Source organism: Vulpes vulpes, chromosome 12, assembly GCF_048418805.1.
Source record: "Vulpes vulpes isolate BD-2025 chromosome 12, VulVul3, whole genome shotgun sequence".
NCBI lineage: Eukaryota > Metazoa > Chordata > Mammalia > Carnivora > Canidae > Vulpes > Vulpes vulpes.
In genome coordinates, this window is record NC_132791.1 from 20,096,872 (window position 1) to 20,318,223 (window position 221,352).

Genomic DNA, 221,352 nt, shown 5'->3' on the forward strand with positions numbered 1-221,352 from the left:
CTGGATATCTTTTCTCCCCATCTGAGCAATGGGGAACTTGGGAAAACTGTGTCTGGTGTCCCTCCAGTTCTGATGGTCTATGATTAAACATTTCTACCAAGATTTCTTTGCTGGAAAAATCCATAGGTGGAATTATTCTCCTTGATGGAAAAATCCCTTTCTGCTCACATACTTGACAGCAGACATGATCTCAAAGTAACAACTGGGAGTAAACACTCAAGAAGAAGGGATGGAGCCCTTTATCTTTAGGTCTAATTGCTCCATCAGTCATGAAGTTCAAAACTAGAAGGGACTCAGGAATCATATAATCCAAATCATGACGTGAAAACCTTAAGACCCCCAGCCAGGCAATGCCAGACCTAATACCCCAAACCAGGCCCAAAGTTCCTGATGCCCCTGACCTCCTGAGCTCATTCTACAGCCCCTGAAAACCCAGACGAACTATCAGATCAACCTCAACACTTCTCTCAAAATCCCTCCTCATATACACATAGCTGCTAGCCCAAGCTATAGCAACTGAAAAGCTGAAGTGCCAGCTCTCAGAAAGAAGTCTTAGGATAAAGGCCTCTGGGGCCAAGTCATCCTATAGGCCTCAAAGAACCCAAAGAGAGCAATAGCTGTCTTTACCTTTGAAACATTTCCCAGGCTGGGGTTGAGGAAGGAGATGGGTAGTATATAGAGAGGGCTCTGTTACTGTAGTCTTCTTTACCTCTGGTTCCTGCATCTCTCACACAGTTTATCTCTTTCTGTTTCTTGGTTTCTTTGTCTATTGGACTTGGATCATTTTAATTTTTTTTAAGATTTTATTTATTTATTCATGAGAGACACAGAGAGAGAGATAGAGGCAGAGACACAGGCAGAGAGAGAAGCAGGCTCCACGCAGGGAACCTGACGTGGGACTCCATCCCAAGTCTCCAGGATCACACCCTGAGCTGAAGGCGGCGCTAAACCACTGAGCCACCAGGGCTGCCCAGACTTGAATCATTTTACACTCTTTCTGTCCCTCTATCACCTTTGTCCCTATCTCATTCTCTTTTTCTCTATCTTCTCTCACCTCTCTCTCTCTCTTTTTTTCTCTCTCTCTCTCCATCAGTGAATTTTCCTTGGAATTTAAAAGGTAGATGCCAATTTTAAGGTCTTATTAATCCAGCACTGGGGGGCACAGGGGGGACACCTGGGTGGCTAAATCGGTTAAGCATCTGCCTTTGGCTCAGGGTGTGATTGTGGGGTACTGGAATTGAGTTCTGGGATCGAGCCCCATGCCCAGCTCCCTGTTCAGTAAGAAGTCTGCTTCTTCCTCTGCCCCTCCCCACAACTTGTGTTCTCTCTCTCTCTCTCAAATGAATAAATAAAATCTTTTTTAAGAAGGCTTTTTTAAAGATTTTATTTATTCATGAGAGACACACAGAGAGAGGTAGAGACATAGGCAGAGGGAGAAGCAGGCTCCATTCAAGGAGCCCGATGTGGGACTCGATCCCAGGACTGTGGGATCATGCCCTGAGCTCAATCACTGAGCCACCCAGGCATCCTGAATAAATAAAATCTTCTTTAAAAAATGTTAAATCCAGCTCCAGGAAATTCCCTGTTTATGAGCTAAGACATCCAAGAATTATAAACATTCTTACAAAACTCCACAGCCTAGTAGAGGGGGAAGAGCTTCAAGCCTTCTTAGGGCTTAAGCTTCTGTATCTATAAAATGAAGGGTTTGGGAGACACTGATCTTGAGCACCAGCTCCAGCTCCGACAACCCAGGATCTGGAAGGATCTAGATGCTCAGATTCCCCAATTCAGGCAGTGAATCTTAGCTGTGGGTATCATTGATCACTTTTGCTTTTGTGGACATTGGCTAGGAATTCTCTTAAATTCTTCATTTCCATTGCATGGTTGGGGAAACCAAGGACCAAAAAACACAAAGGGCTTGCCTGGGTTCTCTGGCAAGCCATGACAGAGTCTAGTTCTAGAGTCAAGAACTTCTGTCTCCAAATTAGTGTTTACCCCTCCCCGACATTTGCTTGACTCGTGTGTGGCTCCACTTTGCTAAAAGAAAGAACAAGAGACACAGACACCACAGAAAGGTGTCTGGAACCCTAGCTCCTGTGAAGTAGGCAGGCAGTTGTGGTATCAGGAGCTGCCACTGCACTCAGAGATTATTGAGGGCAAAGCTAGGACAGAGTCAGTGAGGGTCGAAAAAAAGATGGGGAAAGGGATACGGTGAAAAAGTTACTAGGATCAAGCGAAGGATGCCCCACGATGCAGGAAAATAGGAACCTGGGCATGAAAAAGCTCTGGTGAGCTTTTTTTTTTTCTCCCTGTGTATGATACATACTTTCCTTTTTCTCCCTGTGTATGATACATACTTTCCTTTTTCTTTGCATGTCTTCTATTTTGTTGTTGTTTTTGAAAACTGGACATATTTAGTAGTATAATATGCAACTTGGAAATCAGATTTTTCTCTCCATCCTCAGAGTTTGTTGTTGTGTCCTGGAGTGTCAGTGTGTGTTTCCTGAAACACCATTCCAGGTTTGGCCATTCTGGCCCTTTCCCAACCTAGAGCTCTCATCTGCATTCTCACTCAGCCTGGGCACTGCAAACACTGGGGTTACTGTTACCCAAGTTTTTTCCTATGTTTACTGAGATCAGCACATCTTCACCACACAACAAACTGGATTGACTTCAAGGCTCATCTTGTCGTTTGGTTTGAAACTTTCTCCAACTTTGACTTCTGTGACAAAGACTCTATTCTCACTCTGCCTCCATCTGCTCCTTTCTAACTCCCTACTGAACTTATACTGCTCAGAGTTTGCCACACTCTCACTTTTCTCTTCCTCTACATTCAGGTGTGTTTATCTACTCTTACTCCTTCAACTTTCTCTTCTCTGTAGCTCCTTGGCGATGGATCTGGAGCACAGTAACAATAGGAGTGGACTTCAGAGTTCAGTGGACCTTAGTTTGATATCTGGCTTGTTCATTACAAGTTGGGGAGCCTTGAACAAATTTATGTACAGCTCCATTCTTCAGTTTCTCATCTATCCAAGATAGTAGTGCTGTTTCAAAGAGTTCTTATGAGGCTTAAAGGAGATCACATCAATACCCTGTGCCTGTGGTAGGGGAAATACTAAAAAATATTAGCTATTGGGATTCTAACATCATTTCTTTTTTTTTTTTTGTATATTTTTTTATTGGCATTCGATTCGCCAACATATAGTAAAACACCCAGTGCTCATCCCGTCAAGTGCCCCCCTCAGTGCCCATCACCCAGTCATCTCGTTCCCCCTCCCACCTCCCCTTCCACTACCCCTTGTTTGTTTCCCAGAGTTAGGAGTCTCTCATGTTCTGTCACCTTCTCTGATATTTCCCACTCATTTTCTCTCCTTTCCCCTATAATCCCTTTCACTATTTTTTTTAATTTTTATTTATTTATGATAGTCACACAGAGAGAGAGAGAGAGAGAGAGGCAGAGACACAGGCAGAGGGAGAAGCAGGCTCCATGCACCGGAAGCCCGACGTGGGACTCGATCCCGGGTCTCCAGAATCGCGCCCTGGGCCAAAGGCAGGCGCCAAACCACTGCGCAACCCAGGGATCCCCTTTTCACTATTTTTTATAATCCCTATATGAATGAGAACCATATAATGTTTGTCCTTCTCTGATTGACTTACTTCACTCAGCATAATACCCTCCAGTTCCATCCACATCGAAGCAAATGGTGGGTAATCATTGTTTCTAATGGCTAATATTTGATTGTATATATAGACCATATCTTCTTTATCCATTCATCTTTCGATGGGCACTGAGGCTCCTTCCACAGTTTGGCTATTGTGAATGTTGCTGCTATAAACATTGGGGTGCAGCTGTCTTGGTCTTTCACTGCATCTGTATCTTTGGGATAAATCCCCAGCAGTGCAATTGCTGGGTTGTAGGGTAGTTCTATTTTTAATTCTTTGAGGAACCTCCCCACAGTTTTCCAGAGTGGCTGCACCGGTTCACATTCCCACCAATAGTGCAAGAGGGTTCCCCTTTCTCCACATCCCTTTCCAACATTTCTCACTTACTGCCTTGTTAATTTTCACCATTCTCACTGGTGTGAGGTGGTATCTCATTGTGGTTTTGATCTGTATTTCCCTGATGGCAAGTGATGTGGAGCATTTTCTCATCTGCTTGTTGGCCATGTGTACGTCTTCTTTAGTGAAATTTCTGTTCATGTCTTTTGCCCATTTCATGATTGGACTGTTTGTTTCTTTGCTGTTGAGTTTAAGAAGTTCTTTATAGATCTTGGATACTAGCCCTTTATCTGATATGCCATTTGTAAATATCTTCTCTGTTGAGTTTAAGAAGTTCTTTATAGATCTTGGATACTAGCCCTTTATCTGATATGCCATTTGCAAATATCTTCTCCCATTCTGTAGGTTGTCTTTTAGTTTTGTTGACTGTTTCTTTTGCTGTGCAGAAGCTTTTTATCTTGATTAAGTCCCAATAGTTCATTTTTGCTTCTGTTTCCCTTGCCTTCATGGATGTATCTTGCAAGAAGTTGCTGTGGCCAAGTTCTAAAAGGGGGTTGCCTGTGTTTTCCTCTAGGATTTTGATGGAATCTTGTCTCACATTTAAGTCTTTCATCCATCTTGAGTTTATCTTTGTGTATGGTGTAAGAGAATGGTCTAGTTTTATTCTTCTGCATGTGGATGTCCAATTTTCCCAGCACCATTTATTGAAGAGACTGCCTTTTTTCCAGTGGATAGTCTTTCCTGCTTTGTCAAATATTAGCTGACCATAAAGTTGAGGGTCCACTTTTGGATTCTCTATTCTGTTCCATTGATCTATCTGTCTGTTTTGGGGCCAGTACCACACTGTCTTGATGACCAAAGCTTTGTAGTACAACCTGAAATCTGGCATTGTGATGTCCCCAGCTATGGTTTTCTTTTTTATTATTCCCCTGGCTATTCAGGGTCTTTTCTGATTCCACACAAATCTTAAGATGATTTGTTCCAACTCGCTGAAGAAAGTCCATGGTATTTTGATAGGGATTGCATTAAATGTGTAAATTGCCCTGGGTAACATTGACATTTTCACAATATTAATTCTTCCAATCCATCAGTGAGGGTGACAAAACATGAGAGACACCGAACTCTGGGAAAGGAACAAGGGGTAGTGGAAAGGGAGGTGGGTGGGGGTTGGGGTAACTGGGTGATGGGCACTGAGGGGGGCATTTGATGGGATGAGCACTGGGTGTTATGCTAAATGTTGGCAAATTGAACTCCAATTAAAAAAAAAATTTTTTAGGGCAGCCCAGGTGGCTCAGCGGTTTAGCACCACCTTCAGTCCAGGGCATGATCCTGGAGACCCGGAATGGAGTCCCACATCAGGCTCCCTGCATGGAGGCTGCTTCTCCCTCTGCCTGGTTCTCTCTCTCTCTCTCTCTCTGTCTCTATGAATAAATAAAAAATCTTTTAAAAAATGTTAATAAAATAAAATCTTTAAAAAAATTTTTATAAAAATTTAAAAAAGGGGGGGATCCCTGGGTGGCGCAGCGGTTTGGCGCCTGCCTTTGGCCCAGGGCGCGATCCTGGAGACCTGGGATCGAGTCCCACGTCGGGCTCCCAGTGCATGGAGCCTGCTTCTCCCTCTGCCTGTGTCTCTGCCTCTCTCTCTCTCTCTCTGTGACTATCATAAATAAATAAATAAATAAAAATTAAAAAAAAATTTTAATGGATAAACAAAATGTGGTATATCCATGCAGTAGAATATTATTCAGCAATAAAAGGGAAAGAAGTGCTGCTGCATACAACATGTTGAACCTTGAAAATATTATGCTAAGCAAAAGAAGACGAACACAAAAGTCACGTTAAATGATTCCATTTATATGAAATGTCCAACAAGGCAACTCCATAGAGACAGATAATAGATTAGTGGTTATCAGAGGCTAAGGAGAGAGAATGGAGACTGACTGTCTGCCTAATAGCTATGGAATTTGTTTGGGGTGATAAAAATGTTCTGGAATTAAATACCGGTGATAGTTGCACAACCTGTGAGTATTCTAAAAACTACTGAGTTGTACACTTTACAAGGGTAAATTTTATGGTGCATAGAATATATCTCAATAAGGGAAAGAGCAGATAGAACTTTTAAAAGTAAATATTGAGGAGTTGTTTAATCCCTCAGAGAACATCAAGAACTCATTTAGATTATCTAGAAAAAAGCAGATTTTACCCAGCTGTTAAATTCTTTTGCACTTGTTATTCTGAAGCTAGCTTATGATGCATTTAGTACTACTTTCTTATAAAGTTATATATTAATTATAGCTGGTTTTATAAGAGAAATGTCTGGAAGGTTGTTGTCTGAAATGTTAAGAGTGGTTGGCCTCTTGGGGGTGGTGCTCCGTGTTGTTTTAAATTTATTCATAGGCTTTCATGTATCACTTACCTTTTCTATATGCATATTTATCAACTTTATAATCAGTAAACTCTATAAAGCTTTTTGTTTTGGCAAAAAATAAAACAAAAAAAAAACTGGCTATGTTGAGAAAATGTTGATAAATAATTTATTAAATCCCTTCTGCTTACATGAAACCAATATCATTTTGATAGTTGCTCCCAAGGGGGAAAAAAGTGCAATTAGCCGAGTGATCACAATTCAACAATTATTTTCTGAACACTGAACAGGGCCCTGCGGTAAGTCGTGCTGTGTGAGAGAGAAGGACGTTTAGGATACAGTTTCTACATTCAGGGTTCTTTTGATGTAGCAAGGGATCTCAGATGTGTAAATAAATAGCTGAAAGCAAGGCAGAACAGAAGTCTAGTATAGAGGCACCTGCAAGATGCTGCACAATCCCTGAGTAAGCTGTGATTCGCCACCGAGGGATTCAAAAAGATAGGACAGCTTTGGAGTTTGGTCTTGAAGCTGAGTTGGATTTCACAGTGTGGAAGACAAGAAGGAGGGGCATGTGCAAAGGCAAAAAAGGAGCACTTGTGAGCCCTGCCTACCTTTTCCACCCTCCTCCGCCTCACCTTCCGTGCCCTAGCCTTCCTGGGCTGCTGCTTCTGGGCACAGGCCCGCAGTTTCACACCTTCACGCTGTCATTCACCTAGAATGCCCCTCTCTCCCTCACTCCTGCTATTCTGAGCCTCCTGTTCCCGTCACTCTTCCAAGAATTCTCCTCGACTGTGCAGGCTGAGTTCAAGGCCTCCTGCCTGTGCTCTAACAGCATTCTGAGCCTGTCTCTATTGTCATACTCTGTACCCTGCATTGTAATGATCTGTTGGATATTTATTTCCTTCACCAGACTGTGAGTTCAGGTGAAGGAGGGGCTTAGGAGCCTGGCACACAGCACTAACACTCAGTAAGTGCTTAACTGAATGGAACACATGCTGTAGCTAGTCAGGGGAACAGAGATGATAGCCATAGCTCTGTGTGCCCAGCACACACCCCTACACCCTTCTAGGATCCCACCCTACCCTCCTGGCCACAGGGTTGGGGCAGCCATGCCAGCTGGGCCATTTATCACTCACCATGACCCAGATACCAAGGATGTGGTGGCCTAAGCCAGTCAGTCAGGGCCCTTCCCCCAGTGTAGTCAGGAGGAGGCATGCTTTCCCCATTGAGGAGTTAAGGTAACAATGCCCATATTCCTTATTACAGAGAGAAAACCTGTCTGCAGGAGAGAATGAAGCCATCACACCAGACAAGCAGGAATGGGTAGAAAGCAGAAATGGTGTGATGGGAGTTACTGATGGTTTTGGAGATCCTGGTTCCAGTCCTCTGAGATCCCCCGAGCTGGGCTGGCCCAGGAAGGTCTTTCTTCATTATGTGTCCTGTCCTAAGACTTTTCAATAAGTATCTTTGTGGGTATAAGCTAATTAGGTTGGGTTTCTGTCACTTACAAGAGTATCTCTGTCTAATGCTCGGGTTCTCAGTAATACATACAGCTGGAAAGATCAGCTGAGACCAGATTAAGAAGGATTTAAGTATTAAACCAGGGTGTTTAGAGTTTATACTGTAGGTACCATAATGGGTAGTCAAAGACTCATGAGAAAACATCAGCAACACGTAAGTTTTGAATTAGAGGGAGAGATGAGACAGAAGACCAGTTGGAAATGCAAAACAAAACCACCCTCTATATCACAGAGGTCAAGGAGAGAGAAGACTGAAGAAAACCCTGGTTTTGTTATGTAGGGAAGAGTAGCAAGGCTTGTGATAAATGGAGAAGTAAAGGAGAAAGGTGGTCATGTCGAATAAATAGTCATTTCTGAAACACTGCAAATAGCCCCGTGTGCAAACATTAGTCACTAATACAAATGGGATCTCAGGGGTTTTATAAACAAGCAAGCCATTGCCAACACTCACATCTGGTAGATGATACATCCATCATGTGTAAATACTTCACGTGGCATCGATTACCCTGATCAATTTTAGGCATCTATCATTTTCCAGGCCTGTAACCCAGCACAGAGAAATTACAGAGAAATAGAATGTTCTGATCATTCTATGGCTACAGCTGGCTCATAGGAAAACAGTGAATAAATCCATAGCAATACTCAGGTGGTTTCAAGGCATAAAGAAAAAACTGCTATTTTGTTTGCTCGTAGAATTATTTCTTAAACTAGATCAAGAAACCATCATTTTCAGCATTCACTATGAAAATCATCCTCATCTTGGGAGGGAGGAAGATCAATAATGATATAGAAGAAATATGGACAACATATGCTTAAAACCAGGAGCCATGGTCATCAAATCTGATACTCCAGCCTTCTTAAAGAATGAGAAAGTAAGGTGGGAAAGGTGGAAGGCGATAAGCAGCTTAGGTTTGATCTTGTAAGCAAAAGGCAGTCATAATAGGTTTCTTAAGCAGGAAAATGACATGGTCAATATGGTTCAGAAACAGCCTTTTCTAGGGGTGCCTGGCTGGCTCAGGCAGAAGACCATGTGATTTTTAATTGTGGGGTCAAGAGTTTGAGCCCCACATTGGGGGTAGAGATTACTAAAATAAATTAAACTTTAAAAAGAAAGAAAGAGTTTTTTTCTAGATAGGCATGGAAGGCAGTAAAGTCCCTGCAAGCAGGAGGAAAAGTCTGCAAACTTGTCATCAAGAGAAATGATGGGGGTTGGAGTGGGATGTGAGTGAGGAGCCATCAAGACAGAGGTGGTGACTAAGACCTTCCAATGGGGCTGATGGGAGAGACTGGCATGTGCTAAGAAGGAGATAGGAAGGAGCTAGTGATCACTGAGTCCTTTACTGGGTGCCAGGCACTACACTGGACACTTTCTGTACATTATCTCATTTAGTTCCTCAAACACTTGCAGGGTAGCTGTTATTATTTCCAAATTTACAAATGACAGAAGGAGACTCAGAGAGGTCAAGTAGCTTGTCTGAAAACACACAGGTCCTTTGGACACAAAAGCATGTGTTGTTTTCAATTTGAGATCCACTTACTGGGGTACAATATTTCTCTCTCTCAACTTCATCAGGTAGGAGCTGAGTTTGAGATTTAAAAATTGACTAACACCTCCAGCTGGTGAGTGCCCAATTCTGGCAATGAACCCAAGCCTGACCTGCTCTCATTCTCCTTTACCTCCCTACCCAGTGACCTTTTAAATGAGCCTTTGTTCAACCATTTTGTGTAGTTCTCATCCTGCTCAGTGTTAAACTAGAAAGTCTTATCGGTTGTGTTTTAAAAGGGACTCTAAAAAGGGCTGGGGAGAGGTGGAGCTTGCAGGGTGGGGATGGCTCTTCCTTCTGCCAGGAGGAGACTCACCATTTTTGAAAATAATTCCCCCAAAGTCTCCTAAAACCCCAAGTCTCTACCTAGCAGCCCCAGCCTGCCAAGGTAATTTCCAAAGCCCCAGTCTTGAAGGCTCACAAATCCTCTGTTCATGCTCAGACATATAAATTGCATTAGTGGAGAGGAGAACTATGCATCTGGTGGTGTGATCGACAAAGAAGAGAAGGCTCTGGAGCTCAAGTGCACACACGTGAGCACACTAGGGACCTGGCCCATCTCCAGCAAAGCCCAACGGGAAGGCTGGGCCTCTCCAGCCCTCTCCAGGCTGAGATAAAAAAAAGAGCCCATTTCCCTCTCGAGTGTCCTAGATGTGGGGGAGAGGGATCTCTCATACTAGCAGGCACACACAAACACACACCAGGTCATTGTCACTAGAATTAAGAAGTTTGTTCAAGAGCCCTGGCTCAGAGGGTCTGCTGGAGCATATGGGGCAAATATCTTTTCATGCAGACAGTCCAAAGATTCCTGCTTTTTTTTCTTCAGCACTTCCAGCTAGTAGTTTATTAGAATTTCAGTGAACAAAATATTTTCCAATCCATTCACATTTATCTTGAACTCCAGATCTGTTTTAGGTCCTATGCTGGGTTCTAAAGACCCAGAGATGAATTGAAAATGGTGCCTAGGGACCCCTGGGTGGCGCAGCGGTTTGGCGCCTGCCTTTGGCCCAGGGCGCGATCCTGGAGACCCGGGATCGAATCCCATGTCGGGCCTCCGGTGCATGGAGCCTGCTTCTCCCTCTGCCTGTGTCTCTGCCTCGCTCTCTCTCTCTCTCTCTCTCTCTCTGCGACTATCATAAATTAAAAAATTAAAAAAAATTAAAAAAAAAAAAAAAAGAAAAGAAAATGGTGCCTATTTCAGGTTCTCAGTCTAGAGAGGAAAGCAGACAGTGAAATAAATCAAGGTCTTAACAATAGGGCTCTGGGAAGATTTGGAGGCAGACAGACCTGGGTTCATATCTCAATTTTCAAGCTGGCTACTTGTGTGGCCTTTGGCAAGTCATTTGAATAAATGGGCCTCTGTTTCTTCATCTGTAAGTCAAAATCTATCCAACAGAGTTGGTATATGGAAGAGAGGATTGACGTAGCACCCAGGGCAAAAAAAAGATGTGCCATAAATGCTACTGATTATTAAGAGAAGAGAGTAAATATTTTCAACTGAAAGAAATCAGTGAAGGCTTCATGGAGGAGGTAGTATCTACATAAGACCCTAAAGAATGGGTAGATTTTGACATATAAAATGCCAGAAAAGGTGATTTTGAGGAGTTAAAAGTAGAGATAAATAGATGCAGTACAGAAGTTTTTTAGAGCAGTGAAATTCCTCTGTATGATACACTAATAGTAGATACATGTCATTATGTATTTGTCAAAACCCACAAAATGCACAACATAAAGAATGAACCTAATGTAAAGTATGTACTTAATAATAACATATCAATATTGGTTCATCAGTTGTAACAAACATACTACACTAATACAAGATATAAATAATAGGGATACTGTGGAGAGAGGGGATGTATGTGGGAACTCTGTTTTCTTTTTCTTTCTTTCTTTTTTTTTTTTTTTGGAACTCTATTTTCTGATATATTTTTCTGTAAATCTAAAACTGCTCTTAAAAAAACAAAAACAAAAGACAAGCCAGGAATGGCAACATTAGACAAAGGATCAACACAAACAAAGCCAGGGGCAGTGACATATGGCTGGAACATGGAGGAGTATCTGGGAGAAGAGTAAGCTCTAAGTGGTGGGTTGAACATTATGTGAAGGTGTCTATGCTTTATCCTGAGGCTATGGAGAGATGGCAACATGAGCGCTAACATGATCAGTCTGCACTTAAGGACTATCAGTTAAGATTGTCACTGGACAGACATGAAGCTGTAACAAAGACCAGGACAAAAAAATGATGAAGGTTGGAGTTAAGCCAGCATCAGTGGGCAGACAAAAAGGGCCACATGTGAGACCTATCCTGAGGTTTTCTTGAAGAGGACCTGATGATTGACTAATTGATTGACTGACATGGCTGAAGGAAGGGGAAGAATCTAAGAGAAAACTTGGGTTCCAATTTATGCTAGATTGGGGCAGGGCCTTCCTTGCAGAGGTTAGAATGAAGGAGGGGCAGATCTGAAGACACGATGACCTGGCCAGCTCTAACATGTGCGAGGGTGGCTCCTCATGCTTCTCATCCATGAGCATCAACTCAGTCTCCTGAGCTCTCCCTTCATTTACCTCTGTTGAGCCAGGGCTCTGCACCTGGATTTTTAGCTCCAAGAGCAGGACTTGAAATTGAACCTGGATAAACCCTACCATGCTATAGGGCCATGTAGAAGACAAATCAGTTGGAAACTGGAATGCAAAGAGCTCTAGACAAGTGCTTTTGAGAATTTAGAGTCAGGTAAAAGGGAGCTGAGATGGTTCTGGCCCTGTTTTGGCCTTGGCTCCTCTATCTTCCATAAGGGCATGAATAACGTCTGCTTCCTACCAACCCTGAAGAAGGTATCATACCTCATGCTTCAGGAGTGACAGATTCTGAGACATCAACTTATACATCCCTCTGCTGTTGGACAGCACTGTCCCCAATCTATCTGAACAGAAAATCCTGCAGAAGCTATGATGTGCAATCAAGTGTCTCCATCACATGGCTCCATGGCCTTCTCAGGGCAGAGCACCCCAGTAGCTGCTGGGGAATGCTGGCCATGCTAAATTACAAACCTGGGGATTCAAGGCCTGGAAGAAGGTCCCAGAACCAGTCATAGACACAAATTGACCACTTCTCACCAGCCAAGGGCTCTTTACAACTCAGAGTCATTCCCCAAATCAGTAGCTTGCTCTGTGGGAACCATGCCATCTCTCCAAGAAGTACAAATGCACTGTTCCCAGCTCAAACACCCTATCCAGAGGCTGACTAAAGGTCTAACTTGCTTAGTTGGCCCCTTACTTTATTCAACATTTGGCCTACTGGAAAAACAAAAAACTGAAGCAGGTGATGTTGCTGACCATAGCAGTGATCTAAAAGACAAATTTCAGGATTACTTACCTTTAAAATTCAATTCATTTTGACTCATCAAATACCCAATACAAGTTTAAAATAAAGTGATCCAGGGGTGCCTGGATGGCTCAGTGGTTGAGCGTCAGCCTTTGGCTCAGGTTGTGATCCCGGGGTCTTGGCTCCCTGCGATGAGCCTGCTTCTCCCTCTACCTGTGTCTCTGCCTCTCTCTGTATATCTCTCATGAATAAATAAATAAATAAATAAATAAATAAATAAATAAATAAATAAAATCTTTAAAAAAATAAAATAAAATAAAATAAAGTAATCCAGAGTGACATCAGCAAAATGAAGAATCTCCAAAAATCCTCTCCATATAAGCAGTGAAAATACTGGCAAAATTTGTCAGAATCAACTTTTTCTGTACTCTGGAAATTAGCCAAAGACTTGCAGGAATCCAGGGAGTATGTATTCAATAAAGCATATGTCCATTCAAAGACTTGTACATGAGTGCTCATAGCAGGATTCTTCATAATAACCCAAATGTGGAAACAATCCAAATGTCCATCAACTGAGGAAAAGATGAATAAAATGTGGTAAATCCATACAATGTAATATTATTTGGCCTTAAAGAGGAATGATACATGCCATAAATGGAGCTGAAAACATCTTAAGTGAAAGAACCTAGTCACAAAGGCCACATGTTATATGATTCCATTTCTATAAAGTATGCAGAATAGGCAAATTCATAGGAACAAAAAGTGGATTCATGGAGTGTGGGAAATGGGGAGTGATGCAAATGCATGTGGAGTTTCTTTTTAGGATGATAAAGATGTCCCAGAAATAGGTCATGGCGATGGCTGTACAACGTTTTGAATTTAATGAAAACCAGTGACTTGTACACTTCTAAAGGGTGAATTTTATGATATATCAATAATACCTTCATCTTTAAAAATACCCAGTAAACTAGAAATACAAACAATCGGATGCCAGGGTGGCTAGTGGTTGAGTGTCTGCCCCATGGCTCAGGTTGTGATCCCAGGGTCCTGGGATGGAGTCCTGCATCAGGCTCCCTGTGAGGAGCCTGCTTCTTCCTCTGCCTATGTCTCTGCCTCTCTCTGTGTGCCTCTCATGAATAATAAACATAAATAAATAAATAAATAAATAAATAAATAAATAAATAAATCTTTTAAAAAAAGAAATACAATCAACAAAAATCAACAGTAGAAAACATGAAGTATATGAGTTCCTCTCCTGTTTAAAATTCTTTAATAGGGATCCCTGGGTGGCTCAGTGATTTAGCACCTGCCTCCAGCCCAGGGCATGATCCTAGAGTCCTGGGATCAAGTCTCACATCGGGCTCCCTGCATGGAGCCTGCTTCTCCTTCTGCCTAGATCTCTGCCTCTCTCTGTCTCTCATAAATAAATAAATAAAATCTTTAAAAAAAATAAAATAAAATAAAATTCTTTAATAGGAGTACTTGGCTGGCTCAGTTGGCAGAGCATGCAACTCTTGATCTTTGGGGCATGAGTTCAAGCCCTATATTGGGTGTAGAGATTACTCAAAACTCTTCAATAATTCCCAGTTGCACTTAGATTGAATCAGACCCCGATGACCCTGGCCCATATCAGTCTCCCTGCTATGAACTGACACACCCCTGTTCTGTTCTGGTACTTATGCCCTTTACCCAGAGCACCTTTCCCTGCAGGGCTACTCATTCTCAGTCATCAAGCCTCAGCTCTCAATCCCCTCCATGGAGAAACCTTCCCTTCCCTGTCACTGCCTCACCAGCCTATTTGCCTACTCCACAGCACTTGGCTTGATCCATACATACCCACCACTTATGACTTGCTTCCTTGTTTGTGCTTTCTACCCTGCCTAAAAGACAAATGCCATAAGGACAAGGACTTTGCCTATCTCGTTCACCATACCACATGATGGGCACTCACTACATGCTTTTTACAATAAATGACATGTCCTCTCAAAGCTCATTGTTATTTGGAATTAAGTATTTTCTAATATTTCTTTTTTCTTTGCAATATGTCTCTTTCTGAGAGAGAAATTTAGTGTGACTGGTCCCCTGATTAGAATTTTTTTTTATTAAACTAAAATTAACATGCAATGCTGTACTAGTCTCAGGTGTACAATATAATGATTCAACAATTCTACATATTATCAGCATTCATCCAGATAAGTGTACTCTTAATCCCCTTTATCTATTTTTTAATCACATGAAAGATATATGATGATGTTGGGGGCTGGGGGCTAGTACCAGTCTAATAATGGGATGTTCCAATTCTCTATTGGAATGTCTCAGGCCAATATGAAGTAACTGCCATCCTACTGGCCACATTAATAGCTTAAGAGGAACCAGGAGGGACTACTGCTTGACAGGTCCCTCATCTTCCTGGCAGAATGACTTATTTTTCATGTGAGAGGCACAGATTGAAGTGAGTGGGCCTGGTACCCTTCCCACATTGCTGGATGCCCAGATTAGGCACAAGTCATACTTCGCCTTGCAAACTGCCCATGTCAGATGTGGGCTGGGAGAAAGGGTTCCATCCTCATGTTGATCAGGGAAATCCTCCCAGATATTCTCCCGAGTTTTTTCTTAGCTGGTATCGGCCTTCCTCAATCCAGAATTCCATTAAATTTCTCATACAAACATCTCTATTTCTCAAGCATGTAGAAGATACATGCTTAGATTGTTTCCACAATTTTTTCACAAATACCAAAAATACTTCTTTCTGAATACATCCTGAGGCACATGTTTTTGCATTCTTAATTTCCTCTAATATATTTTTAAAAATAAAAAACTAAAGAGTATTCATACTTCACGATTTAAGACGTATTACCCAACTGCCCTCCAAAAAGGTTGAACCAATTTATGCTTCTAGTAGTATATAAAGTCTTATTTCTGAAGGTATTTCTCAACAACTTTTTTAAAGATTTTATTTATTTATTCATGAGAGACACACACACACACACAGAGAAAGAGAGAGAGAGAGAGGCAGAGACACAGGCAGAGGGAGAAGCAGACTCCATGCAGGGAGCCCGACGTGGGACTCAATCCTGGGTCTCCAGGATCACACCCTGGGCTGAAGGCGGTGCTAAACTGCTGAGCCACCTGGGCTGCCCTCTCAACAATTTTTTATTTCCAATTCCTACATCCCCGTATCTCACTTTTCATGGAGATTGAACGTAGGCTCTGTCTCTCTGTAGGGAAATTTAGTGGAGAAAGATCTGTCCTGGAGATTAGAAAAGTGGGTGAGGCTAGGGTTCTCACCTCCCAGGCATATCCTGGTTTATACAAAATCATATCTCAGGGTCCCTCTCCTGGGGGTGAAGGTATCCTGAGTCACTGCTGCTCCAAGTGCCCACAAGAACAAGAAGGAGTTACCACTAACATTGAGGCAGCCTTTGTGCAATCCCCTTAAACACTCCAGATTCCCATGGAGCTGCCTGGGGAGGAGTCATGCCAAGTCTTTCTTCCAATTGTTCTCTCTGTGTTCTTTCCAAACTTCCAGCTCTGCTGGTTATAATTGGGCTCATCCTTAATCAAAGAAAGGTAGACTCAAGCAACAAGAGAGTATTGCTCTCCTGCATCAAAATGGTCAAGATTTAAAAAAAGAAAATTGTGTTGGCAAGTGTGCAGTGAGAAAGGAGAGCTGCTCCGGTGCTGGTGGGAGTGTCAATGGGTATCCAAAGCCATGGCAATGCTCACACTCTTTCCCCAGGAATTACACTCCTCAGAATCTGCCCGAAGGGAATCCACAGATGTCATCAGGTTTTACATACAAAGATGCTCACCCTAGCATTATTCATAGTAGCAATAAATTTGCAAACTACTAAGATGTCTGATGATAGTGAAGTGGTTTCACAAATCTGAAGAACAGAAAAGTGAACAGTCATTCAATATTATGTTTTTGAAGAATGTTTAATGATACGGGAAAGAACTCTTCACATATGATAGGAAAAGAAGAGTGTGCTGCCAAATTGCATCTGTACAATGATTTCAGTGTCGTTAAACTTAGGTAAGAAGCCGGGAATGTTACTCACTACAATGTTCACAGTGGTTTCTCTGGATTATGTGTGGCTGTTACTATCTTCCTTACCTTTTTAGGTATTTATCAAATTTTCTTTTAGGACCATATATTATTTTTAAATTAGAAAAAAACATATTAAAAATAAGAAGTCCTATCATTGTCCAAGGCTAAGCTTAAAGTATACTTTTTTCTGGAAACACTCCCAGTGGATGTGACAAACGTTTCAAAGATGTGGCTATTAACATGACAAGTTCCTATAACTGTCAGGTCTGGTCACTGAACCTTAGCCCTTGCATTTCTTTTGCAGACTCATATCAGTCTGTCTTGGTTTAGAGTTACTTAATACAATACTTACCTGCTGCCCTCTCCCCAGCTTGTCTTCCAGATGGAGAGCAGAAAGAAAGGGACAAAGTCTCTTTTTAGGTCTTGTTTTTCTAGGGCCAGCCACAGTGAATGTTTATTGTATTTGTTGAATATGTTCACATCAGATTATCCATAAAATAAGAAATTCTGATTGGATTCAGAGGATTGAGGCCTCGGGAGCTGATACTCCAAGATAAAAAGATGCCAAGATTAAGGTTAAGACCTCTGCTTCTCACCATGGCCTATAAAAGAGGGCTCAGCCAGCCTCTGGACATCCACACCAGCAACGGGCCAGCCTTGCTCACCACTCCTTGTACATACTTGCTGTCTTCCTTAGTCACGGGCCTTCACATCTATTCCCTTTTCATGAAAAATTTGTCACCTTCTAGCTGGCTATCTCCTTGTTATCTGGCAAGCTTCAACTATAATAAGCAGGTCTGGTCCCTCCCAATAGCACTTTCTTCTTTTCCTTCTTGTCCTTTTCCACAACTGTCTTTCTGTATTTGTATGAACATTTGCGTTATGTTTGTCTTTCCTGCTTCACTAGAATCTCCAGAAAACCAGGTCTGTCTTGATTATGGCTGGTTCTAGCACCTGGCACAGAGTTTGGTACAATCACAGACTGAATGAATGAAAGGAAATAAATGGCATGGAATCGGCCTGGCACTTAGTAGGCATATTTCCCATTACCCTCTTTTCCCAGATCCCAGAGCTGATCCACCTCCTTGCATTTAAGCTGCTGCTGTGGCATCAGCATTAAAGCCAGCTACAGTGCAGAGAAGGTAAGAGGCACACAAGGGTATATAGTTTGTTGGTGGTAGCATGGGCTCCAGAGCCCAGGCTCCTGATCCCTGACAGAGTGCTCCAAAGAGCTAACATGTGGGGCTGAAAGCTACCCCAGGGCTAAGATCTATTTTCCTACCATATAAATCCCTTTCAGGAACAAGTCTTGATATGGTAGAAGGGAACAAATAAAGTCACTCATGCCACCATTTATCACCAAGGCAGGGAATCCAGAACTGCATGGGTTTGGATCTAACTCAGTGCAACAACAGTAATCCCTTGCATCTTTATACTGCATTGTCATTTCCAAAGCATATTCACTCTTGTTCTCTTTTTTTAGCCTCACATAAATCCTGTGAAGACAGGAAAGCAGCTGATCAATCCATTTAATGCATGAGAAACAAGAGGCCCAGAGAGGTGTGTCAATTTGCCTAAGGTCACAGAGCTGGCCAGTAGAAGAGCCAAGCCTCAAAGCCAGGCATCCTGATTCCTAGTCCAGAGTTCTTGCAGTATTTCCAACATCCATCCATGATACTCAAATCTTTGTTTCCTTCATATAGCACTTTTTAAATCAACTCAGGGAGCCTGGGTGGCTCAGTGGGTCAAGTGGCCGACTTGATTTTGGCTCAGGTCATGATCTTAGGGTTTTGAAATCAAGCCCTGCAACAGACTCTGCACTTAGGGCAGAGTCTGCTTGAGATTCTCTCCTTCTCCTTTTTTCCCTCTGCCCTTCATCCCATTCGCATGTTCTTCTTCTCTCTCTCAAATAAATTGTTTTTAATGTTTTTAAAAAAGAACAAAGAATGATATATTGGGAAAAACCCAGTGTGGACGTTAAGTTCTGACTTCCAGTTAGGTTTTCATGCTGTAACCTTAGAGGGGTCACTACACCTCTCTGGGCTTTAATTTTCTCATTTGTAATATTGCATGGGGGAGGGGAGGGTCAAGATGCCAAGCTTCCAGTCCTCCCAATTTGTTCTGACTGACCCCCAAAATTTTACTGTGATAGTTTCCACAAATACCTTTCATGAATGAATGATCACTTAGTAAAATATCTAAAGAAAGTAAATTCTCACTGTCTGGGACATCTTAGAACACAGTGGTTAAGAACATAGGTTTGGAAGCCAAATAGACTCCCTGGGTTCAAATCTGAGTTCCACCAAATCTGTGACCTTGGATAAGTTACTAAGCCCCTCTGTGTTTCAGTGTTTCCATATTCAAAGAAAAAGTAGTATTTGTACCATTGCATAGGGTTGTTATGTAGATCAAAAGGAGTTAATACAAGTAAAGCACTTAGACTAGGGCCTGAAATACAGAAAACATTCATTAAGTGTGATTCTTATCATTACACAGCAAGATCTGGTACCCTCCATTCCACTTAAGTAAAATTTACTGATAACTGAAGCTTTCCCTGGGCCAAAATGTTAAAAAACTATAATTATTTGGGATATAAATTAAGAACTACAATAATTTTAAATGTAAATCTTTCTAAAATACACTTCAAAATAGCTCGTTTTCTTAAACAGTATTATGTTTCATCTCCTCTCTTGACTCAGGCTCAGCAAGAATAGATTATTTATAGACGAGATCATTTCTAAAGACCTTTCTAATCTAAGTTCTAAGATCTCACATGTAAAATACCTGAGGAAAGCTCACCTCCATCCTAGGGTAGCTTCTGACATGCCCTGTCCCCCCGCCCCCCAGCACCCTAGGGTTAGATGTGCTCTGCATTCCCCATGGGGGGCCACGTCCCAGGAGCCCAGTGCCTATCCCTGTCCCTTTCCAGCTGTGGCACTGCCAGACTCTCTAGGGTCTTCTTTGGCCCAGCTCCAGGGTTGACAGCAAAGTTATGCTCCCTGGCTCCTGGGCTCTCCCAACATGTTGAAACCCAAGCCCATTTGGCAAGAAATTTGGCCCCAGTCATGCCAAGGATGGCAGTCTGCCCACTGCCCCACTGTATGACAGCTTGGCCTGCAGGTTGGGGCTTGCTTCCCTTCTACCTAGTGGTTGTGTCACACCAGGCAGGGACCAGGAGGCCTCCTGGCTTCCCTTTTGGCCTTGGAGAAAGTTTCTGGCAAGCGCATGCCAGCACCCTCAGCCCCTTTGAGGAGAGGCCTTGACTGATGATGGGGAGCCAGTGATGGTGTGTTTCCTGTCACTGGCAGAAAACCCTTTAACACCCAAAATGAAGAATCTCTGATTTTTCTCAAATTGGGAAAACTCTGCCTCTTGAAACCTTATCAGAGGCAAGGTTAGACTTGAAGTCTTGAAACTTCATGGACGACATCTCTCTATATGTCCATAGAAAATGAGGGGGATGTCCTTAGATTTTAGGGTCAGGCAGATAAACGTGGTCCAGATGTTTGGTCAAGTTACCTAATCTCTTTCACAGGATTTGTTTTGTTTTGTTTTTTAAATGCTCAGTGCAATATCTGGTGTATAGCAGGTGCATAATAAATATATTCCTCCTCTCTGAGCCTTCCCCACCCTATATGCCCCAACACACACACACACACACACACACACACTCACAAGTGTGTACACATGTATGCTTGTGCCTTTCCCAATCAGGGCCCTGGAGGCCTAGATTAAGAAGGAATTAGTAAGTATATAAAGGGACCGCTCCCCACCACTGCCCCTATTCCAAGTGGGACTCCCAACCCCCACCACACTACTAAGAAGATTCAAGAGCCAACTCCCTCCTCCCTTCCAGATAATAGCAATTATCCTGAACAATTATTGATCATTTCCTCTGTTCCAGGTGTTGTGCTAAACACCTTTCACGCATTATTCCACCAGCACAGAAGTCAGGTCAGGCCATCCCGTAGGGGTCCAAGCCAGGTGGAGCTATAAAGACTAAACTGGGTCTCCACAGCCCCAAAGCCCAATTCCTTTAAACAAGACCAGCCCCAAAGATCCCCAGGCATCTCTTGCTGAGGCTGGAAATTGCTGAGGGGGTACCTTTACAATCACTGCTCTCCCACTCCACCTTCTTTAATCTTCAGATTATCATTTAGATTTTTTCTCCTGAACTGATGTAACGGTGGGTTGTTGGTTTTTTTAATTATACGACGTTTACTAAAGTCATTCTTTTGTTGCCTTTTTGCTGGTTTATCAACTTTGCTTTTCAGTTGAGTTTTACTGATTTTGACAAATTGGAACTACAATAATAGCTTTCTAGTTCTTTTATAAATATAGAGACCCTCAACTAGGAAACTTGAAAGGAAAGGAAATTATCCATTTAAATAGACCAGTTGTTTCGCCCATCAGCTCCCTTCCCTTCCTTTTTGTCTCTCTATACATATTAACATAATTTCATAAGACGTCTCTAAGCAGCGTTTCCATTGTAATTAACTGCTTTTCACTCAAAGTGACACATCTAAGAAGTGAACTAGCACAAAGAAGATCTATTTGAGAAATGGAGTTAACTTTGCTACTGATTACTGTGGAAATGAGTAGCTCTTCTTCAGAAAAAGAGGGACTCTTAAGGATTAGAGTTTACTTCCCATAAGAGGAAAACTAGAAAAAACAGACCACAATGTTATCAGTAGTTGCCTCTGGGTGATGGAATGAGGGATAAATACTTCCTTACTTCTAATGCTTTCCTGAGCTTTCTAAATTTTTTTTAAGCCTAATTCATTTTAATAACAAAAAGAAAGTGTGTGGAAAAACATACTCAGGGTGCTGGCTGCTGAGGTGCAGTCATACTGAACAAGTCTTTCCCCCAGCTCTCACTTGCTTTCTTTTCCTGGAGAAAACATTAGGGTGGAGCAGGGAGAAGGGTATGTCATCAAGAAGGCCTTGTTCCCAGTGAACAGATGGAAACTCGGAGGTTGCACAACTTGGTCAGAGTCACAAAGTCATTGGCAAAATTAGAAGAGCTCTCTGTCCTTAGGTTATCAGCTTATCTGCCCATAGCATGGTGGTGTACTTTCCCCATTGCTCCATTCCAGTGAATGATTGGAGATTACGTTAAGCTATTCCAGAACCACAGCTTCCTCATAAACAACAGGTTCCAGGCAACCTCACATCCATTAAAATGGCTGTTATAAAAAATAAATTAGGGATGCCTGGGTGGCTCAGCGGTTTAGCACCGCCTTCAGCCCAGGGCATGATCCTGGAGACTCGGGATTGAGTCCCACATTGGGCTCCCTGCGAGGAGCCTGCTTCTCCCTCTGCCTGCCTCTCTCTCTCTCTCTCTCTCTGTGTCTCTCATGAATAAATAAATAAAATCTTTAAAAAAAATTAAACACAGAACATAATGTGTACTGATGATGACAATATGGAGAAACTTGGTGGGATTGCAAAATGGTGCCATGGCTATGGAGAACAACAGAGAGTCTTTTCAAAAAGTTAAAGACAGAAGTACTATATGATCCAGCAATCCAACCTCTAGGTATATATACCAAAGAATTGAAAGCAGAGATTTGAAGGAATATGTGAACACTCTTTATTCATTAGTATTCACAAAAGCCATGACATGAAGCAACCTAAAAGTCCATTGACAACAATGGATAAACAAAATGTAGTATATACATACAATGGAATATTCTTCAGTCTGAAAAAGGAAAGAAATTCTGCCACATGTTGCAAGACAGATGAGGGATCCCTGGGTGGCTCAGCGATTTAGCGCCCCCTTCAGCCCAGGGCGTGATCCTGGAAACCCGGGATCCATTCCCGCGTTGTTGGGCTCCCTGCATGGAGCCTGCTTCTCCCTCTGCCTGTGTCTCTGCCTCTCTCTCTCTCTGTGTCTCTCATGGATAAATAAATAAAATCTTTAAAAAAAAAAAAAAAAGACAGATGAACCTTGAGGACATTACACTAAGTGAAATAAGCCAGTCACAGACAAATACTGTATGACTCCACTTATATGAGGTACCCAGAGAAGTAAAATTCATAGAGAAATAGAAGAGTGGCAACCAGAAACTGAGGGAGAGAGAAGGGGAGAGTTGTTTAATAGGCACAGAGTTTCAGTTTTACAAGATGAAAAAGTTCTGGAGATGTGTTCCACAACAATGTGAATATACTCAACACCAATGAACTGTACACTTAAAAGTGACTATGATGGTAAATTTTATGTTTTGTGTTTTCTACATTTAAAAAAGACTAGGTTGACAGTATGAACAGGCCACTGTCTGCTGTTTCCACAGACTTGAAGAGGAAGTATTATGTTACTATAATAATCTTGGCAGTGCTCCGACTGGGGTCCATAATCACCCTCCCACAGAGCACATTGGTTCCTTTGTGCAACACACGTGTCACACCCATGGCAAGAGCAGGCAGAAGTGTACCATAGAAGAATGGGAGCCCAGGGACAAAGAAGGTGCTGGCACCAAGCCCACTGACCCCTAGCTGAGAGCCCTGGGGAAAAGATAGGATTGGCCTTAGAGTCCCACTGGTCTGAATCTTTTAAAAGAGCAGAGGATGGGTTCTGCCCCTGGAAGAGAAGGGTTGTGGGAGCAGGAAGCTAGGAAGAAAGTTACAGTGAAGCCCCTGCAGAGATGTAGAGGTTTGATTTCCAAAGCAGAAACCAGAAGAGATCAGCTTCTTCCACTGCTGAGTTGCCTTTTAAGTCACTGATGTGCCTGGGTGCATCCCTCAACTTTCCTCCTTAATATCTCCCTGACTCCTCCAGCCTCTGCTCTCCTAACATCTACCGTGGGTAGATGGGTGGGTCCCCCCCGCCTTTTTTAAGATTTTTAAAATTTATTTATCCATGAGAGACACAGAGAGAGACAGAAGCAGAGACACAGGCAGAGGGAAAAGCAAGCTCCATGCAAGGAGCCCGATGTAGGATTCAATTCTGGGATTCCAGGATCACACCCTGGACCAAAGGCAGGCACTAAACCACTGAGCCACCCAGGGATCCCGGGTTCCCCTTCTTATGCCCTCCTATCATAATACTTGTTTGCTGTCTCTGCTCATGCATTCCTCCATTTGTTCTTCTACTCATTCTTCTGTTCATTTATTTGCTCAATGTATTACAGAGGTGAAGAGCCATACTGCCTGGGTTCCAATCCCAGCTAGGCCCCTTACTCATTATATGACCATAGCAAGTTATTTAGTTTCTCTATGACTCCATTTCTCCATCTCTGAAATGGAAATAAAAATGGTGCCTTCCTGAGACTGTTAGTCAAAGATTAAATCCATGAAAAGTGTTGAGAACCACACCTGGCACATAACACTCAAAGTATGTTACCTATGATCATTCATTCACTCATTCATTCAGGAAACATTCAAAGTACATATTACACATGAGGTGCATGTGAAGCTATACTGTGGGCCATGGGAAAAAGAATCTGGATACTGCCTGCCAGTCTGGAGGGGAAAACAGGCTTATAAGCAACTATATATAAACCAAAATGTTAAATAAAATGCAATGGGGCAAGGGGACAGAAAGGAAGGAAGAACTGATTTAGGGGGAATGTCTTCCAAAAAGGTGGCATTTGTACTGGACCTGTATAAGACAGTGTAGAATTCAAAAGGTAAAACTGGAGGGAGTCTCTTTCTGGTGGAGCTTGAACCTAGAAATGTGTAAGTACTTGGGAAATGAGAGAAGCACTGATGTCTCTGGGGTGGGGCTGCCAGAGAAAATACAGGGTACCCAGTTAAGTTTGAATTTCAAATAAACATATCTAAATTTTTAGCATAAGTATGTCTCAAATATACTAAAAATTTGCTACCTGAAATTCAAATATAACTGGGGGTCCTACCTTTTTATTTGCTGAATCTGGCATCCCTACTCTAGGATGGGGATAAACCTTTCTGAAGCCTATGCCCTGGGCCTGAGCTCTGTGCTACCTCCCACCCCTCCCATCACTCATGTATGGCCTGTCACCTTCATAACTTATTTGGCATTGTTGACTCCATGCTTTAGAAGGACCCTGATGAACCGTCAGCAAGTTATTTGGTGCCACTTTGTTATTAACAATCACCTCCCCCATCCCCCAGACAGAGATGAATAGAAAAATCCCACATTTGCTTGTTTTATTGAAAGTCACTGTCTGCCATTTTTATATTCTCTTAATTTTTCTGAGATCACATCTCTTTTTTTTTCTTTTGAGATTCATTAACACCACGGTGAAAAGGAATTCATTCTCTTCATAGTTGTTATATATAGAGAGAGAGAAAAAAAATTTTTTTAAATCTGCATAATGAAGTATCTGAAGACTGTGGCACTAGTTGTGAAATGTACCTGGGGGACCTAGGTCTTCGTAGTGGACCCAGAATGTTACAGATGGGTGGTAATTTGTGCCAACCCTTTGGGAGTCTCTTTCCGTAGCTACTACCCAAGCAGGGCCTTTAAAGCTTCAGGTGAGCAGCAGTGGGTAAAGCGGATGGTCCCCTGCAGAAGAGGAACCTGACAATCTGCACCCAGGTCAGAGGCTGGGGAAATAAAAGGTGGCCTTCTGGCCCCTCCCCTCATCCATAAAACATGCCGCACAAAGTCATTTCACGCCCCAGCATCTGCCTGCTGTTCCAGAAAGGTACACCTATTCATCTCTCTCAAAAATGTTTATGGAGAGAAATTATCAGCAAGAGAAAACAAATTCTCTGGTGAGATATTGCTCTTTGTGAGATACCTATTTCTGCGGAAACACTGACAATGGGGACGGTGTTTGGCTTGAATGTGGTCTGCCTGAAAGGGCTAGGAGGAGCCTGTCCTCATAAAATTTCCAGAGCAGGGAGGTTCGGCCCCCTCAATGCCTGTCTGGATGACTCGGCTGCCAGATATGGCAACAATGGAGTTTCAGAGATTAAAGGGAAGTAGGCGGGAAATCTTTCTCCTGTGGATGCACTCAGAGCTTGCTCAGGCTCCCAGACCAGGGACACAAAACAAAATATAGTATTTTTGTTTCTCAACTCTGTCTCAGCTGCCTCAGGCAGGAGGGTTTTATTCATCAGGTACCACACACACAGGACCGAGGGTACACACAAGCTTTTCAAGAGCCTAGAAAAATGCTCACACCGGCATATGTTCTTGCTGACTCCAAGACACAAAATGAAAATTCCAAACTCAAAATTTAATTAAATGTTCACAAAATACACTATTATGTCAACTCCCTAAGTTGTTCGATTTGGTAGTTATAAAAAGTTTATTATATTTGAAAACAATTAGTGGGTCCTCTCATTTCAATGTATTCCTAACTATGTACTATGATTTCTTTTTTTTTTTTTTTTTTTTTATTTATTTATGATAGGCACACAGTGAGAGAGAGAGAAGCAGAGACATAGGCAGAGGGAGAAGCAGGCTCCATGCACCGGGAGCCCGACGTGGGATTCGATCCCGGGTCTCCAGGATCGCGCCCCGGGCCAAAGGCAGGCGCCAAACCGCTGCGCCAGGGATCCCTGTACTATGATTTCTGAGAAATAATAGGCACTGAAAATTAAGTTAGTAAAATAATTTTAAAAGCAGAATTATGAAAACCCCTTTAAGATTATTGTAATCTATTAATTTTCTTTTAATCAATTAAATTTAATTAATTTATTTATTATTTATTTTAATCTTTTAATTTAAAGCAAAAAATAATTGCATTTACAGTAGGATGTGTGCTCTGACATGGAGTGGTACATCCCAAAGTTAGTCTGTTTAGCTCTTATAAAGGTCTTTGAGCAGCCCTGATCCATGGGTCAGGGCCCATCAAAAGTTTTAAAGACAGCAGGTGTACCCAAACAGGCGTAATGAAGAAATGTCTTTATGGCCGACTGAGCTGCTTTGTTCACATAACCCATGAGACCATTCAAGGTGGAAGGATCCCTGGCCACCATGGCGCCCAGTGCAAAGATAGGGCTGGTCTCTGAGTCTCCAGACACCAATCCTCTTTGTATAAGATGAGACATCCAAGGCTCAGAGAGGAAAATGTCATCTGAGCAAAAGCATTTATCAGGGCTGAGGACATACAAACTTGGAGATGGGACTCCAGAATTCTTGCTTTCCAGACTTTGCCCTTACCACTATACCATGTTTGGATTTCCTGCTTCCTTTGCCAAGGCACTGAGGCACTCCCTTGTCCTTAAGAGAATATCCAGATCTCAAAGTTCACTCACTGCTTTGATTTTGGAGGTTCTGATCATTCTTAGATGCCTGTTGACTTCCACCACCCACCTGTTCGTATTTTGACTTTCCCATCCCTAGTCCAGGCACTCTCTTTTCCAAGACCTCTGCTAGGAGGCCAACCTCATGCTGTGCAAGTTACTTAGACCAAGAGCTCCTTGCCAACAGGACTCAGCTGACTGGTTGGCTTAATCTAGCCAACCTATCTATAGCTGGACACCTGGGCCATACCCTCTGCCGCCCTCCTGTGGCCACTAGAGAGGTGCACAGCTTGGGACTCCAGGTCCACCCCTTAGTGCCAAGCGCATTTGAGCCAGCTTAATTACTCTTTCTGGAAAGGCTTCCTTATTCCTGGATGGCTAGTACCTGGACAGCATTTCTCCCTTCCCCTTCTACTTCTCCAATTAACTGCCCATGACAACTTCAGCCTCTCCTTCAAGCAAATCAATCCACCAACTTCCCAAGCATCAATTGAGCACCATGAGGTGATAAACTTGGGGGTGGGGGATGCAGAGAAGATGTAAGATATAGTCCATGGCCTTGAAGAATTAGTTTACAGTTAATAAAAGAAGTCAAGGGATCCCTGGGTGGCACAGCGGTTTGGCGCCTGCCTTTGGCCCAGGGCGTGATCTTGGAGACCCCGGATTGAATCCCACGTCGGGCTCCCGGTGCATGGAGCCTGCCTATGTCTCTGCCCCTCTCTCTCTATCATAAAATAAATTTAAAAAAAAAGAAGTCAAAACACATAAAAAATTTTTTAAATAATTTTATGTTCAACTGTTCTGCACCAAGAACTTCAAGAATTCAGAAATGGGGTGAAGTAGTTATGGAAGAACCCGGAAACAGCAGATTTGAACTGGTATTTGTGTTTTTTTTTTTTTTCTTTTTTGAACTGGTATTTGGAAGACAGAAAGTATCTTGTAAACAGAAAAGTATAGGGAAAAAAAATTTCTGTCTGTCTCCTTTACTTTCATCATACTACTACACGACTTCTCACACAGACGTGTGGGTTTTCCACATATCAAGCAATTCTGTGACACCAGGTGGATATCCCAAAATTTAACTCAGTTCTGACACTACCTGGAGATAGTGTCAGATCTCACAGGTTAAGTGTTCAATCTCACAAGACTGCCTCCCCTGCCCCACTTTGGATGCCAACTACAAGTTACCTGTGCTTCTAACTCACCCGTTTTAACTTAGAGGTTCCCACAGCCTCCTCCTCAGGTTTGCTTAATTTCCCAGAGAAGCTCACAGAACTCAGGAAAAGTTAATTTATTAGACTACAGGTTTATTACAGAAGGATATAATTCAGGAACAGCCAGATAGAAGATATGCTTAAGGCAAAGTAAGTGGAAAGGGGTGAGGGGCTTTCATGCTACTCTTCTCACACTTCTTGGAAGCTCCCTGAACTCCATCTTTTTTGGGCTTTTATGGAGGCTTCATTACTTAAACATGATTGATTAAATCATTGGCCATTGGTGATTAATTCAACTTCAGCCCCTCTCCCTTTCCAGGAGGGGAGGGTGAATCCTGACAGATTCAAGGCTCTAATCACTAGGTTGGTTCCCCTGGCAACCAGCCCCCATTTTTAGGGCTTTCCAAAGCACCTCATTAACATAAACAGGTGTGGTTGAAAAGAGCTTGCTATGAATAACAAAAGACAACACTGCACTTTTATGCTCTTAACACTTGAGAAATTCCAAGGGTCTTGGAAGCTCTGTGCTAGGAACGGGATGAAGACCAAATATGAAAAAAAAAAAAAAAAAGGACCAAATATGTATTTCTTATTCCAAATCATAATACCACAAGAAAAAAAGGAAGAGGAGTATTCTGGAAGGAAACAAAGGCCATGAGAAATCACAACTAAGATAAAAGTTATGGCTAAAATCGGGGTGCCTGGGTGGCTCAGTCAGTTAAGCGTCTGCCTTTGGCTCAGGTCATGATGTCAGGGTCCTGGGATTGAGCTCCGAGACTGAGCCCAGCATCAGGGCTCTCTGCTTAGCAGGGAGTCTGCTTCTCCCTCTGCCGCTCCACATCTCCCCAACACACACACTGGTGCTCTCTCTCTAACAAATAAATAAAAAAATCTTACAAAAAGGCAACCCAGGTGGCTCAGTGGTTTGGTGCCACTTTCAGTCCAGGGCATGATCCTGGGGACCTGGGATCGAGTCCCGCATCAGGCTCCCCGCATGGAGCCTGCTTCTCCCTCTGCCCGTGTGTCTGCCTCTCTCTCTCTCTCTGTGTCTCTCATGTGTAAATAAAATCTTAAAAAAAAAAAACAAAACTTATGGCTAAAATAACATTTCCAAGACAAAATGGAGATGCACTCTCTTCTTACAGAGTCTCTGGGTATGCATACCACTTTATTAGTCCTCTTTGCATAGCACATACCACACTCTGAGTATATAATGTTTACATGTCTCTCTCCTGCTATACATTAGGACCCTTTTAATTGTAACAGAAATCCAACTTAAATTAGCTTAGGTAAAAAAAGAAATTTATGGATTGAAATAACTGAGAAAGACATGGATAGTACTGGCAAAAGGTCATATGACTAAATCCAGGGCTGACACAATCTTATCATCAGCTTGTTATCTCTCTCTCTGTCTCCAGTCTGTTTTTCACTCTTCTCATCTTTTGTGGGCCTCATTCTTTCCTACCACATCTGAGTTTCCTCCAAGTCAGGAAAGATGTCGTCTACAGTAAGTAGTTTCATATACTTTCAGCTGTGACGCAGAAACCAGAGTCTTCCTCACTCGCTCCATCAGAAGAGTTCCAGGGCAAGATATTCAGACACAGCATTCTTTCTATGCTTTTTCCTATATCACAGGGTCTAGAAGCCTGGAAGCACGCATCCCAGAATTTCTATCTACAGATCCTAGAGTAGAACACATGAATGAGAAATACTTGCCAAAATATGGAAGGCAGAATAAGGCAGAAGCCAGATTTTTGCCCCTCTGGCAATGTCAAACTTTAGGTTTAGGCAGATGACATTTTGCAGTAGCCTCTAAGTATTTTCCTGAAAATTCTGGGCCTCAGGATTGAAGGCAGCTGTGATCATCTCTACTGGTTTCCCAAGTTCCTTCAAATTCGTATCTATGAAAACTAGTGACAAAACCGGTGACCTTCTTGATATTTGTTCAGACTTTCCAATGATTTTATAAGCACTCAATTCCCTTTTTTTGTTGTTGTTAAGGTTTTAAGTAATCTCTACATACAACATGGGGCTTGAACTTACAACCCTGAGACCTGGAGTTGCATGCTCTTCCAAGCCAGCTAGATGCCCCTTAATTCCCTTTATTAAATACCTTCCAAGATGCCTGGGTGGCTTAGCTGTTGAGTATCTGCCTTCAGCTCAGGGCTTGATCCGGTACTGGGATCAAGTTCTGTATCAGGGTCCCTGTGGGGAGCCTGCTTCTCCCTCTGTCTATGTCTCTGTATCTCTCATGAATAAATAAATAAAATCTTTAAAAAAAATTTAAATACCTCCCTACCTTTATTCCAGTGGTTTAATACCCTAACGGCTACATGTATATATACCCAGCAGTGGAGGAGAGAGAAGGGTCACCACTCTACCGAGGGAAGACAAAAGATGTGTTAACAACCAATCAAAAGCAATCACATTTCCCCATGGGAAACAGTGGGAGGTAAATTCAGGTAGGTGGGATGAGATCAGACTATGGAAGGTATTGAATACCAGGCATTCAGACTTGATGTAGTGAGGAAGGAGGCCACGTGAATAGCAAGGGACATATTTTAGGGCAAGCAGTGGTAGTATGTATGGAACAGATTAGGGTGTGGGCAATGGAAAGGAGGCAGTAACCATAGAAGTGCCCTAGAATGGAAGAAATGTGGAAGCATAGTAAAAGGTGCATTTGAGGGGTGTGTTAGAAAAAGTAACAGGATATTTTGAGTTGTATTTAAGGTATTTTGGTAGATTATATTTAAGGTCAATCAGCTAGAGATCAGAGCCAGGATTTGAATTTGCTGCTGTTGCTCTTCAAAACCTGCAATCATCCCTCAAAGTTCTGCTTTTCTTCCTACCACTAGAGTCCTTTTAACAATTTAAAAGGTCGAACTATATCCTTACCTGGCAAGAAACAATGGAGAACAACCAAAAGGGCATATCTTTTGTCCCTCTGACATGAAGCCCTGAGAAAAATATAGTCATGAGGAAACAATCCAAATAATAATATTCATTGGAAAGTGAAAAAAAATATCTGACAAATCAAATTGAGGGATACTCTATAAAACAACAAGCCAGGTCTCTTTAAGAATGTCAATGTTAGGGATCCCTGGGTGGTGCAGTGGTTTGGCGCCTGCCTTTGGCCCAGGGCGCGATCCTGGAGACCTGGGATCAAATCCCATGTCGGGCTCCCGATGCATGGAGCCTGCTTCTCCCTCTGCCTATGTCTCTGCCTCTCTCTCTCTCTCTCTCTCTTTTTGACTATCATAAATAAATAAAAATTAAGAAAAAAAAGTCAATGTTATGAAAGACAAAAAAAAAAAAACAAAAAAACTGGAATACCACTCTACATGAAAAGATACTAAAGAGATGTGGTAAGTAAATGCAGTGAGCTTGGATTCGATGCTGAATCAAAAAAGCTATAACAAACATTATATAAACAATTGGTACCATAAACCAGATATTAAATAGAAATCTATGTGGTGTCTCTCCTAATTAGATGGAGGCCCCTAAAATGTGGGGTGATGATCAGGGAAAGCCAGTGGTGAGTGTGGTAAAAGATTCACCCAAGGTATGTGATCCCTGGGTGGCGCAGCAGTTTGGCGCCTGCCTTTGGCCCAGGGCGCGATCCTGGAGACCCGGGATCGAATCCCACGTCGGGCTCCCGGTGCATGGAGCCTGCTTCTCCCTCTGCCTGTGTCTCTGCCTCTCTCTCTATCTCTCTGTGACTATCATAAATAAATAAAAATTAAAAAAAAAAAAAAAAAAGATTCACCCAAGGTAGAACAAAGGAGACAGAAGTTTACTGAATGTGCCACTAGGGAGTGGGGGCAGGACAACATAGGAGAGACTGCCAGAAGGCAGTGGGTATTGAATGCACCACAAGGGAGCAGTGGGCAGGATAGTAAAGGAGACACTGTCTAAAAGGACGCATGGGTGGGTGTTGTATATGAAGGGGGAAGGTAAGGTGGTATGGGAACAGATGGAATTCCCCCCTTTTTGGTAACTGTGCCTGGTTGTAAGTAGCCCATTCGTTAGTTAGGGCCTATGGATATTTTGAGGTGGGTTGCTTGATGGGCCTGTCTGTATTCAGCCAGAGGGTTGCTGTGGGCCCTTCTGCCTTGATCGAATTTCCACTGCTCAAGCCTGTTGTCTAAAAGCAGCCTCTACAATGTATTAATGTTAAACATCCCAAGTATGATAATTTTATTGTGGTTTTGTGAAAATGCCCTTTTTCTTTGGAGATGGGCTGAAATATTTAGGAGTAATTCAACACAATACTTCAAAATTCTGAAATAGATTAGGGAAATTAGATCAGAGTGCAGATGTGGCAAAATGCTAACCAAGAGTTTATGGGGTTAATTGTATTATTCTTGCAATTTTTCTGTAGTTTGAAATTTTTCAAAATAAAAAGGGAAAAAGTATAAATGCATCCATTCCTTCCAACTCTCAAGAAGACGACAAGAGGAAGGCCTTTAAGTTGAACATACTTGAGTCTACCACAACTAGCTGTGTGACCTCTGAGCCCTCATCTCCTCAGCTGGAAAATGGCAGTGTCACCACCTATTGTGAGTGTTTCTGCAGGACACTGGTAAATACCATTGGTGTGAAGCCCAGAGCACCATGGCCAGTGCACTGTTAGTGTTCACATTTCTCCCCACCACGCCCACGTACTCCCCTATCCCGAATCCTGCCTTATCTCCATTTCTCAGAATCCAATAAACTGGCAACTGAGGGAGATTTGCTCAGGATAAATAAGAACATCCATGTATGTTGTTGAGTACACAATTAAGGCTACATGATGCCCTGCAGGGACACTTAGCAAAGCCAGCTTGCCTGCCTGCCTAAGAAACAGGCTGGCTGACCCTCTGAACATCAGACCACAGGAACAAAAGTCAGAAATACCTCCACCTAAAACTTGTTGGCTCATGCCACAGATTGGAGCTCAGAGATGAGCCGGAGCTTCTCAAAGTGAAGTCTTTGGCCCATCTGAGCAGACTTAGCTGTGGTTCATGTAAAAATGCAAATTCCTGGGCCCCAACCATTAGGATTTAAATCAGCTCCTCTACAGTGATTTTGGGAGTGTACACTCTAAACACTGTTTTCTAGTTGATTCTCAAGTCTGAGCACCACAACCCACACCATGGCCATGGTGGATGTGCTACTTTATAGCAAAAGTGGTCTACTGGAGAAGTGAATTCTTGTGGTTAGAGCCCAACAATAACATAAAAAGGCTATACCTATCAAAAGGTGTCCTTAAATGGGGGCAAATTAAATATGGAGAGAATTATACATAGGGATAAAAGTGGGAAACTCACAAAGAAAGCAATGATTCTCTCTGGGCTTTGCTAGGTCCAGACCCAAAGTATATGAATGAAATGCTGCTCCAGCCTAGGGATAAAGTGAGCCCACAGTCCATAGCCTCCAAATTCATCACTGCCTGAACTTTAGGACCAAAGGGACTAGAGTGGGCTCTGAAGACTTCTTCCCAGAAGGATGCCTTTTCTTCACCATGACTCAGGGAAACTGAAAAACCAACAGTTCCTGCCTCTGAACAAGTGCAATAAGTAGTGATTCTATATCATCTTATAAATTCCAAGAGCTCCAGAAATTCTAGTGACCTAAGGCTCACTTAGATTCTGCCCTCATCTGTCAGTGGGTGTCTCTCCAAGCTGTGCCCACTGGCCTTATGGGACTCACTCTGGGTATGATAGTTCTGTTGGATGCCACCTGGATGAAAGAAGCTGGCACCTGGTTTCCCTGTGACCTGGTGAGGACTGGTCAGTGGATGTTTGATATACATACGAGGTAGCTGGGCTCCTCTCTTTTAGCCCAAGAGATCAGATCTTTTGGCCTCAAAAATTCCCCTCTGATCTAGAAAATACTCTATTCCAAACCAGCTCCCAGCAAGCATTTACCCTCAGGGTCTGAGTTATTTTGGGAGACTCAACATCCTGCACTCAGCCCTAGGGAGGGGAAGAGAAGGACAGACAATTGGGCAGTCTCCACCCCCACCCCAACCCCAAACTGAGACGGAAGATAGCCATTTGCACTTTAACTCTTTCCTGGCTTTGGCTATGACCAATGCATCCCACTTAGGAAAGCCTCAGATGGCAACATGGTGACCATTTTAATTCAAGAAAGAAAATGTAGTGGAAGAAAATTATGTATGGAAAGTGACTTTTAAAAATTGTCTAGGGATGCCTGGGTGGCTCAGAGGTTAAGCATCTGCCTTTGGCTCAGGGAGTGATCCTGGAGACCCAGGATTGAGTCCCACATCCGGCTCCCTGCATGGAGCCAGCTTCAACTCCCTCTGTCTATGTCTCGCCTCTCTCTGTGTGTCTCATGAATAAATAAAATCTTTTTTAAAAATTAAAAAAAATAAAAATTGTCTTTAAATGTTACAGCCAAAGTGAAAGGATGGAAATTGCATCAAAAGAACATTTTTTTTGTTCTTGTTCATTTTTCAGGTTATAAATCACTTTTCCAAACATGGGTTTAAAGTAATATTTCACCTCTTCGGGAACTCTGAAGTTTATTTTGGAGATGAGGAGAATCATATCAAACTCTTCAGATTTACACACTAGCACAAAGTCATTCGCATTAGAACCCAGGTAAAAAAATAAATAAATAAAATAAAAAAAAATAAAAAAAATAAAAAAATAAAAAAAAAAAAGAACCCAGGTAAATGTGACCTTGGAGGTTTCAAGGTTTGCCACTTCTATACCTTCTTTTTTAATTTTATTTATTTATTCATGAGAGACACACACACACACACACAGAGAGAGAGGCGCAGAGACACAGGCAGAGGGAGAAGCAGGCTCCATGCAGGGAGCCCAATGTGGGACTCAATCCCAGGACTCCAGGATCATGCCCTGGGCCAAAGACAGGTGCTAAACTGCTGAGCCACCCAGGCGTCCTGACTTCTATACCTCCTTTTTCAGTAGTTACCCACAGAGCAAAAGTCCTTGAGGCAGAGCTGGTCAGTCTAACATCCAGTCTTGCACACAAGAGGTGCTCAGTGGAAGGAAAGAAGAAAGGAAGACAATAAGAAGGAGAATCTGCAATGATTCTCCAAGGGTGACAAGTACCCTTTTGCATGTGGAATGTCTGGGCTTTCTCAGTGGTGTGGTTTATTAGGGTCTGAGGTGATAACTCATAGTTAAGAAAGGTGATTTGTTGGATCTCTATTGGATTCGATCCCACACACAGTTACTCAGGGCCTAGCATTTGGCAGGCACTAAGCAAAGCATGGGGATGGACAGAAATGAATAATGCACAGCCCCTGCTACCCGCCTCCAGATGTCTCTCAAGGACAGGACAGTCACATATCCTGGGCATCTGGCATCCCAGAAACAAATTTGACTTGTGAGACCCCCCAGAGAAAACCTGGTGGTGGTAGTAGGCTTGCATTTAAGTCCTCCGGGATTGCAGAAAAATGCTTTGTTCTTGAACACTACTTGCCTTTTAACACAAAAAGCAAAACAAAGCAAGGATAGCCTCCCTTCTCCACCTCAGACACCCATCTCTTCCAGTCTATATCAGCTTTGGACTGTCCTGGCCTTGGCTCTTCACGAAGCAGTGTGACTCAGCCTAAGCATCCCTGATTCTCACTGCCCCCAGCCTCATTGGAACCTGGGCTGACCTAATGTACCCCAATCTGTGGTTTCTTTTTGCCATGCTTTCTGCCTCCTCCTTGCCCATGGGCTCCACAGCCTGTTCTGCTGGGTCTTCAGACTGCCTGACCCAGAACTTTACGCCCTCAGATACTTCTGGCCCCCTTCTGGCTCTTCCTGGCCTAACTTGTCCTACTGGCCATAAGCTGCAAGTGCCAATGGTAGCCTTCAAGACTGCAATTAAACATATGACTGGGACTGAAAAAGCTACTGCACCCAGTGGGTTCAACCTCCATAATTTATGCTGCAATTGCCAGAGGACAGGTGGTTTGACCATTAGGATGTACCACCGCAAAGCAATTTAACTAATTTGCTTTCCTAGGACCCATTTGTAGATCAGGCCCCAAAAGACAGGGCCCTATTGTCATCTAAGGAAGTTACAAAGTCACTCTCAAACTTTAGCTACAGTAGAATTACCCAGAGGGCTTGCTGGGCCACAATCCTTCTTCTAATTCTGAAGGTCAGTAAATCAGAATGACAATTTGTATTTCTAACTGGTTCTCAGGTGAGGCTGAAGCTCTGGCCCAGGACCGCACTTTGAAACCTATGGTTTTCAAACTTGGCTGCACATTGAACTCACCTAGGGATTTTTTAAAAAGATTTTGATTGATTGTGTGTGTGTATGTGTGTGTACATGAGCAGGGGAGGGGCAGAGGGAAAGAGAGAAGGAGAGAATCTCAAGCAGACTCCCCACTGAGTTATAGACCCTGCTGCAGGGCTCCATCTCACCACCCTGAGATCACTCCCTGAGTCGAAAGTCCAACTGACTGAGCCACCCAGGCATCCCTGGGAGTCTTTTTATTAAAAAAATAATAATAATACAATGCCTGAATCCATCACCAGAAATTCTCATGTAACTGGTCTGGAATACGACTGGTCACTGGGTACAGTATAAGCTCTGCAGGTGATTAGAATGTTCACCCAGGGTTAAGAACATCTGCTGTTGTCTGTTTCATTAGCAGAGGCTGAGCTAGAGGTTGGGAGCCTTTTTTATCTCCTACATGGACAAATAAATATAGGAGACCCAGTTAAATTTGAATTTCAGATAAATAATGAATAATATTCACTATAAGTGAAATTTTGCATGGATGTCCTTTTTTGTTATTGTTATTTTGTTTTTCTAGATCTGGCAACCCTACTCTTAGACACTTCCACAACACAGAATGAGAAACAATTATCTGCCAAAAATTATCCTATTTTATTAATAGTAACACCAAGTCACATAGGAAGTCAGAGGAGAGTCAGGATAAGAACTCAGGAGTCTTGACCTCAGTCCAGAGTTCTTTTCCTTCCATCACACTTAACTGTGTTAAAGACACTTGTACCCTTTTCTTGTTAGAAGGTTATTGTCAGTTGCCTGGAGGAGACTTCAAAGGACTCAGTATGATTTACATCCTGTCCTCTCTGCTCCTGTGCCAATCCTCACCTCCACCCCCGATTCTACGTTGCAGGTATCACAGAGGCTGTCCTAGGATATGGCTATTCTCACAGCCGTATCTTAATGGCCACCTAAGGGAGGAAGTGGACTGGAAGTGGTACTGGTCAAAGACAGCTGTGAGTGAGAACCCATAATTGGGTAACACAAGGACAAGTGGGATTTGGCACAGGCAAACTACAAGCAAAGCATGTTGGGAGAGGCCCACTTAATTCGCAGAGACACTCGGAATTAGTTGTAAATTCTCTGGGAAGAGATCAAGGCAGCGGCATAAACAGTTCAATTAAACTGTCGGCTCAATGCTCAATGTGCGGTAATGGTCAAAACATAGCCTTTAATCTAGATATAGAGGATTATCTTTGGACCCATAATGAGATTCCTAAGATTAGTTGTACCTGAGGTGGAGAGAACAGAACTGGCTCAGTGAGGCACAGACAGCCTTGCATGTCAGCACGACTGGGACTCTTGTGAAAAGGGCTACCTGGATGCCTCAACCTTCCTGGAACTCCCTCCGGATGCTGGGAAGATAGGTATAAACCTCATTCTGCTTCCTCTACTTAAGAGACACAGCCTGGGAACAGAACACTAGAACATATCTGCTTCAAAAACACAGCAAGTCTGTTATGTTTCCACCTCCAGACCAAAGTTAATAACCACTAGTATCAGGTCCAAGGCAGAGATGTCAAGTTTTAGTCCTCTGCCATTCTGCCCTCTGTGGTCAACCACTCACATTCACTTCATTCATTTGACAAATACTTATTGTGTGCCTACTTGATGCAGGCAATGCCCTGGACATTGGAGATATGCAGTGAGAAAAAGCAAAGATCCCTTTCCCATTGTGGGGCAAGATAATAAACAAGAAAAATAAGTAAAATATGCTGTGCATGAAATGGGTCTAAGCAATACTCAGAAAAATAAAGCATAGGAAGTGCTGAATGGGAACAACAATCCTAGATATGGTGCCCAGGGGAGGCTTTACAGAGCAGGTGACATTTAAATACAGACCTGGGCCACCTGGGTGGCTCCACCACTTAAACATCTGACTTCAGGTCATGATCTCAGGGCCCTGGGATTGAACCCTGAGTAGGGCTCTGCACTACGGGGAGAGTCTGCTTGTCCTTGTCCTCCCCATCCCCCCACCCCTCCCCCTGCTCGTGTGTGTGTGTGTGTGTGTGTGTGTGTGTGTTTTGCCCCACACACAAATAATGAAAATCTTTAAAAATAAAATAAATGAATGAATATAGACCTGGAGGGAGTGAAGGATGAGTCATAGGAACAGCTGAGGGAAAGCATTCTAGGCAGAGGAGATATAGTGCAAAGGCTCCAAGGTGAGAGTATTCAAGAAATACCAGAAAGAGGTAGCCTGGCTAAAGCAGGAGAGAGGACAGTACAAAATGAAGTCAGGAATTTGAGGGGACTAAGTCATATAAGGCCTTGTGGGCCACTCTAAGAATTTTAGCGTTTCTTAATTAGGGACATGGGGATTTAATGGGAGATTTGAGCAAAGGAGGGACATAATCAGATTCAGTTTTAATAGGATCACTGGCTGCTGTGTTTAGACAGAAGCAGGGAAGCGGGTAACATGCCTGCGATGATCCAGGCAGGCAAGAGAGATAAAGGAATGTTGGGCTGGGGTGGAAGCAGTGGAGGTGGTAAGAAGTGGTAGGATTCTGCATAGCCCTTGCTGAAGAGCTGGGGGAAACAGGAATAAAAGGTGTCAAGGATGACTGAGGGTTTTGCCTCAGATCTTCTTAGAGCACTGCAGACTCCCCAAACTATGATTTCAGCCCAGTTCCTGCCCTGGGGCCCAGCACACAGCAGGAGACATTAACATTTGATGATCTGAACTGAAAGTAGATGAGTCTGTTGGGTTGGTGGCATCATTTCTCCAGGTCTCTATCAATGACATGGTCTACCTCCAGATACTGGAAATAAGGATGTAGGGAAAAGAGCTGCCACGTCCCCACCTTAGTCTAAAATGAGAAGTTGAGACAGGGCAGAAACAGAAACAGGGCCATACCCAACCCTTCCAATAAGAACAACAGAGACCAGTGCAGGGCCGGGGGGCCGGGGGCGGGGGGTTGTGGTAGGCAGTCGCTAAAAGTAAAAAATACCAGTGATGGGCATCGAATTGGGTTTGTGATACCAAGAGACCTGGTACCAATCCCAGGTGTGTCCCTTGATTCAATCTCTTCCTTTTAGTCAAATGAAGTGTGAAATGGGGTGGCTGGCACTCTGAAAGGAGAGACTTTTAGTTCTAATGCCATATAGTGCTCTGATCCTTTCCGTATAAGCTCCTGTCCTTTTTTTTCTTTTAAAGATTTTATTTATTTATTCATGAGAGACACACACAGAGAGAGGCAGAGACGCAGGCAGAGGGAGGAGCAGCTCCATGCAGGGAGCCCGACATGGGACTCCATCCTAGGTCCCCAGGATCACGCCCTGGACCAAAGGTGGCGCTAAACCGCTGAGCCACCGAGGCTGCCCAAGTTCCTGTCTTTTTGAGCCATTTGACATACTACTTCTCCAACATCATCTTTAGGAAACTTTTCTGTTTCCTTTCAGAATGATTATTTCTGACTCTGTTTTGTAAGGTATGTCTATACTAGTTCCCGAAGGAAAACATCCATATGTTTCTGCCTGCTTGAAGTAAATACTACCTTAGTCCAGTTACCCCATCTGTAAGCTGGGAATAACACCAACTTGCTGGGCTGATGAGTAGGGTTAATTATATACAGAACGTGTTGGGGTTGAGCAGATACACAAGTGCTCTGGAAGTTCTTGGCATAATACTATAGCATTACAATAATTTTGGCTTGCAAATTATACCCCAGCAGAGGCATCACATGGAAAAGCGGGTCTAGCCCCATGGTCTGCTGAAAGTGAAATCGAAAAAATAAGTTGTGAAATATAACTTCTCTTCCTAAACCTTTGGAAAAAGCGAAGATAATTCTTCCATGTGCAACACACATGCAGGGAATGAGTTTCCAGATCCTGGAGAGGACTTTCTTATCCTGAGTAGCCTGGCCAGCTGCCAGGGTCTGGCTGCTCCTCCTTACTGAGCCTACAAGCAAAAATGGGAAGGGAGGGAGCCAGAGAGGATTTGTGGTTGCTTGAGAGATGGGGCTTACAACGAGGATATCTTTGCCTTTTGGGTTTTCTTCTATTTGGGCCTCCCTTACTTGCAGAATAATTAAGTGTTTATACAGCAGAGGAGTGATTTAAAGGGTAATTTGAGATATTTAAGTTAGGGTTACCCAAAATAAACATCTTAGTCCAAGTCAATTTCTGGTTCTTCCACCATCCCCCAGACACATCACACACAGACACTAGATTATTTCCTGAGTAATGCCAAGTAGGTAGATCCCAGGCAATGAAGGGGCTGTGTAGATGGTGTCTGTGGCTGTGGGGGTATGAACAGTGGGCTTAAAAAACCTTAACTGGGGGGACACCTGGGTGGCTCAGCGGTTGAGGGTCCGTCTTTGGCTCAGGGTGTGATCCCATTGTTCTAGGATCGAGTCCCATATCGGGCTCTTTGCATGGAGCCTGCTTCTCCCTCTGCCTTTCTCTCTATCATGAATAAATAAATAAAATCTTAAAAAAAAATTAACTGGCTTATGGAGGATAACAGTCCTGTCTGACCGAAGAGGGAGGAGCAAATGGCTTGATCCTGCAGGGACAACTTGCAGTCAATTCCATTATATCACTGTGTGCGGCTGAGGACGGAGCTTCAGAGGAAGACCCAAGTTGGAGCCCTGGTTCGGCCACTGCCCGAACTGTGGCCTCAGGCGGTGAAGACGGGAGAGCTCTCAGACTGGGAATGTGACCTCCACCTCGTGTGGCCAGGGCTGTGTCCTGGCCTAGAGCCTCTGGCCTTCAGCCTGCCCTAACAGGTCCCACTTTTCCTACAGAAGACAGAAAAAAATGGAATCCCGCCAAAGCCCATCTATTAAAATACACAGGGAGCAAGTAGAGATTATTAACAATGTGGGCCACGGGGCTAATAAGTCAGCCTTCCTAGAGAACTCCTCAGACTTCGGGCCTCAGTTCTCGCCCCTCCGGCGCTCCACACTCGGAGCAGCACCCGCTCCAGTGGCGGTTACCTCATTTCCACGCAGCTCTTCGGGCTCCACGGGGGAACCTGGCGCCTCCCGGAAAAAAGCTTCACTGGGCATAGCTGGGCCCCTCCTTCGGCCTCAGTTTCCTCAGCTCTGGTCACTAATCAAAGGACGACCCTGGGTTGCAAAGTAGAGACTGGTGGAAATGACATCCTTTCAGCCCCACCAGACCGGGAAGTGGCAGCCCCGCCCACGTGGGTGGCCAGAGGTCCTTTGGGCCACAGGTCGGCCCTAAGCGGGGTTAAAGCCCCGACTTCCTCAGAGAGGGTAAGCCAAGTCCGCCGAGGCCTTCCCCTCAGCCGGGCGCTGCGGTTGGTGCCCGGCCCGCCAGCGGCCCCCCCAGGCCGCCCCCCCAGGCCGCCCCCGTCGTCTCGAGGGCTAACACGCTCACTAGCAGAGAGAGACTCCTCCGAAGGTCAGGGACGCGGGGGCCGAAACGGGGTCTCCGTCCCTTCAAGAAAGGGATAAGGCACCGTGTCCCCCACGGTGTCACACTGTCAAACTAGAAATGTCCCGGGAAAATTCACCCCCGCGCCCCGCCCCCAACAGTGGGTCCCTGAGGTTCACAGCGCGCGGGCTCCAGGAGACGCGCCCGGGTCCGGCCTCCGCGCGCGGCGGGCTCACGCTGGCGACCTCACGCCCCAGGCGGCGGCGGGCTGCGAGCGAGGCGGGGCCTGGAGCGCCGCCGGCCCCCGGTGCCCTCAGGCGCCACCCCGGGGCTGGCGCCGAGGCGGCCGCGGGGGGTGGCGCGTGCTGAGGTGGAGAGTTGCGCCTCCCGAAGACCCGGGCACGAGGGGGGCGGGGCTTAGGCCGCGGTCTGGCGGCCCGGCTCGTGGGGGTGGGCGGGGCGGGGCGGGGCCGGCGGGGGCGGGCCGGGGGGCGGGGCGCGCGCGGGCCCCGGGAGGGCGGGGCCGCGGCGCGGGCCCCGGGAGGGCGGGGCCGCGGCGCGGGGCGGGCTCTGGCCGCCGGGGTGTCACACACGCGGCGGTTCGGGAGGCGGCGGCGGCGGCGGCGGCAGCGGCAGCGGCAGCGGCAGCGGCAGGCGCCGCCGGGACGGGCACGGGCGCGCGGCTCGGGCGGGCGCCGGCTGCCTCCCTCCGTCGCTCGCTCGCTCTCCCTCCCGCTGGCTCGCCGGCTGCGGGGCCGGGCTCCCCCCGGCGCTCTCGGGCAGGAAGAAGGGGGGGCCGAAGACGCCGACAAGTTCCCGCAGCAGCCGCAGATCCCGGCCCAGGCGGAGGCTGCGGCTCCGACGGGGCAGGGGCGCGCTCGCCGCGGAGCGCACGGCCAGAGCGTCCCAGGCGGGGGGCGGGGGGCGCCCGGGCCTTTCGCTCTCCGCGGGGCCGCGGGCCGGGATCCCATGAGACGCGCCCGTGAGGGGCGAGCGATCCGAAGCCCGGGCGGCGCGAGGCAGAGGCGGAGGGCGGTGCTGCAGCTGCTGGAGGCCGGGATCGGCCGGCAGGAGGCGGCGGAGAGAACTTGAACTTGGCGTCGGGAGCGGGCGCCCCGGACGCCCCCCGCCGGGGCCGGGGCGCCGAGGGACCTGGGCCGCAGCGCTGCTCCCCGAATGGCCGCGGCGGCGGACCGGGCTCCCGCGCCGCGGCCCTAGGCGGCCTCTCGCCATGGCCAAGTGGCTGAACAAGTACTTCAGCTTGGGCAACAGCAAGACCAAGAGCCCCCCGCAGCCGCCGCGGCCGGACTACCGCGAGCAGCGGCGCCGGGGCGAGCGGCCCTCGCAGGCCCCCCAGGCGGTGCCGCAGGCCCCGGCGGGCGCCTCCGCGTCCTGCGGCCCGACTGCCGCCTCCTGCTTCTCGACCTCTTCGGGATCGCTGCCCGACGACAGCGGCAGCACGAGCGACCTCATCCGCGCCTACCGCGCACAGAAGGAGCGCGACTTTGAGGACCCCTACAACGGGCCCGGCTCGTCGCTGCGCAAACTGCGCGCCATGTGCCGCCTGGACTACTGCGGCGGCGGCGGCGGGGAGCCGGGCGGGGGCCAGCGCGCCTTCTCCGCCTCGTCCGCGTCGGGCGCCGCCGGCTGCTGCTGCGCCTCCTCGGGCGCGGGCGCCGCCGCGTCCTCGTCCTCGTCCTCCGGCTCCCCGCACCTGTACCGCAGCAGCAGCGAGCGGCGGCCCGCCACCCCGGCCGAGGTGCGCTACATCTCCCCGAAGCACCGCCTCATCAAGGTGGAGAGCGCCGCGGGCGGTGCCGGGGACCTCCCGGGGGGGGCCTGCTCGGGCGGCCGCACCTGGAGCCCGACGGCCTGCGGGGGCAAGAAACTGCTCAACAAGTGTGCCGCCTCGGCCGCGGAGGAGAGCGGGGCCGGCAAGAAGGACAAGGTAAGGCGCCCCTTGTTCTCACCCCAGGTTCCGGAGCCACTGTGCGCACGGGGAAACTGAGGCAACGCTCTGGTTCCTTCGTCAGCTTCGGGCCGGGACCCTGGGGTAAGGGCTCCCACGCCTTGCCCAGTTCTGCCCTCTCGCGCGCTCTTTCCCCCGGATCCTCGGCCTCTGGCACCGTTTCTCTATCTGCTGCCCCTAGAATGGCCCCTCAGCCAGGTGCCTTCTTCGGAAGTAACCTGACGAGGGTGCCCCGCCATCCTTGTCCAAGAAACACCCAGGCGGCCCTTCCGTCCCCCAGGACCTAAAGTCTGAAAGTCAGAGCTGGCACGGATCCTGAGGAGCGTTTTTTCCTTCGCTACTCCCGCCTCCCATTCTATGGATGGGAAACTGAGGTCCAGTGCTGGGAAGGGACTCGCCCGATATTACACAGCATTCTTGGTGGCAGATCCGGACCGGCTGTCTTTAAACGTATATATGTAAATCCCTCTAGGAGCCCTGCCCTGCCCTGCCCCACCCCTCGCTCCAGGTTTCCTAATCGGAGCGGCCTTTTGTACTGGAGCTGCATCGGGAACCCCCACGCGTGCTTTTCCGGTTGAAATACGCTGCCTCCAGGAGCTTTCCACTTCGACCAGTCAGTTCCTCCCCGCCGTGCACAGAAGGGGGTCGGCCAGTCCGTCTGGCTGGAAGGAGACTCCTCACCTCTTTCTTCCTGATCCCACCCCCACCCCATACTGTCCCAGGAATGAGGGGGGGGGGCGACTCTGTGACAACCCCCCTCCCTAACATTAGGCCGTTTTGATCCCCGTCTTTGAAGCATACCAATTACGGCCAGACTGGGCCCCTCACTTCCCCCTTCACACTCCTGTGACACCTTCTCTTCCCGCATAAAATAATACTCGTTCTGTCTACTTATGGTGGAAGGCAGTGTTTTGATTACATCTGAGGCCCAGCTCCCAGCGATGTCTGTCAGGCCGATGTCCCTCTTGTTCTCTCCGTCACCCCCACCTTTTCCCAAAGGTAAACTTTTGCCCGGGTGTGGGCTGGGGAAGACTGATAGCGAGTCTGAGCTCCTTTTAGGACTGGATGTCCAGACAGGAGGGAGACAGGCTCCTACCTGCCAGCTGGTGCTTGGAAAGGGATGTTTTTGTTTTCTAGGCAGAAGTAAGGGGATGCCTCTCCTTTTAATTTTTCTGCCTGGCTGCTTCTCTCTGAGGTCCCAGGTCCCAAGAGTATTCCCTCCCCTCTGCAGGGTGGGCAGTGATGGGGCCGGTTTAGGAGCATGACTTGGAAGCATAGACTCTGGGCTTCCTACAAGAAGCTAGGAGCCAGGTGGCCACCCAGGTGCTGCCTTGAAGGGGGAGAGGTTTCTCTGGGAGCCCCCAGGATCAAGGGCTTGTGGCTGATCTGTGAGGGAAACACCAAAGAGGCTCCCTGCTGCCTTAGATATAGCTCAGGTTTGGCGAGGTGCTGGCTTAGGAGAATCTGAAGTTCCTGGGTATGCTTGGTTTGAGTAAGGCCCCGCCTTTGAAGATGGAGAGATTCCCAGATTCCCGGTGCTAGACTCCTGTGCTCCCCCTGTTAGTCCACAACCACCTCCCCAGTGGGCACCCCAGTGGGCAAATCTTTCTCTCCCACTGCTTGTAAAACCTTTTATGGCTTTCTTTTCCTACCTTTTTTTTTTTTTTTTAAAAAACGATTTCATTCATTTATTAGAGAGAATGAGTGGGGAGGGGCAGAGGCAGAGAGAAAGCAGACTCCCTGAGCATGGGGTTCCATCCCTGGACCTTGAGACCATGACCTGAGCCGAAGGCAGACGCTCCTCCACTCAGGCGCCCCCTTCTATTATGGCTTTCAAAACTTTAGTAGACTTTTTTCCCCCCTAATTACAGTTAAGACTTTTTTTTTTTTCAATTAAGACTATTTCAAATACTGAGGGATAATAAGGTCTTATAGTTGGAATGTCAAGTGTGTTTAAGAGTTGGCTCTGTTCACTATCATGGTTTTTTTTTTTTTTTTTTTTAAGATTTTATTTTTAAGTAATCTCTACACCCAGTGTTGGGCTCACATCTACAACCCACTACAAAGATCAAGAGTTGCATGCTCCACTGACTTAGCCAGCCAGGCACCCCTTACCATCAAGTATTTTTTATGGGTCTTTTCTGTGCCCTCCTCTGCTAGGTGCTAGAGCAGTCCCCTGTGAAATTTATGGTCCAGGCTGCAGTGTGGATGAGGAGTGCTGTGATGGGGATGCTGTTACAGGAGGGCTGAAGTGGGGGTGGTCATGGACAACCATGATTGTGGGAGAGGAGGGTCAGTAACTATGATGGGCCAACAGAAAGAAAGGCTGGCACTTTAGGGGATGCAGGCAAAGTGCCTGTGGCTGTCATTGAGAGGTTAGTGTTGCACAGGACCCCAGAGGGACAGCAGGGCCCAAGTTAGGGAGGACCATATATGCTAAGCACAGTGAAGGCCAGTGAAGGGATTTAGCTGCTAAGTGATGTGAGCAGATAGAGTGTTTTTGATCACTCCTGGCTGCATTTCACCTACTGGGTTGTGACTTTGAGCCCTTTGATCTTTTGAGAAATTGTTCCGATCCAGAGACAGGAGTTTCAGCTACCAGATATTCTAACAAGGAAGAAGGGACGCAAAAAAAAAAAAAAAAAAAAAAAAAAGGAAGAAGGGAGGCAGTCACAGAGGGTCACACTGTGCAGTGGTTCTCAAACCAGAATTTAGAGGGTTCTTTAAAACAGATTCATCCAGACTGCTGTGCGTCCTGAGAATGTGGATTTCTAACAAGTTCCCAGGTGATCTTTTGCTGCTGATCCCAGTATCACACTTTGAGGACCACTGATTAATAGTGACTTCTCCTTAACCTTCCCCCTGGGTCTTCTGGTTAAGATTGCTTTGGGATGCAGAGACTCTAGATCCCCTCATCTCTGTCCTCTGTGTGGGGCTATCTCCTCATCTGGGGACAACACCCACCCCCATTCCTGGTCAGGCAATCTGAACCCAGGCTGGTTTTCTCATTATTTTCATCAGGACAGCTTTTGGAAGGCCAGGCATATCGTAGATCCAGCCCTGAACACCTTGGAGCCTTTCTTCTACCCCTCCCCATGGATCCAGGAAAACCCACTTCTAGTGCCCCACTTAATCTCAGGCCCAGCTTCCTTTTGTCAGCTGTTGGGGATAAGACAAGAACCTATAAGGCTTTTGAATGCCTCCCCACACTCCCACTCTGTGTGTGCCCAGCCCTGTGTTTTTAATGTCAGGCTAGAGTTGGGACCTACTGTGGTGTGAAGGAGAGCTGTTGGCCCACAGATCGTCGTTTCAATGCATCCAGTGCCACCTCCCACTATGGTTTATCTTTGGGGGCCCTGCCTCATGCCTCCCTATGTCACACACTTAGGCATCATATTATTCTCCCTGTGAGTTGTGTGACACACACACCCACACTCACCCAAGCATCCAGTCGTGGACATTATTCCTTTTAGAATCATGTGAAAGAAAGGAAGGAATGAAGGCTGCAGAAGACTTGTCAGTAATCTCTGGCCTAAGTCTCTGGAGGAGATTGTCACACGCTGTCTTCATCATTGGTTTCCCTGGGGGTTTTGTCTGGGAGAGGTCTTTACTGAGGAGGTAGCTTTGAGCTGGATCTAGAGATGGAAATGGAGTTTCAGCACAGGGGAAGTGCTGACTATAGCCTGCAGCAGCACTTCTGAACCAGTGCTCTGTGTACATGTGTGTATGTAATTTCACACGTATGTATGTATATGTACACACAGAACTTCAGTATGGAGTGTGTTCTTGAAAACCAGAGCTTTTTGCATTGGGCCTCTTTTGAGGAATGAGAGATGACATCAAATCAGTGGGGGGGTAAGTTTGGACACCACAGGGAGTCCTTGAAACTGGTGAGCCAAGAAAGGGACAGATTCCGAGCCATGACTGAGCTGCCACAATGGGTGGGGGGAGATGGGGTCAGAGTGAAGAGACAGAATCTAGGGGAGAGACAGTGAGGACCTGAGCTCCCGGGAAGAGAAAACGAAACTTTAGTAGAAATATCATTCCTGGGGATCCCTGGGTGGCGCAGCGGTTTGGCGCCTGCCTTTGGCCCAGGGCGCTATCCTGGAGACCCGGGATCGAATCCCACGTCGGGCTCCCGGTGCATGGAGCCTGCTTGTTCCTCTTCCTGTGTCTCTGCCTCTCTCTCTCTCTCTCTCTGTGACTATCATAAATAAATGGATAAATCTTAAAAAAAAAGAAAAGAAAAGAAATATCATTCCTTCAGGCTGTCTTTATAAAGAAGTGATGATGACAAAAGAAGCCAGTAACTTGGTAGGTCTCCCTTTGTGCAGCTGAACAGGTCTCCTCCCGTTATGTTTTCTGCTGAAGTCTTGTTTCTTTTATCATAATTAAGTAAATGTTTCCACCACAACTGAGAAGGTCAAGATGCATGATGACATCAGTTTCCCGGGTTTTAAATACATGCTAATGTGTACCAACACTTTATATTTTGTCAGCATCCACAGGGTTGAGTTAAATAACATGTTTCCTAAAGAATAATAGCATGTCTAACTTTTTTTTTTTTTTAAACATTCAGCAAACGGTTTCTGCTCGTCTGCTAGACAGGGGATATTCAGAGAATAAGGGTGGCCAGCTTTCCAAAAAGGAAGCTTCTCAGTTTGCATTAAACACCAGCTTCTCAGGGTCTAATCTGGGAGACATAACAGCTAAGGAGACCTGAGGAATGCCCAAACAGAAAAGCATGTGCAAGGGGCTGGTAGGGCCTCGACTCTAGGAAGTCAAAGAGAGCTTTCAGGAGGAGGTAACATTTGAGCTCTCAAAGGATGAGTGGGATGGGACGCTTGGGTGGCTCAGGGCATGATCCCAGAGTCCTGGGATCGAGTTCCACGTTGGGCTCCCCGCAGGGAGCCTGCTTCTCTGCCTAGGTCTCTTCCTCTCTCTCTGTATCTCTCATGAATAAATAAATAAAATCTTTAAAAAAAATGATGAGTGGGAATTTCCTACGCAAGGGAACTAGGGAGAAGGGCTGTCCATACATTAAGGGATAGGACAGCTTGGGACAGTGCTTCGATGTTTGGGAAAGAATGGTTGGAGGCTCAGTGGGGTAGGCGTGGTGGGTGCTGATGAGGGAGGTTGGACCCAGAAAGGGAAGAGAGTGTCTCATGTGCTTTGTTGGGGAGTTGAAAATGGTCTTTTGGGCCTTTTCATATGCAGTCATTGATGTGTGGTTTGATCGAAGCCAGAGTCAAACAGGAGTTACCAATTTCTATTTGGTTAATGGACATATTTTCCAGTTCATAGAAAGTAATGTATGGAAAGGGTAAGAGCCAAAGTTGGTATCTGTAATTTGGCTTGGGATACTTTATCCTTTAAAGTCCTATCACTTGAAAGTTGTGTGAGAGAAATGCTGCCTATCAAACCCAGTTTTCTCCATTGATTTCCCAGAAGAGAAATATTCTCTAGGCTTCATGCTAACCACTTAATTGGTCATTTAATCCTCATAATTACCCTAGAAGAGGTTTTTTTTTTCCTAGAAGAGGTTTAGATACTACATCAGTTAGCTATTGCTGCATAACAAATCACCCCAAACTCAGTGATTTTAAACTAGAGGTTAGCAAACTTTTCTTAAAGGGTCAGATGGTGAATAATTTTAGGCTCGAAAGCCAGACAGTCTCCATCACAACTGTTCGACTTTGCCCTTATAGCTAGAAAGCAGCCATAGACAATATATAAATTAAAGGGCATAGCTATTCAATAAAACTTAATTTACAAAAACAGGCAGCCGACCTGTGGTCTGTAGTTTCCAATTCCTGCTTTAAATGATAAGCCTTTATTATTTGTTCACAAGCCCACACATCAACTGAATAGTTTTTCTGGTCTCCGCTGGGCTCACACATGCATCTGTATTCAGGGTAGATGTGCAGCCCTGCTGATCCTTGCTGGGCTCTTTCACATGTTTAGGGGTAGCTGTTTAGGATGGTCTGGACTAAGAAAATTGGGCTCTGTTCCATATGGTATCTCATCCTCCATCAGGGTAGCCTTGTTCATATGAGCGTGGCAGGCTTCTAGAAAAGCCAGTAAGGTTTCTTGAGGTTGGAAATGGACACTGTCCCTCTACGTTGCGTTGATCAAAGCAAGTCACAAGGCCAGCCAGGATTCAGGGAGAGAGGAGGAGCTGCAAAGTTACAGGGCAAAGGGCAGGGATACAGACAGGCCATTATCAAGGCCATTAATGTGATCCATCCAGCACAGGTAGTGTTGCCCTTACTTTATAGGTTTGAGGCTTCGGAAGATAATAATTTGCTTAATGTCCCACAGATACCATGATAGAACCAGGGTCACATCTGTACAATCTGAATTCCAAGTTTCTATGCTTTTTTTTTTTTTTTTTTTATAATCAGTTCTATTTTCCTTAATTTAAATGGAGATGGTAAGGCTCTGATTATTTACTGTAATGTGATTTAAGTGTCTCCTCCTTTCACTTAATGTTTCTCTTCTTGCACCCCTCTGCCCTAATTCCCACCTCTTTTAGTCTGGGCTTTGGTGGTCCCCAGAAGAGGCCCCAGAGCTGGCTTTTCTCTCTCCCTCCCCCATCTGCCTCTGAGTTCCATAAATGAGATGTTAATATAGCCCTTGAATTATTTTATAGAGAAATTCTGCATACAGAGTTGGTGCTTCTCAAGGGACAGCTGCAGAAAATGTGTGTCTTGTAACTGTCACGTCTTTTCATTCTAACACCAAGCGTTCCCTCTCTCCAAGGATTGGTGAGGCTGTGCATGATGTTTTAAGGGGAGGAAAAAAAACTAATGGCACTTTGGGCTTATCAACAAGGAACCTAAGTTTCCTTAAAGGAGATCAGGTGACCATCCTCTAATCTGACAATCTCAGAGCAGAACTGATTTCCCCTGTCTTAACCTCCAAGACTTGACCTCATCCTCTCCCCACCCCCAAAGCATTTCTGACCCATAAAATAGGCGTTAAGGGGCAAATCTGAAACAGGTGTGGCTTCCTCTGGTCATTTAGCAAAGCTCAACTTGACTGTGTCAAGTGCTCCCCTGGGTGGTTTATCTTGGAGCTGACTTTTACATCTCATCCTGGGAAAGCCAAGAGGTAGTGGCCTGTGGAAGGAGGAGGAGATCAGGCTTGGCCTTAGAAAATAAATTGGGATTTATCACTTTGAAGCAGAGAGCTGGGATGCTGGCTGGCTGATGGCATCACCTGTTGGCATTCTGATGGTGGTGGTGGGTTTCCTATAGGATGGAGACAGAGGGTGCCGTGGTCTCTGCTGCCCTGACTTCATAACTTCTGAGCGTGTGGGTACAGGGATGAGCCAGGGGGTATGTAGCGCCTGCCGAAAGGGAGCTTCTTGCTGAGGACACGGGAACTAGGTGGGAACACAGATCTGTATGGCAGATTTTATCAATAAAGTGGTGTATGTGAGCGGAGAGCCATCCTGGCAGAGATGCTGTTCTGGGCAGAACCTTGATTCCATGGAGCCAAAGGAACAGTAGGGTGAGGAGGAGGTTGTTTTGGTTTCGGTTTTGTATTTTTTAACTGAAAGAAGCAGAGAAGTCTTCTTGGAGGAGGAGGCATTTGAGTAAAGAAAGAGTGGTCACTTCAGTTGAGGGAGCTTTCCACAGTAGTATTAGGCAATTCTTCCATTATACATGCTCAGTCAGGTACAATTCATTGTACTTTATTTATGCATTAACTCTTAGTCCACAACCAAATCCTTTGAGGTAGGTGCTACTATCATTCCCATTTTACATATGAGAAAACTGAGGCACAGAGCTGTTAAGTAACTTGCCTTAAGGTCATACCACCAGCAAGTGGCAGAGATGAGATTTGAAACTGGATCCAGAGTCTTTGATTTTAGCTACTGTGCTATCCACCCCCTCAGGCTGCACAGTCTCATGCCTGAATTTTCTCTGCCTTATTTGTGGCTGGATTTGCTCTTTATAAGAAATGCCCTCCATTAGCCTTGTAGGAGCAACTGATTCCTAGATTTCCGTATTTTTTTTTTTTAAGATTTTATTTATTTATTCACGAGAAACACACACACACAGAGAGAGAGAGAGAGAGAGAGAGCGCGAGCAGAGACAAAGGCAAAGGGAGAAGCAGGCTCCCTGCAGGGAGCCAGATGCACGACTCAATCCCAGGACTCTGGGATCATGCCCTGCACCAAAGGCAGGCAAGCGCTCAACCACTGAGCCACCCAGATGCCCATCTGTATTTCCTAACTTAAGGGCACTTTTATACTGTAGTTAGTTTGCTTCTTAGAGTCAGTCCTAAGGAAGGTGCTAAACCCCCATCTTACAGATGGAGAAACAGGCATTCAGGAGGAATAGAGCCTGCCCTGCTTCCCAGCAGGTACTAGCCGAGCCAGTGGCCAGGCTGTGGACCTTCTGTTCTGAGCCCAATGCCCTTTGTGCTGCGGGTGTGGAGGTGGCTTGGCCAAAGCTCCAGTCCACAGGAAGGGTGACAGCCTGATTGATTTCCGGTTCTTTCCATGTTTTGATTCTGAAATACTTTACTGAGACCATTAAGGAGCATTGACAGAGGACCTCACTTCCACAATGGAATTTTCCTTCTTTTCCTGTTTGGTATTTTCCAGTAATATTTCTATTAATGTTTCACTTTCAGAGGCGCTAGCTTCCTGAGAGTTTTTTGCTTTCTCAACTGCTGAGCCAGGAAGAATTGAATTTTCCTCTAAATCATTCAGTTCCTTTCCATTTTCTCCAAGGGGAGCCCTCTCTGGATTTCCCATTATGCTATAGAGGAAGGATCTTGGAGGTGGGTCCAAGGCATGGAGAGAGAATTAGTCAGGGCTGTGGGCAGTGACTCACGCCCTGTGTTTTCCAAGCAGGGTTTAAGAGTAATGGTCAGAAAGAGGCTTCTCAAGGTGAATGAGGGGAGAAGCGACTTGACAGGTAGGTGGAATTGGTGGAAGTGGATATCACTGGTCCACTGCTGGACCCTGAGTCCTCAGCTGGGCTGTGGGAGCTTATACCAAGACCTTTCTCCCCGTTTATTCATTCATTCAACAGACATAATCAAGCATTGCTATGGTGCTAAGTATTGTTCTCCTGAGGTACTGGTGATACAGCAGTGAACAAAACATAAAAATTTGTGCTCCCCTGGGGCACCTAACTGGCTCAGTCGGTAGAGCATGTGACTCTTGATCTTGGGGTCATAAGTTTGTGCTTCCCTGAGTTTGCCCCTTATGAGAGGAATCAATCAAATGTAGTGTGTTAGGTAGAGAGTGTGAAGAACAGTAAAGCAGGATAAAAAGGCTGGGGTGGGCCAGAGTTTGGGGTGTGGTGCTGCTTTAGATGGGTTCTCAGAGGGCTTTGCTGAGGATGTGATGGGAGGATTCCCATAGCTCCAAGGGCAGGGCATTCCACTCAAAAGAAGCAGTCAGGGCAAAAGCCCAAGACAGGAGCAGGCTCAGGTGCTTCAGGGAAATAAACATGACTGGGCAGGGCAGGTGGGGGGAAGCAGGCTGGGGAGGCTGAGTGTGATGGGCCTTGGGGGCACTGGAAAGGTTTCTCACTTTAAGTCTGGGTGAGAAGTGAGATGAGAAGTCAGTGGAGGGCTCTGAGTAGAGGAATGACCAGCTCTGACTTTGGTTTTGAGAGGATCACTCTGGCTGCCTAGTGGAGAACAGCTTAGGGGGATAGGGGTAAGCGGGAAGGCCCTCTAAAGGACCTGTGGTTGCCGGAACAGGAACTCTAGTGGTGGGTGAGGAGAAGCCACCGCATTTAGGCTGTGTCCTGGGTGGGACTGCAGGATTTTCTGACAAGTGGATGCAGTGTGAGATGTGAGAGGGAAGAGAGCCAAGGTTTTGGCCTGAGTCATAGAGAGGATAACTTGTCATGAACAGAGAGGAGGACACTAGAGGAGTGGTCATATAGTTCAGCCAGTGGAGTTGACCCAGCAGCTCAGTAGTCCTGGGGCTAAGAGCAGGCCACACACTGTCCTCTAGGGCCATGAGGTTCCTGAGAACCTGAAGGAGGCATGGGTGACCTCCGTCCCAGCTGGGGAAACTGACCCTATGGGAGGTGGATTCAGAGGAAGGTGCAAATGGGGTATCCCAGACAGAAGGCATCCTGTCCACGGTGGTGAGATCAGAAGGGGAGCACTGCTGGGTGCATGCAGGTGTGGCCAGAGCCCAAGGCTCGCCTGGGTGGGACTGCAGGTGATAGAAGGTGTGTATGTGGGGGGCAGTTTGTGTGTGAAGGGCCTTGCGGACTACTGGTCTCAAATAGCCCTAGTTCTCCAAATTCAGAAGAGGCCACCTGCTGTGTCGCGTGTCTGAGCTGGGCACCACGGGAGGGTAAAGATGAGTGCCATGGTTAAGTCTCCGGGGACAGGGCTGGAGCCTGCCTGCTTTACTATGCAAAGCATTTCATTGCTGAGCACTTGTGATTGTTGGGAAAGTTCTCCCTTATGTGGGCCCAGCAATATGTGGGCTACAGGGAGGAAGCAAACAGAAGTAGGAGGAATGGGACTTTCCTGGTTTCTTTAGGCCATGACTAAATTCTGAAAATGAAAATGACCAGAAAGTTCTTTACAGTGAAGCTTCACTGTTTTTTGGATGTGAACTCCCAGCAAGCCAGACGTCCCCATAATCCTTCTGGTGCATTCCAAAGCCACACATGTGATTTGGAGCCTGCGTGGCATTTGTGGAATGGTGCAGCCTCTACCTGCCCTTCTGTGGGGGGCAGTTGTGAGTTGGCTGTGTTCTCAGGTAGTTCCTCAGAACCACAAGCTTGAATTTTTTGATATGTTTCAATGTTTGTTATCTGTGAACTACCGCCCCCCTTTAACAAAACTAAGACAAGTTTGGTGTAGAAAATGCAGATAAGCAAAACTAAAATAGAAACCAACTCTAATTCTATAATTCGAAAAAACCTTCCTTAATGTTTCACTGTTTTTCCATTAGCCTTTTTTCAGTGCATATGTATACATTTTTTTCCCACCACAAAAATTAAGTAATATTGTACGTATCTTTTTGTTTAAAGACATGGAGAGATGTCTCCATTATCTTAAACGTTCAACAACAGTAATTTAATGTCCATATAGTATTCTGTTTGTACTTTAGGCTTTCCGTAGTCTTCCTTAATTTAACATTGCTCTAATGAATATCTTCGTAACTGAATTCTTAGCGGAAGTCTGTGATGGCTTTCCTGGGACTGAGTCCCAGAAGGAGGATTGTTGGATAAGAAGAGAAAATTTTTGATGCGTGCTTTCAAATTGTATCCTAGAAAGACTTCACACATTTACGCCTGTTTTACTCTAGTCCAATTTAGTTTCATTTGCAATTTCTTGGGTTACTGGTGCTTAAATGCTTTGACCAGTTGTGTTTCTTTTTAAAAATTATATACTTATATCTTCTGTCTATCCTTTCAACTGCAGGGTTTATCTTTTTATTAATTTGTAAGAGCTTTTTGTAGAATAAGGATGGCAGCCCCTTTACCTGCTGTTGTGGGTTGCAGAATATTTCTTACAGATGTATAATTTTAATTTCAGTTTTGTGTTTGGTGATTGTTGTTGCTTAACACTGAATTGTTTTTTGTTGTTAAATAATTCTTAATGTTCTTCATGATTTCTTGAGTATGCTGCTTAAAAAAGCCTTTTTCTGGGCAGCCCGGGTGGCTCAGCGGTTTAGCGCCGCCTTCAGCCCAGGGCCTGATCCTGGAGACCTGGGATCGAGTCCCACATCAGAAGCAGGGAGCCTGCTTCTCCCTCTGCCTGTGTCTCTGCCCCCCCCCCCCCCCCGTGTCTCTCATGAATAAATACATGAAATATTTAAAAAAAAACAAAAAAGCCTTATTCCGATCTATATGCTATTTTCTTCTAATACTTTGATTTTTTTTTTTTTAAATGTTGAAATCTTAATCTGTCTGGAGTTTGATTTCAGGGTATGAGGTAGAGTTATAATTTTGCTTTTCTGAATGACCGGTCTGTGTCTGGACATCCTCTCCTTGTTTCTGGCTCTATGATCTGTGTTTCTTCAGGTGCCTGTTTAGGCTTCAATATTTTGACTGTCTCGCCATGACTGCATTTAGGTCTTATCAGCTATTATGATAATGATGATTTCACCTTGTCTTTATAAAAATGACACCTTCCCTCAGCAGATACCCATGCGCTTATTACACATTCAACTCCTGACACCTGAGGGAAGTAACTGAGTATTAGCACTTCATCTTTGGATGCCAAGCATGACACTGTGGGTGGGATGAGGCCAGGAAAGTCCTGGCCTGCTCCTGGTGGAGTCAGCATCCCCATCCAGGATCAGGGAGCTGGATGTTTGTATATATTTGGGGCGACCACTTTCTGTGTCTGCCCTGCCTGTATGACCTTATCTGGGTGTGTCTACCTCAGTTTTCACATTGTGACTTGGGGGAGAAAGGGATGCAACATTAAGTCGTCCGTGCAGCAAACATTTTTTAGATACCTACCATGTTCCAGTGCAAAGCTGAGCCCCGCCCACATCCAGAGATGAGTAAACTGTTCTTCCTCAGACCCCAGGAGGGATATTGGAAAGGCTCAGGGCTCTCTCCAATGCCAGACAGAATTCAGTATAAGGGTAGAGAGGTAGGTGTGATGATAGAGAGGCATTAAACCCCACGTTGGAAAAAAATAAAAATAAATAAATAAATAAATAAATAAACCCCACGTTGGGCACAGGCAGTAGTGGAGCTCACTGTGGATAAGAGCTCAGACTTGGCAAAAGGCTAAGATTTGAAGGTGTTGCATTATTTTGGTCACTTGCATCTTTTTCACACCCACCAAAATCCAATTCAAGCGATGTGAATTCAGAGTTCGCCCCATACCCTCAGCCTTTCCTGTCCCCCTCAGCTCAGGTGTCCTATGTCTTCGATCAGCAAGAGACCCTTTCAGAGCCCTTGCTATATGTTCTCCTTTTTTTTGGCTCAGGCCGTGTCAGGATAATCCATCTTGCAGTGTCTGCTGTGAGGTTTGTGACATTAATGAATTGGTGTTAACAGTTCAAATTAAGTCCAGGAGTATTCACAGGGAATAAATCAAGAAAAATGCAGATTTTTGAACACTGAACATTTTTATGGTTCTAAGAGGCTGAGGGTGTCTATCTAATTCACTATACTGTGTATCTCACCACATAATTGAACCCTAGACCAGCCCTCGTAATGTGTTAGAAACACCTAGGGAGGTGTTTAATTAATTAATACCATGGCTCCCTGGGCATCAGTATTTTGGGAAGGTCCCCAGATATTCTGATATATAGCCAAGGTTGAAAGCTGCTGTCCTGGACCTTAGTGTAGAGATCCAGGGGAGCCTAGAGTCACTTAATCCAACCCTCTGGTATCCACACCTGAAAACTTCCAGTGATGAGGGGATTTGTTACCTCCTGGGCCACATAGCCACCCACTCTTTTGCACAGCTGGGCTTGCAAGGTTTTTTTTTTTTTTTTGCTGTTCACTCCAATTTAGTTGAGTACTTGGTGTTACAGGACTCTGCTGGCTGACTTCTTTCTCTCTGGAGACACTGCTGGTTTAATTGGGCTCTTTGAGGTCAAGTAGAACCAGTCTAATCTTAGTTATTCCACATGATGCCCCTCAGATGTGTGAGACACTCTGATATGGGATCCAATCTTCAAAGGCAGGGGAAAGCTGCAGGTTTTAACTGTTCCGCATAGAGCCAGAATCTCGGCCAGGACACCAACCGCTAAGGGCAAGGACCCTCCAGTATCACAAGTGTGGAGGGCACTGATGGATCCCAAGTCTGGGAGATTCCTGGACAGAAGTTGGCAGTCTAGACCAGGTTCCAAGCAAGTGGGCTGAAGTTAGCACTAAGGAGTTACATGACCCAGCAGGAAACAAGATTGGGTTCCCAGGTGGATGGGTGGGGGTCTGAAAAACAGAGTGGAGGAGCAGTCAGAAGTAGATTCCATGGAAGGAGGTGGGATATTGCCATCCAAGACCACAGTTCTGAACAAGGAGGAAGTGGAACAGAAACTACCCAGCTGAGAGTAGCATGCCCTGGATCTTTGCTCTTTGTCGGGGATAGGCTAGCAAGGCCACGAACACAGGTACCCACAGCTGTTGATTTCAACACTATAGAACCCTAATGATTTCAACACTGTGGTGTCCAACCATGGTTGTGTGAAATGAGCACCGGCTTTGGGGTCAGAAGTCTGGATTCATATCCCGGCCCTGGTGCTTGGAAGCTTAGTAACTTGGGACAAATAATTAACTTCCAGGCCTGGAATGCTACATCTGTCATAATATGAATTTAGCAGTAATAGATGGCATCCTGACTGCTCACTCTGTGCCTTGCAGCTATATAACAGTTTCCATGTATGATCCTCATGGCAGGTCTTTGATGTGGTCCTGTTGGAATCCCCTTTATAAATGTAAAATATTCTGGGGATGAGGTCCAGGGGTAGTATATAGGGTCATTGTGAGGCTTTAATAAAATCATTTGTTTAAATGGTTGAGCATAATGCCTGGCATGTAGGAAGGGCTTTATGAATGTTTTTATATTCTTTTGGCTACAGTCTGTCTTGTTTCTCAGCCCAGCCTAGAACTCTGGGCTTTCTATAGTCACATTCAAGCCAGTGGGGCTACGCTTTCTAGCCTGGAGGGCATCTTCTAAAAAGGGGCCCTGCCCTTATCTTCATGGTCAGTTTGTGTTGACCCATGATTCCCTGCAGTGGGAGAGTAAAAGTAAAAATCCCTGGAGCATCACGCGGTTGGTTCTTAGTGCTCTAAGTATATTAATTCACTGAACCCCACAGCACTCCCTAGGAGGTAAGTTCTATTAAGAGTTCCAGTTTTACAAATGAGGAAATTGAAGCAAACGTTTTTTGTTGTGTGTGTGTGTGTGTGTGTGTGGTTGTTTTGTTTTTGGTACCTTGTCATAGATCATAGGTGATATAGCTAGTACTAGCTACAGGTGTGGGGCCCCTACATAGTTAGTCTAGCTTATATATCCTCTGTACTACACAGCCAGTGACATAGGTCACCTCTGTATCACCTGGTGGTCTCAAAACTGGGATGCCAGAGCCATTTAAAACCCGTAAAGTTAGTGGCCTGGGTGGCTCTGTGGTTTAGCGCCGCCTTCAGCCTAGAGCCTGATCCTGGGGACCCAGGATCGAGTTCCACATCAGGCTCCCAGCATGGAGCCTGCTTCTCCCTCTGTCTGTGTCTCTGCCTCTCTCTCTCTCTCTCTGTCTCTCATTAATAAATAAAATCTTTAAAAATAAAAAATAAAATAATAAAAAAAATAAAACCTGTAGAGTTGATAGTGTCCAGTTTGGGCCAGACACTCTATATATGTTCTCAGGATAATGCTGCCAAAGGAGCACTGAGAAGGCTTCATGAAGGAGGCAGCAGGGAGCGGGGCCTTTGTGGAAAGGGAGCACTTAGTTACATAGATATCAGTGGATGTGAGGAGAGTGTCTCAGGATGGGGCACTGTGAAGGGTCTCAGGTGACTGAGGTAGAGGCTGTGAGAAGGTACAAGGGCCAACATATGGCAATGGGAGCCGAGGCCAAGTGGCAGGGGTCCTGAGGGCCGGACCATAGAATGTGGCCTTTATTCTGTGGGTAACGAGAAGTGGTAGAGCAGGGGAGTAACAGGGACAGATCTGTGCTTGAAGAAAACCTGTCTATCTGTAGCTTAAGAGGATTGGTTAGAGGGTGCAGAGGGCGAGGCCTAAGCAGAGCTTGGAGGTGGGGACCCCAGTTAGGAGACTGGGATGCCTGAGGTAGTGACAGTAAAGGCCTAACCCCAGTCTGCATCCTTAAGCTGTGAAATACTGTGACTGACTGCTCAGGCAGCTTGTGATGACACTGGTCAATGGAGGAAAATGGAGTACTTGCCAAGGGGACAGGTTTTCCCGGATCACCTTGTCAACAGATGAGATGCCTTGTGTGGGAGTTTATGAATTACCTGGTCCACCAGAGCATTTGTCCACATTCTGTCAGTCAGACATATCTTGTGCCAGGCGTCCCTGGGCCTGAGCTGTGAATGGAGGTACATCTCCATGGCGGCCCTTGTGTGAGAGTTGGGCGGGAAGGCCTTTTGTGAGTCCAACAGCACCTCAGCTCGTTGTTTCTGCAGAAACGCAGAGCAGGCAAGGGCAGAGCCACCACATGGGCAGTCTGTGCTGTGAGGGAAGCTGGGCAGGTCAGGGAGATGGCAATGTTTGTTCTGGGGGTCCACAGAGCTGGCCCCCCAACCTCAGACTGAAGCTTAATTCTGCCATTGGATGACAGCATCTCCAGGGTTGGAGGCATTCTGGGACTTTGGGACAGTTGGTAAGAAGGTAGAAGGAAGCTATGGTAAAGCTGCTAGTGGTGTAGCTGGAGCCTTAAGAAGGGAATGCAAAAGGGAGAAGGAAATGCTGGGGCTCTGGACACTGCTGGGATGCTGACCTTTGGCAGACATCCTCCATGGGAGAAGCTCTGCGAGAAGCAGTAATTGCTCAGGAGCCCTCAGGTCCCCAGAGGGAAGAAACATTAGCCTTGATGAAGATGTTTGCTGGGCTCAGCCGAAGGGCCCCCTGAGGATCCCTGACCAACTCCTTCCACATTCAGTATTGAATCAGAGAGGCCTCTCTAGTGGGCAAAGCAGGCTTTCCAAGTCCAGAAGAAACACTTTGTAAATATAAAGCCCCAGGATAAATGTGCCCTGGGTCCACCTCAGGGGGCTCGTGCTGCACACACAGGGCACGCGCTTGGGGAATTGGACTGTCAGTCAACTCCTGCTTGCTGAGCTTCTGTGGGGCTCGGGATTCATCTGAAATCCATCTGTAGTGTGACTGCAAAGTGACAAGATGGTGGGAATTGGTGTCATCACTTCCTAGTCACCCACAGGATGGCTGAGAACATTGTCAAGGCTCAGATCACATACACAGGCCTTGGGCCTGAATATTGTCAGAGTGCAGACACCAAACCCAGGTCTGCTTCTGGGGTCTTCCTTCCCCTTGTCCCACCCCATTCTCATTTTTGCCTGCACCCTTGATTCTGATTCTCTGTCGCCCACACACTAGGATAGAAGTGGGCCTGGTTTTGAAAAAGCTGAGGAACTTCTCTATCCTTTGTTTTGAGGAGGCCTTAAAGATTCTTAGACATGAAGCCTCTAGAGGAAGCAGAAATTGCTGAATGTAACAGCTCGCATAGGACTGCTGAATAGCCAGTTTGGAAGTAAGAAGTGGGTAGTCAGTGGATAAGGGTGAGGGCTCATTCTTGATTTTTTTTTTTTTTTTTTTTGTACTATTCCATTCCTCTCTTTTTAAATTAGAATGCCATTTTTTTCCTGTTTGAACCTTTGGGGAATGGTTATCCCAGAAAATCTCGTAACCCTTTGCTCTTTTTTTGAATTTTTATCTTTTAAAAATATTTTATTTATTTTTTAGAGAGTACGAGCATGGGGGAGGAGCAAGCAGGGAGAGGGACAAGCAGACTGCATGCTGAGTGTGGAGCCCAATGTGGGGCTCCATCTCACAACCCTGAGATTGTGACCTGAGTGGAAATCAAGAGTCCGATGCTCAGCCAGCTGAGCCACCCAGCCACCCCATAACCCTTTGCTCTTGATGGTTTCTTCTGGTTTTACCTATTTGTCCACAACTTTGTAAGCACTTCAGAATGTTGTATTCCTTCAAGTTCAACAGCTTGAGGTTCTGTTTGCACTCAAACATTTCTTACTCTGAGAGTAAATTTCAGTCGCACACTTTCATTCAGAATCATTTTATTCTGGACATTCCTGATGATCACCTTATAGTTATGGTTGGGGAAGGGACTCTAGATATGTAAAGGGTACTGAAACAAAACAAAAACTTTATATGTTCTTGTCTCCCCCAACCTTTTCTTTAAAAATTCTAAAAGGGAAATTAGAACTTCTCTTGTAGGAAAAAATCAGGCTTGCCTTCACAATCTAAACATCAGAGACAAGTGAGTTAGATTGTCATTATAAAGTTTATTCTGATAGCCGTTAGAGGCATGGCATGTTCTAATGCTGAGTTCTTTAGTGGTAAAAGAGAATCATCCCCATTGCTGGATAAAAGACACTTGGGACACTTGGGTGGCTTAGTGGTTGGGTGTCTGCCTTCAGCCCAAGGCGTAATCCTGGAGACCCAGGATCTGAGTCCTGTTCGGGCTCTCTGCATGGAGCCTGCTCCTCCCTCTGCCTCTGCCTGTGTCTCTGCCTCTCTGTGTGTCCCTCCAAAATAAATAAATAAATAAATAAATAAATAAATAAATAAATAAATAAATAATCTTTAAAAAAAGAAAGAAAGAAAGTGCTCTTTTGCTGAAGGACTGTGGCATTTCCCTGCATTGGTCTGCAGCTAGATAGTCAAAACATTGACCGGCATTGACAGATGGATCCAAAATCATAGGTGTGTCTTTTTTTTTTTTTTTTTAAGATTTTATTTATTAGAGAGAGTGCACTATGGGGAAGTGGGGGACAGAGGGAGAGGGAGAAGCAGGCTTCCTGCTGAGTGGGGATTCCCAACTTGGGACTCAATCCCAGGACTCTGAGATCATGACCCAACTGAGCCACCCAGATACCCCCGTAGGGTGTGTCGGGGATTTGTAGCAAGCTGTGTATATTACCGATTGTCATCAATTTTATTTCTATTTTTTTAAAAGATTTATTTATTTATTTTGGAGAGAGAGAGAGAGAAAGCATGAGCAAAGGGAGGGGCAGAGGTAAAGAGGCAGACACCTGCCCTGAGCAGGGAACCTGATGTATGGGGGACTCAGTTCCAGGACCCTGAGATCATGACCTGAGCTGAAATCAGGAGTCGGATACTCAACCAAATGTGCCATTCAAATGCCCATCATGTGTCGATTTTTAAATATCCACAAAGTACCTGCTCAAGTGCTGGCCTAGGGGCCTATGAGAGAAGGAGTATAGGGCAGTGAAGGAGCACTACTAGGCTTAGTCTGGATTCAAAGTTGAGGGTCTGTGACCTTGGACAAGTTGCTTGAACTCTCTGAGCCTATCTTCCCATCTTTAAGAGTGCTTATCTCTATCCTGAAGTCAGCTGTTAAGGCTGCTGTGAAAGGACTTAATAAATCAGGGTTGCCCTAAAAATGTCGTCAACTTGGTTCCAGGTCAGAAAGAGTGACAGCGAACAGTGAGGGTACAACGCAGAGAAGCTGAAAAGTTGCTGCTCTATGACCAGAATTTCCCCTCAGAGGAATTGATCCTAAGGATAAAGTAAAGGGACTCACAGTGATTTAGTTACTAGTAACCTATTGCAGCTGGGAAAGTGAAAAACTGGAAATCCCCTAAATATCCAACCACGAGAAATGGCCAGTATGGGGCCTGTGCACCTAGTGGAAAGGGAAGCAGCCAACCAAAGCTGATTTGAGTAACTCCACTGCAGAATAGTCAAGCAGGAAAAGGCTAAGATATAAAAAACCAAAATTCATATTCTCCCCCTACCCCGTTCCCACAAACTCATGTGGAAAAAAGGCTGTAAGTAAATAGATCCAAATGTGAACAATGGTTGTCATTGGAAGATTGGGTATTTTTCAATTTTTAAAAACAAACATTATTTAATAGCAGAGGTACTTTTAATTTATTTGATTTTTTTACAAGCTAATGCTGTGTCGAGTGCAAAGGAGAATGGGAAGGTAAGCCAGCGCAGGCTCTCTGCCTCTCAGCCCCGCTGTCTGAATGAGTTGCTGAACGTCAAAGCCAGGGCTGAGAGTGTCTCATTGTGTTGGAATGTGGGCGATGAGGATCACAGGAAGTGGTGACAAGCCCTTTGTTCTATAAGCTCACCAGGCTTGCTCGGTGCCAACGCTGGCCCTCGGTGCTCCAACAGGACATCATCTCTCTGTGTCTGTGGTCACAGCCTTAGCCTGGCAGGGACCTGTTATTGGACTGTGTTGCTAGGCACAGAAAGCCACAACTGTACCCCGTCTCTCACTTAACTCCCGCTGGTGCATCGGGTTATTCCCTGAAAGGAGAAAGGCCATTGTGGAGGGATTTACTGGCATTATTCCTGACCTGGGAAGGTGTGGGGATTTTCCCTTGCCCCTTTGGAAGAAATCTATTCTGGCTGCCTCTAAAAGAACAACCTGCTTTTCATTTACTTCTGTTTCTCCGTTCCTATTTGTGCTGTCTTTACGACTGTGGTCAGCTGAAGGATTTAGCCAGGAGAGGGGACTGGGAATATTGCTGCTCCAAAGGCAGATTGCAGTTTTTCCCCTCTGTTAACCTCCCTGTAGGAGGCAGGCAGAACTGGGCCTTGCACATGACAGGTGCCCAGTGAAGCCTTGCAGTCTCGAAGAGTTTCCTGTATGGAAGGGTGGGTGTAAGTATGTACTTGTGGGTAAGGATCGTGGACTATCACAAAAAGAAAATATCTCACTCTCATGCCTGAGATTATGAGCTGCCCTCTCTGAGGGGAGGGTGCTTGATGTGGGACTCAATCCCAGGACTCCGGGATCACAACCTGAGCTGAAGACAGACCCTCAATCACTGAGCCACCCAGGCATCCCCAACCTTGTTTTTTTATTGACATTCCCATCTTACTGGATACCAGGCTCCTTGAGAACATGTACTCATTTTTTTACGTACTCCTTAAGCCTCTGGCTTAGAACTGGAACACTAGCCATTCTGGACAAATTGAACCTCGGGGTTCCATGGCTGAGTGACTTTGGACAAGCCCTAGCCCCTCCTTGAGCCCTAGTGTCTCCACGTATAGAGTAACCAGGTGCTCATCTCTGTCACAAGGCCCTTTTTCAAAAACTTGCCAGGACAGCCATCTCGCCCCCCCCCCCCTTTTCCCCCCATGCAGGTTCCTGTGGAATGTGGTTAGTCTTGTAAGAGGTAGTCACAAGCAACCGAGGCTTTTTTACTATTAGGCTGAGGCCCAACCATCAGATGACTGTTGTCCCCAATTAATAAGACACAAGAAATAAAGTTACACAATCTTATAATGAAACCACATTTCTCACTGCAGTTTCAATTCATCCAGCATTTAAGGCACGCGTCCTGCCCCTGGCAAGCACACATGTTTCATTCCTTGGCATGATCACCCACCTTTTCACCTGAATCCGTTTGGAAAAGCCTTGGGCAGTTTCCAGAAATGAAATCTAGTGGATGGAAGGTTTGCCACCCCAGGACGTTCAAAGAAATGTGTGGCCTCCTGTGGGGGCCAGACTCAGAGAGGAACCCAGCGGGGCTTGGGGAATAAGTATGTTGCTTCCCATGGTGGTCACTTGTTCTTGTTGGATGTGTGAGCCTCCAGGTGTCTCACATAGGAGCCAGTGAACTTTCTATAGAGGACCAGCCAGTAAGTGTTTTAGGCTTTGGGCAACACAGTTTCTGTTGCATCTGCTCAGTTCTGACCTTGTAGTGCACAAATGTCCAGAGACAATAGATAAATGAATAGGTGTGGCTGTGTTCCAATAAAACTGGACTACAAAAATTAAATTTTGCAGACCTCTGGTCAAAAACCTTAGGCACAGGGTGCCTGACTGGCCCAGTCAGTGGAGTGTGCGACTCTTGATCTTATAAGTTCCAGCCCCATGTTGGCTGTAGAGATTACTTAAAAATAAAATCTTTAAAAAAAATAAAATCTTAGGGATATCTATTTATAATCATGGCCTGTGTTCTCTTTGTTCTGTGTTTTATACAAATCTCCTAATTGTATGGAAGTCCCCTCCTACCACCTTGCTCCTGCAGGCTGTCTCTGACCTCAACATGCCATGAGATCTTTGATCATTACTTAGTTGCACAGAAGTTGTCCTCCTTCTCACATCAAAAAGTATAAGTCTTTTAAAGATGCACCATATTTTCCTGCAACTGTGTTGTCTTGTGTGCAATCTCTTTTTGTACAGCCTGGCTCATTATAAAGTTATAGGAAATTGATATATTGGTCAGATTGCTTACTGTTAACGGCTTTTTCAAATGCTGTCAAGAGAAAAACCCCATACCTGACATCCCACCGTGCTTAAGTCTTGACTCTTCTGGTTGATCCTTCATCTTCTGTCTTTCAAAAGTGACTCTGGACATGTCTTTACTTAAACAGTCTTCATTGGCTTCTGTGATGTTTAGACTCCTAGCATGAATTTCAAGCTGACCCTTACCTCTCTGAAAGGCTTCCCATTGCTTCATGTTTCCTGGCCCACCAGCTGGAAACCTCTTGCCTTCTACGAGGATTTTATCCATGTGCCCCTCTATTTTTACATGCATTGTACCTTTATCCTCTTCATCCTTACCAGTTCAACTCAGTTGTTGAGGAGGCGTCTTGATCTCCCACCCTTCCTTTCTTTCTATACCCATGTCCGTGCTCCTGCTAGGGGCAGTCAGTCACATATGTCACAGCTCATGAGCTGTCATGTCTCACTGCTAGGAGAGTAGCAGTGAGAATACACAGCTTGGAGTGGGCCTGGGAATGCTTGTCATACGAGTGGCCTCACGAAAGTTGATTGAGGATCCGGTGTATCATGAAACCCCAGGTCCCCAGACTTCAGTAACACCAGCATAGGGTAACACCCCAAGCCTCAGTGCCCTCCAGAACAACCAGCACACTCTAAATGATAGGTATTTGGTGGGCCGCCAACAGGCAGAGTGACTTTGGTGCCTACCTTTCTAGTGTGTGCTGGTAAGATTTACAAGGAAGTGGGCAAGTGGCATCTGGGAAGAGCAACTTCCTCCCTCTTTAGGGGCAAGTGGGATCGATAACAGCTACCAAGTATTGAGCACCTCCTGTAGGCACAGTTCCAAGGTAGGGGCTTGTATGGGATCTACACAGGCTTTGGGGTGGTGGGACCTAGGGATCCTTCAGCTCTTTCAGCATCATGCCCAGCATATAGTAGGTGCTCAACAAAGATTTCTTGAATGAATAAATAAATTAGACTAGGAGGAGGTTTTCCTGGAAAGATCTGTGGCCAGGTTGGAGGACTGCACATACCATACAAAGGAGTTAGTTGAGCCTTACCCCATCGGGAGTGGGGACTCCAGGACAGGTTTGTGCAGGGAGGGACGTCTGTACAACATGTGTCGCGCTTACCCCATTATTTGCCCTTTCCGGTGTGGCTGAGATGCCAGATAATGAGGTGTTGAGCTGCACAAAGCTTCCTTGTGCTGGAGAGAAGGCAGGGCTGGCCTTGAAGCCAGTTGGCCATCGGCCTCCTCCCTATAATTTATGTGCAGTGGCAGGCTGGAGTGGGCTGCCAGGCAGAGCCAGGGCTTGCCTGCCTCTCCAGGTCACCGCCTCAGCTTGCTGGCTTCAGCATAGGGGCTGTGGCCCTGACGCGAGGCCCTCTGAGCTTTCCCTGTTGCCAGCGTGTACAGGGAGGATTAAAGGCGCCTGCCCCAGCTCTTCCCGGGACCTGCTGACTCAGTTGATGGTTCCTGTGTTGCGGGTGGGGGGGGGGGGGTGGAATACCACTGACCTTCAGATTCTCTCCCCACCACCATTCCCATTACGCAGTCCCAGACTCAGTCACCTTGGGCTTCTCCTGCCTGAAGGCAGCTGGCCACTCAGCTAAGTGGTTTGGCCCCTCTGCCCCCAGAGACCACTTTTCCAGGGAGGATGCAACTCACGGTTTCCAGACTGAGAAATGCATGGTTAAGATGTCAGTCCCTGGAGTCTGAGTATGGAGAGCAGTTAACTTGTCCGTGGGGGTTGGTGGGGAGATTAGAGGTTCAGTTCCCTACATGGGTGCTGGGTGAGCCCCTTGGCACAGGCACAGTGGGGAATATAGAACAGGGCATTGTGGAGCAGGTGGAAAGAAACTGGGGGCAGGGCAGCAGACACAAGGCTTTCCACTGCACGGCAAGATGGTCAGGGTTCCAGGGGCATCGGATTTTTGTTTTTTTCAGGGGCATCAGATTGATTCTTGGAGGGGGATTTGGGCAGGCTCCTTTGAGGAGATGGAAGTAGGTTTCAGTCTGGCTTTGAAAAGTGGCTGGGGAAAGAATGAGTACTCCAGGCGGAGAGCATAGCTTGGCCCAAATCATAAAACTACAGGTCGGGTCTGGTGGGAAAGGTACAGGCTTGGAGCTCATAACGAGAACAGGTGGGGCTATGGGTGATCTGGCAGTGAGAGGCATTTGAGGGGCTCCATGGGCCTGGCCAAAGTGGTGTGGTTCTATAACAGTGGTAATGGATCTGAGAGGCTCCTGGTTGGGCCTTTGTTACCATAGGGATGCAGGGAAAACTTAGGGCCCTGCCCATACTGGGAATTAACAGGAATTTGATTTCTAGGCTGGGCTGTGTCACCCCAGGAAAGCCCATGCTTGGCCAGGCTGGAAATGAGCCCCTGCTGTTCTGGCTGTGGCATCTGCTTCCTTGGGCTGGCCTTCGAGGAGCCTGTCACAGTGATTTCTGAGGGAAGCCAACAGATGGGCAAGTTGGAAATGCCTCTCCCACTGAGGCAGATCCCTTCTTACACTCCTAGCTGGAGTTGAAGCCAGGGGAGCACTGACCCCTCACGTGGGTGCTTTATAGTTTGCCCTGGGTCCTCACATTAGTATTGTCTCAGATGCTCCAGGAGGTAGAGATAGCAGGCCTTGTGGGTAGAGAAGAGAATTGCTGGAAATCACCCAAAATAAGGGAGCCCCCTGAGCAGGGCTGGGCCTCCCTACTCCCAACCCAGTTTATTAGTCATCACACAACAGTCCCTCAGTAATTAAAGGGCATGTGCACAGTTCAGTTTGGAGTTGAGGTTTGCAGTTAAATGACAACCAAAGATAATGGGTGATTTCCCTAATACGTACTAAGCTCCTACTTTGTGCCAGGTGCTGTGCTAAGCTCTTCTTTGCTTCATTCTGGCAACAACCCTCGTCATAGGTGCTTTCATGATCCAGGCACAGGAGTGTAAGTAACTGGTGCAACACCCCAGCGCAGGACAGACGTGGCATTTGTCCCACCGTTGGCCTGCTTTAACCCAGCACCCTGGTGTCTTTGTGAGGCCAGATGTGGGCATGATCCCCTCGTCTGCCTTGGCACTGATAGCATGCTTTATAATTAGAACAGACTGCAGCTCCTGCTAATGACTTCCTCATGAGATCCATACTCAGAAACTCGGGAGAAAATTGAAGAATGAAAAAGGAAATAGGTAGAGAATGAGGTTGTTTCCACTGAGGCCCAAAGCACTATTCATAAAACGTGTGTTTAAAAGCTAACTGTGGCTGGCTACGGTTTGGCAATCCACAGGTTCCTACCGTAACCATCTCCTCGGCAGTGCTTTGTGCATTCAGAGCCGGCCCCCCCTACAACACTGTTACGAAGGACAGCTGACATTACACGCCTCCAGTAGAAGTGCAACTGTGATCTGGTTACTTGGCTTCTCAGAATCTTTGGTGACTTCCTCCTGCCTTCCGGAATAAAGTTGAGTTGCTATAACCTGGCATTCAAGGGCCCATAGAAGGTGGTCCCTGTTTCCTTTTCCTGCTAGGCTGGAGAGCATCCTTCCCTTAACCCACTGAATTTTTACTTCTCTGCAGCTTTGTCCATGCCCATTCCTGAGGCTGGCATGGCCTGTCCCTCCCACCACCTCATCCTGCCTAGCAAACTCAGGTTCAGCTCAGATCCTGTCACTCAGCAAAACTCGGGCACAGTCTCTCTCTTCTGCTCCCCACCTGGGGGTATTGCCTTTGGGCCTTACTTGTGTCTGCCTGCCCCACCTCATGTGTAGTTGTGCAGTGGCATGACTTAGTCCCACTGCCGCACAGAGCTCCTTGCTGGGTGGTAGATTCATCCATACATGTGCGTGATGGTGGGAAAGGCGGCTCAGGCCTCTAGAGCCCTTACAGGCAAAGGTAAAATGATCAGTGAAAAGGGCTTTCTGGGTATCTGGTGAGAAGGGTCCATTTCTTAGTATGTAGAGTAAAAACAGAGCACCTGGTGGTGACTGCACTAAGGCCCTCCATCCTTGGCTGGAAGAAGTGAAGCTGTGGCACTTTAGCCTGGAGAAGAGAGGACTTAAACTAGGATAAATGTCCTAAGACTTCACCTGTTCTGGTCCCACCACCGAGTCTTCGAAGTTAACTTTCCTGTAAACATCTCTGGGGCAGGTGTCTTCTAGTTCAGCCCTGTTACCTTTCCCCAGTATGGCTGCATTCCCATGCCACCCCCCACGAGTGCCCCGCCTCCAGTCCATCACTCCTCATCCTGCTGAGCATGTTACCCCTGCACTTCAAAACATTGACATGTTCTTCATTTCCAGTAAAGCCCCAAAGCAGAGCCCTCAGAATCTACCCCAGACTCCATTTCGACAAGTCTTGCTGTACACCCACCTGACATTATCACCTGGTCTCTTTACTGCTCTGTCCCTCACTTCCACCAGAACCCAGGAGAGAGAGCTGCCCACCCTCACCGGTGTGGAGCTCAGTGGCCAGGACAGCTTTGCAGGAGATTGCCTCATCTCCTTCAGTAGAGTGGTCTGAGCCCAGGCACTTGTCCCTTCTCTGCATCCCCTCCTCCACCTCACACATGCTAATTCACGTCTGAGGAGGCATCCTTCTGCAGCCTGGCTTCAGTGATAATGGCCTCATTGACCTTTGTGTGGCTTCACACACACAGTCTCATTTCCTCCCGACAGCCCTCAGGTGACCAGCGCTCTGTTCTCCCCACGAGGGCTGCTGAGATTTCCCCCGGAGTCAGACACGCTGCCAGCCAGCAGCCCAGGCAGGACTACGAGCCAGCGTTGCCCGGCTCTCTCTGCCTGTCTGAAATTCAGCCACTGTGCATTTCTCTGAGGGAACTGAGGTTCAGGGGAGGAACTGTGGGGGTGATTTGCGAATTTCTGAGGACAAATAACAAGTCTTGTCTTTTGGGAACAGTTTTATTGCGAGAATTGGGCTGCTCTCAACGCTGCTATCCGTGGCTCAGCTCTAAAGTGTGGCCTCAGAACCCCAACCAGCGATTCTGGCTTAAAATAAAACTATGGCCCAGGGATTTGTGGAGGGCAGAGCACCAGCTGCCAGATTCTTGTCAGGAGCCCCCTGGCGGAATTCCTCCGGCTCTCCCCTTTCCTTTCACTTGTAAGCCACCTTGGAGAGGGTTTGGCCTATCAGAACCGGGTCCCCCTGTGCACGGCCCCTGCCAGGGCTGGCTGTGGATGGCAGGCCCCAGTGAGGGGTCGTCTCGGCCTTAAAGGTAGTTGAGCTTCCCTGAACTGCTTCTTACCCCAGAGTCATTTCCGGGCAACTGCGGGTTGTGTGGTCAAGTTAAAGAGGTTATTCAGAAAGCCAGACTGGCATCTACAGGAAGTAGGGATTACAAGGGGACCTTGTGGCTCTGTGACCTCTGCTCTGTAGATGGGGGAGGGTCCAGGGAGGGAGGGGCAGAGGGTTGTAAAATCAGAGTGCCTGAGCCAAGAAGCATGGAATCCATTCATTCACATACTGCTTTGCCACAAAATAGGATACAGTCTTTGGCCCTGGCTATGACCCCTTTCCTTTGGATCTAGCAACCTTGAAATCTGCTGCAGCACAAACAGGCTAATGACAGAGTCATCGCCATACTGTAAGGAAGTCTTTTTTTTTTTTTAAGGTTTTATTTATGTATTCATGAGAGACACACAGAGAGAGAGAGGCAGAGACATAGGCAGAGAGAGAGAAGCGGGCTCCACGCAGGGAGCCTGATGTGGGACTCGATCCTGGGACTCCAGGATCATGCCCTGGGCTAAAGGAAGGCGTTCAACTGCTGAGCCACCCAGGTGTCCCTTTACTGTAAGAAAGTCCTACTCTCAGCTTTCTCTTGGGCTTCTCATTCAAAGTGCACTTTTTGGTAAAAGAGCCCGTTTTATCAGTTATCTTCTGATTTAGATGCAAATGACAAATCAGAACAGAGTTTTGAATTTTTTTTAAGACTCCAGTCACCTGGTTTGGGGACCGTATTACAGGCATAAAGGCCTTACAGCAGCATTTGACAGAGCACATTATCTTAAGGATGCTTCTCATCATTCTAACAAGTTATCTACATTTTTCGAGGGAAGAAAACCATCTGTGGTAAACCCTTTCCTGCACAGCATTGTCCTGGGTTGTCACGCCCTCCTGCCAGCCCTGCCTGATAAGCTTCAAGAGTTTAGAAACCTGTTCTTCACAGCTGACAATCTGTCTCAAAAACTTCTATCTTCTCACTCCCTCTGGCTCTTCTCTAGCCAGCTACCGGTGCCTGTCTTTGTTCTCTCTTGGTCAGGCCCTTCCTCCCTGGGGCTTTATCTGCCTTTCTCCCCTCTTCTTGTCATCTTCCAGTCACCACCGCCCATGGCCCCTGCCCACTATCACTCTCTACACCCAGCTTCTCCTTGTCCCCAGGCAGGCCTGCTGTCTCCCTTCACTGTGTGACCTTAGGCAAGTTTCTTAATCTCTCTGAGCCAGTTTCCTCACTGGTAAAATTTATTTTTTCATTTACTGAGCACCTTTTTGTGTGCTGGGCCCTGCATGAGACACAGGTACTGGAAAGTTGCATGGACATGGGCCCCACCTTGGAGCTCCAGTTTAGGAAGTTTATAATCATGGTGTGATGACTTCATGGATATTTGGGAAGAGTCAGAGACCTCTGACATGGAAAAAGTTGGTGACTGGGGCTCCTGGGTCCATTGCTTTTACAAGAAAAGGCCTGCCTCATGGCACTCTTAAAAGTCTGGTGATCCCTTCCAGCCTGCCTGTGTACCCACCCTGTTCTGTGGCTGCTGAACGCTGGCGTGCTTGGAATGCATGGGCGGGAGCACACATCTATGGGGGCACAGGGCGGGAGAGAGTGGGAGCCGGACAGCCAAGCCCAGACTGCAGAGTAAGGGAGGGAGAAAATTCTGGGAGCTGTTTGGAGCTCTCCAAATGTGGTTTGACCTGATTTTTAAAAACTCTTATACAACTTGTCAGGACTAAGTGAAACTAACTTTAGGCAGTGGGACAAGAGCCAGATTAAAAAAAAAAATCTTGTTAGAGTGTGACAGGATGTGAAATGTCACTTTTTGGCCCCTCACAGCTATTTGTGAACCTGTGCCTCCCCCTGACTAGCCTGGAACTCCTGCAGGATCGCAGTAGTGTCTGATTCTGCTTCATATCCCAGAGCCCAGCATGGGACTGCCCCCAAGTGTGGCCTAGGAAGCTGAGTGGAGGTACAGACAGAGCTAGGATAATACAGCTGAGCCCCAACCATTGCTAGGCGTATTGGTAGATTCACTGTGAAATCCTTTGAGCTGCCATCTGGGACAGAGCAGCTGACCTTGAGTCTTCACTCGGACTGTCCATCTTGGGCAAGTTACTCAGCCACCCTGTGCCTCAGTTTGTTCATCTGTAAAACAGGAACGATACAAGAACCCACTCCATAGGGTTGTTAGGAGTATTAAGGGAACCGAACAAAGCCTCCGGTAGCTATTACTGCAGTATATTACAGTAATAATCCCTGCTGTCTTGATCCCCTGACTGTCCTATGGCTCCATGGAGAGGAAGGAGGGTCTGGGGCTTAGAGGCGCTCTGGCCACCCGCAGAGCTCCTGCAAGGTCAGGGATGCCTGAGTTTGCCCTGTCTGCCTGAGTGCGTTTGCTCTGTAGACGTTGAGATCATCACTGCCAGTGGCTGCCCAGCGTCAGCCAAGCTCTTGCAACATTCCCCACGGCTCTGGGGGGTTCCTTGTGCCCAAGTCCTGTGTGGGCAGAACTCTGGGCAGGCGGCACGTTTTGGCAGGTCTTTAGTGGTGTCATTGGTAAAGAGTTTCCTGTGGCTGCACTTCTTAGGACTGAGGAAATACAGTTTTTACAGTCCTCTTTTGTTCCTCCCAGATGCCAATAAACTGTTTTTAAACTTTGGTTAAAATGCTGTTTCTCAAAAGAAAGGGAGGTGTTTTGGTAATTAGTATGAGGTCACTGACATTCAGTCTAGGGGGAGGCTAGGTCCCATGCATTAGAGTGGGTTGGGTGAGTGTGGTTGGTATATTTTTCTAGGGTCTTCATCGTCCTGGAATGAGGGGGTATGAGCTAGAAGGCACCTGCATCTCAGACTCTGAGATGGGAGTGTGAGCCCATCTATGCATCTGCTGTGGTGCAGGGGAACACTCATGGGCTAGGAATCCTTGTCTCTTGACTCACTGTATGACCTTGAGCGAGTCACTTCCCCTGGGCTGGGTTTGTGAAATCCAATGGATTATTGTGAGGTAATAGTGGGATTACAAGTGCCTCTCTTCTGCTAGAGAGATGATTCTAAGTCTTGGCTCCATGGTACAATCACCTGGGGGAGGTTTTAGAAAACGTAGATTCCAGGCCCTTTACCTCTGACCACTTAAAGTGGAATTTGGGGTGGAGCTCAAGCATTGCTATTTGTGAAAGCTCCCCAGGTAATTCTAATGTGCAGCCTGTTGAGAACTGTTGGACTAGACCAAAGGTGGGCAAACTGTGGCCCTTAGGCCAAGTCCTGCTGCTGTTTTTGTAAATAAAGTTTTATTGCCACACAGCCACACCCATTTATTTAGTTGTACCTATGGCTGCTTTTGCATTACAGTGGCAATTGAGTTGAGTGGTTGCCATAGAGACTGCAAACCAAAATATTTACTATTTGGCTATGTATAGGAGAAATTCAGGGATCTCTCATACAAGACTTCCCCCTCCTTGAGGACAGACACTGAGCTCTATTTGTTCTTCTGTCCCTAGGACCTAGCCTAGCATGGGCATTGCTGAATGTGATTCTATGCTTCTCCCACAGTACCCAACCTAACACCTGCTGTTGGGAGGCCCTGTCTAGGCTTAGGCTGAACCCTTCCCTCCCCTGAGTAGCCAGGGTCCCCACCTTGGAGTGGAGCTATCTGGGGATGCTAAGCTCATGCTCACCTCCTGTGTCTCATCTTCACCTAAGATGGCAATGCCGTTTCTCCCAAGGCAGGCTTAGCTAACCTCCCACCCTCACGCGCTTTTGGGAAATAAGCCAGTTTTACTGTAGAGCAGCACCTTTGGGCCCTAAAGCTGGGAAGTTTTGGGGGCTTCCTGTGGAAGTAAGAGAAATACACTTTTATAAGGTTGGACCAGCTCTTTCAACACTAGCTCTCAGATCCTGGGTCTCATGCTTTGGGGTGCCACAGAAATCCTGGGAGGAACATGGAATTTCCAATGGCAGAGAATCTTAATCTAGATCCTTCTGCTGGCTGAGTGCTCAACCGAGTTCTACCTGGAGATTCCTGTGCCTGGAAGCTCACTAGGTCTCAAAATATCCTGTTCTATTTTTTTAGATTTCTTTATTTTAGAGAAAGAGAGAGAGAGAGAGATTGAGAGCACATGCCAGGGCAGGAGCAGAGGGAGGGAAGAGACCATCTCAAGCAGATTCCCAGCTAAATGTGGAGACTGACACAGGCTTGATCTTACGACCCTGAGATCGTGGCCCAAGCCAAAATCGAGAGTTGTGTGCTCAAGCAGCTGAGCCTCCCAGGCGCCCCAGGACATCCTGTTCTGTTTGGACCAGCTCTGTCTGATCAAACATTCTTCCTCAAGTTGAGTTGAAATCTTTTCCATCACCTCTACTGTGTGGTCCTCATTCTATCCTCTCCAACCCCAGAGAACACATCTCCGTCCTATTCTAGGGCTTAACCACCCATCCTGCACTGTGCACACATGCCTCTTCATATTCTCTAAAATATATGTGCTCCGTGGTCTATTCAACTATGTTCATGAGACATGGAGGCTGGGTTCTTTGTCATCCTGGTGGCAGTTCTTTTTTTTTTTTTTTTTTTTATAATTTTATTTATTTATGATAGTCACACACACAGAGAGAGAGAGAGAGAGAGAGGCAGAGACACAGGCAGAGGGAGAAGCAGGCTCCATGCACCGGGAGCCCGACGTGGGATTCAATCCCGGGTCTCCAGGATCGCGCCCTGGGCCAAAGGCAGGCGCCAAACCGCTGCGCCACCCAGGGATCCCCCTGGTGGCAGTTCTTAATCTAAAATTGAGGGAGGGGACGCCTGGGTAGGTCAGCGGATGAGTGTCTGCCTTCGACTCAGGGCATGATCCTGGGGTCCTGTTATCGAATCCCACATCAGGCTGCTGCAGGGAACCTGCTTGTCCCTCTACCTGTATCTCTGCCTCTCTCTCTGTGTCTCTCATGAATGAATAAAAAAATAAATCTAAATAAATAGAGGGAGACAATGTCCCTCTCTAGTAGCAGAAGTTGACACAGCCCATGGATAGGTTTGGCTTTTGGGAAGCTAGGTTGGACCATGTGACAGTATCACTTTAATTAAGACCCCAGACAGATGAGACCCCCTGGGCTCTTGCATACCCATGGCAAGTCATGGCATTATTTCTCCCTCCTGCCCACCTGCAGTTGGCTCTGTGGAGTGTCCATGTCCTTTTCAAAGGGCTTTGTCCTTTAATGGCTTACCCCCAGGGTGTACCCACTCCTCTCACCTGGCAGATGGGAAGTGTGGTCATGAGAGAGCTTTGTGGGCCCTGGCTTTATGGGTTTATCACTGGGCCAGGAATGAGGTTAATATTTTTAATGGTGAAGGGTGAACCCCATTATTACCCCAGCTCATTTAATCAATGGCAGAACCCGTTTTACTTGTTAGGTGCCCTTGGTATAGGGAGTTCATGAATGGGAATCCAATTTCTCTTTTAAAACCCAAGCTCCCTCTCCCCTTCTTAAATCTGGGAGGTAGTTCTGGGGAGGGTTGGTATTTTACAGAAAATTTTTCTTGGGTGGAAAATGTGGGGGGCAGCCTTTGAGGAGCCTCCCTGCCTATCTCACCATGCCAGTTCTCCCAGCCAAGGCTGTAGGGAAGATGGTGGGAGCTGTACAGCCTGCCCAAGCCGGTCCATGAGCCCAAGATGCCTGAGCTGTGACAGCTCCATGTATGGGGTCCAGGATGGATAGGGAGCTCAGGACCACCATCTGTTTGGACCTGTTGCCCACTGATTGGTTGGAGGATGGACATGACAGAAATGTGGAGAGATGGGAATATAGCTACACCACTTAGGTAGACCCAATTCTGGTCAGCTGGGGCATTGGTTTAAATATTTCCAAGGAGTGCATTCTTCTTTGCAGTAGGTGGGGGTATTGAAAGGATCCTCCCCCGCTGGCCCCCCATCAGGTGGCCCACATCACCTGTGTTATCCCCTAGAAGTGGACACGATAGGACCCCCACAAAGATGATGGGGTGTTCACTTTTATCCCAGGAGTATTCCTGAACCCCCTCTCAGACACCATCACCACCACCACCTCTGGGCCGCAAGGACACATAGTTGATTTCAGGGCACATAGTTGATTTCAGGCTGGCTGCCCTGACCCCAAGCCTCCTCTCCTACCAGCAGGACACCTCCAGTTTCTCTGGTCTTCACCGTCTGTGTGGACACTTAGTTTTTTTCAAATCCAACTGGGCTTAACATTAACGAGATGAAAAATGAACCAACTCTACCATAAAATTCCCTCCCACTTTACAATGAGAAAAATGAGACTTACTTTACAGGCCTCCTTGAAAATAACAATAACTTAGTGCATGCTGGGCACTATCCAAGTATTAATTCTTATTAATGAAGCAAGAGGTGAGGTCACGTTCACCTTCTAGCTCTCCTTCCCCTCCTATGCTGAGTGATGCTTCCATGTGCAAAGGTTTGGGGATGTGGGGAGAGAGGCCCTGGGGCCTCTCCACTGCCTCATTCCCTCTAATGTAAGGACTCTGCCTGTGTGCTGCTGTGCTATTTTTGGTGGTGGTTGTGGGGAGGAGGAGGAGGAGGAGGAGGAGGTGGGATCTTTCTGGCAGGAAGGATGAGGCAGTAGGGGATGGAGGGAGGAAATTGCTGGAAGTGGAACACAGAGTTACAGGCTGCAGGCGGAAGCTGCTGCTTCCCCAGGTGTGGCCCAGGCAGGTTACAGGTGTGCTATAGTCATAGGGTGGCTGAGGAAGAGGAAGGGAGACTTCCAGCACCCAGCTGACTGAGGGAGTGTCAGGGGTGGCCCTTGCCCGAGGTTGGCACATCCGAGCCAAATTGGCAGAGCTTTCTCCTCTTCCTTTCAAACCTCTCTTCAGAGATTTCCTCCTGCTGTCGAGAAAGGAATCCAGGATATTAGAAACTCACGCAACAGGCCGTGGGTGGCATAGAAGAGCCAAAGTTTTGGAGTGAGGCCTGCACTGCCTTATGTGCTCTGTGGCCTTAGAAAACTACTAAACCTCTCTGAGCTTTGATTTTGTCACCTGGACATGATGTAACTAGCAAGATGAAATAAGACCATGTATGTGAAAGCACACAGTCAAGTGCCTGGCACATAGTAGGTTCTTTATTCATTGTCAGCATCACCTCTGTAAGCCTCTTGCCAGTTCTAATCCTCTAAAATGCACAGGCTCTTGGAGGGGCTAGTCTGAGGTTCTTAGGACCCTTGTCTCCAGGAGTCATCCCTGTGAGTCACGTTGGCTTCAGCATGGCTCCACAGAGAGATATGTGAAGAAAGGAAACTGGTGGAGGGTTGGGATGTCTTGTGGCAGCTGTGCTATCAGCGAGGGGCTAGGCCTCCCAGATCACTTGATTAACACAGCAGCAGTGGATCAAAGTTTGTTCTTGAAATTGATAAGTCTGCGATTCAGTTCAAGATACCTTTGCCTCCCTTTAAGGATAGAACGTTTCCAGTAGTGGGTGATTTATGACATTCCATTCGGAAGGTAATTTTACCATGTGAACTAATAAATTAGGGCCAGTTTGTGCCTGATTCATGAGGCTGCTGTCAAGCACCGTGTTGGTGTTTCATAGAGGCCAGTCCTCAGTGGTGGTCTAGAATGTACCTTTGGAGTGAGTGAGGAGAGAGGAGGGGGAGCAGGAAAAGCCAGCATCCTTAAGCCATAGATGCACATCAACCTAAAGGAGGCCTTGGCTTTTCAAAATAATGTTGGAAGGACTGAAATGCCCATGTATCCAGGGCTTTCCCTCAAAGCGTAGTAACCTCTACTGCAATTAGAAAAGTGGAAAGTTACTTTTAGGGAGTTAGGGAGTTTTTCGTAAAGTTACATTCATTCCTTAAAGGATTGTGCTTTATTCTCCATTTCCTTTTTACTATTTATTGTTATTTTTCTTTCCTTTCAAAAATGTCATTGAGGACAGACCGTAGTTGGGTTTTTTTTAGTGTTATGATCCTCTGTCTTTCCCCCTGCTTTTTTGGTAATTATAGTGGCCTGTGAAATCCAAAATTCAGGCCCCAGGGGTCACTCTACCCTTCCCATCTTTTTTTTTTTTTTTTTTTTTTTTTTACCGTTCCCATCTTACAGATGGGGAAACTAAGGTCCTGACAGGGAGTGTGACTTAGCCAGTGATGCCCAGGTGGAGAGAAGAAGGGATTAGAGTTTGGGCCTCAAGTTCCCCATGGAAACTTCTGGATATTGAAAGGCCATTAGGATCAACAGCATCAACTTGTGGGGCCCACCAGGGCATAATAATTAATAATAATTTCAAGATGGCAACAGATCATGGAACCAAGAGCAGAGCCCCATAGGACTGCAGAGGCCATGTGCTTCTGTTGCTGGCCCTGGGCACCACCATAAATGTCAAACTCCTGAAGTACTGGCATGTCCAGATAAGAACCTGTTGTACTAAGCCCCACAAATAGAGTGTTTTGGACTGGGTATTTGAAACTCCCTGAAATCCCCTCTTGGAGCATCTGTCCTCTGCTCTCCCCTGCCCTCCCCGTGGAAGCTTGAGGTCAAAGCAAAAAGCCCTGTGGAGGGGATTATAGAGGTGAGGCCTCGCATAAACCTACAGGAAGGAGGCAAGGCAGGCAGTGTTTATCTGGGCTTTCTCTGTGGTTGCGCCTGCCAGTGTTTGCTCTGGTAACTCCATATCCCCAGAGAGAGGTGTTGTGGCTCACTGAGGCCTGGCAGGTCTGGGGCCACCTGTCACAGGGTTAGGTGGGGCGGGTGTTCTCTCCCAGAGCAGCAAGCTGGGGAAGAAGAGCCTGGGCCAGGCAGATGACTGGATTGGTGTGAGTGACCAGGGTCCACAGCGCCCTGGCTGTCAGTGAGGGTACTGGCTGGACTTTGCTCAGTGGGTTATTTTTGCTTAAGGCAGACTGTGGCCCCTCTCTTTCTATGCCCACTGGCCGTGACCGAATGCACATACCTGACCTCACAACACATCTGGAAAAAGCAAAATCAAGGTCCATGCTGTGCTGGAGCACGTGGGAATGTGGGCATTCATGTGCATGCAGGCCTAGGTGCAAGTGCACATGCTAGGCATGTATGTATACGTTCACTTCCGAATACTTCAGTGATGCTTATTACTTTTGCTATATGCGAGGTTCTAAGCGTTTGACAAATACTGGAACAATTCTCATAGTGACCTCATAAGGGAAATCTTAGTATTATTCAAACTTTATCAATGAGGGAAACTAAGGACAGAGAGGTCAAGTAAGTCACATGGCTTGCCTCAGATCATACAAGCCAGGAAGTGGCCAAGCCAAGAAGTATACAAGTGCTTAGGTAAAAATGTGCTTGTTTATAGTGCCCTACCGTGAGAGACTCCTTACGTGCATGGACACTGGGCTTCCCAGCAGAGAGAAATGGCCCAACAGACCGTCCCTGGATTCATTAACTCACTGACTCATCCAGCATATGCTTGTACCCCTTTATGCTGTGAATAGACATGGGGGGCGCGGGGGTGGAGATGGACAGAACCAATCAGACCGCCCTGGTGTTGAAAGCTTCAGGCGCTGTGGCAGCATTGTGGGGTTTTCAGGGCAAAGGCCACAGTGGTCTGAAATCATCACATGTTTACAAATTAGGCATCTCTGTGTAGGATACAGCAAGGGGGCTGGTACCATGGAGGCAAGGCTTTTGAGGCCATAGTGTGACTGTGGAACAGTGTTCCCTGAGTCTGAAAGCTCAGTGGTCCTGTGTGTCTACTAGTCCATTCCCTGGGTTAGAGGGCTTGATCAGAGAAGCCTTGTGGACCAGCAGGTGACAGGAAGGGAGGGAGCCAGTGTGCACAGCCATGGGTGCTGTGCTTTACTTAATTTCCTTCCAGTCCTTTTTCTAGGCACAGAAACACATTTCTCATTCTTACCCCTCCCCCTTTTTTAGTATTACATTTTTAAAAAATGGAATCCTCCTAAAAGTACTCTTTTGAAGGGCACCTGGGTGGCTCTGACTCTTGATTTTGAGTCAGGTCATTATCTCAGGGTCATGAGATTGAGCTCCCATGGGGCTCCGCACTTAGCAGAGTCAGTTTGGGATTCTCTCTCCCTCTGCCCCTCCCCCCACTCCAGGTGTACTCTCAGTAAATAAAGTAAGTAAAATCTTTTTTTAAAAAAGGTACTCTTTTGAAACCTGATTTTTGTCAATTGCTGAGATGCCAAAAAGCATTTTTTTAATCCATAAAGATTCCATAACCTCTTTTCTTGCTGCACAGTGGATATCCTCAGGTAACTCACCCTATCCTAGGATGGGTATTACTAGGTCGGAGTTTTCTCCCTTCTGCACTTCTGGTTGTGCCTTGAGCCAGAGATGTCTGAAAAAGGAGGAAATTCCTTTAAAAAAGAAAAAAAGGTTTTATTTATTCATGAGAGACATAGAGGCAGAGGGAGAAGGAGGCTCCATGCAGGGAGCCCAATGTGGGACTCGAACCCGGAACTCCAGGATCACGCCCTGGGCCCAAGGGAGGCGCTCAGCCACTGAGCCACCCAGGCATCCCTGGGAGATTCCTTTTTTAGATTGTTAGGAAAGGTGTCCATGAAGGCCACTTGCTTCTCTGTCCAAAGGGTTGTAAGCCGGCTTGGGTTGCCAACATCCCCGGCTGTGGGGTGAGAAGGGGGATGCTGTAATGCTTTGATGCACCACTAGCCAGTCTTGAGCTGTGGCCTGTCCACACACAGGCTCACTGTGGTGCCGTCTGCCCCGCAATGCCCTCTCAGATACTCATATGGTACATCAGCCTGCTCATTGGGACATAGCTCTGGGCTCTCCCTGAACCTGCCATGCCAATATTTGGTCCCTCAAAATTGGTTTTGTCCAGATGCTTCTTCAGGGAGCTTCCTGCTTGATCCTCTGGCCCGGGAGAAAATGACCCATAGTACTTCATTTAGGGAGGCTCCCTGCACTGGGGAAGGTGGCTTCTGGGGATGGCCTGATTCCTAGATTCTGTACAGTCCCCATTGCATTTACAAAGCCATTATCTGCTGGAAATCCCAGGAGGGAGATGAGACAGGGAGATCCTTCTTCCCATTTCACAGATGGGAAACTGAATTTCAGAGGAGACCAGTGAGCTGGGCAAGTCCAGAGCACAGGAGCCCAGGTTGATCTGACTGGCTCTCCTATTACTTCACTTAGGTAAACTTGCCAGGTGGGACTTGTGAGCTCACCTCTCTCTCTCTCTCTCTGAGGCCCTTCCCAGCCCTAGGCAGCTGATGCTGTCAGGCCCCCATTGAGTCCCTCCTGCCCCACCAGTCTGACCTTCTACAGCTGGCTTGAACCCAGATCTGCCCCAGGGCTTCATGCAGTAAGTACCTGGGATGGCAATAGCCACCCTTCCTGAATGAACACATGAGAGAGGCCAAGGGCAGGGACCCACAACCAAACTTCAGTGGTGATTCCAGGAGTTAGCTGATGTCTGCCCCCCCCAGCTCCTTTGCCCTTAGTAAAGTAATTTCTCCTGGGTGCGTTGTGCATGATTTCCCAGTTTCCCTGTTGGATGAAGTTGCCCTCCTTGGTACCTGGTTTGATTACCCAACTTTTCTACTGCCTTCCCTTTCCTGGCTCATTTCCACACCGCTCATAAGTTTTAAGCCCCAAATAAAGGGCTTACACCTGAATCCTGGCTTCCAGGCCTGTGTCTGGGGGAACTCAAACTAAAGTATATGTGGTTGGTGGCATCTCAAAGATGAGAATAGCATCCTTTCCATATTTTTCAGTGCCTCTAACCCTTGCCAACAGTGTGCCAGCCGTGTGTTATCCTTTGGTCCATTGACTCAGTTTCCTCCTACCTCAGGAGGAAGATGTTCTCCCAGTGAAGATGGGTGAACTCCGTCTCAGAAAAGGTGGGAGACATGCCCAGAGCCCCACAGCTGGTGAGAAGCCAGGAAGCCCTGAAGCTCGGACCTCTGAAACCAGTACCACTCCCAACATCCCTGCCTGCCCTGGCTCCTACCCAGCACACCTTGTAGGAGCCCCACTCATGCTGGAGCTGACTATAGTATAGAGGGAATCAGCTCCAGAACCTGCCTCTAGGTTTGGTGAAGCAGACAGGTGTCCATATAGCTGCAATTCAGGACAGGGTGTGAAGGGACCTCACCCGTGCACTTATTCCTCTGCCTGCCACATGCTGGCTGAGTTGCTCCTGCCCTCCCCAGGGAAGGGAACTGATTAACATTCCACTCCCTCAGAAGACTGGAAGCTCTGTGAGGCAGGGGAACAGGCCTGCCTTTGCTCTTTGCCGCATCCCAGCTCAGAGCCCATTACCTGGCATGTTGTGAGGATGGGATGCACATGGCTGAATAAGCCACTGACACTGTTACAGACAGGTGTGTTGTTACAAAGCTCTGTCCCCGGTAATTCCCCTTGTACATTGGAAAGTGCTGAGTACATATGAGAAGTGCTTTGGAGTTCAGGGACAGTTTCTTAGCCTAGAGGTCTGCACGTGAGAAAGAGTTAATTGAAGCTTGGTTGCTTGAGGACTTGAGAAGATGGCACCATTTAAAAAAAGTGAATCATTGTTTATTGAGTACCCACCATTAAGCGGAATATAATTGGGAACCCTCAAATGCGGTGGTGGTAATTATGGCCGATGCTGCGTGTCCTCAATAAAAAGGCAGTAACTCTTGGGGGAGGGCAGCTGTTTAGTGCTGCTTATGTTTCAAAGATGCTCCAACCTGCTTTGCTGTTAGAAACGTGAATGCATCATCCTAGTGGGACTCATTCAAAGAAGAGTGCTCCTTCACTTGGTTTGGATCCTGGGCTACTGTCACCAATCACATGGGCTGTATCTGGTTGGAGCCCCTTCTCCCCTTAAGGTCATCTCTGGGCACAGAAATCACATGGGTTGGAGAGACCCCATCACCCAGGCACTCTTGCTCATCTCCATGGCCTGCATGGAGAGGCCTGGCTTTTAAAGGTACCATAGCCCTCAGCAAGGCCTTTGGCTTCTAGGCTCTGCTGTTTTGTTTTACATACTTTTCCTGTGAGAACACTGGAGAAGTTGTTCTTATTGTACAGAGTCTTCTATTACCGTGAGAAAGCCTCACGGGCATTCCCAAACCTTTCTTGGGAAGGGAGCGGCAGAAGGGCCGGGCCTGCCAGGAGAAGAAAAATGACTTGAGTTCAGTTGTCCAAAACCCATTTTGGAAGCAGACAGGCTGTATATGTGTGTGTGTGTGTGTGTGTGTGTGTGTATATATATATATATATATATATATATATATATATATATATATATTATTATAACCAAATGACAGGTTCTCCTGTGATTGGGATTTGCTGGGAGTTCGGTTTTATCACCCCAATTACTCATTATCTTTCTGGATATCCAGACAACCTCCACAAGCCCCATCCCCACTCCAGTCCTCAGTTGCTTCCCCCTGTAAGACGAAGGAATCCATCAGGCCAGATGATGGGTTGAGGTGATGATGGTCACACCTGACATGTCTTGAGGGCTTGTTGTGTGCTGGGCCCTTTCTAAGTACATCACTTAGTATTGGTTCATTTTGACAAGACAGCTGAGGCACAGAGTGGTTTAAAGGCCTTTTGGGGCCATCCTGTGTCTCTGCTCCAAGTGATAATTCTCCTACCCTTCCAGCCCTGAGTGTCCTACAAAGAAGAAAAGCCTGATCTTGATCTTACCCTTCTTCTTCTTCTTTTTTTTTTTTAATTTAAGATTTTATTTTAAAATCTTAGAGTACAAGCAGGGGGAGGGGGTGGGGAAAAGGAGCGAGAAGCAGACTCCCTGCTGAGCAGGTGCCCTGTGCAGGGCTGGATCCCAGGACCTCTGGGATCCTGACCTGTGCCAAAGGCACATGCTTAACCAACTGAGCCAGGCAGCCTCCCTGATCTTACCCTTCTTGATTCAGGGCTGGTCTGAGAGTATTTTCTATGCAGTGACCCCAAACCCACGGGAGGAACACTTAGCCCACTTGAGCAAGAAGTTTTCAAGAAAGGACTGTCTGGGAAGCTGAATGGAAGTTGATGGGTTTGTCGGAGGGCTGAGGAGTGCTGAGCCAAAACCCTGGGAGTGAATGATATGGGTGGTGGTCCTTATTAAGACACAGTAAGGGGCTTTTCCTGAGGGCAAGGGGAGTGATTGTGCAAATTTACAATCTTAGGAATGATTTTTTAAATGAATTCATTTTTAAAAAGATTTTATTAATTTATTCACAAGAGACAGAGAGAGAGACCTAGGAAGAGAGAGGAGAAGCAGGCTTCATGCAGGGAGCTCGATCAATCCCCGGATCACGGCCCTAGCTGAAAGCAGATGCTCAACCACTGAGCCACCCAGGCATTCCTGATTTATTTCTTATTTTTTAAAGATTTTATATATTTATTCATGAGAGACACAGAGAGAGAGGCAGAGACACAGGCAGAGGGAAAAGCAGGCTCCATGCAGGAAGCCTGATGTGGGACTCGATCCCGGTGCCCCGGGATCACACCCTGGGCTGAAGGCAGGCTCTAAACCACTGAGCCACCCAGGCTGACCTGATTTATTTTTAAAAATAATTTCTATACCTAACATGGGGCAGGACTCCAAGATCAAGAGTCCTATGTTCTTCTGGCTGAGCCAGCCAGGTGCCCCATGTTAGGAATGATTTTAAGAGAAAAATTAGATAGCCATATAGGTACTTGAGAAACAGTGTGGACCTGGGCGTTAGAAAACATTGAATTACCTGTTTCTGGCATTGACCTTTGCCACCCGCCCACCCAGGGCCTCTTTCTCTCCAGTGAATTCATGCTTTTCAGACTGTAGGCAGTGTGACACATGTTGGGGCTCCATGTGAGATTTCCTTTACACAATTACACACATAAAAGTTTGAAACCTACTGAACTACATTATCTCCCAGGGCTCTTTTGCTCTGACATCATGACTGTAGACCCATGTGCTTCTGTCCTCAGGTGGGATGCACTGAATTCTGACTCTAGCTTAGCTGAGATCAATTAAGAAATTCTAGGACTGAGCTATTTTTGAGTTCAAAATAAAACCTTCTACTGCTTGAGAGATGTTTAGAAGCTAGTCCCTACCACTTAACAGCAAGCTTCTGAAGTAAACAGGGCTGGGCTGGGTTCCACTCCAGCAGCCTCCCACCCAGGACCCAGAGCCTTCTCCACAGAGTTAAATAGAGGGAGGGTAAGGTGTGTGTGTGTGTGTGTGTGTGTGTGTGAGAGAGAGAGAGAGAGAGAGAGAGAGAGAGAGAGAGAGACTGTGTGAGGGACAGGAGAGGGGCTGAGCAAGCAGGGCCTAAGAGGAGCTGACAGAGGCTGTAATTTGAAATGCGTTTTTCCTAACAAGTTGAAGCCTGTAGGTGTCTAGGCAAGCGGCTGTGGCCGTGGGAGGGGCAGGACTGGAAAGACCAGTGGAGACCACTTGAAACACCCCTTGCCTCCTGACATAGAGGAGGGGGGCAGGTAACTGGCTGATCTTTAAAGAAGCATACACAATAGAGCACCCAAGGTCTTAGCAAAGAAATGAATGGTTCCTGCCAGGGGAAGACTATCCCAAATAGCTGAATTATGAAGTGATGAACTCCCCACCACAGGAAGCACTTGACCTCCATGCATGAAAGACAGGGTTTAGAACTTTGAGGTAACTTTGCATGGCTGAATCAGACCTCAGAAGGAGAGGAAATCAGTCCTAGGTCAGTGGAAAAGTGCCCTCCCCCTCAACCCCACCATCTGATTTCTAGGAGTTGTGCTGAATACATGAATGTAGCTAATTAAATCTTCCCCAGATTAATTTCCTTACCACGTCAGAAATGATTTATTGGTATGCTTGTAAGGAGAATTGGTCTATGATGGTCAAAACCAGGAACAGGGAGAGGCAAGCATGTGGTGCTTGCTCGTATTTCCACTTAGGGCATCCCCGCAAGCACGTGTGTGTTACAGCCTGGTTCTCTGGACTACTTGGAGCCCTGGAGCACACTGTTGTCTCCCAGCACACAGGTAGGGTAGCCCTGAGGATCCCAAGAAGTTCTCTTCTTCTTAGGTGCACCTGACCAGAAGGTACCCTTTTCCCAAAGCATAAAAGGGGAGTAAAGGGTTGCTCACAAGCATTTTTCTTTTTGTGGTTGAGCGCAGTGACAGCTATTGACATGATTTAAATGCAGCCAGTTTCCTCTGTCACCACTGGGACTTTGAGGGATTCTTCTCGGGTCTTTTGTCTTCTTTACTAAATGTCTGCGTCTTGTGGGCAGAGCCTGTCCTCAGTCCTTAGCTCCATTCTGGGCACCCAGCAGGTGCCACCATAGCCTTTTCTTTATAAACTGTTAACACATTTGCAAATCATCTGAGCATTTGCTCCTCACAACATTCATGTGAAACTGAGAAGGCAGACAGTCTGTTCCATTGCACAGGTAAATTGGGTAAATTGCTGAAACTGAGACATAAAGCAGGTTGCCCAGAGTTACCCAGCAAGGCTGTGGCCAAGCCAGCTGCACTCTAGAACTCTGCTTCTCTGTGCTGTCCCTGCTTGGTGGTTTCCTTTCTGTGGTCCCATTGCTTTTTCTGTGTATTTGCACGGCCCCAGGCAGCTGCTGCAGCACAGCTGCCACTGGTCGGCCTTGGAGTCTTGGAGCTTCGGAAATACTGCCTGCCTTGGTCACAACAGGGGTTCTGTAGAGAACCACCCATCTCAGTGTTTCTCAAAGCTGAATTTCTGCTGTGGGGCAACTGACTCTGTGCTAAGTAAACAGCACAGACAGGTGGTATCTGGTTAGCTGACCTCCACCCAAAGAAGACACCCACCTACCTAGGCACTTTTGCTCAGACACTGGAGTGCTAAGAACTCTGATTTGCCGGCAGCGTGTCCCTTTATTGGCTGTTAGATATCCTTCTCACTCACTGAGCTTGCTTCTGTATAGTTTCTGGGTCTCTACAGAACATTTGTCCACTGGACAGCCTACTGGTCTTTTTAAAGTACTCTCCAAACCCCCAGAACCCTGTTTCTTTAGTTATCTCTCTGTTGGCATGGCAACAGAGCCTCCATCATGGGGACAATATGCCCCCAGGGCCTGTGTCATGGTGGCTCTCAAAGGAGGACCAGGATTCCAATCTAGTCCCCTAATGGGGGACAGAGGAACGGGGCCTTCTGGCTGCTGCCACCTCATGCCCTATGCTGTCTGATCACCTTCAAGGAGCCCTCTAGGCCTCCAGAGTGAGAGAAAGGGCCAGGTTGCCTTGAGTGCTGTGTGACTAAAAGCCCTAGCAGATTGCCTCAGGCAGCTCTTTCCTGTGCCCCCACACTCCCCACACAAATGGCAGGCCAGTCACACACCACAGTGTATTTTCAGCGGGGCAAATGATGTGTATTGAATCATGATAGAGTCAGCACCCTCAGCCCCTATAAGGCATAGAGAGCACATCTTGTCTTAGCTGTTCTTGGGGGGCTTGGTCTTAACATAGTGTTCCTGACCTTTCTGAAATGTGCCCTCACTTTGCAGGCATACATAAACGTGGTGGAGAGAGCCTCAACTTCGTCAGATTTCTGAAGAGATCTGGGTGCCCCAAACTGTTAAGAAAAATAATACAAGGGATCCCTGGGTGGCGCAGCGGTTTGGCGCCTGCCTTTGGCCCAGGGCGCGATCCTGGAGACCCGGGATCGAATCCCACGTCGGGCTCCCGGTGCATGGAGCCTGCTTCTCCCTCTGCCTGTGTCTCTGCCTCTCTCTCTATCTCTCTGTGACTATCGTAAATAAATAAAAATTAAAAAAAAAAAAAAAAAAAAAAAAAAGAAAAATAATACAAGGTCTTAGTGGCAAATTGATGAGGAAATGGTCTATCTGGAACCATGTAGAGCATTCCCAGCTGTGTTCGTATGCAGTTTGCTTTGGGGTAGAGCAGAAGTCATGGGCCTGCAAAGGACCTAGGACCTCATACGGTGCTGCCCCTCACTTCCCTGGGAGAGGAAAACAGCACATCATGGGGGAGACTTACCTTGCCTCATCCAACAGGTGGTTGGGGCAGCTCGATGCTGCCAGTTCCCACAGGCAGCAGAGCACCTGGAAGTGACCCTGTGGCCCAGAGGATATACCCGTGGTGTAGTGGGAACAGTGCAGGTCACCCATTCCTGGAAACTGGCGACTATTCCTCCGCTCTTGTCATCTTTTTTTTTCTTTTTAGCAAGGTTGGAGTGATTTTATCAGGGATGCTCCTTGCATTTCAGCAGTGACTGCTCTCCACCATCCTATCAGCCCTTCCTGGGCCTGTGTGATCTTTCTGCAGTTTGCTGAGAGCCAGGGAGACCTGGCCCAAAGGGGTCTGTGCTTCAGAACAGAGAGCCTCACACATCCTCATGGCCAAGACTGTCATCAGGCCTGGGCTCCCCTCCTGAGGTGGGGCAGGGTAGGGCAGGGCAGGGTTTTTCCTGGTAACCCTCTCCCCCCTGCCCAGGCTGTGTTGCTTAATGTGGGGCCAGCCCTCAGAATTGCACAGGGAATGCCATTACCTCTACGTCTTAGATTCTGGAGATGAACCAAGGCATGTTGGGTTATCTCTCACTCCACTTAATCCCCAGGGAAGAAAGCAAGCAAAAGCTGCATTTAACATCAACTTCTTGCCTCAGTTTAGTGAACACAGCAGAGAAATACCTGGGGAAAGTGAAATTCCAGAGTGGTATCTGGAGGTTTAGCTGTAGATTGGTGGGGGAGGGTGCTGGCTCTCACTTAAAGCTTCTCAATCTTTCCTGGTAAGAATGATCTGGGTTACTTATTAAATAACACAGATTATTGGGGCTCGGAATCTATTTTTTTAACAAGCATTCCAGGCCATTCCTATCTTCAGGCAAGTTTGGGAAACAGTTTATCTACTGCACCAAAAATAGCCAATGAAGAGGCTTAACGTTTTTAAAAGTTATGTTTTGTATGTAATACATTAATAAATTTTCCTTATTTGAAAAATGTGTTAACATTACATACAAGTCTCCTTTGATTTCCTCTAACCACCCAGTCTCAGTCCTTCCCTCCTCATTCCAGAGGAGATATCTGCTTAAAGTTTGTATCTTCCTAGGGACGCCTGCCTGGCTCACTGAATTGGTAGAGCATGCAACTCTTGATCCCTTGGGGTTTTGAGCTCAAGCCCCATGTTGAATGTAAAGATGACTTTAAAAAAGAAAACCTTTAAAAACATTTTTTTTTAAATAAAGTGTATGTGTCCGTAGACCTTTTCTTTACATTAAATAAAGGTTTCTGTTTTATTTTTCATAAATAGGTATCATGTTGTGTTTATCATTACACAGCCTGCTTTCTTTCCATTTAAAGCTATGTCATGGAGATCTATCTGAGTGCCTATAGAGCAACTGCTTTTTTTTTAAATCTGCATATTTCATAGTGTAGAGCTAGCATGGTTTATTTAGCAATTCCCCTATTGATGGATATAGCAGGTGCTTACAGTTTCTTATTATTATGTGCTCCAGTGATCATTCTTGCCTGTCACCTTGTGCACATTTGGGAATAAATACTGAGCAATGAAATTGCTGGGTCAAGTTATGTGCATTTTTGGATTTTCATGGGTTTTGCCAAAAGCTGTCCTTTAGAATGACTCTGCCAATTTACCTTTCTATTGAGAGCATGTGGTGAGGACCTGGTTCTCCCCACACGTGCAGCTGTCTCACAAAAGTGTATGGCCATGTGTGGTCAAGTGGCAACACCCATCTTCCTCAAGTGCTTCCCTTTGGGCGTGAACAGGAAGACGACTTCCTATCACAAAGCTAAATTCCCGAGATAAAAACACCCAGGCCCCATATTACTGGGAGGGACCAGTTTCATAGAGCAGTATGTGCAAACCAGAAAGGAGGCATGTGGAGCCAACTCCCCAGTCTGCAGCTAGCTCACAGAGCCTTGTCAGAAAGGCAGCAAACATTGTGGCATTCTATAACCCTCTGGGCCGCCATGGGCCATTACAAAACAAGAGTTTGGAGCAGGTATCTCAAGGACCCCCAGTTTCACGGCTTTATAAGCTGACCAGGCTGACCCAAGGTGTCCAGTTTTGTTTGAAAGCAAGAAAAGCCTTGCCTAGGGTTTAGCCATAACTTCCTTTTTCGGAAATGGACCAGCACACCTATCCCAGGAAGCCAAAAAAGCAAAAATGACCCACTAGTTTGATGGGCTTTAACAGCCTGCCTTTACTGCTGCCCAGTTCCATAGAGGAGGTGGTGAGATCAGTGGCCTGGGACCCATGTCAGCCCTGTGCCTGTCCTGTGGGACCATGAGCAGGCCACATGAAAGGGTCTGATGCCTAGGGTCTTTGCTTAATCCAAGTTTGAAATCAAGGAAAGCTTCTCTTGCGCCCATGCCCACGTGACCTGACCCTCAGAGAAGTCCTGACTGGCTCCCTTTTGGTTGAATTGTTCAATTAGATTTTAGGGCATTTTAAAGCAAAGCAGAGTGAGCCCCAGCAGGAATCCAAACCCTTATCTGGGGAAACTCATTCCCTTTCTTTTAACTCAGAAAATTAGCAGCCTTCATTTCAGCCCCCTGCCAGCCCCCCTGACTTGCAGTGAGTCCTGGGCAGCTTGGACAGCAGTCTCACTGTCCAGTGCTTGTGGATGGGGCCTGTGGCAAGTCAGTCAGTGCTCTGGTTAACTGCCTGCTCAAGTCTCTAGCACCTGGTTAAACTTTTACTCTAAAAACCAGGACATGATTTTGCAAAAGGTCAAACAGCTCTGTGAGTGTTTGCCAAGTTTCAGGTTGCTCAAACCTCAAATTCCCTCCCCTTTACCAACCTCACTTTGAAGTTGAAAAGCAAATTGATTAAATATACATTTTAGGAACCTTCCGATTTGCTTCTTAAACTAACAGAATTGTAAACTTTTTTTTTTAATGGAAGGATTTTCAACTGTCAGCAGGTATAACTGGAACCATATGTCAGCAGGGACCAGGGGCTTTTCCTGGTTTTAGGATTTGTAAATTCTTATTGAAACGGAAGTAAGCAAGGCAGGCAGCTGGGGGCCCCCTTGACAACCTGAGCTCAGATCTCGTTTTAATTAGAAAATACAGATAGTGTCTGCTGAACCGAAGGCCTCCCAGAGCTCCTGTCCCAGGGCGAACAAAGATTTGGTTTATATCCTGCAAGCCTTCCCTCTTTGCAAATTACAGAGCACTTCCGAGAGGAGCTGGAATGTTGATTTCTAGATTATGGATACTGCAGCCTACTCCCTCCTCTGTCCTCTTCCTCAGCTAATCCCCCCCAAATAATTTGCTTTTCTTGGGGAAATATTTGTTCCCTTCCTAGCGCAGATGGAGGATGTTCATGTTGGAAAGAGACAGTAAGGAAGGCCAGGATGAGAAATGAGAATAGATGGCATCTCCAGTGGGCTTGTCATTTTCTCCATTTGGACTTCTAGTCCCTTGAACTCTGAGACACAAAACCTACATCAGATCAGCCTCTGAGCTGTTCTGTTTGACAGTGGTTCACGTGTATAATTTTCTCCCTAATGTATTCTGCAAATGGTAGAGTAGAAATATCAAATGAAAGACATTACCAGACCCATTGCTCCCCCACCCCCATTTTTCCCCTGCCTGGTGTCATTTGAGCTCAGTGAGTCTCAAAAAGGCCATGATCACGATGTCAGCATCTGGAAGTGTCCCCGCTGGGACTCTGAGCCTGACCCACAGCCATGATGAAGCAGTGGTAGGACAGTGGCAGCGGGGGGTCACACATGCTCAGATGGCAGGCACTCCAGCCCTGGATCATTCAGTGATAAGCTTGCTCTTGTTCAGGGAGCAGTGGCTGCTGTGTGCCATGCCTCCCATCAGCCCCCTCACCCCCACCCCCAGCCACACTCCAGTGATAGGGCTGCTGCCGCAGTCCCTCTGCGGGCATCACATTCCTGGCAGCTGAAGGTCACTCGCTCACCCTGCCAGGGCCACTGCCATAAGCTGCCATTTACCAGGCAGACAAAGGGGGATTTTCTCTTCCCCTGGGTTTAAAGGCCCCTTAAATGCCTTACATTCCAGGAGTTGGGAGAGAGAGACGGCTCCTGTGGTTTCTAATTAAACCCACAATTTAAATAACAATTCATGTAACCCCAAGGGTTGAAAGAAATGCTAACCTATCCCCTCCCCAGAGAGGTAGCTGGGTGGCCCTGGCCAGGAGGCTGAGGACTTGTCCTTTGCCAGATGTGACCAAAGGGGCAAAGAACTCAACAGAGGTCACAGTGAATTTGCAGTAGAGCTAAGGTGCTGTGACAGGGAACGGGTTTGATAGGTTCCTGTTCTTTCCCCACTAGGTAGTGTGCCCCTCACAAAGCTTAAGAAGTAAGAAATGGGAGGAAAAAACTTCCATGTTTACTCTTAGTCCAAGAATGCTTACCCTCCTCCAGGGAACTTGTTCTCTGAAATGTTCAAATCTCAGATTCTGGCCCACTCCTAGGACTCCCCTTCCTGCCCCGACAGCCTACCCTGAGGTGACCCTGTTGGTTTGTGGTAGAACTTTGCTGTCTTCTTAAATAAAGGGACAAATGAGGAGGCCAGGAGAGTGCCCCTAGTAGTCAGGGGCTCTGGCTGACAGTCTTGGTCAAGCCCTTTTTCTCTCTGGATCTTAGCCGATCCTTCCCTGAGCTGCTTTTGTGTTTTCGTTGGGTCTGCCTGGGGCCATGGTCATGTTTGCAGTGCGTTGATCTCACCAAATTGTTGTCTGATTACCCAAGGCATGCTCATGTTCCAGATTCAGGGCAGATGGAACGCTGAACGTAATTATCTCTAGACAAGCACTTCTAGGCCTCAGCCAGCACCAGGAGCCTGTCAGCATCTCTAAGCTCTCTGCTATCTCATTTCCAATTTTCCTCCATTTCCATTCCATTCCATTGAGCAACTCACATTCCCCAAGGGCATCCTCCTGGTTCTTGCCTTTGTGCTTCTCTACCCAGATACCCTTCTATTCCCACGGGGCTGTGTCTGGAGCAGCCAGGCTGCATGCACAGGCTCAGAGGCAAGGAGCACTGCCAGTATGGCTCTTTTTGTTACCCCTACAAGAATTGGAACTCCCAGAGGACAGGCACCAGCTCAGTTTCCTGTCTCCAACTCCCCACCTCCTTGCCGGTATGATGTGGGTACCATTTATGTTTGTTAGAGCAAAGTCTGGCTGTGAATAAGTGAAACAGAAAGCCAGAGGTGGACTCACACTCCTGCCATCTTGCTCCTTACAGGTGACCATTGCTGATGACTATTCTGATCCCTTTGATGCAAAGAATGATCTCAAGAGCAAAGCAGGAAAGGGAGAGAGTGCTGGCTACATGGAGCCCTACGAGGCCCAGAGGATCATGACAGGTAAGCAGAGCTGCTGGCATAGGACTTGCCACTCAGCAGGGAGGCAGAGGGGACACCCCCTCGGTGGTCCCCAGCCAGCCACAACAGAAGAAGGTTTGCGCTTTCAATGTGTGGTGGTTGGAGGGCAGTGCTGTGTTGAATCTTCACTGCACTTCACCAGCTCATGTTTCCTTTACATTAGGAAGTACCTGGCAGGGCGCAGTGAGAGGCCACATACAGGGTACCAAGTATCATTAATCAAGTTAACCCCCTGAAATACATGGGGAATTTCTACTGAAGAAAAATACAGGGCAGCCTGGGTGGCTCAGCGGTTTAGCGCCACCTTCAGCCCAGGGTGTGACCCTGGAGACCCTGCATGGAGCCTGCTTCTCCCTCTGCCTGTGCCTGTGCCTCTGTCTTTCATGAATAAATAAGTAAAATCTTAAAAAGAAAGAAAGAGAGAGAGAGAGAAAGGAAAAGAAAAGAAAAGAAAAGAAAAGTAAAATACAGCATTTGAGATAGAAAACTTACTTGGAGCTTCCTAGCAGCCAGGGCAATAAAAGAAGCATACTCTGTCACCTTGCTTTCAGTACCTACTAGAGGGAGGTGGGTTAGATTATTGGGGACAAAATTATCTGTTGCCCCATACCAGGGAATCTTTGGCATGTGGCTGGAAGCAGAATAAAGCCCCCTGGTCTCTGGCAAGTTTATAGAAAATACAGAGACTTTCTGCCTGAGGCTGTTTTCCTGTTGGTCCCTGACAACAAAACTTGTGCAAGCAGTTGTATGGGACCCAGAAGAAAGTGGCCGTGTGTGTGGTATCCTGAGGGTCTATTTTCATCAGGATAATTCTTGGAGCATCTTTTTTTTTTTAATTTTTATTTTTTATTTTTATTTATTTATGATAGTCACAGAGAGAGAGAGAGAGAGGCAGAGACACAGGCAGAGGGAGAAGCAGGCTCCATGCACCGGGAGCCCGATGTGGGATTCGATCCCGGGTCTCCAGGATCGCGCCCTGGGCCAAAGGCAGGCGCCAAACCGCTGCGCCACCCAGGGATCCCCTTCTTGGAGCATCTTTAAGGAGTGAATGGTAATTAGGTTATCTGTCATCTTGGACAGACCCTGGGCATGAGCAGGGCAGTGAGGGGAAACCACCTATGTGGGTCCTCCTGAGCCAGGAGACAGAAGAACAGTCGTGTGAGTTGGCCCCCTCTGACCCCATACAAGGCAGGAACATGAAAAAGGGCACTACCACGTGGATGGTGTCCAGGAGCAGGTTGGGAGCCACTCTGAATTTTGAAGCCTAGTGAATTGGTGCCTTGTGTGTCTTGGGATTTGGGGTACAGATGCTACTTTTCTATGGCCCTCTTACTGTTTGCTTGGTGTTATGTCTTTGAGCACATTCTCTTGTTTCCTCTTGCATTAGAACAATGAAGAAAGAAAGCAACATTGACAGCACTTAGTGTATGCTGGACCCGTGCTGAGTGCTAGCTCATGGGGCTGCAGAGACCACATAGGATAGTTGCTGCGGATTTAGGTACAAAATCAGATCCTGCCTCTAGAACTCTGCCTTGTGTTCTCCTGTTCCTAGATCCTGACGGTCTGGCCATCAGTATGTTTGGACACTTTGTAAAGGGCTGAGGCAGGGAGCAGTTGGGGCAGACTTCTGCAGGGCCTCATGCTGTCTCCTGATCTCTCCTGGCATAGAGGCCCCTGTGGGCAGCATGAGGCAGAGGGCTGGGGCTGGGGTCTGATGGAGGGGATCCTGGTCTCCTCGACTTTCGGAAGCAAGTCTGCTGCTGGAGTGTACTTCACCTCAGGACTGTGGTGGTGCCTGCCCCCACTGCCACATCCCATCACCTCCACTGGGCTTGGTGAAACATCAAGCTCTGGGGGAGCATTAGGGGCGTGCCAGCCCGGGGCCCCGTTGCAGCCAGTCTTGCATTTGACAGGCATTGGCCTGGGGTTAAAGGAGTGGTGGTTACAGGAGTGTCTTTGGGGTACTCAGGCACATTTAGACGCCAGGCAGTAAAGGATCTTCAAGGTCATTCAAACCCAACAGCCTCACATGATAAATGGGGAAACTGAGTCCACAGAGGGAGAGATACTTGCCAAAAGATATGTAGTAAGTTGGTAGCAGAATGGCAAGTGTGGCCTGTGCTTGGCAGGGCAGTCTGTGGGGTGGAGTACAGAGGAAGTGTATGTTTATGCTAGACGCTGGGGTATCCGGGACACAAGGAAATGGCAGGAACCATCTGAGGCTGGAGCCCTTGCCAGGTTCCAGGCTCTGTACCGGGCCCTTTGACATACATACTTTAAGCCTCACCATGTCCCTGCAGAGGAGGTGATGTCTCATTTTACATATGAGGGAAACAGGCTAAGTCGCTTTTCTGGGGTCACACAAGTAGAATTGACTTGTGTCACTGCAGAACATGGGACTAAAGTGGAAGGAGACATCTGGGAGCTCAGACTTTGTGGATACTGCCTGGTGTCTTTTGAATGGAGCCGGTTCCTCCTGGGGGCGGTTACAGACCTCAGAGTAGCTGATTAGCCACTCAGCTGGATAGAACTGTCCTGTGGGACTTTGGCTTTTTGATGAGACACACCCACAGCAGGCAGGTCCAAGGCAGGGCAGATTGGTTTAATTAGAGATCTGTTAAGATCTCATGCATTCTGTCTCCAAAGAGGCATCCTTATGTTTGCTGCTCGGGACTTTTTTCCTAGCTTAGAGGCTATGCCCAAATTTACTCACATTTTCTGTTTCTAAGGAAATAGGTGGTTAAACAGGACGTTTTCTGGCTGTCACGACCTCACTACAGCTCCTTTTGACTCAAAATTCTTTGTGTGGAACGTCACCTCTGTGACTGATGGCAGGGCTGGGGGGCTGGGGTGAGCCAGTGCTGTGTAAATGTTCCAGGAAGCAGCTCACCAAGCTGACATGAAGGTCCCCGGGAAGAAGGGGCAGTGGAGCACAGGGTGGCACAGAGCAAGTTACGTTCAATCTTGCGGGTGACCTTTATTTGATGCTGTAACATTTATGTGTGCACACAACTTCTAGGAACAGGGCAGGCACCTTTCGTAGATAAGAATAACCCTGCTAGTAGGAAGAACATACCCTCTCTGCCCAAGATGGCATGCCTCTCTGGGTGCGGAAGGAACCCAGGCTGGAGTCAAGCAGATCTGAGATGGTCAGTTGCCACCTGAACGATCCTGGGCCTCAGTTCCCCTTGCAAAGCAGTAGCCATATGGCAGGTAGTTGGTCACAGTTCTAGCTACTTTGGGCTGCAAACTGGCTGTGTGACCTTGGGTAGCATATTTTGTGCCTCTGTTTTTCACTATATGTGGCATGATGGGTCAGTAATGACAGCCACAGCAGTGGGGGCCGCTGCTAGGCTCTCACATCCATTGGCAGCACTTGATGTGAATTCTTGTTGGATCCGCACCATCACTCTTTAAACTGTAGTGCCCATTTTGCTGATACAGAAACTAAGGCACAGAGAAGTTAAGTAAGTGGCCCCAGACAACCAGCTGGGTAGTGAATTGTGGGGCTGCTTGCTGAGGCTCAGGTATTCTGTCCAGGGCCTGTGCAGGATATTCTGTCCAGGGCCTGTGCAGCCCTGGGGTACCCCAGCTTGATTTTCAGACCCTACCCCAGGGCAACTGACCTGGCCTGTGATTAACTGATGTATATAGCAGTTGGGGGACAGGGGAGTGCTTTGAGGAGGTGTGCTTTTATGAACAGAGAACTCAGCTGGGTCTCATTGGCTGTGGCTGCAAAGGAGGGTGGGGAGAAGCATACCCATTTCCTCAGGGCCTCCTCTCACCTCTTCCCTCTGTCTGCCTTAGTTTCCTTCTCCACAGACTCCTGTGTGTGTTCATCCGCAGGAGTTAGGTTCTGGCTCCCAGATGCTCATGGATTGCCTGGACCTTGCTCTCCTTGCTCTCTGCCCTCATCGCCTCTCTCATCCCAAAAGCAGCTTTGGAGTTGCTCCTGAAAACTCCAGGTCTCTGTGAAACCCAGTGGGGAAGCTACTGACCCAGTTCAAGGTTTCCCTTTCATGGGTTGAGAAACTGGGGTCCGAAAAAGTCTTAATCCTTTTGAGATATGACTAAATATGAAGTTATCCTGCAAGGCCGTCTGTTGCCCATCCCTAGAGGGATCAAGCAGAGGCAAGACAGCTCGCATTAGGAGATCACAAAGGTAGTTAAGTTGTACATGGGTGGTTGGCTCAAGCCACCTCTGAGGTCTGTGTCAGCCCTAAGCTCCTAGAGGTCTTGAGTCACTGTGCGTTGCCTCATCATTAGACACCCAAGACTAGCCTGAGACCGACTTTGAGTAGGAGAGGATCTGGTTGGGGCTAGCAGCTTCCCTTCTCACTTATGCTTAATCTCTTGAGGGCCACAGTGTCCTTATTATAAAATAGGGCACACAACACTGATGTGAGTCTCAGGTGGAAGGCAGCTTTGCATGTGGGTGTGAGATTGTTACTGAGGAGTAGAGGGCGTAACTTGGGCCTTCACTTGGTATTCTATGCTGTTGAGTTCTCTGACCCTTTTCTGTAAGGGCTCCCACCCACCTAGACCAGCAAGACAGTGGAGCAGGTGGTCCTTGGGCCCGCTGCAGTGCATTTAGTCAGCCTGGCCTGGAGCCCTTGCCCCCACCCAGTTGTGCTGGAGACTGAACCATGTAACCTAGGCAGAGGTTGCCACTGCCTCCAGGGGTATCCATGAAGCAAAGAGACATGCACGGACCTGGGTGGTCGGTAGTGGGTGCACAGAGATGAGCGAGTGCATCTCTAGGAGCTTGAAGGAGGAACAAGGACTTCTAGTCTGGGCAGTCCAAGCGAGGTGGGAGGTGGGAGGGGTAGTGTTGAGAGCTAGGCCTGGCAGCCCAGGCAGAGGGAAGGGCTGGAGCAAAGGCATGGAGGCATGGGTTCTTTCTGCTAGAGGAGTGGCAGGAAATGAGGCTTTTGATAGGATAATGATAGGAGAAGCACATGGGGCAACAGCTTGTAAAGACTGATTGGATTGTGAAGTCCTAGTTGGCCTAAAGGCACAGAATATTTCTCAACTGGGACCCAAGGTAGTGGTGGTGACTGGAATGGTGGTCATTCATTTTTACGGAAGGCTTCTCTGTGTGCTGGGCACTGCTCCAACAACTTAACCGTGATTAGCTCATTTAATCCTCAATAAGGAGCCTATAAGGTAAAGGTACTTCTGTCATCCCCATTTTACAGACAAGTCTACTGAGTCTCAGAAAGGTTAAGTAAGTGGCAAAAATAGTGCTCTTAGCTGCAGCTAAAACACACACACATCTGTCCTGTGCTCCTAGAGGGTCTGCAGAAATAACGGGGAATTGTATGCTTACTTTGGCCCCCTTTTAGGAATGATTCCCCCACCCCAATATCCTTTATAAAATTGTGCAAAGTATCATTTCATGGGATGAATCACATAAACATTAATTGAAAGCATTTTCCCATAATTTTTATTATTATAAGCAATTACACATTAAAAAGTCTTAAGCATGTTTTTATTATTAAGTCAACTTTATAGCATAGTAAGAAGAATTTAAAAGAAAGCCATTTCACACAGAACCCCACTGCCCTGACATGGCTGATTTCCTGGCTCACAACTTGCCTGCTGCCCTTTTTTCTCCCCCTTGCTGGTAGGTACCTCCAGGTAAAGCCGGTCACAAATTTTAAAGGCAAGGTGAGGATAGCCTTTTGTATCTTTTCACGCTCTGGTACAGGCTCTTTTAGGGGCAGCGTGCTTTCTGAGAATGGTGTTGTGTACCACGTTCAAGTCTCTGTTCCAGCTGTGGCCTGTTTCAGGAGGGTGTGGGGTGTGGCTCTGCCCTGGTCTGCTGTGTGACCTGAGGCTGGTTGCTCCCCCCTCTCTGGGCCTCCATTCCCTCATTTGGAAAAGTAGATTTTGCCTTCCTCCCTGGGAGTCATGAAGGCCTTTATACACAATCAGTTTCCCTGCTTTTGTGGTCATAGTGGGCTTCTCCATCCTGGTCAGATCTGTGCATCCTCCACCCCACTCCATTACTTCCATGTGGCACCAGCTCAGGTCTTGCCAGATGTGGGGAAGAGCTGGCCTTAGCACCCTCCCAGGAGAATGCATACTGTCCTCTCTGCTATCAGGACAGACAGGGCTGGGAGCTACAGGTCTGCACATAAAAGACTAGCAAACGCTCTTCAGAGAAGGGAGCCTCTGAGTCTCAAGTAGGTGACAGAGAGGCCGATTCTGGCTACCCTGTCTGAGATTTCCACCTCCCTCGTGTGTCGGACGTCATCTCTGCCCCCCTGGTTCTGGGCAGCACTGTCCTCCCTGTCTCCCTGTCCTTCTGGTAGCTGTGAAAGTAAAGGGCTTTTCTGTCTGGGCCCCTAAGTCTAGGCCCTTCCCAGCTCTGCAGTGCCCGTGGACTCTGCTCCCAGGTTGTCTAAGCATTTGTCTCTTGCTCACCTAGCCTGCTCTGCAAAGCTCTGCTCCCCAGAGCCATCACTCCACTCTCACCCTCTGTAGGTCCTTCCCCCTACCCTCGCTCCCCCAGCCTCCCCCCAACCCAGCACAACCGCCTTCTCCCCACACTACCACAAGCTTCAGCCTGCCCTGGTGGTTACGGTTCTCCCCTAGCTGGGAGGTGTCAGGGTAAAACTGTCTCTGAAGAGCCACCCTTTCCACCCAGAATCCTTTTCCTACTTGGGGCCCATATTGGAGCTCAAGCTGGTCAAGGTCACACATCAGCAAGCTGCAGAATGGGTCTCCCGACCTCTAATCTAGGGCTCCTGGGCCTTGTTTTGAAATGTTTTGAAACCTGCCCTTCCACCCTTTTGCCTGGCTTGTCATGGGTTGTGCAGAGTTCCCTAGCTGGTCTATCATTTACCAGAATGACTTACCTACTGGACCGGAAGGAGATAATCAAGTGTAAATAGATTTTGTGTTAGTCACCCTATGACTTTCCTGTTCTTGAGAAACAGCAGGACTCACACACCCAGCCCAGTGGCGCTCACCTGCTGAGCTCCCCAGCGAGGGGCAGGAATGAGAGCAGGGGGTGAGGACCCTGAAGCCTGGGTTTCTATGGTGACCATGGGGCCCACTCTGGCAGCTATTCTCCTGTTCTCTCACTCCACACACACCTCTCCCTTTTGACCACCTCCCCCCACCCCCAAACACACACTCAGCCAGCCCACTTTTTTTAGGAAAGTTGGTAACAGGATTGGCAGGCCTCAGAAGGTTTGACAGTCATCAACAGCACACCTGCTGTGCCCAGATTTTGATCCCTGGTGGCGCCCCCTCCCCCCCATCATATGGAAGAGATTGTAAAGGACTGATGTTTATAGTATAAAACCGTTAGAGAGAAACAGTCAACAAAACTAAAAGACAATCTGTAGAATGGGAGAAGATATTTGCAAATGACGTATCAGATAAGGGGCTAGTATCCAAGATCTATAAAGAACTTATTAAACTCAACAGCAAAGAAACAATCCAATCATGAAATGGGCAAAAGACATGAACAGAAATTACACAAAGAAGACAAATACACATGGCCAACAAGCACATGAGAAAATGCTCTGCATCACTGGCCATCAGGGAAATACAAATCAAAACCACAATGAGGTACCACCTCACCCATGAGAATGGGGAAAATTAACAAGGCAAGAAACAACAAATGTTGGAGAGGATGTGGAGAAAGGGGAACCCTCTTGCACTGTTGGTGGGAATGTGAACTGGTACAGCCACTCTGGAAAACTGTGTGGAGATTCCTCAAAGAGTTAAAAATAGACCTGCCCTACGACCCAGCAATTGCACAGCTGGGGATTTACCCCAAGATACAGATGCAGTGAAAAGCCGAGACACCTGCACCCCAATGTTTATAGCAGCAATGTCCACAATAGCCAAACTGTGGAAGGATCCTCAGTGTCCATTGAAAGACGAATGGATACAGAAGATGTGGTCTTTGTATACAATGGAATATTCCTCAGCCATTAGAAATGACAAATACCCACCATTTGCTTCAACGTGGATGGAACTGGAGGGTATTATGCTGAGTGAAGTAAGTCAATCAGAGAAGGACAAACATTATATGGTCTCATTCATTTGGGGAATATAAAAAATAGTGAAAGGGATTATAGGGGACAGGAGAAAAAATGAGTGGGAAATATCAGTGAGGATGACAGATCATGAGAGACTCCTAACTCGGAAACGAACAAGGGGTGGTGGAAGGGGAGATGGGCGGGGGATGGGGTGACTGGGTGACTGGGTGACAGGCACTGAGTGGGGCACCTGACGGGATGAGCACTGGGTGATATACTATATGTTGAAAATTGAACTCCAGGGCAACCTGAGTGGCTCAGCGGTTTAGCGCCACCTTCAGCCCAGGGTGTGATCCTGGAGACCCGGGATCGAGTCCCATGTTGGGCTCCCTGCATGGAGCCTGCTTCTCCCTCTGCCTGTGTCTCTGCCCCTCTCTCTCTCTGTCTCTCATGAATAAATAAATAAATCTTTTAAAAAAATTCGAAAATTGAACTCCAATAAAAAATTAAATAAATAAAAAATAAATAAAACCATCATAGAGGAGTGACACTGGCGAGAGGCAGAGGAAGGGGTAGTACTGTCTCCTGAAGACTGGTGTAGACTGCACAGAGAAGGTGGCATTGAGCACTTGCAGTCTTAACTTTCAAAAAGGCCTTTCCTTCCCTGACCCTTATCTTAAATTTCAACCCATCCTAAACACTTCTGACCCCCTTTTTCTGTTTAATTTTGTTCCTTAACCTTGGTCACTATTTAGCATACTGTATATTTTACTTATCCTTTATCTTGTTTATAGTCTGTCTACCACTAACATGTGGGCTTGACAAAGGCAAAACTTTGTTCCCTGCTGGCACCTCAGTACCTAAAGTAGTACCTGGCATAGAGTTGGTGCTTAGTAAATAGCTATTGAATGCATGAGTGTGCTAATTAATTCCAGGGACCAAAGGGCTAGTGTACAGACCTGCTGGGACCCCCTTAGGATTATCAGAGACCTCCCATCCTCCCTTGAAGGTGGCCAGATCTGGAAAGTCTGAATTTAACCAATTGCTGAACAGGTGGGGAGTTGAGAGAGGAGCTGACTTGGCCTTTGGGTGAGAGTCAGGCAGGAGACCCTTGTGTCTTGCTCTTTCTTCAAGACCAATTCTGTCTCCATGTTGGAGGACTGCGTTGGGGTGTCTGGTGGTGCCTCTTCTCCCTGCCATCCTCCCTGGGCTGAGAGCTCCTTGAAAGAAGGAACTGCATCTCACCCATCTTTGTATCTCTTCTGGGCCCAGTGAATATCCACCAACAGAATGCCTGAGTATAGGAATAAAAGTCTATATGGAGAATAAATGAAAGAAAAGGAAGCAGACAGTAAACAAGTAACCACTGTAAACAGCCTTTCCCATTTTGCCAAGAACCACTTGCCTGAAGTCATAGGCCCTTAGTGAACAAGGTGTGATGCATTTAACCATTGGATAAGTGTTTGTGGGCATCTCCTATGTGCTGCTGGGTACATGTTCTGAATTCTAGGGGTCGTGAACAAAACAAAGTCCCTGTTCTCATGAAGCTTACACTTGAGGATCAAGGGGACAGTGTTATCAAACTGTAATTCCCACAAACTCATTTCTGGGAGTGCTGGCACAGGAAGGTCTGTATCTAAGACACTGCCACCTCTGGTCACAGCAGCTCTAGGTTACTGAGGCCTAGAAGTTAGAGGCTTACTCAAAGTCAAGAGCAGAATGGAGATTGTCCCCAGGACCCTGGCCACTTTCAGGAGGCAGAATGGTCTCCATGCTATCTGTGGGGTTGAGGGGTTCTTCTTTGGCCCAACGGCTGGGAGCTCTGTTCCTCTCTCTTACTAGCTTTCGTGCAGGCCAGGACTCTGGGGGTTGCCATGGACCTTTTCAGAGCAGTGAGAATTGTTCTCTGCTGCTGGCACCCACCCTCATGGGTGTAAGGGCCTATAATATTCTGGACATTTGGCAACAAGGGCCCAGACCCTTAGGAAAGTACCTCATAATCCCTTTTCTTTCCTGAAAGTTCTGAAAGAAAACTGCATTCTGCCACAGGAAGGAAAAAAGGAAGGAACCTGAAATCAAGGAGCTTACCTGCCCACCCTGACCTTTGTCTTTCAGAATGAATCCCAGAGAGACATTAAAATATCTGATGGCGGGGATCCCTGGGTGGCGCAGCGGTTTAGCGCCTGCCTTTGGCCCAGGGCAAGATCCTGGAGATCCAGGATCGAATCCCACGTCGGGCTCCCTGCATGGAGCCTGCTTCTCCCTCTCCCTATGTCTCTGCCTCTCTCTCTGTCTCTCTCTGTGACTATCATAAATAAATAAAATTTTAAAAAAATAAATAAACCCTTTAAAAAAAAAAAGATCTGATGGCACAGAAACTGTTGATAATGCCTGTCCAGAGATAGATTCAGAGAGACTCATGTGGATGGGCAGCCAAGCTCCGAGTGTCCTTCAGCCAGCCAACGGCACCCTGTGTGTGGGACAGACTGCGGAGGCTGTGGCGAAGCACTGCTCGTTCCTGAGCCAGGGGTGTAAAAGCATTAGGAAGTTGTTCAGGAAATCATGCCTCCCTGGGTGTGTAGGATGGATTAGAGCCGAGAGAAGCAAGAGGCAGAGGGACTGGTTCTGTGGTTGTGTAGCTACAATAGTCATCTAGGCCAAGGGGTGGGGTGAAAGAGCTTGCCAGCCATTGGGGTGCAGTGGGTAAGAGACAGGGAGGAGCTGGAATCCCAGTGAGTGATGACAGAGTCAGTTACCCCAGAAAGGGGAAGATAGTTCTTGGGGAGAAGTCAGTGGGTTCAGATGTGGGTACTTTTGTGTTCAGGTGTTCAGGAGGTGCTGGAGTCAGGTCAGAGGGAGGCCTTGAAGTGCTCCAGTGGCCTGGGGAGAGGAGCTGGTTTGCAAGGGCTGTCCAAGGAGACCACAGGCCATGCTTCCTGTCCCTCCAGAAATCTGAAGAAGGAGATTCAGTGATTTGCCCCACACCCTATTATTTGACTAATTAATTAGTACCCTCCTGTAACTCGGGCTCAGGCTGGCTTTCTGGAAGCTTATAGAGATGACAGAGGGCTGTATTTAAGGGCACCTTTTGTAGATGATGCCAGGAATCTCCCTAAGGCTCTGGGAGGAAACGGTGTGATTATTTCCATTTTGCAGATGAGAAAGCTGAGTCATGGAGACAGACTGGAACTGTGCCCCCTTCTGAGCTCCCCTCTCCCTGCAGGGCCTCTGTCTGGCTGTGTGAGGGAGGGATTCGGAGTAACAACAGGTTTGCAGGGGGAGGAGGGGCAGCCGGGAGGTTATGCTGTCCTCCCATCTCTGGGATAACTTGGCAGGTGCCTGAGGTTTAGTCCCTACCCCCACCCCAATGTCCTCCACCTCCTCCTCCTCCTGGGTAGTACAGCCTTTCAGCTGTCTTTCACCTGGCTTGGTCCAGGTGTTTTAATGTGGTTTACTGCCTCGGGTTCTTCCCCCAAACAGGTAGCATGAGCATAAAGAAAATGCCACTTCTCTGCCTTCCAGGACTCAGGTTTGTAATTATACTTGGCAACCTAAAAAATGATGCACTGGAAGAAGGTCATTTCCCGGGGCCCAAGCTTCGTTGTGGGTCCTCCCCATTCTAGCTACCACGATTGCTCTTTGTACCATCATGCTGATACAGCACTTACTACTCGGCGGCATCATTCATCTGCCAGACTGGGGGCCCCTGGAGGGCAAGGACCACAGCGCTTAGAACTCTTGTCCCCAGACTGTCGGCGCCCAGGTGTTTGAGATATTGGCCTGGACCTTCCAGCAAAGAATGTCCCCAGGTCAGAACTTGCTGGTTCTGGTGGAGTGTTGTGCAAATGATCGTAAACTCTTCCCTGAAGATTAAAGGCTCTCAGGGACTTGAACTGGGTCTCATCATCTCCCTAGCCTGCTTACCTCTTGGTCTTTGCCAGCAGGTCCACATGTTTCTCCCTTGGGTCCTGGGCTCACTCGCACTGGCCTGTGCCTCTGTAGGTTCATACCTGTCACCAGGCCTCAAGTCCCCGTAAGTGACTGGCACATTCGTTCAAGCCCCTGAGACCTAACCATTGAGCCCTCCGTGAAGCTACCCTATGGGCATCTCATTACCAGATTGGAGGTTCTTTCAAGTGTTGGCACTATCCTCATTGCCCTCCTGTGGCCCCTGGTGTCACCACCTTTCCCTCCCTGTCCCCCTCTAGCTGCGTGCCTGAGCCCTACTTGTCCTCAGCTTTCACCAGGCCTTTCTTTAGACTGGCCTCTCGCATACCAAAGCTGGAACAGCCTCTGCTCTGACCCCACCTGACCTTCCCAGCCAACAGTCATGGCACACAGTGGGGTCATGGGGAGAGTTTCTCCTGTTAATTTCTTGCTCACTTGGCTCCATCTCAGTATTTTGGCTCATGTTCTGTCCTTCCCTTCTAAAACCACCTTGCCTGCCAGCTCTCAGTCACCTTCCCTTGATGTTCTAATGCATGCTTCCATCCTCCCTGCCTTGTTTCCCCAACCAGAACCAGACCAGTTAGCATTCATTCAGGAATCCTGCTGTCTGTGGGACTATTTCCATTCCACTGATGAGGAAGCAAGAGCAGGGGCTTAAGCAGCTGCTCCGGCCACAAGGGAGGGTTTCTGGCATCCTGGGAGCTATATTCCAAAGCCAAGCAGGAGCAGGTCAGATGGTCAGTAGGCTAGGAGGAAGATGCCAGGCTAAAGGAACTCTGTGGGTCTGAACATGGTGGAGACAGGGAAGGCAGCCGTGGGGTCAAACGGGCTAGACCCATGGGAGCCAGATCTTACCCCCACCCCACCCCCACCCCCATAACAAAAAGCAGAAGCCTGAAGTGGGACCGGGGCCATGCTAGCAGCAGCGTCAAAACCCAGCCAAACTGAAAAAACACCCAAGTGGGTGACAGCATCCCAACTATTCCACCCCATCTCCCTCCCCCAACCTTCCTTGGCCTCTTCTACAGCTTTATTCCAGTTCCCTTGCTCAGCTGCTCCTGCAGAGTTTTTGCTAAGGAGGAGTTAATGCTGAGCCTAGCTGCCACTGGGGGAAGGGGATGGGACTGGACTGGTTGGAGATGGCGTCAGAGCCTAGTGAAATAGAGAAGGGGCAGCCCACACCAAGATCCTCTCCCTGCCCTTCATGGCAAAGCCAAGGAGGTAGCTTGTCCTAGCATCTGTTGGGGCCCTGTGGTGCTGGTTGCTGGAACCCACCTGGGTCTTGCCCCCAAGAGGGTCATTCTAGTGGGAGGTGGCCATGTGATGTGTGAGGTATATTGGATGTGGGCATAGAAGCCTGTACCTGGGGGCCACAGGGAAGGGGATGGTCTGATCCACTTGGGTTGGGGAATATGAGTTAGAACAGACTTCACCTGAAGCCTGGAGTGGCAAGGGTGATAGGTGCAGAGGCAGCAAGGGGGCATGGCCCGGCCCCATGATCTAAGGGTAGACCTGAAAGGAAGAACTGATGGCTTGGCCTTAATAGGACCTGGGGAGGCCCCTGTGTTGTGTTGAGGGGTCCTTAGCATTGAGAGAATTCTCCCCCTCCTAGCTGCTTAGACTGTTGGTTCACCCATCTCTGCCCCATCTCCAGCCCAACCTCAGCTCAGCCCAGGCTGCTGTGGAAAGAGCCTTGTTAAATGGAGCTTCAGAGGAAACTAGGCCATATTTCCATTATTTTCATAATTTATACTCAGAGGTTAGGAGGAAAGGTTTGTTTGTCATTAATATACTCAGCCTGGGGGCAGCCTGGGTGGCTCAGCGGTTAGTGCTGCCTTCGGCCCAGGGCCTGATCCTGGAGACCCAGGATCGAGTCCCGCATCGGGCTCCCTGCATGGAGCCTGCTTCTCCCTCTGCCTGGGTCTCTGCCTCTCTCTCTCTCTCTCTCTCTCTCTCTCTCTCTCTCTGTCTGTCTCTCATGAATAAATAAATAAAATCTTTAAATGAAAACCCCTAGGCTGCCTTTAGAATGCCAGCCCCATGCCCCACACTCAGTCCCAAACACTGGCAGAGGTGGGAAGTCTCTGGGACTAAGGCTGAGGTGGGAGTACCTTTAGTTCCATCAAACTCTCAGGCCTCACGGTCTCCGTAGGGAACTTGACGCCATGTCATGACCCAGGAGCTGGTGCCACTGACTTTGGCCTGAACTGCATGTGGTGCTGTTTGGAAAGCTTGTACTCAGGTGGTAAAACCTTTCCGCTCTCTGGAAATCTTCCTGCAGAAGGGAGGATTGTGGGGCCAGGGCTCTGTGGTCACCCCTTTGTTTTATCATAAAGAAACAAAAGGCTTGGAGGCATAGTGGAGGCCACCCAGGACTGCATGGGGAGTGGTAAAGAGGGGAAGGCCTCCCTCTGGTTCCCCATCATGTGGTTTGGTAACTGTTCAAGGCCTCCTGCAGCCAGTGTCTCCTTGCTTCTGGGGAGTTCATTACCTATAAACAACTGGTCTTCTCTCCTCCATGCACACCTGGAACTTTGCAGTAGTTCAGACCCTGGGAGTTGTCATTCTCTGTCCAGTCATGAGAGAGAATGGAGCAGGCCCTCCCCCGCAACACACTTCCAGGGAGCTCCATCTAGGTGGGTCCATTGCTCTGCTGCCAGGGCCCCTTGTGGTCTGCAGGGAGTAATGTCTTTTTCCTCTCCAGGGCATCTTTGTTTCAGGAAATCTGTCGATCTGTGTAGACTTCTAATTAATGCTGTCAGATTAGTTGGCCTTTCTCTAATTTTTCCAGGACCTCGGTTATCAGTTATTTGTGTAGGATTATTGTCATAACAGTTTATATTTACTTTTCCCTTTACTGACCACAGAGTACTTTCTTAGACATTAACTCATTTCTTCCTCAGAACCCTGGAGGCAGCCTGTCCAAGGTCACCTAGCAGCCAAGCTGGGGTGTGAGCTCCAGTCTTGGGACTCCCAAGTCCAATGCTTGTTTTGATGAACTATATCAATCTCTGAGCCAAATCTTTCAGGGAGGTGTCAGGAGTGATTAAAGACAGTCATGGAAGCTCCTGCCCTCCAGAACTCACAGAATGGACGGGAAGGGGACCTCTCCAGAAGCCTCTGTGGCTATGCATGGGCCACTGCTGAGTGCTTGAGTCCTTGGTAGGCACTGAGAGAGAGCTAGAGCTGTGGGTGCTGGTGAGCACATGGCCTTCAGTGGAACTAACAGCCCTCTGGACTGGGAGGACTAAACAGTCCTTCCTCCTGTTCTCAGGTCAGGGCTTACCTGTTGTCTCTATGTCCCCAGCAAGGGAGGACTGCAGAGGACCCTGCTCAGAGAATATCTGGTGCAACTCCTGGATGAGGCATCCAGGTGAAAGCTTCCAAAGGGCCTGGCCCATAGAAGCCACCCCTGGTTAGGGGCTGGATTTGCATAGGCTCTCCCATCCACGAAGAGCCTTGTGTGTTTTTGAACACAGGGCAAGAAAGCCGCAGTCGTGTCTGGAAAGAGCCCTGGGTTTGACACTAGACACAGAGCTATAATTATCATCTTTAATTACATGACAGTGCCTCTGCCAGGGAAACATGCTTGACGATTATCTCCTCTCCTGACAAGGGTGGTTCCTTCTGCCTTTGTAAGTACTGACATAAACATACATGCTCACTTGAGATTTCAAAATTATAAAGAGCCATTCAGAGTTGCCTACTGAGGACCCCTGGCCTCTTTTCCAGGAGAAATGGGCAAGCCACGTATGAGCCATGCAAGTGCTTTCTTGCCTGCCATTGAAAAATAATGCCTGTTTACCTCTGAGTTGACTTGATCTCTAAAGCTAGAAGAAAAGAACAAACCTTTTCCTTAAGCCTTAAAAAAAAAAAGGTAAAAAAAAATGTATGTAATAGTAATGCTGTATTCATGTTGACACACTGAGTAAATCTGTGGCCCTTTGATTTTCACACCCCCAGGGGGAGTTAGACCGAGCATGTGGTAGCGAGGAGATGAAGGCTCAGAGAGGGCAAGGGACATCCCTTTAGTCCCCATAAGTCAGGTTTCCATGCCTATGGGGCAGTTTTTGTGGTTCATTTTATGAGCTCCCCCTACCTCCAACTTACTCTGGGGCTCAGATATGGTGAGTAAAGTTTGAAAGGCAAATGGCGCTTGAGTCCCCAGATGGACTGTACAAGTTAGCTGTGAATTACAGGCAGAATTGGTCTGCCTGGCCTCAGAGCAGACCCACCAAAGGAGGAGTACGCAGTGCAGGGGATGTGGAGGCCCAGTGGGACACCTGCCTTTGCCATCTGCCCCCATCTGCTCTCCCAGAGGCCCCTCACCCCAGCCAGTCTCTAAAACTTGGGAGTGTCAGTCTGGCACCCTGTCCCCCACCCTGAATCAGGGTGAAGGGCAAGCTGCTCTGAAGACTCATGAGGCCAGAGCCATTCAGTATCCATTTGTACCATAGTCACATGGGGAAGCAAGGGTGAAGTAGGTGGGCAGTGTTGAGAACACAAGTCCCTAACTTGGCCCCTTTAACCATGTGACTATCTGCCCCTTGCAGGCTCTCAGTGGAGCTTAGGGATCTGCATTTTAACACAGGGCTCCATGATTATGAGCCAGATAGTCCCATGGTTAAAGGGGCCCATGGTTAAAGGGGCTCTTCTTTAGCCTAGGGTCTCCTTAAATTCCTGATGCTCTGATCTGTTGTGCTAGCTGCATCACTCTCCTGACCTCTTGGCTCATTCTCTTCCTCCTCCATAGCAGGGACATGGACATCCATTCTCGTTCCTTCTGGACATTCCCCATCACATCCTGAGCACCTGGGGCTATAGAGAGGAACAGAAACCCCCATCCTGGGAGTGTGGGCTAGGAGTATGGGAGTGAGGGCCCACCTTTGCAAGATCATCTTGTTAGCTTTGCAGAGCTGTGATCCTATAGCTTAGAACCTTGTAAATCTTTGAATGGCCAAGTAGAGCAGGGCTGGTGCAGGGTGTGGTGTGGTTAGGGGAAAGAATCTCCCGATCTCAGTAGCTCATCCCAGCTCATCCACTGATTCCTGATTTAAGCATGGGTAAGGCATTGCCCCTCTTGGGCCTCAGTATCCCCATCTCTAAAGTCAGGCTCTGACCTGATCCTAAGGTGACTTTAGTGCTAACCTGTTCCAATGGTGGCAGTAGTAGCAGTAAGACGTACTGAAGCACATAGATCCTACTAGGCTCAGAGACAGGAACTCCCACAACCAAAAGGCCTTTAGTGTGCTGACCATTGGGTCTGGCTAAATCTTTGGGTGCCTTTCTGATCAGAAATCTACATAGCATGTAACACTGGGTGTTGGCAGCTTACACCCAGCACCCTGGAAACCTGTTTCTGAGCTAAAGTCACACTAGACTCCCTGAGGGGAGTCTTTCCACAGAAGCCTGCTTCCAGGTGGAGCATGATTTCACTGTGCCTACCTAAAAAAAAAAAAAAATTTTTTCTTATGTATATTAAAGAGCTGTCATTCTTTACATGCATCATCCTAGTAACCAGGAGCAACCCTTGAGCTCCGGAGTACTCCTTATGTACAGCACTGTCTCTCATCCTCATGGGGGCCAACTCTCAGAAAGGGAGTAAAGCCAGATGGCGGGTGGGTGGGGGGTGGGGCGGGGAGTTCAAGGACCAAGTAAGGGGCCATGTGCCATTGCTTCCCCCTCACCGCCAACACATGATCTTCTCAGACATGGCCTTCGTTATTCTTCTGTTCAGAGACCTTCAGGGGGTCCCACAGATCCAAGTGCAGACTTTCTAGGTCTTGCTCAAACCACACTTCCCTCTGTATCCCCCTAGGTTTGTGGTGGTGTGGGGGCAGGCTCCAGGATACCAGACAGCACCTCCAACAACTTCCTGCTCTTCCTGTGTCAGTTCTCAGTGTCACCTTCGTCCAGGAGCCTTCCTCAGCCTCCTCACTGCCCAGGCTCACCAAGCACTTACCTTCCCTCTCTCTCATTCTTGTTCTTGCTTCTGAGTCCTGAGCCAGTCTCAGTCCCAGCAGCATGGGCAGGGCCTGAGTGAGTCATTTGGTTCCTCAGAGCCCAGCACAGGGCCTGGCATTTGGGCAGAGTTCATTGAAATGGGATGAAAATGAGCCTTTCCTCTGCATCCATCTTAGCCTTGCCTTTGAGGTTGATTTAATGACTGCAAACCTAATAATCAGTTGGACTGTTGGATCTCCTGTTTGTCTCTGAAAACCAAGCCACACACACACAAAAAGGGATGATTTTAAGGCTGTCGGAGCACATACTTTCCTGAATTTGAAAACAGGCAATGCAGAGATGGTTTGTCTCACTCGGGGGAAATGTTGTGAGTCTCTAGGGCGCCTGTGGTTCTGGGAAGTTTACAGTTTATGGAGCTATTCGTGGTCGGGAAGCTCAGGCCAACAGAGTAATGGTCTGGTCTGGCCCTGTCCCTAGTGCCTCCCCTCCATACTTCCCTCCCCTCCTCTCTCCTCTCTCCTCCCTTCTTCCCTCCTCCCTCTTAGCTGGTCACTGGTGCCTTGGAATTATAAATCTGAGATTTTAGAGTGGTAGGAATGCTGTAAATCCCCATCGCCTTTCCTTTTACAAGAAGGCAGGTGAGCAGGGTGTTGCTTTATAAGGGAAAGAAGCCCTGCCACAGCAAACTGCAAAGCGCCTGTGACATCGCTTTCCTGCCTCCCTGTTTCTCTTTGCTTTGTTGAATTCAATGGGCATCATGAGCCAGGAAAAAACATAGCTCATATTCTTCCCCACCCTTATTTCAGGGCCCTCTGTTCTCCCACTTGCCCTTGTCACAGTGAGAAGCCACTGTCCACTGTGGACAAACTGACTATCAGTCATGGGGTAAAGGAGCAGAGATGCGTCCGTTACTGTTTGTGATGTGACAGGCACTAGACAAGAGGAAGATGGAGCTGGACATCATTGCTGGGGCTTCTCAGGTCAGGCACAAAGATAGATGTTTTGGGGGTCATGGCAGTACTCTAGGAGAGCTTTGTCCATTCAGGGGTCATTTTGCAGCCCCCATGTGCCAGGCACCAAGGACACTAACATAAGTGAGTCCCTGGGAGGCAGCCATGGACCAGGTCAGGTACCAAAGTGTCTTCAGACTTCATTTCATGGGGTGAAGATCCCCATAGAGATAGCACAATCATACAGGTTCCAAGGGAAAAGACAGGAAAGGCTTCCCAGGAGTTTAAACTGACCCAAGTCTTGAAAGACAAGCAGCTGGAGGGGACCAGCATGGTGGTGCTGGGGATCCACCAGCAGGTTTCACAGGTGCTGTGGGTCCTGAGGAAGCTCAGACATATGTGCTAGGGTTGGGGGGAGGAGGTGGGACAACCTTGCAGGGAGAGAGAAAGACAGCTTGTGCCCCACCCAGAAGTGAAGAGAGCATCCCAAGCAGCCACAGGTTGTTGGACAGTCTGTTCATGGAGGGCTGTCTGAGCCTCTGGAAGGAGTTTGGGCTTTACCCTGAGGACTATTGGGAGTACTTGAGCTATAAACTGACCCTTACCCACTCCCCATCCATCAGCTTATCTTTTCCCTAAATCAAATCATCGAACTCATTGGATCCTGCTGGTACTGTGTAAACACTGGGCCACTTGGGGCACACAGACTGATTCCATAGAGCCTCTGTTCTAAAACTGAGGTCAAGTTGGAAAGTTAGTCCGGGATATGAAGTTGAAGGCATAGAGTCACATAGCAGTTAAAGCTGGCACTGAAAGAAATGTCTTAAGGCCTTGCATGATTAATTGACATATGAATTGAACAAATAACCAGTGCTAGAGTGAGCAGCAAAGGGGCAAAATGCCTTCCTAGGGTGGCTAAGGTCATTACTTGAAGGAGGTAAGATCTAAGCCTAGCCCTGAAGGCCCTTGGTATTGAAAGGAGAAGCTGAAGAAAAGGTCATTGCTGGTCAGGGGGATAGGGAACAGGCTCTTCTGACCTTGGCCCAGGGCCTGGCATAGAATGACGTGCTATCACGTTTGTGATTCCAAATCTCTATAACATTCAAGGGTTGGGAAGCTGGCCAGTGTTGAAGAGATGACAGTTTTTATTTATTTGTTTTTAGTATTTGATTTATTTGAGAGAAAGAGGGAGAGAACACAAGCTGGGGAAAGAGAGAGGGAGAAGCAGATCCCCACTGAGCAGGGAGCCCAACGCAGGGCTCGATCCCAAGACCCCGAGATCATGACCTAAGGCAAAGGCATACGCTTAGCCTGAGCCACCTAGGTGCTCTGAGATGAGAGTTTTAGACTCTCACCTAAGTGTTATTGAATTATTTAAGAACTATTTAAATACTTAAAGCAAGTCTATGCAGTCAGAATACCATATGCCTTAATCAGATTCTGCATACAAACCAGGCCTTGGGATCTGGTTTAGGGACTCTCCATCCAGGGCTGGCCAGGCTGCAAGGCCATCATCCCAATGTGCTCCTTCTACCTCCCAGGCTTCCCCTGGGAGTCTCAGCTGTGCTCAAAGGTTGTGATGAGAACCAGAGGTGAGAACCTGGGACAGAGGTAGGCTTTAGGTCCTCCTGAAAATTGAGATGCTTAACCAAGCCAGTGGGTCAGAGGCCACCTTGTGTCTGCTCCCACCTGGAAACCATGGCTGGCCGTGGGCACACGGATTGGCAGCAGTCATTCTAGCTTGGACACTTTTCAAAATAGCCATTTCAGGTTGTCCACCACAAAGAAAAATCTTCATAAAGCACCCCAGTATGTATTTAAAACAGCAGGAGCTTCCGAGTGAACCCTGTAAGAAGAATTAGTTGCAAATTAGACCCCCAGGAAACAATGATTTGACCTATTGTATAGAACTGTTGGATGTGAGCCAATTAGATGTTGAAAGACATCTGCCTAAGATTATGATTTGGCTCTTAGAGTAATTGATCTTAAGCCATTCCTTCTGGTAGATGTAAGGGAGTGCAATCGAGGGTCCTAACAGCCACCCTCTCCAGAGTAGATAAGAATGACAGGAAATTAGCCTGCTCCCTTTCAATGTATAACTAGGGCCCCTGCCAGCACTTATGGGGTTTTCTCAATACATTTATTCTTCTCCTAGGTTTGGTCACCCCTCTTCTCTTTGCTACTCCTGCCCTGTCCTCCACAACATTACTCCTGCTATTAATTGTACTCGACATCTTCCCTGAGGAAAGCAAGATATGCCGAGGCAGCCTTTTTTCAAGTGGAGATGAATGAGATTTTAATGGACTTTGGTGACAGGAAGCTCCTCAGCAGGCTCCCTGAATCCTGTCCTGGCTCAGGCTTGGAGCACACTGTGACCACTGCCTTTGGAGGAGCATTTTTTCAGACCGCAGCTAGTGGCCAGCCCTTCTGAGTTGGTGGTGAGACTCAGCACAGCAGAGCTTTCTCCCAGGCAGCAGTGGGCAGATGGCTGACACATCAGGCCCAGAGGCCAACAGTCTAAACACCAGAGGAGAGCTCGCACCAAAGGGGAGTTGAGAGATTCCTTGGGAGGGTAGGACCTCTCTAGGGAGGTGCAGCCTCTTTGTCTGACTAGGACTAGAGCAGCGTGGAGTCCCCAGTCATGTGACCTGTGGCTGGTGCCTCGTCAGGAGGACGTGAGTGAAATCTGAAGTGCGTGTCTGCGTGGCACGGTTGTAACGTGACAGCTGCTGCCTCCCCCCACCTCTTCCCGGCTCCTGCCGCCCCCACCCCGTTTCCGAGCGAGGAAGCCTGTCTGGCAGCACCGACTCAGCTGTCATACCACATCAGTTCTTGTAGGTTCCCAGCTAGTGGAAAAGTGCCAAACGCGAGCAGATGATCTACTTAATGAAATGCGCAGGAAGAAAGCTTCAGTTCCAGTTATTAGGGGGTTTACATACGATAGAAAGACACTCCTTTTCCCAGAGCTTTTCCGAATTGTTCGCGGTAGGTGCCACACAAAAACCGTGTCCTGTTTCTGAACCTTGGAATCCAATCAGGCCTTCTCACAACCTTGTCACACGTTACAGGGTCCTTCCTTTTAGGGGCAAACATGGAAAATATTGAATAGCGAGACAGAAGTTGATTCTATTTGTTCAGCATCAATGAAAGGCACTGTACATGACTGATACTACAAAAGAAAAATGAAATGAGACATCTCCTTGTAGACATAAACTAATTGAACAGTGAGTCATTTATACAAGATGTCAGCTCAAAATCAGGTTGTGTATCTATCTCTGCACATGTATGTGTATGCTGCTCTAATCTGTAACATCTGCATAGGGCTTTATGGTTTACAAAGCTCTTTTATATCTTTTGTCTGGTTTTATTTTATAACAGCCCCATGGAGTTGATATTAGTATTCTCCCCACGACACAGCAGAGGCTGCCGAGTCTCTGCTGGGACAAGTGGCTTCCCACAGGGTATGAGCTGGTAAATGGCAGGGCCCAGGCTTGAAGTGAGACCTCTGGTTTCACTGGTGTTCAGAATGTGCACACCAGTAGACAGAGTTGCCAGCATATTCGGTCCCTGGGATTAAAGCACACTGTGTTCTCAGGGAAAGTAAGAAGTTAATTGGTTACATTGCATTTGCATTTATTCCAAGATGGTCAAGGTCTGAAACATGCTGGAGTGAGGGTGGTACAGAAGACAGCATTCACATGCCCAGTGCTCTTCGTTTGTTACTCTCACTCCTTGAGTCTACATACATCATTTGGCGATTGATGGACTGGAGGCCCAGAGAGGTTGGCGGACTCATTGAGGTTACCTAGGTCAGAAGTAGCCATCTGGGGGCACCTGGGTGGCTCAGTGGTTGAGTGTCTGCCTTCGGTTCAGGTTGTGATCCCAGGGTCCTGGGATGAAAGTCCTGCATCAGGCTCCCTGAAGGGAGCCTATGTCTCTGCCTCTCTCTCTGTGTCTCTCATGAATAATTTAAAAAAAAAGAAAAAAAGAAGTAGCCATCTGATCCTGTGGACACTTTCTACTCTGCTGTGGTACTGGGTTGCCACAATGATATAGAAGTACAAAATGGAAATATATATAAAAAAAACAAAATGAAGGGATTCAGTAAATAAATGAACACCATTGTAAATAAATGAAGATCATTGGGCCACCTAACCTTTAGTCATTTTCCAGATGACGAAGCAGCAAGGAGAGGTGTGTTCCAGGTCTGCTGGCAGTGAGCTGGAGACAGGCTCCTGACCCCCAGCCTGAGTTGGGCCCTCTGCCCCCTGGGTCTAGCTTCAAACAAGCATTTAGGGTGCTGAGTTTTCTGGAGGTGTTTGAGCTGGTAGGTAGGAATGCTCTTGGGGTTGATTCAGTTCTCTAGCACCAGTTTCACAGTTGGAGAACCTTCCTTTCCATACTGCAGCAACCCTCCCTACCAAGTGAGACTGTGATCTCAAGCTTATGTCAAAAAATCCGTATTTCTCAATGGTATGTCCACATTAGGACTCCCAGTTATTTTTAGACAGGAACTTGATTTTTTTTGTTCCGTCCCACTTTGTTTTCCCACCTAGCTGAGGTTATATTTTCTGTCTAGCAGTAATTCGGAACTGCCTTATTTTTAACTTCATTTTTCTTCCTCTGATTTCTTTATTCTTCCAATTTAATCCACACTCAAATAGGCTTCCTTTCCCACCCCACCTTCCCCAGTTCTCATCCACTGTGTAACAAACCTTAATATAAAAGGCAAGTACTCAGCCTCATCTTGCTCTAGGTGAAAGCAAGAGGCAGAGTCTTCAGTAAGCCTTGAGTAGCTCCTTGTGACCTGGGCTGCTGCTTGTCATTTTTTGAAAGCTTCTTCACCTGTCACCCACCCGGTGTGCCCCTGACTCCTTGCATGAGTATACACCTGAGAAAGAATGCTTCCTTCCTGCCCCTGCGCTCCACCCACCCTCACCCCACCACCACAGGAAAGGAGTGAAGAAGCTGGGCCCGAGGGGCTCAGCATTAGGCTGCCAGAGTGCCTCACTTGTGAGCCTGTAACTGTGCATGCATGTACATACATAAATATACACACACCTATATGCATACATATGCTCTGGGGCTCCCTAGGCCCGGTTTCCATTCTGGCACCAGTAATATTTGATAACGCTTGCCATAGGACCCACAGTTATTATAGCCCATTGTCTTTGTTTGCTTCATTTACTCTGCTCTGTGTGCAGTGGCAAGGCAGCAGTGAGAGTCCAGTATAAAACTTGAGGAAACAGGGCACCTTGGGTGGTTCAGTGGTTGAGCATCTGCCTTCGATTCAGGTCATGATCCAGGGTCCTGGGATCAAGTCCCGCATTGGGGTCCCCACAGGGAGCCTGCTTCTCCCTCTGCCTGTGTCTCTGCTTGTGTCTCTGCCTCTTTCTGTGTCTCATGAATAAATAAAATATATATATATATTTTTTTAAAAGCAAAAACCAAAACATGAGGAAACAGGCCCAGGGAGACCTGACTAGCCCAACCCCTGCATACCACTGGGTGCCTCACAAGCCTTTGAATGCTCCCCATTGCCTCAGCACCAAAATGCAAGCCTCTTAGGCTAGCAGTACTTGAGCAGGTGACACACTTAACTAAATAGCCCCAGAAAAGATTGTGTCTTAGGCTGTGAGCTTTAGGACAGGGGCCAGGGTTGATTGATCAACATTTCCCCATCAACCAGCAACACAAGTACTCAGTAGGGTGAGTGAGTAAAAGAATGAACTAGTTAAACAAGTTCCTATATCTGGCCCTCCTCCCTCCTTCCCTTTAGCCTCGGGGATTTCCAGAGTCTGGGCTCTCAGTCCATTTCCCAAAGTACATTTCTTGTGTTGGAACCTGGAATACTGTGGATAAGAACTTTTGTACTGCTTGTAATCCCTTCTGATCCCCTCCGCAAGGAGCCACCTTTCAGGAGGCAGCCACTCCTGTAACTGGGTGGCAAGGTGTAAACCCCATTCTTCCCTGAGCTCACCCCCTCCCCAAAGGGCAACCTCTTTGCTTATCACCCATCAGGTAGATTCTGGTTCACAGCTTGCTCATCAACAATGGTTGATAGAAATTACCTTGATTTATGACCTAGAAGAACAGATAGCAAGCTCCTTGGGAAAGTGGGGACCCTTTGCAGAGAAACCACAGGCCCCAAAAAGTGATCAGTCCTACTCACAGCTGCATGTCTTGGGAAAGCTTTCATTATTTGTGATGCCCAGACTGTAACCACAGATTTTCCTGTGTCTTTAAAACTCAAGTGCCTCCGAGGATGACCAGGACTGTGTTTGGGGGTCATGTTATAATTAAAATGCATGTCTTAGAGTGAAAAGCCAAGACAGAGTTTTCTAAACCTCAAGTGTGTAAACATGACATGAAATGGAAATTGTTTAGAAACAGTCACAAAAGCAGAAGCTGTTGATCTAAAGCCTGTTCCACCGGAATGTTAAGTAGAAGATGAGGGGATTCCACAGCCGGTGCTTCCCGAAAGCAGCAGGGAACAAGTGATAAGGACAGCACAGCACTGCATGGGCTCTGACGAAGGCAGATGTGGCAAATCCCAGCTCCCCCAGCAGCCTGAATTACCTCCTCATCCTAATGCCGCCTCTTTCCTCCTCTGTCCTGGGCTCATGTAAATTCCTAGCACAGTGCCTAGCGCAGAGCAGACCCTCAGCAAGTGCCGTCACCACCGCCACTAACAATAATAATAAAGAGGATGGTCTGTGTGCCATCTGCATATGAAACTTCTTTTTAAAATTTTATTACATTAAAAAATATGTGCTCTGTGTGAGAAGAATCAACATACTAGGCATAGAGGAAGTAAAAGGTGAAGTCTCTCTAGAGACAAGGATTATTGTTAACAACTCATGTGCTCAAAGGCTGAATCTTTGCCCATTCGCTTGCAGAACTACACATCTCCACTCGTTACAAGCATGTTGTCTATATAATCACTCTCCTATTAAGCGTTGTTCTATATCACAGACCTTGTCCAAGGTCATCTGGCCTTTTTAAAATATTTATTTGCTTATTTTAGAAAGAGAGAGAAAGAGGTGGGGAGAGAAAACATGAGCAGGAGGGGCACAGGAGACGGGGAGAGAATCTCAAGCAGATGCCATGCTAAGTGTGGACCCAGACTCAGGGCTCGATCTCACTACCCTGAGATCACAACCTGAGCTGAAACCAAGAGTCAGATGCCCAACTGACTGTGCCACCCAGGCGCCCCACGAGGTCCTCTGTTCTTTTGAGTGCTTCTTTACTATGACTGTGGTACGGTGTATTTCCGTCATTCCCCTATTTGCAGACTTTTACCTGCAGTTTTTTTTTTCCCTTTCATTCTGAAGTAAACACCCATTTATATATACTTCTGCATGAGGATCTGGGTATTTCCGCAGGATTGATTTCCAGAAGTGGAACTTCAAGCCATAGAATAATTTTTGTTAGGTCCACCAGTTTTCTCTCTGAGAAGGCCATTTCCAGTTTCTTCTCCCTCTGCCAGTCTATGAATAATGTTCCCTTCCTCAGGTAGACAAATATTTTTAAAATATTTTTTTTTCTGTGCTGAATTCTGAATTTTCAAAAGGCTCTTTGTTTCTGTTCCTTCAACCAGTATTTACAGAGCATCTGTGGAGCCATATTCTGTGCTAGGAATTGCAGGGGATGTGTCTAGATGGATTGGAGTTGAACTTGGCCCTCAAGCTGGGGTGGGCATGGAAGCTGAGCATGCACATAGCTAGAAACCGCAGTAGGGAGTCCCAGGGTCCCCAGGCTGACTGCTAACATTGAGCATGGGGGGAGGCAGGGGCTAGGAAGTGGTAAGAAATGTCAGGGACACCCTCGGGCTGCTTGAAGGGAAGTGTTAGTGTGTTGGGTTCATGTTTTAGCTGCTGCATTGCCACTCACATGGTGAAGGGGTTCAGTGCCTAACTCCCCAAACTGAGCAGATACCTGGGACTCTGAGGCAGCAGTTGCAGGCGTGGGCACCCTGGAAGGAGCCAGGAGGAAGAAGCATCAGTGGTGAAGCAGCTGTCTCCACCAAGAATCTCAAGGTGCCTTTGCTCTTGTGTTCTCAGCCTTGATGGCGCTGGTGTGAACACAGCATGGAGTCTCTTTGGACACCTTTTTAGGGTCCCGAAGAGAGGCTGTTCTTGTGTTTCCCCAGCACAAAAACATTCATCCTGCAGATGTTTCTTTCCAAATGCTCCTTGGGATGGTTGTATAGATGGTGTAATTTGTAGTAGCTGCTCATGGGAAATCACTGCTCGAAAATAATTCTGAACAGTGGTGGTTTTCAGGTTCCAATTTTTGTGTGTAGCAGCACCTATATACCTTCTCCTGCCTCACTTTTCATTCAGACAAAACAAAAAGACACTTCTTTGGGTTTTTGCACTTTGACACCAAAAAATACAAGACATGACGGGAAAGTTGGAAAGACCAGTCAGGTGGGAATTGTCCTGATTTCTCTCTCTGACTTTGGCAAGTCCTTTCCATCCTGGGTCTCCCATTTGCCCTGTTAAATGGGGGTGCCAGCTCTGCCTACCAGGATCTGTCGGCAGTCCTGTGGTTATAAGAGCCAAATAAAGGGCTTTGATGACCAGAAAGTGCTATATGAAAGGAGGGAGTGTTGCTATTGGAGTTTTTTTAATTGAATTTGGGTTGACTCCTGGGTCAGATAGGGATCCCTGCCAAAATTCCTGGTCTCGTGGTGGCAGGATTCTCCCTGCATATTGTGGTTGAATTTTGGAGGAGTTTGCTGGAAGTTAGTTAGGATGCCAAGGTCAGGGACCTCACACACTGGGTAGAATGGGCACTCTAGTTTATGTCCCCTTGTTTGCATGTTGAAGCCATAGCACTGGAACAAGAAGTATGTGTGAACATTTACTCTTACAGAAAAAGATTGAGGGACTCTGGAGCCAGAGAGGCCTCCGGGATCTCTGCTTCACCCGCTTCTGCCTCACCTGTAGGAATCTAAGCCCCCATGGCTCAGGCAGCTGGCCTGGGTCACACAGCTGGTGAGTGGAGGCCAGGCTGGTCCTTGGCTGCCTGCCTCATCATCACCATCCAGAAGGTTGAGGTTGTCTACAAGTCCCCAGGGGGATTAGTTCCTCTTGAAGCAGTTCCAGATTGAGGAAGGCTGGGGCAGAGAGCTTGCCAGATCTCAGCAAGTTGCTTCCGGCTAGGCAGCTGCACTGGGCACAGGGCACAATGCCAGCAACACCCCTCAGCATGAGGCAGTGACCCCATGACTGGCTTCAGGGCTGCTGCTACCACCAGATGGGTATGGGTAAGGTTTGACCAATTTGCCTGCAAACCTGACATGTGGCAAGGGGGGACTGTCAGGTAAAGGTGGAGGGAAGGGTTGTGCCAGGAAGAAGTCCCCGGCTCTGCCCTAGGAGGCTGACAGCATGTGTTAGCCATCCCTCTGAAGATGAAGATGTGCTTGAATGCCTCTTTAATGGGCATTCCTCTTCCTCATGAAACCGCCTTATGCTTTCTTTCTTTTTCTTTCTTTCTTTTTCTTTCTTTCTTTCTTTCTTTCTTTCTTTCTTTCTTTCTTTCTTTCTTTCTTTTTTTAAGATGTTATTTATTTGAGAGAGAGAGCAAGCAGGAGTAGAGAATGGAGGGGGTGGTTTACAACGGAAGAGGGAGAAGAAGGCTTCCCGCTAAGCAGGGAGCCCAATGTGGGGCTCGATCCCAGGACCCCAGGATCATGACCTGAGCAGAAGGCAGGCACTTAACTGTCTGAGCCTCCCAGGCACCCCCTCCTTATGCTTTCTGCCCAAAGTGCCTGACCACAATGATGACTTTAGGGACCTGTGTGTGGTCCTAGTCCGATAAACCCTAAGCTGACCTGAGTTATCCTTCCTAATGAGCAAACCGATGACCAGAGGGAGGAAGTGACCTTCTGGAAGCACTTGGCACCAAGGAGCCAGGACTCTCCTCTTAATGATACTTGCTTCCCTTGCTGACCTGAACTCATCCATCCAACTGTAGACCCAGAGGATCGCAGGGAGCACCAGCCTGGGGTGAAAAAAGCAGTGTAGTCAGCTGCACAGTTAAGAACGTGGGCTATAAATGAATGAATGAATGAACAAATGAACGAACGTGGGCTTTGGAGCCAGACTGCCTCTGTCGCTGGCTTGATGTGTGATTGCCTTAGGTGGTGATGTCAGCAGCACCCCTAGTACAGCCATTGTGGGAATTAAACGAGGAGCCAGATGCAGTACACATAGCACAGCAAGCACCCTCCCCCCCCACACACACACAGTATGCACACTCCCTCTCCCCCCAACTTATAAAGAGTGGAGCCTTTGAGACCGTGGCTGAACCAGGCAGCTTGCCTGACCTGCAGAGTTCTTATCAGTCAGGTGGGGAGGGGGCTTGGGTTTGGTCACAGCCCTTACAAGGTCTTGCTCTTTGGGGTTCCATGAAAATGTGCTGGTGACACTGCTCGGTGAGGGCTGTCTGGCATGAAAGTGTGTCCCCTGTGGCTTTAGCACATTAGTGTGTGGCCAGAGGCCTCTGTGGAAGCTGGGACCTCACCGTGCCCAGCAGACTGGAAGATTGCACCATTGGGGGTGGTGGTGGTGAGGTGGCGACTGGCCCTCTTTATAAGTACTGTCCATCAATACTCAGAGGACCCAAGATGGGGCTTGCATCTGCCTCCATTTGCTGAGGCCCCAGGTGGTGCATGCAAGGCCCTGGCCTCTGTCTGCAGCACAGAGGTCAAGGGAAACCTGCCCCTCTCAGGATCAACTTGAGAAAGACTGCTGCCACCCTGACCTCTGCCCCTCAGCCCAGTGGAAATGCTTGCACTTGGGTTGTTTGTAGGAGTGTGTCTGTCTTTCCGGAGTACTGGGCATCCTCTGTCCACTTCTTGAAAGGGTGGAGCCCAAACTGTTGCAGGGTCAGACCCTCAGATCATTGGCAGCTGATTGCCACATCCTGGTGTTTCCACCAGTTCGGAAAAAGACTTTTTGGGTCAAAGTGCAAACCTGAGCAGGGCTCCTGATCCACTTTTCCTACTTTCCTGCCCTTTCAGTCTGCACTCCCCCTGGCATTTGGGGCCCTCGGGAGCCCAGCTCCAGGGTTCCTCATTTAGCACCTCCCCACCCCCTGTTCCTCATAAGCACCCCAAGGCAGCTCACAGTATGAGGTTCTACCTCAGAACCCCTCATGCTTTCCTCTAGCCACGACTTTGCTGGTGCTTGACCTGCCTGGGTTGCCCTTTTGGTGCCCCTCATCTTTACCTTTCTGTCCCTTCTGTGACTGGCAATGGCTTGCCATTCACTGTATGTGATATCACACAGGTCCCTGACCCTTGAGGTGCTTCCTTGCACTGGAGATTCTGTGAAATGCCATCTCCCTGAAGATTTTCGAAGTCCTTGGGACAGCATTTGCTTTCTGTCTCCAGGAGCTGCCGCCATCTGAACTATCTTAGGGTACTTGAGGCCAGTCAGGACTGGATTTGCCCCAGCTGGGCCTCTGAACCTTCTAAACTGCGATGTGGGAGAGGTTTGGTGGCAGAGCCAGTAACTCCTCTAACTGTTAATAACTCTGTGCTTGGGATCCCTGGGTGGCACAGTGGTTTGGCACCTGCCTTTGGCCCAAGGCGCGATCCTGGAGACCCGGGATCGAATTCCACGTCGGGCTCCTGGTGCATGGAGCCTGCTTCTCCCTCTGCCTATGTCTCTGCCTCTCTCTCTCTCTGTGTGACTATCATAAATAAATAAAAATTAAAAAAAAAAAAAAAAACTCCATGCTTATGGATGTTGGCATCTGAACTGTCCTGGGAAACCAAGAGGTCCTAGGGTGGGGAGTGGGGGCAGGAGCCTTGTCTAACACCACATGAGTGCTCAACGTTTGGCCTGGGGCCCCCCTTAATACACAGTAAGGGCCCAGTGGATGCTAGAGAAAGAAAAGCAGGCAGCTTCCTTGATTGCCTTTGAATTGGGGTCTTGCAGTTGACATGGAGTCAGAAAGCTGTCTCTTGAGAAAGTTGCAACTCTAAATGGAGATTCATTTATGCACTGCTTTGAGCCTGAGAGCAGCCAAGATCCTGGAGCAGCAAGTTCGCCTCAGTGAGTCTCCACGGGGGATGGCGACAGAACTCTGGCCTGTAGCCTCTCAGAGGTCTCAGCCCGCTACAGTAGTCCCTTGAAGAGTGCAGTGACAGGCAGGGCTGAAGGACCCAGCTGTAATTGCAGAGAGGGCCTGTGAGCTCTGCAAAGAGGTCCCACATGGCTTTTTAAATCACAAGGGAAGCAAATGTGGTGTCACCAGGTGCGTGAGCTCATCCTCGCTCTGGTGCCCCAGAACAGGGGTCCTCAAGGGAAGACCCCAGCACTGCAGATGACCAGGAGCACACTGGGCTCCCTGACTCACACCTGGGCCTTTCCCTCACCCTTGGGCCTAGCATAAAAGAGCAAGTGGTACAGGTTCTACCGGGCAGTGACAGGCCCTCTCTGCTCCGTGACCATTGTTCTTGTACCACACCCCCTGCTTCCACAAAGCTCACCCTCCGTTTCTTGGGTGTTTCTGTGCACGCCTGGAAAAGATGGTAAGAGAACTCCAATTAGTCAGTCTCCTGGCTTCTAGACAGCTCCGGAAACCAGACTAGATAGAAGAGAAGGAGGTGGGGCCTCCTGCTTGTGTTGTGTCGGGTTTATCTCCAGGATTCATCACCAAACCTCCCTGCCCTGCCCTTGCTGGCCTGCAGCATCCACCCAGGAAGACTCCTGCTGCCCCAGGCCGCCACCTCGGCCTCTTAGGGATACCTGAATTCAGACATCTGTTGGATTACCTCGGCCAGGAGTCGGGCCTTTCTCCAGAAACTGTTTTAACAGTTCAGATGGGGATGAACATCCCCCGTCTTCCCTTTGATGTGGTGCCCTGGAACTTGGCTGATTTTCAACTGCATGCCTAATTAGGAACAGCCACCCGCCACTCCTGTGCAGCTCCTCACTCAGTCTGTGGTGCTGGGTATGATTTTAACACCTCAGACCCGACTAAAATAGATGCCCCTGCCTCCAGAAGATTTAAGAACTAGACAGTCTGATAAAAGAGATGTCAGGAAGTGTCTGGGAAAGGCAGCAGGAGAAGTCCTGGTCCAGGAGTTAGAGGACCTCTGGCCTCATCCCTGCTACTTTTTTCCTGTCACCAGCTCTCAGTTTCCTGATCTATAAAATGTAGTAGTTAGACTGCTGATCGTTGAGTCCTCCCCTCTGTGTTTCACGTGGTGCACAACAGCTGATCCGGAGCAGGGCTCCCACATGGAGGCATGGGATTGCCAAAGCAGCAGTGAAAATCAGAAGTTTGGGATCCAGAAATGGAAGTAGGCTTAGAGGTTGGTGTTAAAACCCTTCCATTTTGAGGGCAGGGTTGGCCTGTCAGATTTCAGGAAGCCCACCTTCTGTGGCTCTGGGACATGAAGGGCAGTAGCCAAGGAGGAGGGGTGTTGGGCTTGTATTCCAAGGAAGCCCAGTTGTGATAACTAGAATGACAGTGACGTCCCCAGTGTGCTTTTTTTTTTTTTTTTTTTTTGTGCACCAGGCACTGTTCCGGACCTTGAATGCATGTGAATTCATTTAACTCTCGTAACATGAATCCAAGGTGATTACCATCATTGGGAAATGATGTCCAGAGATGCAGAAACAGGGGCGACTTCCCCTCTGCTTGAGCCTCCACTTGAGCCAGGCTTCAGGCCCCAGTAGCCTGGCAGACTTTGTGTTTTCAGCCACAGCATGGTGCTGTTGAATGTGTCACTCCCCTGGACCCGGGGCTTTGTCTCTCTCCAGGTGGATGGCCATGGAGGGTTCATCATTTGAGTAGTGCAGCCCTGAACTTGTGAGTCTAGTCTGCCCCCATCCCTGGCATCTCAGGCATGGGTGCTCATGACTTCCAATCCGAGATGTGGGAGAGGTCTGCTGGCACAGCTAGGCACACCTACTGTGGGCTGAGTAGAGGTTTCTTAGCACAGGAATGGAGGCCTCGTGGGCCACACATCCATCCCTTCTGAGCTCTACTGCCCTATGATTTGGGATCTAGTGTGGATTCCCAGACAAGCCCAGCTGGGAAAATTAGAGGTGAGGGGCCTGCAGGCCAGCGTCTATCATTTCCAGCAAGGCTTCTACACGTCTGTGCCAGCCTCTCCCCGCCCAGCTCCACCCTGCCCTAGGGTCTGAGGCACCTCTCCTTAGATACTCTTAGGGGTGCCATCCCATAGCATTCAAGAGCATCCAGAACCCACTCCCACCTGCCTCTGGCTTCCTCTCCCACCAGGCCCCCTGTACAGCCCTCCTGCTCCACATACACCTTGTGCTTCTGGCCCCTCTGCCTTTGCTTTGGTCCTCCCCCTATCACACATCCACTTGCCCTGCTGAACCATTGTGCTCTGACCTCATGTCCAGATACCTTAAAGCCCTCCCAGGCTCACCCCAACTGAGTGATAGTAGTCACATCTCTTCCCTATTGAGGATCCTGAGCCATTTCTGTACTGGAGGCTCTGGCCATCCCTCACCAAGGGCTTCTTGAAGACCAGGATTGTGTCTCCATCTGGCTCTTGTGTCAGGGATTTGGTAGATGCCTGGCTGGGTGCGATGGGGAGGGGGGGGGTTGCCAGTGCTACTAGAGGAAGCTAAGTGCACATGGCAATGCTCATGATTTCCTTGGCCTCGGTCCCTCAGAGATTTCCTCCTCCTGAAGGGAAGATAAAGAGGTAAAGGAAAGATTTCTTTTTTTCTAGTCTTTTTACTAGTGAAAAATATTTACCATGAAGTGTGTTACACAATTTTTCATTTAGATGTATACCCACCTGCTTTCAAAATACAGATTTGAGGTTGTCCATCATTTTAAATAATGTCTATAATGAGGCCATCATAGTAGAAATCAAAGTAGAATCTATACAATATCTAAGACAACACTCTTAGTGAAGTTAAGCATCAAAATTAACTCTGAGCTTCCTGGCAGCCAAAGCAAAGAAAAGGAGGGTGGGAGGGAAGTGGCACAGAGCTGGCGAGCCCCAGAGCAAAGTGTACCTTTATTGCTTGTGGACTTGGGGAACTGTAAACACTCATTAGATTCCACTCAGGAGACTCCTGGTTTGCACCAAGCTCTGTCCTGGGCCCCTTGCTCAGATAATCCCCTGGCCCTCGTCTCTCCACAGCCTCAGCCCTTGGTCAGCACACCTGCCTCGCCCTCCTGGCTCTGTGCCTTTGGTGAGTGAGTGCTCAGGTCTAACATTCTCTGATTCTAGAGAAGTGTTGATTGATTTTTTTTTTTTCTCTTTCTCTATATGTAGTTCCACTTGAAAACCTTTCTATTCCAGAGGTCAACAGAAATCTCCACCTTGTCAATTTCATGTTTCTGCTCACTAAGAGGCATGAAATCATAGCCTGCCACCAATATTAAAGGTCATTTTCCATGAATTTGTAGATGGTGATGTCCAGATAATGTGTGACTTAAAACATATGGTCATCAGCCCCCCTATTAGATTAGTCTCTCGACCCTCACAGATCGCAGTCTGGGTAATAAGGAGGGTGGGCCCAGTCATTAGGCAGGAGACAGTGACGTCTGGTGAGCTGGCCCAGTGCAGTGGCCCTTGACTTCCTGGGGCCCCTGGCAATCCTCTCCTGGGAGAGAAGATGCTCTCTAAATGAGCATTTTCTCAGGAAAGGGCAGCTGCTTCCAAAATGCACATAGCTCCTATAAGCCCAGTCTTGCTTCAAACCATATCTACTTTCATGTTCTCCTGTCTTAATTACATTTTTTCTTTACCGACATCCTAACTCATTATTTAAAACAACTTTCAGAAATAATTATGCAATAATTCCTTCCTCTCTGCACAGTAGCTGGTTACCTTCCTCTATCAGGTTGTTGATCCTTTATTTACATGTAGCTGTACTGACAACATTGCTGTCATCAGAGTCTGGGTATTGTGGGCAAAAGTGTGTGATGACAGTGTTCAGCACTTCTTAGCAAGGAGTAGAATTCCCTTTGGGGCCTCATTCACATCGGCCAGGACTTGTTTAGAAAGCCCACATTATGCAGTTTACTCAACACATAAACAATCTTGTATTTTACTTTTTAACTTACCATAATTTTATGCACGCTTTCCCATGTACCTACATAATCTTCAGATTTATCATTTTAATGGCTGCTTAATATTCCATCCAGTTAGTGTGCCATAATTTACTTAACTGTTCCCTATTGTTGCAGCCTTAATGAAAATTTGAATTCACCATGTACTACAGGGGGAAGCTCGTTTTAATGATTACCATTATAACATCCTCTGCCCTAACTGCATGCCATTACTAACCCAGCTTTAGGAAGGCACAGATGCTTTTGGAACAATAAATTCTGTATGAGAGGTGTATGCACAAGTCCCTCTGATTTAATAGCTAATCTGTTCACTGCACATGTTTTCCTTTTATGCCGAATATCCATCTCTTCTACATATTGTGTAATACTAAACTAGATGCATTTGGCATATTGCTCCAGCTACTTTATCACTGCTGTCAGGGACTTCCATAAATTAACGGGAATTTGGGGTAAGGAGTGGTTTCTGGTTGTCAATTGTCATTCATTTACCCCACCCCCCACTCGCTGACTGTCTGCTTACAGCCTGGTTCAGTGAGAGAGCAAGGGCACACTTGATTATTGGTGCCCAGATATGTATCTGTGTGTTGCTTTGTGGTACCCAAGATTCAGTGGCGATTCTCAGGCAAAGTGCTTTCTAAACTGTAGAGTGCATTAATGATTGCTGGTCCTGTTGTAAAGTAGGGTGAAGAGGAAGGTGATCGTCCTGGGTCAGGAGGCTAGACTGCACTCCTTAGAACCCATGAGACTGATGCGGATGACAACAAGCCCACAGAACAGATTAGATGGTTTGGTAGGTTTAGTGACTTCCAGAGTTGTCTATCGTGTCTTACAGTCAGTGTTCACTTTGAAGTGGCCAACTCCTACCTTTTATAGCTCTTCTCTTTTCCTCTTTCCCTAAGAAGGGAAACATTATCCTTAAAACTAATAAATGATCCCAGGTTACTCATGGGACCCAGTAAAGCCATGTTCTGCCCAAGTATGGGACATCTTCTCAGAGGAGACAGGATTTTAGGGGGCCTGAGAACCACATAGTGAGAAGGTTTTTTCCATTTTGTTCCGCTCTCTTTCTAAAAAGAAAAAGTGACTGTTTGCCAAAGAAAGTATCTGCGTGCTGCTTGCACCCCATGGGCTTGCTCGCACTTGCTCTGTGTCCCTTTTCAGCAGTTTGGAAAGCAAGCCAGATGCTGGCTGCCCAGCAGGCAATAGTACCTACCTGCTTACTTTTGTTCTCATTCATTCTTTTTATGTTTATCAGCTGTTTTTAGTAAAGGATAATGTCTTATGGATGGTAATACAAAATTTTGGTTGTAAATTTATTAACTCTAAAAAGTGAGGCAACATGAGTAAAAATAGAAAATAATAACCCAGGCAGTACTTGAAAACAGCGAAATCGTGAAGTTGGTGTGTGACTTAACGAGGTCTGGGAAACACTACCATAATGTTATTTAACATCAACACTAGCAGCACTGGCACAGAATGAGTTGGCTTCTGTTGTATCAGGGCGTGTGCATGGGGATTTTTGTCATCCCCACGAGCTGGCCCTGGACCGTGAAGCCCAGCCTAAAAACAATGCTCTTGCTCAGAAGGGCTGACGTCATCATGTGTTCTGTCAGCTGCTCTTCAAGGCATAGAAGTTTCCGTGGGCTTCTACCGTGATTTGGAGAATGCCTCAAGAGTCCTTTTCAACAGCTCCCTCTCAACGACCCTCACCCCTTTGGTGTCAAACCTTACTGCTCACCTCCTTGGACCCAGTGCTCCAGCAAAAGTGGACAGTGAATAGGCAAACAATTTTATTCCACCTCAAAAAGAAACAAAATTCTGACACATGCTACAAAAAGCTTATAAACATTATGCTAAGTGAAATAAACCCGTCTTGGGTGGACAAGAACTGTATGATCCCTTTAGATGAGGTCTCCAGGGGAGTCATATTATTAGAGACAGAGCAGAATGGTGCTGCCAGGGGCTGGAGAGGGAGAGGTGGGGGGGTCAGCATTTAACAGTTACAAGGTTTAAGTTTGAAAAAGGTCTGAGGATAGGTCATCACAATGGCTGCACAACAATGCGAATGTACTTAATGCCACTGAACTGTATAACTAAAAATGGTTAAAATGACAAAGTTATATGATGTGTAAGTCTTACCACAGTGAAACAGAAAGGCAGTGAACCCATCTATCCCCTCCAGCCACACTGCCTTGGCGCCCACCTCCATCCTGCCACAAGGAATGCTGACCCCTCCTGTTTTCACTTGTCAGAGCATCAATTCACAGGTCATGTCTCTCCCCCTCCCTGATCCCTTACAGCCCCTGCACCTGAGCCCCTTTGCCTCAGGAATTATGGTGATTTAGGTGTATGCTCTACCTCTTCTGGAAGCACTGGGCTTCCTGAGAGCAACCTCTACAGCAAACCCACCCTTCCACATGTCTCATGCAGGCCCCTTCACACAGAGGGTGTTTAGGAAGGATCAAAGCAGGTAAACTGTCACTGTTTGACTCAGAAGCACCTGATTCTAGCATCCTGGCATCCATCCTCAAGCCACCACTGGCCTGGCCTCTCAGAAATGAGCAGCAGCTGACATGGAGGCCCCCTGTCTGGGGTCTGGTCTAGACAGGCAGTCACCCCTCAGCCCACATAGGGCCAGGCCATGGCATCCTCTCCAGAGGATTAAGAGTCCCCCCCCCCCCCCCCCATTATTCAGAGGTGAAACTGGACATCTGTTCCCATGTCCTTTGGATGTGCTCAGTGTGTCAGAAGACAGGCAGGCTGTGGGGGAGGCAGAAACGCAGGGAAGGGGTTGCTCATGCAGATTCGTAGGAGAGGAAAGAGTGACCCAGGGAGGCTCTTGACTTGTTAGCTGAGGGCAAACACGAGGATCATTTAGCCTAATTTCATTTTTCAGGTAGGGAATGAAAGTCCAGAGGATGGGGAACAGTCCTAGTGGGCAAGATCCTACTCATGTGTAGAGCAAAGGGGTGGGGGCTCTTTCTGTTTCAGGCTGCTGTCAAAGCACACCTGAAACATCATGTACATATCTGGGCCCTGCCCTTGCAGACGATAGTGACTGAGCAGATGGCAGTGGTAGGCCTCTGATGGCAGCGGTAAGCCTCTGGTTCTGTCATTGGGTCCAAGAGCCTGAGATCTTTGTGAGGAAACCTCGCCCTGTGAGAGCAGAGACGCTGCCTTCAGGGTGGGGAGGGACAGTTAAGCACAGACACAGGGGCCCATTCCTGTGCAGTTCTCAGCTCTTTGGCTGGTGACTAAATTCCTGTGAATGTCACCTGACAGATCCCAGGTGAGTAAGTACATGCTGTGCATCCGTTACATCTCTGCTTCCTTCCTTTTTGCCTACAGAATTTCAGAGGCAAGAAAGTGTCCGGTCCCAGCACAAAGGCATCCAATTATATGACACCCCTTATGAACCTGAGGGCCAAAGTGTCGACTCAGACTCAGAGAGCACGGTCAGCCCCCGACTGCGGGAGAGCAAGCTGCCCCAGGACGATGACAGGCCCGCCGATGAGTATGACCAGCCATGGGAGTGGAACCGGGTCACCATCCCAGCTCTGGCAGGTAAGGAGCCAGTGGCCCCACTCGGAGGAGGCCCACCCACCCTCAACACTCACCTTTGGTAAAGGGGGTAAGTGTACCAATCCCTCATGCTCAGGCAAACCACAGGGCTTCATTTGATGATCCTGTTGGGCGGTTTTCTCTTTTAGTCTAGCTGAGCTATTCAAAGATGATGAGGGTCCTGGAGGGAAGGTAGGCCTGGTCAAGCCAGGTAGAAATCCTAGGCCAAGCCGTTAGGGCCTTGGTTCTGATCCCCCTAGTCTTCCCAGAGGACCTGACTCTCTCTTGGTCCTGTTGGTAATGTTCTAATTCACCGAAGCCAAGATTTCAGAAGGAATTTTCTTACATACCTACAAGAAGACCAACCTGCAAAGTGGCTCCTACTGGGCCTGAGGGAGCCCAGTGCTTCCTCCTAGCTGTACGGCTGCCAGAGGCCTGCATATACCCAGGGCCACTGTGTTTCCTGTCCCAGCTCCAGCACAAAGCCATTCACGGAGCATAGGCATGGGTGCATCCTGACCTCAAGCTGCCTCTTGCCCTGGCTGAGAATGACTCAGGCGCCTCCCTCCACCTCACTCTGAGACTGGTTCTCCTGAATCTGGATATCTGTCACAGCACTAAAACTCCTCTCCCAGCCTTTTGGAAAGCTGCCTGCCACATGTGTCACAGGTCTTAAGCTTATGCGCACACTCTTTGATTCTAAGCCCAGCCTTTAGGATCCATGCCAGGGTTATGATCTAAAATTCAGAAAAGGCATTGTTTATGATCATGAAAGGTGGAGAACAACCTGCATGTTGAGCAGACAGGGATTGGTTAAAGGGAATACTGTGTACAGCCACTTAACAGGTGATATTGACAAAGAGTTTATAACAACTGAGGGAAATACTTATGTTTAATGTTAAGAGGTGAAAAACCAGATGCAAAAAAAATTTCTTCTGTATCTAAGAGTTTAGGCATATGCAAGGAGACATTGAATGACTCATTTAGTTTTTGCCTCATTGAAGGTCCATAAGGGGGAGTTTTTATTTTATTAAGATTTTATTTACTTATTGAGAGAGACCATGCACACAGGGAGAACTGCAGAAGGAGAGGGACTGTTCCTGTCTCCTGGCATGGTTGGAATGGGGCCAGTGCCATCCAAGAGCTTACTCTGCAAACACTAGTTTGATTAAAGGGCTCGTGTGGCCACTCTCCCAGACATCTAGGGCCCGTGGCATGAGATAACACTGCAGACAAGTATGGGGTCTCACACTCTCCTGGACTGATCACCTGCAGGTCACTTAACTGTGGTGTCACCTTTGATGCTTAGTCTGGTCTGGTGCTGTGCTGCTCGGAATGTGATCCCTAGACCAGCAGCATTGCATCACCTAGGAGCTGGTGAGAATTGCAGGGTCTCAGGCCCCACCCCAGACCTATGGAGTCAGAATCTGTTTTAACAAGACCCCCAGTGCAGCCCCGGTGGCACAGCGGTGTAGCGCCACCTGCAGCCCGGGGTATGATCCTGGAGACCCGGGATTAAGTCCCGCATCCGGCTCCCTGCATGGAGCCTGCTTCTCCCTCTGCCTGTGTCTCTGCCTCTCTCTCTCTCTCTCTCTCTGAATAAATAAATAAATAAATATTTAAAAAAAAAATAGGGCAGCCCAGGTGGCTCAGTGGTTTAGCACCACCTTCAACCCAGGGCCTGATCCTGGAGACCCCGGATTAAGTCCCGCATCCGGCTCCCTGCATGGAGCCTGCTTCTCCCTCTACCTGTGTCTGTCTCTCTCTCTCTCTGTGTGTCTCTCATGAATAAATAAATAAAATCTTAAAAAAAAAAATAACAAGACCCTCAGGTGATTCAAATGCATGTTAAAGTCAAAAGCACATAACCTATAGAACTTTAACTGTTCAAAAGTCTCTTGGACCAAAAGGCTCACTTCTGCCCAGAGAGGGTTTTGGAACTCCTGTACATTCTTTGCAAAGGATCACAATGTCTCAGTTAGAATCGTCTCCTTGGGGCACCTGAGTGGCTCAGTGGTTGAACATCTGCCTTCAGCTCAGGTTGTGATCCTGGGGTTCTAGGATCGAGTCCCACATCAAGCTGCCTGCTTCTCCCTTTGCCTGTGTGTCTGCCTCTCTCTCTGTGTCTCTCATGAATAAACCAATAAATATCTAGAAAAAAAAATAGAACTGTCTCCTTATAAGTTTCTGGGCCACAAGTATCCATTCTGGACTTGGCCATATGTCAGTGAGTTGCTATCACAAATGTCATTACAGGTCTACTTCTTTGGCTACCAATAGAAGACAGACTCAGGATCAGATCTCCATCTATGTCTCATCAAGTCACTTGTCTCTGTATGGCCTGCTCCGAGTGTATACTGGCTATCCTCTTCCCAAGAAGCTTTTGGCTTAGTTCTGATTTCTAGGGCAGAGAAGGAAGCTCTTTCCCTCAGGCTGGAGGGATGCTGTAAGCATGAGTCTTTAGTCATAACCAGATGTCTCCCCAGGTCTGTGGAGCCTGTTGGTGTAGTGTTGGTAGATGAGGAACACCCTTCAATATCCTAGCCTAGAGTGAAGATGGAGTGAGGGGTGGATGGGCCACCTTCCAGGTAAGGAGGATGAGTTGAAATGGCTCGATTAGATAGCTCAAGCACTGCCATGGTCCCATTTGTAAACCTAGACATGTGGCTGCCCAGGAATGAAGGACAGTGTTCCCACATGAGTCAACAGTGTTTGCACATGCATGGGTATGTCCATATGCACATGCTTTAGCAAGTCATGAGTGCTGTCAGGAAGCAAGGCAGTGCATGGCTAGGCCCTGTCCTCCTTATAATACCTGTATAAAATGTCCCGCATGGTTTTTCTAGACTTTCAGGAACTCTCTGATGGACCATGGGAGCCCAGGGTGCAGGATCTGCAGCTGGGGAGTGACTGTATGGGATAAAGTTGGCTGGGCAAAATCATTACCATCTCTTTCCACCACTTGTGTTCTCTGGTTCTGCATTTTTAGCCTGGAAGCTGGGCAGCGTCTTCAAATTTCCAAAGGGTGTGAATTGTGAGGGACCCCTAAAGCCCAAAGCTGGGCCCACCCAAAGGAATCAGAGGGATTTAGGGTCCAGGTGAGTGGTAAGAATCTGATATATACTTGGAAATATATAATGAGCTTCCCCTCACTGGGAATTTGGAAGCAGAAGCTCATTTGAGACAGGATTGCTGATAGAGGCTTTGCTGGCAGTGAAGGGTTGGCCTGTCACCTCTAGCACTGCTTCCATGTTTCAGCACCCCACCATGCTGATCAGAGACCAGGAGAAGGGACGGCCTCTGAATTATCTCCATGATTCAGTCTATGAAGCAAAAGTGCTTTCTGCCTTTCAAAGCGTTGTCTTATATCGCATTCATGGCATGAGGCATTTCTCAAAGGCATGCTTCTGGCATTCTCGATAGAAAGAGCCCTTCCCAGCTCAGCCATCGACTGAGGCTCTGAGGGCTGCTGCCTCAGAAAGCCTCGATTATCACTACCAAGTTGTCCTGAGAACAGCTATTGCAAGGTGTGAGGTAATCTTGTCTTCTTGGGAATGAAAATCCTCCCACCTCCTGGAATTCTGTGGCCAGGTAAGTGAGAAATACCACAAGGTATCCAAAAAGCCTTGGGCCTTCATGGCCTACTCTTCCTCCAGGAAGCTGCCTGGTCTCAGCCAGAACCTCCACCTGCCTGGCACTGGAGTCCCTTCCCACACAGCCCCAGGACAGGTGCCTGGTCAGGTTTCTTGCACTGCCAACTATAAGGAACAGGCAGGCTGCAGCCCACCATGCACGGAGAAGTGATATGGCTTCCATCAAGCTGTCAACTCCCTTCACTCCTGGCAGAGACACCTGCCTTCAGGGCTGATGATTTTAGTTCCTGGCCTGCTTTGACTCACCCCCTGGGGGCCTTGACAGCCACAAATTGCAGGGTGGCAAATGGGTCTAGAAGTGGCCCTAAACCCCTAGATGCAGCTCTGGGCCCATACAGGGACTTAGAGGAACTCCCTGCCTGGTGTGGGGCAGGAAGAGCAGCCTGGGGTAATTCCACACTGTCTTGGGGAAGCATAGGTTGGTATGGAGGGTCTCATCGGCCCTGGGCCTTGTGGCAGGGACTGTTACATGGACAAATGGAGCCTGCATAGGACATGGCCACATAGGGAAGAGCAGAGGAGCTGGGAGCATGACCTAGAGAATCAGACATGGGCTCAGGATTAGTGTCTTCACTAATCTGCAAGGAGCCACGGGGAGGACAGAAATCCAACCTGTCATTGAAGCCTCCATTTTCTCACCTGGGAGATGTGTCCGCTGCAGAGGGTCCCTGTGAGGTTTAAGGGACACCACATCATGAAAGTGCTGGCCATTTACTGAGCACTTTTTGCCTGCACTCTCACTGAATCCTCACAGCTCTCCTCTGGGAGATGAGTTTCCTCATTTTACTGCTAAAAAGGACTGAGGTCCAAAGAGAAGAGGCCCATAGCTAGTCAGCCACAGAGCCAGGATTTGAACTTGTGGAGTCCAGTTCCAGATCCAAGCCCTAACCCAAGGGGCTGCCTGGGCTCCCTGCTGCCGTCAGAGATGCTGCATAAAATATGGTTAGAGCCCACAGGAAATGTCATGTGCCTTTCATTGCCCTTATACAGATTTCTGCCATGTGTGCAGCTAATAAGATACTTGACTTGGGTTTCCCCACCTAGAATGGTTCCAGCAGAGGATCCAGTAGGAGCCCCAAGTTCTGGAAGTTCGTACCTACATGGGGGTGGAGGTTGACCAGAGCCATCCCACTCCCCCTTGTCTAGCTGGGAAACAAGGCCCTGAGAGGAGAGAACTGCCATAGACCTCGTAGCAGAGCTGATCAGGCCACACACAGGTTAGATCAACATTGCCTTCTAATCCAATGAGTAGAGTTACCAGCCATATCTTTAATGATTTATAATTGCCTCTGAGAAGCAAATGATCCGAGTGCTTGCTCAGGGAGCTGGGTGGCAGGGAGTGTGTGAAGGGCACCCTTGAAATCTTTTAAAGGAACAAAATCATTTCACTTTTTTCATTTTCCACTCACTGAAGATTCGTCTCCATTGAATCCACTTATCAGGTGATGCCCTGGGTTTAGCTAGTGACAGGTCTGCCTCCCAGCAAAGATAGAAGACTGACATACGACTCAGTGCTGAACATAGTTACTTCAGGTACTTTGTCGGCCCTCCCCATTAGCTCCTCCATGAGTTGCTCTGCCCTCAAAAGCTCAGGGCAGTGTTTTGCGTGTCGGGAGTCAATGGGGCAGTAGAAGGAGTCAGGCAATCCTAAGTTCACATGCCAACTCCACCACTCACCAGCTGTGAGACCTCAGACTTACTGTTCAGTTTCCCTGAACCTTAGCTTTCCCATCCATAAAGTGGGAATACTCAAAACCCTTGTCAAACGGGATCTCTAATGCTCAAGAGAAAAGATCTGAAAGATCTGGATGAAAAGATTTTTGCATGCTGTAAAGGGTCACACTTGCAAGAATGGTTGTTGGTATTCAGGGGAGGTTTAATTGTATTAAATAAAATTTAATTTAATATTAAAATGTACTCCATGAAGAGGTACTTGGAAGGCACAGAGGCCTCACTTACAGAGCTCATTCCTAATTAGGCCTGGCCCTGAGAAGCATGGATAGTGTGGAAAGCAGTACTTACATAGGAAATCCTTATCTGCATTCCAGCAGTAGTTTTAACAGTGAGCCACCCAGTCCTTCCATTCTTTATTCAGTTCTTCCCAAGGATTGGGCCATTGATTCCTGGGTGTGAGATCCCCACTGCTTTTTCTCCCCTCTGTCCCCTCCCCATTCTAGCCATGACACACTTGTGAACTGGTTGGCTTGGCCAGAGCAAGTAGGGGAATCACCAAGAGGAAGCATTAAACAGATTGTTGGGTCCTCAGAGTTCCTCATGTGCATGTGGTAGGTTTCAGGGATGAGGCGTGAGAATTTGCATTTTTAACAGGGTCCCAAGAACTGCTGATGCTGCTGATCTGAGCACTTCACTTTGAGAACCTCCAATGTACCTTGTACATATTATGTGTTAGGTGTTGGGGTCAGGGGGTAGTTAGGGGATGTCACAGCTCAGTTCAGTACTAGCAATACCACCTCTTCCAGAAAGGCCTTCCTGGACATGTGCAGTCCCTTCCTCACCCTCATCCCAGGTTGGGCTGGGACCTCTCTGTGCTCCTACCTCACCCTGTATAGGAGGTATGTCAGTTTATTCTGAACAGCCAGATACACACTTATAGGGCAGGTGCTAATGCTATGTCGATCACCCCTTACCCAGGGACTTTCTTAAGTCTTGACACCTTCCTGGCCTCATCAAGTAGGCCGAAAGGGCAGAGAGAGGGCAAGTAAGGTCCTAGGTACGTCTATTTCGTAAACAATTGTGAGTCACCTCCAAACCAGCTCAATTGGCTAATTTAAAATAATCCTATTAAGGTAAGGGGGAAATGGAGGAAGGATAGGAAATCAACATTTAGTGAGCACCACTTATGAAGCCCTGCAAGGTGGGTGTGATTTCATTGTCACTGCACAGATGACAGTACTCAGGCTCTCAGAGGATGAGCAGCTTGCCCATAGTCACACAGCTAATGAACCCAGGTCAGTCTGACTGCAGTCTTTACTCTTTCCACTGCTGCGTTGACATCTCAAGTGTGGAAGGTACATGTCATAACATTGCCTTTACTTTGTGTTGGTGCCATGTGCCTTTGGTCACTATTGAGGCAGAAGCAGTTGCGCCCACTCTGTGCTGACCTTGTGACTTTTCACTGTCAAACACAAATGCTCTGGAGCTGGGAACGCTGATGTTCTGTGCATAAGACACTTCCCCTGGGCTTGCTGTTCCCACCAAGCCCTGTGACTGACTTATCCTCAGCACTCAGAACAAATAGGCTCAGCCTCTGCAGAAGGTTCCTCAGGGAGTCTTAGACCTGCCACCATCACCTGGCACACCCGGACCCATGCCACCTCCTCCTCACTATTGGCCCCCACAGGGCTCCTGTGATGCTCTCTGCCCCTTAGAGAGCTTCCCAGAATGCCTTGGGTCTGCAAGGAAATTAACAATTTTGTTTGTATGGGGAGCTTTTCGCTATGTAATGAGTAACAGTTGTAATTAATGTTTAACACATACGAACAGCAGGTCTGCAGAGAAAAGGGGGGTTTAAATGACTATGAAGAGAACCAGGATCACTTCCTGTGGCTAATATGTTACCGAGGGACAGGTTTTTCCAGTTAGCTTTTCTACTTGACATATGAATGTATTCATTTAGTAGCCAAAAAAAAAAAGAAGAAGAAAAGAGAAAGGAAAACACTAGTGTTTAATAGCTTTGGCTGGTCTACTAATTATATTGATTGATAGAAATGCTCCTTGTGTCTTTTGTCTCCTGAGTGAAAAAAAAAAAACAACAAAGATTTCCTGGAATCTTGCTCTTCTGTTTGGCAGGGCAGAAATCTTCATGTGGCTCGAGACTGTTTAAGCTCTGTGAGGTCGGAGCCTCTGCCTGCCTTGTTCACACCTGGGCCCTTACATAGATCCATGCCTGGCACATGATGAACATGCAGATAGGTGTTAAATTATTGAATAAATCATGTCTCTGGAAAACCAACCCCATGATTTCTTCAGGACACTAGAATTCTGAGGTAATGATGCAGCCTGCTCACCCAGAAATAGTTTATTTTCATATCACTCTTTCATGCCATATGCCTGTCTTCTCTCCAAAGGAGGCAAGGGGCCTACACCTGGAGGGCCATTTTTGCACAGCTGTTAACTGCCGTGTTTGCCACCTCTGGTCTGAATTCTTGGGAAGAAGTCGAGAGTGTGTCCCCACCTGTCTGAGGAGTGGCCCAGGCCTCCAGATGCCACATTGTAGGTGGAGAGAGTGGTGTGCTAGTGGGTGGCATGCCAGCCCCCTGAGAGCCATGCACCTGGCTTGTCCCATCCTCTCGCTCTTCCTTTCCCTCACTGCCATCAGTAGGGGATGCCAGCAGAAACCTATAAACAGCTTGGCTGGGGCTTTGGGGCTCCTGGATGTGGAGACCCATTTCCAAAGATGCCCACTGTGCAGGTTCTCTGAGGCTTGTGGATGGGAAAGAGTCTGTTTGCCTGGCCCTAGGATTCTAAGTGATTGTCTGTGGATATCTGCAGGTATAAGCATCAGGAAACAGTCTGCATCAGACACGAGCAGGCATTTTCCATCTGACAGGTGAGCCTGGCCCAGAATTAGCAGAGTGCACATGCACTCAGATGCCAAAGCCACGGGGTCTGGATTTAAAGCCCCGTGCTGCCACTTGCTAACAGGGTGACTTGGGGCAAATTGCCTCTGTTTCCACATCTTGAAGGGAAGTGGTAATTGGTGCTGAGAGTCAGGACGCAGTGAGTGCTCAGTGGATGCCGACTTTTGGTATCTCTGTCGTTGTTAACTACTGCTTTTTGAGAATGTATTATAGACAGGATTCGTGCTGTACTTGTTAAAGGCCTCTGGAGACTTGGGTTGCAGTCCAAGTTCAAATCCAGCTGTTGACTTGGGACAAATCAGTCCCATTTCCAGCCATCCAATTCTCATCTATAAAATGAGTTATGACAGTAAAGATGGCTTGCTTCAGCAGCTGTAAAGGTCTCTGCATTTGGATCATTTCATCGTTTTCATCAGGATTTATCCTTATATTTCCCATAGCCAAGCAGCAGCCCTTGGGGTGGGGTCTGTACACCAGACAGTGGTGTCTTTTTCCTGTGAGGGTTGCAGGATAAGGGGATGAAGACATACTCCACCCTGTTCCAGGCCCTCCTTCCCTAGCCCTGGCTTGGGTGTACATGCATGGACAGTGTTCCTGGAATCCGGATGGCATTCCTGCAACCCAAGCAGCATCCCGGCGTCTGCCTCACAACCTCTCCAATGCCCTCCTTCTTGGGGAGTCACCACTGCCTCCCTTCACAATGGAGATCTCTGTTTTCAGGCACTGCCCACGAGATGTGGCAGCGTGGTGCCCTGGGGCTTGCATGTGTCTAGGAGGTGAACACAGAGGCCTCTTGTTGGCAGTCCTGAAACACAGACCAAACATTTGCTGAGCTGCCTGTTGTTTTAAAATCCCTGGAGGTGCAGCTCTCATGCACAGGACAGGCGGGGGAGGTGGAGGGTGAGGCCTGCTCTTGGACTGGAAGGGAAAGGGGCCTCACCTCCCTGGGCTTCAGTTTCTCCATCTGTAAAATGGGAATTCTAATACTGATCTTGTTCTGAGGAGCAGATGAGGTAACTCAGAATGTGTATCTAGAAAGTCGAAGCAGCAAAGCTGTTGTCATGGGAACAGTTTCAGGCAGTGGCAAGTGTTTACACATTGTCCTGAAAGTCTATGGTGTTTGCAGAGACTCCAGGGATCATGTGGTCCACTCAGCTCCCCAGATCACTGTGCTATCTCCCTCCTTGCCCCTCTCTTGGGGGCTGAGAACTGCCTGGGCAGCAGCCCCTTGTGTGCCTGCCCACCCGAGCCCTCCCCACTGCCTTACACACACACACACACACACACACATACATACATACATACATGCATACATACATACACCAGAGTCGAGGCCTGGCTGTAGGCAGAATGGAGGGATCGGCACCCCTGTGGAAGGGGTGCCTCTGACACCTTCGTTCTGTTCTCTGTGCCCTCGTGTTCTTGGAGTGTAGGGCAGGCCCCTCCCATGAGCTCCGTGTGGTTTGCAGAGACAACCTATATTCATTTTGGCCTCACCCACAGAAGGCTTAAAGAAGCCTCTTCAGTGGGCTGAGAGCTCCTTACAAGTGTCCTGTTTTCAATTGTCTAATCCTCATTGCCTCTGCTTAAAGGACCCTGTCCTGTGTGGATAACTGGTGGGTCAGAGACTCTAGGCCAGCCAGAAAGCTACAGTCACTGAGCTTGGAGCACGTCAAGGTCCCCGGGCCTCCTTAACTCCCAGCTGGCTTTAAATGGTCCCTGTCCTATGCGGCCGCTGTCCACACCCTTGGTCAGTAGGAAAGACTGGAAGATATTTGCCAGGCCACTGATTTCTCTCCCCACCATTCCCCAGGGAAAGGTACTCCTACCCACCCCCAGGTGAGAGGAGGCATTCCAGGGTTTAAATCCCAGAGCAGAAGTTGGGGGAGTAGGGGCTGAGGCTGGCTGCCTGATGTGGCAGCCTGCTCCTATCACCATGGCCAGGTTGCTTACCTACACCAGGCCTTGTTTGTAAAAAACCTGGACAAAGTGCCCTGATCTCTCCTAGGCTTATGTGGGGGGGGTCAGAGCAGAAGGTCCCATCAGGTCTCATGTATGCCTCCCCATGCAGAGGAAGCAAGCAGTAAAGGTTAGGCTATCTTCAAAATGTTTTAAAATAATTTGAGGAGGTAATCCAGCTCCCTTTTCCTATCTTGATTGATGCATGGAGGTTTTATGGTCCTGCTGACCCAGGTGGAGATTTATTCACTCAGTATTATCTGAGATAAGATATTATCTACTATACATCAGGCACTGTTCTCGGCATTGGGGATTCAGCTCTGAACAAAGCAGAATATGTCGTGCCTTTTGGACCTTCCAGCTTAGGAACTCCAGTAGAGGCTAGGGAAAAAGAAGGTACCTTTCTTATGCAAGGCACTTTATTGTCTTCAGTGTATGAGAGAGGAGTGTTCAGAGCATGGGTGTGACTGTGGGGAGGGGGTCACCACTTACAGGGGCCTGCCTGGACTTTGGTACTCCATCTATTACTAACTACCTCTACAATCCTTTGTAGGTATAGTCGACCCTGTTCTACAAAAGAGGTAGCTAGGGTTCAGAGAGATTTAGAAACTTGCCCAAAGTCACACAGTAATGGCAGAGGCAGGACGCAAACATGTGTCTTTCTAAGTCCAGAGTCCACATCCTTTCCATGATGCCAAGCTGCTGTGGTTCCTCCGTTTCCTGTCCTATTGCAGCTCATAGGCCATTCCTTTTTTTGTTTTGTTTTTTAAGATTTTATTTATTCATCAGACACAGAGAGGTAGAGACATAGGCAGAGGGAGAAGCAGGTTCCCTGCTGGGATCCTGATGTGTGACTTGACCCCAGGACCCCAGGATCATGACTGAGCCACCCACGTGCCCCTAGGCCATTCTTTCAAGTCGGCTGCATGGCCATGCAGAGGTTCAGTGGAGGCTGAGGTACGAGGCCCCATCTCCATCCGGTTCTGGAAGGACACCTACCTACCACGCTACCAGAGACTGGGGTGGGATCAGACAGTGGCATAGACCCCGGGATGCAGGGCACAGAAGAGAAAGGAATTCTGCCTGGGGTGTAGGGTAAAACCTTCCCTGGGTGGTAGCATTGGAGCCAAACTTTAAAGAATAGCAAGGATTTGTGCATCCAAAGAAAGTGAAGAAGGGGATTCAAGAGGGCAGGCAAAGCAAAGCCCTAGGGACAGATGGTGGATTTAGGGCCTGGCCATTCTTTGTGCCTGGAGCCAAGGGCTGGGTAGGGACCCCAGAGGGGTTTTCTAGGGGAAGATGGATCCAGTAGGTTGGGTTGGTGCCAAGTCACTGAAGATCCTGAACACTAGAGCAAGGAGTTTGCCCTCCACCCAGGGGAAGTTGGGAGCCAGCAAGGGTTTGTGAGCCCAGCTGAGCTGTGCTTTAGAGGCCCGTTGGCTTTTTGGAACTTGTTTTCTCTGGCCAGCCCTGATTAATAAACAAGAAGGAACTGGACCCTGAAGGAGCACATTTATTTCATCTAAGCAAACATTTACTAAACACCCGTCTCCATAACAAGCACTGCATTAGGCTTAGGGGCAAACAAGAGATTGGAGAGGGAAAAGAAAGAAAATAAATCCCGGGCACTGCCCCCACAGAACACCCAGGCTGACTGGGGAAGAGAGAGAGAAGGGGTGCCCATGGAGCCTCAAGAGAACTGCCAAGTGCTTCTGAGGAGGAAGGGGCTCTCAGCAGGCAGTAAACGGGGAGGCTTTGTGAAGGGGTGGCTTTTTGCCAGGTCTTGGAAGATTCTAGACATCATGTGGATGGAGCAGGAGGGTGGTCATTCCAGACCTAGAGGTGGGAAGCGCACCACAGACTGAGTTGAGTGAGGAAGGCACAGCCCCTGCCTGACCATAGAAAAGGAAGGACCTGATGGGGGCGGAGGGGAAAGTGACCCCAGTGACCCACAGGCCTGAGCTCAGGCCTTGCCTCCCCTGCCCCTATCCCACCCCTTAGCTTTGAGACCCTTTGAGGTGAGTTCTTTCTCACCTCTGAGTCCCCATCTGTCACTCATCAACCACAGGGGCCAGGGCTATTGTGAGAGTCAGAGCCAACGTGGGCACCTGGAATACTGTCATCTGTTACTGGCAGTGACTAAACTTCAGAACCGATTGGTATAAAACCTATAATAAGAGTAGGAAGGGGACTGCCCGAGTTGGAGACTAATAACATGGACGGAGAAAAGGCCTCGGTCGGAAGGGCAGGGGTGGGGGCACCCAAGCCAGGCCCTTAAAGGCTGAGGCTTGTCGTTAGACCAGAATTTTTGGAAAGACATCTGGGGCATCAAGAAGGGGCCTGGCCTCCTCACCTGCCCTGGAGACAGAGGCTGGCGGTGCATCAGTGGGGCCATTTCTCCCACTGCCTCCCAGGGCCTGGTCCTTCCCACCTGAGCCTCCCCTCCCTCCTGCACAACTCTGATTCCATTCGTAATTGCCTATAGGTGCAATTAATTAGGTTCTGTCATTCTAATGACTCACAGGGGTGGCATATTTTTTCTCTAAATGCAGATATTCTTTTGAGGGTTTGTGTCTTTATCTTTTGCAGAAAATCACTAAATTAAAAGAATTGCCATTTTAAATTGCAGATTAAAGAGAAACTTAATTAGAAGGAATGAAAGCAGTTGTGTTTGGAGCTTTTGTTCCTAACAGTGTTTTTTTTTTTTTTCTTTTGCTGCTGAATCACTGCACTTGGAGTTTGTATATTTTATTTTAGGTGAGATGATTTGCCTAATTAAGTCTGTCATTCATCACCACCTGTTCCCTCTAAAATATATGGCTATATTATTAAGCTTGCAAGCGAATGTATAAATTAGTTCAGTGGGGAATTACAGTGTTGACTGGGATGTTACTAGGTTTTATCGAGTTTATCTGGTATGAAAACCGATATTTTTTCCCAATAAAGTGAAACAACAGCTCATTAATTTTCTTCAGTCATTCATTAGGTGCCTGTTAGGTTGCAGGCATGTGCTAGGTATGGGACACAAAGACACATGTGGTATAGCCCCTGCTTTTGAAGGACTCGTGGGGCACCCGACCAGGAAACTGGCCATTAGGATGCCATAGACTGAGATCAAGGGGAGTCTGGGGAGGAGGTGAGGTTAGAGCAGCCTTCCTAAAAGAGATGCCCTTGAAGGGCAAATGGAGTTAGTTAGGTAGAGAGACTTGTGGATGGGGTGGTGGTATTTCAGGCTGAAGACCTGGCCCATAAGTGCTCATGGTGAGGCCTCAGGCTGGACAGGCAGCCAGGTCATTGGTTATGCTAAAGAGTTTCTTCTGCAGTCAGTGCTCCATGCTCCTGCCTCTGGCAAGAGGTGTGTGGTAGGATTTTCCATTGGTAGAAATCCCCAAATTCTAATTTTCGTCAGAGGTGAACATGCCTTAACAATTCATTTGGTCTCTCCTTTTCCCTAGCTGGTGGCAAAACTAAGCCTAGAACCTCATCTCCCCCCAGCCCCTTCCCATGTCACTATTTCACTGCCCACCTCCATACCCTTAGCCCTCAGGACCAGAGTCCTGCTCTATGGCCTCCTGTCCCTTCCTAACAGAAAATTAGAGGGAGGGACTGTGGAAAAGTACACCCTGGTCCCATGTCCCTGGCCCCCCTCTCCTGCTCCACCTTGCATCTCTTCTCAATGGAGCATCATACAGGGGTCACCTGGCTCAGCCCGTGGGTAGTCAAGTCCTGTTGGACTCACCTCTTCCATCGCTCCCATCATTGAGAGATTCAGCCTCCATTACCTTCCCTGACTGGTCTCCCTGCCTGCTTGGTAGCCCCCCACATCTCATCTCCATCAATAGAGACATCTCTAAAACCCAATCTGAGAATGGCATTCCCTGATTGCCCCAACCTTAGGATCAAGACCCAGATCTTTAGGAAAGGGCTATGTGACCTTACCTATCTATCTGATGCCAGTGCTCACCCCTGCCCAAGGTCACCCATCTAGAACTCTGCAAGGCAAATGGCTCACCCCTTCCTAATCCCCCAGCCCAAGAACATATACGCCATTTGACTAGTTGGCATGAGGGCTGATGTGGTTCAGCCAGAGCCCTGGTGGGAAAGCCCATTGCTAGGAAGCCAGGCATGGTGATGGGGGTGCCTGAGCCCCAGTTATGTGCTTCACCCTCTCACTACCACTGTGCAAGCCCAGGTTATTGACCAGATGGAAGAGGGTTCTCTCAGACACACAAACCCAGGATCTGTACCTTAGAAGGGCCTTGTCATTGCAGTCTGTCCCTGTGGTTGGGACACAGGACAGAGCTGTAGCCTGAAAGGAGACAGAGCCCCCACCGAGTCCCCACTCTGTCCCTGCTGCACACTGCCAGTCCTGGCCTCACAGGCTGGGGGTGTTTGGAGTTGGCCTTCATCCCGCTTCCTCATGAATTTTAATGATAGTTTTCTGTGAATCTTCACCTCCTAGGGAATGCCAGCTCCATCCCTTCAGTGTTCAGGCCAAAGGCCTATAGCCTCTGGATCCTCTTTCCCACACATTCTACTGTGAATGCACAGATAGGGTCTGCAGACCTCACTGCTCTCCATGTGCATCTCTCTCTCTCTCTCTCTCTCTCTCTCTCTCTCAATTAAACTTTTTTAAGAACAGTTTTAGGTTCACAATGAAATTGAGTGGGAAGTACAGAGAGTTCCCATGTGCCCCTGTCCTCCCATCTCTTTTCAGCACAGCAATCCTGTTCAGAAGTGCCAAGTCAAAACCCTCCCCATCAGGACATCAGAATGGCTCAGAACAAAGTCAAAGTCCTTTTAAGATGCAACACCCAATCATCTGGCACCATTTCCTCCCACTACCCTCCATTACCCCAGGCTGTGTTGTTTCTGTCACTTGAGGCACTTTCCCACCTTAGGGCCCTCTTCCCTCTGCCTGGAATGTGCTTCCCATTCTCCACGGCAGTTACTGCAGATGGTGTGCTGTAGCTCTGACGTACCTCATTTATTGTGTTTCTCCCCACTCAGACTCTGGGCTTCATAAGCAGGGATTTCTGTGTTGCTCACTGCTGTTTCTCCAGCCCTGAACTTGCCTGGCACATGTGAGTGAGTGTTGGGGAGTGGGGCAGGTGGATGGACAGGCTGCTGGCTCTGCTGCAGTTATGAGAGTGAGTGCACACATGTGGGTCCAGAGTGTCTAGAGCCTTCCACTGGCAGGAACCTCCCTTCCCATTGCCTTCCAACAGTGGTTAATGGAGAAGAGTGTCTCAGAGGGATGGAAATGCTTTGTAGTCCTGATGGATGATCTCGCTCAGCGGCTGGGACCCAGAACAACAGCGGCTGGGACCCCTGTAGACAGCATATAGCACAGCCAGTGAGGTTCCCCCCTCCCCCAACCACCACCACCACCTTCTGCCAGCTTCCCAGTTTCCGTCAGTGTGACGTTGATTTCCGTGTGTCTGGCCAGGGTAGAGGACAGCTCGCCACATCCGTGCTTGCTCTTTGGAGAGGAGATTTCTGCCATTGTGTGTCTGTCGGCCTGCACCCAGACCTGGCTTTGGAAGCCTTGTTCTGCAGGGCCTGGCCCATTCACTCAGCAGTCTGTGTGCTGGGCCCTTCGCATGTGTTTTCTCATCTGATCTTTGAGGTAACAGGATGAGGGAGGAAATGGAGCCTCTGAGACAATGAGGAACTTAGCCAAGGCAACCAGCTAGTGACTGGCAAGCTTGGAAGAGGAACTTGTGTTGGTTCAGAAGCTTATGTGAAGTAACTAGTACCGCATCTGCATTGAACAGACACAAGAATAGTGAAAATAAATGTTTATAATAAGATTGATTGAGTAGTGACTACATGCCAGGCACTCTGGTAAGATCTCGGTGACATCACCTAATTGAATCCTTGTAACAGCCCCATGAGGTGGGTACGGTCATCATCCCTTGCAGAGGAGGAAACCAAAGACCAGAGAGATAACTTGCAAGGTGGACTAACTGATCTGTAGGAATGCTTCTGGCAACTCCAGGTTCAGCTCAGTATTTTCTGCTATTTTTTTTTTTTAATTTATTCATGAAAGACACACAGAGAGAGGCAGAGACACAGGCAGAGGGAGAAGCAGGCTCCATGCAGGGAGCCCAACATGGGACTCGATCTCAGGACTCCAGGATCATACCCTGGGCTGAAGGCAGGCGCTAAAATGCTGAGCCACCCAGGGATCCCCATATTTTCTGCTCTTTATGGGTTATCTTGGGCTCCTGCCCTCGAGAGGCACCCTCCCCAAGCCCGTGGAGGTGAATGATGCTGTCACAGGCCCGGGGCCAGGAGGAGGCATGTAGCAGGGCCTGCACGCTGTGCTGTGCACTGCTTCAACCTCACCTGGGTGCTGGGTCCTGGACAGGGCTCGCTGAATGTGGGGCCCATACAGAGGGCACTGAATGAAGAGGAGCAGACATGGGGGACACGGCATGACTCTTGATTGGAACTCTGTGGGGTTGTCCCAGGAGAAAGGGAGCAGATGTGGCCAGTATACTCTGGGGGGGATGAGAGAATGGGAGGAGGGGAGCAGTTGGAGGCAGAGAATAGGGAACAGCTGCCTCCCTGAGAACAGTCCAGGGGGCTGAACCCCTATGGGAATGCTGGGCCCCCCTTGGTGGTGATTGCAGAGGGCATCCTTTGGGGATAAGGCTAGTTCAGTGGTCTCTGGAGGGAGACTCAACCAGCCCCTTGAATGCATCATCTGGCTCTGACAGCACCTGCTGTAGGAAACTCGAGCCTTTTGAGCCATGTTCATTAATTGCCTGGAACTCTTCCCCTGAGAATTGTAAAACCCCAAGGGGAGCAATTGACTGTTACCCCACCATGCCCCACCCAGTAATCCCTTGGTGACCGTGCACTTTCTCTCTCCACCACAGCCCAGTTTAATGGCAACGAGAAACGGCAATCATCCCCCTCACCTTCCCGGGACCGGCGGCGCCAGCTTCGAGCCCCTGGAGGGGGCTTCAAGCCCATTAAGCATGGGAGCCCTGAGTTCTGTGGGATCTTGGGAGAAAGAGTGGATCCTGCTGTCCCGCTGGAAAAGCAAATGTAAGTTTTTTGTTTGTTTGTTTTTTTAAGATTTTATTTATTTGTTCATGAGAGAGACACAGAGATAGGCAGAGACACAGACAGAGGGAGAAGCAGACTCCCTACGGGAAGCCTGATGTGGGACTTGATCCCAGGATCCCGGGATCCTGGGATCACACCCTGAGCAGATGCACAACCACTGAGCCACCCATGCGTCCCTAGCAAATGTAAGTTCTAAGGGAGCAAGGCCCAGCCTCCACTCAACGATACAGTCTCTGTTAAGGCTGAGAGAAGGTCACGGCCACCACTAATTCAGTCAGTGGCTGACGGGATTAGAACAGTCTCCTGATTTGTAACCGTAGGCTTTCTCATTCTATGCTGTATTGTTGCCCTTACTTTTGTTTATAAATTAAATTATTTGTTAGCTATAGTGAGAGTTTTGCCTAATATCTGCTTGGTATTTGTTGAGCAAGGCTTTGACTTTTTTTTTTTTTTTTAAGATTTATTTATTTATTTGAGAGAAGTAGAGGGGCAAAGGGAGAGAGAGAGTCTTAAGCAGACTACACTAAGCATGGAGCCCAGTATGGAGCTCTGTCTGGTGACCCTGAAATCATGCGCTGAGCCAAAACCAAGAGTTGGGCACTTAACCATCTGTGTCACCCAGGTGCCCCAAGGCTTAGACACTTTTTTTTTTAAGATTTTATTTATTTGAGGGGTGCCTGGGTGGCTCAGTGGTTGAGCATCTGCCTTCGGCCCAGGGCGTGATCCCGGGGTCTTAGGAAAGAATCCCACATTGGGCTCCCTGCATGGAGCCTGCTTCTCCCTCTGCCTGTGTCTCTGTGTCTCTCATGAATAAATAAACTTTTTTTTTTTTAAATTTTATTTATTAGAGAGAGAGAGACCGCGCGCGTGCGCACACACAAGCAGGAGGGAGGGGTAGAGGAAGAAGCAGACTCCCTGTTGAGCAGGAAGCCCGACTGGGGACTCAATCCCAGGACCCTGAGTCATGACCTGAGCTGAAGGCAGCCACTTAACCGACTAAGCCACCTAGGCGCCCCTGGCTTTGACACCCTTGACTTGAGTTTTCTCAGTCCCTTTCCCCTGAGATTTCCCACCTCCAGTCGGTGGCCCAGTTCCACCCCTGCTTCCCTTTCCCTCTCTGCTCCTCCCTAGCACTGTTAGGCCCTTTACTACCCTTCCCCTTGACCATGATGATCACCTCCCTTCTAAGTGTGTGCAGGTCCCCACTCAGCTCTGAAACCTTCAGTGACCACCCCCCTGCACCCCCATCACCTCCAGGGTAAAGCCTCATCTCCTTAGCCTGCCACTCACTCTACGAGTTGCCCCCAGACTGCTTTTTCAGTTTCTCACCATTTTGTATACCTGGACTGCAGCAAGCTAATCCAGATACTGGATGAAGCAGGTCCTAGATCTTCTGCTGGTGCTTTCAGGTGTACCATCCTCTTAACAAGCAAATGTGTGATAAATGGGGTTATCATCCCTGTGACATAGATGAGAAGTCAAGACTCCAAGAGACACAAAGCCTTGGCTAGGATGTCACAGTGCAGAGGCAGGATTAGAACTCCAGTCCTATGACTTGATCCCACACTCTCCTCTTTCTCCCCTCTCCTCATACATACTCTTATCACCCCCCTTCGCACAGGAGATGAGCTGACAGCAAGCCGATCCCTCATGCGACTGTCCCGTGTGTGTCATGTACTATATTAATCTCCAGTGGAGACTTCTGGCTTCAGCATAGCCGGCAGTGCATCCCTCACAGGAAATGCTCACTCGGTGAGCAGGATGCAGCGTTTTCCGAATGATGTCATGTGCTGGGTGCCCCCTGTTCAGCATGTGCTATCATCTGGGGGGGCCTCAGTCTCCTTTGTGACACCCCATGCCTGCTGTACTGAGTGCATGGAGGAAGCACTCCCAGCAGGCTTCTTTGCTAACCGTCTGTCACAGCCACCTAGATTGGGTGGTAGGTTTTGCTTATTTCTGATCACTGTGTCCTTTTTAATCAACAAACAAAACATGATACAGAGATGGCTGGACACAGCGTGCATACTGACCATATCCACCCGATATCCCCCTCTGGGTCATCGCTGCATCCTCAGTGCTTTAGTACGGTGCCTGGCATATAATAGGTGCTCAAGAAAACAGCTGTCCAGGGAATGGATGAAGTTCCCAGAGAGCTGTCAACATTGTTTCTCTCCCTCCATCACCTCCCATTCTTTCTCACTCAGCACAGTAGACAGCTCCCTCCTTTGGAGACATACTCTGCTCGTGCTTTATCTCCTGCCTCCCTGGCTGCCTCTTCTGTCTCCCCTACTGTCTCCTCACCTCAGCTTTACCCAAAGCTTGGACTGTCTGGGGCTCGGGTTCCAGCTGCATGCTATCCCTGGGTAGTCTCAGGATCCTGGCAGTGAGTCACCAGTGTGCATCCCCTGCCCATACCTCTCCTAGAATCCCCCAACTCCTACATCCGACTGCTGTCTTGGCATCTGCACTTGGCTGACAAGTGGGCATCTCAAATTTAGTGTGTTTAAAACTGGGCTCCTGATCTTCTCCGGACACTCGCTCCTCCCCCAGCTTCCCCATCTCCGTAAACGGCATCACATCTGCCTACTTGGTCAAGCCGCCAATCTGGAGTCCTCTTGATTCCCTTTTTTTTTTTTTTTTTTTTTTTTTTTTTGCCTTACACTGGCATTTATTGCATCTAAACTAGTGACTTCTGCTAGTTTTCCATCCAAAATATGGGCTGAATCCATCTGTTCTTCTTGTCTCAGAGCCACCTCCCATCTAGACCACTACAGAAGCCCCTGCCTTATCTCCCACTTCATTCCTCTCTGGCCCCTCTTCAGGATAACCTGGTTGGCCTTTTGTAAGACCATCCAGAGCAAGTAACATCCTCTTTTTAAAACTCTTTGCCCTCTGCTATGCTTAGAATGAAATTGGACTTCTTCCCTTGCTCACAAGGCCTTGGGGATCAGGCTCTGCCTCCAGTTCCCTCATCCTGTACCACTCCCCATGTTCACAGAGCTGGACCATTCTTGCTGCCTTTCTGCTCTGAACACCCCAAGTGCATCCTACTTCAGGACCTTTGCACTTGCTGGTTCCTCTGCAGAGAACATGTTTTCTTTGGCTCTTTATATGATTGGCTTCTTCTCATGGTACAGATTCTCAGGTCAAATGGCATCTCCTTGGGGGCCTCCCCTGTGTGTTCATTTTAACATAGGCACTTTCCCTGCCCTAGTCACTGCCTATCACAAACTCAGGATTCCTACATAGCAGTTGTCACTTTCCGAAATTGTGTCCTGAATCTGTCTGACTCTCCCTCTTCCCTGCATCAGCCTCACGGGATCAAGGATATAGTAAGTGGTGAGTAAATACTGGATGAGCTAATGGGTACTACTAGGTTGGGTCTTCTTAATGCCTATAATTCTGGCCTGACTGGCCAGTTCCACAGTCCAGCACATCCCCAAACAGCCTCCTGCTTAGATTCTGTTTTCAGTCTAGGCAGAGTCTGCTTGGGCACAGCAATTGGCCCTCAGCCCCCTCCAGGACCACCCAGACCTACCCTGTCTCCTGGTGGCCAACCCCATGCTAACAGGCTAGCCAGTGGCTGGCCCCAGCCCCTGCAATCATGTCCTTTGGCTTTTTTCTCCCCAACTAGCCTGAGTCTCCTTAGAATCTCTACCCAAGTCCCTGATTTTTATTCTGTGTGCACTAGCTGGGGCAGGAGGGAAGGAGCCAGCCGTTTATCCTGTTCACTTCAGCCAGGATCCTGAGCCTCCAGAGGCCCATCTGCCACCAGCTCAGCTCCTGTGCTCAGGGAGAGGCAGAGGGTGAGCAGCACTTCCCTGGAGACCTCTTCTAGGCCTTTCCCTAAGGATGACTTTGCTTCAAATGGCTGGAACTTGTTTTCCTAATAAAACAGCATGTTTATCTGCTCACTGGGGTGTGTTAACACAGGTGAAATTTCCCGGAAAACAACCTTGCCAAATCTGTTAACTCTTTATTCTAAAGTCCATTCCATCCTTGTCTCGCTGTTTCTCCAAACTCCAGTCATGTATACATTCTAACATATGACTTCAGCCCTCACATCTCTGGAAGTGCTTTCACTATGGGAGCCCATACATTCCCTAACTTCATGTTCCTCTTCATTTCTATGTATGTTTAGAAAGGAAAGCAGGTCTATCTTCCTCCTACCCTTTCCCTTGGCGAAATGCCCAGCCCCAGGGCTGATACGCTGTGAGTGGTCACCTCCTGGGCAGTCAGCGACTTACTCACATGCTCAGTGAACATGGACACTCACCTCTACTCTCCAGTGTTTGCTTTCCTGAAGCAGGTTGGGTTCTGAGGTTATAATTACGTCATCACCACTCCTGCTAACTGTTCAGAACGCTGTCTTGTAAATGGCAGAAAGTGTACAGTGTAAGGCAGTGCCATGTTTCTCCCCATGTAGAATGTCTGTAACAGAACTCTCAGAGGTACTATCTGCAGGGCACTCCTGAGCCAGGACAAGGAGGCAGCAGCAGCATCTCTGCTTACACCTGGGAATTTTTGAAATGCAGCCTATGGGTGAACAGCAGCCTGAGTAATGATAGTTGGGGGAGTTGCCCATGGCCATCTGCAAATTCACTCATTTTTTATTGATGCTTGGAGCTGCCTTTTGTTAAAACTCTCCCATCCCCAGCTCTGTATAAGCCCTGCTCTGCATCATCCTATTTAATCTTCCCACCCTAAAATTGGGGGTGGAGTGACCCTAACTTGATAGAGAACTGAGGTGCAGCCAGGTTCTGCTGCTTGCCCCTGACTGTCCAGGTGGTGAGTGGCAGGAGGGTCTGTGCCTCTGTGGCCATCCAGCACCTATGGTTCTCTTCCTGGCCCCATCTTGCCACCTTCCCACTGCCTCTGCTCCTTAGTGACTATAATGTAAACAGGAATGCATTTTGAGTAGACCCACTGACTAGTGTCTTGTGATCATTACTCCTCCTCTGAAATTCTACCCCAACTCTCCCAGTTTCAAAAATCAAGCGTTCTTCTTTTGTCCTGCAACCAGGGGCCTCCATCATCAGGTCATCTGCCACTGCACCCCACCTTCCTGATTCTGTCACTCATCACGCGGTATCTGGAAGCAGTGATGCCGGGCTTCCCACGTGCCCAGCCAATGCCATGTGTGCTTGATGGGAGCATTGGTGTGGCCACCCCACCCAACTGTCTGCTTTCTTGAGTGATGGCACCTCTCACTTGTCCCACAGATGCCACGGAGAAGCAGCAGTGTCCCTCCTGTCCGCACCCTCTGATGGCCTCCGTGTCACTCAGATGGAGAAAGGGTCTTCTCCTTGCGCACAAGGCACGCTGCCCTGGCCCTGCCCACTCCTCCCCTTGGGCTCACTGCAGCCATGCTGGCCTCCTTGCTGTTTCCCAAACACATCAGGCACTCCTGCCTTGGGCCTTTGCCTTCGCTGCACCTCCCTGTGCCAGGAATGCTCTTTCCCAGCTACTGTCCTTTGTGGCTTCTCCTTCACTTCCTTCAGGTCCACACTAAAATATCAATCTCCAGAAGGCTTCCCTGGCTGGTGCTTCAAATAGCTCCAAACTACACAACCTCACTTCGTCTCCTCCATAGCATCTACCCTGGAATATAAGCCCTGTGAGGGAGGAGGCTGCAGGTTTGTTCACCATTCTCTCCCTAAGATTGAGCATGCAATAGACACTCGGTAGTTCTGTACTGAATAACTGAATACATGCACACACGTACCCCTGCCTCTTGATGAGGAGGCTGGGATGTGCCAGCTGCCCTCAGGGGGCTGAGAGTTTAGTTTGCAAGGATGTCAGCTGCGGGAGTCATGTCCTTGCTGGGTTCTGACCCTCTCCTTTCTCCCCAGCTGGTATCACGGAGCCATCAGCAGAGGAGATGCTGAGAACCTTCTGCGGCTCTGCAAGGAGTGCAGCTACCTTGTCCGGAATAGCCAGACCAGCAAGCACGACTATTCCCTCTCTTTGAAGTAAGTACAGCCTTGTTCACCCTCTTAGCCCTCCTCGGCAGCCTCAAGTAAAGCACTGCCCGGCCCTTGTGTCTGTGGCAAAAAGACTCGCCAGTGTTGTGCTCCCCGCCCCCACCACCGCCACCAGAAACATGCCAGCATGAGTTATTTCAAGCCTCGGTTCTTCGATTTGATCTTATTCTCCTGGGAGACAGAGGAGTTTTTAATGTTCTCTGCCCCAGAAGAGAAGGGACATTTTCCTAGGATTTAATTTTAAATACCCAAGAATAGCTTTCATATCTGCCGTGAGGCAGGAAACGAATGAAGCTCTGAGTGTACCTCATCCCTCTTGTAAACCCTACAACAGTCCTTTGATGAGAAACATAATGTCCCCGTTTTGCAAATGAGGAAACTGAGGCTCAGAGCGGGGATTGGGCAGGCTCAAGGGGCAGGGCCAGGATTCAGGACCAGCTGTTGGACTCTCCACGGGGCCCCTCTGCCACTGTGGGAATGGCAGTCTTTCTCTGTGTTCAGGCTGTTGTTTGGGCAGATTTGATTTCTGTGTGTATTGCAGAGGGTCTGAGGAGCGCTGGGAGAGCCAGGAAGAATCCTGCTGGTGTTATCATCTGTGGCTGCTTTGTAAACGGTTGGGTCTTTCTGACCCATGAAACATCACTGTTGAGATAGATAGCCCTGAAATAAGAAAAGGGTTTTTTTGCTTGAGTGCTTCATCATTCATTGCTGTTACCAAATGGGACCCAACAAATGGTCTAAAACCCATTTTACAGATGGGAAGACTGAGGCCTTGAGAGAGGAGAGATTTCCCAAGGACCCAGAGTTAGTGTCAGAATTGGAGTTTAAGAAACCCAGACCCTTTAGCAGCACAGACCACCAGAACAGTGAGGCCCTCTGCCTGGCTTCTCTCTGCTCTACCTGATGTTCTTAGAGGCCATGTGATAGAGAAAGCCCTGCTGTGGGGTGACTGTCAGCCATGTAGACAGTAGCAGCAGTGCAGCCAAGGAGGGAGAGCCTGGCCTGCACTCTCTGCTCAGGACTGACCCCACCCTGTCCTCTGGGCTCTGCTCCGAGAGGGACCATGACAGGCTACAGTGCATGGGCAGCAAGCAGAGGTACTAGAGGTCTGCCTGGAGAAGAGAGGATGTGTGGAAACATGGTGGGAACCATGAATCTCTCAAGGACTGTCAGGGCAGAAGAAACAGATGTGGTTGGGGACCCTCAGATGGGAGTTAGGGGCAGGCAGATTCCAGCTCAGTGAGAGCGAAAGTTAGAATTCTGTCAGAACTGATCAAGAATTAGATCCATCCGAAACTGTCTCAAGAGGTAGTGTCTCACCACTGGAGGTGTGCAACTAGGGCTGGATGACCGCCATCAGGGAGAACATGGAGGGGATTTCTAAGCAGCTGGGAGGGCACTCAGGACAAATAGCACCTGTACTTCTTTGTCCACTGTCAGACCCGTTGGCTTTATTAGAGTCAGTCTGGTTATCTCAGCTGAGAAAAATTCAATACTGAACTGGGCTGAGAAGCTGGGCTGGGAGTGACCAAAGTTAGAGGCCCATCATGGACGGAGGAGAGGGTGGCCGTGGGGGACAGGTGCACACCACTGGCCACACTGACAGGGACCAGCAGGTCCTCAGCTACTACTCCTAGCTCACGGTCCAAGGTAACCTAGCAAACCAGGTGTTCTTCAGCGATTGTTCCAGAATTTCACCTTCCCACCTCCAAAGTGAATGGTGCTGTTCAGGGTTGGAAGAGGTAAAGGAAGCAGAAAACATCAGAGATGGGATTCCGTGCTGCCCTTCCATGCTGACCAAGGCAGCTTGCTCACCACTCCCTGGGCTTCCTCAGTGCAGTACTCCTCATGCTCACACTCTGAGTTCCTCTGTGACTCTCTTTTCTCCTGGAATCCCATTGTTTGGGACCTGGCCAGAGGAATGTTCCCAAAATGACTAATTGGTTCCCCCAGGAAGTGGGAAATGGAGCACCCCAAACCAGGCCTGGTAATCCTCCATGAGGGCCCAGGCCCCATGAAGCTTCCTGTTTATTCACTGGGCAACGGCTGAGCCTTTGCACCAGGCAGGCCCCACGGGACTCTGGGGCCCAATGGTGACCCCGACACAGCTCTGCCTGCAAGGGAACAGTGACCTCCTGAGTACCCAGGATATGTCACAGTTGAGGCAGCAACATGGGACCCTATAAGGAATTCTCAAGCCAGTTGCCGAAGTAGCCAGACCATGATACTACAGCATCCATTTCCCAGTCTCCTGTAAAACATGCCCTCCGTGATGCAAACAAGCCTAAAATTCACTTCTCAGATGGATTCGTAGAATATTCCCATCGCAGCCTCAAGAGTACAATTCCTTTTCATCCCCAGTGTACACCATTCTCTGGGTAGTAGGACTTGAAGGATGGACAGCAGCATGATTCTGTTTTCATGGTAACAGGCTTGGAGTCCAGGGTTCAGGGATGCATGCAATGGAGAAAGCAAGGGACAGGCCTCCCCACTCCATGGCCTTACAACCCTGCAGGGCACAGCACTTTTCTTAGCTCATTCTGTGCACAGGATGCTCTTCTTACAGAGGGAAAGCCTCTCTAGCTCAGCCAGTGCAGCGTAAACATTATCTTCTGTTATTCCCACCCTGCCCCAGATTGCCCCTGTGGTTTCATTAAAGGCTATTTTTAAGGGCAGGAGAGAGGACCTATTTCCAGAGTTCTCGACAGGAGTCCTATCAGTCACTGCTTACTGTGTGACCTTGGGCCAAGTTCCATCCTTCTGGGTCTCAGCATCCACATCTGTTCAGTGGGACTTTGATGGCTGCTAAAGATTCTCTACCTCTGACATCAAGGTGTCTCTAACTCCCTGGATTTCCTGTGTCCATGGATTCAGCCTCCCTTTGTCTGCGGAGCACTCTGGCCAGATCCCCTGCACCTCACAGGCCAGGGAGCAGGTGGAGAAGATTGAGGACCAGTGCCCTGTGCCAGGACCCCAGATAAGAATACTGCCATCAGGCCTGAGTGTAGATGACTAGGTTCTGTCCACATATGCTGTGGTTTAGTTTTACATGCTTCTCTAGAGCCATGAGATCCCAAAAGCCAGGTAAGTGGTCTCACATGGTCAGATTTCCCTTGAAGAAGCCCAGAATTGAGGAGATGGGCTTGGCCATCCTGTGGCTGGGCAAGGCAGACTGTTAGGGGGAGGTGAGCTTGCTTCCCAGAGTGGCTGTAGTTCATGATGACCAGTCCAGGTGCCAGCTAGGGCACCTGTGATACCTGACATTAATCACCTTGACCACAAATGGAATGACCCTGGTACTGAACGTCACGGCTCCTTGGGGCCAACGGCAGCTTTGCCAGCCACAGTGTGAGGTGCAAAGTCTCTCAGATCCTCAAGGTCTGTGTAGTGGGGGCAGGGTAGGATTGACATTCTCTTTGCCTGGTGTTGTCAGGAGCATGGTGCGAATTGACACTGGAATTCCAGCTATGTTTTCATGTGAACGTTGGGTCTTGCCATGAGGATGTTCTAGAGTAGAGGAAGGATTTGGGGGAATCTGGCCTAGAAAACAGGCCCTCCACCCCTTCTCTCCTTTTCTCAGAGCCCCCTGTACCAGGCACTGGGCAGGGCAGCACAGAGCTAAAATGAGAACAGCTCAGCTCAGGTCACAGGAGGAGGTCTCAGGAGCTCACAGCCTGGCCCCTTCAGCCTGGTCTTGTCACATGCAGGTCTGCACAGAGTTGGCACAGGAGTGGGCAGTCCCTGCCACAGAGGGTTAGGTTAGGAGAAGCTGCTGATGCACTTGAGCCTTAAAGAGAGGATAAGTGGTTTCCAGGCAGGGATGCCTGGGGGGACCTCAAGTGGAGGGGACAGCCCAGGCAAAACCCTGGAGATACAGAAAAGCCATTGGTGGGTCTTGTGCCTCACAAAGGAGTGGGGAGTCCATTTTTAGTGATGGAGCCACTAAAGTGCAGGATCCGCTCTCAGGGATCCACCTTCCTGACCCCATCTCCCTGCATATCCACAGCACCTTACGTTTTAGAAGGCCTGTGTGTTTGCCCTATGACAACCCCACCAGGTGGCTAGGACAGAGGGCCCCGTCCTCTTCATTTTAGGGAAAAGGCAGCTGAATGAACTTCCAAGACTGCAGTAGAGGCCACAGACTCCCAACCCGATCTCTTCCCACCCCTCCCAAGCACTCCCTATACTAGGCTGAGGTCACCTGGAGGCAACCGTAGGGGCCCATCTAGTCCATTGTTTGCTTCATGGATGGGGAGACTGCAACCTAGAGGGGTTTCATGATTGACCTCAGGCTACCTAGCTGACCATTGATCACACTGACGAGATGGTGACTGCTTCCCACTATGGGGGGAAGGGCCTAGGCTGCCAGTCATCTGTCACCACAAGCTTCCTGCACTCATTGCAATCCAAGATGGCAACTGTGCTGCCCACCCCACTGCCCTAGATCCCCTCCTTGGCAGACACCTCCGCCTGCAGCATGCCCCTAGGCTCCCTCTCAGCTGCTAACAGACACATTGGCCTTCAGAACACTCATGCCAGCCTCTGGGAAGCAAGGGGTTGAGCCTTTACGTATTGGCAAGAAAACACCACACTCTAACAGCTTCCTGTCTGGAAAGGCAGGCGGGGAAAGGGATAAAAAGTCTTGAAAAATCAAATTAAAAGGGTTCTTCAGGCACTTTGGACTATGAATGACTTTTTGCAAGTTCCACTTTCATGAGTTTTTGCAAAGGAATCTCAACAAGATGAGGGAAATAGGACTTCAAAGACCAGGGTTTGCAGCTGGTGGGGGCAGGGAGGCAGGGTAGTGCCAGGGCTCCCCTTTCCAGATGCCTATCCCTGGGAACGGACAGACAGGCACTTAAGGCCTCTCAGGGGCACGAGGTGGCTCAGTTGATTAAGCGTCTGACTCTTGATTTCGGCTCAGATCGTGATCTCAGGATCGTGAGATTGAGCCTCGTGTTGGGCTCCATGCTAGGTAGGCTGGAGGCTTCTTAAGATTCTCTCTATCCCTCTGCCCTTCTCCACCCTCTCTCTCTTAAAAAAAAAAAAAAAAAAAAAAAAAAAAAAAAATCCTTGGGACGCCTGGGTGGCTCAGTGATGGAGCATCTGGGTCCAGGATCGAGTCCTACATCAGGCTCTCTGCAAGGAGCCTACTTCTCCTTCTCCTTCTGCCTATGTCTCTGCCCTGTCTGTCTCTCTCTCTCTCTCTCTCTCTCTGGGTCTCTCATGAATAAATAATAAAATCTTAAAAAAAAAAAAAAGTCCTCATGGGGACACCACTATTCCTTTGACAAGAGCCCAGCCCCAGCTTTCTTTAGGCAGTGAGAATCCCAACCCCAGTGGGAGACATGGCCCCAAGGAACCCTCACAAAGGGGCCTTCAGCTTTCAGATCTCTGGAGGCAAACTGCACAGCACCTTTGCAAATGCAGCCCAGTTTCTGACCTCAAGAGATGCTTCTGGGGTCTGGCCTGTTTCCATCAGGTTGCAACTCAAACTTGATCATTCAGGGGTCTTCCTCACCGCACCCTACCCCTCCACCCCATAAGCTCTGCCCCATTCAGTATCAGTTCTGGACTGGACTCTAGCCCTCTAGGAATTCATAGCCTGAGAGGAGAGGAATATCTGGAACTCATACTAACAGGACTGCTTAGGCCTACCCAAGATAGAAAAGGCTCGGGACTATGAAAGAGGAAGGCACCCGAAGGGGGGGCATTTGGAGGGTGAGCAGGACATCCTATAGATGGGCAGGGAAGTGCAGATTTGTGTAAGAACAACAAATAACACTTCATAGGATGCTGAGGATGGGTACAGCCCTGGTCTCCAGGCTGAGGAATTGGGGTTCTAGCTCTAAGGTAGGGGATGTCCTTGAGGATTTGAGCAACATACAGCCATGTCTTCTGAGGTGTGTTCTAGAGCCATTAGTGAACCAGGTGAGTATTTTCAAGGAAAGACCACCACTTGTGTCTCCCTCTGCCCTCCCGAACCCCTCTTTCCCTCCACGTGCCCACAAACACTCCACTCAGGCTAGTGTAGTCCAAGAGGCTGGGAGGCAGGCATCCCAGGGGCGGGGGATCCAGGGCAGCCCTGTTCAAGATGTAAAAGGAGGGTTATGGACTCTGCAGTCAGAGATTCCTGGGTTTGAATCCTGGCTCCGTCTTTTACCTACTGTGTGATGCTAGGCAAGTGTCTTTAATTCCCTGATCATTGCCTGGAAAACCACATAGACCATCTCACAGAGCTGTTGCTAGAAGTAACGTGGCTCTGCAGGTTCCCCCAATGCACAGCCCACAGCAGGTGCTCAGTATAATGCTCGTCTCTGTTCCTCCATTTTCCCAGAGCTTTTAGACATTGGAGGACAGAGTGCTGTGCTAGGTCAGAAGCCCTGGGGACATGTCCTGGTGTATCTGCTCCTGGATGCTTGGGTGGATGTCTGTCCCCTGCATCCACAGAATAAAGGTCTGGGATTTGATTAGTAAATTCACTTCCAGGTTAAGGGCTTCACACAGTTAGGGTGAGGTGTCTTTCCCCTAGGTTCCAAGGATGGTGGGAAGACTTGGGCCACATCACCTCCCCCAAATAGAGGAGAAGGAGGTGGGACAATCTATCAAGAACATGCCTCCTGCTCTGATTGCTTAAATTGCTTAAGGATACCAGGCTGGTTCCTGCTCTGAGCTGCAGGTTTGTGCTGCCTTCTGGGCAGCCAGTCTCCATCAACAAATGCTTCCTGGGGCGCCAGCGGAGGGCAGTAGGTGTAGCCTGGACAGGAGGAGAAGATAGGTTGCATTCCAGGGGTGTTGGGGGCACATTGCTGTTAGAGTTGTTTTTCTTTTTTCTCTCCATTGATTTATATAGTAAAGGAGAGAGTTTTCAAACAGTAGGCATGTCTGGGTCTGGGCAGGCAGGCGAGTGATTAATCTTAGTTTGTTGCTGCTGACAGCCAGGAGCAAGAAATAATAAAGGTTTGCAGGGTGAGGAGGGGGTGGAGGGTGAGGAAAGGCTGCTCACTCTTTGGCCTTCAGCGAGGAGCACAGACTTCATTTCCCACTACCGTGGAAGCACCCCTCCTTGGGTCAACATCTTAGGCTCCCAGTACTTCAGGGTAGGTAGCTATCTGCTGCCAGGGGTGAGCCCCAGAACAGTCCCCCCGGCCACACCAGGGCCTCCCCATGCTTGTGGAGCTCTCTGCACTGCATGACCCCAGCTCCAGAATGCCTGAACTTCCTTCATCAGTGGTCCTTTCCCCAGCCCTGTCCCTGACAGCAAGGCCTAAAGGAGGGCAGGGTCATACAGGCCTGCCTGGCTCTAATGAGAGGGGCCCTCTGAGGCTGGAGGAGGAGGGGCGTGCAGAAGAAAGAGCTGAGGGTCAGCCAGAACGTGACGGTGTTGGTTGAGGGTCGAAGGGAAGAGGGGCTTTGACATGGTCCAAGGAGGATTCAGGTAGCTGTGGGTGGGCAGGATTAGGTGCTACCCATGCTGGGGAAATAGCACAGGAGGAAAAGCTTCCTACTTTCCAATCCACAGTTACTAAATATATCGCATCACCAGCATCCTCTCTTGCCCCCAAGAGAGGCAGCTCTCTGTGCAGCAGAAGACACGGCTCTTGAACCTCCTCCCCTCCCCCCGCCCAGGTTGCACACTCAGCGTAGAGCCCACCACAGGGCTTGAACTCACGACCCCGAGATCAAGACCTGAGCTGAGATCATGTCAGATGCTTAAGCAACTGAGCCACCCAGGCACCCCACCAGCTCTGCCTTCTTTTTTTTTTTTTTTTTTTAATTTTTTTTTTAATTTTTATTTATTTATGATAGTCACACAGAGAGAGAGAGAGGCAGAGACACAGGCAGAAGGAGAAGCAGGCTCCATGCACCAGGAGCCCGACGTGGGATTCGATCCCGGGTCTCCAAGATCGCGCCCTGGGCCAAAGGCACGCGCCAAACCGCTGCGCCACCCAGGGATCCCCGCTGCGCCACCCAGGGATCCCTCTGTCTTCTTAATAGCAAGGTGGTCTCAGGCATGAGAATCTTAACATCTCTGAGCCTCCGTTTTCTCATCTGTAAAATGGGTTTTATAGATATATTAGTGAAAAAATAATATGTGTGAGGCACTTCTATGGGCCCAGCATGCAGTAAGTGCTCAGTTAGTAAGTGGTAACTTGCAGTCTTTGTTAGAGAGACTACAAGTTGAGGAAAGAGCTCAGGTTGTCCAAAGCCTTATGGATTATCTGGGTCTGGCCTAGAAGTCTCTGTCCACCCCCACACCCCCTCCTGTTTGTTAGGGTGGGATTTTAGAGTTTATGCAGGCTGCAACTCAAAACCCTGCATTACTATGACTGAGACTTCAAATCACACAGAGCTAGAGTCAGATCCATGCTGCCCTCTTCCTGGCTGTGTGACCTTGTGTAAGTCACTCAACCTCTTTGATCTCCCAGCTGAAGATGATGCTCCTCAACAAACATTTCTTGGGGCAGCCCCGGTGGTGCAGCGGTTTGGCACCGCCTGCAGCCTGCGGTGTGATCCTGGAGACCTGGGATCGAGTCCCACATCTGGCTCCCTGCATGGAGCCTGCTTCTCCCTCTGCCTGTGTCTCTGCCTCTCTCTTTGTGTCTATGAATAAATAAATGAAATCTTTTTTTTTTTTCTAATTTTTATTTCTTTATGATAGTCACAGAGAGAGAGAGAGAGGCAGAGACACAGGCAGAGGGAGAAGCAGGCTCCATGCACTGGGAGCCCGATGTGGGACTCGATCCCGGGTCTCCAGGATCGCGCCCTGGGCCAAAGGCAGGCGCCAAACCGCTGCGCCACCCAGGGATCCCCAATAAATGAAATCTTTAAAAAAAAAAAAAAACAAGCATTTCCTCATTTTCTCATGGAGAAGCATTTTTGTGGCAAGCCAGGGCAGCAGCTCTGCACTGAGTACACTAAGCAGAAATATTGGGATTTACAGAACAGAGATCTTTTTTCCCCTCTTAGATGTATTTATTTATTTTAGAGCATACACGAATGAGGAGTGGGGGGCAGAAGAAGGAAATCTTAAGCAGACCGCCCCCCCCCACACACACATACACACTGAGCATGCAGGCCCACACAGGCCTGATTTCACGACCTGAGACCATGAGCCAAAACCAAAAGTCAGACACCCAACCAACTGAGCCATCCGGGTGGCCCCAAAAGGAGCTCTTTCAGATCGCCTGGCTTGGTGCCCTGTACAGAAAAAACTGGGGCCCAGAGAGATAAAGGAACTTGCCCATCTCTTGGCTTGCTGGCCAGGCCCTGTTTTCTGGCAGCGTTTGAGTCAGGCTGAGACAGAGGGCAGCAGGGATGGGGCTAGAGTTGGGGGAGGTCTGTGCCTTGCTCTCACTATATGGAGGATTTCACATCCTTTCCAGGCTGATGGAGGAAAAAAGAACTTTCTGCTCAATTAGTGTGCAGTGTACTTTCTCCTTCCAGAAAGTTTAAAGGAAATGCCAGTTAGGAGCTGCTGCTGTAGGCAAAACAGAGGTACCTCAAACGCTTTTTGCAGGAGATGAACTGACAACAGTGAACCTCAGAGTGCAGATACCTCGCAGGATGAAAGGACATACGTCGAAAGGCACTGGGGGAGGCATAGTAGAGGTTTCCCTGTATTCAACATTATTGGGAAAATATGCCCTGCCAGTGGTAACACAGTTTCAAGGATGCTGCCCTTAAAATGGGCACCTCTCCTTCATTCTACACATGATGCTTTGGTGATTCTGGCTCAGGCCCAGGAAACCCAAGTTCAAATCTTGGCCCAGGTGCTGTCTAGCTGTGGGACACCAGATGAGTCATAAACTCCTTTCTTTCTTGAGTGGATGCCCTGTTGCAGTTGACGTTTTCAGCACTGTGGGGCCTAGGGTTGGGTTGTGGAAATGCTAAAGTAAGGTGATACATGCCAGGGCACCTGATGTGGTTGCTGTTACTTAAAAATATCAAGCCATCCCACCGTGGTAGTTAGCATGTGGTTAGAAGGGCAGGAAGGATTAACTTCATCTTACACATGCAGCAGTAGGCTCACTCTGTCACTGCAAGTGAGTGAAGAGTTGGGCTTTAGTGCAGCCCAGTGACCACTTTCTGCCCTGTGGACCCTCTCTGAGCAGAAACACCCCCAAACCTTCCCCTCCAGCTGGGCCCAAGAAGCCCAGCCAGGGCCCAGGCAGGTGTCTGTAGCCCTAGGACCATAACCGGAGTTACTGAGCAAGACCTGGGTCACAAGCCCATTGCCAGGCATCTTCCCCAAGGTGACATGTAGAAGGCCAGAGATCCTAAGGCTACTTCTTTCAGCTGGTGGGAGCCTGAATACATTGGGGTTTTTCTGGCTCTGAAGTGACAGTGTTAGGATACATGACCTAGCTGTGGAGTTCACTTTCTTCTTTGGGTCCAACTCTCAAGCAGCAGAAGCTGGGAGCATCTGGGGATCTGGTGGCAGAGAAGGAGGTTGAGGCAAGCTCACAAGAGACAACGGTGGTCTCCGTAGCTGGCAAGACAGATTTACAGAAACCCCATCTGACTATGGATGTGTCTGGAAGGCGGATCAGGAGTGCAGGCTGGCTGCTGAGGGGAACTAGGGCTGAGAGAGTAGAAAGGAAGACATGTTGTGGTGGAACTGATGACGGTGAGAAAGAGGGAGGAGTCAGTCGTTAAGTGCCTTTAGCTCAGGTCATGATCCTGGGGTCCTGGGATCCAGCCCCTCATCTGGGCTCCCTGCTCAGAGGGTAGCCTGTTTCTCCCTTTCCCTCTGCTGCTCCCCCTGCCTGTGTTCTCTCTCTCTTTTTCTCTCTCTCTTTGTCAAATAAAATATTTTTTAAAAAGGCAGGGAGGAGTCAGGACCTCATCCAGATTTCTGAATGACTGGTGCGTGGTGGTATCGCCAGCTACAACATGGATCTGAAACGGTCAGTTTTAAAAAGCGGGAAAACATGCTCTCCCTAGCCCAGCTGCCCTCTTTCCACTGCTGCTCAGAACCCAGAACCCAGAGGCAAGAGGCACCTGCATTCACACTGCCAGCCCATTCTCCAGAGCCCCTGCTGGCTTACCAGTGCCAAGCATGCCCACGGACAGGCTGGGGTTTCCCTTTCTGACCTGCCACATCTCCCCTCCCAGCCAAGCATGTAGTTTTTGCTCCCCTGAGAGCTCCCAGGTCCCCTCTAGCATCTGAGCCACCCCGATTACATTTCCAGCTGGTTTTTAATTATCTCATATCAGCCCGCGTAAATCTGCCTGTGTGGCTCACCCGCCAGGGGAGGCATTCCAACTGCCCGTCTGTCGCCAGGAACCCTCTCGTGCCCCAGGACAGCTTCTCTTCTGAGCCACTGGGTGGTCTCTCCAAATGAGAAAAACATTTCTTTCCAATTACATTTCTAACATCTTGTTAATATGACTTATTTAATAATATTTTTGCAAAAGCCATCTGGGAATGGGTTGGTTGGGGACTTGGGGAGGGCATATGGGTGCTGCAGGGACCGGCCATGGTAACAGATACAGATCCCATATCTGCCATCAGCGAAGGGGCAGCAACATGGAGAAGGATGCAGCCAGGGGGCCAGAGGACCAGGGCCTGAATCTTACTGTTTCCACCTGCATGAGGGTCACCCAGCAGGTGGCTTCACAGCTCTGAGCCTCCTGAGCCCTGAGGCTCAGGAACACAGTAGAAGGAAGGAAAGCGGACTGTAAACTTAGAGGCTGTGCTAATGCAGGTGGGGTTATTTGCAGAGCCTCAGTGCTTGCCCAGGAAAGTATTGTGGTCTTACTTTGCTTCTAACTAGGTAAATAACTCCAAGGCCCCCAGAGGAAATACGATTAGCTCCTACCTAGAGGCATTTGGCAGGGCTTGAAGCAAATAGCTTCATACAGTAAAATCCCAAAATGGAGGGTTGTTGTTCCCGAGACCGTCAGGGCCTTAGAATCAGAAGGGTCTTGAATCATCCGGGTCAAGTCCCTGGCTTTGGGATGGGGGAAAAAGACCTCCCCGGAGTCCTATGGCAAATCACTGACAGAGGCCGGGTGCTGTCACCCTCTAAGCCCCACAGCACTGTATTTTCTTCTCCCATTTTCTGCATAAACATTCTTGGTATTTGAGGCAGATTTATAAAATCAGATGTCAGATTTTATAGCTCTTATCTTTGCTCCCACAGTGCAAATGCTAAAACTATAAAAATGATGTTTTGCTATGCTTGAGCGTGTGTTGTGTCACATTCATACACATGCACACCCTTCAATTTGCTGGGACGGAGGCCTCCCCATTCTGGTCCTTAATGCCTCAAACCTGCTTTTTCCTGGGCAGCTTCCCTAGTGAGCAGTCACCATCTCCTTTCCAGCCAGGGGTGATTTCTGCCACTTTTAATGCGCTCTCTCTCTCTCTCTCTCTCTCTAAGATTACTTCACCCAAGAGGAATATCAGAAACAATTGGTTTGGCAAAGCCAGCTTATTAGAAATGCTTTAATTAGAACTTTTTTTTTTCTATTTTCCTTTTGAACATCCACACGCTGTTCATGGTCTCAACCAGCGTGGGAACCAGCCAGCCACATTCTCCACAGATTTCCAGGGCAGGGCCAACAAACAAGTCAGCAGTGTGATTATCACTGCTGTGTTCCTACTCTGCACTAGGCCTTTAACTGGGCAGGAAGACAAAGACATGTCAGACTCTAAACTGGTAGTCTGGGCAAGGAGACAAGCAGGAGGGGAGTACTATGATATTATAAGAAGATGTGGCAGAGAATAAGTGAAGGAGGAAGAAAGTTAAGTTTGGCCAGGGCATCTTGGAAGGCTTCCTGGAGGAGGTGGCATTTGATCAGGGCTGTAGAAGATGAAAACTTATTGAGAAGTTATCAGCAAAGTAGAAGGATGGTTACTTAGATTTGGGATTAGAAGAGAAGTCTCTGCAGCATCCCTTCGTCCTATGGTCCCAACTAGTTTTCAGTTGTCCCGATCACATCATCCTGCCCACCCCCCAACCCTGGCCCAGGTGACCAGATGGACAGACATATGCCTTATAAAAAACTCTGAAGTCCCAGTCAGCTCTCTCTGGCTCTTTACAGCATCCACACTTTGCCCTCAAGGAAAAGAACTCACAAGACATGGGACTTACCTGTGGCCATGCCAGTGCTCCACGTTCCCAGTTCTTCATTCTTTTGATCTCCTGCTTTGCCAAAGGGCAGGCCATGTACCTGCCATCTCCACTTGACACTAAAGGCGTATACCTCACCCACAGGGGACATAGCATCCCAGGGAGAAATGTGTTTACACAGTGCCCAGCAGGCTCTTTGCAGTTGCAGGTACGTAGGAGAAATTGGTTGAAACAGGCCTCTGCAGAGTGTCCTCCAAGGCAAGCAGAATTATACCAGTAATGTTGATTGAAAATGTGGGGTAGTGTAGGAATTCTGATACAAGCAAGGATAAAACCATTGAGGCAGCAGATGCATGAGATTGAGTGATCTAGGCACACCCAGATTTCAGAGCCACAGTCTTCAAATGTTGGCTTAATCCCACTTGGAGTTCATATTTTTCAGGCCAGAAAAATACTTTATCTATCTTGAATTGTTCTAATCTGAACTAAAGCATTCTATGAAGAAATGAGGGTTGACTATTTTACTTTTGTAGGAGTTGTGATTTTAAAAAGCAGTCAGTTCCATAGTAAGTAACTTTTTGGAATCCAATTACTTGCAGCCATGCTGAAAAAAAACTATAATTAATGTGGTCAAATCCTGGCCAAATAATAAAATGAAAGCTTTGTTGTGTATCAAGGCAGAAATCAATTTCATTAGGGAGCAAAGAGCTGGAGATTTAATTTCGAGAAAATTCTCCACCCTGTGGACAGACGTTGTCAAGAAGCTGCCAGAACAAATGCCCAACACGAGAGGACTCGCCCTCCAGAGCCCAGATTACTAAGGGCTGACTGACCTTTCAAAATTGCATTTGCAAACTTTCCAAGTATAGCCAGAGCCAGTGGCCTTTGTTTCTTAATGTTCTTGGACCTGGTGCCCCTTTTGGTTTTGGTCAGGAAGTGAATGTTATCTGCACCCAATGACACTTGCACGTCCATGAGATCCTATCCTTTGGAACGTGGGAGGAGGTGGCCTCAGGAGGTCAGCAGACACCACCAGAAAAGAGTTTAGCAAAGACTTGGGGTATGCACACTGATGGTGGGGTCATATCCACACAGCAGGACTGAGGGTGAAGCTGGACAGACCCGCCAGGGACAGGGCCCAGTTGCAAGACTCCAGTGCATGAGAGATAGTGAACAGTAGATGTGACCAGGATGGGAAAAGACAGGAGATCCTACCCTGTGAGGGCAACTACAGAAAGAGGGCAGCCCCAGGGCTGCTCTTGCTTCTTGTCTTCTGGGCTCTGAGGGACATTCCTTCCTGGGGCAGAAGGAATGGCCGTGGCCTGCAGGGACCAGAGCTCAGAGCTGAGACCACTGTCAGTGAGCTACACTACATTCCAATAAGGACCTTCCATGGTCTGAGCCATCAGAGTTTGGAAGGGGTTGTCATGGTAGGAAGTAAGCTCCCCAGGGCTGGGGGTAGGGGATAAAAGCTGGACACTGAATGTTGTGAATATTACAAAGGTGTTTCCATCATGGGATAGAACTAGAATGGAGGCACTCAAACCTGAATGTGCACCTGAATCTCTTGGAGATTAAAAGTAGATCTGGTTAAAAGTAGATCTGGTTCTAGGGTCAACTGCATGGCTCAGTCAGATAAGCGTCTGACTCTTGGATCAGGTCATGATCTCATGGGTTGGAGGATTGAGCCCCACATTGGGTACCTTGCCCACTGGGGAGTCTGCTTGAAAGATTCTCTCTTGACTCCTAACTCTGGGAAACGAACAAGGGGTAGTGGAAGGGGAGGTGGGCGGGGGGGATGGGGTGACTGGTTGATGGGCACTGAGGGGGGCACTTGATGGGATGAGCACTGGGTGTTATACTATATGTTGGCAAATTGAACATCAAAAAAACAAACAAAAAAAATTCTCTCTCCCTTTGCCCCCCCCCCCAAATAAATAAATAAATCTTTAAAAACAACAAAAGGCAGTTCTGATTCCAAGAGGCCCAGGCAGCTCCAGGTTTAACAAATGTCGAGGGACTGTGAGGTGGGCATTCTTAGGCATACCTAAAGAAACTATTTTTGAGAAACTTGCACTCTTCTTCCAACCCTGGGACTCTGGGCCTTCTGTAAGGAAGGTAAATTCTCTTGTTTGATATCCAAGTAGTCATTCTTTCCTCCTCAGGTGGTGTGAGCATCTCCCATGTGCCAAGCTTCAAAGATTTACAGGTTTATGGGACCTTGGGGGTCCTCCAGTCCTGTCCCTTCATTGGATAGATGGGGAAACTGAGGCCTGAGAAGGCAGGAGCTGGGGCCAGGACCAGGTAGCTAATATGCAGTGCAGAGCTCTTTTCACTTGCCTTCAGTGGACCACAGGGAACATTGGAAACTATTCCCCATTTCACAGATGAAGAAACTGAGGCCCAGATCCCAAGGACTGTTGAGAATTTCTCCACTGAGAACCACTGTCATTCATATGATTTGCAGAGGCCCTTGGCCAGGCTGTTTGGGTGGCTTAGTTAACTGTGTCCCTCGGAGATGCCAAAGAGGAGGAAGTACCCTCGAGTTAGGTACAGGGTCACTGAGCAGATAGATCTGTTTTAACTTTTAGTCTTTAAAGACCCTCCTGGATTTTCTTTCTTTACTTTTTTTTTTCTTTTTTGAAGCAAAACTGTAACTTGGATCAAGTCTCTTCCTTGCTATGCTAATGGATGCCCTCAGTCAGCACAGGAGGCCTCCACCAGGACAGGAGGTGGGCTGGGAGAAGAGTGGGCCAAGCCCCACAATTTAAGGAAGAGGATGAGATTCGGGATGTGGGACATCTCCCACATGCGTCCCTGCTCCTGTCTGCACCCTTCCCCCGTCCCCAGCCTCCACCTTGTCATACCCCATCCTTGCTGACAAGAGCATATAGAGGCTACTGGTAGTGGCCAAGCATCCCCTACATCTGGCAGAGGGATGGGTATAGGGGTATTCCAGCCCCTGATTCACTGGGGAATTAGAGCAAACCTTCACCCTTCTCTGGGCCTCGAAGGCACCTGTAAAACGAGGGCAGGGAACCAAGTAGTCTCAAAAGCCTCTGCTAGCTGTCTCGTCTGCTTCAGAAATAAATGGTGAATACAGAGCAATACACATCATAGGTATTTAATAAATACCATAGATCATACATGACCAGTATTTTTTTAAGATTTTGAGAGAGAGGGTAGCCTGGGTGGCTCAGCGGTTTAGTGCCACCTTCAGTCCAGGGTATGATCCTGGAGACCTGGGATCAAGTCCCATGTCGGGCTCCCTGCATGAGGCCTGTTTCTCCCTCTGCCTGTGTCTCTGCCTCTGTGTGTGTGTGTGTGTCTCATGAACAAATAAATAAAATCTTTAAAAAGAAAAACGATTTTGAGAGAGAGAGAGAGAGAGAGAAACAGACTCCCTGCTGATCAGGGAGCCCGATGTGGGGCTCAATCCCAGAACCCCAGGATCATGACCTGAGCTGAAGGCAGACACTTAACCCACTGAGCCACCCAGGTGCCCCTGACTGGTACTTTTTAAGCACAGAAGCTTCTTTCCTCATCCTTCCTATTGCGTTTTCATGTGGACCCCTGTGTAACAATGTGCTTTTGAGAGTGCTGTGAAATACCCCCTTGATGTTCAGGGAAATTGATGTCAGGGAAGTAAACACCCTTCCCAGTGTCACCTGGTGACAGAGCTGGGCCAGAGTTTAGGCCTCCCACCCCAGCCAGGTGGGTACCCAGGTGGAGGAGGTGGTCCCACAGCCAGAGTCTGCCTAGCCATCCATGGCTTCTAGGCTGCCAACATGGGTGTAAATGATAGACCAGACAGACGGGAAGACACGTTCACTGCTCAGCCCAGACTGCATGGAGCCAGCAAGACAAACCAGATGGGCAGCAACTTGTATGCGGGCTCCTGCAGAGCGGGTGGAAACAAAGCCATGTCAGAACTCTGAGCTGCGGCACCTGCCAGACTTGCTCATGCACTGCCCAGCTCAGACTTCAGATAGCCCTTGCAGGTGAGGTGAGTACAAGCTCCATTTTGCAGATGAGGAAGCTGAGGCCAAGGGCACCACAGCTCAAAGGGGCAGGGCAGGGACTCAGACCTAGGTCTAGGGGACCCAGAGTCCACAGGTGGTGCTTCCTTTGGGAGCTGTCCTGCGTTCCTCGCCCAGGTGTGCCGTGTCCCCTTGTGTCTTAGCCTCGCCAGGTTTCCAGCTCAGCTCCTCTAGGTACTATTGTGCCCCTCAGAGTCCTCTCCTCAGCCACTGGTGCTCATTGCCACAGCTGCCTTTGCCCACCATCTGCCTGGTCCCTGTGCTGGAGCTTCCTTCAGTGTGGCATGTCCGCCAATCTGCTGGTTGTGGGGAGGATGGGAGATTGGTCCTTGGAAACAGCCTGGAGCCCTTTGCAGCCAAGCTGTTTGGTAGATTTCGTGCTGTGTCTCAAGCCCTTAAATATGGAACTGGGTGAGCTAACGCATATCAAGCATTTGCACTTCATTCACAAGGACGTTCTCACAACTACTGTGAGGGTGAACACTCACTATTCACTATTCCCATTTCATAGATGCAGATTTTTCGGCACTGGAAAATAGCATGTGGCTTTAACCTCAGTGCTGTTGGAATTTGGGGCTGGATTGTTCTTTGTTGTGGGGCTGTCCTATGCATTGTAGGCTTTTTAGCAGCACCCTGAGCTTCCACTTAGATGCTAGCAGCACCTGAGTTTCTAGGTGTTGACAAATACTCTCCAGAAGGCATAAACTCACCTCAGTGGAGAACCACTGCTCCAAGGAGACTGTGGGCTGGGAAGGACCTGTCCTAGTAGATGGACACCGCTCTGGGTGTGAATACGTTCTGTCCATCTGTTGGCATAGGTGTTAGGATTGCATTTTTCATTTGTCATCCCCATCCCTAAGCCTGGGGATCTGCTGTGCCCAGTGCTCTACTTGTCTGTCTTCCTGCATTGAGTGTAGCCATCCTGTCTTATCCTAGTCCTGGCTGCTGCTGGGGGCCCTTACCCACCTCAAGATGTCCCTCATTGAAAACTTTATTGCTGAAGGGACCTCCTCCACCATTTCCAAATGGGGACACTGAAACCCAGGGAGAAGGGACTTGCCTAGCCAATGACATCAGTGGGATCAGAGTTTGAACTCAGGCATCTGACCCCGTCCAGCCACCACTGCCAACCTCCACCTGTTCTAAACACAAAAACATGTTCACGTTCCTAGAAAAGTCCTCAACTAGGGCACATGGGTGGCTCAGTGGTAAAGCATCTGCCTTTGGCTCAGGTCGTGATCCCAGGATCCTAGGAGCGGGTCCCACATCGGGCTCCGGCCTCTTTCTCCCTCTGCCTATGTCTCTACCTCTCTCTGTGTGTCTCTCATGAATAAATAAATAAAATCTTAAAAAAAAAAAGAAAAGAAAGTCAAGTCATCAATTAGAAGTAAAGAGGGAAACAAAACAAAACACGCAAACCCTCTCGCCCCTTCCCAAAGCACTGACATTTCACATGTCACCCTCACCCCAGCCTCCACCCCTCCTCTTGCAGTTTTCATGTATACTTGGCTGAGCCTGAGGACCTATAGGAGTACCAAATGAGGGGACTGTGAAAGTTACCCAGCCTTTCACATCATTACCCTCCTGCTTTCACACCTCCAGTAGCGAGAGGCTCTCTCTGTTGTCAGCCCTGATCATTAAAATCCTCCTGTCTAAAACTTTGTTAGTCTTCTCCTGAGAAAATTGCCCAAAATGGATTCATTTTGCCTACCTGCTGCTTTGTGTGGCGCAAAACAAACCTTATGCCTCTCCATGTTTGCTGGGAGAGGCATCTGCCAGCTTTCCTTCTGCCTGGAGATGGCTTTTTGTCATTATTTACTGAAGGCCCTCACCCTGGGCCGCCAACTTAGAGCTTGAGAAATGCCCGGGCTGCTCGGGAAGGCTAATTGCTGCTGATGCGTTTATTGAAAGTCTAATTATTTGGTTATAAATCAAGTCGTTTGGCTCAGCAGCATTTACATTTAAACGTTTATTCGCAATAACTTGGCATGTGCATCTTAGGCTTGTCACTGTGAAGGCTATTTTGGAAGTATTTGCCAATGTGCAGGTATTTGCAGGTATTTGCCAAATGCAGGTATTTGCCATGTGACCTTTGAAGCCCCTTCCCCGAGCTCCCTTGACTCCTAAGCCATCTCAGCTGAAGGGAGCCTCCCTTCCTCTGACTCCTCTGACTCCTGCATTGCAGTTGGAAAACCCCATCACACAGCTAGAACGACTGACTTCCCAGCCCTCTAGCTCGGAACACCCTGATGTCCTCTCACTGTGACCCGGGCAGGTTGCTTCTCCCACTGGCCCTTGGTCGTTTCAGCTGTGCTGTGGATGTCTTGCAGATAATCCCAACCCTCCCATTGTCTTCATGAGGCCACAGGTTGATCCAATTGTGGACCAAGGGTGACTACTAACGTTGTCTTCATGAGGCCACAGGTTGATCCAATTGTGGACCAAGGGTGACTACTAACGTTGTCGTACATCTTTGTGTGCCAGGCTCTGAGCCCTTTGCTCGAGGTTCACAGCATCTGCGGGTGCTATAGCGCCTGCACACAGTAGGCCCTCAGGAGATGGCAACTAGGTACCTGTCCCCTGAGGCCCCCAGCACTTGAGTTTTGAATATTTCTGTCCCAGAGCAGGCCCAGGTCTCCTACAGCATGCTTCTCTTCAGGCACTCAGGATTGTTTCTGGAGTGGCTACATACTGCTCACAGATACAGTGATAAGAATGTCTCTGTAGGCATACTCAGGAAAAGATCCCATCTTGCTGGAGGTCAGAGAGAAGTTAGGAGGGGAGCAGACATTCTGAATCACAGAGCCATCTGCTTGCAGAGGCAGCATTGCCAACTGTGGGGGGGAGTTATGTCAGGAACAAGCTTTTTGCAGGACCCTAGCTAGGTACCCACGATTGTAGGAGGTATCTCGCCCATGATCACCCTCCAGGCCAGCTCCCTCACGGAGGGTCACAACGAGGGTCACAACGGGTCACAATGGACCAGTGTAAGGGTGGGGCTTAGAACCGCACCTCCCCCCAAATTGATTCAGCATGACATATGTGTCTATCTCCACCTCAACAGAGGCTTGGGCTCTGAGGGTGAGCACTAGGTGGCATTGTGCTCACAGAGGGCAGGGGAACTACGACATGTGTGGAGGGTATTTCAAATGCCCAGGTAGACTGTGGCTTTAGGAGAGAACTTGTCTCATATTTGTGTTTGGTTTCTTTAGACCTGGGCAGGGAGCCCTGGCTGGCTTAGTCACCCCAGGAAGGATTGGAGGAAAGAAGGGCCTGACCCATTCTTCCTTGTGACCTCCCTCAGGCGAGACTTCTGTTTCTGACATGAGAGGTGCATGACTTTAGACCCCCTAAGGGGTAAATCTCTGGGTGCTCCTCATGGCTCTGCCCCTCTCACTAAGCTTGCTCAGCTGGTCCTCACTGGCTGTCCTAAGACCAGTGCTACCCAGACAGAACAGCTGCTTTATCTGGCTTTGGGGGAAGTGGTTCCTACCTTAGCTGGGCCACACTGACAGATGAGGTGGAACCGCCACCAGCCTGCCCTCAAGAGCTTACAGTCCAGAGGGGAGGATGTATGGGGCCTTGTTGGTGGCTCAGGGCAGACCCTCAACTAGATAGCTGATGGATGGATGGATGGATGGACGGACGGATGGATGGATGGAGGGATGGACAGATGGACGGATAGATAGACAATATACAGATGGACCACGTGCCCAGCTATGAGCCAGGCAGGTGCTGAGGGCCCAGAGGTAAGTGAGACATGGCCTGCTGAGAAATGTCACAATGAGCAGACAGGATTCTTGATCTTAGGAGCTCCCAGAGCTACAGGGAAGCCATGTCTCCAAGCAGAAAAAGTCCAAAGGCCCACCTAACACCTGGATCCATCTGGATTGGTGGCTGTGCAGGGAAAAATGAGATTGCCTGCAGTGGTAGCTTCAGATTCCTGAATGCTTCCCTCAGGCTAAGGAGAGAACATAGACTTTAGAGCTAGCCCTACCAGGTCCTGTGGGACTTGGCACACAACCTCCCCCAGCATCCGTTTTCCCATATGTATACAGTGGTAGTTATACCAAGTTAACAGCATCACTGTGGGCCTACATGAGATAACATGTAGCAACAGCTCAGCTCCATGCCTACCGCCCGTTGGGGGTTTCAGCAGTACGGGTGTTGTTCATTGTGCCTTGGGGAGCCAGGGATGGCTCTGAGCTGAGGACCGCTGTTATGGGGCATCTCTGTCAAGGGAGCAGTTCCCAACCACCTTTCAGAAGAGGGGAACCAAAGATCCTCACTGTGTGTGGATTCCTGTAACCAGATCCTACATGCTGGTCCCAAAAGGCAATTTCCTTGCCTTCTGCATAAATATTATATGCAAGTATTTTTAAGTCATTTCATCATGAAAAGAAACGATTTAACATAACTATTACTCAGGATTCTTCATGAAATATGCATCAAGCAATTAGGTCTAAAAGCGAGAGGTGAGGCCTTGTACCCTGCTCGGGCCGGCAGCTGCGGGCTGAGTGATGTTTTATTAAAGCCCGTGATTATGAGACGAGGTGGGGCCTGTTATTAGGCCCCAGCACACCAGGCACGTTTGATAATCCTGGTGATGAGGAGGTGCTTTTTGTGATGTTAATGAGTGATCTAAACGCGGTGACAGCCCCAGCACCCCCAGCCTCCCCCAGCCTTACATGACTCATTAGACAGGTCAGCCACTGGAGACACCCTTAATTGTGACTTCGCTCTCGGAAGATGTCCTATCAAAGGAGGCAGGACTGACGCAGGAGCCTGGTAGGCGGCAGAGGCTTGTCCAAGCTCCCCGGGGATCACTGCCCTCCCGAAGTGATGACAGGGTGGTAGCGTGGCCTGGGACCTGGCCCACCTGGGCCTGGATTCAAGGGCTCCGGGTTCTGGCTGCAACTACACCCCACCTTGCTTGCTGTGTGCCTTGGGCAGGATGTTGCTCTTCCCAAGCTCAGTATCCTCTAAAGTTCCCCAAGAGGGTGAGAGGAGATAGTCCCCGGGTGGCTTCTAGCTCCAGAAGCTCTATCCAGAGCAGCCACAGCGCCCCTGGGCATGCTGGTTATCTGGAGCACCATATGTTCTCCCTAGAAATTCCAATTTTTTCTCTTCTTATGCTAGATGTCTTCTGTATTGAGTTGGGAGTCATTAAAGCTATCCTGCAGCTGTTTTTAAATCTTTAGCTGTCATTAGGTAACATCTCACTCACGGGGACCTTGTGACCTACTGATCAGGGTGTATTATTACAACACATCTCTTGACTGTGTTGACAAGGTTTTAGCTGATCTTTTTATGAGTCGGAGTTTGACAGATTGTCTCAAAAAGCAAGCCTGCTCACTTCTCAGAGTCTGCCAACCCCATGTGATGGGTCACCACCCTGTCTCCATAGCTGGGGGCTTCACCTGTCAAGACAGGCCATCCCCAATGCCTGGATGACCATTCCGTGCCACCCTGTGCTTTCTGTGGCCCTCCATCAACCCTGTGCAGTCAGCACCTGGGGACTGAGGCCAGAGTCGAGAAGTCACTTGTGCAGGGTCTAATATCTCTCCCCGACCACCTGGCCTGGCCTCCTGTGGAGTATTGAGGACTAAGTAGGATTCTCTCTTGGAGCTGAATGGTACTGAGTTCAGGAGCATGGACCCTGGGAAAGGCCCACCAAGGAGGGAAGCAGCACTGCTGCTGATGGCTGTATGAGCCTGGGTTGGCCACCACCTGCCTGAGCTCAGCCCACAGCCTGGATCTCAGGAAGTGCTCAAGAAACATTGGCTGTGAAGACCATTAGGGCCGGTGCCCTGTGAAAATAAGACTGGGGACCATGGGCAGCAGTACAAATGGGGCATGACCCCTCCTCTAGGCCACTTCCCACAGGGAGCCTGCATGGAGTGGGCAACAGCTTACACTTTATACACAGAATCCAGGACCTTAGGCCCAGAAGCAAGCACCCTTAGAAGTCATCCAGTTAGCCTCCCCCACAGATCCAGTGGAGGCAGGGACAGAGCCCAGCACCACCCGACTGCCTCGGGCCCAGCAAATCATGGGGTAGAGTGCCTGAGCCCAGGAGGCAGGGCCAGTCCTTCAGGGAGCTCCTCATGTGAGAGCCAGCTTGTGGGCCTTTATCCAAACTCTGCTGGGGAATGGTCATGCCATGGACTGGGAGGAGTCCTCTGCCATGGTCCCTGGACTTTGTGACTGGCTGCCTCCTCAGCACAGCCTAGCTCAGAGTTACAAACCTGTGTGTATAGAAATACAAGTGCTGGAGTCACTTCAGGGAAGTGCTAATGGCTGCCCTACCCTGCCCAGGTCTGTTGATGGGGAGACCTCAACGTGGAGTTTCTAGTAACCTGGTGGCCATTCTGAGCCCATGGCCTGGGAGTAGAGCAGCTTTGGCTTCTGCCTCTGGCTCCATCAGCTCCTCTCACCATCCCTGCCCACTTCCCTTGCTGGATGTTTTAAGAACAACCACTGTAGAGATGCCTGGGTGGCTCAGCGGTTGAGCATCTGCCTTTGGCTCATGGCGTGATCCCGAGGTCCTGGGATCAAATCCGGCATCAGGTGCCCGGCGAGGAGCCTGCTTCTCTCTCTGCCTGTGTCTTTGCCTCTCTGTGTCTCTCATGAATAAAATCTTTTTTTTAATAAATAAAATCTTAAAAATAAAAGAACAACCACTGTAAAAACGTCCCATTAAACCATATTAAGTTTCTTTCCCTAACCTCCTTAAAAATGAAATGAGGTCCTCCTGCAGCTTCCTCCTGCAGGTCCTCCTGCATACCTGTGTTGTCGGCACAGCTGCCACGTTCTGATTCAGCCCACAGCTGGTGGCTGTGAGCCCGTGGTACACATCCTACACTTTGCACCCCAGCCATAGATCTGTGACAGACATTAAAGCCCAGTGGTCTGGCACCCAAAACGCCACCCTGCTCAACCCGCTCACAAAGAGAGACATGGATGTGCAAGGCCAAACCCACCCTCCCCCAACCCCACTCCGTCACTCACCTGCAGCTCCAGCCTGCACCCTGCCCCCTTGCCCCCCTCCTCTAGGTGAGGAGCTGAGCAGGTGGTCTCCAACAAGAGTATAGAGCTTTGTAACTAGTCCCAGTTCCCTTCGCCACACACTTTCAGCACTTCGTTCAAGCAATTACATCCTTTCCAGACAGGCAGACATCCGTGATCTCTCCAGTGTGATGGGTAGCTAGTCTGCGCTTAAGTGGGGCTATACATTTTTCATTTAATGCACACCATTTCCTTTCTAACAGCTGAAGCAAGTGCGCCTCCTGCTTCTCAGATGTGTCGAGGCAATTCTCCAAAGAAATGACCCTTCACTGAGGAGAACTTGCCACAGGCTCTGTAATTAGAACATTGTCAGCCTTAAAAAAATCTTGATTTAAATTTTAGTTCTTTACAGGAATTATTCTCTCTTGAAACATAATTGCTCTCCAAACGATTTCCTTTAAACTGAGGATGACATCTCTAAATACATTATTATGAGCAGATGTATTGCTCAGTGCCCGCACTTCATTAAGCATTTGCTCTGCCATTTGAAAATGGTCCTGGAGTCCAAATTGATGCGTTAATAGAGTAGGCGCTGGCGAGTGTGGGGAGCCCACTCCTGACTGGAAGAGATGTGTGTAAGTCCTCCAGTGCCCCTCTGGGAGCTGCTGGAGCAAGAAAGCTGGAGTTCAGCCTTGCTGGGGGCTGGGCCTTGTCCCGAAATCGAGGCCCCTAGGGCTGGTCACAAGTTCTCAGTGCCAAGAGAAGGCAGCAGGAGGTCAGAGAACCAGCTTTCTCACTAAGTGACAAACATAAGGTAAATTAGACTGTGTTTTGGAAACCAAGCTTCTACAGGTGTGGCAGGCAGCAAAAGGCTTGGAGCTGAGTGGGCAAGAAAAAGGCGACTCGGACAAAGGCAGATTGTGACAGGAGTGAGTGATCCGATGTGGCCAGAGACCTGGGTGGGAGGAGGGAGGGGTCTGCTAGGGCCAGGTGGCAGCAGTGTGGCCATTGCTATCCGAGAAGTAGCTGGCAGGCTGCATGGGGCACAGGGCATAGGGCTCTGCTCTGATCTCCGGAGGAACTGCCCTTTTCAGGAAATGCCATTGCATAGTGGGCACAGGGACTGGGCCCTGCTCTGTGAAGCTCTCAGGGGAATTGCAGTTCAACAAAGCAAGTACTGGGGGAGGAATGAGTATGCTCAGTGTGGTCAGAGGAAGGAAGGAGCCCTGTTTGTGGAAGCCTGGAAGACCTGGCAGAGGAAACATTCAGGTTGGACTTTGGAGGAGTTCAGTGAACAGAGGGAGGAAGCACCAAGAGTGCCTGTGGAGGGGCAGAGCTGAGGAAGAGCACATGTTCTCGACACATTCCATTGGCTAAATCTAGTCACATGTCTACAGCGGCTGCAGGGGAGGCTGGGAAATGTAGTCCCTGGCTGGGATACCCCTTCCTAGAATACTATGAGGGGGAGCAACAGATTTTGGAAAATAGCCCTCCTATCATCCCTGCCACACTATTTAGTCATCTGTAAAGTGGGGGTGATGACCTGTCCTGCACACTTGTCAGGCAATTGGGGACTTAAACATACTTTGTACCTGCCATGTAAGGCTTAAATACTTGTCTGCATCAGCAATAAAAAGGAGCCAAGTCTAAGGGTTTGTTTTCCTGAAGAAGCCTCTGGAAGCTCTCACGGTCCAGAAGACTCTCTGACAGCAGTGTTTGTTGCTGGTTCCTAGTCCATGCTGGACTTGGGGGAGCTCTGAGGTGCAGCTGCATTTCATTTGGTCCTGAGCGCGTGCCTGTTTCAGCCTTTGTCAGTCTGCAGATCCTAATAACCTCTGTATTTTGTTTGCAGGAGCAACCAGGGCTTTATGCACATGAAACTGGCCAAAACCAAAGAGAAGTATGTTCTGGGTCAGAACAGCCCCCCGTTCGACAGTGTCCCAGAAGTCATCCACTACTATACCACCAGAAAACTGCCTATCAAAGGAGCTGAGCACTTGTCCCTCCTCTACCCAGTGGCTGTGCGGACCCTCTGAATGAACCAGCCCCACGCTGCTCTGTGACAGGGCCCAGACTTGGAGGCCCTCGCCCACCAGCGCTGGCCACTGTTGCGTGCCGCGGCCAATTTGTCGTGTGTATGGTACTAGCACACCACTGCATGTCTCTAGAATGCTGTTGCCACTCATGGGGGCTGGAGAAAGCCTGGAGAAAGACAGAAGGACAGCCAACCAACGCGCCACCCCAGCCCCCCCCCACCCCCTCCTTGAGTTTCTGTGAATTAAAATATTTGCAAATCCAAAGAGATGCCTTCCAGGATGAACAAAGGAGAGCAGCTCCAGAGGGGCGAGGGGCGGGGCGGGAGCTCCCTGGGCTGCAGCTCTTTGTTCTCCAGCTGTCACAAATTCACACCTGTGGGAGGGGGCACAGTTTCCCACGGGGCCTCTCCCAGTGCTGGGAGACAAATGTGGGTGCTCCAAGACCCCAGAAGACCCCAGTAGTCCTGCCTCCCCTCTGGTGTGTGTGTATGTGTAAGTGTAAGCACATACGTGAGAGAACATGGTCACACACAAATGTGAGTAAGCCCACCAATCCACTTTTAGCCCCTCCGTGTAATCATTAGATCTTCAAGGAATCATTGTGCAGTCACAAAGAGGATTCAATTATTTATGAATAGGGTGTGTAAATAAAATAGTCATTTAATATATATTCTTATCCTTTTTATTATTTTTCTTTTTATACACCACAGAAGATCTTCTGAGGGGGGCAGCGCTGGGTTCGTTCCCAGAGCAAGGTGTCTGGGCACGTGCGGCATGACAGGACTTGGGGAGGCAGGGCCCCCAGCTCAGAGCTGAGCAATCTGGAGTGGAGGGGTCAACCTCGCCTCCTGGGAGCCAACCTTCAGGAAGGCACCGCCAGGCCCAGCAATGGTAGCTTTAGGTGCTGCCCCAACAACCAAGCCCTCCCCTCTGCCTACAGCAGCCAGCAATCCACAGAGGGCTCTCCCATCATCTGGTCAGTGCCACCCTGTGAGGCATTTAACAGGGAAAGAGTGGCACAGAGAAAAGGAACCTATACCAGGTCACGTAGCTCATAAGCAGAAGAGGCTCTCAAGCCCAGGTTGGCAGGCTCCATGGCCAGTGCCTTGGCTCTACAGAGCCTTGATGTCACTCTACTCCTAGGGAAAGAAGTCCCAACCTCTCGGGGGACATGGGGTTCTCTTGGTCATCCGCACTGCTTGCCCACAAATAAAAATACACATTCCCGCATTCCACCTCTACCTTCCCTCTGTCCTAGACTGGAGCAGAGATTCTTCCCACACACCTTCCCACACCTGCAGACCCTCCTAAGGCTGTGAGGTTGCTCTTATGTTCCCCTCTTTCCCCTCCCACTCCACCACTGCGCTGTGGTTAAATGCTGGTGGAAGAAATAGAAGAATCCAGGTGCCTGTGTGGCTCAGTCAGTTAAGCGTCTGACTTGATTTCAGCTCAGGGTCAGGGGATCAAGCCATGCATGAGGCTCCGCGCTCAGCCCCTCTGCTCCTCCCCTCGCAGCTGCGTGCTGTCTCTCAAGTAAATAAAATCTTTTTAAAAAGAGAAATAGAAGAACCCAACCCAGCAGCATGACATACGGCTTCCATCTACTGACAGAGGCACAAGGGATGCAGATACGGCAGGAGTTTTCAGGGTTCTTGATCAAGCACGCACGTCTTCCTACCCGCCCCCCTGGTCTGCAGGGAATGGAGGGGCTGAGTTGGAACATCACCAGCAGTTCTGGATATGCAGCGCTGCCCAGGCTTCAGAGGTGCTTCAGGCACGCTGTTCCAATGCGGTCTCAGAGGCCCAGAGAAGAGAAACGACTTGATGCAGCTGCCTGGGGAGCCAGGCAGAGCAGGACTAAATGCCGTGCCCCCTTGGGGGGTTGCCGTGAACTTCCAAGGTTTGTGGCCAAAGCTGTTTCCTTGGCAACCGGTCTTTCTGCCCAGTCCACACCTTGGGCCATCCTCCCTGGTCCTCCCTGGCTGTCTCTGGATCCTGGTACCCCTCCCACCTGCAGATCCTCACATGCCAAGCTGCCTCATGATGACCACATAGGCCACAGCCTGAGTCTGGTCTCCAAAAACTCCATTCTGACCTTTTGTCTGTTTTGCATTTTCCAAAATGTCCTTTGAAGCCAGAAAGTACCTGGAGTGATACACATTTCTCTCTCTCTCTCTCTCTTTTTATGTGTTTGAGAAAATGAGTGAGGAATTGGCACTTGTCCAAACAGAAGTGCCAAAGGAGACTGGATTCCAAGGATCTACTTAGAGGTTGGGTTGGTGGGAGCAGCCCCTCAAGCTGGGGGTGGGGGGTGGGCCTGAATTAGCTTTCTCCCCCACCCAACAGGCCCAGATGCCCACGGGTCACTTCTAAGGCTGCAGGCTGGGGCACTACAGGAGCTGTGTGAACCTTCTCAGTAGATGTTCCACAACAGATTCCTCATCAGGAAAGGCTCTGTGCCTGTTGTCTGAGAAGGAGCTAGGGTGCTTTGCTGATGACTTTGCTCTTTCAAGGGATTCCTGGGCCCTCACTTCTTCCCCAGACCCCCACCCCCAACTCGCGCCTGCATCTTCCTGAATTTCCCTGGGAGGCCCAACCTCCAGCTGTCCTTAGGGACAGAGGCCGGCAGAGGAGCCAGCTTACAGGATGGGAGCTGCTAAAAGGAATTTTTGCCTTAATTTTACGAACCTCTCCCTCTTCTTCCTCTAATTGTGACCATTTCCTCTGTCGCTGTGTATTCATGTTTTCTTGGATATCTAACAATTGAAACGGCTTTTCCCTTTCAGAAACACTCACATTCAGGTTACTGGCATTGGTTTGGTTTTTGTTTTGGCTTTTTTTTTTTTTTTTTCATCTGCTGCCAATTAATGGAAAAAATGAGCTGGATTTCTTTGAGGGGGAAAAAAAAGCTCCCTGCCACACAATATCTCGCCCTCAGCATTTTGTCTCAGAACACAACCTCCAGCCACTAACAGGCTTCTCAGAGCCACAGGACTGGGTTTTTTGTTTTGTTTTGTTTTTTTCCTTTCTTTCCCTTCTTTGCCGGCCTCATTATTGACCATAATGCCCCGACCACTTCAGCAGCTCTATCCTTGAGCACTGAAGAGTCAAGGGCCTTTTTGGCACCACCCACCCCACCCCCTGCCCAGCAAGATGGTGGCCACAGAAAGAAAGGAGGCTTTGTGGGGAGAGAGGGCCCACCTGCCTGTCGGGAGAGAGGTTCATGGAGCAGCCTTTCTAAGGGAAATGGTGAAAAGGCTCTGGGTTTCAGGAAGGCTGGGCCAATTGGAGCTGAGCTACGTGTGTCCTCCTAGGGCATCTCAGGGCTGGTGGCCCTCTGTGGCCAGTGAGTGAGCAAAGGGAAATCCTTGTCTGGCTTCCAGCAAGGGCCTCATATCAACAGGTAGAGCCCTTGCCAGGCATTCTGCTTCTGCTAGGGTCACGGGACCTGGAGATTCCCTTTTCTAAGATTTTAATCGCAAGCTCTGGCCAGCTCCCCAAGACACTCTCAGAAGAGGTTGATGTCACTTGTCCAAGGGCCTAGCAGGGACAGACGGCCAGGCTTACCATTTGCTCTCACAGGCCCCAGGGACGGTGCGTGCAGAAACCCGGCAGACGGAGAAGGCTGGCACTCGGAGTTGGCCCGTCGATGCCCATGAAGCATCCTGGCTGGATCAGGCGGCCGTCCAGCAAGCTGCCACGTCTGTCTCTCTGCCCTTCCAGACTCAGTTACCGGCAAAGACCAAATGGACCAAGTTATCCAGCAGGAGCCAGCACAGCCAGAGCCTTCACTGTAGGAGCACCTCCCAGAACCCCACGGAGACCCACTCAGGTGCCCCCCGAGCACGGGTGGCAGCCTGCAGCCTATCCTTCCCCTGTCTTCAGGGCTGTGTGTCGCTGCCAAGAGCCTGTGCCAGCCACCTACTGCTAAAAAAGTGTCCTGTAAAGCTCGAGTTCTGTGTGATAAGCTGTATAATAATGTATATTCAATGCGAAGCTTTTAACATACAGTCGTCTTGTTTAAATGGACCTCACTGAGCACACGTGTGTTATTTCTTTATAATGCAACTGTGTGCCCCAGAAATCTAGTTTGATTGCCTTCTGCCTGCAGAGGCTAAGGTCTGCTATCATCCCCCAAAGGTGAATTGTTACAGGAAAAGCAGAACCTCCTGCTTCCTAATTAAGAGGAAGATAGAGCCCTAATGAGCTCGTTAGATGAAAACAAATTAATTTGTTCAGCAAACATTTGCTGTGTGCCTACTGGTCCTCGGACCTGGTGGATACACAGGAGGGAACCCTCAGGAAGTTTCCAGTGCAGGGTGTTATTGGGTGGGGCCCGGAGCTGAGAGGAACCAGGTGGGGGAATTGAATCTGCCTGCGACGTTCAGGAAAAGGGCTTTGAAGGCTGAGGGCTGGGTGTTCCAGGCAGAGTAACAGGTGCTGGGAGCATTTACTCATCCCAGGGAGAGTAAACCGGACCTGGCGTGGTACAACCTGCAGCAGCAGGAAATGACCCGGCTACTGGGTCTCCGAGGGCTTCATCCTGTGGAGGCAAAAGAATGGAGCAGGGCAAGGGCAGGGCCGTTCATCTTCTCCAGGCAGGAAGCAATTCCCTGAAGACTTAGGAGGGAATGGCCTCCTCTTTTCTGGAGAGGGTGATTACCAAAGGAGAGGCAGGCACAGGGTCTCCCATGGCTTGCCCTTACACTAGCATCATGATGACATCATCATGCAGTCTGAAGTAGGAAGGGCAAGGGAGGTTCTGCAGCCCAAGCCCACCCAATACAGATGGGCACCTGAGTTCACACAGGGTCCCCCAGCACTCCAGGAAGCCTGCTGTGGAGAGGTCCCTGACCCTCACCTCACCATGTAGGAAGGAACTCCTGCTTCTCCTGACCCCTCTCTCCCAAGGACATGGCCTACTGCCTCCTCAGCAGGCCCCTTCCTCCCTCACTCCCCCGTATTCCATTGACCCCAATCCACTCTTCCAATTCCCAATCCCAAGCGCATGCTCCATGCCACAACCACACCACAGCATGCACACAAGCATGCGCATGCACACACACACACACACACACACACACACCCAGGAGTGGGCCAAGGTCAAAGCCAGTGCTCTGCAACCAGGAATTTCCTGAAGGGTAAGGAGAAAATATTTCTGGTGGTCACCTCTAAACTGTTTTACGTTCTAGGGAGTTTTCTGTTTCAGTTCAATTTAACAAAGAGCAGAGGCCTGTGACAAACTGGTGACCTGGAGCAGGAAGCTGAGCACAGGAAACATCTTCAACCATAGCCACAGGAAGTGGTCAGTGAGCAGCCAGATGCCTGCCCCACGGCATCTCTGCACAGAGACCGGGACGGAGGCTTGCTCAAGGCCACACAGCAATTCCATCTCAACATGCCACAGGTGCTTGAGGGGGAGCCACCCATTCAGAGGGTCACCTTGGCCAGTGTAGCTCTGGGAAGACTGGGATAGGGGTGGGGATTCTTCTCGGACAGAGTTTAGAATCCAATTTTGTCTCCCTGGCTTCCTCCTTGAGTGGGAGCATCCCAGGCCTGCAGTGGTTGGTGTCCTCTCTCTGGCTCTGGGGGACGATTTTGAAGGGACCTTGGTCTGAGCGGGAAGCAGGCTCACCAGTGTGGTTCTGGCGCCCTCGTGTGGTTGCCTTCGGCATTGCAGCCAGGCCCTGGGGCAGCTCCAAGTCCCTGGCCTGTTAAGGAAAGAGAAAAACAGGCCCAGAAAAGGAATAGGCAGGCATGTAGATAAGCAGGAGGCCGGCAGAGTGGCGGGGATGGGAGCTACAGCAGAGGTAGGGCCAGCGGAGGAAGCGACAACTGAATCAGGCATTACATGCAGGGAGCAGGGACATCCCAAGGAGAGGAGTTGGGAGGAGGCAGGGGCAGGAAGGGAGGCTTCCTCTGACTTCAATCCATTGCTGTCCTCAACTGCCTTCTACTCTAAAGCCCCCTCATTCATGCCACCTGAGAAAGGTAGGCAGCATTAGAACAGCTCAGCACAGAACAATTTTACGTGGTATTTTTTTAAATTACTTTCTGATGATAAAATTAATATTTACTCACTGAACAAGATTACTATTTCAGGAAAATGTAAGGAAAAAATTGAAAACTACCTTAAACTCAAAGGAAAGCACTAAATCTAAAGTTAGGTTGTGTACATTTTTTTTTTTTTTAAGTTTTTGTTGTTGTTCACTTAAGTACCCTTTACACTCAACATGGGGCTGGAACTCATGACCCCAAGATAAAAATTTGCATGCTATTTCGACTGAGCCAGCCAGGTGTCCCGTAAATAAACTTGGGCTCGTGCTGTATTTCTATAGTTTTATATTTCATTTTCTACTTCAAATAGTGCCTTCATATTATTAAATCTGTGATATGCTTTTTTTCTTAGCTGCATAATATTCTACTTTAACTCATTCAATTTTTTGTATAAGCAGCTCCACAAGGAATATCTTTGTTTGGAAATCACTGCCAAAGGAAAAAAAAAGGAAAGAAAGAAAAAGAAATCACTGTCCATATTTCTGTTTTTTTGTTTTGGTTTTTGGTTTTTTCCTCAGGAAAAACTCATAGAAGTGGCATTTCTGGTCAGAGGCTAGGAACATCGTTAAGGCTTCTCGTCTCCCAGAAAGACAAGTTTATATTCCACTGCTATGTCTGGAAGTCCCCCAAAGTAGAGTGGTTTGGTTACATCAGAGAACTTTCAGCAGCTTAGACTTGGCCTCAAATGTGAGGCATGAGGGCAGCCCAGGTGGCTCAGTGGTTTAGCGCCGCCTTCAGCCCAGGGCCTGATCCTGGAGACCGGGGATCCAGTCCCGCGTCAGGCTCCCTGCAGGGAGCCTGCTTCTCCCTCTGCCTGTGTCTCTGCCTCTCTCTCTCTCTGTGTCTCTCATGAATAAATAAATAAAATCTTTTTTTTAAAAAATGTGAGGCATGAGCTAAGCAGTTTCCTTTCATCAAAGGTAGTCTGAGTCTGGGCATGGGGGCCATGAGGGCAAGACAGGAGGCTGGGATCTGCTTATAGGTGACCGATCATCCGCATCTGCCCAGGACTCTGAAACTCTCCAGGATGCTGGACTCTCAGTGCCCAAACTGGGATGGTCCCAGGCCGAAGGAAATAGTTGATCACCATCTCTAGCACCTCCTGGCATAACCCTCAGCAAGCCCCTTGCCCTCTGCCCTACGAGGGTGACATCCTGGGTTGGGAGCGGTAGATAGGGGTCCGGAGAGGCTGAGAAGGAGCCCTGCCCTCCTGGGGTTTGAGAGGCAGATGACGAGAGGAAAAGCTGCCACTCCTAGGGGAGCACTAGGGCAGGGGTTGGGGAGGTGGGGGAGGGGGCAGGCTCACATCCTAACTCCATCTTTTTCCAGCTGTGTGACCAACAAGGCCCAAAAGCTTCCATTTCCTCCACTGTAAGACAGCTTGAGAAGTGACCTCCTGGGGTTATTGCAGAGATTATGGTGTTGGATGAATGCCCCAAGCATGCCTTAGCTCCAGCAACCTTCAGGTAATGTCAGCTAGACCGGGTGAATTTTAAATAGGAAAGGCAGGGGCCATTACAGCCACAGAGTTTCACAGGAAAGAGGATCTGGAGTTCTAGGAGGACCTTCTTTATGAGATGAGAAGGGAGTCCATTTTACAAATTAAAAATGCCATGGCTCTACTAAACATCTTGTGAAGAAGTAAGGGACGGAATTTAAGATCCTTTTCCTCTCCAGCTTGAAGCCCTGGGTGGCTCTGGCCATTCCCCTACCTGGGCATCTTCCACCATACATTCTTTATTATTTAAATTAATGCTAACACCCTCTAGTTATAATTTAAATAGCAAGCATCTGTTGTGTTGACTATATAAATAATAACACATTTGTTGTTTGCTTCAATATTAAACCTCTTTATTGTCTTTCTTATTTAAATATCAAATCTAGGGGCACCTGGGTGGCTCAGTGGTTGAGCATCTGCCTTCAGCTCAGGGTGTGATCCTGGGGTCCTGGGGTGAGTCCTGCATCAGGCTCCCCTCAGAAAGCCTGCCTCTGTCTGTGTCTCTACCTCTCCCTCGATGTCTCTCATGAATAAATAAATAAAATTTTTTAAAAATAAAAAAATCAAAATCAAATCTATGCAATGTCTTTACTGTTTAAATATTAAACTTGCATGGTGCTCATTATCTGTTCTCTGCACCCACTAGATCGTACCTAGAATGTAGACTTGACACAAGCAGGTGTCTGGGAGAGTTCCTGGAAAACAGTAGGTGCTCAATAAGTATTTGGGGTTTTTTGTGTGTGTGTGTTTTTTTTTCAGATTTTATTTATTCATGAGATATACAAAGAAAGACAGAGACATAATCAGAGGGGGAAGCAGGCTGCCTGAAGGGTAGCCCGACGTAGGACTCTCAGGACTCCATCCCAGGACCCCAGGATCATGACCTGAGCCAAAAGCAGATGCTCAACCCCCGAACCATCCAGGCACCCCTCAATAAGTATTCGTTAAGTGATATAATGATGACAAAAGTCCTCATTGATGATGGGCTCACTCTGTGTGCCCTTCACATTGTGCACACATTGGGAAAGCCCTGCTGTACAGGTGACACACAGAAGCTCAGAAGGTGGAGGGACCACGAGGAAAAATAGAAATTCGATTTAGCAATGGCTTCCCAGGGCTCTCATACTTTGTACCTCACACCCCACTGAGGGTCACAACCCACAGTGAGCAGGATGTAGACGGAAGTACATAGTCCCTTCTCAGGAGCAAGAGAGGAGGGAGGAGGGTGACATTTAGAGCTTTGGATGATCCAGTTCCTGAGCTCCATTGTCCACTCCATACCCATTCCGTGAAGGAGAATGAGCCTCTATCATTCTGGATCTGCCACCCTGGGGAGTCCCTTCTCAGGGACTCAGAAGGTGGGCACAAGCCAGGGATATGGCTTCATTTGAAGATGGGGATCTGAAGGCTCAGAAAGGGGGAGAGTTTTGCGCCAGGTACACAACCAGAAAGTGTTGGGTCTAGTATGCAGACCTTGCAACATGCAGCATCTCTTGAAAAATACAATTCCTAAGACCTTCCTCTTGGAAGTTTTGATTTAGTAGGTCTTGGGTGGGCTCCAGAAACCTATACTGGTAACAAGTTCCTCAGGGAAATCATATGATCAGAGAGTCCTGGGTAAAGGGCCAGTCTGCCTGTCTTCATCCACAAATCTTTTTCCCAAGTGCTAAGCACCAACTGCTCAACTGTGCTTCTGTTCTTGAAAATGGTAGGGAAGCCTCAGCGGCTCAGTGGTTGAGCATCTGCCTTTGGCTCAAGTAGTGATCCCAGTGTCCTAGGATCAAATCCTGCATCTGGCTTCCTGCAGGGAGTCTGCTTCTCCCTCTGCCTATGTCTCTGCCTCTCTCTCTCTGCGTGTCTCTCATGAACTAATAAATAAATAAAATCTTAAAAAAAAAAGGGGGGGGGGTGGACACAGTAGGGTCCCAGCTTACCTTTCACTAGGTTCTGAACTCAAGCAAGTCACAGGGCTCTGTGAGCACACAAATTATGTAAAAATCAGAGGAAACAACTATCATGTAACTGCTTGGAAAGCCCACGGAGTATTGTGCAAATGTTTGATGTTATTTTATTGACTCAGCCCTTGCTAGATAAAAATGTGTTTGTATTTCACAAGTATGTGTCACTTAAATGCCAAGTAAGGTGTCCCATGATCCCACCCAGAGGTCAGCAACTGTTCTGAGCCCTGAAAGCTACCAGGGGGCCTAAGCCCTGCCCGCAGGTGTGCCTGGGACAAAGGCAACGTTGGAGGATAGGAACAAGGTCAGGGAGAATGAGAGGCCTGGTGTCTCCTTCCTTACACACTCTTTCCCATCCTCTGTTTATTCTGGAGGCTACTTTGTTTAAATTCTAGTCTTGAATTGTAAGTCACCTCTCCCAGGTAGCCTTCCCTGATTGCATCTATTGCATTTTTGTTCTCCTATGGATATTCATAGATCTTGGTATGTGCCTGTCTCAAGTACTAAGGGTTTCTCCTTAGGGCTGGACCCTCTGAGCTCTATGCTCTTTCACTCATACCTTCTTGAGCCCTGCAGACTCCTGTGTTTTGAACTTTAGGTGACTATTATGGGTCAGGCTATCAATGTAGAGCTGTTGCTCCCCAAATTGCCTGAGAAGAATCACCTGGGACTTGTGTTAAATATACACAGGCCAAACTGTTCTCTCCCCTCGAAATTCTCATTTTGTAGTAGGTCTGACATGGGACTGGGGATCTATTTTTTTTTTTAATTTTTTATTTATTTATGATAGTCACAGAGAGAGAGAGAGGCAGAGACACAGGCGGAGGGAGAAGCAGGCTCCATGCACCGGGAGCCTGATGTGGGATTCGATCCCGGGTCTCCAGGATCGCGCCCTGGGCCAAAGGCAGGCACCAAACCGCTGCGCCACCCAGGGATCCCCAGGGACTGGGGATCTATTTACCAACCTTCCAGGACCTAGAATCTAGTTTTTCAATCTGTAAAGTGCATACAAATCACCTGGTCTCAGTAACGCAGATCTTTGTGTCCTAGGTCTGGGGCAGGGCAGGAAGAGTAATTTCCAGCAAGACCCCGGGGGTGATGTCAATTGCTGCAGATCCAAGATCACAGGCGGCTTTGCCAAGTTCAGGTGACTCTTATCTTTAGGCCTGCTGGAGAAGCCAGGATTTGGTGCTGTTCTCAACCTCAGCACACTTGGGTAGCTTTTAAAACATACTAAGGTCCAAAAAAAAAAAAAAACCAAACAAAGCAAAACACAAAAAACTTTAAAAACCCCAAACTATACTAAGGCCCAGATCCTACTACAGACCAATTTAAATCAGAATCACTGAGGTTTAAAAAAAAAAAATCACTGAGATTTTTCGGTTTAGTTTTTAAAATTTTGAATAATCAGATGTTGAGACTCATGGATTTCATGGGTCCCCCACCAGTATGGAAATACATTAACGAACAAATGTAATAGAATAGACCATCCCATGGGCTTGTGGGCTAGGACTTTTGACTCGATTACGTGCACTGTATATACAGATCATGTAAGTTGCTAGAGCAACGTGGGTTTGAAAATGAGTGGGGACGTGAGCATGTCCCAGAGTTCACAGACAAGCCATGGGGACAGACAGACAAAGAATTCAAGGACACCTTGGCTCCCCCCACCCACCACCACCAGCTGGGTCTGACAGCACAGTGGGGAAACAGTAAGAAGCCTCTGTATAAGCTGAGCAATGAAGAGTTAACAGGACTATGTCATGAAGCAGGCAGGGCCTTCCAAGCACAGAGGACTCAATGTATGCAGTTTGGAGGTGTGTAAAAGATCACCACAGGTTCAGGGAAGGGAGCCAACGGCGGTTGGCCTTGTATCTGGAGCCTGGGGGTGTGAAGGGGAGTGGCAGAGATAGGCCCAGATGATTGCAGGGACCTGGGGAATGTGAGCTGAAGAGAAAGGAAGGTCGCTGACCCCTTGCTAGGGAATAACCACACAGGTGACTTTATCTTGGCTCACAGTAGCCCAGACGCCACTGATAGATTGTGTAAAGCTTTTTTTTGTAGACATAAGGGCCCATGTAGTAGCCTGAGGGCACTAGACAACTTTCTAGAAAGCGTTTGGCAGGAGTAGGGGAGTAAAGGGTGCTTCAGCAAAGATCCATCAGCAACACTCCTAAGTCCCTTCCCTAAGATCCCAAGCCCTCTTGGGCAAACACCCTTTTTCTGCCAAGCACTGAGTTGGAATTGCCAGAAACAAGGCAAACAGCTTTATCCTAGGGAGCTGGTAGTGGGAATGGGATTCACCCTCGCAAATGACTATAACATAAGGCAGGAGCTTGGAGCTGCCCCAAACTTGGTGCTATGGGAAGGCAAAGGAAAGAGCCAATTTTGCCTGGGTTGGTCAGAGGCTTTTCCAAGAAGGCAAAGAGACTTGAAGGGTTAACCTTTTTAACTGGTAAAGAGTTGGGCCCCGGTATGGCTCAGTTGGTTAAGCATCAGCTCAGGTCCTGGTCTCAGGGCCATGAGATCAAGCCCTGTTTTGAGCTCTGCACTGAGCAAGGAGCCTGCTTAAGATTCTTGATTTCCAAAAAAAAAAAAAGATTCTCTCTTTCCATCTCCCTCTGCCCCTCCCTGCCCTCTCTCTCTCTCTAAAATAAATAATTCTTTTAAAAAATGGGTGAAGAGGGGATCCCTGGGTGGCGCAGTGGTTTGGCGCCTGCCTTTGGCCCAGGGCGCGATCCTGGAGACCGGGGATCGAATCCCACGTCGGGCTCCCGGTGCATGGAGCCTGCTTCTCCCTCTGCCTGCCTCTCTCTCTCTCTCTCTCTCTCTCTCTGTGTGACTATCATAAATAAATGAAAATTAAAAAAAAAAATGGGTGAAGAGTCAGGTAGCCCAGGTGGCTCAGTGGTTTAGCACTGCCTTTAGCTGAGGGTGTAATCCTGGAGACCCAGGATCAAGTCCCACACCAGGATCCCTGCATGGAGCCTGCTACTCCCTCTACTTGTGTCTCTGTGTGTCTCATGAATAAATAAATAAAATCTTAAAAAAAAAATAAATGGGTGAAGAGTCGATGGTAAAAGGGGGGAAGAGGCTTAAGGAACCAAGGATTTGCAAAACACTGAGAGACTGCACATGGCTGAAGCACAGAATGTCATGGTGCATGAGGTGGACAAACAGGCAGAGGGACCAGGAGTCCAGATCTGCCCTCACGCCAGGTTAAGAGGTCTGGATTGATTGGGGGAGGCGAGAGGGAACCATTGGAGGTTTTTAACCTGAGGAGTGAGATGATCACAGGTAGGTTCTAATATCCTCTAGGATCTAATCTGACAGCTGATGTGTAGGCTAGAGAATGGAAGAATTGGAAGATGAGGCCAGAAAAATGAAAGGCTAACTTTATGATGAATCCTGAATCAGAAAATAGAAGGTTTTGAGTTCCAACGTTCATAGGTCCAAGAAGAGCCAGTTAAGGGCCTGGGGTGTCTCTGACCAGGAAGTAAGAGCGGGAGGGGCAGAGGTCTGCACTGCGGCCTGCAGCACGGGGGTTCCTGTTGGCCTGGGAATTCCTTGGAGTCTGTTGTGCCCTAACTGCATATTTAACTTCAATCTTTCCCTTTTCTTCCGGTTTTACCACAGGAGACTAAGTCCATTCTAATCTGGAATGAATTATTTATGTGTCTAAACACTCTGGATGCCAGTGTGATTTATTTATATTTCGAATAATACAACTGAATAGGAATTCACACAAGACAGGGAAAACATAATTTTGAAGTGAATGCCCTTCCCCAACTATTGCCTGGTTTATCATTGCAAACCAGTGCGGCCTTGTCATTATCCTACGGGGCCCCGAATCTATCCCTGAACACTAATTAGATGCCAAGTGCCTCTGTCTGACAGGCAATATTTGGACTATCAGACCCCACCACCTGACCTTTTACAATCTTATCTCCTGCTACTATGACTTTCTCCACTAGTCCAAATTCCAAGTCATTCAACCGAGGCCCAGTTCAAACACCTCCTGCCCTATGAAGCTATCTGTGGTGATTCCCTCTCAAGGGGAAAGGCCCCTCATGCTTCCGAATTTTCAGAGTCTTTTGTTTTTATATATAAACATTAGACTTTAAGATCCCCCAGGGGAGCTGGGGCATGAACAATGATACACAGCAGGTACCTCCGGAGAGTTTGCTGAAAGTAGGTAGCATTGGTCTCCTGCACCCCAAGCAGCCGAGCAGCAGCCTGGTTCAAGCAGACCAGACAAAATCTCAGAGATGATATCTATAAAGTGCTGTCCAGGGAAAGCCACCCACCCCGGGCTAACCCATGACTAATATGTGGCTCCAGTGGAAGTTGCCTCTTGGGACTAACCCCATGTAAAGTGCCTATTCTTCACACACATTTCAGGAGTCTCCTGAAGACTTTCTCCTCTCCAGACTGACCTTTCCGTTTCCTTCAACCCCTCACACCTCTTGTGTGCCTCAGTTTACAAGTTAGAGCCATTATTCCTAGTGATGCTTACAAAGGCCAAAGGGCTGGTGCCAGGCAAGCATCACTTTTCAGATAGGGGTTTGGACAGGGATTTGGGGCTTAGGAGCCAGGGACCTGTCAGAAGTGTCAGAGCTATTACTTCACCTAAGCCTTCCATTTCCCAGTGCAGTTGAGCCCAAGACCTGTAAGTTGCCTGAGGTTGAAAGGAAGGCGACTTTATTTTTAAAGGTTTTATTTGCCCCATGGTGGGCACAGAGAGGACTTAAAAATAAAATCTTAAAAAAAAAAAACATATAAAGGTTTTATTTATTCATGAGAGACAGAGAGAGAGGCAGAGACATGGGCAGAGGGAGACGCAGGCTCCCCCGGGGCGCCCCATGGGGGACTCGATCCCGATCCCAGGACCCCGGGGATCGGGGCCTGAGCCACCCACGGGCCCCAAAGAAAGACCCTTTAAAGCGATGCGTCCGTCCTGACGCACACACAGGTGTTCCTCCGTGGCCTGCCTATCCGTAGCTGACAAAAGGCCACTCTGAGCGTTCGATGAAACCTAACCCAAGGCTACCGCGGGGAGCGAGGCGGGGCACCCACTACGGCCGACGCCCACCCGCACTCCCGCAGGGGCCCGCTGGAGGACCGTCGGCCGCCCCGCCAGCGGCACGGCGAGGCCACCGTACGGCGCCGAGGGACCGCTGCTCCGGCCGAGGCGCCCCGGTGCCTCCCGGCAGGTGTCGCCAGGGCCCTACACCTGCCCCGCCGCGGCCAGGCGCACTCGGGCGGGGTCACCTGACTCTGCGGGTCCCGAGGGCCGGCGCGCCGGCGTCCGCCTCACGTGATCGGGCCCGGGCGGCGTCGAGCGCGTCACGCTACGCCCCGCGCCCGGGTCGGTCAAGGTCTGCGCCTGCGCGGCCGCTGCTCGCCGGCTCGCGGACCTGCGGGCTGGCGGTACGGGGCGCCCGCGGCGATGGGTGAGTGCGGCGGGCTGGCGGCGCGGGGTGTCCGCCCGGGCGGTGCGCGGGGGGAGTGGGGCGCGGCGGGGCGTGTGGAGAGGCCGCCCCGCCACCCCCGCGCGCCCTCCCGGGCGGGGCCCTCGCCGCCGGCGCTGGAGGAGGCGGCGCTCCCGCCCGGGCTCTGCTCCGCGCCCTCGCGGCTCCCGCCGGGCTTTGCGGGGTTTCGCGGCGTTTCGCGGGGTGTCGCGGGGTTCGCGGGGTTCGCGGGGCGGCTGCCGGAACGAGCCTTCCGGCGAGGAGGCTGTGCGCTGCGGCGGACGCGCCCCTGCGGGGAGGTGCCTCCCGCGGCCCACGAGCCGCAGGGCGGGCAGGGCCGGGCTTTGCCTTCGCCCCGGGGCGGGCGGCGTTGGGCGGCGGGAGGGTCCCTGCCCCCTCCCTGCCCGCCCGGGTGCGGGGTTCTGGGCCCCCCGAGCCGGCTCAGTGTCGGAGACGGCGGGGGCCTCGGGGTGTGCCCAGCCCCCGCCCCTCTCATCGCACTTGGGGGAAATGGACGCCCGGAGGGCGGTAAGTCCAGCCGCAGCGGGTCAGGGCATCTGCGGCGACACCATGTTGCATCGCGTTGTGGGGAAAACTCCGTTGAACGGGGCTGTCGGGGGGCGGGCGGTTTGCTCATTTTAAATCTCTGTACCGAGCGCCGAGCGCAGTTAGGTCGAGCGTGTCAATGCCTCAGTTATGTTTACCTTTGGGCATAACCTTTACTTGGCCGGGTCAGCTCTGCACAGCTGGTCTTAATTCCCACCCTCTGCTCTCTCTACCTGTAAGGAGTGAAACAGAAAGCCCTGTAGTGGCAGGGTTAGGGTAGTGAACTTGCCAGTTTGAGCCTCCTTCCACCCTTCCTCGGAAAGGATTCAGTGAAATCAAAAGGAACCAGAACCGGTCCGGTCCGCTCGTGGCTCCAGACCACAGGTTAGGCACTTCGGATCTGGAGTCACCCTTAGTGCATCTAAAGAAAAAAAAAAAAAATCATAAGCGGCTACCTCCCTGAGTGGAGATCCCTGGTTTCTCCTTTGATAGATTAAAGAGTTGGGTTGGAGAATTGGATTTTTAAAGTAGGGACATTGCTTTGAATATTGTAGCAAGGTAGTGTGACCACTTGGATTGGAACCCAGACTGATCTTGTTCTGGTTGCTGACTCAGACTTGCTGACTGGTAGGAGTTCGCATCCTTTGAGAATTACACTTGTTCCCGCCCCCCCCCCCCCCCCCCCCCCGTTTTTGCACAAAGACCTTTGTGCTAGGATCACATCTGGGCCTTGCTTATACGTGTGTGGGCTGTAAATTTCAGCGAGCGGTTAGACTACACTGTAATTATGCCACAAAATTTTGACACTTGTAGTTGCTTGAAAGTCAGTATTAACTGTACTTCTATTCAGATAGCTCGAGTGTTTTAGGGAGCAAACAGTATAAAATTATGGTAAATTAGTTTTACAGGAAATTGCGAAGAATTACCCATGTTAAGGAATTTAAATATGGAGATCAGTTTAGTAAAGAAATTTAGCTGTGTTCACAGTATAAACAGTATAAACTCTAGACTCCATTGCCACAGAATACTGTGCACATTGTCCTTGCTTCTGTTACCAAATTAAAAATCTGCTTATACCCTCCTGGTGCATAGCATGAAACTAGAAGGAAAACGTCTTTTCACACAAGCATTGGTGGTTTCTTTGAAGACATCACAAGTCTCAGGAGATTAAAATTTAGAGGGAAAGTTTTAAATCTGTGAACTCTAGGAGGGTTTCGTTGCTTTTTTCTATGTCCAGGCCTATTTATTAAAATTTGAGGCTCTAAATGTAGTGATTTTTTTAAAAATATTTTATTTATTTATTTATTTATTCATAGAGACACAGAGAGAGAGAGAGAGGCGTGGAGACACAGGCAGAGGGAGAAGCAGGCTCCAGGCAGGAAGCCTGACGTGGGGCTCGATCCCAGGTCTCCAGGATCAGGCCCTGGGCTGCAGGCGACGCTAAACTGCTGCGCCACTGGGGCTGCCCTACAGTGATGTTTTTAAAATATCTTAAAGCAATTATATACAAGGGTCAGTAAACAGCTAACTTCTGCTAGCCACAGTTTTCTGTTTAATAAGTCTCCATTGTTACAAAGAACCATGACAAACTAGATGAATTAACTTTAATTTGCAAAATTTTGGAAACTAAATCATTCCAGTAAAAATTAAAAGTGAACATGGACAAAATTTGGTTGGTCGTGTGTACAAATAACTTAGTTTGTATTATCAAGGAGCAGTAGATTGTTAAACAGTTTGCAGGTGGTGGTTTTAGAATTTAAAATGCATCGTTATGTATTCAGTATGTAAACGAAATTTCTTATATTTGTAAATTGTCACAATATGGTATATAATCTGAGTATTCTTGCAGACTTTATTATTCTTTAGTCCTGAGATGCTGAAGAAGAACACAGCATTACATCGATATAAAGCATTTCTTTTTAAAATGCTCAGTTGTTTTTAAAATGTTGGTTAATCTTAGATTGGCAAGTGTGTGTCAGCTAAAACAGTAAAAAGTGAGGATGTAGAAGACTAAGTGATTAATAATTATCAGATTCTACCCTAACTACTTTTTAAGCATCTTTAGACTTTTTTTTTAAAACTAGAAATGCCATGGGGGGGGGGGGGGGATGCCATTGGTTTCCTTAACTGGTTAGGAGCACAAAATGTAACGGGAGGAAGGTATGTTTTAAGCAAATTTAAAAAGCTGTAGGTGTGGGGTTTTTTTTTTTTTCTGGTTCTCCCTAAGTCAGATAAATAAGATATGCATAAAAATGATGGAGGAAGAAGTGCTGTCCTACACAAGAAATGTATCCTGAATTAAAGGCAACAGCTGTTGAAATAGGAATTAGCATAATAAAGTAAGCAACAGGTTAACAGTTTTAAAAATTGAGTTTTCAGGGTGCCTGGCTGACTCAGGGTGCGTGCTACTCTTAATCTCGGGGTTGTGGGTTTGACCTCATGTTGGGTGTAGAGATTGCTGAAAAAAAAATCTTAAAAAAAAATGGAGTCATCAAATGCTGTGTGGCACAATCTAGACTATATAAATTACTGAAGTACTGTTACCTAGGAAGGAGGAAGTCTGTATGGCTTTTAGCAAGAATGCTTTTCCAGAAAATCAAATCAAAACAATGCAGTCAGCAAATTAAGGAGGCTATAGCTAGATATCAGAACTACGGCTTCTCATATCTGTGCTACAAGATCCTGTTTATCCAGAATGAACTAAAATTTCAGGACAAAACAGGGAATTTTAGAGAACATTTCTTTACCCATTTTAAGTTCTTTGCTTCTTTCTCCCCCACCCCCACCCCCGCACCTGCATTTCAGCATGATCTAGCAGAAAGATGGCTACCATTGGTTACTATATTTTTCTTTCTGTGGCAAGACTGTCATGGAGCCTGGATATTTCAGGTTTGTATGTATCTCTTACATTGTTCTGTTGTGGTCAAAAACTTAGTAATGGACTTGGTGTACTCAGCTTGCTGCTGCTTTATTCTCCCACTAATAAAGGTCAGCTTCAGGGTGAATTAATCATCAAATCTTTTGAGATTGGACGGCCAAATATTAGGATCCACCCTTGTATGATCCTTTTGTGGGCCACTAGGAAGATGCTCTTCTCCAAGCATAAACAAAGGATATGATAAGACACACAAAGCCAAAGCAGGGTTGGATTCTGGAGTTGGGCACAATCAAATTCGAAATCAATGCCACTATGTTGAAGAAACAGGAAATGATGCAAATGATGAGGCAACCATCAATTAGACCAAAATTTTCCACAGAGTATCTTAAAGAGTAATATTAAAAAGTTTTGCTCAAGGGCGCCTGGGTGGCTCAGTCAGTTAAATATCTGTCTTTGGCTTAGATTATGATCTCAGAGTCCTGAGGTCAAGCCCCATGTTAGGCTCTCTGCTCAGTGGGGAGTCTGCTTCTCTCTTTCCCTCTCTGCTCTCCACCCCCCTCAAATAAATCTTTAAAAATAAAAAAAAGTTTTGTTCAAAGGAAAATGCATCTCCTGGAACACTCAAATTATGAAACGAAGAATAAATAAAAATAAGCATCTGACTGAAGAAATTAGAATACAGTAAACCTAGACAAAACAAAAGAGATAAAGAGGAAAAACAGCTTTAAAAACTAAAAAATACTAAAATAGGTAATTTTGATAAGGTTTACATCGTTGACCAGCATAAGGAGGAAAAAGTGACAGATTGTTTTTATAAAGCCAATGGAACATTGACACTTGATCTTGGCATGAAGATGGTACTAAAATTGGAAATTTGATATGTTCTAGTGATGTGAAATTTTAAAATACTAGCAAATGGTATCCAGTGATACATTAAAAAAATATTTCACCGTGGCCAAGGAGGATTCATACCATTTTATAAGGGCAAGAAATTAATAAGAAATAATGGTAATGTATAGACAAATACATTAGAGGAGAAGAATAAGTCATCCTTGTTGACTACTTCTAGTGCTCGACTATGCTTTTGGATGCTTTATGTGTAGTAACTCAAGTAAGTGAGCCAACCTATGAGGTAGGTAACATCCTTATTTTATAAACGAGGAAATTAAGCCATGGAGCCATTGAGGAACTTAATGAAGCTCACACATTGTTAGGTGGCAGAGCCAGGATTTGAACCAAGGCTGTTAGCTACAACTCAGAAATGTTGCACTAGTTCTGTCTCCAGTATTCATACGATCATCTCGGTAGCTCCCTAAAAGCATTTGACCAAAATTTCTGTGGGAAATTTTGGTGGGAAGTAGTGGTGGTAGTGGTGGGAAGGCTTTGAAAGTGGTTAAATTTCAGTAAAACAGGAATAAATGTGTATTCCCTTCCACATTTGAAAACTAAGCCCTTATTGGTTGATTATTAGTACTAGAAAAATGGAATCCAGTTTTAATGGGAAACAATTTTGTAGTAAATAGTGGGAGAAAGAGGCTTACATTAAAAAGATCCACTAGGGATCCTTGGGTGGCTCAACGGTTTAGCGCCTGCCTTTGGCCCAGGGCGTGATCCTGGAGTCCCGAGATCGAGCCCCACATCAGGCTCCCTGCATGGAGCCTGCTTCTCCCTCTGCCTATGTTTCTGCCCCTCTCTTTCTCTATCTGTGTCTCTCATGAATAAATTAATAAAATCTTTAAATAAAAATAAAAATATACACTAAGGATGAATGCAGAATGAAGTTTTGGGGGTTTTATTTTTATTTATTTTTTAAAGGTTTATTTATTTACTCATTCATGAGAGACAGAGGGAGAAGCAGGCTCCCTGAAGGGACCTGATATGGGACTTGGTCCAAGGACCCTGGGATCATGACCTGAGCCAAAGGCAGACGTTAAACTGTTGAGCCACCCAGGCGTCCCCAGTTTTGGGATTTTTAATGTAATTTATCTGATGAAATTATGTGATAGCTCTAGAAAAATGTTTTGCTTCGTATTTGCAGCATAGTCCTAAAGGTGCGTAGGAATAGATGCTGAACCGGGAGGGTTATTTGAGTGGGTACAGATTTTATTGGGGTCAGTTGATCAGTAAACATTTTTGTGTCATGGTAATCTGTTTCCCTGTATAAACTTGAAACTACTAGGACTTGGATTATAAATACTTTATGACAACTTCCTGTTTCTCACACCAAAAGCCAGTGTCATGCTTAACAGTAATTTCTAGCAAAGTTCCCATAAATATCAAGAAAAATATAAGAGTATCCACTATTAGTATAATTTAATTTTGTTCAGGAAGTATTTGCCAATCTAATAAGCCAGAAGAAAGATACATATTATAGAGAAGTCAAAATTTTTTGTGGTATTTTATAGTGGAAGCTGAAGCAAATCCAGTCCAAAAAATTGGGAAAATAGCAAGAGGATATGGTAAGTTGGCTGGTTCTAACCTTAATACGCAGGAATTGGTAGTTTTCCATAGGCAGATGAAAACCAGTTCAAAAATTAATTGGAAGGAAACAGCCCATTTGTGAGAGCAACTAAAAAGGTAAAATACTAGACATAAGAAATACTCAAGAGGGCACCTGGGTGGCTCAGTCAGTTAAGCATCTGCCTTTGGCTCCAGTCATGATCCCGGGGTGCTGGGGTTGAGTCCTGTGTTGAGCTCCCTGCTCAGCGAGGAGCTGCTTCTCCCCCTCCTCCCCATTCATGTTCTCTCTCACCATCTCTGTCGCTATCTCTCTCAAATAAATTAAATAAAAAATCATTAAAAAAAAATTTCACAATCTGGGGGCACCTGAGTGGCTAAGTTGGCTAAGCCTGCAACTTGATTTTGGCTCAGGTCATGATTTTAGGGTCCTAGGATCCAGCCCCGCATTGAGCTCCTTGCTCAGAAGGGAGTCTGCTTCTCTTCTCCCTCTCCCCCTGTTCCTCTTGTTCGTGCTGCGTGAGTGCACATGTTCTCTTCTCTCTCATATCTTTAAAGAATAAAAGAAATATTCAAGATCTCTATGAAAATTTTTATAAATGCTACTAAAGTTTGTAAAAAGACACAAAAAAGAAGACCTCATATTCCTGTAAAGGACAGTTTAATTTTGGAAGAGTGACAGGTCTTTAAATTTATCTATGAAGTTGCTTTCTCTGTAAGATGTCAACAAGATTTTTGGGAGGAATATAACAAAGATACACTAAAGTTTACCAGGAAAAGTGTGAAAGCCAGGAAAACCGCTAATTCTGAAAAGAGTATGGGGAAGCACTACCAGATGGTGACAAGCATCCTACTATCATAGTGGGTCAGAACAGGTTGGTGCTAGAGAAGTGCTGGGCTACTCGCAGAGCAAGTGCAGACATATGCACACATGTTCATGGGCACTGATCACTTCCATAGGCAATCTCTTCTCTTTGCCTCCTTACGCAGAAATTCCAGAGATTACAGTATGGTTCCTAAGTGAAACTATGAAAGTTATAGAGTGAAGCATGGATTGATTACTTGTTCATAATATTAGAGTGAATGAAGGTCTTCTGAGGATGTAAAGCCTAGAGACAAAGAGCATAGATTTATTTATTTTTAAAGATTTTATTTATTCATGAGAGACACACAGAGAGAAAGAGGCAGAGACACAGGCAGAGGGAGAAGCAGGCTCCATGCAGGGAGCCCGACGTGGGACTCGATCCCGGGTCTCCAGGATCAGGCCCTGGGCTGAAGGTGGCGCTAAACTGCTGAGCCACCGGGGCTGCCCCAAGATCATAGATTTAATATCAAAATTAAGAACTTCAGTATCACAAAAATAATAAAGTAGGGAAAATATTTGCCACAATTTGATTAATAGAACTAGGAATAATTTTCTTCATATATGAAGATTTTACAAACCAGAAAAGTTTTTTTCTACCTATTAGAAATGTGGGTATGAAATTTTCACATTAGAAATGTGAAATTTAGTAAACTCATATGGTCAAAATGAAAAGTGCTGTAGTTTAATCGAAAATTTTAAATGACAAAGATTTTTTACACATCAGAGGGTTAGAAATTGCAGTTTAATACCTGGTGCTGGAAATGATGGGGAACTGGTATTGACTGGCATACATGTGATGGAAGTATAAATCATCCTATTTTCTGGGGGCAATTTGGAGTAGCTATCAAAACGTTTCTGAGCCAGTAATGCCATTCTAAAGATTTATCCTACAAATAAACTTGCAAGAGTTCACCCAGGTAAGGTGTAGGTACAAGGTTGCCCAATGCAGCATTCTTTAAAAGAAGTAAGGGAAAAAAACAAACTTAAAAACGGACCAAAATAGGAGACAGAAAAAATTATATATAATACATCTAATTATTAGAATGTTATATATACAATCATTCAAAATATGGGGATATCTCCATGCTCTTACTAGAAAATCTTATTGTGAAATGTGGGTGTCACTAGCAGTGAGCTGATTGGTAAAGAGGCTTTTCCACTAGTCAGGCTGGACGCAGCCCTGAGCCAGGGCAATGAGCTTAAAGGGGGGAGATGTCTGTATATGTAACTGATTTATAACAACTTTATTTTCTCTTTAAAAAAAAAACAAAACATCTTTTTATAATGTTTAACGTGTAAATTTTTTTCCTAAAACAGTAATATATTTCTTTTGTGCATTTTCATTTAAATGACTCATTTGGTTTTTTGGATCTGTAAGCAGCCCAACTCCAAGGAATCTGGCATCTCTGAGTCAAGCATAAGTCATTACTTAACAGTTTTAATACCTGCTAAAATTAGAAATAATTCCTGTTCCTCAGCCAGGCCTTTGATTATTTACACTGCAGAGGAACAATTTTTACTGCCCCTTTAAACCGATTCACACTAGCGCTGAGGAGCATTAAGATGTAAGTCGCTGCCTTCAGCACTTTGCCAAAGGGGAGAGCATGTTCTTCATGAACAAAGTGTTCTGGTGCGCAGAGGTGGTGTGGCTCTCCTGCTTTTGGGGATGGATGCTGTAAGTAGGGGACTTGGTGCCCAGGAAAGTTTCCTGACCCCTTTCAGGACCTTCCTTCGGGCAGAGTTTGGGCCTGCAGTGGTTTCCAGTAACAGTTTTTCTCAGCTGAGGAGTTTAGGTTTTCTAATAGGAACATGGAGCAAGCCAACTGGAACTCCAAAACAAAGAGACTTTAGGCCAAAGTGTTCAGTGTTTCATTTTCTTCTTAGTCTATCTTGTGGGAAGAGGACGCACAGACCCTGGTGTGACACACTTAATGAAAATAGCTTGTTTCCATTTGCTTCACATGAGAAAGGAAAAATATAGTGCACAGTAGTGTCAGCAGGTCTTGGGATCTTCCTGAGGGTCTCTCCTAAAGCTGGTCCAAGGCTGCTTCCCCATCCTCCTCTGCCCACTCACCATTTTTCCACCCACATTATGCTCCAGCAGAACGTATTTGAAAAGTTTCTCAAGAACACGACACTGCAGCTCCTTTGACACAAGACCTACACCTTCTTCTGTGCCGCCACCTTTAGCTGAGTGTGCTTTACCCTGTTTGCCCACTGTCCTGTCCTGTCACTGTCTCTAGATAGCTTGTTAATGTGGGGCCTTTATACACCTTGTGCGTATATTTCCCTGCTTTCATTTATCACACTGTAGTCTAATTATTTGCATGTCTTATCTCTCTCGAGGCCAGGGTTCTTGTTTATCTCTAATCTCGGATACACAGGGCAGTGCCTTTGAATAGTTGGGTGAATTTAATTTTCTTAGTATGCTAAGAGACCAGTGTAAGAGCAGCAGAAGAAATCCCCAACAAAAATAAATGAAAATCTTGACAGTGTTATCCTGTAAGTCTGAATGAAACTGGAAAAACTTTTTTTTCTTAAGATTTTACTTAGTTTCTTGAGAGAGGAGGAGAGAGCATGAGTAGGTGGTAGGGGTAGAGGGAGAAGCAGACTTCCTGCTGAGCAGGGAGCTTGACATGGGGCTTGATCCTAGGACCCGGACATCAGGACCAGAGCCAAAGACAGATGCTTAACCGACTGAGCCACCCAGGCACTCCAGAAAAAGCATTTTTTATTACAAACTTAAGGAGGAAGGACACCACTGGGAAGGCTGATGTTTGTTGACTGGACCCTGACTGCCTTGCTCCCTGTGCCACCCCTCCCCTCTCCTCCCCTCCCCTCCCCTCCCCTCCCCTCATTGTTGTTAAGACTCTAGCTGACTTTCACTTTGGTTGTGCAGGGTAGATGGCATCTGCCTTGGTTCTAAGTGTGGAAGCTGAGCCTCAGAGAGGTACAGCAAACTGTCTTAATTGGTCTGTCAGTGTCGCCCTTTTGTCATCCTCATTAGACCTTCATTATCTTCATCTGTTAACTTAAAAAATACAGAAAAGGAAAACAGCATTATTGTGAAATTGAGAAAATATGACCTGCCGTTTTTTTTGACATAGATAAAAAAAATAGCATTGTCACTTGTCAGTAAAAAGTAATCTTTTTATACCATTTACTGATCAAAAGATTCAACTGCTACCTAAAATTTCATTAACATTTTTAAAAATTCAAACTGCTGAACCTAAAATACTCTTATTTTTATTTTTTTAAAGATTATTTATTTATTTATGATAGAGGCAGAGACACAGGAGGAGGGAGAAGCAGGCTCCATGCTGGGAGCCCAACTCAGGACTCGATCCCGGGACTCCAGGATCGCGCCCTGGGCCAAAGGCAGGCGCCAAACCGCTGAGCCACTCAGGGATCCCCTACTCTTATTTTTAACATCCGTATGACATCCTGTCAGGTGGCTACATTTTCATTTATTAATTGGGCATGAATTGTTGAGCATTTAATTTTTATTCAGTGTTTCTCTAAAGAGCATTGTTGTGACCGTCTTGTAGTTGAAGCTTTGTGTACCTCTTGTATGAATAACTATTTCCCTAGGCTGTCCTCCTAGAGGGGAGGTGATGGTTGTGGATGTGTGTTCTATGTTTGATGTTAAATTTCTGTGGCTCCTGTAGCAATAAGCTCCCCAGGAACTGGTTCTGATTCTTTTCTATGTTTTAACTCTGCACTGCACTTCACAGTAATTGCATTTTAAAATCTGTCATGAATGCTCCACAGTTGATAGCAACATGTATGAAACTATACCCATTAAGCAGTAACTCCCTGTTGCCCTTTCTCCAAGCCCCTGGTAACTCCCATTCCCCTTTCTGTCTCTATAAATTTGACTGTTTTATGTACTTTATATAAGTCATACAGTACTTGTCCTTTTATGACTTGTTTCACTTCATGTTCTCAGTGTTCATCCATGTCTGATAGCATGTGATGGGATTTCCTCCCTCTCTAAGGCCACATGGCATTCCACTGTATGTGTATACACCAAGTCTTGTTTATCCACTCATCCATCAGTGGACATTTCTGTTGCTTCCACCTTTTGGCTGTTGTGAGTACTACTGCTGTGGATGGGGTGTCACATACCTCTTGAGACTCTGCTTTCAGTTTTTAACAGATACATACCTAGGAATGGGACTGCTGAATCCTATGGTAGTTGTTTGTAGTTCTGTTTTAGTGGCTGCGTCATTTTGCATTCTCACCAGGGACTCTACTTCTCCACATCTCTACCAACTCTTGTTTTTTGGTTTTTTATTTTTATTTTTTTTTAAAGATTTTATTTATTCCTGAGAGACAGGGAGAGAGAGGCAGAGACACACAGGCAGAGGGAGAAGCAGGCTCCACGCAGGGAGCCCGACTTGGGACTCCATCCCAGGTCTCCAGGATCACACCTTGGGCTGAAGGTGGCGTTAAACCACTGAGCTACCCAGGCTGCTGGGCTTCAAATCTTCAGCAGTCTGATATACAGCCACTTTGTTCAGGGCAGCCTCCCAGAGTCACTGCCATCCTTTGGTATGATAGCAGGAACATGCACCCTGCAGTCAGACACAGCATGCCAGTTCCACCAGTTACTTTCTGTACCTCGAACAAAGGAGAGTATTGGTTTTTTCATTGGTAAAACTGGGAAAATAATGTTTATTTGATGCAGTTGTTTTGAGAATTAAATATGTGAAAATACAGTATAGTACATACTTGCAGGCCTTCCATGGCCTTATTCCAGCTTCTACCTCCCAAAATGCATGCTTAGAGTCCCTTATCCACAGCACATATTTATCATACAAAGTATTTACATTGTGGTGTATTTGTTTACCTTGGCAGTCTCCTATAAATTGTGAGTTCTTTGCTTTTGAATCTCTAGCATTTGGCAGAGGGCCTAGTCCAGAGTAGACACTAAGTGTTAATGAACAATGAATGAATGCATATTTTGCTATTTTAAGTTCTCAGCAGAGGACTTAAATAAATAAAATAAAATCTTTAAAAAGGGGGGGGAGGAATCCTGAGACCAAAAAATTTGAGACTACAGGACTAGTTCATACGTACTATACAAGACAGTATATATGATTATCCTTCCACACAAAGACTTAACTTATTCATGAGAGGCAGAGAGACCAAGACACAGGCAGAGAGAGAAGCAGGCTTCATGCAGGGAGCCTGATGTGGGACTTGATCCTGGGACTCCGGGATCACACCCTGAGCCAAAGGCAGATGCTCAACCGCTGAGCCACCCACACATCCCTCAGGACCCCTTTACACTTAAAAATTATTGTGACCCTAAAGAGCCTTTATTTAGGTGGATTAGTGTTTATGGTCTTAGAAATCAAAGTTTTAAAATTAATTCACTTTACTTATTTTAAAGATAAATTGCAAGAGTAGGAGGAAGGATGAGAGGCAGCAAGGGGAGGGAAAGGGACAAGCAGGTTCCACCCTGAACGCAGAGCTGGATGCAGGGTCTGATTCTACAACTCTGAGATCATGACCCAATCCAAAAATCAAGAGTTGGTCGCTCAACCCACTCAACTGACTGAGACACCAGGTACCCCTGATTCACTTTAAAATAACACATTAACATAGACAACACATGTTCATGAAAAATAACTATTTTCCAAAAAATTAATGAGAAAAGTATGTTTTCCAGTTTTGCAGGTCTGTGTAATGTCTGGCATAAAAGGTAGGTGGAGCTTCCTATCTGCTCCTGCATTGTGTCTGTGATGAGAAGTTGTTATGGTTAAAGTACATAGAGAAAACCCAGCTTCACACAAATATGTGGCTGGAAAAGGAAGGACTTCCTGGACCCCTACAAGGGTGTCAGGGACCCCCAGGGGCCCTCTGAAAATACTGAAAAAACTACTGCTGTAATCTTAAAAGGGAAAATGTGATAGTGTCCAGAAATTAAAGGGTTAAGGAAGGAAGAATTCCACTTGTTTAGCCCTGTATATAATGGCTTAACTGTTGTCATTTTGTTATTCGTAGGTTAAAAATATCCTTCATGAAGAAGAAAGATCTTAAGCAACATGGTGGATTCAGAAGCTCATGAAAAGAGACCGCCCATCCTAACATCTTCAAAACAAGATCTGTCACCTCACATTGCAAATGTTGGTGAAATGAAGCATTACTTGTGTGGCTGCTGTGCAGCTTTCAACAATGTAGCAATCACATTTCCCATTCAGAAGGTGCTCTTTAGGCAGCAGCTGTATGGAATCAAAACCCGGGATGCAGTGCTTCAGTTGAGGAGGGATGGCTTTCGAAACTTGTACCGCGGAATCCTTCCCCCACTGATGCAGAAGACAACTACACTGGCACTTATGTTTGGTCTGTACGAAGACTTATCTTGCCTTCTCCGGAAGCATATCAGTACCCCTGAGTTTGCAACCCGTAGTGTGGCAGCAGTACTTGCAGGCACAACAGAAGCGATTTTCACTCCATTGGAAAGAGTTCAGACATTGCTTCAAGACCATAAGCATCATGACAAATTTACAAACACTTACCAGGCTTTCAAGGCACTCAAATGCCATGGAATTAGAGAGTATTATCGAGGCTTGGTACCTGTTCTTTTCCGCAATGGATTCAGCAATGTCCTTTTCTTTGGCCTTCGAGGTCCCATTAAGGAGCATCTGCCTACCGCCAAAACTCACAGCGCCCATTTGGTCAATGATTTTATCTGTGGAGGTCTGTTGGGTGCCATGTTGGGAATCTTGTTTTTCCCAGTTAATGTTGTGAAAACTCGCATGCAGTCTCAGATTGGTGGGGAATTTCAGTCTTTTCCCAAGGTTTTCCAGAAAATCTGGCTAGAGCGGGACAGGAAGCTGACAAATCTTTTCAGAGGTGCTCATCTGAATTACCATCGATCCCTCATCTCTTGGGGCATAATCAATGCAACTTATGAGTTCTTGTTAAAGATTATATGAAAGAAACTATCAGTTAAGTGCCATTTATTAACTGAATAGATCTAAGAAGAATGTGGTTTGGCATTGTTCCTAATTGGCCAAATATAAGTTGGTGTCATTAGTTCAGGGCACAGTGAATTATGGGCAAAGCTGTTTTCTTGAAGCACCAACAAATTCAGAATAAAAGGTTCTAATAGGAAAATATAAGGGGTTTTTGGTTTTGTTTTTTATCATTATCTGAGAACTTTGGGCTAATTGCCTGGTTAATAGCTGTCTATCTGACTGCTTTTGACAAGGAAAACTAGTAGCCAAGGTATGATTCTTTTTTCCAAAAGTTTTTAAATCTTCTGTATTGAAATGTCAGTGGCCATGACCAGCCAGAGAAAAGGCTCCTAGAGAGAGCCCTGTGAATTCTCAGGCTTCCTTCTCTTACTCCATTTCTTGCTTCTCTGCTCTTAGGAGGAGTTGCAAAGGGTAGTCTTCGTTAAACATAAGCATATACTTGTAGGACAAAGGACAGAGGAAAACAGCTTATTAGATGTAGGCTTTTTATGATAAATTGTTTATATTAGTTTTGAAACTAAGTACCTATTGGGATAGTCCTTACAGACTATTCAGACGTGGTGTGGCCCACCCAAGCAGCTAGTCAAAGCTTCCATTTTGCTAGGTTGGAGAGTTTTGTGTTTAGTTCTGAATATGACCTTAACCCCTCCCAGATGTCCTAATGTTAATTTCACTTATTTCATTGCCAAAACATGAGGAGGCCTAGATTTCGTTACTGGTGTTTCCTCCTGTGAAGAAATTTTATATTAATTGCAAACTCTGGTTAAATCCGTTTCTTTGATTAATTGTTGCCAACTTAAGAGCTTTGGGAGTTTGGGGAGTGTTTTTTCTTTGAGTCATAGTTTGTCATATTGAAGTATCTTGTTCTCTTAAAGCCCTCCTTTAAAAAAAAAAAACCACTTCCATAAAATTGTATTTTGGAAGTCTATTAATGGGATTCTAGATTTCTCTCCCCTGGTTTCTAAGCATTACAGAAGGGAAAAACCTCAAGATAGCTTTCATCCCAGAGTGTTAGCTTTTTTATTTGACTCTTGGAAATAGAGACTTCCATTAGGATTTTTACATTTTGGGAACCCAGTTTTACCATTTTATCATTAAAACCGTAAGACAGTTTGAGATGATAAGATCTAAATAAATACATTTAAAGGATTAATTTTAAATGCTGCTAGTTCATAATAGCTGGGTAGCATACTCATCCCTTACATGACAGAGAAAAACTTACTTGTCAAAGGAATTAGATTTTAAAATATTTTTTCCAGATGAAGCAAAATGCCTCTACCAATTGATTAACTAATAAAATATGGAACATCCTAGAAAAGTAATTTATCAACCTTTTAAAAATCCACATCTGTAAATAAGTAGTTAAGATTGCTTGCCAGCATCTGACATGGCAGTTAGATTTCTTACTATTAGTTTTTCATCATTCTGGGTAATTGCATATGAATATGTGCATACACTGACCAAAATAAAATCAGGGTCTCAGTTGGTAGTTTACTCCATTTCTGGGCAGATAGTCCCAAAAGAGATGTTTACCTCTAAATGCAATATGGCTGGTCGAATAAGCATCCTTCCAACATAAAGGATTGAGAAGCGTTATCAAGCACTTGCCAGGCAGTAATGAGCCTCAGTAGCTTTACAACAGTCCCTCAAAATGTGTTGGAAATGGCAGTTTTCTTTGGAAACCAAGATACAGAGGTGAGGATTTCAGAAAAGGATTTGACACCAAATAAACGTGAGTAGCATCCTTTGGCTTACTGAATTGAGTCTGGCTTTGAATCGGGAGATGAAGGCATCTGGTCTGAGCATCAGTGGTGTGTCTTGGTGATGCTCAGTGGGTGGCAGGTGAGTTAGGGGATGGGCTTCCTTTTGTCTATACACTCCTGTGAGGTGACGGATACTGAAGTTCTAAAGCACTTTGTGAAATACAGATGAAGTGAGAATTTGAAAGGGGATACTTTGGTTTCTGCAATCTCAAACTTGTGGCGTTTAAAAACATTTTGAAGATCGATTTTAACTCCTAATATATTTGGATTTCTTTGTCACTTTTTACAGCTTTTGAAGACCAAACTGTAAATACATTACCAGGGATGGGTTTGTCTTGTCCTATAGACTTCTTAAATTTGACAAAAAATAAACTTGCTTGTGGTAGCCAATAGCTTTGTCTGAACCTTAAAAGAAGTCAAAATGTGTTATTAATAAGAGATTCTAACTACTTGTTTTTACTTTCAGTGTGAACTAGTAATTTTGAAAAGGCAAACCTGATTGAATAACTTTATCTGAAGAGCTTTAAAAGTGGCCTTTCTGTTACATATGTGGCACAGACAGTTTATGAGCACAGGCACCCTGGTCCTGCCTCCCATACTTCATCTCTGATGCCACCAGAGATGTTATGGATTCTATATTTAGAACGCTTGGGGTAGTATGAGCCCTCCGGACTGCATCACAGAGCAAACACAACCTCTCTATGGTGGCAGATTTGTGTCTTTGTTTCATTTGTGGTTGGAGACAGTTGATGTTTTTGTCTCAATACTCACCGTACCTTATGGTTGGTTATGTAATCACTTGCTATATATTGTAAACTGTGCAATAAAACAGAATTGTGTATCTAGAGTCCTCTTTGGAGACCTGAAATTTCCTAGCTCGATTACAGTGGTAATACTCCGTTCTCATGCTGTGCAAACATATAAGGGAATCGGCGGCAGAGAGGATGTGTTTGGAATGGGACTGGGAATGCTTCTGGGTCAGCTTACTGCACTGTGGGAAATGGCAGGTCATTGTGGATGAAGTTGTGTAGGGAGACAAGGGCGGTCAAAGTGAAGGCAAGACCGGAGAGCACATGTGAGGGAAGGGTGAGCGATCAGACTTGACCTCCTTTAAATTAAAATACCCTCTGGTTTCTCATATGTGTATAAATGCGTATCAAAGACTTAACAGGCGTTCTCCTTAAATTTGAGGATTTTTTTTTTTTTCATTTTTAATGTCTTTTTGCTTAATGGTATTTGCTTGCCTAAATGGCTCCCAAATCGTGGAGGAGTCTCTATATGTTTGGGTTTTTTTTAAGTTTCATTATTAAAAGTGGTTAAGCACACAAAGCTGTTTTTCTTTAACATTTTTTAGTTTTGAGACTGAGTTTAAATGAAATTTATTAAGTGTGTCAGTTAACTTTCTTTTGGTAATTATGTTCGGAATAAAGTGGTTTTTTTTTTTTTTAATTTTTTTTGTATTTATTTATGATAGTCATACACAGAGAGAGAGAGAGAGGCAGAGACACAGGCAGAGGGAGAAGCAGGCTCCATGCACCAGGAGCCTGACGTGGGATTCGATCCTGGGTCTCCAGGATCGCTCCCTGGGCCAAAGGCAGGCGCTAAACCACTGCGCCACCCAGGGATCCCTAAAGTGGGGTTTTTTAAAGTCTGTTCTATTTGATCTTCTCTTGTGGTTGGGTTAGAGTTACTAGCACTTTTTTGTGGTGCAGTCTTTTGAGAGAAAACATTTAGCCTACTACTTTGACTCTTCAGCAACTCCACCTGATAATTTGTAGGTAAGACAGTCCTTCATTTATCCATCTTACTTGGTCAAGAGGAGTGCCAGATAAGTTAATTTTCCAGGAGCGCCTGGGTGGTTCAGTCAATTGGACATCTGCCCTCGGCTCAGATGGCTCAGATAGTTCGGGGATTGGGCTCTCCTTGCTTGATGGGGAGTCTGCTTCTGCTTCACCCTCTCCCACTCCCCCTGCTTGTACTCTCTGTCTCACATAAAATCTTTTAAAAAGTTAATTTTCCAGATAGCTTAACTGCAAAGCATATGGTTTTTCCTAAATAAAATAAACTTTTACCTACTGAGTATAAACTTAGCATATTCAGCTTATCAATAATTTCTGTGGTGTGGCATACTTTCAGGGTCACAGTTACCCCAAGCTAAATGATCTGGACGTTTGTGCTTTTTGAGTTTTCTAATATCTCCTTTTGACTTCACAGCTACTCCTGTTAGGAGATGGTGAAATTATACTAGCTATATACTGTTGTGTACACTTCGGATTTTGAGGTGCTCCCTGTCTCCAGGACGGTAGAGGTGGTCTGATGAGGACCACTAGGGAAGGGAGCAGTTGCCACCATAGCGCTTCTAAAACTCCAGTTCAGGGTTGGAATTCATCATAAAAGTGAATATCCTGAACTTTAGAATTGATGAGAGGGGTGTTGTCCACGTCGTCTGATGTATCATTTTAGCCTGCCACAGCCGCCGGGGGCGCAGGGTGAGGGGAGCGAGTGGTGTGCTCCCCCGGGTGTGACTGGGAGTGGGCCGGGGGGACCCTGGCAAGCTGTGGGCTGCTCCGAATCGCCAAGAGGCGGGCGCACAACTTAATCCATTGAGCTTCAGGGGTTTCCAAGGGGGATCTTTTTTCCAGTGAGCATATCTGATTTTGAAGTAGAAATTGAGGATAAAATAGGACTTCGCTATACTCTGTGCCTTCGAGCCATTCTGCACGTAGCAGTAAGAGGAACCTTTCGGACAGCCGATCCAGGCCCTGCTCAGTCCCCGCCCTCAGCCACAGGACACTCTCTCGTCCCGCCCTGTGTCCGTACCCCCAACCCCCCAGCTCAGCACTCCTCCCCATTCACTTAACTCCTGCTGAGGCCTTCCCATCTCTGCTCAAATGTCACTATCTCAGGGAAGCCGGCTCACACTTTCAGGACTCCAGTTCCCTTCTTGTATGTTCTTATGCCACCACCCACCTGTTTTAATTGGACTGATTATTCGATGTTTCCTGCCCTTTTGAGTGCCAGCTCCTTAAGGCTGGGGCTCTGCTGTCACATCTCCGCTCAAGTGCCTGGCCCCGTGTCTGACACCGGTAGAGATCTGGTAAAAAAGAATCAGTCAAAAGAATGAAAGGACAGGTGAATATTTAGGATCATGGCATTCTGGAATATCCTGTCTGACCTTCATTCCTTGATGGGTCCTGGGGGTTCCGTAAGGAAACAACTTTTACCTGGCTTGGGCTGCCATGGTGAAATAACGTAAACTAAGTGGCTTAACCGACAGTGATTTCTCACACAGTTCTGGAAGCTAGGGAGACCAAGATGAGGGTGCCAGCAGACTTGGTTCCTGGTGAGAGGCCTCTCCTTGGTGGACAGACTTCTCACCGTGTCCCCACATGGCAGAAAAAACCTCGTGACCTCATCTAAACCTCCTCACCTCCCAAAGGCCCCACCTCCACATCCCATCATACTGGGGTTAGGCCTTCAACATTTGGAGGCGATACAAACATTCAGCCCATAAGGTGTATGAGCCTAAATGATTGATGAGCCTAACGATCATCTTAAATAGTGTGGACTGCTGCTTTGTTAGAAGTGCCGTGAAGGCAGTGACTTAAGAGCAGACCACTTCTATCATCACTGATCCCTTCATTGCCAACAGAAATAGAAGTTTCGGTTCAGGCATTCTGGGGAACTGGTCATGACTAGTCAGCAGTTCGTTGTGGGTAAAGTAGTGACCTCCTGATCTGAAGCACACCAAAAAATGGGGAATGCGTTGAGTTCTGTGGAGAAGGCTACCTTTGTGTCTCCTGCGACACTAGGACAATGAAACCCATGTCTCTTTCAGGGGTCGCTATACCTACACTTGCTAAGTGGCTCCTGATATAGAGCCTTCTCCCTTCCCATGGGCAAAGAGCAGCTTTGGACCTTCTCTCATACTTCTCTGGGAAAGAAGTAATTGAACAAGAAATTGCCAGGTTCTCCTGGGCTCCTCACTCCCCAGTAAAAAATGGCCAGAGTTTTGAGGAGGTCAGATAGTAGGGAAAAGTGGGTATGTATGGGATCCAAGTACTTTTCATTTGTAATCTGAATGTAAATCATGAAGGTGGGGAGTAAAAGGCTGGCAGGTGTCCTAGGATTGATAGGCCTTGAGAAAGCAGAGGTGACATCCAAGATCAGAGGTTTGCCTTTGATGTTTGGAGCCCTTCAAAGCTGCTGCTGCTTGTGGGCCGGGAACAGAAAGGCATATTGTTTTTGTGTTTGAGGGCAGTACTACATGTATCTGAGTTTATGTTAACTCAAGCTACAGAAAAACAGAATAGCTAATAATTTCAGTTTGTGCCTTTTACAGTTTTTTCCTGGTTTCCTTTGTTCAGCAAATTTCCCATACATCCATCTGCTTAGTACTAGAAAGCTGCCCTATTAAGGACAATAATTTTAAATTAGAAAATTCCAGACTTGTGGAAAACACGGAGAGCGTTGGCTGCCTGAGACAAATGCCAAAGTAAAAATGTAAAGTTCCCTTGATTCCCTACTGGCTCCCGGGCTGGATGAGGTCTGCTCCTGTGGCGTATGGTGACTTCCAACCCCGGTGCGCTCTCCGCGATGTTGTGCTGTATCCTTCAAGACAGTGTGAACTCTCGGAGGGCAGGGACTCTGATCTCCGTATCCTTAGACGAGAGAGGTTCTCATAGTAAATATCTGTTCAACGAATAAATCCTACTCTGATCCCAGATGTTCTCTGGGAACTATTATTAATTATTCTGTTTCAGAGATAACTTTGAATTTCTTAGGAATGTCTTTTTAAAATCTATAGGATTCTATTTATATTGAATTTCTAGAAAAGGCAAATCTGTGCTAGAAGTGGGGGTAGACAGTGGTTGCCTCTGGGAGGGAGGGCAAGGAGAGTGGAAGGGGTATGAAGGAACATTCTGGGGATGATGGTAATACTGTCTTGATACAGGTTTGGGCAACACAGGTGTGTATATTTGTCTGAACTTAGCAGACATACCATTAATACCTCATTGTGTGGAAAATTTAAAGCAAAGATACTGAATTTTAATGATCATGTATTGCTGAGGATTTTTAGGAGGATGGGTACAGGTATCTGCAGTTTATTCAAAATACATAAAAGATTAAAATGGATTGATGGATGGATAGAGTATTAGATTTGTGATAATTAGGAAAACCTTAATGGTCCAATCATGGTCAACAGATGTCCACTGTAAAATTCTTTGAACTTTGCTGTATGTTGAACATTTTCATAATAAAATGCTGAGAGAAATCATTAGGGAGTTTATCATGGTATCTGCTGTCTGCACTGTATTGATTCTTTAGTTTAATTCTTTCAGTGTGTGTATTCCTCTTAAACTTCCATGAAGTGCCCGGATGCCACAGCCATCCTTGCTAGGCGGGAACACCAGCCTGCGGCCCTCCCACCCATCAGAAAGTATGGCCTCCACCTCCTCCACCGCCCCAGACTGACAGGGCATATCCACTTGCTGCTTCCTAAGATTGCCCAGTGGCAAGGGGTCCACTTGCCCCTTGAAAGGAGGGGGGGGGTGGGGATGGATTGTGATTTTCCTGCCAGTACACTGCAACTTTTGGTAAATGTCAGGAAATCCTTCTTTTAGTTACATATGGTCATCAAGTGCTGGCACGTCTGTACACACACATAAAAGACTAGGTCATAACTGCCTAAAGAACATAGAGTGTTTTCAGAACAGATCCAATAGATACTTTGTTTATTTAACTTTTAAGAAGTAATCCTTTCACAATGAAATTTGGATCCTTCATTTTACCCAAAAAGTAATCTTTTATAATAGTTAAGGGTTTCTGCGAATCAATGTCAATGCAGCAGTCCCGCCTACCCATAATTTAAATGGTTTTGGGTGGAGAGCACTATGTCCCCAGGAAAGGTTTAAAAAAATGTTCTGAGTGTGTGTCCTGGTTAAGGTTTCAGGTGTTCCTTTTCTGGATTTATTGTTTGCAAGAGTTGGAGCTATGTACGGCTCACACCAGCCTGTTCGTGTGGCAGCGCTCCTCTTTTTGAGCTAGAAGATAAGCCACACAGCACCAGGTCCGTCCCTGAGAAGGTAAGATGGTCTTATTTAACCTACTGCCCACTGACTTACATGTGCTAAATCGGGGCAGCCTCAGCTCTCAGTGATGGGAGTGCCACCCTGACCAGGGCTACGGAGAATGGCAGACTGATGGGACGAACTGTTGTCCACCTGTAGTAACCTCCAAAGTTAAGATGTTCTCTTAAAAAAGTGTCACTAAACTGGCTTCCTCCATCTACAGAGAGATCCCTGGGATATGTCATCCATGAAAAATTAAATTCTAACTGCATTTTTTTTTTTTTTTTTTGGTAAAGCCAGAGTATGTGTGCACGTGTGCATGGTTGGGGGGAGGGGGAGAGAGAGAGTCCCAAGCACGCTCCACAGTGCATCCCTGAGTAACCTGGAACCAAGAGGCAGCCACTCAGCTGAGCCCCCGGGCGCCCCCTGGCTGCAGTTCTCTATGTCCATAGGTCTCAAATTGTGTCCAGATGTACAGCATCAACTGGGAACTGGTTAGAAGTGCAAAATGAGGGCTCCCACCCCAGACCTCTGAAATCAGAAACTCTGGGTGTAGAACCAGCAATCTGTGTTTGAACAGGCCTTCCAGGTGATTCCAGAGCATTATGGAGTTAGGAGACCATTTTTCATGTCTTCTGCCACAAGGGAGGTAGGGCCTGGAGGAAAACTCAGTGGACGTGAATTTGTGTTTTATTTTTTAAGTAAGCTCTGTGTCCAACATGAGGCTTGAACTCACGATCTGGAAATTGAGAGTCACATGCTGTATCAACTGAGCCAGACAGGTACCCCAAATTTGTTTTTAATCACTAAATTTGTGGTAGGTAGTTTTGTTATTACATCAGTAATAGGAAACTAAATCATTAATCCATTGGCATTAAAGCACGCCAAATAATTGTTTCCTTAAAAAAAACTTTTTAAATACCCTAAAACATCTGTCAGAGGAATAAAAAATCGTGGTAATTAGTGCTATGGGTTTTTAGCTAAATCAGTTCATCTAAATTTCACAAAATAACCTGAATACAACGGTGTTCACTGTTTTCTCTTCAGTGACTTACTTTAAAAAATGAGTGTCCCAAATGTGATTGTCATTTTCCTAGTGAATTAAAATAGTGTGGTAAAATGAACATCACACTGTTAACTATAAGATAATGTCATTTAAGGGACGACATACATATACACTGAAAAGTAGCATGTTCTAAGGGCACCTATATGAAAACAAATCACTGTGTATAGCTTTACAAAAATTTATCCACTCTGCTTATTGATGCGAATATAATTTTCACTGAATAAAGAACTAATTTATAAAACTCTACAAAACATGATTCATGTTGAATAAACGTGTAACTATCCAAAACGTTGGTGAGCAGATGTGAATGAATCAGATCTTAGTAAATGTGTTTTCAGTGTAAAATGCCAATTCTGTGTCTTAGAATGGTGGCCTTCACAAAGTGGAGTTGCCAGTGGAAGCATCCTGATCCTAGAAGCATCAGGTGTTCCTGCAGGAGGTAATGTAGAACTTTGATTCTTAAAAATGCTGTCCTTTTAAATTTTCCTTTTTTCTCCTTATGTTTTATAGTTTACATAATAGACCACTACAGTATTATATATAACAATCAAAATTTGGAGTGTATGTTCTTCGTTTTTTTTTTGGATGGGGGTTATAGGATTGAAAAAGTTTAGACTACCTCTACAAGAGTCCCCAAGCCACTGCCCGTGTCACAGCATTATGCTTAATTCTGATCTGAAAATAAACACCTAAGCAATTTAATTTTAGTATATGTGCTGAAGCGAGCATAACACCTAAGCAATTTAAGTAAAAATTTGAAAGTACTGCTAAATGCAAGCTTCCTATCAACCTTTCAAATAGGTTAACCACACAAAAAGTGTGTCAAATGTTTTAAAGTAGCATTTATTTTTTAGAAGCACCTCGAGGTAGACTTCCACCAAAACACTCAGTGCATATATTAAAGTTTTACTGAAACCTTCAAATTGCCTGTAGGTATGTATGTACGTAGATAAAATCACTTACAACTCCACATTCATCATGAATTCAAGACCATTCAATTGAAGCAGTAAAAGCCAAATACAGATTTAGAAAGCTTTCCTAATTCTGAAATGAAGATATGTGAAAAAGTTTGTGGGAGGGAAAGAGTTTTGATTTTAGGTTTTAGAAGTTTTTTTACTAAGTCACTTTATGGCTAGTTTTCAATGAATGTGAATATCTTTACTGGACAGTAGATATTTACTGTTCCCACCATGTCAACATGGTAATATTGAAGCAGGACCAGCTATGTAATTTGGAAGCCCAAAGCAAAAGAAATATGGGCCCCTTGTTCAAAAAATTAAGAATTTTACAATGGCTTCAGCAGAACCTTACACCAAATGTGGGGATTTTCTCACTGCAGGGCCTTATATGACTGCACTGGCCACACACTCATGAAGGCAACGCTACAACCCTAGTTACCTTTGTCCTTGAGTCCATAGTACTGGACAAGCCATATAGTAGGGATTCAGATGTTGCTTTCTTTCTTTTTTTTTTAAGATTTTATTTATTCATGAGAGACAGAGAGAGAGAGAGGCAGAGACAGGCAGAGGGAGAAGCAGGCTCCTCACAGGGAGCCCGACGTGGGACTCGATCCCGCGTCTCCAGGATCATGCCCTGGAC

General features: G+C 47.6%; 2 protein-coding genes and 1 non-coding gene across 6 annotated transcripts; 2 read left to right on the forward strand and 1 right to left on the reverse strand.

The window, feature by feature from the left end:
• Positions 1-42,443: 42,443 nt before the first annotated feature.
• On the forward strand, positions 42,444-182,802 carry SHB (SH2 domain containing adaptor protein B). The gene is made up of 6 exons (XM_072727896.1): positions 42,444-43,750; positions 94,041-94,161; positions 132,479-132,694; positions 149,792-149,963; positions 155,837-155,956; positions 181,951-182,802. Exons 1-6 carry the CDS (start codon positions 43,034-43,036, stop codon positions 182,132-182,134), a joined length of 1,530 nt encoding a protein of 509 aa, XP_072583997.1. The 5' UTR covers positions 42,444-43,033; the 3' UTR covers positions 182,135-182,802.
• A 14,160-nt stretch (positions 182,803-196,962) lies between these two features.
• On the forward strand, positions 196,963-213,463 carry SLC25A51 (solute carrier family 25 member 51). 4 transcript variants are annotated; one of them, XM_072727897.1, is made up of 3 exons: positions 196,963-197,100; positions 200,470-200,553; positions 209,877-213,463. In XM_072727897.1, exon 3 carries the CDS (start codon positions 209,918-209,920, stop codon positions 210,809-210,811), a length of 894 nt encoding a protein of 297 aa, XP_072583998.1. In that variant the 5' UTR covers positions 196,963-197,100; positions 200,470-200,553; positions 209,877-209,917; the 3' UTR covers positions 210,812-213,463. The 4 variants fall into 4 exon arrangements, with proteins under 4 accessions (XP_072583998.1, XP_072583999.1, XP_025868938.1 ...); XM_026013153.2 differs by lacking the exon at positions 196,963-197,100 and adding an exon at positions 197,243-197,646; XM_072727898.1 differs by lacking the exon at positions 200,470-200,553.
• On the reverse strand, positions 198,794-198,840 carry LOC112930893 (small nucleolar RNA SNORD42). The gene has a single exon (XR_003237227.1). It is a non-coding gene; the product is annotated as a small nucleolar RNA SNORD42 (small nucleolar RNA).
• Positions 213,464-221,352: the final 7,889 nt, after the last annotated feature.

Coding starts and splice junctions, on each gene's coding strand:
- SHB (XM_072727896.1), top strand. CDS start 43,034: ATGGCCAAGTGGCTGAACAAGTACTTCAGCTTGGGCAACAGCAAGACC. Junction 94,162..132,478: donor GGCCCAGAGGATCATGACAG/GTAAGCAGAGCT, acceptor TTTTGCCTACAG/AATTTCAGAGGCAAGAAAGT. Junction 132,695..149,791: donor CACCATCCCAGCTCTGGCAG/GTAAGGAGCCAG, acceptor TCTCCACCACAG/CCCAGTTTAATGGCAACGAG.
- SLC25A51 (XM_072727897.1), top strand. CDS start 209,918: ATGGTGGATTCAGAAGCTCATGAAAAGAGACCGCCCATCCTAACATCT.